This window comes from Gopherus flavomarginatus, chromosome 3 (assembly GCF_025201925.1).
Source record: "Gopherus flavomarginatus isolate rGopFla2 chromosome 3, rGopFla2.mat.asm, whole genome shotgun sequence".
Lineage (NCBI taxonomy): Eukaryota > Metazoa > Chordata > Testudines > Testudinidae > Gopherus > Gopherus flavomarginatus.
Window position 1 is genome coordinate 71,651,636 of NC_066619.1, and position 288,358 is coordinate 71,939,993.

Sequence of the window (288,358 nt, forward strand, 5' to 3'; positions counted from 1 at the left end):
TTAGGAGAGGACCCAGGATGCCCTGCGACACACTTGCCTTCCCACAAGTGTTAGTGGCAGAAGAGAAAGCAGTGCTCTGTGGGCTAGCTGCCCAGAATGCACGGCTCCAAATACTGTTGCAAGGGTGAATATTGTGCAGGCAGCTAACAGTGTGAACACAACAGCAGTTTCCCTTCAGCACTCTCTGAGCGGTGCTGTAACTCCCGGCGCTGTAACTCTTCCAGTGTAGACATGCCCTAAGGCAGCATTTTACTGTGGCTGCGTAATTGTGGCACCAACACTGGAAGAGAGCTCTCCCAGCGCTGTAAAAAACCCACCGCCACAAGGGGTGTAGGTAACTCCCAGTGCTGGGAGTGCACTGCCACTTTACAGCGCTGAAACTTGCAGCGCTCAGGGGGGTGTTTTTTTACACCCGAGGGAGAAAGTTGCAGTGCTGTAAAATGGCAGTGTAGACAAGGCCTAAGATTAACTCCTCTCAAGTTAGTCTAGCTTGAGTGGGAGGCCTCACGCTGCAAAACAACACCTGAGTTTCACAGTGTGATTGGTTTAATAGCACTGATTGAGCGTTTGTATTAGCACCACATTGGTCTATACCTAAAACGTAGGTCCCCCGAGCTACATTGCTCAGGCTGTGAAAAATGTCCTGCCTGTAAGACATCGGGTACGGCTACACTTGCAGCCGTACAGTGCTGCTATGGGAGCGCTCCCGCAGCAGTGCTTTGAAGTGGGAGTGTGGTCGCAGCGCCAGTGCCGCAGGTACTCCACCTCCCGGTGGGGATTAGCTTATAGCGCTGCGAGCTGCGCTCCCAGCACTGGGGCACTGTTTACACTGGCGCTTTGCAGAGCTGTAACTTGCTGTGCTCAGGGGGGTGTTTTTTCACACCCCTGAGTGAGAAAGTTGCAGGGCTGTAAAGTGCCGGTGTAGCCAAGGCCATAGTTTGGTTGCCCTAATACTCACTGCAGACCCAGCAGCGAGATCAAAGAAAAATGCTTCATTCGACCTCGCTCCTGCCCGGCCTCTCCATGGGGTGGAGAAATGGATTTACACCCCCCACCCTTCCCGGTGGAGTTGGTACACTCTCCTCCCCCTCCTTCCCTGTCTGCGTGAGGGCCCCCCTCCCCGGCGTTGGTACACGCCGCTCCTCCCTGCAGAGTGGTTTGTTCGGCTCGGGGCATGCTGGGAGCGGGGGTAGAGTCTCTCTCTCTCTCTCAGGCGGGATGGGCTCGGTTGTGCTGGGTTGTTGCTGCTCGGCCCCTGCGCCGGTTGGTTTGGGAGCAGCAGCGGCCTCGTGGTGAGGCGGCCCGGCCAGGGCCGCGGGGTTCTAGAGGACGGGCGGGGTAGCCGGCTCCGTAGTGGGGGGCGGGGCGAGGGGGTGGTTGTTTCTCCCGTGCCATGTGTTGCGGGTTGGGGGACGGCTGGACCTAGCGGCGCGTAGCTCCGTGCAGGAGCCTCCGCGCGCTGCGTCCAGCGCGCGCCCTCCAGCCGAGACGCCGCGTCCCGTGGCAGTGGCTGGCCTGGCGCGAGCCCCAGTGCGGCTCCCTCTGCCTCATGGGCCGACCCTGCCGGGCTCGCGCCTCTCGCAGCCCTGCCGCGCTGTGGCGGCTCGGCCCGTCAGGCGGCCGCCCCCTCCCCCGCAGGCCCTCGCGTGTTGGGGCCGAACCCCCCGGCTGGCTCCTGGGGGAGCCCTGTTGGGTCGCAGCGGCGTGACTGGCGGGCGCGGGCAGCCGCTGCCGTTCCTGTGACTCGGGCGCGGGTCCGCCTGGAGTTGGCTCGAGCGAGTGAGGATTTTGGTTCGTGCTGTGGACCCAACGGCTGCTCAGCTCCGCGTGCTTTCCCTGGCTTCAGAGTAGTGCACGTGCATGTTTGTAACTAACGCGGGCGGTGCTAACAGAGCCCCAAACCCTTCCTCGCCGCTTTAGCTGTGCGTGCTCGTGCTGCATGGGGAGCAGCGCCCAGTAGACTGATAAATCACACGTATTAGACCCAGGGTTTGGGTACTTCTTAAAAATGGGACTGACTGGCCATAGCATGGTGATCCTTGGAGCAATATTTCTCACACACCACACTTCTGTGAAAGTCCTGAAAGCTATGGGGCATGGTTTTTTGAGTGAGGGAACAGTGATACTGCTGCTCATCATCTATTCCTTGGTGTCCTGGGAGATCTATCAAATTTTGTAGAGGTGAAGTCTTCACCTGTTGGAAGATTGGGTTTTCTGCTTTCTGTTTTATACATGCATAACTCACATTCCCTAATATGCTTAGGTTTTGGACTGGTTTTTTTACTGCACAATGCACCCTTAAAATCAGCATGGCCCACCATGGGCAGATCACACAATTTGAAGGAGGGAAGAATCCTTCCATTTTGTAGAGCAGTCTCCTCCATAAGACTAGCATGAAATGTGGCTGGGTCTTCTACATGATCACTGGCTGCCAGAAGAGCCCTATGAGGCTAGTGGCATTGAGAACAAAATTTACTTGTATACAAGATTAGTTTGACTTTAAATTGATCTGTTTAGACATTTTATTATATTTTATCTCTTTTCCTCCTGTTTTTCAGATATAGGCAGACAATGCCCATTGATGAGCTTTGCCTAGTTGACAAATACCATGTTACAAGAAGTATGACAGTTCTTGAATGGTATGATTATTTTTAATGGAATGCCTGATATTTGTGTATAATTCAAAAATTTACTTATAGGTCTCTTTTGAAGGTGACCATTTGTTTATATGCTGTTAAGCTAGGTTTTGCACTGAGAAATGATCACTTAGAGATTTAAATATTTGCCTTTGTGTTACCCATTCACTATCTCCCACAGTGAACGTGGTGTCAAAAAAGGCATACAAAAACTCTTGCTGAAAAAGTTTTGGGAGATAGTTATGTACTTTTTCCCTCCACGATTCTGCAAGGACAGAATCTCTGTAGAAAAGTTGATGATTGAGTGGTAGGCATGAGTAGTCTTTAAGGTCAGAAGAGACGGTTATGATGACTTGGTAGTATGACCTCCTGCACATTGTAGGCCACACAACCTCACCCACTCCCACTATATCTTGCCTTCAGCATTGGTTTTTCTTGACCTTTATAATAGACATCAAATTAAATTCTGGCAAGCTCCAAGAGATTCGATATATTTTGGTAAAATTTAATTTAATTGCTACTTATTAATAACTTCAGGGGAGATTCCTTCATGTCCAAATATAATTATAGAGCCACAACATTGATTTTAATTGCTAGGCACTTGCTGGCTTCATTTGGTGCTGCACCTAGAAGTGTTTCAGCAGTGTCCAGGGTTGCTCTTAAGACAAAAAATTCTAAGAAAATGGTGATGGGTGGGGTTGGAGCAATGCATGTTCATTGTACTAACTTGTATTTGTTTCTGTTCAGTGGAGAAAATTAGTCTGAATGTATAGAAGACTACAGTTTCTGTACATATGGCCTTGTATACTATGGTAAGATAGAAATGTGTGTTTTTTCTTTTGAATTCAGTGCCTACATTGGTTAAAGTGAAAGGTTCCATTTGTATATGGACAGAACCTTTAGGTCTTATTCCTAAATGTTGATTATTTACTTGCAGTTTGTCATGTCTGTTTAACGTTTGGTGAGAGCTCTTACTCTACAAAACTCTAAATCTGTGATAGCAGCAAAGAGTTCTGTGGCACGTTATAGACCAACAGACATTTTGGAGCATGAGCTTTCCATCTGACGAAGTGGGTATTCACCCACAAAAGCTCATGCTCCAAAACGTCTGTTAGTCTATAAGGTGCCACAGGATTCTTTGCTGCTTTTACAGATCCAGACTAACACGGCTACCCCTCTGATACAAATCTGTGATATTTCTTTTGTAATGCTTAATTCGTTACCTTGCTTGTAAGGTCATGCAGAATGCTTCAGTGTCCAAGGTGGGCAAGGATGATCTAACAAATTTTTACTGATTAAATGTTCTTAAGTATTTTCCAAAACAAAAATTAGTTGCAGAATATTGGTGCAAAATGTCATAAGCTAATCAAACTTCAGGCAGTTGTCTTACCTGTTGCCCCCGAGCTAAAGGGCAGCAGTCAGAAGTGAATCATAATAGCTTTTTCTAGTTTCTACTGGAAGTGAAATTTTTAGTTCTTGTTCTTACTTAATGTTTACAAGCATGATAATCTTGCATTAAACCATTTAAATAACACTACAAATAACACACACTTTTTTAAAAAGTACTTTTCTTCCTATAACTTGTGGTATAACATTTTGATATTTCTTGGCTAAGATTGCAGTTTACTGGCAAACTTTACAACTAAGCATTTTTTTAACAATAGTAGCATTCTTGCCTTTGTGTTGCCCATTCATTTTTGTTGTTAATGTTTGTGGTGTCAAGAAAGGCTTAAAAAAAGTCCTTCCGCAGCATTATTTGATGTTGGGAATTAATAGCTCCCACGATTCTGCTGTATAAGGGACAGTTTTGTGACTCAGCTTCTATCGTAACTAAATTTAGAATAGTGCTCGTAGTTACAATAGGATCTGAAGTCTTGCTTAATGGAGCAGGGAACTTGGTTTAGGAATTAACCTTCAAAGATGTTCCTATACATGTAGATACTTTGAAAATGCCTTTGCAGAGACTTAACTGTTTCAAAGCTGAAACAAAACATGACTTTGGGAAGCTATTTTCTACCACCTTAGAGGATCTTGCAGATTGCTAAAGAATAATTCATAAACATATCTCATCTGATATTCAATTATTATTTTTTTCAGTAAAGATTTGTACAGAATTTCTACAGCTCAAGTTTGGCAGCTTTTCTTCCCCCAGAAGAATGTTCTGGAAGAAATATACAGGTAGATGAGTTGTTAAAAGATGGAATTTGGAAATCTGTAAATCATGGTAACACATTACTGGTATGTTCGCAAGAAGACTCAAATAGCTTTTAACTATATGTGGCAGTGGTGGGGGAATGGTCTTGGGTACTAAAAAATAGACTATATATTTATTTTTAATTGCTGCATTTGTTGAATTTTTCTAAGAACCACCTTCTCAGTTAACTAAAATAAGTTGTTATACTGTGGTAATAAAATATTGATCCTGATTTACCAGTACTTCTACCATGTATTTGTTTGGGTGAATATCAAGTTAGTACATTAATATTGAACCAGAATAACTGATAAATGATGATTGTTATTGCCAAGATTATATGAGAAACTTTTTAACACTTGAAGTACCTTGGTTTTGATAGCAAGGAAATATAAATTATTTGTTCAGCTGTTCCATTTGAAAATCTTCACTTTCCAAGTTGCATTGCCTATAAAGTGCACTTATACGCATTCAAGCTTTACCTCAATGTAAAGATCAGTTTGTCTTTCAGCATCAATCATAGGCTGTAAACTATACCTTCATCTATTAAAAAGTAGAATCAAATACACAAGGCAGAAGTTAGTGGTTGGAATTTCTACCTCTATTCAGGCTGAAAGACTTATGCTTTCATTTTACTACCAAGTTACTGTTAATTCCAATTTCTAAATACTATTAAATAAAAAATTCCATTCTTGATCAGGCAAATATGTAATGGTTAACTGTGCGTCTTATTTCCAGATTTGCCTCAAGGGAAGACTTAGACAAGTCTAACTTTTAGTGAAGCAATATGTAATTATTGGATGCAATGGAAAACTCCTGCTGCTTTGATTCTTCGAGCAAGACTATTGGAACTCCCCTAGCTCTTAAGGGTTGCTACCTCTGAGGGAAGCAACATTGGAACACAGTGCAGGCCCCCTACTGGCTGTCAGCAGGCCATCTACTGCTGAGTAGAAATGATACCCAAATATGTCATTTCCTTAACTTTGATCAGCAAGGGAACTCTGCACAGAGGCTTAGGCCTTGTCTGTGCTACAGTTTTGTCAACAGAACAGTGAAGGTGTACACACTGAAATGCTGCTCCTGCTGATATAACTCCCCTGCTATGCTGACATAATAAAACTACCTTGATGCGTATCATAGAGCTTTTTGCTCTATGATACGCATCAAGGTAGTTAGAACAACTCAGCCTCAGTGGAGATGCCCTAATTGGCCTCCAGGAGGTGTCCCACAATGCCCATGACCGCTGTGGTCAGCAGTTTGAACTCTGCAGTCCTGAAAGTACTCAGGTATGTACCCTCCCCAAACGCTCCCATTTGCATTCCTCATGTGTTCCTGGTCCCTCTCAGTACCCTATGAGCTCCACAGCTAGGGACTGGCTTCTCAACGAAAGCTGGAGTTATACCCATCTGTGAGAGCCCTAAGTGTGAGACTGACCAAAAGTTTGAGTTTTATCTGGTTATTAAACTCAAGTCTATTTGTGACATACATACATACAGCCTCAGTGCTAACATAGAAACACAGTAGCTATAGGTAGGATTATTTGCTTAATACAGTTAATGCTCAGGAAGCAAGCTCTACAGCCGTAATTCAAGCTGGCACATAAACAGTGCTTGGCTGACTGCATCATATAAAGACACATTAGTGGGACTCTGACAGAATGCTCCTTTAAAGCTTCCCTGACTCATGGACTGCCACTGTGCCCCTCTAATTGCCTTTCTATTGGGCTGCTCAAACTCAGCTGATCAGCCTCAGCGGTCCACCCCAGGGAAACATCTCCATATCCTGGGCCACAGACAGTTCCTGTGGTTTGTGGTGGGACAGGTTCACTATCAGTTCTCAGTATTACTTTTCGGCCTGTCAGCGGCCCCCTTGAGAAAACAAAGAATACTAGTGTATCCCTGCCTTGACAACTGGCTGGTCAGAGGCTGGTCCAGTGCTCAGGTGGCAGAGTAGATGCAATTAATACTGTCAACCTTCTTGATGCTAGGCCTGTTGAACACACACAAGTCGATCTTTGCCTCCATTCAAAGAATAGAGTTCACAGATGCAGTCCTCTACTCAGTCCAGGCCAATGCCTTCTTACCAGAAGCCAGATATTAGACACTCTGCTCAATCATAGCATCAGAAAACATCCCACCACTGTGAGGACCCACCTGAAGCTCCTGGGGCGTGAGGCTGGGACTCAGACCACTTCAGGTCTGGCTTGTGACAGTGTACCAACCAGGCTGGGACTGCTTGGACAGAGTGGTCACACTTCTCCCTTTGGTGATAGACTCTCTTATGGTGGTTGAACCCAGGGGTCGTAAGTGCGGGTGTTCCATTCAGGAGACCACAACCATCAATGTCTCTAGTTACTGATGCTTCCAAACTGGGATAGGGAGCTCACCTCAGGACTCAAGGCCCCTGGTCCCAGGAGGAACTCTTGCTACATATCACTGAGAGAGAACTCAGAGCGGTGTGCCTTGCTTGGCAAATGTTCCAGCCCCACCTCTAAGACAAGTGTGTGTCAGTGCTTACAGACAACCCGACTGATATTCAATACCAGTGGTTCTCAAAATGCGGGTCACACCCCATTTTAATGGGGTCACCAGGGCCAACGTTAGATTTGCTGGGACCCAGGCCTGAAGCTGAAGCCTGAGCTCCAACCCCACCTGAGGCAATAGAGCTCTGGCTGCCATCCTCCGTCCCTGCAGCTGGGGTGGCAGGGCTTGGCCTGCTGCCCCCTTACCCTTCACCCTGGGTATCTCCTGCCTCCCCTCCCCCCTGGGTCATGTAGTAACTTTGCCAGAAGAGGGGTCATGCTGTAATGAAGTTTGAGAACCTCTGTTCTATATCAAGAGACAGGGTGGAGCGTGCTCCTTTCACCTATGCCAGGAAGCCTGTGGGAGTTCTACATAACCTACTCAATCCACCTCAAGGCTTCCTACTTTCCAGGGGCCCAGAACAGGTTAGCACCTTATCTCAGCAGGTCCTTTGCCAAACATGAATGGTCCATTTACCCGGATGTTATGAAGGACATTTTGCAGAGGTGGGAAACTCCCCAGATAGACTTGCTTGCAACAAAACACAATAGGAAGTGTCTACAGTTCTGCTCCTTTCAGAATCTCAGTCTGGGCTTGCTTGCAGATGCATTCCTTTTGCCTTGGAAGAACCATCTTGTCTATGCATTCCCACCCATTCTGCTCATACACAAGGTCCTGCTGAAGGTCAAGGGGGGGGTAGGGAGTGAGCCTGATCCTGATAGCACCAGCCTGGCTGTACCAACATTGGGCCACCACCCTCCTGGAGCTCTCAGTTGGAAAATCAATCACCCTACCACTGGTTCCAGACTAGATCTCCCAGGAACACTCATGTCTCCTTCATCCGAACCTTGAGTCCCTCCATCTGATGCCCTAGAAGCTGCATGGCTGAACCCTTCGGAATTAGTGTGCTCAAGCCTGGTTCAGGAGGTTCCGTTCGGGAGCAGAAAGCCATCCACCAGAGTCACATACCTGGTAAAATGGAAAAGAGTAGGGTAGGACCCTTACTTCAGAATCACCATACACGTTGTCTTCAAGGACAAGGAGAAGCTGCGCCCCCATCCAGCTTTCCTCCCAAAGGTGGTGTCAGAGTTCCACAAATAACTATGATATTTTTCTTCCCGCCTTGTTCCCAAAGCTACATGCCAATAGCCAGGAGCAGAGGCTCCGCTCATTAGATGTCAGGCAGGCGCTGGCCTACATAGGTAGGACCCAGATCGTTCAGGAAGATTTCTCAGCTCTTCGTAGCAGTGGCAGACAGGATAAAGGGCCTCCCGACTTGGCCCAAAGAATTTCTTCATGGATTACTTCTTGTATTCACACATGCTATGACCTGGCAAAGGTCCCTGCTCTGGCACTGATGGCACATTCCATGAGGGCCTTCTGCAGCATTTGTGGCAGAGGTTTCCGTCAAGGATATCTCTAGAGCAGCAACATGGTCTTTAATCCACACCTTCATTCCTCACTACGCCATCACACAGCAGGCTAGAGATGATCCTGGTTTTGGCAGAGCAGTACTACACTCCACTTCTCATTGAACTCCAAACCCACCTCCTGCATCTACTTGAGTCTCACCTACACAAGAATGGAAATCAGCAAGCACTCGAAGAAAAAAAGGTTAGTAACCTTTCTGTAACTGTTGGACATGAGCAACATATCTCAAAGAACATTCCAAAACCTGCCTTCACCCCTCTGTCGGAGTTACCAGCAAGAAGGAACTGAGGGGGTGGTGGGTTGGCAGGCCTCTATATAAAGTGCTATGGAGGTGTGACGCCAGAGGGCGCCGGAGACAACCCAATGGATACCACTGACGGAAAAACCTGGCGACAGTGCACACGGCGCACATACACCTACCCAGGAATGGACATGAGCAACATATCTCGAAGAACAACAGTTACAGAAAGGTTAGTAACCATTTTTTCTGGTGTCCTTGCAATGCAGTGCTGACGTGAGCTCTGCACACAGTTCCAGGAAGGTGAATTTGCACATCCAAAAGTTCTGCAGCCACTGCTTGTGATCCTATACATGCGTCACAATGTGATCCCACCACTCAGTGCTTGTTTCCTGAGCCCAGGACCGATGGTCCATCATGGCTTTTGCGAACAAGGGCCGCTAACAGAGTTTTGAGCGGGAGTTCTCCAGGTGAAGGAGGAGCAAATACAGGATCCTTGGGGTAGTGGCTGTCTGTAGTGTGTGTTTGTGGTTGGGGGTTACTTGCTGTGTGCTGAGTTTGTTTGGAGGACCCTGTGCTGTGGCCACGAGTTGGATAGCTCAGTTGTTTGAGCATTGGCCTGCTAAACCCAGGGTTGTGAGTTCAATCCTTGAGGAGGGTCATTTGGGGAACTGGGGTAAAAATCTGGGGATTAGTCCTGCTTTCAGCAGGGGGTTGGACTACATGACCTCCTGAGGTCCCTTCCAACCCTAATTTAAAAAAAAAACCAAGATTTGAAATCGAGAAACCTCTGTTCGTTGGCTGAGCCTTAGTCAGGGGATGGGGCTATCAGGAAAGCCAGGGCTTTATAAAGCAGTGAGCAAGCAACCAGGGAGCTTTGCGGGAAGGGGGTGAGGTACAGTTGCCATTCTTTAAAACCTTTAAACTACACTATAATCAAAAACCTATCATTAACCTAGGTAGCTGTGGGAGAGAATGCAGGCAGAAGCCCAGCAGTAGAGTCGGGGCTATCCTGTTTACAGCGCTTAATGTAACATGTATGATTACCTGCCCTGTGGGTGGGTGGCATATGTGTGCATTCAGTGCAAGGAGTTCCTGGCCCTCAGAGACTGCATACAGGCTTTGGAGGCCAGGGTGGTAGAACTGGAGGAGCTAAGGGAGGCAGACAGGTATGTTGATGAGGCTTTCCGGGACACTAGATTTGTACCACCCCAGCGCTGTTAAGGAGGATGAAAGGCTTAGGGAAGGAGATCAGCCAACAGGAGCAGAGGGAAACTGTCCCATAGGTGGGATCTTCCTTCCAGATGATGTTGGGGTATCCTCTCTCACTGAGGTTACCTCTCTGGGGGAGGGAACTCCAGTCATTAGGAAAAGGCAGGCGTTAGTAATGGGAGTTCAGTCATTAGAAACATAGATAGCTGGGTTTGTGATGACCAGGAGAACCGTATGGTGACTTGCAACCTTCGCACCAGGCAGGCAGATCTCTCGAGGCATCTAGATAGACTTATGTGTAGTGCTGTGGAGGAGCCGGCGGTTATGGTACATGTAGGTACCAATGACATAGGGAAGGGTAGGAGAGGTACAGTGAAATCCCTGCAAGCTGCATGGACACTTTTCAAAGACACCATAATAGAGGCCCAACTTAAATGTATAACCCAAATTTAAAAACACAGTAAAAGAACGAAAGAAGAGCCACTGTGGCTTAACAACCATGTAAAAGAAGCAGTGAGAGATAAAAAGGCATCTTTTAAAAAGTTGAAGTCAAATCCTAGCGAGGTAAACAGAAAGCATAAACACTGCCAGATTAAGTGTAAAAATGTAATAAATTCAAAAAGGAATTTGAAGAACAGTTAGCCAAAAACTCAAACGGTAATAACAAAATGTTTTTGAAGTACATCAGAAGCAGGAAGCCTGCTAAACAACCAGTGGGGCCCCTGGACGATTGAGATATAAAAGGAACACTTAAAGACAATAAAGTCATTGTGGAGAAACGAAACGAATTCTTTGATTCAGTCTTCACTGCTGAGGATGTTAGGGAGATCCCCAAACCTGAGCTGTCCTTTGTAGGTGACAAATCTGAGGAATTGTCACAGACTGAAGTGTCACTAGAGGAGGTTTTGGAATTCATTGATAAAGTTAACAGTAACAAGTCACCGGGACCAGATAGCATTCACCCAAGAGTTCTGAAAAAAAATCAAATGTGAAATTGCAGAACTATTAACTATGGTTTGTAACCTGTCCTTTAAATCAGCTTCTGTATCCAATGACTAGAAGATAGCTAATATAACGCCAATATTTAAAAAGGGCTCTAGAGGTGATCCCAGCAATTACAGACAGGTAACTCTAACATTAGTATCGGGCAAATTAGTTGAAACAATAGTAAAGAATAAAATTGGCAGACACATAGAAGAACTAAATAGTTGGGCAAAAGTCAACATGGTTTCTGTAAAGGGAAATCATGTCTTACTAATCTATTAGAGGTCTTTGAAGGGGTCAATAAACATATTGGCATTGGTCACTGTCGGTAGATCGGATACTGGGTTGGATGCACCTTTGGTCTGACCCAGTATGGCCACTCTTATGGCAAACTATTCTCTGAATGCCAGCAGCAATCTTGAATAATTTCTTTCCATGGCAGACAGCAGGACAGGCATCACAGATTCACTCTTTGTTTCACAGCTCATGAAATACTGCAGGACCAGCTGTACTGTGTTCATAACGCCCATCACCAGATTAGTCAGTAGCTCAGGGTCCATGCTGTCAGGCAGAGAGGGCAGGCACACTGTTTACAAGGGCTGTTGAAAAACAGCTTGAAATGAAGTAGGTAGCTCATTGGAGCCGGGGGGGAGAGAATGGTGGGACGGAAAGAACTGCATCACAGGACAAGCACGTCTGCATGGTGCACTGTGATCTGTTCCCAGAGCTCCCAGTGGCAGAGGGCGATGAGGTGCACAGTGGGATAGCTGTCCACAATGCAACACTCTTTCTGTCGATGCAAGAGTAACAACTGTGGATGTGCTTAGCCAACACAAGGAGTGTGGGTGTGCTCTATTGATGGTATTAAAGCTACTTAAGATCATCGACATAACTTAAGTCAACTTAACTCTAATGTAGACATGGCCTTGGCTTCATTGGCTATTGATCCAGCTCTTCATTAGGTTCCAACAGTATTTTTTCAGGTGGCCTTTCATTAATATACCTTTTCTTTGTGGTAGTTACTCACATTAGTAAGGCCCCTACTTTTGTGCTGCTGTTTTGCAACCCTTACCTGGTTTCACGTGTAGGCACTTCTCTTAGTATATTAGCAATGTTCTCTGTGCCTTGATTCTCCCTTGCTGATATTCTGCTGCCAGCTTTATTCTCACTCCACCTAAGACATTCTCACAAGTAGTTTATAGATCAGAAACTATCCATTGGGGATATCAGAATGGATTTCTTCTCCATCCACCTGAATGAGAATTTACCATTCTGCTCATTCTCAGTGTTAGCAAGGAATGCCTTTTTTATCCACTGGAGGGAGAATTTATAACCACTCGCTCAGATTTCAACTTTTCCCATCAGTCTGAGAAGGTGCCTCGTATCATCCCCCACAAGCAGATCATGTTGTTTCATCAGATATGTCAATCAGCGCCTCTGTGGCAGGGTGCATTTGGGCCCAAATGAGTCCCTTTACTGCCCTCTGTAGATAGTTTGACCACATTCATCTTTCTTAGACTTGAAGAAGAGCTTTGTGTAAGCTTCTCTTTCATCAATAGAAGTTGGTCTAATAAAAGATAACCTCACCCACATTGACCCGTCAGTCTAAAAGAGACTGATTCTGTCAGGTAACTTGGTAAGTAGTTTGACCTATCAGAAACTAGTTGAAGTTAGACCAGTGTTTCTACAGCCTCTTGGCACTGGATTCTTACAAGGCTTAAAACTTCTGAAAACTCAGGGAAGGGGGAAAAGCCATTTTCTTGTTTGGGTTACTAATGTGTTTCTGGTTCAAAAGGAGCTATCAGCTTTGTTGATCTATTTTTGTGAGCTTAAGTATCTTTACATTTAAGGTAATTTTCCTGGTGACTTCAGCTCAGAATGAGCTTCAGGCCCCTACTGACTGACCACACCTTACAGTAGACTTAACTAGAAAAAAGTGATGCTGCAGATTCATTGGGAATGCCTCTCCCACATGATGTTGATACTCCCAACTTTAGGATTTTCTGAGCCTGCCAACATTCTTCTCATGTCCATACCTTATATCTGTCATCAAAAGGTACTTCTCTGTCAAGCAGACTGAAAGCCTTTAAAATGCTCACTCAATTTGGTATCTTTTCTACTAGCAAGCTTGACAATGCTATTACCAGAGAGCCTTGCCTAAATGCATGTTCAAGGATGACCTGCTCACAAGAAGTATGGTAAGAAAAAAGATATACGGAGTAGTTATTTACGTGGCCTTTTCTCTTCTTGATCTGGGAGCTATAAAACAAGACGGAAGTTCCCTTTTGCGGTAGTATGTACTGTTTCTTTCATCCATTGCTCACTCTAAGTACCAGTTCCCTCAAAGTCATTTTCACTTTTCAAGTCCTTACTTCTATGTCCCTGCAGGTTTTATCTTCACAGGATCTTTCAAGTAACATTTCTTACACTGGTACTGTCACACAATGCCTTTCTCTGGTGTTGCCTTTCCTCTCACTGAGGAAGCATGCTTTTGCAAACCATGCTAGGAGTGGGAGAAGGCTGGGACCCTATAAAATACAAACTCTTTCTACTCAGTAAGAGGAGAAGCAGCACCTGCAAGGTAAGTGCAACTAATAGGATACTAATAGCTAGGACTCGACTCTATCAAGGTACGTCTGCACTACAGGATTATTCCGATTTTACATAAACCGGTTTTGTAAAATAGATTGTATAAAGTCGAGTGCACGTGGCCACACAAAGCACAATAATTCAGCGGTGTGCATCCATGTACCGAGGCTAGCGTCGATTTCTGGAGCGTTGCACTGTGGGTAGCTATCCCATAGTTCCCGCAGTCTCCCCTGCCCATTGGAATTCTGGGTTGAGATCCCAATGCATGATGGTGCAAAAACAGTGTCGCGGGTGATTCTGGGTAAATGTCGTCACTCGTTCCTTCCTCCGTGAAAGCAACAGCAGACAATCATTTCGTGCCCTTTTTCTCTGGATTGCCCTGGCAGACACCATAGCATGGCAACCATGGAGCCCATTTTGCCTTTTGTCACTGTCACCGTATGTGTACTGAATGCTGCTGACAGAGGCGGCATTGCAGTGCTACACAGCAGCATTCATTTGCCTTCGCAAGGTAGCAGAGACGGTTACCATCCCTCCCACTGCTATGATAGTCCAGGCAGTACAGAATCTTTTCTTTAGACATGAAAAGGGGGGGGGGGCTGATGGAGCTCAGCCCCCAGTTGCTATGATGAAGACGGTTACCAGCCGTTCTGTACCATCTGCCAGGAATGACCAGGAGTCATTCCTATTTTTACCCAGGCGCCCCGGCCGACTTCACTGAGGCCAGCCAGGAGCACTGACAGGATGATGAGGACGGCTATCAGTCATTTTGTACTGTACCGTCTGCCACTGGGGAGGGGAAGGGAGAGGATGCTGCTGTTCAGTGCCGCAGCACCGCGTCTACCAGCAGCATGCAGTAGACATACGGTGACATTGAAAAAAGTCAAGAAACGATTTTTTACCCTTTTCTTTCACGGGGGGGGGAGGAGGGTGGGTAAATTGACAAGATATACCCTGAACCACCCCGGACAATGTGTTTGACTCTACAGGCATTGGGAGCTCAGCCAAGAATGCAAATGCTTTTCGGAAACTGCGGGGACTGTGAGATAGCTGGAGTCCTCAGTACCCCCTCCCTCCATGAGCGTCCATTTGATTCTTTGGCTTTCCGTTACGCTTGTCACGCAGCACTGTGTTGAGTCCCTGCTGTGGCCTCTGTCTATCATAGCCTGGAGATTTTTTCAAATGCTTTGTCATTTCGTTTTCTGTAACGGAGCTGTGATAGAACAGATTTGTCTCCCCATACAGTGATCAAATCCAGTATCTCCCGTACGGTCCATGCTGGAGCTCTTTTTGGATTTGGGCCTGCATCGCCATCCGCACTGATCAGAGCTCCACGCTGGGCAAACAGGAAATGAAATTCAAAAGTTCACGGGGCTTTTCCTGTCTACCTGGCCAGTGCATCCGAGTTCAGATCGCTTTCCAGAGCGGAGCCAATGGTGCACTGTGGGATACCGCCCAGAGGCCAATACCGTCAATTTGCGTCCACCAATTTGCGACTAACCCTAATCTGACATGGCAATACCGATTTCAGTGCTACTCCTCTTGTCGGGGAGGAGTACAGAAACCAGTTTAAAGAGCCCTTTATATCGATATAAAGGGCCTCGTGTGGACGGGTGCAGGGTTACATTGGGTTAACACTGCTAAATTTGGTTTAAACGCGTCGTGTAGACCAGACCTCAGTGAGTGAAACCAACTGGACTACCCCATAGGCCGAAGTAGTCAAACTTCCTAAAGCCTGCTCTCTGGTAAGCCTAGATTCTTAAAGGGCATGGGTTTTTCCTTCCACTTGCTCTGTCAGTTTACTCTTACAGGCTCACTAGGATCTGACATTAACTTTTAAAAACTTGGGCAGTGGAGGAGGAATGGTCTTTAGCAGCCATCTGAAAAATCCTGAGTGGACAAGAAAAACTACTGTTTTAATGTCTAGGGCAAGAATTATTAAGCTGGATGTTGCAGCCATGTGGCTGGAAGTCACAACTACCTTGCCCTTCCTCCCCTTGTTTGATGGAAGAGGGAGCCTGGTATAGAAAAGGCTGAGAACCACAGGAGGAAAGGGCTCAATAAAACAACACTGCTACACCACCTTTGTTCTAGTTCTCATTTGGATTCATAGTCTTAATACCAACAAACCACATACAATATTTTTTCAAGCCAGTATAATTTGATTGAGGATAGACTTAATAAATGAAAACAGTCAGTATAGATTAGTGGATGACATTTTCTTTCTTACAGCAAATTATTATTCTTTCTACTGTCCAGAGTCTCATGACCTACAGAGAACTTGTTCAGTGATCTTACCATGTATACCAGTATGTGTTGTGACAAGTATTTTCTCACTCAACTTATTCTGCTAATCAGCAAAATAAGAATAAATAAATTCTGATACCTGAAGACAGCTCACCATTCATTTGGGTGGTACCTTGCCAAAGCCAGTTACAAGGGAAATAAAAAAGTATTGAATTTAGCTCTACTTAAAATCATCATTCAGATTGTTACATTGTCAGGACTTAGGTATAAAACCCATTCAGCAAAGTCACTATTGCTTGTAATGGTGATAATTTCCCTAGTGCCTCTTCACTGTTCTTCAAATTGTGGAAAATCTCTTCTTTTCAATTCTCTAGGGGAAGGCAATTGCCTAATCTGTTCTAAGAGGGTACTTCTACATCCCTGCAATAGTGGGTAGGGATACTTGCGAGAAATAAGGGAGGAAAAAGGAGAACATGCCTGTTGTGTTCAATTACAGCTAGGCTTACGGGGCATCCATTTTTTGGTCTGCCTTATTGGGAGTTGTTTGTTTGAAAATTATTTTACACTGGTTTAATTTTCTGATCCTGCCCCATGGTGTCCTAAACTCTTGTTTGATTCTCTAGTGATGATTCGAGCGTCTCTGATAATCCTGAACGTTTAAATATAGAGGAGTATCAGCGGGGTAGGTGAACACCCACGAAAACTCATGCTTCAATACATCTGTTAGTCTATAAGGTGCCACAGGACTCTTTGCTGCTTTTAAGTATAGAGGGGAAAGCCTGTGTTTTTCATTAAGGTCAAGCACACAATGAACAGGCAAGTTATTTACATTGAGCAGAATATAGACTGAATTTCTGAAATAGCTTGACTACCAGTCCTGATGAGCCCAAGCATTCTTAGCATAGCTATTGAGTGGATTTTAGTATTGTTTGGCAAGTTATGTATATGTAGAGTTGAAAAGTGTCACTATTGTACATTAATCAGAGGAGAAGGATACCATACAGTAATCCAGGGGTCGGCAACCTTTCAGAAGTAGTATGCCGAGTCTTCATTTATTCACTCTAATTTAAGGTTTCACGTGCCAGTAATACACTTTAACCTTTTTATAAGGTCTCTTTCTATAAGTCTATAAGGTATAACTGAACTATTGTTGTATGTAAAGTAAATAAAGTTTTTAAAATGTTTAAGAAACTTCATTTAAAATTAAATTAAAATGCAGAGCCCCCTTGACAGTGGCCAGGACCCGGGCGGTGTGAGTGCCACTGAAAATCAGCTCGCATGCCGCCTTTGGCATATGTGCCATAGGTTGCCTACCCGTGCAGTAATCTATCAGATTGCATTATATTTCTTCAAATTCTCACAAGAACCGAAGCACATGGAAATGTTTATGTGGAAGGGAGGTGATTTCCTTTCACTGTATGAGCTATCCAGGAAACAGATGTAGGAAGAAATTAGGGGCCAGAGACTTAAGAAGATGTGTGTCCTTCATTTACAAAAGAAAGCCAGGCAGCTTGATTTATGAAAAATCACATATATTATATTTTAGACCATTCTTTTTGCATTGGGAAGATAGTTTGATGCTTGTCAATGTTTAAGCAATGGAAACTTCATTCTAAGAGTGTAAGAACACTTACTGGCACCTCTTTCAGCTACCATGGAATAAATTTTCTCTGGTGAAGTTATATCCCCAAATTGATTTTTAGTTGGCATTACACAGATGTTACCATCAAATTAGTCAGTGATTTTCTTCTCATGTGGTGCAAATGATATACTCAACATGCAAACACAAAATTTATGCTAAAATTTAAGTTTTACTTGATTTTAAATAACCTGGACATAAGTTTTGACACTGCCACCTATCAACTCAATTTAAAATAAAGCACACACTGTTTCATAGATAATTTTTTACTTTGTGTGCATACAGTACATACTTCACAGCCTGATGTGAGATCTTGTATGTATTTTAAAACAGCTATCTTTATAATTAGCTTTATAGTAAAAGTTATCCTGAAATCATGAGGGAGTTAAAATTCACTGAATCTTGATTTGCATCTGAGTTCAACTGTACAAAGATGGTTGGCTTGTTTGGATATTGAACAGAAAAAATGATAATGTTTTTGGGGCCAAGAGCCCAACAATACAAAGAGATTAGCCTAAATAACAGTTGCAGATTAAGAATCTGAATAAGAGCTACATGGATATACAGAGGGGCACACTAACAATAGTTCTCAGTGACAATACTAGCTACTGAGTTAGACCAACATAGGAAATGCAGCAGATGTCTCAGGGTGGAGAGCGCTATTTAGTGGTCAGAACATATGACTTGTCACATAACATACTCTGAAGAAGCAAGGTCAGTGTTAAAGTGATAGGAAAACATGAGTGATAGATGGTACAATACCTAGCCCTTATATAGTGCTTTTCATCTGTAGGTCTCAAAGCACTTTGCATGGGAGGAACATTATCCCCATCTTACAGATGGGGAAATTGAGGCACAGAGTTGAAGTGATTTGCCCAAGGTCACCCAGTAGGCCAGTGGCTGAGCTGGGACTAGAACCCAGGTCTTGAATCCCAGCCAAGTGCTCCATTAACTAGACCTACATATAGTATACATAGGCTTGGAAAGATTAGATTTTTATAGGGAAATGTCAGTAAATCTCAATTTCACTACACACACACACACAAACCGACAAAAAATATTTCCATCAATAATAATCAAAATGTACAGCTAGGCAAAGCAAGAAAAATGCTTCTGAAAACTTACTAGAGTTTGATTTTAGGGTATTTACTTTGTATATTTTGACATGTGAAACTGACAATTTGTTTTAATGGTTTATAAAATAACTAACTTTTTGAATCTCAATGTCTGCTGTCATTAAATATTCTCACCATCCCCATAATTTTCCATAACTCTGAAAATTTAAAATACGAATAGGGAAAATGCATAAAATAATATCTGTTAAAGTTATAAAAAAATAAAATCAAATTCTGCCAAGCTTAAATATACAGCTGCAATACAGTAAGTGGTTCTGGTGATTAGCACCTTTGAAAGGTCCTGTTTGTTAAAGGATGTTATATAACTAAATCAGCATTTTCTGCAAATGATCTGATGTAAAGCAACTTAAATCCAAGTGACTACAGTATGGAGAATTTTTACCTTGTGTTATATAATAAGAGGATACAGTGCTGCTACTATGGTCTCTGCTTGCTTCTGGCAGTCAGAACAAGTGTTTGATTTTTCAGTTTATATATCTGAATAAATGAATTATTTTCAGTGTAACCATCATTTGTATATAATTCTTATTTTTTCCCCAATATGTAGCCAAAATTGCACCGTGTCTAATCATGCTAACTCTAGGAAAAAGTAGTATTTGTCATTAAGAACTGAACCTTCTAATTGGAAATAAGATCAGCAGTTTAAATCCAGGACCTCTACCTTAGCTTTCTCTCTTATTCTATTAACTAAGCTGTTTCAATGTGGAATTAGTTTTTCAATGTGCGAATGAGAAAAGAGGTTTGAGAATAGGAGGTTAAGTATATTAGTCCTTGAGGAATGGATGGTTTCCTCTTTATCCAAAGGGGAAAAGACTGCCAGCACATAAAGTTAGCTAGGTTTTAAAGGATTATTTAAAATAAGCTATGACTAAGATGGCAGCTAATGAGAAGTAAACAAGGTACACAGTAAAACCTGCTAAGTACATTAGAAGTACAGTTGAAACAATTTTCAGTCATAGATGAGGTACATAATAATATGCACACCTTACAAATGTACCTACCAAGAAGCATAAATGAAAAAATGGTGAAGCCAGAAAGCCTAGCATTTCTGACACATCATGCAATAAATGAAATACCACGATTTCTTGCTGTGAGTGCTTAGAAACTACAAAACCCATAAACTACCCTAGACAGGAAAGAGAAATTAGGTCAAATGTGTAGGAATAGTTTGTACATACAGAATGCCGTAGACTGAAGAGTGCCAGGATGTGAAATCTGTGCAGATACAAAATTCAGATCATAAAAGTACAAGTACTGTATAGTAATGGGGATGTTTTACCAGATTATATCTCAGTAAAGAAGTCAGAATGTTGAGAAACATCAGGGAAGTAACAAAATACCAGTAATAATGGGCAATGAATAAACATCACTGCAAACACATCGTGGAGAATTGCTCCTCAGAACAGCTTATTCTAGAACAAACGAGGTGAGGTGTATCTTGATTTACAGTACATTCCTGAATCAATTCCGGTGTGTTACTTAGGATTAAGTATGGTTAGTCATAATTCTGATATCCTTGGGAGCATTCCAAAAAGTGGTACTATGACACAAAACTTCAGTAAGGGTTTTTTTTTTTTTTTCTGGTAATGTAGTTCTTTAGATTCATCAGAATAGTAGTATGCTGACAGTGGTATTGGGTCCTGTAGGCCATCAGAGTGTAAAAGAAAACAATGACTGTCTCTGTCTGTATTGCCAAAGAAGCAGATTGCAACAGTGAGAAATCTTATTAAACAGCCTTTAAAAACAGTTTGACCACGCACCGTAAACAAAACTGAGCCACGTTTAAAAATGTTTTAGCCCAATTCTGTGTGAGTGCCAGTCTAAATGAGGTTCAAAAAGCATAAAGAAACTGCAGGGAAACTAAATAGTGCTTTTATATTAGTCTTCACCACAAGGGAAGAGAGAATATCTAGAGCCCTGGGATGATATTATTTTTATAACTTTGCAGGGTTTGGGGGGAATTTCATTTTACTGTGGGAGGCCTGGAAACGAGGGGCAGGGATTGCAGAGTGAGCCTGCCCTGCATGCAGCTAGCGGCTCCTTTCCTGCTGGGGTGGGCCCAACTCTCTGCTCTGGGCATTGTGCCCTGGCACTTAGGGTCACATAACTGCTTAGATTTGGCCTGGCTGCCCCTCTGATGGTGCAGGGGAGAGGGCAGCCACTGAGCCAAATGGCAGTGAGTCAAACCGCAGGTCACAACGCCTGGCATGGGAGGGCTGGATTCAGTCTCACAGGACAGTTACCACTGCTGCAGGATTTTCCATTTTTATTTTACAGGCTGTTTTTGTTTGTTTTGTTTGTTTTGTTATTTCGCACTTGCAAAAAAATACTGGACACTGGTAATATTTATCCGAGGATTACTGTACACCAGTAGTGAAGGTGAAGCAATGTCAAAAATAGAAATACTGGGGAAAAAATTAATAGCAGATTTGACTGAAATTCTATGGAGGTAGGGATTGTGTGATAGTATAGTACCTACCACAGAGTGAGTCTGATCCTCATTAGGATTGACACAATACAAACAATACTGTACTGGATGGCATTCATCATTCTAAAGGAACTAAGAATGAAGAATCTACAAATATTAAAATCTGGTCAGAAAAGAGGATCTTTTCCTCCCTTCTCCCCTGGCCCCTGAAAGTTTCCACTTTTGGCCAAAATATTTTGCTGAAAGATAACATTTCTAATTCAAACTGATGCCACAATGCATTGCACCAGGAATTGTAGTTTAGGTGCCTTGTACTCCCATTGTCCTCTGGGGCAGGCTTTCTGGCTGGACTATAGTTCCCATGATGCACCACTCACTCTCAGTGAATAGAGAGGACATCCTATGGGAGTCTGTGTAGCTCGAAAGCTCGTCTCTTTCACCAACAGAAGTTAGTCCAGTAAAAGATATTACCTCATCGACCTTGTCTCTTGACAAATTAGTTAGTCTTTCCCAAGTCTTCTGATGAAGTCCCTCTCAAGAGGTGCTTGAGGAAACTTGGTAAGTGCAGGATAAGAGGTAAAGGCCTGTTAGAGATTAAAAACTGATTTAAACAATAGCATAGAAAAGTAAGGCTAAATAGCCACTTATCAGTATGGAAGAGTAGACTGAGCAAACAGTAGTAGAACAAGTAGTGTACAATGTGGTTAGTCAACCTCTGCCAGACGGTTAGTGGGCTAGAAAATATATACAAAATTACTTATAGGCCTGAGAAGGATTTTGCTTGGCTCCATAACAGCCTAGCTGACACAGGAAACTGGTTAGCACAATAGTAGATGAAATTCAGTGTTGACAAGTGCAAGGTAAAGCACATTCAAAGAAGCAATGATGGGTTCTAAATTAGACATAACCTCTCAGCAGAAGATCCAGGCATCAGTGTGAACAGCTCATTGAAGATAATATGCTTAACATGCAACAGCAGACAAAAAAGCAAGTAAGATGTTACAGTGTTTTACAAAGCGAATATAGAGTAAAAGATGCCACTAGATAATTCAGTGATATTGTCTTCACTTTGCATATTGCATTCAGTTTTGGTCATCTTATCTCAGAAATGAGTGAGCAGAAGAAACAGTCCAGAGAAGGGCACTAAAAATGATTAGAATTATTGGAGGATTTCATATGATAAGAGCTTAAAAAGACTAGCTCAATGAAGCCTGCACCAAAGAACCAACTGTTAGCCAACCCCATCTTACGTAGCCACTTTGAAGTGTTTCCAAGGTTTATAGTACAATTTTGTCCAGCCAGCATTTAGAGTCTGTGTGTAGTCGGCAGTCTTATTACGCAATTAAGAGATGTGGTAGGGGTGTGTAAAATAGTAGTACAGAGAAGGCTAATCAAGTATTGTCACAATACAATAAAAGGATATTTAAAATTAAAAGGAAATGCATTTAAAATTGGTGAAAGGAAATCCATTTTTACAGGACACTCAATGCCACAAGATACGATTGTGGCAATTATCTAAACATGGATTCAACATTTGTATGAACAAGAACAGTCTCTGCAGTTGCATTAGGCTAAAATAAACATAACAGCTATTATGCTTCAGAGTATAAGCTGATCGTCATATGGAGTCAGGAAGACATTTCCTCACTATTATATAGTATTGCACAATTGGCCAAGTGTATGATGAGGGTTTTACCACTTCCCCTGAAGCATCTGAATGAATTAGATCAAGGTCTGATCTGTCATGACAGTTCCTCTGTTCCTCTTTTGAAAATACAGTATCTGGCAATTGTTGAATTGTAGTAAGACTTTCCCTTCCAACTGTCTAACCAGTCAACTTCTTTGCAATCACGTAAGCAACGTTAACCAGTGATGAAAACAGTGATTACTCTTCAGAGCAAGCAGGTTGGAGTTTTAAATTTAAGGAAATTACCACCACTCCAGTTTACATTTTTCTTCTTTTCTTATGCCAAAGAAACATTTTCCAGCTAAAGAGTATCTGAACTGTTGTGTAATTCCCAATTTCAAAGGAACTCCATTATAGCAATCAAGTCTCTATTTTGAGGCGTGATGCATGTACAGTTTTTATTATCTTTGCACTGTTTTTTCCATCCAGGCTCGATATCTGAGATTTTTCTTCTGTCAGGCTATCTTTGGACCCATTTCGCCTCTGTTGAAAATATTGAAAATATAATGAAAAATTAAAATATTACTTCCTTCATCTCTTCCTTTGCTATAGGCTTAGCCTCAATCCTGCACTGGAATCTGCTACCCTAGAGCCCCTCAGAGTCCTGTTGGAGTCAGTGGAACTCCTTAAGAGCACAGGGACCAAGCGCTGGATCCTTATGCAGGACTGGGGCTTAAATATTAAAAATAGACCTTGTTGAATTATTTATAGTGTCCCTTTCAAAAATGCTATGATGTTTCTTTGTACAGTGACTCCAAAAAAACAGAGTGATCTGTTACAATAGTGGCAATAATCAGATATAAACGATCCATCACCATTTAGCAGAATGGGATGGGTATTTGCTTACTTTGCAGGTGAAATGTAGGCTAAGGATGTGACAACTCTGATTCACTTACCTATACCAGCATTGTGGGAGAATATTTGCATCTGATCATATACCAAAACTAATTTCCTTTTCTCTCCATTGGCCCAGGCCAGGGTACTTCTGCCACCCCTCCCTGTTGCAGACACCCATTACATGCTTATTCCTACTAGCCTGACCCCTTCCCTCGCCCCTATCTGTTGTTCCTTGCCATTGTTTGGATTCATATTCTATAGCCAACAAATACCAAGACTAAATTATTTGGTATTTGGCCAGTTATTAAAAACATGCATTCATTAGGCATTAATGACCTGACAGTGCTTGTTTAGCTGATGTGGGATACCCCAATGCTCCTAATGCCTTCCAGGACAACAGATTCAAACCAAACAGAAGGTAAACAAGACAACATACTGAATTCCTGAGTATGCAAAAAATAAATCAGTGAAATTCTCATTATTCCTTAAGGACTCAGTCATGCCAGGTTAATATTAACCCTGTGAAGAATTCATACTTATTGTTGAACTGTTCTTAATTCTTATTAAGAAAAAATCAATCTTTTAAATGTTGTTTAGCCAGACTGAGATGTCAAAAAACCCACAAACCCCACTGTGATGCTAGCAAACCAGGTGCCAGCTCATGCCAAGGTCCCCATGTCTCAACTGAACAGACACATAGCTGGAATCTGTTTGGCTTTGAGTGTTTGTATCTGTGAATGCTTGTAAACTGCTGCATGCATTAATCTCACTTGTAATATCTGTATTCCATACTATAATATTGGAGTGAATGTAGTGTGAGCCTCTGTGATCGTATGAATTGCCATACAGAAGAGAGACATTAATGAGTGTGAAGAGCTGCTCTTCTCATTTAGCATGACTCAGAATCCTGCGGGAAAGTCTGAGTATTGCATTTCAACGTGCTCTGCCTTAGCTTCCTAGTAATTTCATTTCCATAACTGACTCCATCCATTTGATGGTGAAGACAGACATTTTTAGCAAGAAAAATAAATTAAGTTCTAAAAAGTTAAAAGTAAATAACACTGTTACTGTTCACCGAACATGCTGGTCCAGAAACACCTTCTTCAGTTCTACCATCAGCAACAAAAGCACCATAAGACACACAGAACTGAAACAAAGTCCAGTAAGAAATGGTTTGCCAGGGAAGCAAAAGGCTTAGTAATCCACTAAATAATCAAGCCAACTACACCTGCATGAGTGCACCCCATTTTCCAATATATGCTATCAGAGTAGCAGAGCTCTCCTTTGATTCCTAGGAATCTTGTAGCATTGCTGAAAAAAACTCCCAACAAACTGACGTTGGTACAGACAGTGACTGTTAGTGGCAATCACAGAGGAAGTGGCTCCTACTTTTCTAAGGACCCAGATGTAGGTAGACACCCACCTGATATTTTTCCCTTGTCCACATTAATTAACGATGTACTTTGGTATTCCTTTAACATTAGATTTTCCTAAATAAAAATCTAGATGCTTTTTTGGACATCAGCTGCCACTCTGAAAGGAAACTGGATTAACATGACACATAAAGAACCTTCCACTTCTTCAGCAAGATCTCAGAATGCTTTACAAAAAAAAATCATGAAATAAACCTCAATACATCCAGTAAAGAAGGTAATTAGCCCCATTTTAGATGGGGAAACAGGCTAAAAGTTATGCTCCATGTCACATAACAAGTCTTTGGCAGAGAAAAGAAACCACAACTGGTTTTACTCTGGCATTTTAACCATTAGGCCACACTTCCTCTCATAGTGATCACACTGTTTAGAGAAATACTGATACAACCAACACCATCAAAGCAAACTGTACTTTGCAGCGAGACACTTAGTGAAATGACTTTTAGAAGTACCAGCGTTTTGAAATTGAAATCAAGAAGAAAAACAACACTGATCTGGTAGGACAGACTGTGCCTCAGTCTCCCCTGTTACCATATAAACTGTCATCTTTGGGGTCCTGAGGGTGCCGTCATCACCCAACTGGGTTGGGGCACATTGGCAGGGAAGCTTTAGTACTTTTGTGTGCAGCTTGGGAGAGGACAACAATCATCACTGCCCCAAGTCTGCCAATTAACTTTCACATGAGGGAAAACAGAAAGAAAGAAAACCTCACAAGTTCTTCCTGTGGTAAGAGTTTGTTCTGGACATTCAGGAAGTTAAAATAATTTTAACCTTTTAGAGTGTATTTAAGATGTTTACATCACAACGACCACATATAGACCTTCCTCTGAAAGCAACTACTGTCTCCATATAGAGGGTTGTGGCTCACAAGAAGAGCTGAGTGGCTAATAAAAGGTGCTGCAATTCTTCATTCTGGGAAGAGGGCAACTATTGAGGTGAGGATGTGCCACCTTCTCAGGTGTAATAGAGAGGGAAAACAATAGAACCTAAGAATACTTACTGGCTAGAAGGGAGAGTGGTGTAGCAGAGTCAAAATGGCCACTTAAGGACTGCACCTGTTAATCTCTGCCAGATTTAAAGGGCTAGCTATCAGAAGAGCATGCTGGGAAAGGTTCCTTTTGAGCTATGATGTCCATTTAAAATCCTAGTGGAGAGAAGGCACTGTAGTTTTTACCTCGCTGTAGCTTAGGTAATCAAAGTCAACTTCAGATGGGTGGAATATAAGGTTGATCTTGACTAGCTACAGAGAGGTAAAAACCACAGTGCCTTCTCTCCATGAGGATTTTACATTGAGTTACCTACCTCAATGTAAGAAACACATCTTTTTTGTAGCCTACAAAGGTGAACCCCCACTAGTGAGTTCAGTGGAAATCCCAGGGGAAGTAGTTCCAACTTTCAAAGGACTAGGAATCTAAGCAGAATCCTGCGTGATATTTTCCCCTGTGTGCATGAATTAAATATGACCTTTGGTTTTCTTTTAATATTATGTTTTTATAATAAAATTCTAGATTTTTTTGGGACATCACCTGCTTCTTGTGCTTAAAGTTTACTGCCACTATATCACAGCTGATATCTGTCCAGTCTCATTTTATGACAACCTGTCTTTATAACTACTACCACCTAGGTTTTTCCCTTCTGAGTCCACTAGACCTCTCAAATGCCTGTCAGCTGAAAGAGGATAGCTCTCTTCTCAGCAGTTAGAAAATAAGAGTTACAAACCTGGGACAGCAGCAAGGCACTGTGGAGTGGAGAGAAAATGTTAGTTCAAAAGTTGATTATCGCATTGGGTGCCTGGGCACATTTGCTTATTTATAGGAATTGCCCTAGTTGATCTACTTTGTATTGAGGGGGGAACAGGCTCCAAAAAGAGGAAATGTCTTCCAAATAACAGAAAGCAGGTAAATGCAGTATGGTAATTATGAAATTCAATGTATCTACATTATAAAAATGAAGTTTATCTTTAAGCAGTTACTTCTACATAATGTAAAGTTTCCTGCCAAGTCTGTTTGCTCTACTGCAAGTTGAAAGCAAAAGATCAAATGTTAGATGTATTCTCCACATTAAATATTACTCATAGATAATTCCACTGGGGAACACTCTAAGCTCATAGACTTTAAGGTCAGAAGAGACTGTCATGATCATCTAGTCTGACCTCCTGCACAATGCAGCCACAGAATCTTACCCACCCACTCCTGTAATAGACCAATAACCTCTGGCTGAGTTACTGAAGTCCTCAAATCATGGTTTAAAGACTTCAAGTTACAAAGAATTCACCATTTACACTAGTTTAAACCTGCAAGTGATCTATTCCCTGTGCTGCAGAGGAAGGCAAAAAACAAACAAACCCCAGGGTCTCTGCCAATCTGCCCTGGGGAAAAATTCCTTCCCAACCCCAAATATGGCAATCAGTTAGACCCTGAGCATGCAGCAAGACCCACCAGCCAGACATTTGGTAAAGAAGCTGCATAATTACCAACCTGTTGTGAAGCTGGAATGCTGGGACCCTGAGCATCTGAGGAACGAGTCACAGGCAATGGAGGCACAAGGTCTGTTTTTGCACTGGGGAAAAAATTGAGATTATACTAGTTTGATGACTATTGAGAACGAAAAAAGAATTCACTGAACAAGCTTGCAGTGTAACAACCCACTTGCATTTTCCCCCATAGGGTAATAACAAAGCTGGTCCTTAACACTTTCATTTTAAGACAAACAATTACGGATCAAAAGGAGAAAACGTTGCTTTTTCTCCTGTATTTTTTAAACATTAAGGGCAAATTCTGTGGTCGGCTAAAGGGCCATAGAAAGTCTCATCACCAGGGGAACTGGCATGGTGCTGCGCTACATGCAGGTCCTCACCAGAGAAAGGCCACACAAGCAGACTTCCTTTGCACGCTTCTGGGCTGTGCTCTGTAGTGGCTCTCTGCATTGACAGGGTGGTGTGGGGAGGTGTACAGCTAGTAGATCTGTGGCTATACAGATGTGCTTTCGGAGACCCCTGATGAAGTAGGAGCATTACTGAGGCCTTGCACAGGGGAACTCTTTTCTTCTCCCTCACGCATCTTCACAACTGCTGCTGAGGAGCTCGGTGTATTCATTTTGGTTTCTGCAGCAGATTGCCCTTCCTTCTGAACAAGTCACCATCAAGCAAAGCAAGCATCCAAGGTCCAGAGGCTATAAATGTTTTCTGCTTCACTGAACTCCTTAGCTCTTACAGGAATGCCTGAGCACTATGTCAACACAACAGTCACATATATGCTACTGCTAATTTATCTGTGAGCTCAGGGGAACATCTGCGTCATATTAAAACCATCACATTCCACATACTTCACTTCAGACAGAACAGATCTCTCGCCATCAGAACACTGGGACCGCCGGTACTGCCGGTAGCTTCGGGGGGAATGTGAATGTCTAATGCGGATTGGGTCACCTTGAGTCCTAAATGAGAAACAAAATTCATAGTAGCAAATTAACATCTGAGACTTTGCGCCGGAAAAGGAAATTTAATTTTGAATTGTAAAATCCTCCCTTTTCCTATTAAGAATAACATACGGTTTCCTGTGCTTACTGAATTCAAAGGACTGGCCCTTTCCGAGATCCCTGATGGAGCAGGAGCATTACTGAGGCCTTGCACAGGGGATAGGATTTGGCTCAGTGCTGTGTCTTTTTGGTGACAGCTACCCACATTAGTGCAGAATGTCACAGGAACACCAGATCTGCCAGCACCAAAAGGGTAAATATATTTTCTCATGATTTTTTCTGACCTCAGAAACTAACACAATTTCTCTGTGCAGGCCTGTTCATTCACTGTGACATAAAGATAGAAACAAAGTCCATTTAGGTGACCACAAAACTTCAGCCTGGGACTGGAGTGTGATGGAGCTCAGCTAATAAAGTCACTACTATAAAATAGGTAAGAATCTGTCTATTGGAGTAACACAAAGGAACAAGTATAACAAACCAAATTGTTGTTTGCCGTGTTCTTGATCCCTGGATAGGAGAGAGACCAGGTAGGTGAGGTAATATCTTTATTGGACCAATTCCTGCTGGTGGAAAAAACAAGCTTTTGAGCCACATAGAGCTGACCTGAAGAAGAGCTCTGTCTCTCAAAAGCTCGTCTCTTCCACCAACAGTTGGTCCAATAAAAGGTATTACTTCACCCAGCCTGTCTAACTAGATTGCATTCCCTTAAAATGCAATTGGGAAAATATTGCTTTTTAAGTCTCCAAGTCTATCTTGAAAATGTTTTGGGGAGATGGGGGGCCAGGAGAAGAAGAGGGAGGGAATTGCAGAACGGTCCTCTTACAGGCAGAATTGTTCCCAGCAGGTGTGGGTGCGAGTGATCAGGGAAGCTCTGCATCACTTCCTAGTATTGGCATGTGCCAACAAGGCACAATTGAGCTGCAAACTAGGAAACAGCCCTTAACACAGACCAGGTGGTCATCCTAAATTATTAACCTTTCTGCTCCAAGTGCTGAGGCATTTCTCCATGCCCACCCTCTCTTTTATTTAATTTCTAGGTGACATAAAACACAGTCTATTCTGGTAACCTAGCACTGAAGTATGATATAGGAGCCCTTTATAGGTCATGTTTACCAGTTTCAGACAATGCTATTTTATTTCCCTGAATCTTCCTGTTCTTGAGATCCTAGCCACAGCGTGAGGTGGCCCTCTGGACTGGCCCTTCCATTATGTGTTTGTACTTCAAACTTTACATTTAAAGTTGCACAGTTCATTCTAAATGATACTGTCATGTGTGTATGTTGGAGAATGACATTGTTGAATAAAAAAATGGAAACAAAAAAAAAATCCATTCTGTGGAATTTTACCATCACCGTGTTTTTTGCAGCAGAAGCACATTGTAAAGCAAACTGGGATTTCACTCCTGTCAGAAGCAGTTGCCCACACCACTACACAGCCTCCCAGATGGCCAGTTGTCAGAGTGAAATGGATGTCTGCTCTAAAGGGACCTGCTATGCATTGGCAGCTGCCCATGATAAGCAGGGGAAAAGGGGTCACATAGGTCAAGCAGTGACTTTAAAGAACCTGAATAGAAAGGTAAATTTAAAAAAAAAATGAAAAGTTTTGAAAATAAATTTTCCCAAGGTCTTTGTGAGTGTAATGTGAAGAACAAATGCTGACAGATGGTAGAGTAAGAGAGGATGTTGAATTTGTTAGCATTTAGGTAAAGAGAAAGTACCTGGTTTAAAAATTATTCAAGTGTCTCTACCTTCCCTATCTGACCTACTCCATTCTGGATCAACATTTTCTAAAGAGTTCAAAAGATCAGAGGTTATTGGGAGGCCATTCTAGTCTCAGAGAAGCTATTCCACAGTGACAGCCTTGGCTGAAAGGGATATTAGGCTATTAAGCACACATACAGAAAAAAATCCATATTTCATAATGAATAAACTCACTCTATTTTGGTGTATGGAATCTCTTTCAGCTGCTCCTCCGACAGCCCAGATGGATCCACAAGTTCCTTCCTGGAAAAGATTATACAAGGAAGATGAAATTCCAGAAGCTACCAAATCCATAACAATTTATTCCATCACAAAGATTTTCTGGAACCAGCTATGTTCAGCATTAAAGCTATCTAGATGTCAACATAGGAAGGCTATTTAGAAGTGTGCCTAAAATCTTGATCACTTCCCCTGTGTGTTGTACCCTATTTCCCCACCCTCTATCTGTTCTAGTCTTTTCAGATTCTATGATCTGTGGCACAGGCACCGTATCTTCATATATGCCCACAACGAGTAGAAGAGGGGCCCTGATCCTAACTGGTGCTGTACTGAAAAATAAATAGTAAAAATAAGAACTTTTTGGAGTCTAGATAGGAACACACCTTAAATGTACTAGACAATAGACAGACATCATAGATGGACAGAAAGAAAAAAATTAATATAAAGTTTTCTAAAAGGCAGTGGGCTTGATTCTTCTCTGCCCTGAGCAGAGTGGATATAGCCATTACCAAATCAGAATGGTAGTGTTTTACATCCACACTGCATGACATAACTGACTAAATAAGGTGCAGAGCAGTAGTGCATCTGGCCCAGTGGCTGTCCTTCCTAAATAGAGGCACCCTATACTGTACCTCCAAGTGTCACTAGTTCCAGCCATGTCCTGTCTTACTGTGTATTACATCCAAATGCTGAACATTCCTAAAGGCTAATTTCATTCTAGCAAAATATTTTACCCACACATTGGTTTTATAATTTATATAAAGGAACAAAACATTTCAAAGTAACAATACTTACTGAATATGTTTCCATAACTCTTCCTTTGCTTGTATATCTGGGCTTCTCCTATAAACACCAAAACACACACAAAAGAGAGTCAGATCTATGAAAATGTCATATTACCTGATATGTTGCAGCACAGTGATGACCTTTAATGGCACACATCAAGGACAGAAAGCATGCCAAGTGTAATCTGACACTGACTTGAATGTTAAAGTTTGTTATCTGCGGGAAAGAATTAAAATTCACTGAAACTGAAAAGTCATTTCTTGAATGAAAGACTCTGAGTTGAATCACAATTTCTTTTCCTCTTGCCTTCAGCAAAAGTATGTATAAACCGTTCCAAGCAAAAGAGTTCTTCATTACAAGCTGAAGCAAGCTAGAGCCACCTCTGCCTCACCCTATCCCACATGAACTTGGCACAGCTGAGGACTGAGGCCTCTCAGGGTGTCTACACTGCAACTGGGAACAAGCCTCCCAGTCTTAGTAGTCAGACGTGCAAGTAAGGCTCACACGAGTGCTCTACGCTGTAAAGGGCTGTCCATAAATTACACAACGCATTAGGTGGTGGGTGGGTTCTAAATTTTGCATGTTTGATTCCGTGTAACAGAGTATTACAAGGGAGTAGGTGGGTCTTGAAAATCAACAAATAATGCGTTACAGGACCGCCCATATGGATGTTGCGCCACCGTCAACAGCGACTCAGGCTAGCCACTTGAACTTGGACTGAAGGGGCAGGGCTGGGATGGAGCTTGAGTGGCTAGCCTGAGCCTACACCGGTGCCACAATGTCCACACAGTTATGGTTAGACAGTCAGCATGAGCCCCGTTAGCATGAGTCTGTCTACATGGGCTGGAAGATGCAGTGTAGACATATCTTATATTTTGGAGTTAAATTCACCCATTTGCAGAGGGTCTACACAAGCCCTCTTGCCACTTAAGGACAGTTTAGAGGCAGGAAGGAGAAGATAACATGATCATGCAGGGGGATATAACATATCCAGTCCTAGTAGTTTATGTGGATCCAACGATGAGACCCCTTGTGCAGTTTTGGTCACTATATCATCCTATAAACTGGAACAAACAGCCAGGGAGGAGATGCACTAGAGCCCCAGGCCCTCTCTGCAGTTTGGGAGCAGAATTACTACTGAGTTCACTGCACAAAGATTGTTTCCTCTGCTTTATGTGCTGCACGATGAATTTAACCCAGTGTGATTTTGTACATGATTAATCACTAATGTCACATACAATGAAAAGATTTTAGTCAGTGCACTGCTCATGGCAAAATATATAGCCAAAAGGTAGGAAAATGTCCTTTACTTTTCAACTGAAGTGAAGCACATAGTAAAGTACGTCTGACATCTTTCTGTCAATTACAGAAAACATTGCCTGGTTACTCTGTAGCCCTGGCACTACATTTTTCTAATTTTTTTCCCTTATAATGTCCACTAAGTTTGTATTTCATTCAAGGGATCAAGGGATAGTAGGGAAGCACTCTTACAGCTAATGTAACATTTGAAAATTCCCATTCATAGTCACCAAGGACTTTGCAGCCTAGTGGATAAAACATGCGCTTTACACAGCAGAGGGTGTGGATGAAGGTTGTAGTTTTAGTAACATTTCACATAACTCTTCATTGTGATTGTAGCTAACATTGGTAAAAATTAAAGCTTTAAAATCTATGCCTCTGAGTTCAGCCATAGAAAAATGGGATAATATAAATATAATATTGAAAAAGTCATATTGGCAAAGGCTCATCTATTTGAATGGTCAAGTTAAGTAAGAAGGACCTGGGATACAGAATAGCTCAAGAGACTTGGTAAATAAGCTACAAAGCATTTTTACTATGATGTCAGTTCAAATCCATTCAAAGGACCAAAGTGTGCTCAGCCCTGCAATGGAGAAGAGAGCCTGTCACAATTGTTGATTTTGCTCTCCCTGAGCACAAAGATTGCACAGTGCTAGTGTGCACAGTGGCACTAGCCTCTCCAAAGGGTAAGAGGCTATGACCTGGCCCCACTCTCCTGCACTGGCCAATCATATATTGCATCCTTAAAAGGTATTACAGTTCCTACACTCAGCACAGCTCTGGAAGGCACAATGCCTCTCGGAGCACCCTGTGGGGAGGTACTCCTACATGGGGCAGTGCCTTCAAGGTAGAAGCAACAAAGAGTCTTATGGCACCTTATAGACTAACAGATGTATTGGAGCATGAGCTTTTGTGGGTGAATACCCACTTCGTCAGATGTCAATCTTATGCTCCAATACATCTGTTAGTCTATAAGGTGCCACACGACTCTTTGTTGCTTTTTACAGATCCAGACTAACAAGGCTACCCCTCTGATACTTCAAGGTAGAAGTGAACAATTACCTTTGTTAAAATGAATTGGTAGTTTCAATCTAATAAGAGCGAACAATAAACCACCATCACAACTGGCACCCTTATAGGCAATCTCAGATCAATAGCTGACTTCAGTGGGAGCCGGAGCAGGTTCTAAGTGAGGAGCCTAGGACTGAATGGGCATGGAGAATGAACCACCATCTCACCTCTTGGGGTGTACCCTCTCCACATCAGGGACCAGGCATCCCGACAGGTTAGTGTACAGGAGCTTCCATTACTCCTCCTTGTGTTGTACCTGCTCTATAGACAGAGGACTTCATCTCTAGGGCTGACATTCTGGCACCATTCATTCTTTGTCAACCTCCTACTGGCACTGGCCAAAATGGCTATCCATCAGGCAAGGAGAAGGAAGCTGGACCAGGGGGTGACCAGCAACTGTGACGCCTACTTCCATTACCTAATTGTCTCACGTAGCTGGGCAGAGTTCTTGTGTGCAGCATCCACCAACTCCCTGGACTTCTTTGCGGAGTGGTGAGGACTGTCCGAGTGTGCTGTCTGCTCAGCATCCACCTCCGGTTCCTTTGTTTTAAACACCTGATCCTCACCCATGTTCCTGTTTTTTTCATTTTTTGTCCCATGCATTTACTTGGCTTCTGGGCTCTGTGGCCCTACCCTCATTTGAAGGCCAAGTCTTTCGTTCATACTGGACTTTGGTCCACCTCTTCTCGCAATTGAAATAGGTTGGCACCTTTCATAAACTTTAACCTCATTAGAGGAAAAAAGAACAATGAAGATGAAAGTGGACCCCACTTTTGGGTGGTGTTTTATCAGAAAGGAAGAGCCAGCATTAACACCAGTTGTACTTTGTTTATCTCGACCATTTAACTGGATATGTCTTTTCGAATGTGTATAATAGTAAATAAATAAGTAATAACTATTACTGTAGTTGAACCACAAGTTATAAACTGGATGCTGGAATTACTGAGTGAATTGATATGTCCTGTACTATGCAGGGGATCCCTTTTGGCCTTAAATCTCTCTGAATAATGGTAAGAATAATTAATTATGTTACATTTACATAGTGCTTTTCTTTCCCAAAGGTCCCATTTTTATACAACCTGTTTTCTCACATTTCTAGACATTAATGGTTCAATTTTTAAAAGCACTCAGCCCTGGCCTAACTCTGCTCTCTCAGAAATCATTGGGTTTCATTGACTTCAGTAGGAGCATAATTAGGTTTTTTTGAAACTCTCTCAATGTATACTAGCGGATGGCCAGAAATGTTTTGAAATGAAAGGATACAGAGATATGAAAGAAGAATGGGGAGAGGTGGATATGGCAGAGTTTTGCATTTTGTTAAATGTAAAGAAGCCTCTGCTGAATTGGTATTAGATGCCTTATTAGTGCCAAAGCCTAATCAAGATAGTTTAAAGCTCCCCTGCAGTGCAGATTGCCTTTTCTTTCATGGAAAAATTAAAGATGTTTTTGTTTCACCTTTCACATTTTTGAGTTATTTCTAGGTCTCAGCCTATGGGAATAACATTTAGTAACATTTGTTTTGACTTAATATTAAATGTTTTATAGATGATCTAGAGATAAGAACTGTTAACTTTTGAGATTTTACAGGTGTTGAAAGATACTATAGTGACTGGCACGACAAATACCAGAGAGATCAGAAAGGTGGAAATTACCCTTTGCATTTATGGTTTTCTAATGGCATTCAAAGTAAATCTTTTTACAATATTTTTAGGTTTTGTCAGGAAACCTGATGGTGGGTTTTTCTGTGTATGTCAATCTATTTCTTCTTCTTTCTATTTCACTTCTCCTCCTCTCTCTCATCTGCCCTCACCTCTTTTTCCTCCTCTTCTTCCTTTCATGCCATGGTGCTTTCACCTCCCTGAGGTAGCAGCTAGGTATAGGAGTGGGGATTTTAATGGCATATTTCACTCCTTAATTCTGAACTGATTTTCTCCTTTCATTCAATCCCAGACTCACAAAGCAGCAGCTGTGAACTCTGCACTCACCCTGGGGCCTTCTGAGTCTGAATAATCAGCCACTAGGGAATGTGAAAGCTCAAAGCAAGATGCACCCCAGCTCCTCAAGGGAGGCCAGTACATTGCTTTTATAATGCTCATAAATCCTAGCTAGCCTGAGGTAGGAGAACACCCACATCCCTCCTGAACCCAGTGCTCCCACCAGACAATGTATTGTGCAATCACCAAACCACTGAACTAGACCATATTTTTACTTTTTTATTCACTACTTGGCCCTGGATGTCCTACTATCACCTATCATTGCCAGCAACCTGATTTGCACTGGGAAATCCTGACTTCTGGTGTAAAGTCTTAAGACCAGGCAAGATAAGAAGCTACTTTGACTTCATCATTCTCCAAAAGCCACACATCCTGAACCTGTAAACAATCCCACTGCATAGTTCTGAGCTTTCATGCTTAATGCATATCATCATTCAACATCAAGGGACAACGGGCTTTCCCATTAAATCAAAGGCATCCTTGATCATTAATACCAAACAGCAGTCTCTCTCTCCCCCTACCCCACGCCCCTCATTTTATAATCCACAGTTCAGAGAACAGTTCAGCTACTGTGTTATGCTAATGTGTATTCAGACTGTCCTGTTATAAATCTGAACTGAGTTCTGAACAGATAGTACCTTCTGGACCATTCCTAAGATAATCAGATTCTCTAATGCTCAAGGAATCTAATGGGAATTTCCATTAAATATGTCTCCACTTTTTTTTTAAATTTTATTTAAATTTTATTTTTTGTTTTTTACAAGTTCAAACAGCCCTAGATGCTAATAAGGTCTACATTAATTTTATGCCCACATCTGTACTCTTATTAACAATTCATTTTGAATTCATGATTTGCAAATAGGCAGCATTTAGTGGATTTAAATAGCCAAGGAATTTAAATGGCCATTCTTCTCACTTAAAAAATTCCCTTTGGCTACACAGATGTTTTACTTGATCTCTTGAAAATAAGCCTGGCAGAACTAGAATTTGGAGCTTTTTACATCTGCTGTTGCCATAAAAAGAAACAAGGGTCAAATACTTGTCAAATATTTTTCCAAGAAAAAAAATGTAGCAAAAAACTAACACTGAATGTTATTGTTTATCAAAGAAATTAAGGGTGATGAGCCCAAGTTAAACCAGACACAATTAAAGCTGATTTGTCCCTCTACCTCAAGCTACTAAAGTGAACCCAATTTGCAGTTAAATTGAATGCAGCACAGATAGTAGTTAACACGAAGGCCATGTCTATACTATTAAAATGACAGAGTTCAAAGCATTGTTAAATGTGTGGAACTGTAATGAATCTGTTATGACTAGACTAAAACAAACAAACAAACAAACAACCTCATACCCTGCACTAGGGATCTGATTTTTCTCTGTTTTACATAGGTCACGCCATGTTATCACACAGCTGAGCCACAACCAAGTTTAATAAGTGCTGTAACACCCTACCGTACCTTGAGTCTATCTGTCTTGTTTAATTTTGTATGTAGCATAGATACACGTTCCAGGATAATAAAGAAACAAGGTGGGTGAGATTGGTAATATCTTTTACTGGACCAACTTCTGTTGGTGAGAAAGACAAGCTGTGTCTCTCACCAACAGAAGCTGGTCCAGTAAAAGGTATTATCTCAACTACCTTGTCTCAACTACCTTGTTTAATTTTGCCATTCAAATGGTTAAAAAGCTTTTATGTGATCATTTTTGTAAGAAACATCTTTAAAGAGCCAATGTTTTCTTTTTCAAGACTATTTTTGTCCATGTCAAATGTTTTTATTGTCAATTTGTTTTGTTCTGTTTTGCTTAGAAAGATAAACAGATGATGCAGATATATTCATCTCTATCACAATGAAGAGGAAAAAAAAACTCATAATACCCTAAGATTTGTCTCCTCACCATCTAGGATCTTGTCTTGTTCTGTAAAGCACTGTGTACATTTATATTGCTATATCAATAATATGTAATGAAAATATAACCTTTTTACACCACTGATCTAATTCAGTGTTTCATCATTGCATGAGTTAAACTAGCCACGAGAGGGAGCCTCTGGTGTCTCATTAATGTAATAGAAACTTATCTGGCAAAGAAAAAGTTAGTTACAAATTTTGTATAAGGGCTAGAAGTTTAGAGTGCACTTCCTGGTTTAAAACATGCTCTCTATATAGGAGGTAACAAAAAGTAATGCAAATCACATTTACTTTATGTTTCACAGCTTCAACACAAATGAGTTATTAGATTGACACTTTTTATCTATGTATTTTCCTATAATAAGTCTACTTATTAACATCTGATTTTTAAGTGATGGTGAAAGAAAACAGATCTGTACAAAGCCTGTAAAACTCTTAACATTTGGAATTTTAATGGCACTACGCATTTTTCATAAAGGAATCAAAACTGTGACATATGGCGTTAGAGATAAAAATGAGTTCTGATGATATCGGTAACCATGAGAACGGAACTCCGGTGGCTTGTAATATCAGAACTGTGAAATGTCAACACAGATATACAGCTTTATATCATAGTTTGGTTTTGTTCTTTATATTCAATAGATAACAGTAAAATAGTTGCACATTTGTATGTTGTATATATTCATCAAATTTCAATTTATTTCCTCTGCACCCCAATGAATAAATCCTTCCAGTCACAAGTTATTAAAGTAATTTTGCAGATTTAAAAAAAATTTTTTAAAGTGTGGTGCAACCCTCTTAAAGGAAAGTCTTTTTTCTCCATGGAGCTTCAATTTAAGGAGAAGCTCTCTAGAATTAGAACTGCAATCTACTCAAGGCAATGCATTGAAAGAATTCAGGACTTACCCTCAACTTACCTATATCTTTTCACTGGGGCGTAGGGTGACCAGATGTTCCGATTTTATAGGGACAGTCCTGATTTTTGGGTCTTTTTCTTACATAGGCTCTATTACCCCCCCGCCTCCATCCCAATTTTTCACACTTGCTGTCTGGTCGCCATAACGGGGTCAGGATCACAGCTCCTTACACAAAGCATGAGTAATGCTCTTTTTGTGGAGAGTTAAACAGAGACAAGAAGCAACTGTTCCATTCTGCAGGCAAAGTAGATGTTACTGTCCCCTTGCAGTCCATGCCCAGGGGTCTGGTACCACTGGATGTGGGTAAGTATTATTTCTTGGTCCTGCTGTACCAGCATATTTTAAACCAACCTAAAACCACACTGGTATACAAGAATGCAACCCCACTACCAGGCATAAGCATGCAAAGGATCCTCTACATCTGGATTTGTTGCACGCTATATGTGGGTTCAACTGTATTTATTCCCCCCACCAAGTTTTTAAAGTATTGGAGCTCTTGGTAGAAAAGTCTGACTCTGCCATTTTTATTAGTTTACATTTTGAAATCAATAGTTAATTTTGTGTTAACTCCTAGCCTCTTGCGTGCCAGAGCCTGGACTGCATCTACTGGTGACATGGAGGTGCAATATCCCAGCAAAGGGCTGGATCTGTACCCCAATTCTGTATTAGGAATTTTGTTATTTTTATGGCATACATCTATAAATTGTTATGAAGGGAAATAAATTCAGCAATTTGATGCTTCACACAGATCCAATAGTTCTGGCTTAATATGGAAGGTAACTAAGGCCATGTCTACATCTAAAATTTTGCAGCGCTGGTTGTTACAGCTGTATTAGTACAGCTGTATAGGGCCAGCGCTGCAGAGTGGCCACACTTACAGCAAAAAGCGCTGCAAGTGGTGTTAGATGTGGCCACACTGCAGCGCTGTTGGGCGGCTTCAAGGGAGGTTCGGGGAACGCGAGAGCAAACCGCGGCGAAGCTGGTCTCCTTTCCCGGTTTGCTCTCTCGTTCCCCGAACCCCCGAACAAGCAGGTCTCCTTCCCTGCGGTTTGCTGGGTGGTTCGGGGAACGCGAGAGCAAACCCGGGAAAGGAGACCAGCTTCGCCGCGGTTTGCTCTCGCGTTCCCCGAACAAGCAGGTCTCCTTCCCTGCGGTTTGCTGGGTGGTTCCGGGAAACGCGAGAGCAAACCGCGGCGAAGCTGGTCTCCTTTCCCGGGTTTGCTCTCGCGTTCCCGGAACCACCCAGCAAACCTCAGGGAAGGAGACCTGCTTGCTCGGGGTTCGGGGAACGCGAGAGCAAGCCGGGGAAGGAGACCAGCTTGATTACCAGAGGCTTCCTCAGGTATGCTGGGATACCTGCTTATTCCACGGAGGTCAAGAAAAGCGCTGGTAAGCGTCTATACTTGATTACCAGCGCTGGATCACCAGCGCTGGATCCTCTACACCCGAGACAAAACGGGAGTACGGCCAGCGCTGCAAACAGGGAGTTGCAGCGCTGGTGGTGCCCTGCAGATGTGTACACCTCCTAAGTTGCAGCGCTGTAACTCCCTCACCAGCGCTGCAACTTTCTGATGTAGACAAGCCCTAAAACTTGTATTATGAGACTGTAGCTGTGTAAGTGTTCGAGCGCATTACCTTGCTACCATATTAAGCCACATGCATCCTGGGATGGACAATTCATCCATTTTAGACAGGAACTAGCCTATGGTAGCAGTCAAGCTACTCTCTTGAGTACTATCCCGGGCCTCCCAGCTGGTCTCCTGGCACTCTTAAACATGCTTTCCAACACTTCTGCTCTGCCATGGATCCTTTGGCACTCTCCTTTAGATACCCGGGAGCCCCACCCTACTTTTGACTTTCTCTAGTCACAAGTTATGCTGGACATTAACACTACCAAGAATAATATGCTTGGAATCTCTCTAAACCCTGACTATCCACAGAGTAAAAAATAATCAATACAATGTTTTCATTAGTTCACAAGAAAATTAATTTTAGGAACTGGCAACTTCACTGTTCAGTGGATGGCTGAAGATATGCACGGCATTGCCTAGCAACACCACTCTATCACGGAAATCTTGACAGCAGGTTATAATAAATCTCTGACTGCTGCTTACAAATGGTAATTTGAAGTGAAGTTGTTAGTGACCGGTCTAATCTGGAACAGTATTTCATAGATTTTTTTTTGGCTAAATTAAATTGTGTGGAAATTTCACAAAGAGCAACCCTCACATACTATAGTAAAATAAAATGTCACTTGTAGATCTTCACTCACTGTACAAAGGTGGGGAACGTTATTATGCCCATTATAGAATTAGGGCCACATAAAGGTCTGGTGACTTGCTCAAGCTCACATATTGAGTCAGTGGCAGAGTTTCTACTAGAACTCACATCTTCTTACTTCCAGCCTCATGCTCAAACCACTGCACCACTGGAGGGGGATTACAAAGTGGAATATTCCTAGAAGTCATCTAATGTGAGATTAAACCAAGTAAACTTCAATAAAGTTGCCAGTCCTGAACAGCTTACAAAGTAGTAATAATAATTAGGTCAGAATTATTTGTCCTGGTGCAAAATACATTACAGTGGTCTTTGATTTCATGTCAAAGTGTGGAAATGCTCACGTACGATCGAGATCTGTGCCTGGATCGCCTGTAGTTGGGATCAGCCTGGTTTTTCTCTTTTTGTTGTCTCAGTACTGCTTCCCACTGAGGAGCTGAATCCACCATGTCATTTTCCTGCCGTAACCTGCATAAAAAACAACACATCTAGAGTAAAGATCTGGAGGATCAATGCTTTGGCATTGGTGTGGTTTGCAGTATTTTTTGAAGGAATCCTGGTGTTAGTCAAACTATTCTCTGGGCAGGGAAAGCCAGGACATGGATCACCCCAATAATCAGCAGGAGCACTGAACTCCTTTGGCCCTGGGGCTGTGGTGGGGAGAGTGAGGTTCTCTGGCCCCTGGGGCTGTGGGGGCACAAAACGTGCTCCTCCAAAAGTCGACAAATATTTATTCCTGCGCGCACCCCTGCTGCTACCTTAAAAAGAGCCGATCAGCAAGCTTGGTTATAACCACATTTACATAAGAGTTATAACTTTCCTTTTACTTTACCTATTTCCTAAAACCATTACAAAAACAAGAACTTGTATCAAAGAAAACAAAATTTATTTAGAAATTAAAAAAAAATCAGTTTGTACAAGAGGAAAATCAATTCAAACCAGTAAAACATGGCCTCCAACATGAATTAGACCATCTTCCTAACCTATGCCAAAAGCACTTCATAGGGCTGTATGCTGATTTTTTTTGCTTTTCAAATCCACAGACTTTTAGTATAAGTCTGGTATTGCAGTTCACGTTTTTGCAATTGTTTCTAAATTCTCTGGGCCAGCTTGCTCCCTTCTGTGGCAAAACCACTAACATGGGCTTAAGGAGCAGGAGGAGTCCACATGGATCTCCTTGCAGAGTACCTGCTGAAAAACAGTCCGCAGGATCAAACCATAAAGCCTGAAACTCCCTCAGGATCTGGGTATATTTCAGGGAAGAGGAGTCCAGGACTATTTTTACCAGCTGCATGAAGCTCATTACGCTATGGCTGCAGACCTGGCAGTATGGCTCTAATGAAACCAGATGACTAGGGCCTCCCTTGCCCACAGCTGTATTGAGACCTCTCCAACCCACCCACTTCACCCCAAACCTGCCAAGTCCCTGCTGCATCCCCCCTGCAAGGCACTTGGATTCACATGGGACACATTATATGGGATCCAGAAGTGTAAGGGACACTGCCATGGATGCTGCTGAGTCTCCCCTGCAGGCAGGAGGTAGATCTATGCACAGAGGGTTACCTACATGTAAGGATCCAGTAAATGTTCCCAGGGTTTCCCTAGAGAATGACACTGTGAAGTCAAGTGCCCGTTGTTTGTAAGAACAATGCTGAAGAGGTTCAGAGTGCCTAGTTACTACAGCAACTGATGCTTTAGAGATAGATGGGATGGATTGCTGTAAGGTCAAAAATAGTCCAGGCACGCAGAAGTATCCAATCTAGAACACGTTCTGAGAATAGATTCTATTTGGACATTTAAATATCTGTTGTTTAAAATGAACAGTAATAATTCTTTTCAATTGATTTCACTGATCTCTAATGTCTAACCCTTATTCTAATAATGCCCAAAACAGGTCAGTGTAAAATGAGGTATAATCTAATGTAATAAATGAGAAATGTACCAATGGGAATCTGCTTAAAGGCAGAAACTCATATACAGTGCACCAGCATAGCTAGTGTTTATCTTTTTGTAGGGTTTAAAAGCAAATCCCCTGTATCCTTCTATATCCCTAAAAATGTCCAAATTCTTTACAAAGAGGTTTCAGTGCAATTCAACCCACTTATTTTCAAATGCGATATGTTTTTTAAAAAAATAACGACAGATCCGTGAATCAGTCCATGATTCACAGCTAGTGCAGATTGGAACGAATGTCAGCAATGAATTACAAGCTCTGCAGCTCTAATAACAAACTGATCTTATTTCAGGGTGATGCCTCCAGCCAAGACAATCAACATGTTAAGGCAAGGTCATTCAGGCCTAGCCAAAAGTTAGCCAGTCTTGGAGGTGGATATGTTTATTGGGGGTGATCAGATGCAAAGATAGAACAGGCAAACAGGATATGAAACTGTTGAGCGACAGCACTGAATATAATCCTGCACGAATTAAGAGACAGACCACATGAAATACCATTCTGAGAGAGGAGGGTGTTTGATATGACAACAAACCAGGCATATTAAAGAAACCTGAAAATAGAATTGGGAAGGAAAATTCGAGAAAAAAGATGCCAGAAAGATATTTCTCTGACAGACTGGCTGATCAAGAGGGTCAGAAAGGAAATATCACTCCCTTGGAAATATAAGCTATTTTATTCTTATTGTTGCCAGTAACAAGCTTTATCTAGATGAATTTTTAATTATATCAGGTTAGCGATGTTATGCAAACTGTTTCTGTTTCTTTCATCTGATTTTCTCTATATATGTTTAATGACTCTTGGGCTGGATCCTCAGCTAGTGCAAATCAGCAAAGCTCTGTTGCATGGCACAATGCAGCCAGAACACACTGGCGCATCAAGTCTTCATCTCTAAACAAGTCACTTTAAACCTGTAATCGGTAGCAGCAAGAATTAACATAAATTTATATGTTAATATAGGATTATGTAATATAGGAACTCACATATCAACAGGTAATTCATTGTGAAAGGGCGGCCATCATCCATGGTGTAAATAGTGTCACATGTCTTGATATAGTACAGTTGTTTAAATCTGTGCAAAATGCTACTAAATCAGAATGGCAGTATTTGACACCAATTTTGCTCATTTGTGACTACACATGTGCCAGGCAATGGAGAAGGCCCAGTATCTATTAATAGATAGCATCCAGTCTGTTGAGGAGGCATGTGACCTCTGCTGGAGGTAGGATTTCATAAATATTTAGTTGTCTGGCATAAAAAATTAAAAATAAGCTGCAATACACTACAGATTACAGCAGAGCATGATGTATGCACCCACTGGCTATAATGTGAGTGAGACTGTACACCTTGTGATAGTGTTTGAAATTACACCCCTGCACTGACCATCCACTTTGTCAATAAGCTTCTGATTAATTATCTTTCATTTATAAAATAAACAAGTCCTTTCTTCTGCAGCCCACTCTACTACTGGAAATCCTTGGGGCTAATAGGGAATGAAATTACAACTACAGCAGGAAAGTGCTTTTCTACAGCTGAAAGTCTGACAGTGCTAAAGATAAAGAATGACAAAATAAAAAAGAGAAAAGAAGATCTTACAGACTGGGTATAGGTTGAAACCATCGTTGGTTTCTGAGCTAGCAAAGATTCAAACAACACAGTTCCATGTTATTTCAGACTAATACCTTTTGCTTAAACAAATACAATGTGATGAACAAGAATCGTTTTCAAAGCCGTTTTAGCACTAGTATGACGGTGTGATACAACCATTGTACTAAGTGTCCATGCTAGGATCAGAACTGTACAAGTAAACACGTCCATAGCTAGAATATTTCTGATTGTAGCATCCTGAAACAACTTCAGCAATTATGAAAGATTCCCAGGGAACCTTCATCCAGTGATTTCCAAGATTTAAATCCAGAATACATGTATAAAATTTGATCTCCTTTGGACCTTCCCTCCAGCTATGGAAGAAAGTACTTCTCCCCTTGCTCTCTCCCCAGCATGCACTGGTTTGACACTTTTAAATCTTCTTGATCTGAAAGTGGATGAGGTACTATAAAAAAGCGCCTCACAGTGCGGTGCTGCTCTTTGACTGAAATACAGAGGAGATAGTAATTCTTTTCCAAATTTGGGACCCCTGCTAAAATGAGATATTGCCTTGAAGCTTTTCCCCTTTTTGTCATATGGTAACATCTATCTTCCAAAGAGTTTTTGTGAGCTCTGTGTAAAAATTGGAAATTAAACCTGAGCCTGAGAATCCAGATATTTCACTTTCTACTCCTTGTAAAAAATCCCTGGAAACGCTTCAGATATTAGATATTAAAAGCATTATGACATAGATGTTAGATACAGGAAAGCAAAGACTTGGACTAGAATTTCTAACAACTTCCTGCTGCTGAAATCAAACGTGCAGTTTCCCATTTGGTTCTGTATTTGTCGGTCTTCAGATGCTCTAATTTTTTTATCACGTCTCCTCTCCCTGAAAATATACGTCTGTTTTGGGCATTGGTTTGAGAACACTGATGCAAAAAAATCATTTACTTTTTCAGCACCTCTCTATTTTTTTCAGCTTTCTCTGACCATAAATTACCCTTCCGAGCTCTTAGAGGTAGCATTGTCTCCAACAATGATTTCTTGCTTCACATGTACTTGAAAGATGTCTCATTACTCTTAACCTCTTCAGCAATTTCTTCTTTCTCCATCTTTGCTTTTTATAATTTTTACATGTTCTTGCCCTCAGTTGGCATTCTGCCAGCCATCCTCTACTCTGGAGGCTTTCTTCCTTCTATGCTTCTTTGTTAACCTTTAATATTTTTTGCATGTCCTAGTTAATATATATTGGCCTTCTAAAAATTCTAATATATGTATTTCTGGATGGTAAGAAAATCCTTGGGCATGCATTAATTCATCTCTGAATACTTTATATTTCTGCTGTCTCCTTTCCTACTATTGCTCTAACACAATTTCGCCCAACAATAACCGTCACGTTTACTTATCTGCTTAATTTGCAGCAAATATAGTATTGAAAAATCTCAATATATAAAGTACTAGAGCAGCTAACAAAACAAGCAATATCAGCAAACTAAAAACACTAGTGTTATATCTCTGCAGGATTCAGATTAGATGTGGTTATGAAGCTGTGACGACTTGGGGAATGTGTCTATGTAAAGTTTATGAATTTTGATTTCTGGTTGATACTAGGGACTCTCTGTATCTGTATCAGACTGTCAGCTCCATTTCGAATGTGGAGCTTGTTTGCCTTCCCCGCTGTCTTTTGCCTTGATATTGAGTTAAAACCCACAGGAGAAATTCTTCCACCTGGCACAGGGCTAGCAATGGTCATTAAACTGTAATGATCATTCATTCAAATGGAGCACTCTTGGACAAAGAGATAGCTACTGCCTAGGGTAAACCAGTTTTTCAAGTCTGAACTCCAGGGCAGAAATAACTAGGCAATGGATCACCTGGTGAGAAATCTCTGATGAGGCCAAACAGGGAGTTACCTGACAAAGGGCGTTGGAGGTTAGAAAAGAGAGATCTCTCATCGGCCATTTCAGATAAAGAGAATGGTGGGCACCGACTGCATGGGTCAGAGAGAGATAGACAGACAGACAGAATCCAGGACTAGGAAAGGAAGCAATGTGCAGGAAGGGGATCCCAGATACCTCAGAGGACTCTGACCAAGGCCCAAAGAATGCTCCAGAGTAGCGAGGAAACTGAAGCAGGGAAATGCATATAGGTATTTTTAATTTTTTGTCTAAATCTGTATATTTCTCATGCTAGCTAAAATAAAGAGTGACTGGTTTGGGGAAAACCTTACAATGTATGTGTACTTCACTATCACATGTACCTGATGAGAAGAACTCTAAACCCAGAGCACCCATGAGACTGGAGCTCCAAGATAAGATGTGCTCAAGCTATCGGGGGGGGTAAACACTGGTCCTGGGGACCTAAAGCAGCTGGGTCAGGTGGTCCCATTTCTGTGAAGCAGTAACAGAAAGTCTGTACCTAGGAAATGTGCCAGAGACACCAAGGAAAAAGCCAGTGCTGCAGCCTACCCACCTTAAGAATATGAAGGCTCATCTGACTGCTGAAGTTCCATTTCAAACATATTTGAGAATGTATCTGCTTAATACTTTTTGTGCTATTCTCTAGAGATGTGATCAAATTTCTATGATTACAACCAACTAGAAGGCAATGGTACTATACATAATACCTCATAACTTAAATAAATTTTCTTTTGATCACAGCATGAAAATACAGAGAATGCATCTTTTATTATTTAAATATATTCAGAACAGTTTTTGCTGTACTTTATTTACATAATTTTGCCTCAGAATAAAATATACACAGGTTGTATTGAAATCTAATGTGTTTATTAAGAATGCTTAAATATTTGTTGTTCTCTTAATCCTAACCTTCACCATTTTCACTGTTAATGCCTCACATTTACTCTTTTTTCTTTGCATACCAATGCTAGATTTGCTTTCACCTGATACTTGTGAATATTATCTCCATCTGTTCATTTGTCAAGACCAAAAAGAGTACAATTTAGTGCTCATTTCTGCAATGTGCCTGATCCACAGCACTGGAAAATGAACTCATATTTATCAACAAAACAGATACAGCCTGGGCAGTGGCAGCACATATTTCCCCATGTCATCCTGCTACTTTAACACTGATCTGGCTGGATTACCTCTGCTAGTAAGAAGATACAGTAAAAAATTCAGTGTTCATGTCCATTCCATAGTTCTGAATACCTGCTGAAACTGCTTACACAAAGGTGGCAATTGACTGAGGCCAGTGTTTTCCCTGTACCTGGCCATAGGGAACAAAACTAAGACCAACAACACATTTCATATATGTTACCAGGTAGATGTCAGATTGGTAATGACTTTTGATCTGGGCTGGAATTAAACTGGTGACCTAGAGGAAAAAGGCTCTATATCATTAACATTCCTATATGCCATCCAGTCCTGAAATCCTAAAATATTACAAAAATACATGTGAGCTATGAAATACTTAGCTCTTTAATCTGAACAGAAGAAGGGCTAGAAAGATGAAAGCAGATTCTTCTTATTCTTAAGAAAATGATAAACAATAAACAACATCCACACTTTCTTGCAGTTCATTCCTTATATTGCAAGAGTCTCTTATTAAGTGAACTCTAACTTTAAAGATGTTCTAAGAATTTCCCAACACAGACAAAAGCCACATCACTATAAGCTGAAGAGGTTTTACAACCCCCCTGCATACACATAAGCAGATGGTAAGTTTCATGGGCTGAAAATGCTGCCAAGACCATCCCACAAAGGTGTTGAGCCAATCAAAAGGTGACAGCAGCTATTTGGATGCAGTGAAGCCCCTCACCTTCTATGAGACTATGGAAAGAGAAGAGTATAAATCTGTCTGAACTTAGATATCAGCTCAGCACACTCATCCCTGCCTGGTCAGCCCCTCTGGTACAAACAAACAAACAGCTGCAAGATGACAAAGAACAAAGAAGCCACAACACAACATCCAAAAGAAGTAATCTTCCAGCCCAGCACTCTTTCTGCAAGACGATGACATCACCAAGACTTCAGCATCATTGGTGAGACAATCTTGGCAAAATCATTGCCAAGGCAAAGGGATCAGAGATAAACTGTTCTTGTAATAATAGTAATGGGATACTGAAATGCTATGGTAATTTAAGGCATTAACATCTTCTCCATTAAACACTGGATCATTCATACTGTGTACTCCTAGAGAGAAGACATAAGCAAACAAAAGAGAACCAGTGGGTTTTACTTTGAATTAAATGTTCTTAATATTCATGAATTTGCTTTTCAAGAACATTCCTGCAAATGAATCAGTGAGTTTATAAGAAATATAGTTATTTCAACTGAATAACTCTTGAATGACTTCTTAAGAATCTGAGTTAAATATTTTCTTCATTTTCATAGGTCTTAGTTAATAATACTAACAATCTAGCCCTTACATAGCACTTTTCAATAGTAGATCTCAAAACACTTTACAAAGCAGGTCTGTATCATTAGTCCTATTGTACAGATGAGGAAACTGAGGGGGACAAAGAGGGGAAGTGACTTGTCCAAGGTCACTGAGCAGGCTCTTGGTAGAGCTGGGAACGAAAACCAGGTCTCCTAAGTCTATAGCTAGTGCTCTATCCACTAGACTACACTTCCCCTAGTTAAGCTCACTTACCTCTGCCCATTTATACACTGTTTATGTTATCCATGATAAATCAAACCAGATTCACCAAGCCTTCAACAAAATTCCTTTGTTCATGTATAAACTGTTAGTTATCTGTGGTACGCTAAAACAGACTCACTACTGATTGGGGGAATAATATACCTTGGTCTTATCTTACCTAGAGAAGAGTGTCCCCTGCAGGGTGGACCCACTCTCCAATGTATAATATCTCTGTTAAGAGCTCTCCACAGAGCCATACAGAAGAGATTGTGTCTAAAGTAACCATTGCTTACTGCTTGTTTGTGTTCTGGTTTGTTGTTATTTTCTTTCTTTTCCTTTCTTTAATAATAAAATAGTCATAGTTAATAACTGATTATTCTGCTTGTCTTCAATCATGGTATCCCCTCAGGCGTGGCAAGCAACCCATGTAATTAAAATAGTGGCATTAAGAGAAGCGAGTATTAAAATTCAGCCTACCATTTCTTGTTTCTCTAGGCTGTACTTTAAAAAAAATAGATAAAAATATTTGACGCCCAACACCTTAAAACATCCCTTTCTACTCAGAAGGCACCAGCCACAACCAAGTAATCAGCATACAGTAAGTAAGGAATTTGATTTGACTGGAGCCAACAAATATTTGGGTTCAAGATAGCGATGGGAAAGTTGAACTAAGTTTTCTTTTAGAAGAGACTGCAGTAAGAAGAAATGGAAATGGGGTCATTCAGATCTAAGAACATGATTCCATTCCCTTCCACAGAGACATTGCTGACAATGTGCTGGAGTAATGACACCCTCCTGACACACACTTTTCTTTTACAAATAGACTTTGTACTTTGAATGGTAGAGTGGGTTGCTTCCCGTCAATTTCAGTCACATTTTGAGATGCTGACAATTCACAAGTATATGTGAATGTCATACACGGCACTATCAGAGATTACAGGCATTAATAGTCATTAAAACAGTTCATTTTTTCATCACGATACACTAAAAATGCAAATCTGTTGTAAACTTCTTCATGTAATTGATTGCATGCTGCATTAATAATGAATTCTTCCAAATGACCAGTATGGGGACTAGCATTGATTGAATACACATATGTATATGTGCTTCTCTAATTAAATTACTTATATGCAAATCTGAGCTTTAAGTTGCCACATTGTGTCTCAGTGAGATTGTATAAAACTAGAGCAAGTTAATATAGTCTATAGAAAGATCAGCAGAAAAACAGAACTGTTACAGAAATATTAACAATCTGTTTGTGTTTTGCACTTCAGTGCCTGCAGTAATTAAAGTTAACCTGTTTCTCTTCTTCCGATGCTCCCGGTTAGAATTTTCTGACTCACTACCACTGCTGGTATTACAACGAGATCGTGACCTGGGGAGTGGAACAGTAAGAACAAGAATTATCAATATGAACAAGTTCACTCTCAATATTAACTATGTAACATTTTGCAATTAATACTTTATAAATTAAAGAACTTGTGTTCATTTGTCTCCTATTATTAGAATGTCCATAATACTGTAAAGTTCTGTGCAAGTCTATGAACAATATCCAACAAGAAGGAAGTAGGAAATAGAAGAGATGCAGGGAGAACATAAAACTTTGTCTACACTTGAAAGTGATTTCAGAGTATGTTTTTGTGCGTTAATAATCAGAAACAACTGTTTTGAAATCAGATATCCACACTGCTGTGTTTTCTGGGCTTTAGCTAATTCCCTTTTGGACCACTGAGTCCACACAGTACTGCATTTCTTCAAAATAAGTGCACAGCCTTCAGGATGGGCATCCCATTGGTAGTCACAGAATCAAAGAAATATGGGCTGGAGGTGACCTCAACAGGTCATGTAGTCCAGCCTCCTGTGCTAAGGTACGACCAAGTAAACCTAGACCATCCCTGACAGGTCTTTGTCTAACCTGACAGGGATTCCGCAACCTCCCTTGGTAACCTATTCCAGCGCTTAATTACCTTTACAGTTAGAAGGATATCTATCCTACATTTCCCTTACTTCAGATTAAGCCTATTTATTTCTTGTCCTACCATCAGTGGACATGGAAAACTGAACACTGCACTCTTTATAGCAGCCCTTAACATATTTGAAGAGTGTTATCAGGTCCCACTCCCACCCCCCGTCTTCTTTTCTCAAGACTAAACATGCCCAGTTTTTTAAATCTTTCCTCATAGGTCAGGTTTTCTAAATCTTTTGTCATTTTTCTTGCTCTCCCATGGACTCTCTCCAATTTGTCCACATCTTTCCTAAAGTGCCCAGAACTGGATCCACTACTGTAGTCGAGGGCTCACCACTGATAAGTAGAGTGGAACAATTACCTCCCATATCTTACATACAACACTCCTTTTAATACATCACAGAATGATATTAGCCTTTTTTCACAACTGCATTACATTTTTGATTCATATTGAATTTATGATCTGCTATAACCCCTAGATCCTTTTCAGCAGCACTATCACTTAGCCAGTTATTCCCAATTTTGTAGCTGTGCATTGAATTTTTCTTCCCTATGACTCCCTACTTTGTACTAGTTTTTATTGAATTTCATATTGTTGATTTCAGACAAATTCTCTGATTTGTCAAGGTCCTTTTGAATTCTAATCCTGTCCTCCAAAGTACTTGGAACCCCTCCCAGTTTGGTGTCATTAGCAAATTTTATAAGCACATTCTCTACTCCATTATCCAAATCATTAATGAAACTATTGAATGTTCTCCTGCCAGGCTCTAGGCATTCTGAGCTTCTTTTCGCTGCACGTTGTGGGACACCTACCGGAACGCACTACAATTCTGGGACTTTGGGCCAAACCAAAGATTTTCGATGATTCCTCTCCTTTCATCCCTGGGTTTTTGAGAGTTGCACAATTTTCAAACTGTTATGAAGCAGCATGGAGGAAAGACTGCTGAGCACTGTGATTTTCACAGTCAGTATATGAACAGGCTGATCCACATGTATTGGCGGTTTGGCAGCAAGATGGTTTTGGTTGCCTTGAGACAGCTGTCACGATGATGCAGGCAATATGGGTACATGAGAAGGAAACTGAGTAGTCACTTTTGCATGAACTTTTCTTGGAGTGGCTTCACTTTGTGAGCCACTGCTTCTGGACTCTGCCAATTAGCACCTTCCTTGCTTATCAAGCCTTTCACAGGCCACTTGGATAGGAGAAAGGAGCTGTTTAACTATACCCTGAGCTTGCTGCATTTTGTACAACCTCTGAGACAGCAAGCAAGAGAGCCCTCACCAAAGGGTGGGAAGAAAAGGTGGAGAGATTTTCTGGCTGTTACGAGCAGCCAGAGAAATGAACTTTATTGAATGATGCAACTGGTCAAGGACACAGGGTCAATGATGTGTTGTGCTCCAATTTTGAGGCTAGGCTGTTATACCTTTGTGTAAGGATTTCATGCTGCTCTCTGCAAAAGATCTTTGAAAATTTTCAACCAATTTCATGACATTTTTAAGAATACAAGTATGGCCAGACTGGGTCAGACCAATGGTCCATCTAGCCCAGTATCCTGTCTTTCAACAGTGGCCAGTGCCAGATGCTTCAGAAGGAATGAACAGAATGGCAATTATTGAGTGATCCATTCCCTCTTATCTAGTCCCAGCTTCTGGCAGTCAGAAGTTTAGAGACACCCTGAGCATGGGGTTGCGTCCCTGATCATTTTGGCTAATAGCCATTGGTGTGTGAATTTACCATGAGCTGGATCGCACAGGGGTGCATCTGGCTCACACCAGCATTTAAACAGTGGCGTGACAGCCATTCTAGATGACCCCAGAACAGTAGAGGGTACACAGGTAAACAGGCTGACCCAGGTGTGCAGCAAAGTAAAGTGGGATTGCAGTGGGAGGTGAAACAGTTGAATTGAAATGGGGATGTGTTCACACCTAACTTCTTGTGAGAAAACTCATCCTGAATGTTGGTAAACTTGCTTCCAACATGAGTTAAATACAGTAGGTTGTGACACCAGATAATTCTAAACAAAAACGTGTGTGTGGAAGCAATGCATTTTATCGTGAAAACCTCAAGTTGATCCAAAATAACTTCCAAGTGTAGACAAGCCCTTAGTAAACTTTAACCAAGCAGCATAGTACAGTAGAGTAACTTCCAGCGAGTTTTGCCGTGGTGAGTCTACAAGCAGTAACTGAGGTCATATTATGAAGCTTTTCAGCAGACAAAGGATACTTCTACAATTTTACATGGGTGGGATTCAACACATTTTTAAATGATCCAGTGAAAAAAATTAATACAAAGCTCTAAATGTAGCAATTAGACAGATGGATAAGTAAAAAATAGACAATTTTGTGCTATTGTAGGTTATTAAAGTATTGTAATTAAAGAACACTGTGTATACTACCATTTTGTTGTTTGTGTTAGAATGTAAATCACCCCTACTGAGACATAAATACAAAAGTCTCCAATATTCTCTTTCCAACCTCTCCTTGTCAAATAATATTTACCTTCTCCTTTGCTTTAGATCTGAATCTTCACCACTGTTCTGGGCTTTCCTATGGCATAAAGATAATTAAGGAAGCTTTGATGAAACATCTATAGGCCACTTGAAGTCTGATATTAATAGGCACTCACCTTCCCTTCAGATAGAAAATAGTTGATGCTTGTAAAGTGCTTGAAGGATCAAAGTATTCTTATACCATTTTAAAAACTACCATATGCACACGGAACACTGAGTTATTTGTGAGATCTGAAATTCATTTTCTAAAGAGTACTGAAGGACTTTAAAAAACTTAGAATGAATTAAGTGGAGTTTTCCAATGAACAGAAGGAAAAAACAGTCTGATCAGGTTGCGATTCTACTGAGTTTAACAGTGTTCTTTAAAAGTGGCCCGAAAAAGATTTTTCATTGATATTGTGCCCACTTCTGCTTCTGTATGATGTATAAAGAAGGGATTAAGGGCTGATTTTTTTCTCTCTCTGTTTTTTTACATTAGAAATATGAAGAACGTCAAGTTTGGTTCTCCCTGGTTTATTTGGAGGACCTCCTAGGGGAACCAGGAATATATATTCTGATTTCTCGCACCTTAACTAATGAGGAGATATGGTGTTCAATCTTCAACAAGGAGGTTTCTTTTCCAAAAGTCACTGAAGTTAACCAGGACAATTGGGGCCAGATCCTCATGTGAATCAGCGAAGTTGATGGAGCTAAGCTGATCTACATCTCCTGAGGATCAAGTCTGAAGGTTATAAGCAACTGACAAAAGATCCTTTCCCCTCCCAATTATTGTGATGTCAGTTTTACTAGTTCTCCACTCTTCAGAGAACCTTTCAAAGCAGACAAGTCCTGAATTTTTAAGTCTTTAGAAAATAACAAAAACTTTTAGGTCTTCTTTACACATTAATATAAAGCAAAATATTGACACACTTTTTCTTTTTTCCCCCTTGAATTTTGCAGGTCATCTTTATCTATGCACAGATGGATTGCTACAGTTCCCTCTAAAGTCAATGACAAAGGTCTCGCATTGACTTCAGTGGGAGCAGGATAGAGCTCTGCAAGTTAGCCAATAGAGTTCATTCAGTGTAGTAAAGTCTGATTTTTTTCTAGTAAACAGCACACAAACACCACAATTATTCTGTTATAAGGCAGATGAAAAAACAAAGAGGACTAATGAAATTCAAGACTCAACAGGATATAATTGGGTTAGCACCTGTCAGTGTCCACAAGCTTATGTATGAGATAAGACTTTGAAAAACATTTCTATAATGCTGTGGCCCAAGAGAAAATGTGTTATTGGCATGACCACCTATCAGTATTGTAGATATTGCAGATGCTTAACCCAGGTAATACATACTACACATCTCAAAAAGATCTCTTATTCCATGGCACACAGGTGTTATACTTTTCATGACATATGGTGTTATACATTGCACATCTAAATTTCCTTTTTTTTTTAACTGACCCCAGTGACCACTCTGATGGCTAAAATTGAACTGAATCAGAATAATGGTCTCAGGAAAATAAAATACATTCCAAGTAAGACTTACAAGCACCAGATACCCAGCAGGTGGAAATCAACATAATCCAATTATTTCAATAGAGCTATGCTGGTTTATACCAGTTGACGATCTGGCCCACAGGCTCTAGTATGAGACTATCAGGCAGATTTAATGGGAGAGATCCTCACCACATCTCATCCATTCATACAGAATAAAAGGGCTGCAGCAGCATAAATGGCCCTAAAAACCCCATAATCCAGCTGGGAGAGAATTCCCTCACATGCAGAGCTGGTCTATGAGGACTCCTTTGCAAGCCCTGATGTCAGAGGCATGCTGAGGACAGTGCTCAGGGTATCTGGGGCAGGGCTGCAGCACACAGCACTCTGGAGATTCCAGGAAGTGCTATGGCTGACATAACTAAGATGACCCTGGAGACCTATTGAAAGTATGCCGGGGGTCTCCCCAGTATTCAACGCAGCCCAGGATTGCACCTGCAAAAGGGAGGTTGAATTACATTAGCCCCAGTTCTTCCTGGATTGCAAGATCGGGGCTTTGTCTGTAACTGGTGCAGCACAGAATCTCCCTCCATATTGTTTTATTGTATTTGTCTAAGCTACTCAAATGTCTGCATAATTAAAGGAACATACCAAATAGTTCACAGCTCTGTTTTTGCAGACATACTGTCCAGTGTTCTGAGAGCCACCAAAAGCCATATTGAAGAGCGTTTCCTTAATGGCTTCACCAGTTTAGTCTTTTTGTTGAAAACAATAGTGCAATACTGATATTCTTTATAAAATCACATCATCAAACAAGCGGTCTCCTCTCTCTGCTCCAGATAGAGCGCAGCAGCAACTGAGACGCGCACACACGGGCAGATCATTCAAATCCCCAAACCAGCTGGCACCAGGAACCACAGCAGGCAAAGTGGTTAACTCAAGGTCTTCCAGCCTCCCACCTCTCCCATTGGACTCAGAAGGATTTGCCTGGGTCACGGAGGCCACACTTCCCTCCTTACAGCTTCTAAGGAGCAGTAATTCTGGAATTTTTGTTCACTCATTGATTATTGGTGCAACATCTCTTCTCTAACACAACTCTGGATTAAGGAGCCTTTACTGAGCCCAAAGCAAGGAGAATAACAAAAGAAGACTTCTGTTGAAAGTGGAAGTTAATATAACTCTCCACATTCTTACCTTCTTCTAGCGTGTTGCCCAGATTCATTTTCACTGCCACCTGATGGGTTCCGTCGTCGAGAGTAAGGAAATTTTGGTGATTTATTGCGGTCATTGGGAGAATTATACAGTCCACTAGAATTAAACAGCAAGAGTAAACAATTGACCTCAAAAATATCAGAAGATTTAGATACCCCAGCCTCATTGTACAGAAATACTGCGCAGGCATATACTTCAATTTTTAAAAACAGCTGTAATGGCCATGTTAAGAAGTAGTACATATCTCTATACTGAATGGAGTGTAGATAAGATTTGGTCAAGCTGAGACTGAGGATGTTACTGTTTTTCAGACATAAATATATTACACTGAATCTTGAAAACAAGGGACAATTACACAGAACCCTTCAGAGAGTGATATTACAGAGCACTGCCACTAATTCAGTAGTTCTGAGCAGCCACAAAGAAGAACAGACCCATCCATTATTTCTGGCATAGGAAGATTTTTTTTAATAAAGCACTGTTGTAGCTGAGAGCTAAAAACTTTCAAATACACATTTTATTTATAATGCTAGTGAAAACAGGAGACTAATCCATACTATAATTTACATACGTAGGGACCTTAGCCCCCTCTCCCAATGTCCACATAACAAATTAACATAAAACATCCAATTAATGCAAATGGAAGTTACGAGCCCATAACACAGATGCTCTAAAGAATAGCCCTTGTTTTGAAACTAAAAAGGGTTCCAAAGACTTTGTGCACTGAAATAAAAATGTCAGCAATCACATCTATAAATATTAAAAACAAATATTCTATGGAACCAAACAACATGAACCTAACATATTTTCTTCATTTCAGTTAACCAAAGCTCTCACTCAGGTTTTAGCTCTCCACACTACCATCCACACAAAAAAAACTTTTATATGAGTCTAGAGATGCTTTGAATACAGCTTGTTTTGAACACAGAGGTATAGGTCAGAGCTCAGCTCTACTTTAACTTGGGCTGGAATATGCTCACTTTGCAGTGTGGCTGCAGACTGTACACAGGTTACAGAACTCAAGTGCTGAGAGTCCTCCAATGCCTTTCCACAATTCCTCCAGGGTTGTATTTTCCTGCCCTTCTACCTACTCCCTTACTCTACGCCTGCCAGAAGTCACCACACAGTTTATAGCCTAATTTTGGCAATTAATTTTGGCAATTGATCTTTGATTATCAGCAGGTAAGTATGCCCAGTGGTCTGTGATGGGATGGGATCTGAGTTACTGCAGAGAATTCTTTCCTGGGTGCTGGTAGGTGAGTCTTGCCCACATGCTCAGGGTTTAACTGATCACCATATTTGGGGTCGGGAAGGAATTTTCCTGCCCAGGGCAGGTTGCCAGAGGCCCTGGAGGTTTTTCGCCTTCCTCTGCAGTGTGGGGCATGGGTCACTTGCTGGAAGACTCTCTGCAGCTTGAGGTCTTCAAACCACAATTTGAAGACTTCAATAACTCAGACATAGGTTAGGGGGTTGTTACAGAAGTGGATGGGTAAGATTCTGTGGCCTGCATCGTGCATGAGGTCTGACTAGATGATCACAATGGTCCCTTCTGACCTTAGAGTCTATATACACCAGTCTGGCATTTATGCCTCACATTCCATGAGACCTGCTCCATTTCTGCATAGCACTCAGACAGCACTAGAACAGAGAGGCCATCCAGGAAATCCTCAACCCAGTGTGTTGCTGGCTGGTCAGAGGCTCACACTAAAGGTCTGTTGGACCTCTGGTGTGTGGTCAGTAAGGTCCACAGTTTGTTCCAAAATCAACATATCTGTGAGACCATCTCCAACAGACTGGCAGAGGTGAGGATTCATCAAATGGGAATACAATGCAGGAAAAGTATCAAAAACTTGAAGAGTGCACATTGCAAGGCAAGAGACTCCAACGGCAAGTCTGGCATCTCACCAACAACCCACCCCAACTACCAGGAATACCATCAACTTGCTCCTGGACTGACATGGCCTCTTCATCTGCATGTCCTGGCACTGAAGGGTCAGCACAAGCTCCTCACACAGCTCCACATAGACAGCCTTCCTCATATGTAGGGAAGACCCAATGCTGGTCATCCCAGGTCTGCATGATGATGTAGTCCCACCATTCAGTGCTTGTGGTCTTGCTCCAAAACCATCAGTCATGATAGGGGGATTCATAGCAACTAAATTCCGAATCAGCTGTGCCTACTGCATCAGACCTGAATTCAGCCTGCCTGATCTCAGCAAGACACATTGTTGCCTTCTCAAGGTGACAAGCCACTGCCAAAATGCTCTCTGCCACATTTCATGCCCTGCACTGGCCAGCTGTTCCCAAAATAAGAGTTTCATTAATGCCAACAGCTGGAACAGGTCATGGTCCTGAGCTGGACCCATGCCTTGCTACTTGTTGGAATGGAGGCCATGGACGGCAATGTGGAGCACACCAAACTGGAAGTGCTTCAGTTTACTGACTTGGTGGGCTAAGACTACTTTCGCAGAGGGGCCCAGGAGGGACAGACAAGTTCTCCCACAATATCCTGCAAAACAGTTCATACAGCTGCACAGCACTAAGAACCATGGAATATGCCCCCAGAAATCCTAGTGCCTAACCTGGGTCAGTGCAGCACCAATGTGGACACAGCTACATGGGTACAACTTGAGCGTGGCTTTGCAGCATGGATGCTCACACTTGGGCTTGGCTAACTCAGGTTCCCAGGCCAGGTAAACTGCTCTGAAGATGTATCCACAGAGACCACTTCCCCTGTCGCTGAAATGCAGCTATTTCTGGGATGAAGTACAATAATGTTTCAACTGTGCATAATAACTTTACACAACGTTTTAGTGCTGGAAGTAAAAAAGAATCCAATATCCAACTGATAATGCAGGGGAAACGTAGAATTAATTACCCATATTGGGAATTTGATCAGTGACAGTTAAAGTTCCCATGCTTGTGAAAAGTGCCAAGTGATATTTAATGAAAACATATGCTCAATTCTTCATCTTAACACCTAGGATGAACGGCTCCACCCCCAGCAGCCTAGTGCTCATAATCCTATGATGGCGCACACTGATTCAGTTCTAACGCAGGGGTGAACAACATCTGAACTGTTGAATTATCAAAACCACTTTGCAGGCCCCCTGAGTTTTCCTTGGAGGTCTCCCATCCAAGCAATGACCCAGTTTGATGCTCTGTCTGGATCACAACACAGGTTAATTAATTTACAATATGGTATTTCCCCACAAATACTCTTTGTATGAAAATATTTAAGCAAAAGGTCATGTACATGACAGCATATGTATACTCTGGCCAAAATGTCAGGTAGAAGGCAAAAGAAGTGCTTCCAAAACTCCAGTGAGTGTATATTTCATTATGACAGAGTGGTTTATTGCTCTTACAGTAAGTAGCTCCACAATCTTTTTGGATGAGATATGTTAAACTAAGGTCATAACTTGGTCCATTGAAGATCACCAGGTATTTTTCACAAGAAAAATGATGGTAATACCATGTATTCTGCCCAAAATCCAGTTTGGGTGTTACATTCTGCCTTCCTAAATGCCCTCTGGGGATTCAGTTATATTCTTCTTCTTCATTCCCTGCCATAAATGGTTGTTTTAGAGCATTACTCTGCTCAGTTAAAGAGCTATACTTCATCCCAGAGGTGACTGCATTTCAATGGTGGAAATTCTTTACTAAAGACCATGAAAAACGGCATATGAAGCCAAGTGCTTTGGGATGGAAAGAGCTACACAATTTCAAGATTATCATCATTTGGCTGCTAAAATATCAAACTTGCATCTTCCCAAAAGGATAGTTTTAACATGAAAGCAGCAACATTGCAGCTGGATAACATTTCCTCTCTCAAAGGTCACAAAATCATTTTCAATGTCAATTTACCATGAATACTAAATGTTTCAGTTGGATTAAGCATATGCTTATTTCTTCTGCAAAGTGTAATTTGCTACCAGGATATTACTTTTGTACTCTGATTTACATTACTGAAAAATAAATACATGCACTTTGCACTTCTAGCAACAGAATACTTATCAATTGTTTCATTCTTTCCCTGAAAGGGCACTGATCAGAACAAGCCATGATGGTATCCAGAATGTACTGAGGGACTTATGTAGAAATGCCAGGTAACATGCTACACGAACAGGTCTGGCTTCTGGAATGCATGATATATGTTCACTCTGACCTTGCTACTCATGAATGTATTACATCACCACTCTTGCACCATCAACCAAGCAAAATCTTTGCCATTGCATGATGTTTACCTTACCTCTGGGGGCCATTTTCCTCCCATGGTGCACTTATTTTACTTCTTTGGGTTTCTGGACTATTTTCACTTTTTGCCTTTTTAAAGCTAAGGAAAAATACATATAAATATAAAAACCATGACAATGATAATTTAAAAACACTTTTTTTTTGCCCATGACCTCATTAATGCTCATTCTAGGAACATGCAGGTCTGAGGGCTTGTCTACATTTACCAGGGGATCGATGCATGGTGATTGATGCATCGGCGGTCAAGTTAGCAGGTCTAGTGAAGACCCGCTAAATTGACCGCAGATCACTCTCCCGTCGACTCCTGTAGTCCACCTGAATGAGAAGCGCAAGGGGAGTCGACGGGAGAACGTTTCCCGTTGACATAGCATAGTGTGGACCCCACGGTAAGTAGATATAAAGTATGTTGACTTCAGCTACATTATTCACCTAACTGAAGTTGCGTAACTTAGATTGATCTCATCCCGTAGTGTAGACGAGACCTAAGAAAACCCACTTTTCAGGCATAAAGCTGTTGGCCCTCCATCCTGAAGAATTCTTCACAGAAACATCAGCTCTAGATGTTGGAAAGAGCACCAGCGAATTAGCTCTGCAATATAATTTCTGAGTAACTCCGGAAAAAAATGTTCAGAGGCAGTCAGCGATAGGACAGTGGACTCACAAGTAGTCAGCAGTGAGCATGTGACTGAACTTCTACACTACCTACGGAGGAGAAGCCATCAATATGTTCTAAAACAGCGGCTCTCAAACTTTCCAGACTACTGTACCCTTTTCAGGAGTCTAATTTGTCTTGCTTACCCCAAATATAAATGCTACAGACATTTCCAAAGTACAAACCACCACCAAAGGCTTCTAGAAAGGTTTAGAGAGACACAAGCCAGCATTTTTCACTGTAAGGGTAAAGTTAGTAACCTCCCTGACAGGGAGTTATTAAGAAAACTTGGATACTTAATTTGTTAATCTACTTTTAATCTCAGCCTTCTGTTACTCCAGGTTGTTGAGTTAATCATTTAATTCTCATATAGTATAAAAACTGCAGAGCTACCAACAAGGCAGCAGAAAAAGACAGAAATAAAATGGGGTCACTTCAGAAGGTGAATTATATTTTTCTTAATATTGCACCCATTTGGCTGTCAATTTAGATGTATGCAAAGAATCTATTCCCAACCCCAACTCACTTCAGTTGGTGCAAATGAACCTGATAAATAGGCCCTGTCCTGTATTGGGGGAACCACCACGTCCCTGCTCTTTTTTTTTTTTTTGTGCATAATATTACAATTACACAATGAGGTGATCATTAGAATGAAGACACAATTTTAAATGCATGTCCAACACAGCTTTAAAAAAAGAGAAAGAGGAATAATCCTGGGTGCTGAATTAACAGTATTAGAATTCTAAGCCATTTCTCATTCAGAGCAGACATACACTTTACAGCTAGAGTGCGAGATTACTGTTTTTTTCCTGGTTTATCTTGAATTTATACCATCTATGCATAGGTGAGCAGCTATCTATTTCAGCAGTGAATGAAATGCTAAGCTATGAAGACTCAGCTCAGAGGAGCTGATAAAAGATGCCTTGTAAGCATTCTTAGGGTGTATTACTAGAATGAAGTGGGATGGAGTACCAAACTGTAAATGCCTCACAGAGGAAGTATGCTGTCTGGTCCCCATGTTTAGTAGAGGTGGAAAATATTTTTCAAATGCTGATACAGATACAAAGAAAAATCAAGGAATTTTGTTATTTAACTGTCATGATAGAGAAACGTCTCTCTTAATATCTTCTCTAAAAAACAAGTCTAGAACAAGTCTCTAGATACTGACAAGTGCCTACAATACACAAGATATGCAGTCTGCAAGGAATAGCAGATATACTCTGAAGTTGTTTTAACCAGTTCTTTTAATTTAAAATGATTAACACTGTTTAAAAACATACATTAATGGGAATCTGCTGCAGAATATTTTAGACTTTCAATTTTGTCATGTTCAGGTTCAGGTTTTCTTTCCCTCTTAAGTATAACTGTTAATTGGAGAAGTATATTTCACTCTTGAAAAATGAAAGAAAATTGACCACTATATTCAATGGAGTGTTGCTGATTTACACCAGCTCATGATCTGGCCCAAAAGATTCTTAAACTTTGGTCAATATTATGCCTGGCCTTACCAGTGTCTGCAGCACAGCAGAATGGGTGGTGGCTGCAAGGACTGACAGCAGTGCCAGATTTCCCAAAGTGGGCAGTTTGAATGGGATAGGGCCATGCCCACCTTTTCTCCTGCCTCACACTGGAAAGAAGAACTGGCCCTGAACAAAGGTGGACAGTAGGAACACATGCTGCGCCCTTTCAGAGGACTTCTCAGACTCCATTCTTCCTCTGCATTCTTGGATGCATTGATCCTTCCTTCTGAAGCTCCCACTGGGGCTGTAGACCTTCACCCTAACCCCAACCCAGGAAGTGTCTTTCATGCCATAATCTGGTGGTATTTTATTTAAATCAAGACTGGATGTCATTCTAAACAATACACTCTAGTGCAGCCAGAAGATAAGGCATTGATACAAGAATTACTGGGTGAAATTCTATGGCATGTGTTGGGCAGAAGGTCCTTCCTGGTCTTAAAAATTTACTAATACTTAATATACTTCTTTTTCTATCCAACACTTTATGGGAGCTCTTCATTAGTAAGCCAAGATTAAACCTTTTTTGGTCTCACTACACTTACCTTTTTACTGGGGAAGGTACAATAATTTTAGTGGTTCCTTCTTTTTCCACATTTTCCATATTTGCGGTAACCTGATTTATGCTTTTGGATCCTGGGGGAAAAAACAAAACCCCAAACCAACTTTTAGTGGCTTTCCTACATGTTTTGGCTACTTTGCAGAACTTTACACAATCCTATTGAATGTACCATGGTATTGTGAAATACAATTGCTATCTTATTGGTTCCCAGACTGTGGTCCACGAAGCACGTGCCAGCAGTCCCGGGGTATAAACTGGTTAAAAGATACTAGCTCCTTAATCTCATTTCTAGCTGCACTGCATTAAAAGAAAGCTAAAAATATATTAAATACTTTCTTAATATTACCTTTCCACATAAGCAATTGCTGCAGTTCCCATAGGAATATTATGCAGCTACAAACAGGAGATGGTTTGCCCAACTATGAATAGCAGGGGAGGTGTCTGGGAGACTACATCTTTATTTACAAAAGAAATGGTAATCCATGATGTAATAACTGTGTGAAAAGAGGTCACTGAAATAATAATACAGCACAATGGATGGATCTTTTTAAAGGAAAATCTCTCAAATTGATAACTTAACATTGTTTGATCCTTGGATAATTTACCTGTATAACATTCATTATTACGACAGAATTTTGCTAATTTACACTTCTGACCGGAGAACACCTATAAATTAATGAACTTGTGAATTGACAAGTAAATGGACAAACATAATAAACAATCAAAATAATGCTCATGAAACTTTGTCTTTTGTTCATTTATTTTGTCAGTTGTAGTTTAGTTTTAGAGGAGTGTGGATTAGCTAGATTTTTACCATATTAGTTACTTATTGGTGCTGACAATTCACTCAACATAGAAACTGACACAATCCCCGCCCCCAGGAATTTAGGGCCCAATGTTGATCTGTGGGGGAGTAAGCCACTTAGGGGACTGGGCACTCTGAGTTGCACTCACAGAATTTGTTTGCTATTTTTCTGTTTGAGGAAGCACAGGCTGTTGGTCCCAAACCTCCCCACCAATCCTCCATACTTGTGGATCACAGGGGATCAGCCAGAGACATGGGGCACATGTATAGAGGAAACTTGGCAACAGTTTATTTCCAATAATCTGCCAGGTGCCCTCCCTATTTTGGTTCCATCCTCCCCAAATCTGTAGGCCTGAAATCTTCTGTGGAATCAATGTAGAGGCTTCCACAGAATGGGAGGAAAATGCAGCACTCCCTCCTTCCAAGCCCCCCGTTCCAGGATCCAAGGAAACAGGTTCATGCATTTATGCTTTGAGAAGCACAGAGACCTTAAACTCAGATTTATTCACACACAACACACTAGGCTAACACAGTTAAGCTCAAAGTAGTATAAAAATGTTACGCTGTATATTAATTTCCACATTTCAAAATCATTAAAGGGAAAACTATTTAACCTAGTACATCCTGCAGGTTTGTTACCACCATCAAGATTTGTTTTGTTTTGGTCACACTGCCTTTTTGGGTTCCACACGGTGCAATATATATTCACATTTCTGATGCCTTGTTTCTTCTGTGGAACTACCAAGGAAAACATTATTTTGAATATTGAGTAAATATCTAACAGAGTAAAGTATATGAGTGCTAGTAAAATTATTCCAAGACTTTAAAAAAATGGATAACATTTAGATATTGTAATATTACAATGCAAGATATTTGCAGCTAGTTAAGAAATTGCTGGACCTCTGGTATACCCTGTAGGATTCATCTTTTTTACCTGAGCCATGGTATTAGCATTGTACTAAATATAATCTGGGTGAGACTTCTGTCTCTGTCCTCTGTACACAGGCTTTATAAAATAACATTCCCTTCAACTCACTCTCTCTCTCTCCTCTCAATGACAATTTTAATCACCTCCTACAAAGCTTATCTTCAAAACTGTTCTGGACTCCTGAGACAGAGTACACAAACCACTTTGTAAATCAGTTCCGGATAGGGCTCTTGTATTGTACATCAAAGATAATGTAAGATTTCAATTTAAAATTCTTCACACTGCTATAGATTGATTGACATGTATGAAACTACAGGTCTGTCACATCTTACACGCATTTAACATGCGCGATTTCAGCTTTACGCAGTTGGCAAAAACAAAAAAAAAACAAAAAAGAGAAAAATAACAATTTTAATACTGTAACTGTAATGCGGCCGATTCCGCCCGCCATTCAACTCAATGTAATTTTGTTTATACGCGGTTTTCGCTTTAAGCGAATGGGGGAAGGGAATGGTAGAATAAAGGAGTTAGAAAAACCAAAGACTCTTCCTGACTGAGTCTGAGTACAAAAACCACAGGAAAAAAAACCCAATCTTATTAAAAGAATAAAGAATACTGCGAACATTCCCTCTTTGGAAGGTGCAGCAAGAGATCAAAATGTTTAAGGTCAAAATAAAAAAGATGACACATAGTAAGAATGGTGAAAGGCAATTTCCCCTCTTTTTGTCAGCATATGAGGAGGGAGCAGGTTGGGGCAGTAAGTTATAGGGAGTTGGCAGTGTTTGGCTTGATTAGTTTTGTGGGTAGATGTTATTAGCCTGCCCATGCCATTAAAAGTATGTGAGATAAAAAGGTCACCATTCAAAGCTAGCACCCTGTAGTTAATGCTTTTTCTGAGACCAGGGAAATAACTGCAGTAGCTCAGATACTACTGTGTGGTAAATGGAGATTATTTACCTGTAACTGGAAGTTCTTCAAGATATGTTGTCCCCATCAATATTCCACGTGTGGGCATGCACGTGTACCATGCACCTGAGACCAGAAAATCTTGCAAGTAGTGTCTGTGTTAGTCTAGGTCTCCACCCTGGATCTCCTTGTGCTCAGCATCTAGGGTGTAGGGGAGGTGAGGACCAACTACCTTTCCAATTCTTTTTCTACCACTAATCCAGTCATGACTTGAAGCACGGGGAAGGAGGAAGAGTAGCGGAAAACAGATAGGGACCATACATCTTGAAGAACTTCCAGTTACAGAAAAGTAACCTCCATTTCTTCTTTGAGTCCCGGTCCTTATGTGTATTTCACACCTGAGTGTCTGGCAAGCAGTACTCAAATAGGAGGCGGATGCGAGGATGCAGGTTGTATAGGTGTCTGTAAAACTGTAATTCCAAAGGCTGCATCAGTAGGAGGGGCTTGGACCAAAGAGTTATGCATCTTAAAAGTGTGCATGGAACTCCAGGTTGCTCCCTTACATATGTCCAACATAGGCACGTCTTGAAGAAATGCTACTCAGGTTGCCTGTGCTCTAGAGAAATGGGCCCTCATCCTGTCCAGGGGAGTGAAATGCATCAACTGATAGTAAAGGAGGCTACAGCCAGAAATCCATTTATAGTGTCTCTGAGCAGATATTGCTTGTCTCCGTGCTCACTCCACTATAGCAACAAATAGTCTACGTGATTTTGTAAATGGTTTCGTTCTTTGCAGGTAGAACACCAATGCTCATCTGACATTGGGAGAGTGAAGTCTCCTCTTCTCGCTGGAGGCATGAGGTTTTGGGAAGAGCACCATTAAGTGAATCAATTGGTTTATGTTGGAATTTGGAAATTACCTTTGGGATGAATTTCAGGTGGAGACAAAGGGATACGTTCTCTTTATGAAATGTAGCCAATATAGTTTAGCCATGAGGGCCTCCAGCTTGCCCACCCTCCTGACCAACCTAATGTCAACCAGGAAGGTGACCTTCATAGACAGGTGGGACATAAAGCACATGGCCAACTGTTCAAAAGGTGGCCCAGTAAGTGTTGAAAGTAGGAGATAGATGTCCCATTGTGGTGCTGGCTTCACTACTTCCTAGCAGACCCTTCAGAAATCTAGTTGTTACTGAGTGAGTAAAAATAAAATAGCCACCTACTGGAGGATGGAATGGACTGATTGCACTAGACGGACCCACAATAAGCTAATAGACAGACCCAATGTCTTAAGAGTGAAGAGAGAGTCTAAAACAGCAGGAATACCTGCAATCCCTGATGATAATTGCTTCTGGTGCACCCAAGTAGAGAAATGGCTCCACCTGGCTAGATAATATTTTCTGGTAGAATCTTTCCTGCTGTAATTAAAAAGAGATTGAACAGCCTCCAAACAGGAATGCTTTAGGTCTGATGCCCATCCAAAAACCAAACCATCAGGTGAAGAGTCTGGGCTGGGATGTTTAATCCTGCCATTCTCCTGAGTTAGCAGGTCCAGGAAGGACTGAATGCTGATGGGTTGACAGACTGACATTTGTAGGAGGTCTGCAAATTTGAACTGTCTGGGCCAATAGAGTGAGATGAGAATGACTTGTGCTTTGTTGTGAGAAATCTTCCATAGAACCTGGGGTATTAGTGGTCTGGAAGGGAAGGCATACCTGAAGTGGCCTGTCCAGGACAGTGGGAGGGCATTGCCCCTTGAGTCTTGACCTTGTGTTTCTCTGGAACAGTATGTTGAACTTCTTGTTCATAGAATCATAGAAAGGTACAGCCAGATAGGACCTCAAGAGGTCAGCTAATCCAGCCACCTGCACTGAGGCGGGACTAAGTACACCTGAGAACTGATTGTCTAACCAGTTCTTAAAAACCTCAAATGATGAGAATTCCACACTCTCCCTTGGTAACTGATTCCAGTGCTACTAAACTATCCTTATACTTAGAAAGTTTTTCCTAATATCTAACCTAAATTTCCCTTGCTGCACATTAAGCCCAGTATTACTTGTCCTACCTTCAGTGGATGTGGAGAACAATTGATCACCATACTCTTCATAACAGACCTTAGCATATTTGAAGACTGTTATCAGGTCACACCTCAGTCTTTTCTCAAGACTAAACATGCTCAGATTTTTTTAATCTTTCCTAATAGGTCAGGTTTTCCAAACCTTTTATCATTTTTGTTGCTCTCCTGTGGACTCTCCCCAGTTTATTCACATCTTTCCTGAAGTGTGGCACCCAGAATTAGACACAGTATTCCAGGTCACAAGAGGGCATTCCCCACTGCACGAAGATGTTTATCAGCCCTGAATTGTGTAACTCCCAGAGTCTACCAGAGTCCATGTTGGGGTTTCCCATGAGATGTCGGGGCCTCTGTGTTCGGCAGGGCCAGTCGTCTCCAAGGGTTCCTCCAGTTGCCAGGATAACGGCAGGCCATGAACGTCTTTGATTCCCAGTGCAGTCAGGGGCTGTGACTGGCCCTCCGCAGGAGTTTCCCAGGCAAGTCCTTCCCCTACAGCTTCCAGCCCAGAATGAGCTGGGCTCCCTGCCTTTATACTACTAGAGCACTCAGAGCATGCCCAGTCTTGCCAGGGAGGCGGGACTTCCGCTGTCAATAATATGGGCTTAACCCTGTTTGGGCTAGTGCGGGATAAGCAGACACCGTCACATCCCCATACCTGAAGCGAAAAGCTTGAAAATCTGACCTGAGTGTATCCTACAGGCTCAAAAATCAAAAGTCTAATATAAAAAACACAATACCTATTATCTATGTAAAAATTCCTTATTTTTAAGACAATGCCATGATTTGTTGGTGCCTGACTAATGATTTTGAATGTTTGGGGTTGACAATACTGCATACAAGAAATGAGATGTGCCCTGCAGTATCCCATGATAATACATAGTCTTCTCAGGTGAGGGACTGGGCCTGCATACGTGTTTGCACAGTGTCTAGTAGATCTAGGCCCTGATCCTGATAAGACAAGGTATGGTACAGCAACATAAATATTAATGGCTTAATCTTCCAGACTGCATCTAATCTAGGCTGCTTCTAAATCAGAACAGTAGTATTTTACACTCACTACTTTGCACAGGTGTAAACATCTGTGCAAGGCAATAATAATAATTTACTGTAAACTATGCATTTTAATTATTGAGTAAATCAGAATCTTTGGGTAGCAGTAGATGGGGTCATATAAACATTGTCGCAGGAAGAATCCCCATAAGGAACTCTTATAATGGAACACTTAACAAAAAGGATAAATAACCTTTTCATCAGATAAATGCACCTAATCTCCAGCATTTTGAAAGCTGCACAAAATGCCATTCTGATCACAATAGAATGCTACAGAACAATGAAGGATCCTGAACACTGCTCCACTGGTGGCATTTTTGATTTATAACCAGAGCAACATTTAACTGCAACCCTTTCCCAACTAAATCAAACCAGAAAGTGAATAAGAGCACAGCACAGTCATTCATACCACAGACTTGAGCCTATGAAAGAAGCTCTCCAAACCTAACACCAGATTGGAAAATCAACCTTGCCTGTTCGGTGCTAACAGCCTGGAGTGCCAATTAATTTTGTATGAGTGTTTAGCAAGGAGAAAACCAGATTTGCAGATTCTAAGGATAAAGAAAAAATGTGTTTTTTCGGTCTTTTTTAAATTAAAATACAGTGATTAATGTTTATGTTACACTCTTCCGACTTTTACTGCAGTGTTATGGCTCCAAATTCCAAAGTAGAAAAAAATCTAATAGTCAATCTATGTAGTAAATGAACAAACACTGGTTAGTGGTAAACATTAACTACTGTGGTCAAACATGGCCCATTTATTTCTCTAAAAAACCCATGACTTAAGTTTTATAGAAAAAAATATTATAAAGAAAATTAACACTAAAGCCTTGATTCTGACCTCATTTATCCTGGTGAAATCACAGTAACTCCAATGGAGACAATGAAGATACATTGGTTTCATCTCAGTGTAACAGAAGATCTAAATAAGGTTTTATATTTAGCTCATAGTTCATAGATTACAAGTATCGAGCATATGTTTAGAGCACCCAAATCTCCTAATGTGTCTTGGCTACTAGCTTTTTATTTGTTGCAGTAAAACAGATAATTAAAAAGCCTCCTGCCATTCACTTTAATGGAACAGATACACATCAAATACATAGAGATTAAAGCTTCCTTGTCTGATTTTTCTCTAATACCTGAATGGCTGACATATGTAACCTTTTAAATAAGGGATAATAAGAGGGATGTTTTTGTATAACTGTAATCTTGTTCCCGGAAAGATAATCTGCCAGGGCAAAACCAAACTGTCTATCCCATCAAGAGAACCAGATCATTTTTAATGAATATTTTTAGGAATAAACCTAAAGTTCCCCTCTCTTCACTATGTACACTCCCTCCCCCAGATCTCCATTTTAAGCCCAAAATATATTTAACAAGCACACATAAAAATTAAATGTTTTCATCGTTATCCTCTCAGCATCTGCTCCCACTCTTAATATGGGGGTTCAGTCACTGGCTGCCATGTTAATGAGTTTAGGCCCATGTGATAATGGGCCAGTGTAACAAGGAAGTACTGTAAGCCACTCAGCATTACACGGGCTAGCTAACCCTATCACTACAGTGGTGAGAACAACGGGAGATGGACAATATGTGATAAATTCAATGTTTTTATATAATCAGCCATGACAATCAGCACAGGGCCACTACAGGAACTGGGAGTGGCTGGTGGCAGAAAACATTATTTTTATGAGATAAGGGAGGGAGTGGGGATTTTAAGGGCTACATTGTGTGATTTACACACAGTCCCAAATTGGAGGGAATGTGGAGCAAACCCCTCCCAAGGGGAACTCCAGGATAGACTGTGGCTCAGAAAACACAGTACCATCCAGAACTCCCAGGTGTATGGGGAGTGTGCACAGCGCACCATCCCTAGCCCTGGCTCTCCATCCTCACTCCCCCTAATACTCCCCTACCACAGGAGCTCAGACTGTGCCGGGGGACACAAGCACTAGGCAAAAATCTAGCCCTAAATTGACCTAACTGAGCTGGCTGTAGAAAGGAAAGGGTTGTTTTTTTAAAATTAATTTAAATAGATTTTTGTAATGTTAAAAAGCAAGTGAACTACTGAGCCAGGAGGGAGAAAGAGGGAAATTACAGGTGGTATCTTTTTGTACTGAGTAAGAACTATGTGCAAGAAATGGAGATCTTTTTGGTAAATATCATTCTGTTTTCTTTTATTAAAAAAAAAAAAAGCAAAAGTTAAACCATCCCCAGCAGTGCTTGGCACAAAATAGTGCTTGGCACAAAACTCTTTAAAGAATTTTATCAATACATTAGAAGCAAGAGGAAGACCAAGGACAGGGTAGGCCCACTGCTCAGTGAGGAAGGGGAAACAGTAACGGGAGACTTGGAAATGGCAGAGATGCTTAATAACTTCTTTGTTTCGGTCTTCACTGAGAAGTCTGAAGGAATGTCTAACATAGTGAATGCTTACGGGAAGAGGGTAGGTTTAGAAGATAAAATAAAAAAAGAGCAAGTAAAAAATCACTTAGAAAAGTTAGATGCCTGCAAGTCACCAGGGCCTAATGAAATGCATCCTAGAATACTCAAGGAGTAATAGAGGAGGTATCTGAGCCTCTAGCTATTGTCTTTGGGAAATCATGGGAGATGGGGGAGATTCCAGAAGACTGGAAAAGGGCAAATATAGTGCCCATCTATAAAAAGGGAAATAAAAACAACCCAGGAAACTACAGACCACTTAATTTAACTTCTGTGCCAGGGAAGATAATGGAGCAAGTAATTAAAGAAATCATCTGCAAACACTTGGAAGGTGGTAAGGTGATAGGGAATAGCCAGCATGGATTTGTAAAGAACAAATCATGTCAAACTAATCTGATAGCATTCTTTGATAGGATAACGAGCCTTGTGGATAAGGGAGAAGCGGTGGATGTGATATACCTAGACTTTAGTAAGGCATTTGATACGGTCTCGCATGATATTCTTATAGATAAACTAGGAAAGTACAATTTAGATGGGGCTACTATAAGGTGGCTGCATAACTGGCTGGATAACCGTACTCAGAGAGTAGTTATTAATGGCTCCCAATCCTGCTGGAAAGGTATAACAAGTGGAGTTCCGCAGGGGTCTGTTTTGGGACCGGCTCTGTTCAATATCTTCATCAACAATTTAGATGTTGGCATAGAAAGTACGCTTATTAAGTTTGCGGACGATACCAAACTGGGAGGGATTGCAACTGCTTTGGAGGACAGGGTCAAAATTCAAAATGATCTGGACAAATTGGAGAAACGGTCTGAGGTAAACAGGATGAAGTTCAATAAAGATAAATGCAAAGTGCTCCACTTAGGAAGGAACAATCAGTTTCACACATACAGAATGGGAAGAGACTGTCTAGGAAGGAGTATGGCAGAAAGAGATCTAGGGGTCATAGTGGACCACAAGCTTAATATGAATCAACAGTGTGATACTGTTGCAAAAAAAAGCAAACATGATTCTGGCATGCATTAACAGGTGTGTTGTAAACAAGACATGAGAAGTCATTCTTCCACTTTACTCTGCGCTGGTTAGGCCTCAACTGGAGTATTGTGTCCAGTTCTGGGCACCGCATTTCAAGAAAGATGTGGAGAAATTGGAGAGGGTCCAGAGAAGAGCAATGAGAATGATTAAAGGTCTTGAGAACATGACCTATGAAGGAAGGCTGAAGGAATTGGGTTTGTTTAGTTTGGAAAAGAGAAGAGTGAGAGGGGACATGATAGCAGTTTTCAGGTATCTAAAAGGGTGTCATCAGGAGGAGGGAGAAAACTTGCTCACCTTAGCCTCCAATGATAGAACAAGAAGCAATGGGCTTAAACTGCAGCAAGGGAGATTTAGGTTGGACATTAGGAAAAAGTTCCTAATTGTCAGGGTAGTTAAACACTGGAACAGATTGCCTAGGGAAGTTGTGGAATCTCCATCTCTGGAGATATTTAAGAGTAGGTTAGATAAATGTCTATTAGGGATGGTCTAGACAGTATTTGGTCCTGCCATGAGGGCAGGGGATTGGACTCGATGACCTCTCGAGGTCCCTTCCAGTCCTAGAGTCTATGAGAGTCTATGAATGTATAATTCAGATGAGGAGACAGGCAAAATCAAGTCAAATAAATCAGTGTAAAATGCTGAGCAATGTATGTTTAATTGTATTACGCCACACCAGAAAATATAACACTATGAATGGTTAGTTATCATGACAACAACTGGTACAATTCTAACTATCCTAAAAAATAGTATTTATTTTACTAAACTATGTCGTATTACTCTCCCAGATACTTTAAGCATGGGAAGCTTTAAATAACTCATAACACTACTTCATCCTACCAAGCTCACCTCCTAAATCAGAATTATTCTGTAGGATTTAAGGTCTGCTATGAGCTTCTGTTTTTATCAAATGATGCATAATATGAATCAAGTGAGGCAGAATTGATTTACTGGGTTAATTGGACTCAACACGATTACATTCAAGAAAGAGTCTATGTGAAAAATGTAGGTTTTATACCAATGAGATGTAGCAGAGCCTGTCACATGAGGTATCCAATTATACTCCAGCATGAAGAGAGAAACATTAATCAGCCCTCAACCTCTGAAAATCTTTTTAAACATAGAAAGCGGGCTAACCTTGTTTATCAATGTACATGCCCATATGCAAAATAAAAAATGAGGTTTCAAACAGATGCTTATTTATATGCAAGGATGTTACAAGTGTCAGGACAGCCTGTCAGAGGAACATGCATGTCTTTCTTTTGTAATGCTTCTTGCTCTCCATGGAGAACATTCTGGCTCTCTCACCTTTCCCAAGAGGTTAAGTGACATATGCAACACTTATTTGTTTTTATGGACAATCATTTAGAAGTAAGGCACACCCATCAACAGAAAGTGGCTGCACTTCTGGGACTCATTTGGTGATAAATGGTTTACTGAGTACACAAGTTACATTAAAAATAAAATAATCTACACATCGATGAATGGGAAAGAGGCTATAGACATATGCATATATAAGTGGACATGGGGAAAAAGCTTTTTCTATTTAAATTTGTGAGCTACAAAATTTTGCAAGTCAACAAAACAACACAGATATGCACTTCTTGTGGAATTTTGCACATCACTAAAGGCAAACAAAAACATAGAATAGGTTTCAGTTTCCTCATAACCATAGAAAAATGACAGCAACTATCAATGAGTGCAGAACATTTGCCACTGAAACAATAAAGAGTAGTAAAGACTACAAGACACGCAAGTGCTCATATTGAACAGATACTGGAGATTTATGTTACAGCTGACAGGATCACTCACTGTAATCACTGAGTAGCCATGCACTTTTCTGCAAAATTAGAGGAGAGAGATGAGGCAGGAAATGAAATCCATTTCAGATTATCAACAGAAATACTGAATAGTGCAGCTGAATGGATGTCTATGCCAAATGTTATATGTAGTGTTATGTAGCCATGTTGGTCCCAGAATATGAGAGAGACAAGATGGGTGAGGTAATATATTTTACTGGACAAGGTGGATGAGGTAATATTTTGTATTGGTCCACCTTGTCTTTCAAAGTTCATGAGAGTCCTACTGCCGTTTTCAAAAAGCAAAAATCAGGCTATATCTATACCATGAGCTAGGAATGCGATTGTCCTGCTCATGTACACATACTCACGCTAGCTCTCATCAAGCTAGCATGAGTATAAATAGCCGTGTACCCATGGTAGCACTCATAGTGACAACAGAGACACGTCTGAGCCGTGCCAAGTACATAGCCACTGGTTTGTACTTGGCACATGCCTCTGTCGCCACAACCAGTGCTACCATGGCTACATTGCTACTTACAGTCATGCTAGCTCAATGAGAGCCAGTGTAAGTACGTGCGCGAGCTGAGGAGCCACACTCCTAGCTCGTAGTGTAGGCATTGCCTTAGTTTCAAGAGGAAGGTAGTCTCTTACATGTTTATGCACCTACACACCTCTGCAGCATAAAGCAGATCTGTGAAGTAGCCTGTAAGCAAAGGGAGTGCCTCTCTTCGTACGCATAGCTCAGACAATCACATATTGTGTACATTTTCTGAGAACGGTAAAGTAGTTCTACCCCTTCCTGAGGGCTGCAACTAACAGGCACAGAGGGGGAAGTACTAACTTTTGCTTAAACATCAGACAGGTGAGACCTGTAACCAGCACAGAACATTCCTGGATCCAGGTTAACTGCGTTTTGCATTCCATTCCAGGAGACTGTAAGCTCCTTCATTAGAAGGAAATGATATTGAGAAAAGCCTATGAAGAAAATCTTTCAGGGTTTCCAGTGCAGTTTTCCCCTCTAACTCTTGTTTAACACAAGAGGGGAACATCTGCCCCTTGATATGAATAGCTATATAAACAGATTAGGAAATAATTACATTACAGTAATGATTATCATTTACATGGCACTATATTGGTAGGATTTTTAAAAGCTCTCCGTGTTGGCCTGATTCAGCTCCCAAATCTACCACAGACATCAATGGAAGCAAAGTAAAACCAATGCTGAGTGCTTTTAAAAATCCCACTCTATATATTTTAAGCATTTAGACATTAACTAATTAATACTCACAACCCCCCATGTGAGGGAAGTACAGTAGTAACCATTACTATATCAATTCTGACAGTTGGGACACTTGAGGCAGAGCGATTGATTGATTGATTGATTTGCCCAAGATCACAGAGCCTGGTGGCAGAGCTAGGACTTGACCCCAGTTTCCTAGCTCCCAATCCATGCTCTAACCACTAGATAACTATTTAGGTAGCTAGTAAGATGGAATAGATGATAAAACAATATCCTCATAAAACATTACTGTTCTATAAATGCAAATGATGCAGGAATAAATTAAGATAATGACTCACTGGCATTTATTCCATGAACAAACTTGGATTTCAGGGTTGTTGGGATTCTAGTTGTTTGTTTGTTTTCGGGGTTTGGTTTTGTTTTTTGTTCTCTTTAATATTTTTTCTGAGAAAGTTTCTTATTTTAGTGTTTCCTATTTTTTCTATAAAAATCTTGTCAAATGTGAATGTACAAATATCAGAAAATGTAATGCAGAAAAGATGAAAATATTAAAGACAACATTAAGATTAAAAAGTAAAACATCGAAAATTTTACCACATTAGTATCAGTATAGGCTAGGTTTAAAAAACTGGGGCTCTTGAATGCCTCTAGTAATTCAATTACCTTGTGACAAGAGGACAATTTGGCTAATTTTTCAAGTATTATGGACTAAATCCTCAATCCTGCAAACACTTGTGCACATGTTTAATTTTATGCACACGGGTAATTCTATTTAAATCAATGGAACTACTCATGTATGGAAAGTTAAGTACATGCATAAGTACTCGTATGGATTGAAGCCTAAAATCTCAAAACCTATTGTTTCTATTACAAAAATTCAGGAACTATTTATTATGTTGGGGCCCATTCCTGCAGTCACCGCTTAGTCCTAAATGTCCCCACCTAGATGCCAGATCTTCCAGTTCCCCCCTGACATTCTGACAATGCAGTTATGAGTTTTCAATACACATATCTGAAGCACGCTAAAAATCCAAAGGAGAGTGGAAACTTAAATTCAATCTAACATCAAAATAAATGCCACAAGTTATGTTGGACTGGTTGGACTGTACTGGAGAGAAATAGTGAAGGGAAGAATCCTTGGGTGAAGCAGTGATGCATAATTCAGGGATCCCACAGGCATTACGTAGGTCTAATGTTCTACTTAAGACACAAGACCTTGTTCACAGAGTCTTTGGGCTTATCTACTTGGCTGCACATTTTGGACTACAGGGATATGAACTGCAGCGTACACTAGCATGCTGCACTGTAACTCCCCCATGTGGACACAACAAGCACGAACAAAAGTTTGGGCTAATAAAATCCTTATTAGCCCAACAGGACTTAAGTTAATGAGAACTAGGTACCTTTCTGTTTGCACCTGCAGCATCCACACAGGGGAGTTACAGTACAGCATGCTAGGGTGAGCTGTAATTCAGGCCCCCATAGTCTGAACTGCAGAGTGCTATAAACATCACAGGGTACGTCTACACTACAGGATTATTCCGATTTTACATAAACTGGTTTTATAAAACAGATTGTATATAGTCGAGTGCAGGCGGCCATACTAAGCACATTAATTCGGCGGTGTGCGTCCATGGTCCAAGGCTAGCGTTGATTTCCGGAGCGTTGCACTGTGGGTAGCTATTCTGAAGCTATCCCATAGTTCCCGCAGTCTCCCCCGCCCCTTAGAATTCTGGGTTGAGAATCCAGTGGCTGATGGGGCAAAAATCATTGTCGCGGGTGGTTCTGGGTAAATGTCGTCAGTCATTCCTTCCTCCGGGAAAGCAACGGCAGACAATCATTTCATGCCCTTTTTCCCTGGATTGCCCTGGCAGACGCCATAGCACAGCAACCATGGAGCCCGTTCAGCCTTTTTTTTTTTTTTTTTTTTTTTTTTACAGTCACCGTATGTGTACTGGATGCCGCGGACAGAGGTGATACTCCAGCGTTACACAGCAGCATTCATTTGCTTTTGCATGATAGCAGAGGCGGTTACCAGTCGTTCTGTACCGTCTGCTGCCGGTGTAAATTGGCAATGAGATGACGGGTATCTGTCCTTTTGTACTGTCTGCTGCTATCATGGGTGCCCCTGGCTGAGATCGGCCAGGGGCACAAAGGCAAAACTAGGAATGACTCCCCGAGTCAATCCCTCCTTTATGGTTTCTAAAAACAGAGTCAGTCCTGCCTAGAATATGGGGCAAGTGTACTAGAGAACCAGTGTATCAGAGAGCACAGCTGCTCTGTGTCAGATCCTGCAGAAATGATGAGCTACATGCTATTCACGGGGGGTGCCTCTGCAACAACCCCACCCGTTGCTTCCCTCCTCCCCCAACCTTCCTGGGCTACCGTGGCAGTGTCCCCACCATTTGTGCCATGAAGTTATAAAGAATGCAGGAATAAGAAACAATGACTTGTTAGTGAGATAAAATGAGGGGGAGGCAGCCTCCCAGTGCTATGACAGTCCAGGCAGGACATTAAGCGGTGCGGGGGAGAGGAGACCAGCATGCCGCTGCTATGATAGTCCAGGCAGTACAGAATCTTTTCTTTACACAGGGAAGGGAGGGGGCTGATGGAGCCCCAGTTGCTATGATGGGGACGGTTACCAGCCGTTCTGTACCATCTACTGGGAATGACCGAGAATTATTCCTATTTTCACCCAGGCGCCCCCGGCCAGCCTCACCTGAAGCCAGCCAGGAGCACTCACGGGTTGATAATAAGGACAGTTACCAGTCCTACTGCACCATCTGCCACCAGGCAGGGAGAGGAGTGGATACTGCTCTTCACTGCTGCAACATCGCGTCTACCAGCAGCATTCAGTAGACACAGGGTGACATTGAAAGAAGTCAAGAAACGATTTCTTTCCCTTTTCTTTCACGGGGGGGGGGGGAGAGTAAATTGACGAGCTATTCCCTGAACCATGCTGGACAATGTGTTTGAACCTACAGGCATTGGGACCTCAGCCAAGAATGCAAATACTTTTCAGAGACTGCTGGGGACTGTGGGATAGCTGGAGTCCTCAGTATCCCCTCCCTCCCTCCATGAGCGTCCATTTGAGTCTCTGGCTTCCCGTTACGCTTGTCACGCAGCACTGTGTAGCCTGTAGATTTTTTTTTCAAACGCTTTGGCATTTCGTCTTCTGTAACGGAGCTTTGATAGAACAGATTTGTTTCCCCATACAGCGATCAGATCCAGTATCTCCTGTACGGTCCATGCTGGAGCTCTTTTTGGATTTGGGACTGCATTGCCACCTGTGCTGATCAGAGCTCCACGCTGGGCAAACAGGAAATGAAAATTAAAATTTCAAGGGGGCTTTTCCTGTTTACCTGGCCACTGCATCCGAGTTCAGATTGCTGTCCAGAGCAGTCACAGCGGTGCACTGTGGGATACCGCCCGGAGGCCAATACCGTCGATTTGTGGCCACACTAACCCTAATCCTATATGGTAATACCGATTTTAGCGCTACTCCTCTTGTTGGGGAGGAGTACAGAAACCGATTTAAAGAGCCCTTTATATCGATATAAAGGGCCTCGTAGTGTGGATGGGTACGGTGTTAAATCGGTTTAACGCTGCTAAAATCGTTTTAAATGCGTAGTGTAGACCAAGCCACAAAGAAAATAAATGCCTTTTGATTACATGTTTTCAGGCTACTGTACTGTACTGTACATTTGAGTCTACAAAAATGTACTTTTATCACTAATCCACACTCCTTTATCACTTCTATTCATAAAGTTGGAATTCTTAGCTCCAGTTAACGTATGTTTATGTCAGTCTAAAACGAAAACAGAAAACACATTTTAAAGAGAAACTTCAGGATAATGCAGTAACTTCAGCTTGACTTCCTGAAAACAGAGTGACTCATCTTTGGCCAAAGAAAAGGCTTCTCCTTAGACAAAATAAACAGAAGTGTTCAAATAGAGCTTACCAGTCTGTTGCGTTTGTGCATTTCTTTTTGGATAAGTCTTACTACGACTTCTTTCAACATTTTGGTCAGGCCGAGGAAGCTGGACTGAAAGTTCTCTGCTCATCTGCAAAGCTGTTCTGCCACTTGAAAATGAAAGAAAATCAATATGATGGATAAACAGAAAACTGAGAAGTGAACCTTAAAGCAATTTAACATTTTTATTTAGAGAAATTATGCTGGATTGGGACAGCACAGTGAATTAGTTATCAACCCGTTACTCATAGAACCTTGATTCGGTTCTAATATTCCTGCTCACACAGCAGGCTGTGAGGTATTAACTACAATGTCATTCATTGTGATTTTGTTTCACATCAAATCTTGGCAGAACTGCCAACAAATCATGCCAATCTTTTCTGCATTTGGTATTTTTCAGCTGAGTTCCAGAAACAGTTCCAGAATCCACACAAAATGCTACTTTATTGAGAATTAAGACAGTAGCCAACACAGCTTGGCCTTTTTTGTAGCCTCACGATAACCTTTGAGCATGCAATTTTCTTAAGTAATTTGATTGCTCTAATTTTAATACCTGAATTAATTTTTACAGTCATTTGTCTTACTAAACTATCCCTTTAGCATTGCTCTGTTTGAGGTGACAAATGGCCGCCCTAATATTTCACATAATCAAAATAGGAATGATAAAGCAGCACCAAACTTGGTGCAGTGCCAGACTGCAACAAGCCATTAACACAAAAAAATGATAGGACCTGATTATATTTACGTTCATTTTAAAGCTCTGTCACCCATGACTACACAGTGTAAAGCTGCCCTAGTGTGAATGTGAATTAGGCACAGGTAGTGCATATGTGCCCTTGTTAAAGCATATTGTGTGGCGTACTCAGTGCAGCTCTCAAATTTTCTTTTAGACATTAGGAAAAAAACAAAAATAATTAATTAAAACCTAAGCATTCCTGAGTTTACAATAATTGGGAAAGATATTTAAACATTTTCAGATTTAAACTGACAAAAAAATTAAAATCTATAGTAGAGACAAGCTTCTTAACACACAATGAACAAATAAGGTAAATCTCTGTATCACAAAAAACTGTGGCTCCTATTTGGACCTATGTTACTGAACTGTTTTCAATAAAATTAAGTTACGCTTCCCCTTTCCCTGTAAAAAACAAAACAAAACAAAAGCAGACGATAAGACTAAAAATATATTCTATATCTGAATTTAACCTTAAAGTGATATTAACCATAAATGACAAAAGCAAGTTTAAACAAAACATCTGTGATAAGATATATTGTATATTATATTAAGATATATTAACCAGACAGCACTATGAATTTTATTTATTTTCTGCTGTCATACAATAAGATCAATTAAACACTAACATTATTTTACTACTAACACTAAAACTATCTAATGGTATTTCAGTTTCAACAAAAATAAAATGCAGAGACATTTAATTTTTTTTTATAGCTCTCTCTCACATTTATTTTAAATTAAGGTTTTTGGAAAGATCATTTCTAGCAGTAATTCCAAGTTGCCACATCTGCAGTGCAATGATTTAAAAACATTCAGGCGCATTTCTAATGAGTGAAGAGCAATTATACTGTGTGTTAAACATTGTAATTAGTATTTGAGTTATGTGAACATCCATTTGGATGAACACTTTTTTTTTTTAATTTCTTTAAACATCAGAAAATATATTTAAGGGGAAAAAAACATCAGAGTGGATCAAAATATTACTAGTTTTAAGTTTCAAATTATTTTATTCTGCAGGCTAGCCAGAAAACATTAACAAATGTTATAGCTCTGCAACCATGTTAACGTTTGTAACCCTCCAACAGCAGCCTTCATTAATCCCCTTTGGGCAGCACCTAATCTAAACAACTAATCTGATAATGAGGAGTTGCTTACAAACTATCAGAGTCCAAACAAACAAATACCCCAGAGGCTAACAAGCAAAGGTTATGACCCCCTCTCCTCAGGCATGGAATTATAGCTTCTGTCTTGAGCTTACATTATATATGCAGAAGTGGTTTTATTGTTGCCCCTCAATGATATAACCCACTCACCCCCAAAAAATCAAATAATAGAAAAGGTGGGGTAGCGGGAATCAGATCTACAGTGTAAGCAAACAGCTAATGCTTTAAGCACATGAAGATGCTGTTAATTACAGTTGCCAATATGCCTTTAATGAAGCAACAGTTACTGAATTTCAAATACCAACCAATTAAATAATATTCACTATCATACTGATAATCAATATGCTTCAAATGCGCAGTAGCTGAACTTTAATGGGATAGTCCCAATCTTTTTTAAAATTGCAAATTATTAAAACACTAACCCACATCTGGGGAAAACCCTTGTAGATCAACACAGCACAAGCAAGGATTCCTTCTTCCCTTCTGATGATAAGAGAAGACTTTATCTGGAATGTTTAAAAAACATTTTTGCAGTCGACAACGACTCATTCCAAGAGGTGAATTCATTATCATCACCAGGCACCTTGGTGCTGTATACAGACAGCCCATGACAAATGAAGGGGGAAGGTAGGAGATTAGAGCACCAGGGGCAGAAATATTTAAGTGTGGCCAACTGCAACAAAAAAATGTTAAATCTCATGCCATAGGTGTGTGAAGGCAAAGTTTCTTCTCCTACAACAAAGCATCTGCCACATCCCAATCAGCAGAACTGTTCCAGGCGGTGGACAGCCTGGGTCCTCTCTACTCTGGCACAGAATCAAGTATTTCTCATTGTGAGGCACTTTCACTCCAAATTCATACATAAGATCACTCCAATAAAGAGTAGATTGGAAGCCCCTGTGGAGCCAGATCCTTCTCTACTAAGATTTTGGCCCTCATTTGTTAACTGAGGTTCTGGAGGTGCTTAAGATGTTGAGGGTTATATGACTTATGATTTTAGGTTTATGTTCCTGGGAGACAGTGATAAGGAGGCTGTACCCCATACTGTGACATTCAAACTTGGCCAAGGTTTTCCATGAGTATGGTACAGTTGTCATAACATTTTTCCCAGATCTGGACCTTAGCGTCCAAAATATGGGTGTTAGCATGAAAACCTCCAAGCTTAGTTACCAGCTTGGACCTGGTAAAGCTGCCACCAGCCAGGAATCTATACAGTGCCTGCCGCACTGTGGTCTTACCAAAACCTTCCCTGGGGGACCCCCAGACTCAGATTCCTTGAGTCTCACAACAAAGGAGAATAAACCATTTCCCTTCCCCCCTCCAGGTGTTCCCTCCCTGGGTTCCTGGAGAGATATACAGAAGCAAGCTCCGTGAATCTAAACAGAGGGACTCCACCCTCCCTGTTTCCAGTCCTGGAAAACACAAGTACTTCCCCCCCCTCACCCAGAGGGTATGCAAAGTCAGGTTAGTAAATCTAACACAAAGAGATTTTCCCCCCTGACTTCTTCCTCCCACCAATTCCCTGGTGAGCTGCAGACTCAATTCCCTGAAGTCCCCACTAAAGAAAAAACTCCAACAAGTCTTAAAAAGAAGGCTTTATATAAAAAAGTAAGAAAAGGACATAAAAATGGTCTCTCTGTATTAAGGTGACAAATACAGGGTCAATTGCTTAAAAGAAAAATGAATAAACAGCCTTATCCAAAAAGAATACAATTTAACACATTCCAGCAACTACACACATGTAAATACAAAAGAAAACAATATAAACCTATGGTCTTCCTATCTTTGTACTTACAACTTGGAAACAGAAGATTAGAAAGCTGGAGATAGAAAAATCTCTCTCATAGCCGAGAGGGTCAGACACAAGACAAAGAACTCACACACAAACTTCCCTCCACCTATATTTGAAAAAGTCTTGTTTCCTGATTGGTCCTCTGGTCAGGTGTTTCAGGTTACTGGTGTTACCCCTTTACAGGTAAAAGAACATTAACCCTTAGCTATCTGTTTATGACAACAGAATAGTGCTTAAGACTTGTATTGCACTTTCTGTTCAAATATTTCTAAGCACCTTACAAAGATGAAAAAGTGTTTTTATCTCCTTTTGACAAATGGGGAAACTGACACTGAGGGTATGGCTACACTATAGGGACTATACTGGCATAGTTCCTTCGCCACAGCTATGCTGGCAAAACCCCACACAGCACAGGCATAATCTACATTGACAGAAGGGGCTTTTACGCCAGTGTAGGAACAATAGCTCCCCAAACAATGGTAGCTAGGCTGACAGAAGCATTCTTCCATTAACCGAGCTGCATCTACACTGGAGGTTTGGTCAGTGCTGTGGATTTTTCACACTCTTGACTGATGTCACCAGGCCTGAGAAAAGTAAGTGGCCTGATTTCCAGAGCTGGTGAATACCTGCAGCTCACACAGAAGTTAATTGGAGCTGCATGTGTTCAGCACTTCTGAAAATCACACCATAGCTGACTTACTGAAGGTCACACAGCATATATGTGGCAAAGCTGGGTCTAAAGCACAGGTCTGGCTCCAAATCTTGTGCCCCAACCATTACACAAGAAAACCTTAAATTCACCAGATGGGTTTGATCTATCCCTAGCTTAACCAAAAAGCACCAGATCCTTAGCCCCACTGTGGCTCATTTGTACTGCTCTGGCATCATTAGGGGCTGTAAAGCTAGTTTAACTGGCCTCCTGAGGGATGCCCATAGTTGGTGGATTTCCCTGTTGCTCTGTGCTATCCCTACTGCTAGATCTCTGCATAAGGATCGTGGCCAGGGTCCTTCTGTGCCCTGGTGGTCCACACTTGTTAAAACAGCCCCCTCAGGCCATGGGCTGGGAGTAATCTAGAACATTCTTGAGGCTCCTCTATGTTGTGCTATGGGCTGTACTGGCCCCCATCTAGCCCCAGGGATCAGGAAGCCACAAAGGCAACCTTGCCCGCTGCCTCATTGCCTCCTTCCCAGTTCCTGCTTTGAGCACAGCTAAATCAGACCAGAAAATCTGGCCCTGCATCTCACATTGTTTAATCTGTGAACTAGAATGTTATTGTTAACAGTTTTTCTGAGGGGAAATAATCTGAATGTAAAGATTTTAAGGTGAAACAGATTTACCTGTACCGATGTTTATAGCCTACGGATCCAAACTTGCTGAATTTTCTTGACAGAGAGTTTGACTCATTTTCCGGCATTCTACGTTATTTTAAAAATAAAGCGACAAAGTAAAATTACATACACTCAAATATATAGTAAATAAACTACCATAATTAATGTCCATGTAGAATGGTTTTAGGATGATGCAATGCTATTATAAAACAAAGTAATGTGTCCTCCACTTGTAACAGAAGTTGTGGGCACAAATTTGCAGATCCAAAAAGGGGAGCATGGCTCCTCTATAAGCTCCTCCTTATCCCCATGTCATGGCAGGCTCTCCATGCTGGCTCCATGGGGCTCAGAGTTCCATGAATCCATGCAGATGAGGTCAGATCTAGATGGACGGGTTCTTTCTCTGCCATCACCCTTACCCAAACCCCACAGAACATCCCTGTGTAAAGTCCTGGGAACCAACAGCTGAGCCAGGACTTGGGTCATTTAAATACCAAATAATTTCCCCCAGAGTGAACCTGATGGGGCCTAATTAATGGATTTGAACAGGTTAGGGGAGGACTAACAAGCAAATTGGTCCATTAACACAGAATGTATAAGGCAGCACAGGAAAGGGAGGTAGGCTAGCAGAGCCTGGAAAGGTCTCTGGGTAGCGAGATCTCTTCCCTCTCTTTGGCAAAGAACTGAGGAGAAACTGACACTATAAATAATTATTGTGTATGGATCAATAAGGTGGTGAGAAGAGCTGATGTAACTGAACTGCGCTTGGGTGTTTAACAACAGAAAGTCTCAGAGTTGGACAGACAGAACAGAAGACAGGAACAGGATGTTGCCCTGTCACAATCCCCATAAAAGTTAATGCTGACTGAGGGCATATCTACCCTACACCAATGGGGAGCACGGAGCCAAGAGCCCAGGGGGTGCAGCCGGGCTCCCAGCAGGGACATCTATGTCCAGAGTCCAGCTGGCTGCTGTGCTCCTGCTGGGGAACGGGGAGCCAAGCGCCTGGGAATGCGGGGGGAGCAGCTGGGCTCCTGACAGGGAGATCTGTGCACAGAGTCCAGTCGGCTGCCATGCTCCCGGCATGCTCCTGGGTGCCAGGAGAAGCCAGGCACCCAGCAAGGAGATCTGCACCCCACGTCCAGTCAACTGCCCTGTTCCCAGCGGGGAGCTGAGAAGCCGGTGTGGCTGCCCTGTTCCTGGCAGAGAGCCCAGGCAGCTGCCCAGATCGGAGCAGCAAGCTGGAAGCCTGGGCAGCAGCCTGGCTGGGAGCAGGGGGCTGGGACCTCAGGGGGCAGCAGGGCTCCCTGTGGGGAATGGGGAGCCCAGGTAGCAGCCTGAGAGGGAGCCTGGGTGGCAACCTGGCTTATAGCAGAGACCAGACAGCAGCCTGGCAGGGAAGCTGGCTTTCCTGGCAATTTCACGGCTCCAGCAAAGCCCCCTCAAACATTCCTCTGCACCCCACCTAGGGGTTGCACCCCCCAGTTTGGGGGAACACTGGTCTACAGACAGGAACACTGTGTCACCCTAGCTACACTGACATATGCCCTACGCCTCTTGTGGAGGTGAAGTTATTATGTCGGTGTAGGACGGCACTTATATTGGCAGGAGCAAGGCTGTAGGTATACATTGACATAGTTAGGTTTATGTGAGCTGCCTTAGGTCGACCTAATGCTGCAGTGTAAACCAGGCCTGAGTCGATGTTAACTTGTGCAAGTTCCTCCTTTGTAATGTGGATTACCCTTGAGTCATGCACTGGGATAAGCAGCTGATGGGGAAAGAGGGCCGGCAGCACAGCTCCCATATTAGCTGAGGAACAGGAGGCAGTGTAAAGCTACAGGGTCTTGAATGGCCCTTGCCTCCTGTTACTCCCCCAAGTGCCACAGTTTTGGAGGTCCAAAGACCTTGCCACTTCTTTAGTGGTAGGAAAGGTCTTTGGACTTCTATCCCATGAAAGAATGGTGAATAAATTCTGAGAGTGTAAAGTCATGGAGCTTCCTCATCTTTACATTGGGAGAACACGTCTAAGGGAGCATTGTGCCCACTGTTGAGGGCATGTCCCCATATCAGGGCAGGACTTTTACAGGGGTTTGTAACACAACTGAACTAATTTGCTTCCAACTGAAACTTGCTTTGCACAGGGACATGCCCATATAATTTGAAGATGCATACATACATCTCAGGATTTGCTATACGCTGTCATGCAGTACAACAGTCCAGCTTGTCCCTTTGAGGGCCTGGACACCTGGGGCCAACCTGCTCTGTTCAATTTATCAGACCTAGATGGAGAAGGGGCCAGAGAGCAGGGGTTCAGGTGTGCCTTATAGAGGGGCTGAGAGAGGTCAGTTGGGTGGGAACTACAGGAGGGAGGTGAGCTTCTGCAGTAGGCCCCAAAGCAGGGGGATTGAAAGGAAGGGTGTATCCAGGGCCGGCTCCAGCCTTTTTGCCGCTCCAAGCGGTGAAGAAAAAAAAACAATTGAGCTGCCGCCAAAGTGGAAGAGATGGAGTGAAGGACCTGTGCCGAATTGCTGCCAAAGACCCAGACGTGCTACCCCAATAATGGACGGAGTGCCGGCCCTTTCTATTGGCTAATCCAGGCACCTGCTTCCTTCGCTGGTACCTGGAGCCAGCCCTGGGTGGATCCCCTTTTCAGCACTGTGAGAGTCAAAGGGAAAAGCCTCTGGGAGCTACAGCCCAAGGTGAGCAGAGGAAATGCTTTTTGTGTTTGATGTTTTTGCCTACATTTTCTATAGTAGAAGAATAAAACTATGCCTGCAAAGAGACTTGGGCAGGGCCTGTCTCACAGAGGAGCCCAGAATCAGGAGGGCACAAGTGTGTCTTAAGGCCACCCTCACCCCCTTTGCTGTGAGTCTGTGCTATGCTTCTGAGAGGTGCAGCAAGAATCTCAGCCAGCACGTTTATCTTCTGTTGTCATAACATAGTAAAACCTTAATATCTTTACCTCCACTCACCTGAAGAACGTATGGTGCTCTACACAGCATTTCCAAAGATGTTTACATGTGGTTTTGTTACGTGCTTCAAAAAAGAAGGACGTTTCATTGCACTGAAATAAAAAGAGACAACATTACTATGAAAGATTCCTCCTATGGAGTGGATTTTCACTTGTTGAACTACACATGTGGGGCCTGATTCTCCTCTCCCTTGTGCCAGTGTAAATCAGGAGAAACTTCACTGAGGCCAACAATGACATACTGGTGTATGTAAGAGGAGAAGCAGGCCCTAGAAATATATAAAACTGTTTAATTTAAAATAGAATCATAGAAACTGAAAGAAGAAAAGACTGGTAGGTTCTTAAAATACTTTGTTTCTCACTTCTGGTTTTATGTATTATATTACTGACAAGTATTTTACTAGCAAAAACCTATATTTTTTCATATATTCTATTAGGGATGTTTTCTCAGACTACACTTTAGAAGGCCAATCAAAAGCACACATTTCCCCTCGAAATAATTTTTCATTTTATTACATTAAAATGTGTGTGAGATTACAACACTCAATTTATCTGAAACTTCAGATAGTACAAGTAAGTAACATTTATAACTTAATACTTATAAACAACCAAGTCCTGGGCAAATGACTTTGGTAAAACTATGTGCAAGTCAGTGACTAAGATCTTGTAAAGTCTTTATTTACTAATGCACAGAGGAAAGGACAACAGGGAGCAGAGAAAAAATATAAATGAAGGTAAGAATAAGGCAGGTGGGGTGGACTAAATCAAAGGAAAAGAACACACGAAGGGGGAAAAATTAAACCTGGAAATCAAGAAGACAATTGGAAGAAGTGACACAAAGAAAGAGAGAACAGGAAGAAAATTAACTAATAATGCAATGTTTTGAAACGTGGGAAAGGGAGCAGAAGACAGAAAATCTTGGAAGATAGCAACTGTTGGGAAGGCTTCTACAGACAGAAAAATGAATGCTCAAAACTTAAAAACTAACTAGAGACAGATGGAAATCAGTCAAATGGGAGATTGCTATCAGCTTCTACTATCACTGCCATACATGGTATAAAGAAGACATATGATGATGACAATGACGATGGAGGAGGAGGAGGAGGAGGAGAAGAGAAGTTTACAAATCATAAAATACCTCAAATGAAGTGGTGTCAACAGGTCTGTATTTTTTTATTTTCTTTGCTTACTGAAACATCATTCCTGGAATGTATGTTACAATAGGTGGAAGTGTGACCACGCATCTATTTTTTAATATTTTGTTTTGCAGGAAATCACAAATCTGTGTAGTCGGTGCAGACCCTGGCTTGTGTGTGTTACTGCTAATACCAACCTTCATTACGCATACACTGGGAACTCCATTGTCTAATAAAGTGATTCTAAACTGAGCTATAGATTTCCTTTCTGATAGATTGCATTCAAAACCCAACCTATGAAATAAATTGGTATGTACAGTAGTAAGTTCAGCAAATGAATCAACTGTGCATATCTGGCACAAAAGGAATTTCAACATTAAGTGGCTAGCTAGCTAGAAGATAGGATTTGGGAGGAAAGGATTCCCCCTTTTTGTAATGCTGTCTACCTAGGCCAAGATTTTCAAAATATGCACACTAAAGCCAAGATCCTAAGCAGTGCTATATTGTGCCAGGGCTTGCCAGGGCTGAGCCCTGACCACCACTAGGCTTGGCAGTTCAGCGCCCCGGAACCTCTGTGCTTGCTGCCTGAGTTATGCAAGTAAAAAAATTGCTTGATCCCCAGCACCTCTTTCATTACAAATTAAGCACTGATCCTAAGAACTAAATCCATATTTAGGCATCTTTGCAGATCAGGCCAAAGTGCCTAAACTCAATTGTTGTATGCAGTGTTGTTACAGTTGTGTTGGTCCCAGGATATCAGAGAGACAAGGCGGGTGATGTAATATCTTTTATTGGATCAAATTCTGTTGGTGAAACAAGTTTTCAAGCTTACACAGAGTTCTTCTTCAGGTCTTGAAGAAGATCCTTAAGAAGAGCTCTATGTAAGCTCAAAAGCTTGTCTCACCAACACACAAGCTGGTCCAATAAAAGATATTACCTCACCTGCCTTGTCTCTCTAAACTCAGAATTAGAAACCTACCTTTAGCACTCATGTTTGAAGATCTTGTCTATTGACATTAAAATAAGTCTTCCAGGATTATACTAATCTTTTTCAAAAAATTATAAAATTCAAGACTCAACATGAATAACCTTAAACTCTGTTATCCAGTTAACTTATTAAGGGCCTAGTTCTGTCACACGGAGTACATTGTACCATATTACCTGAGTAGTCCCACTGATTTCTAGGGGATTCATGTAGTAAGTTATCGCTCTGTATGAGTGACAGACTCAGGTCCTAAAAGAGTTTCCTCAATAATCTGATAACATATAACAAGTGTTTATAAATGGAATTTTACCTATTTTATTTTTAGCAGCTGGTTTTATAAAATGGATGCCTGCACATACAGCATGATGTGTGGGCGTGCATGAAGGTCCATTCAGGTTACTCACATTTTTCATTTAAACTGCAGCTATGATTTGCAAACAAACCTGCAAATCATGAATTAATCTAGTGCATTCCCCAGAATCCAAAATCTCACTCCTAACAAATAAATAGATTACATTCCTTATTAAAAGTTGTCAGGCAGTTCATGAAATTTACAAATTACTTGCTTGAAAGCCTCTCTTCAAACATGAAACCAGCAAGAAACAACAATAATAATAATGGGGTAGAGGAGTTGCACCGATGATTGGAATAATTAATTAATGTTTCATTCTCTGACAATGACAAAAACATTAGGGATATACCTGAGCCACTTCATTCTTTGAGAGATTTTATTTATATTTTTCCACTGCAAAAGATTACACTGATGGCTGGAATATTTAGGTGAAGTTACCAAGGACTGAATATGCCCCCAGATAAGCTGCAGCCTTCACCCAGAGGGACCTTTTTTCCTAAAGACGTTACAGCAAAAAGATGGGCCTGCAATAGGAATCATCACCACTGCAAGTACTGGAAACTGGGAGATGAAACTCTTTCATCTAAAGAGACTGATGTGCTGCAAAGTATAGATGATACTTATATTTGCTTTGCAACAATATATTCCTGCAATTAATAAAAAACATGATCTCAGATATTACTGGGGTCTGGGGGGGTATTGCATTCCAAATCTGCCATACTGGACATACAATAGGAGACTCATCCAACATGTGAATCTCTGGCAATCAGGAGCAAGATTCCATCTACTGCAAAATCCAATTCACTCTTACTGTGTGTGACAAATCCAGAGCTAGGATTTTTAATGAAGTGTCCAGTTCTTTTTTAAAAAGTGAAACAAGAGAAGCAGATTTTAGGATGTTATGACTGTGTCTACATTAAAATGTATATACCAGAGTCTCAACTGGTGTAAACTGACAGACTGATCAGACCCTATGGGACTGCGCCAGTCAACATAACATACAGTAACCCTTAGGCTACACTAATTTATGACAGGGACTATTTTGGCCCCCAGCCAGACCAAGTTCATAGAAGCAGAAAAGTGATTTACAGTAACTTCTCCTTCTCCCCACTCTTGTCAGATGAATCGAGTGTAAACCCAGTGCAGGTGAAGATCTGGCAGCATATACATTGCCACTCTGCTTCAGTAGGATGAACAATAGCAAAATATATATATTTGGAAACAGTTGCTGAGAGCGAAACATTATTCTTTGCCAAGTTAGACACATACCTGGAGATTATCATTTGTTTTCTCCAACAGAAAATGTTTTTAAGGGTTTGTTTTTTTTAATGCATTTACGTAATGCATACCACTCCTAGCTTATGCAATCAAGACTGTATTATGGGTTACACAAGGTCACCTCAACTCTACAGTCAAGAAGATAATTATCTTAAAGTATATCATACAACTCAAGTATCAAAATAATAATAAACCTGTGCTATTATTGCATAACCACTTCAAGATTTAAAGTACCTTAGGCTCATAAAGTAACCATACAAAAACTTTACTAAACAATAACTCACAAAAGGCTTAAAAAATAAAACCTGAAAATTAAGCCACCACTTCAGGTTTGCCAAGGAATTTCATTCCACCGCACTTTAAATAGAAGGCTGTTTAGTGGTGATTCACCTATTAACCACCACACAACTCTTACTGCTACAAGTAGCAGATGGTTGAGTGGGTAAGCGGGAAGAAAAAGACAAATACAAAACTCTCTCTCAGTTAGTGGATCAAATTCTCTGCACTTGCTTACACTCATACCACCCCATTGGTTTCAATTTGTGTAAACTGACCCACTGTTTGTAATTCTTAAGTAACATGAACAAATTGCTCTATTTTTCCAGATGGGATTTTAAGTTAAATTTGCAGCTAGCATGAGAGGGCCAGATCTTCTGCCCTGGTTCTGTCTCTTTTATGCCACAGATGAGGCAGAAAGGAGATGAAGAGCTGCACAAACAGCTCCATGGCTCTCCCTCATGCACCCCTCCCAACCCCAGCACACACAGTGTGGCAGGGCCGGAAGGGGTATGGCTGAACCAGCTGATTAATATATTGATTTAGATTTCTAACAGTGATGAAAAAGGACCCTATCCAGAGCTGTAGGCACTCCTGACAAAAGTCACACCAATAAAAATAAAACCTTGCACTCAGGACAACCTGGCCAAAGGAATGGCCCTTAGGGTGCCCTTAGAGCTGCTGTAGTTTGGAGTTGTTCTGATACTACTCTAACTTCCACAATTGACTAGTTTTGTCCGTGAAGTCCTTGGATTCAGTACTGAGCATAGCCTAGCTAGACTTGTGTATCAAGCCCAGAGAGACTTCTTGAAAGGCCCAGTCTGGCATGTGGGAGCCAATCACTAGTCAAAATAACTCATTCCTGAGTTTTTCACTGGTCACAACTTACTACAGGCATTTGAACTATGAGTTCTTCAAACACATCTGGCAAATCAGAGGTTAATCCCTCAAGCAAACAACCTTTAATTCAATTCAGCATCTACAGGAAGTTACTGCCAGGTACAGAAGGTATAGATTTCAAGAAAAGCTGGTCAGAAAACTTTGATAAGTCTATTTTCCTTTGGAAAATGCAACTCCATCAAAATCCCAGCACTTCACAAAATTATGCTGATTTTGCCAAAATTTCATACGGGAGAAAACTGAAAAAAATCTAGTTTCTGACAGTGTCAAAGCATCCTGTTTTGACATTGTTAATATGAAACATTTTGATTTTTCATTTTGAAATGACTTCGTTTTGTTTGTTTTAAATTTTGGGTTATATTATAATGCAACAAAAAATTAAAATCAAAACAAACGTTTCAATTTTCTCAAAACAAAACATTTTGATTGATCTGAAGCAATGTTTGTTTGTTTTTTCAGAATTTTCCTTTGTGGAGAATTTAGATATTTTCAGGTTTCATTCTGATTAAAAACTAATCAAAATTTAAAAATCTTTTGCAAAATGGAATTTCCATCCTCTGCACAGCTCTAGTTTCAAGAAGGAAAATAGTGAAAAGTATAGTAAGATATTCTGCATGTATAAATACTTTTCATGTGCATTATTCATAGAACCTGTCAAAGACCTGCTACAGACGAGATTTAAGGGTACCTTCTCCTGTAAGTAGGTTTAATTCACTCTCACATATACATGCCACTCCCATATACCATGCCCAAATAAAAGGGCTTGGAAGAGAGAACAATGCTGGTGTGTGTGGTACAGAATAAACATCCCAACCTGTGGCCAGAGCAGATACATACCCTCTTTGCAGTTGCTGTACCAGAGCCTGTGATTCCTGCACACTGGTCTAAAAACATTCCTTGCAATGCCCACTGAATATATGTAACCACAGTCTTTTTCCATTCCTTCAGCCCCTTTCTGTAGTGGCCTATGCATCGCTAGTGTGGAACCCAGTTCTGTCACATTCAGGAGGTGCAGTGTCCTTTGTGCACCCACTGAAGTGTTACCCATTCACATGTAGTGTAATCACAATGATTCTGCTGTATTGGGGGATTTTCACCTATGTTCCTGGGTGAGTTTCCACAAAAGTGTGCACAGCTGACTTTCACCCTAAGGAGGATTGCACACGGCAACAATCAGACTCGGTAGTTTTCCCAAGGGGAGCTCAATCAAAATATACTTGTTTATCATCAGAATTTGTCTTCACTTTATTTGTCTTACCAAGAGACTGTTCCTTTGCAATCTATAAATGGGAAATGCTTACTCCTTCATGCTGCTATTTAAAACTTTCATGGAATGCTTAACACATGCTCTTATTTCTGAATTCAGAGCACAGTTCAAGTTGAGGGACAATGTTATATTGATCCAGTGACTAACGTCAATTCAAGAAAATTTCTGCCAGTTGATCCAAGTAATTGATCTCTTATGCAATAGTAAGCCAGGGACAGCGAAATACTATTTTTGCCATTTTTTAAAAGCATGAGAAAAAATAATGTAGATAGTGTAATGGAGAAAAAAAATTAAACGATACAGGATATATATTAGGAGTACATTAAATCCAATTCCCTTATAGTAATATTAGTACACAACAGAATGGGTTTACAGAAATAGAATAAACAAGTCATAATTATACAAGTGGTTTTCAGGGAAGAGAACTGCTGAAGCACTACAGATCTCAGTACAAGAAACAGAGAAGGTGAAGCTCTTAATTTCATTATAAATGCAGCAACAGTAAATATTCTGTGCTTGTTGAATCACTGAGTTTATGAAAAGCCAAATGATGTAAACAACAGGCTCACTAGCATCAATGATAAATAATTTTCCCTGACACAAAAACGCCATATTGTAATCTTTAACCAGCCTGAGGACCGTGCTCTGTACATTTGGGCTGAAATGTGTAAATTCATCTACGGATTTGGATGTCCATTTCCATTACTTTTAATGGGAATTGGGCATCCAAATCCTTTAGACAGCTCTAAAAATCTCAACCTTAATGACACAATTATTTATTTCATCAACCAATCTCCTTTGAATCAAAAACAGGAAGGTGGATATGTTAGGACATTCCGGCATCTCCCTATACTGTCAGAATACAGAGTACTGCAATAGCACTTCAAAGACGCATTAGTTGCAGTGAAGATTTTAATGATCTTTCACACCCTTGTTCTTGCTGCTCTCAAACAGTTTTCTAAAAATACCTGTCAGGGCTTGAAACTGCCAAATGCCATCAGGGAGACGGCCTATTATGAGCACAATATAGAACTTTCAACAAGTTTATGAGTCAACCACACCGTAAACCTATGTCTCCTTTCTCAAGCTTCCAGATTCCTCATTCAGTTTGTTACACATCTGAAATAATTCCAGGCATTTCACACAAATACTTACTACATACATGTGCCATCAAATGGTAACTACAATATTACCTATACGTAATTTACTTTAAAGTAGAACTCAGACTTGTTTGTACATGAATAGACATTCTGCAATATTTTAAAACGCAGGCTTTACTGATGGCATAGAAGAACAAATCTTATATACTATAAAGTCCCATTCTGCTCTGCTTCAGTAGGGCTTTCCTGCCTTCCCTGCAAAGTGAAGAAGAGGCAGGGGGGAAAGGAAGAAAACTTAACCCTAACTACAAATACTGATCAAGAAAGATTACATTTGGAAATAAATTTAGATATAAGAAGAGTTTTTGTGGTGGTGATTAAAAGCAAAACTGGCAATACTAGTTTCATTTCACTGAACACACCAAACTGTTAACTTGATTAGTTTCACTGTTTCTTCTTTCAGACTTGAAATAAAAACTTACATCTTTTCCCAGCACTCTAAGTTCAAACTGCATTTCCTTGAAGTGAACCTTTGTAATTCTAGGCCTAAATGTTGAAAAAAAGATACAGAGATGTTATGGTATTTAAATCCAACACATCAGAAAGACACAAAGAAGAAACGAAAAAATTGAAAGGAGAGTTTCAGTAAAACATTCATATATGATCATTTTTGTCAGTGCTCCACATATATTACTCACAAGAAAAATAGTTTCAGAGCAGTAGCCGTGTTAGTCTATCAGCAAAAACAATGAGGAGTCCTTGAGGCACCTTAGAGACCACAAATTTACTTAAACACTTTAATGGAGCAGGGAAAGTTAAATCCATCTCTTGCAATATTAGAAACAGAACACAGACAATTTAATCTAGACAGAAAGATCAGTGATTCCAACAAGTACATCAGTTTAGTTCTTATAAAACTAACCAGTCATATCATATATATATTTAGTATTCAGTTTATTTTCCTTATAGCCACATTATTTTAATACAGTCTGCAATATTATGTTGTACATACCAGAAATACTTCCCTACTTGTTTTTTATTCTTGTAAACAACAACTCCTACAGGTGTTAATCCTAAAAAATATTCAGACTTGTTTTCACCCTGGAAAATAGAACATATGTCATTTTATTACTTACAACCACAATTTTATTTTTATAGATTTCATCTAAGAAGCAATGTGGCCTGGTGAATAGAGCACTGGCATGGGAATCAGGAGAAATGGGTTCTAATACTGGTTCTGCTCCTAGGTAACTTTGGGCAAGTCACTTTAACCTCTCTTTGCCTCAGTCTCCTCATCTGTAAAATGGGAATAATGATACTGACCTCCTTTGTAAAGCTCTTTGAAATCTGCTGATGAAAACCTCTGTATAAGTGGTTATTATGATCATCATCATCTTAGTAAGCTAGCCACCCAATCCTACAAAATTCTTCCTTCCTTGAGTAACTTAACTCATAGGAGTAATCCTACAACCTTCAGTGGGATTGCTCTGATAAGTAAGGATTACTTACATGAATCAGGTAAGAGTGAGAAACAATTCATCAACTAAATTGCCATATTTCTCTTCTTTAAAAATCTAAAGAAAGTAATTACAGTCAAAACTTCACACTGCATAAGATACAGTATTTACTCATAATATAAATATACTTCTGAATGCTAGAATAGATTCATTATACCATACCAACCAAGACACATGAACCATCAGTCTGCTCAACTAACTTCTGGTCCCTACAGAACTGAAAAATGTAATGATCATACTGGGAAATCATGGAGAGGTCAAAAACTGTAATCAAAAGGAGACGCAGAAAATGACACAACCAGTCATCTCCTTGATCTAACTAGCATCCATGTACCACATTAAATAACAGCCATTTTTAAATACTACTAGTTAATCCCACCACGTGTAAGGAGGCAGGATCTACCAATGTGGCAAGGCACAAAGAAGGGACTTCCAGCAGAAGAGAGGTCTCTTGAGACATTCTACAGGCTGTTCTTCTGAACCCTCACTTTCTTGGTACTTTCCTTCAGACAAATGCCCAACTAAATTTTGAACAGCCATCATGCCAACTTGCTCCCTAAAAATAATTTCCTACCTTAAAATTGTATTTCTGCAAGAGGTTCCACCAATCTGAAATTAATTTGCTGCTCCTTTGTCTCCCAAAGACTGATCTGCTGACTTAGATTTCTGCCACCTGGCCTACCCATGTGTGCAGCCCAGCCACAAAGGCCAACGTTTTTCACAAATGAACATGAACTTCCCACCATGTCATGGATAAATGAACATGTACTTTCAGGAAGATCTGGGCCACGAGGGTCTCCATTTTTCCATTGGAAAAGAAAGGATTTCATGAGGGCAGATGAGAGGCATAAAACCCAGAGAATAAATCCTTTATCAAGACATGACACTCAACAAATGCCGTAACTCTTGAATTAAGGTGTATAATGCTAGTTTGACCTGCTTCCCCGTAACATGATTGGAGACACCTTCTCCTTATTGACACACTGTTGCCCTCATGATGCTGGAGAGGGTTCCTAAACAAACCAACTGCAATGAGGGATTTAGAGCACTTTTCTCACAATGGATAACAAAGCCCATAATAAGGAGGGACCCAGTTCCTTCCCCATAAGAAATACTTCTTGAGTTGTTGGGGTCTATATAGCCAATCAACTTAGTACAGGATAATATGAAAATTCTGATGGCAAATTGCAGCTGCCTCGACAATTCATGGTAAATATTCAAAATCACACAGGATGAAATCCTGAAGGAAAGAGATGAGAACTGACAAAGAATAGCCTCTAAGCCAAGGTAAGGTGTTTGTGGTGAGACTCTGTGACTGGAATAAGGAGGAAAGCATCCTTTATTAACACTATATAGCCTCCTGGCTCTACCAGGGCTGTTACTTAGTATTTCACTTTCAAAGCATTTGTAGGCCACGAAGAAATTGAGTCTTTTGAGGTTTAAAACCCCCTGATATTTTGGGCAGGGCACGAAAGAGAAAGAAAACTCTCTGAAAACTTTGTAGGGTTTACATTGAGTCACTACTTAGAATGTCATAAACAATGAATTAGCATCACAATTTTCTTGGATCAATCAGTGTTGGGCAAGAGTTAAAATGACTGCTGGGAATGACTCAGTAAATGTCTATGTGGCATCCAGCTGCGATCATGGATAGAAGCCAGTTGTATGTTCTCTCAGTTTTCAACAACGTGCTAACCTGTGTTCCCTGCGAGTTACAGGGCTCACCTATGTTTCTAGCATCAGAAAGATTCTTTTGTTTCTTCAGGGAATTCCTTTATGTTGCGCTCCGCTTTCGGGAGCATTTGCTAAGGAAAACGTGGTGGAATTTTTACCTGAATCCTGCCTCAGTCTGGGAAAGCCCTGTTCCACTATCCAGGCACTTTTGCCCTAATGTTTTGTCTTTATAAATGGTCACTATTGTCTTGGTATATCCTACTATACTGAAGGTACTATAAAGAATGGATATTTTAGAGCATGAGGCTGCTCACGGGGACAGGCAATGAACCAAAAATCCAAGAGAGAAGATTAGTCTATTTACCTGTTTGGGAGAATATGGTGCAGTCCCATTGGTCCAGACCAGCAAAGCCTGGACCATACAGATGTCAGTGATGAGATCAAATGACTACAGAAAGTGCGTTTAAGTAAGTAAAAATTCTTAATTGAGAACATCCAAATGAATGACCTCTCTCAATTTCTGTACCTACGGTTAACATATGTGCCATTCTCAGTGCTCTTCAGTGAGTTGACTAACTTCCAGAACTATTCATAGAGAGCTTAGTTAGAGTGTAGGTGCCTTGGGGAGGGAACCATGTCACTGTACGGGTCTGAATAGTTCTTAGTAGAATGGAGTTTTGATCCTGAATGAGGGCTTTTGCACTACTGTAATATGAATGTTAAATAATAGTAATAATCAATGGCTAGATGAAGAAGGAGTAGTGAACAGATTGCAGAGATATATTACAATGCATTCTCCCGGCCCAGTTATGGATCTCTGTGTACAGCCCAAACAAGACTGGGCCAAAACAAACTTTCCAGTCTAGACAAATTTTATATGACTAACTTGGCAGTGGATAAATCCTGTTCCATGAAGTCTCTCAGCTTCCTATAAGCAGAAGGGGCACATGATACTGCATATGCATGAAGTCCAAAAATAGTAGCACAATCCATGATTTAGTAACAGAGAAATACTTCATCCAGTGGGCGATGCAATTTTCAGCAAATTACATAATTAATCTTTAGGGGCTTTCTTTGGTTTTTCTTTTAACAACTTTCAAAGTACTGAAATTTAAATTAGCTAAATTTAAATTAGCACAATGTTTCCATTAAAGCTCACAATTCAACTTATTTTGTAGTTTGAGATATTCTTTTGTTTAAAAAAATGCCATACGCACAATTATTGAAACAAAATAATTTTTAATTGCTAGGTTGACTGTGCCCTGTAGCCTTCAAGTGGAAGCTTGAATCCTGCCATATATATTGTTTTGTAATACAGATTGAGTCATCTTCAATATGAGGGCATAAAAAAATGTGAAATGCTGCATGATATTGCAGTGAGATTTTTTTAAACATGCCCTGACTCTTCAGTAACCTTCACAATGAATATTAAAACAAACCTCTGAAGTCTCATGTACTCTTGCCCCAAATCAGCTATTCGTTACCTATTATTTGCAATGACTTTGAAGCCTTTTCAGCACTCACTCGTTTATTGTATTATTTTCATATTTTCTGTTCTGAACATGGCAATTATAACCCTCTTTTACCGTGTTTTGACACTTTATTAAAGCTCTTACATTTGTTATCCATATTGCTTGTTCAGCACAGTTAATTGTCTTTCAGAGGGAAACAGAATCACATTCTTTCATCCAAAACCCACTAGGCTTTCTTAGATATAAACCGAATTGATGCATGTTCCTCAAAAGCACTTCTTCCTTTGGATTTCTTAAACTCAGTTTTTAAAAAAAGATACCACTTGGTTACCAAGTTTCATAATTACAGCTTTTCATTTAAGTGTAAAAGACTTTTTGTAATGCCATCAAATTAAAAATATTTAGCTTTAATTAAAACAGTACTTACATAGACAGGATGGAGATCTACTCCATACATTTCCAGTGATTTGGCCACTCCTAAGTAATTCAGCTCTGCCTCAGCAGGAACCTGACCCCTGTAAACAGTATAATGAATAAGAACGCTGCCTCTCAATTCAATGCTACAATAGTTGTTTCAAAAAAAAATCATATTAACAAAGCTTGTTGAATAGGAGTGCAATGGTTCCTTAGTATTTACTTAGACCTTCATTCGCTGCATGGCACTGTGCTCCTACTTGCTCCAGATAAAATGGGTTCCAGTGTTCACTGTGTCTGCTACATGCTGTTACCTTATATATTAAATATTAAATTGATATTAACTATAGTGGCAAAACCTTTCCTTGTCTACCTGCTGCTAACTCCTGAAAATACTCCTGCTGCTGTCCCAAAAATATTTCACAGCATTCATCTTCAGGCCTAAAAGGCAAAAAGGTCTTATTTTAAATAACTGCATCATTACTATAAATCAGCAAGAGAAAGACAGACCATTTATGGGATGATTTCCCTATAGCAATGCTAAACCCGGCAGATATCGTGAGGAAGGCATCAAGAATTTCATGAGTTCAGATAAGATATTCCCTTCTCAATAAATTTAGGGATCTGGGGCAAAAATCTGTCTGGGGATCGGTCCTGCTTTGAGCAGGGGGGTGGACTAGATGACCACAAGAATCATCCCACACTGATATTCTATTATAAAGACTTGTCTAAAGAAAGGCAAGCCCTCTGGAAATCTTAACCTTCTACTGCAAAATCTCAGTTTGGAGTCTGCTGCAGAATAGTATCACAAATCATCTGTAGGAAACCAATTCCTCTTCTCCATGCAAGTATCATTGCAGCAACCAGCAACTTTCACTAGTTATATACTGTAGAGAAACAATGGAGAAAAAGTATCAGAGGGGTAGCCGTGTTAGTCTGGATCTGTAAAAGCAGCCAAGAGTCCTGTGGCACATTATAGACTAAAACCTTTTGAAGGGATAATTAAGATGACCCATAGAAGGTGTTCATCTTAATTATCCCTTCAAAAGTTTTTCTTCTCCTGCTGATGATAGCTCATCTCAATTGATTAGACTCTTCCTGTTGGTATGCATACTTCCACCTTTTCATGTTCGCTGTATGTATAAATATCTCCTGTCTGTGTGTTCCATTCTGTGAATCCAAATAAGTGAGCTGTAGCTGACGAAAGCTCATGCTGAGATAAATTTGTTAGTCTCTAAGGTGCCACAAGTACTCCTGTTCTTTTTGCGGATACAGACTAACACGGCTGCTACTCTGAAACCTGAAGCTCAGCAGTTTCTCTTTGAAGTCTGGTCCTGAAGTTTTTTTTGCTGCAGGATGGCCACCTTAAGGTCTGCTATTGTGTGGCCTGGGAGGTTGAAGTGTTCTCCTACAGGTTTTTGTATATTGCCATTCCTAATATCTGATTTGTGTCCATTTATCCTTTTCCACAGAGACTGTCCAGTTTGGCCGATGTACATAGCAGAGGGGCATTGCTTGCAAATGATGGCGTATATTACATTGGTGGATGTGCAGGTGAATGAACTGGTGATGGTGTGGCTGATCTGGTTAGATCCTGTGATGGTGTCGCTGGTGTAGATATGTGGACAGAGTTGGCATCAAGGTTTGTTGCATGGATTGGTTCCTGAGTTAGAGTTACTATGGTGCGGTGTACAGTTACTGGTGAGAATATACTTCAGGTTGGCAGGTTGTCTGTGAGTGAGGACTGGCCTGCCACCCAAGGCCTGTGGAAGTGTGAGATCATTGTCCAGGATGGATTGTAGATCCCTGATGATGCGTTGGAGGAGTTTTAGCTGAGGACTGTATGTGATGGCCAGTGGAATCCTGTTGGTTTGTTTCTTGGGTTTGTCTTGCAGTAGGAGGCTTCTGGGTACACGTCTGGCTCTGTTAATCTGTTTCCTTATTTCCTCGTGCAAGTATTGTAGTTTTGAGAATGCTTGGTGGAGATTTTGTAGGTGCTGTTCTCTGTCTGAGGGGTTGGAGCAGATGCGGTTGTACCTCAGTGCTTGGCTATAGACAATGGATCGTGTGGTGTGCCCGGGATGGAAGCTGGAGGCGTGAAGGTAGGCATAGCGGTTGGTAGGTTTTCGGTATAAGGTGGTGTTAATCTGACCATCACTTATTTGCACCGTGGTGACTAGGAAGTGGACCTCCCGTGTAGATTGGTCCGGGCTGAGGTTGATGGTGGGGTGGAAGCTGTTGAAATCGTGGTGGAATTTTTCCAGAGTCTCCTTCCCATGGGTCCAGATGATGAAGATGTCATCAATGTAGCATAGGTAGAGAAGGGGCATGAGTGGACGAGAGCTGCGGAAGCGTTGTTCCAGGTCATCCATAAAAATATTGGCATATTGTGGGGCCATGACTGTGCCCATAGCGGTCCCACTGATCTGGAGATATATATTGTCATCAAATTTGAAATAGTTGTGTGTGAGGATAAAGGCACAGAGCTCAGCAACCAGTTGTGCTGTGGCATCATCAGGGATCCTGCTCCTGACAGCTTGTATTCCATCTGTGTGTAGGATGTTTGCGTAGAGAGCCTCTACGTCCATGGTGGCTAGGATGGTGTTTTCTGGAAGCACACCAATGCATTGTAGTTTTCCCAGGAAATCAGTGGTGTCATGGAGATAGCTGGGAGTGCTGGTGACATAGAGTCTGAGTAGAGAGTCCACATATCCAGACAGTCCTTCAGTGAGAGTGCCAATGCCTGAGATGACAAAGCGTCCAGGATTTCTGGGTTTGTGGATCTTGGGTAGTAGATAGAATAATCCTGGTCAGGGCTCTAAGGGTATGTTGTTTTGTTCCAGTGTTAGTGTAGGAAGTCCTGAGTAGATGGTGCAGTTTCTTAGTGTATTCCTCAGTGGGATCTGAGGGAAGTGGCCTGTAGAATTTGGTATTGGAGAGTTGTCTGGCAGCCTCCTTTTAGTAGTCAGACCTGTTCATGATGACAACAGCACCTCCTTTATCAGCCTCTTTGATTATAATGTCAGGGTTGTTTCTGAGGCTTCGGATGGCATTGCGTTCTGCACGACTTAGGTTAGGAGGCAAGCAATGTCATTTTTCCACAATTTCTGCCTGTGCACATTGGTGGAAGCATTCTATGTATAGGTCCAGATTGTCATTTCGACCCTCAGGAGGAGTCCATGTGGAGTTCTTCTTGTGCTGTTGGTGGGAGGGTAACTGTGTATCAGTGCGCTGTTCAGTATTATCCTGAAAGTATTCTTTGAGTCGGAGATGGTGAAAGTAGGCTTCCAGATCGCCGCAGAACTGTATCATGTTTGTGGGGGTGGCAGGGCAGAAAGAGAGTCCCTGAGATAGGACAGACTTTTCTGCTGGGCTGAGTGTGTGGCTGGATAGATTGACAATATTGCTGGGTGGGTTAGGGGTACTACGGTTGTGGCCCCATGTGGCAGGTAGGAGTTTAGACAGCTTACAGTCCTTCTTCCTTTGTAGAGAGGTGAAGTGAGTAATGTAGATCTCCTGTCTTATTTTAGTGAAGTCTGTTTGTATGGAAGTTTGGTTATTTATGTGAGTCTCCAGGTTGGAGAGCTCTTTTTTGATGTTCTTCTGTTTGTTGTATAGGATGCTGATCAGGTGGTTCCTCACTGTGGTCTGTGTAGTATGTAGATAGCAGTGGATTTTTTACCTTTAGTCCATTTGGTATGATGTCCATCCATTTGCATTTGGAAAGGAAGATGATATCTGTCTGCATTTGTGCAAGTTTCTTCATGAGGTTGATGGATTTCCAATCCATACGGCTAAATGCAGTGCCTTGCATGGTGTCAAGTATCAGAGGGGTAGCCGTGTTAGTCTGGATCTGGACAATGATCCCACACTTCCACAGGCCTTGGGTGGCAGGCCAGTCCTTGCCCACAGACAACCTGCCAACCTGAAGCATATTCTCACCAGTAACTGCACACCACACCACAGTAACTCTAACTCAGGAACCAATTCATGCAACAAACCTTGATGCCAACTCTGCCCACATATCTACACCAGCGACACCATCACAGGATCTAACCAGATCAGCCACACCATCACCAGTTCATTCACCTGCACGTCCACCAATGTAATATACACCATCATTTGCAAGCACACGTCAGCTGCTAGAAGAGGGCCTCATCCTCCCTGATTGAACTAACCTCGTTATCTCTAGCCTGCTTCTTGCTTGCATATATATACACCTGACCCTGGAAATTTTCACTACATGCATCCGACGAAATGAGTATTCACCCACGAAAGCTCATGCTCCAAAACTCCTGTTAGTCTATAAGGTGCCACAGGACTCAATGGAGAAAAACAGAATCTAAGGTATGTATTTGAGGAGGGATTTATTACTTTGCATAAAAATATGAGTAAATCCAAAGCCTTTGACAATGTACACACAATCTCAGTGTTTAATTTTACCCTTCCCTTAATAACTGCCATAGATGCAACATACTCAGTAAGGCTCTCCATTGTAAGGCTGAAATAATACTTCTGCAATCTCATTCCCAACTGGGATTTATCATACTTTTGTTAATTTCTCCGTAGCATTCATATAAATGTTATTGAGACTGTAACTTATGAATATATCAGCATCAGTTCAAAAGGATTCATCAATGTGTATTCCAAAGACACTTCACATCTTATGCTTTAGCCTGCAGATGTTGCCTTGGTGAAATGTTTCACTACTGTGTTTAATATCATCCATATCCAAGATGTGATATGGGGCCCAGGATCCTGTCATAAGATTTAAAAAATTCTGTAATACATGCCGTCTCTCTTTTTCTTATCTCCCCATTCCTTTCTCTCGGCTAAGAAGAGTGGAGTTCTAATCAGCTGGTGTCTTCCCTGGCTGGCACTCCCTGAGTTTGCTGTGTGTGTTACAGGGAAGAGATGCGTGCAGTGTAGAGGCAAAAATGGTAGTGAAATGCCAGCCTCCAGCATGAATACAGAAACCTCCTATGGATAGATAAAGACTCCATCTGTACTGTGGACAGAGGTTGTTCCTCTCTGTCGATGGAGCAGTAGACATGATGATTGCAGACTTCTACCTCCTTATCAAAACGTAGGAGTTGAAGCAAGCTGAAGCTGAGCTTACAGGGCTGGCTCCAGGTACCAGCGCAGCAAGCAGGTGCTTGGGGCGCCCAATGGAAAGGGGCAGCATGTCCAGGTCTTCGGCGGTGGGTCCCTCAGTCCCCCTCGGAGGGAAGGACCTGCCGCCAAATTGCCACCAATCGCGGCTTTTTTTTTTTTGCCGATTAGGGAGGCAAAAATGCTGGAGCTGGCCCTGTGAGCTTAGCCCCTATTTGCAAGAGTTCATGGGTAAGAAGAGGATCCAAAGCCCACTACAGAGAAACCTCGCAAGGTCAAGATTTCTTTCTTGGTGGATTTCTGGTTCACTTCTGTATTTACTAATACGCAGCAGGGTCATATGTATTTCCCAGTTCTGTGGAACCACCTCTTATACACCCTATACTGCAAAATTTTGCTCCAGAATTTGATTTTTCATTTAAAAAATTATGTTTCTAGCCCTCATAATTTTGAAACAAAATGTTCACTGAAACACTGTTTTCTTCAGAGTCTGCAGACAATTTGAAACAGTACTAAAAGCTGTGAATTGCGCCACTCATCTCAATGAGTTAACTCTCAAATCTATCAATGACAATTCAAATGTCAACACTGCTAACTACTACATTTCTGATTTTGTTTGCAGAAACATCATGCTAAATAATATTCTTCTACCACAATTCCAAACTGCTTGTCAACCTGCCAAATGTCCCAACTGTCCATTCAGTAACCATATATTTGGAAACATCTCTAAAGAGGAACAGCACTGCTCTGTGAAGATGTAAGCTGTGGCTAGTAATGAACATAAACAGAATCTTTCCCAGTATACTCTGAAGATCTAGGAAACAGGGTGAGGGGAGAGCTAGCTGTAGAAACTCTTCACTGAAAACATTTTCAAACAAATTTGACAGTGACTGGGACCTGGTGCCCCCTTCCAGTTTATGTATGCCACTGCAGTGGTATTGTCAGAGAGGAACTGAATGTGTTGGGCTTAGATGAGGGGCAGGAATGCACAGCAGGCTAAGCAGACCACTCGAAGCTCCAGAATGTTGATGCCCTGCATCCATGTCCTTTGCGCAGCATGTCCGTCGAGGTGGGCACTCCAAACAGCTAGAGAGGTGTCCATGGTGATGGTGGCTTTGGGGGCAGAAGTGGTGAAGGGGTGCCTAGCAACACCTTGGCAGGATTGGTCCACCACAGTAGGGAGGTCCAGACCAGATGTGGGACAATCAATATGACATTCAGGTGGGTCTGCAGACTTATAGGAGCCACAGTTGTAGACAGCGCATGTGTAGGCAGGCAGGGCCATCACATGGATACATGCCCCCATTTGACCAAGGAGGCAGAGACAGTAATGCACTATGGGGCAGGGATTGCAGCATAGGGCTACCACGGGGGTCATCAGGGTGGCAAAATGGCCCACCGGGAGGAAGATCCAAGCTGTCATGGAATCCAGGTGTATCCCAATTAAATGGATTGTCTGCACTGGAACAAGCACAGATTTGTCCTACTTGATACAGATGCCGAGAGTGGCATTGAGCGAGTGGAGAGCACAGATGGACAACGTCATTTTGGTGAGGGTTGGCACCACTAGTAGCCAGTTATCTAAGTAAGGGAACACAGAGTACTCCTGTGGTCACAGTTGGGTTGCAATGACCGCAAAGACGTTGGTATAAACCCTTGGGTTGAAATGACCGCACAGACCTTGGTATAAACCCATCAAGAAGCTAAAAGGAAGAACTCTGAAATGGTAGTGGTTGTCACCCACGCAGAAAGGAAGAAATTTGCAATGGGCCAGATGGATGTCAATGTGGAAGTATGCATCTTTCATGTCAAGGGGTGTGAACCGCACCCCCAGGGGAAGGAAAGGGATGGGAGGAAGGGGAAGGTACTGGAGTGCTACCTCGCCCATTCAGTTGCTGCATGTACCATCAGCAAAGCGGGGTGGGGAAAAAGAAAGTCATCCCCCCTTGGATAGGATAAAATAGCTGCATTCCACCCTGGGTGGGTAAGCTTAGGAGGTGGCATGATCGGCTCTGCACATGACTTCTTGTGCAACCCGGCACAGCTCGGGTAGGAAATGCTGTGCTTCACTGCAGTCCATGACAGAGACTTGCTATGAGGGCCATGCAAGCACTTATGACCCTCTCGCTTGGCAGTGTCCTGCACCAGTGGAACTGTTGGATCAGGGTGGGAGTGGTAGGTGCGGCACTCATCACTGGTGAAGGGCAAGGCAACATCAGTTCCTCCAGTCCCAGATTGGACTCCACATATGGCTGGAGAGCCTCCTGCCTAAGGAACTTCTGGAGTCGCAGGAGATGAGCCTCACAGGTCTGTGGACAGATTTCAAGCCCGCTACAAGATGCACCTTCCCAAGCAGTACATGTTGCTCACTGAGACTGAGTGAGGGCATGACACTCAGTCCTTGAACCCTGGGATGCAGGGCATAGTCGTCCGACAAGTGCTCTTGTAGGCGAACTACGAGTGTGTAGAGAGGATTCTGACCCTGACCAAGCGGCAGTAAGAGGAAACAGAAGGAGCGTCGCCCTGCATGACCTCTTATAACCTAGGCTGGACCATGAGGCAACATGTGACGCACATGCAGGTCACTGGATACTTGTACTGAAAATGCCTGGCTTCAGCGCATGGCATGCATGCGTACCGACGTTTGAAATACACATAGGGACCATCACTCAATGAAGAACATGTTTTTACTAAGCACTGTTCTCTCCATGATCACTTACATTCCCTCTCTGAACACCACCTTCTTGTCTTCAGCACTACCGGCCTCGTCCCCCTGCTTCTCAATCTTTCCATGATTTCCAATACATCTATAGCTATGACTTCTTTTCCACCCTTAAGCTCCCCTTTATCTCTCCTCCATTGATTCCTTCCATTCCAGTCTCTCCTCCATTCTTGACTCCTTAGTCCTTTTCTCCCAACACAATGTCTAACCTTTCCCACTCTTACCCCGGCTTACCTCCAACATCGGTTTCCTCTGCTCTTGTTCCTGTGCTGCTGAATGTCTTTAGTGGCAGTCCCACAGCAACCATATTGATTGTGTTAATTGCAAACTCATTCTTTTTCTTTTTTTCTACCACTTTCTTAACCAAAAAGCTCTATTTCTCCCTCACTGAATTCCACATCCACAAAAACAGCCAACATTTTGCTACCTTTGATTCCCTCCTTAGACCTGACCCTTCATCTCCACACAAAATCGTGTAATTTCTTTTTTAAAAAAATCTATATGATGGAGCATGATCTCTCCTCTAATCCACCTTCAGATCCTTCCTTTAGTCTCACTCTTTGCCTTGATGCTACAAACCCACGCAGGTTAATAATGGCTACGCAGGCGCAAGCTAATATTACAACTATGGATTGGTTTATTAAACCTCCACAGTGTGCAAAATCTACGTAAAAACATCCTTTTATTAACATAACTGTCCTCCATCACCACTCATTTACCCCCACTTGTTTCACACACACCTGTGTGTTTTGTCTTTAGGACTAAGTTATCTAAGGCAAGGGCTGTCTTTTACTTTGCACACAGCCTAGCACAATGGGTCTAGCACAATGACTGGGAATACTAGGCACTACTGCAATACAAACAGGGAGGAAATAATGTCCTCACTTAAGCACTGACCAGGGACTCAGGAGACTTGGAATCCATTTCTGGTTCCGACACAGATTTCCTGTGTGACACTGGGCAAGTCACTTTCTCTGTGCCTTGGTTTCCCATCTTTAAAATGGAAATAATGGTACTTCCCTGCTGCACTGAGAAGTTATAAAGAGACTATACTAGTGATATATTAGTGATTATGAGGCACTCAGACAATAAGGTGATGAGGGCTACATACATAGATAGAAATAAATAATAATAGATACCTTCCCCTAAAAGGGGAAGGTTCAAATCAAGGTGCTGACTGACGAGCACCCCAATGTCAAGGGATGAATGTTCAGGGAGGGGCATGCCTCTATATATTTGAGGGAAGTTAACATCTCCTTTCATTAAGCAAGACATTGAAAATACCAATCTGCAGAAACTACTAGCTGCAAGGCCCTACCTGGCATTTATCAAAATATGTATTTTTAATACAGCAAAAGCATCAGGACATCTACACCTACATAGAAGAATGTTAGTCTTTTCAGATAACCCTTTAATACCTCAAACAAAATTAAGAAGAAGGAGATATAGTGCAACAGTCATAAAAGCACCTTGCTGATCAGTTCTTACTGGGGAGATAAGCATTGTTTCATGTTCTGCGTATTAGGTAATAACATGAGAAGACAGCATGCTTATAAATATAAGAGAGAGCTCTTTATTAAGAGAACTACTTAGCATTCAACTCTTGTGTACACAGACTAAGTTCCTGTGCCTTCTCCAAACTCTTCCCTACTGCAACCTTCCTCCATGTTCCATGAAGATTGTTATATGCGAGGCTCCATTACAGCAGCTAACAATTTGGCAAGGAAAAGGGGGCCCATAGTATTAAGTGCTGTATGTACACATATTGAGAGACGATGGGGAAACTGAGGCACAGAGAGATTAAGTGACTAACCCAAAATTACACAAGAAGTCTATGGGAAAGCTGAGAACTAAATCCAAATTTCTTGGATCCCAGTTCAGTGCCTTAACCATAAGATACTATTTTCATTCCCCTCCACTGCAAAATTCAGATAATCTGGACATTTATATGTATTTTTAGAAATGTTTTAACTAAAGGTACCTAAAGTACCATATCTATTCTAGTTATATTTCTAATAAGTTCTTAATATAGCCACTCCCCCTGTATTATCTCTATTTTAGATTTCTGATGGACATAAAAGGATGTTTCATGTCACTGGCAGATTCTGCAGACCTTCATTCTGGCATGATAAAGATACGTGACAATATATCAGTTCCTTCTTCCCCTCTACTTAGCACCTGCAGCACATGATTTCCCAGGCATAGTAACAAAACTGAATTCTTACATCAGAGTTTTGTGTATCCGTTCTATTGCATCTTCCAGTTCTTCCTTCTGGTCTGGAACAAATCGGTATTCTGACACATAACCTGCAGTGTGCTTATATGGGTCATAGTCTCCCAGCTCAGCTATGGTGCACAAGAAAAAAAATTGTCACAAGTTTCAAACATTTTCCCATTACTCAAAAGATGTATTATCTAACCAATCTGCATGTGCCACTTCACCTTTTCCCAAGTAACTCTATGAGCTCATCACTCAGTAGGTACAATAAAACTGTTTTCTTATTGGAGAGGAAAAATGCATGGCAATGTTTTGCCTTTATATTAGTTTATTAACAAAGCAGTGTAGACCAATCTATGCAAGATTGGAGGAGCAATTTCATTAGTAACATGTTTTTTAGAGGAATGGAAGGTTCAAGGGCTAGGAAATACGGTATGCAGTTTGTCACCTCTGCAGAACTGGAGTTAATCTAGTTTAGGTCAGAAATAATTGCTACAATATGCTACTTTGTGGTGCATGTGAAATGAACTGATGTTCTGAGTCCAGTTCTTAGAAGATTTGTGCCCATATAATAAAAACAAACATTCATATGGGCATCCTGGTTGGGAGTCCTAGAGAAGTCAAGGACTGAATTAGAATGGAGATATAACTATCTTGTCAAGCTTAGAGGTAGTCCTTTGAGAAGAAAGCTGAAGTACCTATAGGTAAACAAAAGACTTCAGTCTCCAGTTAATTTCAGTACATTTCTTGAACACTAAATTCACTTTAAAAATCAAAATAATGTATTTAAAAGAAATATGGAGACTTTGTTTTAAAATTTAATCAATTATTATGCATTTTAAAACAATTGTTTTTGCACTGCCCTGGAATTTGCATATAAAGGCAAAAGTGACAAACTATTTGTCTGATGAGCCACAATCATATTTTATATCCTTGCAAACAGCTGTATATTAAATGTATATCTTAATCAGGGCTCAATTCTACAATTCTAATTTACATTGGATAACATTTATATGAGTAACCCCAGTGAAGTTAATAGGATAATTTGAGTAAGTGCTACTTAACATGAGTAAAGGCAGTACCATTGGGTCCTCAAGGAGGCAAGGGCTCCTCAGAAGCCCAGCCTTATTGGAGGTTCCCATCCAAATCCCACTGAAGCCATGGACATTGCTATGCCTCTTCACACACCCTGAGGTCAGTGCCATAAATCATAATGAAAAAAATCCCATAAAATATCAGCTTGTTTTCGTTATGGGTCGTTTTTTTGTTTTTCTTGCCTCCAAAACAAGAGACTGATCTGATCAGCAAAGATACAGGAATTCCCCTCCCCACCGCTCCAACCCCAACCCCACCCCCCAAAAAACCCAACAATAAAACAGTGGCCCTCATGCTTGAAACAGAATCAACAGCAGGAATAATGACTTTGGGCTTCATTGTGCACTTTAATATTGCACAACAGAGTAGGTGTATCTCTGTGTGCTGTAAGGCTTGCCGAATGTAGAATGCATACTGCACTCTATGCTGTTGCCAAGCCTATGGATGGGATTCCTGTGCAGGTGCTTCTGTCTTTTAAATTCAATGTTTCACACAAACATATGGATTATATGACGGTCTCTATTTGCATATTTGTTGTCAAATTCAGCCCTGATGTAAGAAGGCATAACTTCTTATGAAGTCAACGGAAGATAAGCCTGTTTCTGCCAGGGCTGAATTTAGCCCTTTTTAACTATTGTGTACCTGTTCTAGCTCTCTTATCCAAAATGAACTTTTCTAGCTGTTTCCTTGTGGCATTTAAAAGAAAGAAATATTGGTCACTGAGATTAGTATCCTATAAACAATCCTTGACTAGAGCTGCAGATTCCCACAGTTTAGCCACTATGCCTATGACCGGGAAATAGAGTATATACTTGTCCCTATTTCTCTTAATCTGTTTGAAGCCGATGCAGTCGCTGCAAAACAATATACTGACCAATATATATTGCAATATTTCACAGTCAAGGCACAACTGTCATTGAAGTGAATGGTCTATCACAAACAGCCTTCTGGGTTGGGTCATATCACCTTCCATAGTTGGGGAAATGTCAGTGAAAAAACCCCCTCAGAATGTGACATGCTTTAACTTTCCTGAGAGACATGTCATATGCCATGAAGTCTCTAATCTCCTTTTACATTCAATAAGTTACTTCTCTGTTGTGATCTCTCAAACATGTTGTTCCAAAACAAATTAAAGGAAGAATATTTTCAGCTTGTGTTAGGTAGCTGCTACTGAATCATACTTGGATTAATGATAATCTTCACTTACTACCTGCCACAGATGAAAACTGTAAATTATGAGTTTTCCATGCATAGTTCCCAAGAAAAATTCATAAATCCACATGATATCCCTGACTGCCAGATTTTGCATTTGGATATCTGATTTTAGCCCAAAGATGAGCAAAATTTTGCTTCTTACTAACTTTCCATTAATGTGAAGTAGTTCATGTTTGCTCTATTAAATCCATGGAATATACTAGCACTCATGAAATCTGCTTCTCAAGTGCATGCCAATAAGTGAACTGTAGAATTAAAACTTCATGCTTCAAGTCAAAACACATCCCTCCCCTTCATTATCTTCAGGTATTAGTATTGACATAATGAGGTTTTTACAGGACTACATCATTTTAGATGATCAACAGATTTGGCTGGAGGCTGCTGCCGGCCCTTCAGATCTACACATTGTTTGATAAAATAGAAAATATGATATAAATAATATTGGGCTGTAGACATACCCTGACTTGTAATGTTATCAAGCACTGATAAAAAGTTCTCTCTGTGGACAGTCTCAGTAACTCAACCATCAATAACGGTCAGATATTTCAGAACAGAGCCCATAGTATCTTCATTTAAAATTTATGTAACTGGTTCTATAGAAACTGTACTGGTGTCCCCTATTTATAATTCTCCTATTAGTCTCTGTAATTTAATTTTTTTTTAAACTAACATACAAAGATTTAGATTAAAGTCTCCATTTGGTGGCAATACTTGTAATAAATCATAACATTAACAAACAAAAAAGTTATCAGTTGGTCAGAAGAACTCACACTGAATTGCATATGCTCCCAGCTGAGCTGCAATGTTGATGGGACAGGGCATGCGACCTTGCAAAACATCTTGCTTCACCTGCAAAAAAAATTGATACCTAAAACAGAGAGAGAAAATGAAGTGGTTAGTTCAATATTAAGGATTCTGGTGTATTCAGTAACATTTTACTGCCTTCAGGTTTATTTGAATGGGGGGTGGGGAAGGTCTGTAGCTCATCTTAAAGTGACATGATCAACTCAAAAATCACGTTTGAATCTTCTCCAACATTTGTTTTACTATTAATGTTCAAGTAACATCACGATTATCATCACTGAAAGACTGGAGGAGGAAAAAATCCTCTAGTTTTCCAATTTGTTTCCTTTGTGCATTTGACAGCACAAATTGTGATAGTCCATTTCCCTAGAAAGAGATGGTTCCCCAGTTTGTGTGGGATTTTCAGATAGCAGCAGGAAAAGAGAAAACGTTTTTTAAAAATCAAACAGGAAAATATGATTTGAACCCACACAAGGGACAAATTTTGACCTGGTTAGTGGAGCAGAGCAAGAGAGACAAGACATAAGGCACTAGCTTACTCACTTGTGTGGGCTTGTAACAGGGTCTCCAAACCCCATACTGAACACAGACAGAGAGAGGAGGAAAGTCTCTCCCATTTACAAGCAAGCAGCTTGATCATAACCCCAGGAATTCGCCAGTCATGGGGGCAGGCATCCACAGCTGCAACCAATAAAGGAAACAGAGCCTGCTGTAAAGGGAGGAGTGTAGAGAAGGAAAGGGAGGCACTAAGGCCTTGGATAGCAAGGTGGTGACAGCTTTGCACTAGGCTGCCTCCAGGAAACAAGCCAGGAGACTGAAAGAGACAGCAAGCCCAAAAAGTGAAGGTCTGGCAGGCTTAACTGAAGGTCAGAATCCAAGAACTTACCTGACTGAGAGCAAATAAAGGAGGGTCAGTCAGGAGAAGCTCAGGCCCCTCAAGAGACCACCCCAAAAGGCATTGACAGGGCTATACGTACCACCGCCAGCAAGTGTGGGAGGAAAAATAGACACCATCAGGCCATTATATTTCATTCCTCCACTTGCAAGTGGGCAGGAAGAGGTGGGGCCCTGGCTCTGCCTCCCAGTGCACCAGCCAGTTGGGCTATGTAACTTTGTAAGTGCAGAGTACTTCCCCCTCAGAGCTGCAGGAAACCAGGAGAGTAGTTTGTGACTCTCAATCTGCTTCCAAATCTGCCCCGGGGCAGCACAATGCACTTCCCCTTACCCAGGGCTCATGATAAAGCCACAGCTGACGCCAAACTTAGCAAGAGGAGTCAGGGGCAGGGGTAGTAACTGTAGTGACTTTTAAAAATATTTTTTAACTAACAACGTTTTAAGCTGTGTCCCTTTAAGCTCTGATATTGCCCCATATTCACAAAATGTATTGCATTCAACTTCCTTAATCACAACTACACACGTCAAAAACATGTATGGTAAACTGCTCACACAGGCTGGTATAAATTAAATGAGTGTATTTGATACCCCCTCTTTAGCACATGAACACTGAATTCCTGATGAAACAATATGAACAAAAGAGAAGATCAGCGCAATAGTAGGTAAGAAAACAAGTTATCTAGTTCAGTTTTTCAGATACTCTAGTACATTTAAAAGAAAAATTTTTAAATGCTGTTTATACCAAATGGATATACATCAGATGTATCACATCATACTGAAAGAATACCAGTGATTTCTTACAACAACAGTTTTTAAAAGACCTTTTTGTGATACGGGCACAAATTGGTCATACTTACATACTGAACTTCCCTTACTCAGGAACTCATTTATTTTACAGAGCGAAATAACTGCATTATATATTATTATTATTAAGTTTATTTTGTATTTATTATTGCATTATCATCATTACTCTTGTAAATACTTGGTACTTTCTATGTGTTCATAGTAAATTATTGAAATATTTTTGTTTTTGGGCAATCCAGACTGCAGATTATGTGGCAAATAATCTCTGCATTACTTTGTTCAGATCAAATAAAAATTGTCAGTGTTCAAGGACCTTTCAGTGCTATTTAATCTGGGATACTTCCAGCCCAAATAAGCTTCTTTTGCTAATGGTCCCCACAGACACCATGGGCATTCCAGGATATACAATTGTGCCATCTGCACCCTATTTCTTATTGGAGAGGAAAAATGCACAGTTATCTATGCCCCTCTTCTTCCCAGGACCAAATGCCTTATGTAGCGAGAAGGCACACTACAATGGTATCAGGAAACACAGTGTGCACGCTCGTTATTACTCCTTAAAATTCTAACTAGCAGGCAGACTCTTCTTTGAATGAATTATGATGACAGAGAAGAAATTTAAGGGTGTTGTGGAACTCACAACATCTCTCTTGGCTGACAGATTAGAAATGAAGTTCACTTCAGCATTTCCAGCAGTTGTACAAGACTGAGTATGGCCTTACTATGTGTAGCCTGCTGCACAGCCATTGTCTACAGCTTGCCTGGATATGGATATTTTCCACCAGTTCTTTGGTATTTCCCTAGTAATTACAGAAGTGCAGGGATTCAGGATTTCCGCTGAGTTCTGAAAAGTGTCATTTTAACCACCTCACATTTTCTTCATATATATCTATCCTCACAGTTTGCATAATCTAAAGTAAGACAAAAACATCTTAACCTGCTATTAAAAAAATTCTAATTACCCCCCATTTTTAGGTACATGTTGGCTCCATTGATTTGCCTTCATCTGTCACTTTAAAATGTTAACTACTTGGCTCTATATACAGTACAAAATACATACAATTTAACACTGCATGTTATTGCCAGAAGCATATGATACCATTTAATGCAGGGACAGTATGCGCAAAGGTGATAGACTGTGGGAATAGATCTGACAATATATGGGACAAATTATCAGAGAAAAGTTATTTAAAACTAGAAATCAAATTCTACATGAAAGGGAACTTAGAACTAAATACTCTAAAGTAGGTGGGAAATAAATACCAATTCTTTTGCTAAGATGTAAAGTTAATGTGGATGGGAAAATAATACATTTGGAATAATTATTTAGATAATAAATTAATACAAAATGGGCATAAACATTCAAATCAAAAGCTGTCAAATCAGTATATATACATCTAAACCACCATTTCAGGCACAAAAATGCTGATTTGAGCACAAAATGCAAAACTGGGGGCCTTACTTAACTGTCCTTATGTGTGTATTTTCACTGTGGATTTGAGGAAGAAATAGCTTTTAAAAAAAACAAAATAAAACCAAAACTCCACATTTTGCAGTCAGAAGCATCAGTTCTGCCTCCTGTGAGGTGATGATGCTTCTAACTCCTATTGAAGTCAGTGAATGATGGCGATACTTAGCTCCTTTTAGGATCAGGCCTCTAGTCCAAACTTGTACCTCGAGTGCTTGCCATACACTCTGCCAAATTGCATCGATAATGGTGTCTAAACATTGCTTGAGCAAACACACCCAGGAGATATTGATAACCAGTCAGCATTTATTTTTGTCTACAGAATACATCAATTTCTGGTGTAAAGAGATTATAAATTTGATACATTTTTACTATTCAAAAATAGAAATTATATAATGTGACAGAAGTATTAACATCAAATAACAGTAGGCTCCATATAACTTTACATAAAAAAAGAAAAGTCAGTGACCTATACTCCACAAATAAATACAGATAACCGTGGCAAAACATTGGAATCACATACCTAAAATTATCACAAAAATAAAAGAAAACTGCTTTAATCCATTCTATGTAGAAGGCAGTGATTCTAGCATAAGTATTCTTTCTGAAAATGTGTCTATTTCCTACCGGGTTTATGGTAAGAGCCCAAAGAGATAAAGGCTTAAATAGTTTGATGGCATTTGATCATGCAGATTCTTAGATATGTTTTATTGAAGACTGCAATTATAAGCTTAGTATTTTCCTATGCCCCCTCCCCATCTAGTTTTAAAAAGCCCAAGTTTTGTGTGAGCAAATATATTGCACACACACACACAGAGACTCACTAAAAATGCACTGTGTTTGCCAAAATGCTTTTGGCATAGATTTATGCACCTAATAAGCAGTGCAAATCATTAACTGATCTTGTTATAAGCAAAATTAATGCATTTTTTTTTAAATTTAGCTCTTAACTGTCATTTCACAGATATGAATCCAACCTGCCTCCAGAGTAGTAATCACAGCAGGTTCTGTTGTCGGAGTTCTCTTCCCAGGGCCATCTTTTTTCCCCTGTGAGCAGGGTTGAAAGTGGTTCTGGAAAAGTACAGGAAAACTATATCAAACTTTCGGGGCAGATGGGGCATTACACTAAGACTAATGCGTGCTTTTTCACTGTACAGAGTTATAGTAGTATTCGGAGCATGAGCTTTTGTGGGTGAATACCCACTTCGTCAGATGCATCTGACAAAGTGGGTATTCACCCACGAAAGCTTATGCTCCAAAATGTCTGTTAGTCTATAAGGTGCCACAGGATTCTTTGCTGCTTTTACAGATCCAGACTAACACGGCTATCCCTCTGATACATAGTAGTATTCGTTTTTCCTAGTTCAATATAAATCTTGTCAAACTGGGAGGTTTTGTCACTATGAGGAAAAACTAATGCCAATATGGTAAAAAAAATTCTTATCATAGTAGTACAGGAAAAATATTTTTGCTTATTTTATCACCATTAAACCACCTTGGGTTAGGAAATGAAAATTTACGTGTCTATGGTAATAAAGTTTGGCATGTCATGTTTCACTTGAGCATAAATGTGGACAGCAAGAGAGGAACATTTCCACATATTTATTACTGCCAGTCAGCAGTAATAATGCTACATCTGCCTAAATATGTCACCTGAATATCTAATTTCTTTGTGAATCTGAAATGAACTGCCAGAGATCTTTTATACATAAAACACAATAGATATGCTTGTGTGTGTGTGTGCGCGCGCGCGTGCACGTGCGCTTATGCAAGTGTACTTCTATATTGTTGGGGGCGAACTATTATTTAAACGAATCATAAACATTATTTTGCTTTTCCACATCTTTTGCATATTTTTCAAGAGACCGGGAGAAACACTTATTTAAAAATAGTTCTGGAATGTAAACCATGGCCAATTAAAAGGAAAGCAGGTATTCCCCACAGTCGTATTTGGATACACAAACTGAGGAGAGGTAATCTAAAACCTCTCTCTAGAAGCATATCCATCACAGGACATGTATAAATCCAAATGTGACAATACATGCTTAAAAAAGAAAAATTCCCAACAATCCATACGAAACCCTGACACCTGCCCATGTATCATATAGCACAGGTTCAATCTGATCTTCCAAACAGGTTTTTACTGAACAATGCAAACTTTGTCTTAGTTTTCTTACAGACACAGGCATGTTGGCAAAAACAAACAAAACAGAGCAGCTGTGTGCACCTGCATATATGTGATTACAATCTTAATTTTATTAATTATGATTTCAGATCAGCACATCATATGCATATCACCAATATTTAAACTATATGCAGTACTATACCTGGTTATTTCTTCCTTAAGTTTGCATGGATCTTCTGCATAGAATTTAACACCAAAATATAGAGTATATGGTGGCCCAGCTAAGGGAAAGAGAGAACAATTAACTTTTGTAGTCCAGATTTATAAAATAAAATCTTTCATAATAGATGAGCTACTAAGCTGCCTATTTATCCAAGGGGCTTACACAGCCCACTGCCACTCACTCCCCATATCACCATCACTTCATATCAGAGAGAAGTTCCTAATGGACTCTTTTCCCTTTACAGAGTAGAAAAGCTTTATTGGAACAGGATGTTTTTGGTTTTTTTGGTTATTGTTTCTTATATTTGTTTGTGAGTACAACACCGTGTCCAATGTGAACATTCCCCATAATAATTAACAACTGAAAGTATAATTATGCCTTATATACCTAGTAAATGTTTTGGAATTTTGTAATTTTTTTAAAAGTTTTAGCTCTCCAATAAAATCCAGTAACTCAATCCTACAATTCCTGTTATGATCATATTTATTCCCATGCACACACTTCCACCAACTTCAGCCAATCTCCCATTGATCCAAGTGACTTCAGTAGAACTATGTGTGATATTAAAGATACACATGGTAGTAACAACCTGCAGAGTCGTGCTCAATACAGCAAATACCTGCCACCAGTAATCGAGTTTACTACCATGTATAGTCCTACTGACCTCACAGGGCCCATGAAATACAAGTGTATTTCATTTTTGTACAAAACAAATTGAAAAGCAGCTTCTTCTGCCAAGCCCAGAGTTCAGATATCTGTATTTTCCCTAGAGCAGCTATAAGACTTTCCTGTCTCGCAGATGACAATTTAAAACTCTGCAGGGAATTCTGTGCTAGGTAGTTATGATGATATTATCTGTTGCAAGCAAATCCTGAATGCAGACCGTGGTCGATACACAAAATTGTTGCTCGTCAAATATTTTGTTTTAAAATACGAATATCATTGTAATCTGAAATCCTGCACATAAAATGCCAGATTTCCAAAAGTAGCTAGCATCCATAAGTCACTGGGAGATGCTTTTAAAAAACTGGCTGTATTATTTGGGATTTTACTATATTCATTATTAATATTTTTACAAAATGTTTCCAATTTTCTATTAAAGTAATATTATTAAGCTTATTAAGTAATATTTTAAAGTATGAGATATTTGTCTTTGATATCTAAAGCATGACACCAATATATAATTCATAAAAAAAACTAGGCAAATTTTTGAATATGGACCTAAGAGGCAATATTTTTTCCACTTGTAGAAGGAAAATATCATTCATGTCACTTAGCAAGACAGAGAAATCAAAGCCAGTACAATTCTAAATTATACAAATAAGAACTATACCATATACCAGTGCTTCTTTTATTCTAAGCAAAGATTAATCACAGAAACATCCTTAAGAGAAAGAAATTACATTTAATCAATGTATGTAATTTTGACATGGCTATTAACTGTAATACTTATTATAGCTCAGGAAACTATGAATCTGTCATGCCTCAGAAATCAAGACCCACTACTCTGCACGTATGGTGTCCTCTGTCTCTTCATTTTCAAGTAACTGTTTATGAGGTTCAAGTGAAATACATACTGTTTATCAATTCCTTATGTTCTGCAAGGGTCTTTGCAGGATCCAGCCAGTACTGTGAGAATAGATATGGAAATTAGTCATTTACCATGGCAAGCTATTAATGGTTAACTTCAATTTATACATTTATATATTACTGTTTTTCCCCAAATTCAGTATGTGTGAATTACAAACAATTATGTTAACTATTGGGCACAATGAATTTAGGGCCCAATCCAAAGGAAATTGACTTTTTCTTCTATATTGGTAAAACACAGAAGCCTGAGTAATTATACGGCGGTGGTTATACGTATTACTATAAAAATCTGAAGTATTGCAGTCTGCAATCTGCAAATGAAAAACTATAACCCAGAGTAGAGAAAAATATTGTCTTGACAAGTGTGTTCCTACACATCTTCTCCGAGGAAGGTGTCATAGTAGAGGAATGACACGGTCACTTTCACATTCAGCAGTAGCTGTTGAATACTGCCTTACACTCAGATTTACAACAGCCACTACATCCATTCAATCAGCTGTACTTTATTACAGATGCTAACTAGGAATCTCAGCTAAAGCTGGCAGTCCTGAGCTTGACTCCTATTGCTCACAGGGCTTGTCCCACCTGGTGCTTTAGTCCACACCAGCTGGGATGGAAACTCTAATAAACACCAGCGTGTTGCACTTAGTGGCCCACGTGCATGTTCATGTAGTACTGTTTGAAATAGGATTACAGTAACAAACACTAGGGAACTTTTAGTGCACGCCTGCAACGTCCACATAGGCCAGTTATTGCACAAAACACTGGTGTGCATTCAAATTTACACCCCAACTGGTGCAGATTACAGAACTATGTAAACAAGCTCATATCAACCCTATTCAGTTAAAACTGATAGCTTCAGGAGAATACGGATAACACATCTGACACTATGATAAAACTTGTTAAACAAAATAAATCTTGCAGTGGCTATACCTCAGTAACCCTCCAAAAATAGAAACCTTTTTAAGTTTACAGTGAGAGGGAAGAAAAACAAACAAATCACTTGATAAATTTGTTCAAACATCCTATTGGAGCTCCTAGATGGTGTGGCATTGTTTTTTGTTTGTTTTATTTTTAAGGAAAAGGGTATAAATAAATTTGGTTACATTTGGTATAACAGCTCCCTTGCTATGGGCCAACAACAGGAACCTTCACCATTGCAGAATAGATTGCTATCACTTGTGCTATAAAACCATGTTCATTAGTAGCATGCAAAGGCTGTTATCCTCGAGGGCGTGATGGGCTGCTGAGTCCTTGTGATGAGTCAAGAGAGGCACAAGAGACTTGCCCAGGCCTGGCTCATTTGTTCTATTCTCCCACCCCAAGAGTTGGAGGAGTTCCTGCGCCAGGTAGTGATCCCAGAGGGGAATAAGTCACTGGCAGTGCTGGAATTACAAGGATGCATCGGGGGATGTGACCCCTTAATACTTTATGGCTACCTCACCTCTACCTTATTCAAAGGCACTGAATGGAGAAACATGTTTTGGCCCTTTACTTCTCACTAACAATTTCTATAAACCGCATACACATGCGGCCTTGCAGCAATCTTCCATATATTGTGCATATCACCAGCAGTGCCAGTCACAACTTCTTCTACCTCTGGGGCAGGTGCTGTGATGGCCGTACTGGAGATTCGGGCTCTGCAGCTTCTGGGGGTAGAGGTGAGAGCAGGATCTGGAGAGGCTGGAACAGCCACCGTGGCACCTGAGATCAGGCTGGGAGCAGATAGGAAGCAGCATGATCAAGTCAGAGCCAGGAGCAGCTACCCCTGGCGAGTGAGACACAAACTGCTCGGACCTCCCTTCCCAGCCTGGAGCCAACTGCCCCTCCCCCAGTAGCTCCCCTCGCTCCCCATGCAGAGCACCCACCCTGACTCCCTTTCCTATTCCTGATACCCTGACCTCACCCCGTTGCCCCTGACTCACCCTGCTTCCCAGGCAGAGAATCCACCACCACTTCCCCCCTCTGCCCTGCTCCCCAGGCAGAGCACCCACCCCGACACCCCCTTCCCATCCCAGACATCCCAACTTCACATCTCTACTCCACTGTCCCTGACTCTTCCTTGGGTGCGGGTTCAGCACCAGCAGCATAGTGGCTGTGTCACACAGTGGCTCCCTGTGGTGGAAGAGCTTGGCCCCCTAAGATGGGCCCTATTTTCCTGTGGTAGCCGCACCCCTGTCTGGGCCCTCCCTCTTTCTGGAATTGGCCAGGACAGGCTCCATCTGGTCTGTTGGGAGCAGGGCAGCCAGTGACCCAAACCCAGTGACCCCCTCAGTCTCCCTCTCACACACATCCACAACAACTATACATCCTGCAAGATGTTTTGCTTTCATGGAGTTAGAGCATCAATGTAAGGATCTGAGAATAGGGTCAGAGTTAAATAAGAGGCACAGAGAGGGCCTGATCGTGACCTAAGTACGGTTACTCATCCAAGTCTCCTCACTAACACCAGTGGTAATACTATGATGAGTAAGAATTTTCAGGATTGGACTCAGGAACAGTAAAATTAAAAAACAAAAATGCGGGGGTCACTTGGGTGTAAATGATGGAGGAATTTGCACCACAATGCGCCAGATTTTCAAAAAAGATAAAGCAACTAAATAAAATGGACAGACTCCCACTGAATGCTGCTGGGTATTGGGTACAGAGATAATTAGCATAAAATTTAAATTCTGATCTGGGCTTTCAATTATGAACAGCCATAACGTCTGGGTGTATTCAGATCCAGATTTCATCTGAATCCATATGTAGTTATAAACAATATGTCAAATTGTCAAATCATTTAGGCTTCAGTCACCAAACACCAAAACCCATTCATAGCTGGTTACAAAGGTCCTACTGGCCATCAAGTCTAAGGTCATTCTACACAACAGGAACTATATTGGCATAGCTCCTGTGCTGTAGCTATGCTGGCAAAGACCTGTGGAAACATCACCTCAGGTAGGTTGACGGAAGCATTCCTCCTTTGACATAGCTGCGTCACTCAAGGGTGTGGATTTTTCATGCCCCAGGCCCACATAGCTATGTCAACCTAACTTTTAAGTGCAGATCAAGCCTAAATACAGGACTGCTAATATTCTCAGCTTCAAAAAAACAAACCCCGATACCTTCTTCTGAACCACTGAAGGGTTGAAGCATATGCTACTGATTCTTAACTTGGATTTTAAAATGTGGCTCCATTATGTATATTTAAGCTATTCCAGGTTAAACACATGCAAAGTTTAATGCCAGGTTTCTGTGTAGGGTCAAATCTTGGTCAAACGTTCAGAACCTGTTTCAAACAAAACATTAACTAGGTTGAAATTTTTTCATTTGTTGTGGTGTCAATCAATGAAGTGACTGGAATCGGTAGACTTGTCCCCTGCCAGTCCACAAGGCATCTGGTGCTCTAGTCATGCAGCTCAGATTACTATGAAATTGTAATCTTTGTCTCACATGGGGTCACTGCAATGCTATAGCACATAAATTTTTGTTCTAATTCAGAGATTCAGAGCTTTTAAAGCCAGAAGGGACCACTGCAATCATCTCGTCTAACTTGCTGCATAACACAAGCCTCAGGCTTTCCTGAATAAATCCTGCTTCATGTCCCATAACTGTGATTGAACCAGAGCATATCTTTTAGAAACATAATCCAATCTTATTTTAAAATGTCCAGTGATGGAGACTCCAGCAGAATCCTTTATAAATTGTTCCAATGGTTAATTACACTCATTGATAAAAACTGCACTTAGTTCTAGTCTAAATTTGTCTAGCTTCAACTTTCAGCAATTGGCTCAAGTTATACCTTAGTTTGCTGAATTGAAGAGCCCTTTATTACTGAATTTCTGTTCTCCATGTAGTTATTTATAGACTGTGATCAAATCATTTTTTAACTTTCTCTTTAATAAACTACATAGATTGAGCTCTTGGAGTTTCACATTTGAAGTGCGGACACCAGAACTCGCTACAGCATTCCAGGAGCAGTGGCACCAGTGCCAAATACAGAGGTAGTAAAACCTCCCTTCTCCGACTCAATATTCCCCAATATAAACATCCAAGGATTGCATTAGCCCTTCTGGTCACCGTATGACTCCAGGAGCTCATATTCATCAGATAATCCACCATGATATGCCCCTCAAAAATACTTTTCAGAGTCACTGCTTCCCAGGATAAGAGTTCCCCATCCAGTAAATATGGCCTACATTCTTTGTTCCTAAATGTATGACTTTATATTTGGCTGTATGCAATTCACATTATTAGCTTGCACCCAGTTTATCAAGCATTTCAGACCATTCTAATGAAGAGAACACTTCTCTAACACATTTTACCATTCTCCTAATTTTTGTGTCATCTGCAAATTTTATCAGTAATGATTTTATATCATCTTCCAGGTCCTTGATAAAAATATTAAATGGCATAGGCCCAAGAGCCAATTCCTGCAGGGCGACACTAGAAACACATCTGCTTGCTGAGGATTCTCCATTTACAAATACATTTTGAGACCTATCAGTTAGCTAATTTTTAAGCCATTTAATGTGTGCCCTTCTAATCGTGTATCATTTTAGTTTCTTAATCAAAATGTCATGTGGTACCATGTTATATGTCTTACAGAAATCTATTAGACACTATTACTTCTATCAATCCAACAGGATATTAAGTAGTTTGACAAGATCTATTATCCATAAACCAGTGCTGATTGGCACTAATTATATTATTCTCCTTTAATATTTTTATTAATCAAGACCCATATCAGCCTTACTTTGCTCATGTCAGGCTAACAGGTCTACTATTACCTGGATCATCCACTTTACCCTTATTATGTATTAGCAAATATTAGCAACTTCCAGCCCTCTGGAACTTCTAGGGTTGCCAAATTTGGCTGGACGTATTCCTGGAGGTTTCATCACATGACATATCTTTAATTAAAGATTAATGTTTAATTCTTGGAAACTCCTGGATAATTGACAATCCTAGTAACTTCCCCAGTGTTACAAGACTTATTAAACATTAACATTAAAGGTCCAGAAAGATCCTTGCTCTTTTAAAGCTCTTGAATGCAAGTTATCTGGACCTGCTGATTTTAAAAATGTCTAACTTAAACAGCTACTGTTTAACATCTTCCTTAGTTATTGTTGCAATGAAGAGCATTTCATCATCAACATATGCTATAAATAAGACATCTGCCTTTTTCCCCAAGTACAAAACAGCAATATTTACTGATCAATTCTGCCTTTTCTGCATTATTATTGATGCTTCTACCATTTTCATTTGGCAGTGGACCAATACCACTGACAGTGTGCCTTTTGTTCCTGGTAGATATAAAAATACATATTATTTGTAACTCTTCTGGATATAGAGTTCACCTAGTGTCCTTTTGCTTCCCTTGTCAATTTTCTACCATTCCTAGCTTCTATTTTATATTCATTTCTATCAACTTCCCATTTCTCCATTTGTGTCATATTGAGTTGTTGTTTTTTAAAGCTGCTTTCACCTTCTTCTAAGACAAGCTAGTTCTTTAACCAGCATAGCCTTCTTTTTCAAGCCTGGTCTACACTATTGCTTAAGTTGATATAACTTATGTCACTCAGCAGTGTGAAAAATACATCCCCCAGAGTATTGCAAGTTACCTCAATTTAAGCACTGTCCACACCGGTGCTACGTTGGTGGGAGACGCTCTGTTGCCAACATAGTTTCCGCCTCTCATGGAGGTGGAGTAATTATGCTGACAGAAGAGTGCTCTCCCTTCAGCATAGCGCGTCTTCACCAGACGTAGTGCAGCTGTGCCGATGTAGCACTGTAGTGTAGACTTGCCCTCAGTTGTGGTTAATTCAGTGTACCATGACTCATCGGGTTTGAGCTGCTAGCCCCTAAAGCTTCTAAAACCTGGTGGTTCCCCATAAATGCTCCAAGAATGGCTTTCATCATCATGCTGCTCCAGTGGTCCCCTCCTGATGACTTATGATCCTTCATTGCTGGAAAGAATCAAGCATTTGAAATTTAGGGAATGCCAGATTTACAGTTGTCTGCGCATCCTTAGTTCAGCTCTCTTGTGTGTTTGCATTATGATACAGTCTTCAATTACATGACAGCATGCTACTTTTTCCACTGGATGTCTGTCTTACTCAGTTCATAGGATGGATACACAAGGTGGCAGTTTAAAGGCTGCATGGGTAACCATAATGGTGGCATTTCCTAATTTTCAAGTGCTTGACTTTGCAAATTAAATAATATTATTTTAACAGAGTTGGTGGGGGGCGGTGTTTTTGTTTGTTTGTTTATTTTTATATATGTAAAAATAAAAAATAATGGGAGGAAATCGTTAAACATACCTTTTCAAACCTCAGTAAAAAGATATGTTTCAAGTTTTAAGAAAAAGTGATTTTGTTGCATGTTTTAAAGTGTGTGTGTGTGTGTGTGTGTGTGTGTGTGTGTGTGTGATCTTATTTCATCTGAACTATTTTGCTCATTAAACTGTTAATTAAAGAATACTCTAAAACCCCATCAGAATATTCCTTTCTATAGTAATGTGTTAACAAGAGGCACACATTTTTCTATCAGATATTTATTTTGAAGTGTTTCCCATTAAGTAGAGTTTTCAAATAAATTAGCAAATAGATCCATTTGACATCTGGGGCTCTAAAAATGAGACACTAGAAGACTCAAATGTAGGTCTCTTGCATGGCAGTGCAGAACTAATCACCCCCAACACTCCCATGCCTGTCCCTAGTGTTATACCTTTAACAGGTCAGTGAAAAATTAGAATTTTTTCATTTACTGTTTTATGCAAGGTCTCATTTACTTCATGGAGTTTTTCCTTTATATTGGCCATTCACTGAACAGCATTTCACTATGAATCACAAACTGGCAAAAACCACCTACACAGGTTTTATACAGGTGTAACCGTAATGAGCTCACTGGAGTTCCTCCTCATTTACACTAGTGTGAGAGAGAAAAATCTGCCCTGATTGTTTTGAGGAGGGCTGATGGGGTTCTGCAATTATTCATTTAACAGAGATTTCCCCTGTCCCTGAAACAGCTGAGGTTACCTGCATTTTTAAAATTCTAAATTAACTAGCTAGTCATTAACTAGAGAGAAAGGCTGGTCTTCTTATTAAGGTGCTCAGCTAGGACTCATGACACTTGGGTTCAACTCCTGGCCCTGTTACAGACTCTGTCACTTAGGACAAGCAGCTTATGCCTCGTCTATACTAGAATAACTCCCTTCTACCAGCAATGCCGCTCATACTGGCAAAAAGTTACTGTTGTTGGTATAATTTATACCAGTTCCCCGAATGAAATAAGCTATACTGTCAAAATTACTTTTTTTTTTGCCAGTATAACTGCATCTACACCAGGGCTTTGGCTGGCATGACTATGTCATTTAGGGGTATGATTTTTTCACACTCCTCATCAATGCAGTTATTCTGGCAAAACTTTTAAATGTAGGCCAGGCCTTAATCTCTTTGTAAAATGAAGATAATGCAAAGGCTTTCTCTTGACTGATCTATTCAGATTGTAAGCTCTTTGGGGGAAGGGCTGTCTCTACTCTGTGTATGTAGAACACTTATCAAAAAGATCACCCCCATCCACCTCAAAAAAGAGTCAGTTCATGTGGAGTCCAGAGGTCATTATCATACACCCTTCTTCTCAGGGTATAAGCAGCTACAATTCAATATATCCTGGCAGCCAAAAGCCTCCTCCAAATAAGTAACATCACTCTAAAACAGTGATCCTGGAAGTGGCCCTGAATTAAACAACTTGTGCCATGCCTGCAAACACTGCTACTATTGTCCCCACCCCACAACGTTCCCCCCAACTCTAGCCAATCCAGGAATTAGTCACAACAGGTTCTCTTCCAAACAAAATTCCGATTCAGGGAAATATCATGGGCTAAGCACTTGTTTGTTTAGTTTAACAGGAAGAATTCAAATAGTACTTTTTATATACAGCATTTTATTACTGATCATTTGCAACACCTTTTTTAATCTTATTTTCTGTTGTCACATTTCTGTTCCCATTTAAGTCAACAGCTAAAATTCCGCTAACTTCAGTGAGAACAGAAAAAGGCCCTTTCTACAGAACACAAAAATAGGTCCTCTCAACAGGCAAATTAAAGAAACTGCTACTGGAAATCTTATTCTTTCATGAGATATTGAAGGTATGACAGCCAAGCGCACCATTGAGAAAAGTCACCAACAAGGTAAAATTTACAACTGGGAAATCCAATCTGCTGTGTCTTTTACTCACCGTCTGATGACTTCTGTCACAGTAACGCAGTCCAAAGTAATCTATCTCCACGAGGTTTAAGTGACGGAATACGTAGCCCAGGACAACCGACCCTTTCGTTGACTTCTGTGGGAAAGAATTTACAGAGTTCTTTTCACAAAAGTGTTCTGTCTTTGTCAGCTATGCACAGTGGTACTCATGCATTCAGTTAGCCTCATCTAAAAGAGGTGGCTGTTTTATTGATTAGAAACAATTCAAGCTGCCTTCAACCAAAGCCTCAGCTACAACTAGAAAAAATTTCAATTACTTCTTACATACATTTAATCAATTATTTTGTAGACAATATTGAACATTTGGTAATTGTTATAATCATGCTTCCTAAACTATGTTTATGTATGTTAATAAACCTATGAGTTTTCTTAGACATCTGTATTCATGGAAGAAATCTGTTCTCTGATCCACATGACAGATTTCAGTTCTAAGATCTTGTGCTCCCTTCAAGCGTGGATCTCTCAGTCAAGCTCTGCCACTGCATATCTAAAGAAAATGTTGCCCTTAATGTGAAAATTATGAACCATAAGGTGCTCTATTATTCTGTGTGAAGAAGGCTTCTTTTTATTCCATTTATTTAAAAATATTTTTAAAAGTAGAGATAGGCCCGATCCAACGTTCTGAATCCAAATAACCCCATTGTGTTCTGGTGTGTTGTTGCATCATTTAAGGTGTACACTAATATTTAAACACAATATTAGGATGTGGCTCAAATTGCTGCTTCATTGTTGTGGTGTTGGCGTGGTAGATGCTCATTGATATTTAAAGGCCTTTTATTTACCCGCTGTCTCATACTTAGTGCGGAAGATCTCGAATTACTGATTGGTCAGATGTGCAACATCAGCAGCAATCTGTCCAGAAAGGCTAGCTAAATGAGATTCTCTCTCTTTTGAAATATGGTGGGGTTTGGTTTTGAATTAGGAAATTTGGATCTGGGAGACAGGAGGGGACATTTCTAGGATAAGATGAGACAATGCTAAAACTATTAAAAGAACTGACTGTATATATTTGTTATTTCTACATTACCAGGTTTAATAAAATGAGGGCTGTCAATCGATTTAAAAAATTAATCGTGATTAATCGAATTGTTAAACAATAATTTAATACCATTTATTTAAATATTTGTGGATGTTTTCTACATTTTCAAATATATTGATTTCAATTACAACACAGAATACAAAGTGTACAGTGTTCACTTTATATTTATTTTTATTACAAATATTTCTGCTGTAAAAAACAAAAGATATAGTATTTTTCAATTCACTTCATACAAGTACTGTAATGAAATCTCTTCATCATGAAAGTTGACCTTACAAATGTAGAATTATGTACAAAAAAAACCCCCTACATTCAAAAATAAAACCATGTCAAATTTTAGAGCCTACAAGTCCACTCAGTCCTACTTCTTGGTCAGCCAGGCACTCAGACAAACAAGTTTGTTTACAATTGCAGGAGATAATGCTGTCTGCTTCTTGTTTACAGGGTCACCTAAAAGTGAGAACAGGTGTTTGTATGGCACTGTTGTAGCCAGCGTTGTAAGATAATTACATGCCAGATGTGCTAAAGATTCATATGTCCCTTCATCTTCAACCACCGTTCCAGAGGGCATGCGTCCATGCTGTTGACGGGTTCTGCTCAATAACGATCCAAAGCAGTGCAGACCGACGCATGTTCACTTTCATCACCTGAGTCTGATGCCACCAGCAGAAGGTTGATTTTCTTTTTTGGTGGCTTGGGTTCTGTAGTTTCCACAACAGAGTGTTGCTCTTTTAAAACTTCTGAAAGCATGCTCCACACCTCATCCCTCTCAGATTTTGGAAGGCATTTAGATTCTTAAACCTTGGGATGAGTGTGGTAGCTATCTTTAGAAATCTTACATTGCTACCTTCTTTGCGTTTTGTCAAATCTGTGTGAAAGAGTTCTTAAAACGAACATGTGCTGGGTCATCATCTGAGATTGCTGTAACACGAAATATATGGCAGAATGTGAGTAAAACAGAGTAGGAGACATACAATTCTCTCCCAAGGAGTTCACTCAAAATGTAATTAACGCATTTTTTTTTAACAAGTGTCATCAGCATGGAAGCATGTCCTCTGGAACGATGGCTGAAGCATGAAGGGGAATATGAATGTTTAGTATATCTGGCACATAAATACCTTGCAATACCGGCTACAAAAGTGCCATGCAAATACCTGTTCTCACTTTCAGGTGACATTGTAAATAAGAAGTGGACAGCATTATCTCTTCTAAATGTAAACAAACTTGTTTGTCTTAGTGATTGGCTGAATAAGAAGTAGGATTGAGTGGACTTGTAGGCTCTAAAGTTTTACATTGTTTTGTTTTTGAGTGCAGCTATGTAAAAAAAATCTACATTTGTAAATTGCACTTTCACGATAAAGAGATTGCATTACAGTACTTGTATGAGGTGAATACTATTCCTTTCGTTTATCATTTTTACAGTGCAAATATTTGTAATATAAACAATAATATAAAGTGAGCACTGGACACTTTGTATTCTATGTTGTAATTTAAATCAGTATATTTGAAAATGTAGAAAAACTTCCAAAAATATTTAATACATTTCAATAGGTATTCTATTATTTAACAGTGCAATCAAAACTGCAATTAATCACAATTAATTTTTGTAATCTTGATTACTTTTTTTTTTTGAGTTAATTGCGTGAGTTAACTGCGATTAATTGACAGCCCCAATAAAATACATCCAGGAAAATATGACAAATTAGTGAAAACGGGGTTTTAGTCACCTGTTCTACCTAAACATTTTCCCTAAATGATACTGATCCATGGCAAGTACACCATTCTTCTCCTACTTGTGCACAAAAAACAGTTCCTTGCAGAACTATTTAAAATGCAAACACTAAACAACACACACAATCAAGCCTTCAGGTCTGAAATCTTTGAAGCCAATGACCAAATTATAACTGGACCTCAGGAACTGGCCCTTTCTGCTTTCATTCCAAATATTTCTTTATAATGAAAAGTCTGAGAGACATAAAGGAACTACTAAAAACAAAATCAGTTTAAAAAAAAAATACTCAATCTCATCCTTACTTGAAATTGCAGATTAATTTGATAATAGCCTGCCTTTCATCAGCTTTGCTTCTGAGTACAGCTGGTAGAATATTGAAGAAACAGTGTTCATAAACATACATTCATTCATTTTCAAGATGGCTTTTCAGTTTGACCATGTTTTGTTCAGTATTCCTATACATTTAGTCATCCAATCAGGGACTAGGGACAATACCGTGTGACTTCGGTGACTAAGCACATGCTAGAACTAAAGAATACCAATTAGTAAAAGCAAACATTTCACTAATGACTCATACGCTTGATTTTTTCCAGACTATTTAGCAAATACAAATATAAATAAACTGATTTTGATTTATGATAGATAGATAGATAGATAGATAGATAGATAGATAGATAGATAGATAGATAGATAGATAGATTTTCATAAAGATCAGTTCTGAAAAATGCACAGTAGGAAAAAGGCAAAATTTTTTGGATAATACCTTCGCAAGGAATAATTATAACCACTCAATTAACTGTAGCTGTGTCAGTGCCAGGATATCAGAGAGGCAAGGTGGGTGTGGTAATATCTTTGATTGGAGGAACTTCTGTTGGTGAAAGGGACTGTCAAGGTTCCTTCCCCACTCTGAACTTTAGGGTACAGATGTGGGGACCTGCATGGACACTTCTAAGCTTAATTATTAGCTTAGATCTGGTACACTGCCACCATCCAGAATTCCAGTGTCTGGAGCACTCTCTGTCCCCTCAAAACTTTCCCCTCCCTGGGTTGCCTTGAGGGATTTCACCAATTCCCTGGTGAACACAGATCCAAACCTCTTGGATCTTAAAACAAGGAGAAATAAACCATCGCGCCTCCTTTCCCCCCACCAATCCCTGGTGAGTCCAGATCCAATCCCTTTGGATCTTAAAACAAGGAAAAACCAATCAGGTTCTTAAAAAGAAAGCTTTTAATTAAAGAAAGAAAAATAAAAAATTCATCTCTGTAAAATCAGGATGGAAAATACTTTACAGGGTAATCAGATTCATATAGCCCAGAGGAACCCCCTCTAGCCTTAGGTTCAAAGTTACAGCAAACAGAGGTAAAATCCTCTCAGCAAAAAAGGGACATTTACAAGTTGAGAAAACAAAAATAAAACTAATCCGCCTTGCCTGGCTGTTACTTACAATTTTGAAACATGAGAGCCTGGATTGACGTCTGGTCCTTCTTAGTCCCAAGAGCGAACAACCCCCAAAACAAAGAACACAAACAAAGGCTTCCCTCCACCAAGATTTGAAAGTATCTTGTCCCCCTATTGGTCCTTTGGTCAGGTGTCAGCCAGGTTTACTGAGTTTCTTAACCCTTTACAGGTAAAAGAGACATTAACCCTTAACTATCTATTTATGACAGGGACAAACTCAAGCTCTGTGTAAGCTTGAAACTTTGTGTCTCACACCAACAGAAGTTGACCAACCAAAGATATTACCTTATCCGCCTTATCTATCAACTTACTAGAGACAAGTAAGTAGAATCATATTCTCTCTCAGGATGTACAGTAAAATTCAGTGACTAGCCATTCTGGACAGCTTATTAAAAACTGGCCTATCAATATAACAATGTGTACAGAAAATCATGAAGTATAAAGAATGTTTAAAGGACAAATTATTGAATTAAATTGAAATACATTAAATCCTATTGCCTTTGTCTTGGATAAAGTGCATAAATATAGTTATCCAGATGTCACATTCAGCAGTGTAAAATAGGAGTAACTCCACTATGTAAGTGGAGGGGTTGACAGCTGTAGAACTGATGTGAATTAAGAATCAGGCTCTGTGGCTATAATCCTATTGAAATACGGAATGAAGTTCAAGAAGGATTGCAGACAGAAAAACGTAAAAATTAGATTAAATTGCAGGCAGCGAGGAAACAAATTGAAGAAGCAATTATTCTACCTTCTTTTCTTTCTGATATTGTCAGTTCTTATTCAAAGTAGTGGTATAGATGTCAACTAGAAGAGGTAGATGCTATCTCATTATCTGTCTTTCATACCAGACAAAATTATCTTGATAGTTTAAAGTTTGACGACGATGATGACAATTTATTTATACTGTGCTACTGCTTAGGGACCCCAGCAGTAGACCAGAACCCAATTGTGCTAGGCACTGTACAAACATAACAAAAAGACAGACCCTGTTCTGATGATCTTATAAATGATTCAATTTGGAACTGAACCACTGCAAAGGTTCAAATTCAGTACTGAAGTTATAAAAGGTACAGAGCTGCTGTACAGCAGGCAGGGCCAGTGCTACCATTAAGGCAAACTAGGCGGTTGCCTAGGGTGCCAAGATTTGGGGGCACCAAAAAGCAGTTCCCCCCATTTTTTTTTACGGTGGTTCCTCCCCGAACGCACGGTTGCTGCTCCACTTCTCCCGCCTCCCAGGCTTGCAGCGCCAATCAGCTGTTTGGCGCCACAAGCCTGGGAGGAGAATTAGAGTGGGGGCGGCGTGCTTGGGGAGGACGCGGAGCAGAGGTGAGCTGGGGTGGGGAGGTACCGCACGGCTCCCTAGGGGAGGGAGCTGCCACGGGGGGGGTAGGGGGAGAGGGGGCAGGGAGCTGCCACAGGGCTGGGGGTGGAGGGCACAAGGTGGAAGTTTCGCCTAGGCTGTGGAACTTCCTTGCACCGGCCCTGACAGCAGGAAATCCATACAGGCACAGTTTGTTGAGCTTGTAAATCAGCTTTTGACTAAAACAGCCTCTTCAACAAGCATGTAGAGAATAGTTCCTTCGTGGACTGTTGGGAAAAACTGGGGGTCCTTGAAAGATGAGCCTAGAGGTTGTCACAATGCATCTGGTTCTTTTGAGCCTTATAGATTTATTTCAGTGTTTGTAGGATTTTGACAACTGTTTTGTTTGGCCTGTAATTTGACACTACAGCAAGTGGTATGAATGACGCCAAAACAGTAAGCCATTGGCAAAGATACAGTCGTCATTTTAGATTCATAACATCGCCTGAAAAAAAGATATGGTTAATCTATGGAGCCTGTTCCACACTGGAAGACATTAGTGATTCTGGACCAACTGAGATATGAGTCTACATAGGTCTTGAGAGAGTCTAATGTGGTGTAACTTAGGGTATGTCTACACTACACTAACGGTTTGTAAAACAGATTGTATAAAGTCGAGTGCACGCGGCCACACTAAACACATTGATTCGGCGGTGTGCGTCCATGTACCGAGGCTAGTGTCGATTTCCGGAGCGTTGCACTGTGGGTAGCTATTCCGTAGCTATCCCATAGTTCCTGCAGTCTCCCCCGCCCCTTGGAATTCTGGGTTGAGATCCCAGTGCCTGATGGGGCAAAAAACATTGTCGCGGGTGGTTCTGGGTACAGCCTCACCTCTCCCTCTGTGAAAGCAGCAGACAACCGTTTCGCGCCTTTTTTCCTGGCTGAACTGTGCAAACGCCATAGCACAGCAAGCATGGACCCTGCTCAGATCAGGACCACGACTGTGGACGTTGTGAACACCTCGTGCATTCTCGTGCAGTCTGTGCTAAACCAGGACCTACAAAGCCAGGCGAGGAGGCGGCAGCTACGGTAGTGCGGCGACGAGAGTGATGAGGACATGGACACAGAATTATCTCAAACCATGGGCCTCTGCACTTTGGAGATCCTGCTGGTAATGGGGCAGGTCCTAGCCACTGAACTCCGATTTTGGGCCCGGGAAACAAGCACAGACTGGTGGGACCGCATAGTTTTGCAGGTTTGGGACGATTCGCAATGGCTGCGAAACTTTTGCATGTGTAAGGGCACTTTCATGGAACTTTGTGACTTGCTTTCCCCTGCCCTGAAACGCCAGAATACCAAGATGAGAGCAGCCCTCACAGTGGAGAAGCGAGTGGCAATAGCCCTCTGGAAGCTTGCAACGCCAGACAGCTACCAGTCAGTCGGGAATCAATTTGGAGTGGGAAAATCTACTGTGGGGGCTGCTGTGATGCAAGTAGCCAAAGCAATCATTAAGCTGCTGCTACGAGAGGTTGTGACTCTGGGAAACGTGCAGGTCAGAGTGGATGGCTTTGCTGCAATGGGATTCCCTAACTGTAGGGGAGGTGATAGATGGAACCCATATCCCTATCTTGGCACCAGAGCACCAGGGCATCCAGTACATAAACGCAAGGGGTACTTATCAATGGTGCTGCAAGCACTGGTGGATCACAAGGGACGTTTCACCAACACTCACGTGGGATGGCCAGGAAGGATTCATGACGCTCGCGTCTTCAGGAACACTACTCTGTTTAAATGGCTGCAGCAAGGGAATTACTTCCCAGACCAGAAAATAACAGTTGGGGATGTTGAAATGCCTGTAGTTATCCTGGGGGACCCAGCCTATCCCTTGATGCCATGGCTCATGAAGCCATACACAGGCAGCCTGGACAGTAGTCAGGAGCTGTTCAACTACAGGCTGAGCAAGTGCAGAAAGGTGGTAAAATGTGCATTTGGCTGTTTAAAGGCGTGCTGGCATACATTACTGACTCGGTCAGACCTCAGCCAAACCAATGTCCCCATTGTTACTGCTGCTTGCTGTGTGCTCCACAATCTCTGTGAGAGTAAGGAGAAGACCTTTATGGCGGGGTGGGAGGCTGAGGCAAATCACCTGGCCGCTGATTACACGCAGCCAGACACCAGGGCGATTAGAAGAGCACACCAGGAAGCGGTGCGCATCAGAGAAGCTTTGAAAACGAGTTTCATCACGGGCCAGGGTACGGTGTGACTGCTGTGTTTGTTTCCCCTTGATGAACCCCCCCCCCCTTGATGGACTCATTCCCTGTAAGCAATCCACCCTCCCCCTTCGATTACAGCTTGCTTAAGGAAATAAAGTCACTATCGTTTAAAAATCATGTATTCTTTATTAAGTCATTATAAAAAGAGGGAGAGAACTGACAAGGTAGCCCTGGTGTGGTTTGGGAGGAGGATAGGAGGGAAGGAAAAGGCCACTAAAAAAATTTCAAAGTAATGACAGCCTTTTGGTTGGGCTGTACATGGGGGTGGAGTGGGCGGGTGCACGAAGCCTTTCCCCACGCGTTCTTACACGTCTGAGTGAGGAAGATATGGAAGATGGTGAAGGGTGAGGGTGGTTACATAGGGGCTGCAGCGGCACTCTGTGACCCTGCTGCTGTTCTTGAAGCTCCACCAGACGTTGGAGGATGTCAGTTTGATCACACAGCAGCCTCAGCATTGCATCCCGCCACCGCTGATCTTCCTGCCTACACCTCTGATCTTCCTGCTGCCACCTCTCATCTCGAGCGTCTCTCCTCTCCTCACGTTTGTCCCTCCTATCCTCACGTTCACTCGCATCTTTCCTGTAATTTGATACCACGTCCTTCCACTCATTCAGATGAGCTCTTTCATTGCGGGTCACTTCCTTGATTTCCGAGAACATTTCGTCTCACGTCTTTTTTTTCCTCTGCCTTATCTGAGATAGCCTTCGGGATGGAGTAGGGAGGCTTGAAAAATTTGCAGCTGCATGAGGGACGGAAAAAAGGGAGAGAAGTATTTTAAAAGATACATTTTACAGAACAATGGTTATACTCTTTCACAGTGAACAACACTATTCACCTTACATAGCACATGTGATTTCACTACAAGGTCGCATTTTGCATCTTAATATTGAGTGCCTGCGGCTCTGGTGTTAGAGATCTCACAGACGCAGGTCCGGGCAGCAGAATTCAGCTTGCATGCGTCCATGGTAAGCCATTGTCTTTCGGCTTCTGCAGCCTTCATATACACAGTGCCCTCCTTTCCCAAATACCAAGCAAATCCCGTTTAGTGCTGCTTCTTTCCTGTTAACATGCAGCAGCAGAAACCAACTCCCCCATCCAATTCTCTGGGATGATCGCTTTACCCCTCCCCCCACTGCGTGGCTGGTATCATGGAAGATCACTGCTAGCCAAACACGAAAAAGCTCAGCGCCATTACCCCTCCCTCCCCTCCCCCTGCTGGGCTACCTGCAAGGAAGAATTTCTTTTAAGCAACAGGCAAACAGCCCAGTAGGAATGGCCATCTCTGTCCCCTTAATTAAATTCCTGAATTTCAGCCAGGCTACCATGAATGATATCACTCTCCTGAGGATAACACAGCAAGATAAAGAACAAATGTTGCTTGAATGCCAGCAATCACCGGGACCATATGCAGCTAGGCCTTGTCATGTAATGATACCAGATTACTTGCTACATGCATGGCGTGGTCAAGTGTCCTACTATGGTGGACGGAATAAGGCTGCCTTGCCCAGAAACCTTCTGCAAAGGCTTTTGGAGTACCTTCAGGAGAGCTTCATGGAGATGTCCCTGGAGGATTTCCGCTCCACCCTAGACATGTTAACAGACCTTTCCAATCACTGCACTGGCCACAAATGCATCCCAAGTTCTCAGGGCAAATTAATCATTAAAAAACGCTTACTTTTAAACCACGTTTTATATTTACAAAGGTACACTCACCAGAGGTCGCTTCCATGGCTTCATTGTCTGGGCTACCGGCTTGGGAGGACTGGGAGGGTAATTCCATCTGGGTGAGAAAAAGCTCCTGGCTGTTAGGGAGAACGGAGTGCTGTGTGCTCTCTGCAAGCTCGTCCTCCTCTTCCTCCTCCTCATCTTCCCCGTCCGCAGAATCCCCAGGCATGGCTGAGATTACCAACCCCACCTCGGAATCCACAGACAGGGGTGGGGTAGTGGTGGCGGACCCCCCTAGAATTGCATGCAGTTCAGCGTAGAAGCGGCATGTTTTCGGCCCTGACCCGGACCTTCCGTTTGCTTCTTTGGTTTTCTCGTAGGCTTGTCTGAGCTCCTTAACTTTCACACGGCACTGCACTGAGTCCCTGGTGTGGCCTTTCTCCATCATGGCCTTGAAAATTTTTTCACATGTTTTTTCATTTCCTCTTTTGGAACGGAGTTCTGTTAGCACAGAATCCTCTCTCCATATAGCGATCAGATCCAGTACCTCCCATGCTGGAGCTCTTTTTCGATTCTCAGGAGACTGCATTGTTACCTGTGCTGATGAGCTCTGCGTGATCACCTGTGCTGGTGAGCTCTCCACGCTGGCCAAACAGGAAATGAAATTCAAAAGTTCGCGGGGCTTTTCCTGTCTACCTGGCCAGTGCATCAAAGTTCAGATTGCTTTCCAGAGCGGTCACAGTGGTGCACTGTGGGATACCGCCCGGAGGCCAATACCGTCGATTTGCGGCCACACTAACCCTAATCCGACATGGCAATACCGATTTCAGCGCTACTCCTCTCGTCGGGGAGGAGTACAGAAACCGGTTTAAAGAGCCCTTTATATCGATATAAAGGGCCTCGTTGTGTGGACGGGTGCAGGGTTAAATCGGTTTAACGCTGCTAAATTCGGTTTAAACGCGTAGTGTAGACCAGGCCTTATACCTTCTCCTGCACTCTTACACCAGTTTGGAGTTCCTGGCTATGATCTCTATTGGAGCAGAGCTGAGTTCAGTGCAGGAATGGGGACAGGCGCAGCCAAAGGCAGCCTTACACTACCTTTCAAGTCCTAGATTCAAGGGCCAATGCAGTTCCAGGGTTATGTTTAAATGTTCGACACCTGACTTGGCTGAAATGGCAGGCTCCAATCCTTTCCATTTTACAGATGAACAGTAATGATATGTAATAATCTATCCTCTATATCTAAGTTGTAATGCTAAGCTGAGGGAGGACATAAATAGCCACTAATTTATACAATCATTACATGGTTCAGTTAACATTCCTCCCCATCGCAGTATTTGTGTTGACAGGTGGCATGTCATGACATAACACTGCATAAAGCTGCCCTAGCTGCACTGATTGAGAGTTCTCCTCCCCTATCCACTAGGTGGAGATGGGGAATCATTCCCCAGGATCTGCAGGACAGGGTCTGCATGAAGGATGCTCAGGGTACACATTTCCTTCTTCCAAGATGAGGTGGGGCAGACCCCTTAGTAGCACTGTCCTGCTGCACCACTTTGGATCTTGCAGCAAACTCTTTGCATTTTCAAAGATGAGCATATAGGGAATAGTCAGCAGGGGGACTGGGGCCGAACCAGGGAATGTACAGCAACTCATTATCCTGTGCTTAGAGCATCAAACTAGGTTTTCTCAGTCCCACACAGCCTCAAAAGTAATAAAGGTTCTGCAGGCCAAATCAGACCTTCAGTGGTACCTGCACAACACCATTTTCTATAAACTATGCCCTCAGTGTACCCTGTTTTCAGTGAGTTGCACAAATGTAAGTGACTGGCTCTGTAGTTGGAATTTAGCAAAGCAATTCTCCTGCTGATGCACTAGGATGAAGAGAGACCAGCTAGAGTGATCTCTCAGCTGTGCCAGCACTGCAGAGCTAACAAATGTGAAAAGCAGCATAAACACATTTTTGTCATTAGTCGGCAGCTATGGCCCACAATACAGCCAGTACCAGCTCTGTCGTCAAAGAAGATGCCACTTTTACATAAACACTTTTCAGAACAAAACCATATTTTAAGTGCACTCTCTTAATTTCAACAAAAATTCAGACTGAATGAGCTTTTCAAATCTTTGTCTGTCAATCCTCAAAAAGAACAGCACTGAAGACATCTTAGTGAAATCACGGAGACAAAGTCAAGAAAGCATATGTTGATTTGTGAATCAGGAGTTGCGTATGAATTGTATTACTAGTAGTTAGCATTACCCACTCTTGTTATTTTATCATGAGTCTCACAATACATTGTTTTTCTTAAAACGCCAATTCCTAGTATCAAGTGATTATGTGAGAATCTCAGCTTTCATTCAAATAAAGTAAGTTTCTAGCCCCCAGGGTTTAAGAAGAAATCTTAAAAATATGAAGTGCTAAGTCTTAGCAACCAGAAGATAATAAAAAGAATCTAAAATTTTTTTTTCAATTGCATGATATTTTAAGTCAATCTCATGATATTTTGAGGCCAGACCTGTGATTTTTTAATGCCTGAGGTTGGCAATATACAGAGCAGCTGAGAGAGGTACATGGCCTTGTGATCTAAACCAAGCAGCCTCAGTAGCATTATAGCACCTCATGCTAAACTTAGTTTGTAGGGAATGCTACCATGCAGCCCACTTTACAAAATGTGAAGCAATAGCTCTTGCTGATAAAATTGTCAGTGCAACAGTTCTGGAGCACAAAACTCTATCAGGGAGTGCCAGCAGGATTACACCCATGGTGTACGAAACTGCAAAAATTATACAATCTACTTTCCATTACGATCACATTTGCAAGAGGCCTGCATCCTTAGAGGGAAACTCACAGTAGCACACGTTTATTTGAAAATACCATCAGTAATGCTTTCAAGACAAAACAAAGAACTGTTCAAATGAGTCATAACACCTTGCTTTATATTTTAGCAAAATGACTTTATAACCCAGAAAGGCAGGTTTCTACTGGCTAAACAAAATGAAAAGTGGAACATTCAGAAAAGACCTGATTTTATTTTTTAAGAAAAGGAAATTGCTCCTTTAAAAATACAATAAAATATTCTATTTTAATATGTTCACATTCCTGCACTTTTGGGAATTCACTACATTTTCACGTCGGACATCGTTTATTGGCTCTAGAGAAGCTGTTGTTGCTGGGGTTTTTGTTTTGTTTTTATTTACTCAGTGGTACTAGCAAAGTCAGACCAAGCATCCAAATCAGCAAAACAAGGGATTATACTGTGTTTGCCTGTGCAGTGGACTAGATATCTCTGGGGATGGAGCAGGGAAGAGCAGGGAACAGAAAAGAATCTTCTCTCTCAGGCCAAGCAATAACTACAGAGTCTCTCTCCAGAAGCTACTTCAGCCCAGTGCCCACCCCTCTCACTCCATACACAGTATAACTAACCCCAAGCACTCAAAAATAACGTCAGACTCCAAAAGCTCATAATGCAGTTTTAAGAATTATGAGAGTTAAAATAAATTTTAAAACTTCAATCACTTCTTTTTTTGAACAGCCCTCTGGTTTTTTCATTGTTGAGCCTGTCAGAAATTCACACCTTTTATTTAGTTAACCCTCTCATAGAACTCTGTTCATACGCTGCTGCACAACAGTAGGAATACAGTCACTTTTTTTCTGACATTGAACAAGGAACTTTATTACAATAACAAAAACAGTTTCTCAAAAGCTCTCCCTCTCTGTTCCCCTCCCCCCATGCACTGTGGAGCTTCTGCCTAGAATCTCTCTCTCTTCCCAATCTTAGAAACAACACGCATATCATAACATGAACTCCCTCTACCTGTGCAAAAGTGAGCTAAAGTAGCATAGAATCAAGGTCCTTGATGGTCTTTACCTGTATAGGTAGCGCCACCTTCCTGAGAGGCTGATAATCAGCCAAGTCTCAATTTGCACAGTGCATGTTCAAGCAGAGATCTTTAAATTAACACTGTTTAATATTTACAAATATTCACCTAAACAAATAAGTAGGCCTTAATTTGCAGGGTACATGTTCAAAGAGAGAAGCTCTTTAATAATGTTTAATATTTACAGACATTCCCCAAGCCAGTCACATAGCACAAATAAATACTTATAGAAACTGTGACAGATTTTTGTTACCAATTTGCCTGAGGCATCAGGTGATCAGGCTGAGGCCACAGGATTGTTGGGGAGGAGATGATGAAACACATCAAGAGTCTAAGTTTTAAAGCTTTATTAATAAAATAATAAAATAACAGCTGTGAGCATTGGGACTGCTCCCACGTCACTCAAAGGAAGCAAGAAAGCATTAGTACCCCAGCCCTAATCCACTTTCATACTCACACATGCTTTGCCCAAGGCTGGCTAAGCCTGGGTGTAACATAAGAGCAGGAAGGGTGGATGGGAGTTATGTCCTAGGGCCAGGTTGTCCGAAGTCCGCTGCTGATCTCCGAATTGCTCCAGCTTTTAGGAGGGCTTTTAAGTCCAGGGTTTCTTCAGGGGTGTTTTGTTCTGCGACCGTTGTTCCTGGTGCTCTTTGTACCAGTCCAGACCGGCTTTCTGTGGTCTCAACTTTTTCAAAACACACCGGCCCCAAACACACTGGCAAAACTTTGTTTTCCCCCATGTTGGCCTTCACTGTCTTGTTTATTTTAAGCTGCCTCCATTCAGCTAAATCCTTCTTTTTTACAACCACCTAGTTCGCCTTAATGGTAGCACTGGCCCTGCCTGCTGTACAGCAGCTCTGTACCTTTTATAACTTCAGTACCGAGTTTGAACTTTTGCAATGGTTCAGTTCCAAATTGAATCTTTTTTACAACTAATCACACAAAAAAAAAATCTAAGCCCCTCTCTTAACAAACAACCAAAAATTAAATATATGCTATGGCCTTAAGCTGGCTAAAGTTAGCATCTTATTATTAAACTAAGCTAGCTAGCTACAATATTAAATTAACCTGTTCTCTGTTCTCTTCCTTCTTCTCCCTCTTGGCCTCTCACAACCTGCAAAAAAACTTCCATTCCACACTCATTCACACCTTTAACCCTTCCCAAAATGCCCTACAATGCTTGCAACAATATTAACAATATACAATGCTAATCTGCCTTCCCCCCAAAAAACCTTTAAAAAAAGAGCCATTAAGGTGCAACAAAACTAGAGAGTTTAACGTAAGTGAACATAGCATTAGAATCTCCCAAATCCATTCCTCTTTCACTCTTAGTTCCCTGACAACCAACATGCCTACCTGCTTTCAATTTCTCTGCAACTGAGAACTCTTCAGGAAGAAGTGATAGGGTGCATACACCTCTCTATTTCAAACATTTTTTTTCCAAGGGAGAACTTCATGCTCACATAGCTCTTGCCTTATCCACTGGATTTTTATCCAGGTTCAGGCACTGATTTTAAAAATAAATTTGTAATGGTTTCTGCAAGTGCAGGTTAAACACTTTCTGCCGGGTCATGGTGGATTAGGCAAAATGATTTTTAAAAAGTGTTGGAAAATGTTACTAAACTGAACTATTTTTGAATAGTTTTGACTGTTTCCCATTTATCTGTATTAGCAAAAAAATTTAAAAAGCCATTTTAAAAGCAATTTCTTAATATAAAACAAAACTCTAATAGCCTCTGTGATGTTAGAAGCTGTTCATTAGCCACTTCCTTTCACACCTATTGTCTAGAGATGCTCTTTGAAGCTTGCTCACAAGTAGATGTGAACTGATCTCGCTCTGCTCTGAGCATCTCTTGTGACAAGATAAATATTTGACTCTCGCTAACTGGAAACTGCTTTCACGACGCAATGGGTGTCTTTCCTGGACAGTGTGAGCTTGCTGCAGATAAAAATACTCATAATGTGCATACTCCCTTTAGTATTTTCACATGTGAACTATAAAATCTGCCTCTGATCTGAATGTTCAGAAATCCTATGATTCTGAGTCATCTTATTTTGAATAGTCTTGCACAAGCTTTATAAAGCATAAAGCTAAATAGTTACAGAAGCCAACAGTTTCCTACCTGCATATCTCCCCAGTATTTTTCCCAAATTTGTGACCCATATGTTTCACCAACTCCTTTTTAGACTTAATAGTTACAATAATCTGGTTCAAATCATTCTTCAGAACAGTGTTCCTTTCGTAATTCAGGTTACTAACATGAGATACGTAAACTGAACAAAACACCATTGAACCAGAGTCTCCTGTAAGTATGTGCAACTAATGATGTGTGTTTCTTTAGTAAATCAGGAGGTTAACACACTTGCATGCATACACACTTGTGTGAGACACCACCACCACCCCAAAAAGAGTTGAAAGGCCAATGATGAGAAAACATCCAAATTATATTGTGTGTAAATAACTAAATTAATGGAGTGGAGAAACAACTGGGCTTCAGAAATGTAATTTTTTTTAAACTGCTTTGAAATTGATCTCTAAAAGAGAAACAAACAACATTTTGTAAATTAGATAATATAGTAGAAATTAAGTTTATGGACAGGATTTCACATAATCTGAATTTAATTCAAGAATTTTTTTTACTGGGATATTAACTAATACTAACATTATGCAGCTTGTGAGCTTCAGAGTCAACCAAGGTTACATCTGTGTGTATGACAGACCAATTAAATGGTCTTATAATGCTATTTGCCTTGATACAAATAACAGCTGCTGTGTATAGTGGGAAGTGTATATCAATTATAGGGGCATTTGCTACATATTTTGGAGGTTATTTTACTGCATGCTGAAATATATTACAGAAAGTTACAGAGGTACAGGATAGAATATGACAGCCTCCAGCCTGAGAGATAACAGTGGTGTCCATTATTAACTATTCTATTCCTGATAAAGTACCAGCTTAAAAAAAATAAGCAAAAAATTATGTTACCATGTACAGCGAAGAGTTTGGGCTTTAGAATTTTTTTTGGTGAGAGTTTTAAAAGAAAACTCTGTAGGCTAAGTAATGTTGTCTGTACTAAGGCAGAAATGAAGATATTGGCACATTTTACTTTGACAGCAGAATTGTCTGTATTTATTATATTAAGTATCAACATATTAGAGATAAATAAGAAGCTTTCTCAAAAGACAAGCAGTGCTCGAGTTTGAAGGAGTTTGACATTTGCTGATTTTCCACAGAGGTGTTGGAAACGATTCCACACACTTTTAGTAAAACTATAAAAACTGGATATTCTACGGCAGCAAGAGGCAAAGAGCAGCACTACAGTACACAACAGGGTACAGTAACTCCTTGCTTAACGTTGTAGTTATGTTCCTGAAAAATGCGACTTTAAGTGAAATGATGTTAAGCGAATCCAATTTCTCCATAAGAATTAATGTAAATAGGGGGAGTTAGGTTCCAGGGAAATTTTATATATTATAAACTAGACTGCTAGACAGACAGACAGATAAATACAGTATAAGTTTTAAAGAAACAATTTAATACTGTACACAGTGATGATGATTGTGAAGCTTGGTTGAGGTGGTGAAGTCAGAGGGTGGACGAGGGAATGCCTTACTGTTAAATGATGGACTAGCACTCGGCTGAGCCCTCAGCCTCTCCATCTCCCGCTGTCCCGCCCACCCTGTGAGGCTTGGGGTGGGGCATGAACAACCAGGCCCCACCGCCACCTCTCTGACTCTTCAACACCCTCTGTCCCCAGCTCACCAGGTATGGATAAGCGCTGCCCGCGTACCCTCCGAACCACTTTGTCCTGGGGCCAGCCTCAGCCTGTGCCCCCAACACCAGACCAGCCCCTGGTCAGGCCTACTGAGCAACGCAGACTCCCTCCCTGCTCCCAGCATGACCCCTCCCCTTTCTCTCCACTGGCCCCAGGGAGTTGCCCTGTTCCCTCTCCTGACAGGGCTGGAGGAGTAGCCCCACCTTCCTGAGTGAGTCTGGGGAGGAAACTTGACCCCAGTGGATTAGGCAGCCTGGGAGGGCTCAGAGTTAATCAATCGTATATCTATGCAGAAGTCCCAATTATCCCTTCTCCTACCCATTACCACCACTAAGACAGAAGACTTGGGGAGGTGGGAATGGCTATTGAAAGAGAATTGATTATTGCCTTGTTGTGGGTCCCACCATGCCAGAACTAGTCACTGGAGGAAACTTTAGGAAGGGTCATGTGAGGGGAGGGATTTCTGTGGTTTGAGTACTGGCCTGCTAAACCCAGGGTTGTGAGTTCAACCTTTGAGGGGGGTATTTAGGGATCTGGAGCAAAAATCTGTCTGGGGATTGGCCCTGCTTTGAACAGAGGGCTGACTAGATGACCTCCTGAGGTCCCTTCCAATCCTGATATTCTATTAACTTAATTTACTCAAAATGAATATGAAAAACAGATCCCTTACCATCCTGACAATACTAAATACAGACTCTTACTCTCACAGAATTTTAGAAATTTTAAATACTGTTTGCATTCAGGATTTTTAGGGGTGCTCTGTACAGTCATGTACAGAAAACAGAGTTAATTCCCCAACCCTGGTTTCTTCATAGTTCACGAGAGCCATCACACTTAGCCTGCCTCTGCAAACTTTCCTCCCTCTTCCCCAATCTAGACTCTCCATTAAGTTACCACTCTGGCCCAAGACTCAGACCAGGCAAGATTCAGTCCAACTCCAGCAATAGAGATTCTATACCTAAAATGCTATACATTTGAAGTTTGTAATGTCAGAAACAGGAGCTATAGACTATTGGGAAGAGGAGATTTCCAGATGGCCAGAAAAATGACATTTTGATGAAAAACAGAAACATTTTCAATTTCATTCTTCATTGATATAATGGCTCTCATGAAGGAACCAAGCTAATAGCTTCAGAAAACTGAATTAGTTGAAAGATCTGAGCAGTTTTGTTGAATAATAATGGTGAAACTCAGTGAAGTAATGATAAATAAACAGAACTCTTGTGTCTTAATTTAAAAGTTCAAAAGTAGGCTAAGACCAAAACATTATGACAATGTGCGGCAGAAATCTGGAGTTTATAGAGACTGTTATTCTCTAGGTAGCGCAACCCATAGAAATATGAGGAAAATAGAGCTTCATTTTAAAAAGGGAGCATTACAGTATATTTAGTCTGCAAAGGTTAGTACATATTTTTCTACAACATTATGTGGAAAATTCATTTGTCTTCCAAAAAATTATTGTGCCAAATTTGGAGAATAAATTAAATCATTAAACTTTGAAGCAGAGGGATTTTAGACCTGCCACAAGTGCAAAACAGTGCAGCCTTAACAACAGAGTTGCTACCAACACGATTCAAATCTATATCTACTAAAGCACAGTTCAAGTCAACCCCAAATCCCCTGGTTTCATTTCTTTCAAAGTATCTGCAGAGTCTATGCCTCTAAAAGGATACATTTTACATTATTACAGTACAGAACTTGTAGTTCTATGAGATACAGAAGAGCTTCAGGATGTTTGTGGTTTGAAAGGCTTATTTCACTGATAGAATTCCCTTTTTCTTGCCTGCATCACCAGTTGCACAGAAAGAAAATGGACCCTGTTTCTCAGACAAAATGAACTCTATCTTTGTCATAATCACCTACTCCACAGGAAGGGTTCCACTGTACCGCTGTTCTTCTGATTACTTTTCCTTAAGGAATTCCTGGAACATCTCTTGATGTTTAAGGGAATCTGGAATCGTCTTTTAATATCCTTCTCAAACAAATTTGTGATTGACTTTACTGAAGATCCCAGATTCTTTCTTGTGTGAGAGGACTCCCCAGAAGTCTTGTACTTTTCTCTTATATTTGCACAGATCTGGTTTTGAAGCTTTTCAATTTGCTATTCTAACATCATCTTTTTTTTTTCCCCCGACTGTGGTCCCAAAACCAAGTTGCTATTACGCCAGTATAAATCCAAAGCAACTCGACTGATGTCAACAAAATTACTCCAGATTTATTGTCTCTTTATATAATTTAATAGTTATTTTGTAACAATTTATCCTTTCCTGCAGTTTCTCAAGTTGAGCGAAGTCTAAACTTTTAGATTTGTTCACTTGGGCTATGTTCCTAATTTTGTCTTTATCAAAGTATGTGTGGGTTACACACCCTCATATTGACCTCATAACTTGTCCATTAAACTTTTGTTTCTATTCCTGGTTTCCTATGTGGAAAATGCACAAGGTATATGCACAAGGGAGCTGAACTAGGGATGCACAGGCAACCTTAATTCTGGCATTTCCTAACTTTCATATGCTTGATTTGTCAGCCTGAACATTCTTTTAACATAACTTTCAGGATGTAATTTAAAGAGCACTCTAAGTGTACTGCACATTGTGAACTTAAAACACATGTTAAAGACAAGATCCCTGCCTTCAGGAGCTTGCAATCTAAACATATCATACTTTGGCTAACTAATTTTAAATGCCAGGCTGTGCAAGCAGAATGTCAGTAAGGAGATCAACACTGGAAGGCTTTGAGAAAGAAAAGAGTCCTCAGGAAAAAATTGAAAACGGCGAGAGAAGAAATTGCACTTTGATGAACAAGAAGTGGAAGACTTTCCACACATAAGGGTACCTGATGAAAGAATAACAGTGCAGTTCCAAGCATGAAAGAAGGCATGAAGCCATGAATGAACGAAGGTGACAAAGGGAGCAATTAGGAGAGAGGATGGATGGGGTAAGCATGGGAGGAAGTTCAAGTAGCAATATAAGCAGGAAAAGAGTTGTGTAATCTTGAAGGTAAAATGTGGAGCTTGAATTGGGCAGGAAGACAGCATGAAATCAAGGAGTGGTGTGATGCATTTGGAACAGTGACAGAGTAGGATGACTTCATTCATCATCAGTGTTTTGGAAATACTCGGGACATGGAGAAGAGGTGAAATATGGGGAAGACTACAGAGGAGTAGAAGTGTAGGATTACCAAGGTATGGATAAGGATTTAGCAGAAAGGATTGATTTAAGCAATGGAAAAAGAAGTAATAAAGCTTAGAGCCTGAACATGAGGATGGGAGAGGGGAGAAAAAGAGCAAGAAGTTGACAATGACATCCAGGTTGAGAGGTTAGGTGACGAAGAGAGCAAAATGAAACTGAAAACAGGACCAGGGAGAGCGAGAAGGTTTGTATTTTGTTCTTGGAGTCTTACTCTTCCATGCAAGCAAGTTTCTGCTTGTATCTTCAGCTGAGACATTACAGCCAATCATCTTAGTATAGAACTAGGAAAATGGAGGGTTAGCAAGGTCCAAACAGAGCTAATGCTAATTTACTGCTCCCCTTTTCTTCTCCCCTCACACCCCACCCAAACAACCACTCTTTTCCAATCAATAATTGTAGCCAACTTTTGCCCATCTAGAACAGGAAGACATTAAAATTGTTGATACTACACTAGGGAGATGAGGTATTACTAAAACACCAACCTACACTGATAAAAAGAGTCAACCCACTACCACTTTATATGCTTACACACACACAAATTACATTAAAAGAACATTATTAAGGTTCAGCGTCAAGCACTCAAGAAATGCCCAAATTCAGGTTGCTTGTGCAACTCTAATTCAGCTCCCTTGTGCATGTGTGATCATGTAATTGAACAGTTTTTTCTACAAGATCCCTGTCATATTCAGAGCACGGAATGGATGAACAGTGTTCACTTAATGAGCAGCTATGCAATATTTTGTTTTCTTCTTGTTGTTCAATATGTGGCCTCATGCCACATTAAGTGTACACCTTCCAATTTCTGCACAAAATAAAAGAGGGGACCTAAACTACACAACCCCAATTCTTCTAGGGTTGCCAGGCATCCAGTTTTTGACCGGAAAGCCTGGTCAAAAAGGGACCCTGGCAACTCCAGTCAGCACCACTAACTGGGCCGCTAAATGTCCGATGGGCGGCACAGCAGGGCTAAGGCAGGCTCCCTGCCTGCTCTGGCTCCACACGGCTCCCAGAAGCGGCCACCATGTCTGGCTCCTAGGTGCAGGGGCAGCCAAGGAGGCTCCATGCACTGCCCCTGCCCCAAGTGCCAGCTCTGCAGCTCCCATTAGCCGGAAACCGTGACCAAAGAGAGCTGCGAGGGCAGCACTTGCAGGCGCGGGCAGTGTGCAGAGTCCCCTGGGCCCTCCACCTAAGAGCCAAACACGCCAGCCACTTCTGGAATCCACCTCAGGTAAGCGTTGCCTGGCTGGAGCCTGCACCCCACACCTCTCCCACACCCCAACCCCCTGCCCCATCCCTGAGCCCCATCCTTCACCCAAAACCCCTCATCCCTGCGCCCATCCCCAGTGAGAGCCCACACCCTCACCCCCTGCTCCAGCTCTGAGCCCCCTCCTGCACTCAAACCCCTCATCCCTGCCCCATCCCCAGTGAGAGCCCACACCCTCACCCCCTGCTCCAGCTCTGAGCCCCCTCCTGCACTCAAATCCCTCATCCCTGCCCCCATTCCAGAGCCCTCACTCCATCCCACACCCCAAACCCCTGCCCAATGAAAGTGGGTGGGAGAGAGTGAGCGATGGGGGGGTCAGAGGGAGAGGGGGTGGGGCCTCCAAGAAGGAGCAGGGCAGGAGTGGGGTCTCGTGGAAGGGATGGGGTGGGGTAAGAGAGTTCAGTTTTGTGCGATTAGAAAGTTGCCAAACCCTAAATTCTTCCCCAGAGCAGTTTCATGGTGTGCACTGAATGAGGCAGGGGTTCTGTGGAATTTAAGACTTTCACAATATATACATACAGACAAGAGAGACAAATTAGTGTTGCACAGGCAACCTTCAATCTGGCATTTCCTAACTTTTGACTGGTAAACTTCGCAATCTTAATTTTTTTAATGTAATTTTTGTGTATGTGATTTTCTAGTTTTTTAAAAAGCAAACTGAGAAAAATTCTGTCATGTTGCATCATGGTGACACCATCAGCAGGGTCAGAACCTTTAGATCCATCACATATAGCTCTGCCACTTGAGCTAATGGAGTCATTGATAGCAGTGGTAGGTTGTCATCTTCTATGTTGACCCAGGGGATAGCGACACTGCCAGTGAATTTCACAGATATTTGTTTATAGAAGAACAATGGAGAAACTCAGGCATCTTGAATTCCATTCCAGACTCTGAAGGATACTGTGCTCTATTGGGCACAGACTCTTCTGCCCATTCCCCCCAAGTTCGACCTCTTCTGCCCTGTCCATTTCAACTTCTTTCTGTCATGTCTCTTCCTTATCCCTCCCTCCCTCCTCATTCTGTCCCATGCTTCTCGCCTATCCAGTCCCAGTCCCCACTCCATAGACTTCACATCTCAGTCCCCATTTCCTTGCCCAGCAAGTCCTACTCTCATTCCTCTGAATTCATAGTCCCAGTCTCCCCTCCCCAGTCCCATTCTCCTTGCCCAGCCAGTCCCAGTTCCCTGATCCTTATCCTGTCTCCCCCCTATGCACCTAGGTTCCAGTTCCCCTCTTTCCTATCAAAGTTTCCCACTGGTTCCCAATCCCAGTCTCCCTCTCCAGACTCCTTGTCCTATCTCAGTGTCCACTCTGACCCCTAGTTTCTTGTCCCAGTCCCTTTGCTCATCTCTCTCCCAACCCTGGCCCAGCTTGAAGCAGTGAAGAACTGCAGTTGTAGAGAAAGTCCTGCTCAACCCCTAGCTAGAGCTAGTCCCGTGCAGGCAGAATCTTCAGGGAATTAGCTACCAAACTCCAGCAAGTCTCCACTATGCATGTGAGCACGGTAAGAATGAAAGCTCATAATTAGGGCTACAATTATGTTCCTGAGGTTGTGGAGGCCGCCAGCAGCTCTTAGCCCCTGGGCAGCAGGGGAACCCTGGAAACCCCGGGGGGTCCCCCAGAGCTCTCACTCGCCATGGGGGGCAGGAGCCCCTCTTCGCCCCACAGCTGCCCAGCCACAGTGGGCGGCAGGGGGAGGGCAGAGGGACCCTGCAGCAGTCCAGCCATGGTGGGTGGTGGCCCTCCTCCCATTTTGTCAGAGATATTTTTAGTAAAAATCAGGGACAGGTCACAAGCTTCTGTGAATTTTTGTTTATTGCCTGGGACCTGTCCATGATCTTTACTAAAAATATCCATGACAAAATCACCCTTACTCATAATGTTGCCAAATCTGGGCAGATTTTCATGGGGATGACAAAAGGCACATCCCTGACATAAAAACTATCCTCCTGATAAATTTCAGGTCCCTGATCCAAAGCATGAGGGTGTTTGAGGTTCTCAAAGAAAGGACACCAGAATTTTTTTTAAATAGCAAAATAATGTATTTTTTCCTATCCTCACTCTCAAATAACTAAATCATTTTGGCTGAAACTTTCCAAAAATATCAGCCTGTGGTAGACACCCAGCATGGAAAATTTCAGCCTAAACACTTAATGTGTGGCAAAGTTATAAACAATGAAAACCAGGTTTTATAATGGGAAATGTCAGGCAACCTTAATAATAGGCAGTTCTACCAGTGAGAGCAATGGTCACAGTGGTGGGATTGTAGTTTGAGGTTTCTGAGATCAATATTTTATGTCGAAGAAGTGTAGCTATTTTTTTTAACATTGCAGTTTGATCTCAGCTGAAAACAGTTTGACCAAAAAAGAAAGAAAAGTCATATCAACCCTCCAGAGCTTTTTGTTTCTTCGCAGAGGGCAAAATTCTGACTCAACTGAAGTCAATGGCGAAAATCCCACTGACTTTAATGGGTCCAGGATTTTATCCTGAGTAGTTGTCAGAAAATGCTTCATTCGTTCATTGAAAAAAAATGAGCTAATATGAATCCAGACCCACTTGATAGTGTCTACTCCAAATTGTACCAAAGGATGTAATTCTGGTCCCAGTGAAGCCAATGGGAATTTGTCATTGGTTTCAAGAGTATCAGGACTTCACCCATAGATTTTTAAAGTCATGATTATGTAGCTTGAACTCCTGTGAATTTCACTCAGTAATCCCTGTACTGCAAGGAGTTACTGTTCTCTGATGAAGTCTCATGTTGACGTTGACCTATGAGGATCCAGCAAATGCTACAGGCGACCATATAGATGCAAGGTCAGACCAATGAGAAAACTGCAAACACAGTTACATGTGGGACAGACAAGACTGTCCATGACCATTGCACGCTGTTGAAGCCTAGTTTTGCACCATTCACGTTTTTCACATAAGATGTTAATGCACTTGGCTTCAAAGTGGTTAACAGTGACATGACAAATCTGCCGCCACTTTGCACTGTCCACAAGTTGTTGCGTCACAGTTGCTGGGATCAACTTGACGTTCTTTCAAGTTTGACTTCAGTGTGTCTTTACATCATTTATACTGGCCAACATGAGAACGGGAGCCTTGCTTTAACCGACCATAAAATATTGTCTTGGGTAGTCTCGAGTCAGCCATATGAATGAGATGCTTACACCAATGCAGCTGAGCTTTTATGATCATTCTTTGAATGCCAGACATCCAACAATGATTAAGGATTTAAACGCTGTGAATCTTGTGACATCATTTTACCATGCAAACACACTGAAGATAGTGCATATGGACCTCATCAGGTTTCCTACCATGGCAGTGAAATCTTATCCATGTCTCAGAACCCTATAGAAGCACTGTAAGCACAATGGCCCAATAAATGGGCAGATTCAGCTCAGTGCTTATTCTGATGCCCCTATTGTTCCATGGGTAGTGTGACAGCCTTCTAAATGCAGAGCTGTCTTGGCTGTGGGATGGGTAATATCAATTGTGGCACTCTGTGACAATATACTCCCTAGGTAGCAAAATTTCTCCATAGACTGGAGAAGAGTGTTGTTGATCTTGATAATCTGGCAGACGCGCAACCCCTTGCACAGGTGGGTTTAGCACTTCTATTTTCTCTAGGCTGATTGCGAAACCAAAATTATTGACTACATGAGAGAAGGGATCAGTTATAAACTGAATGTCATCAATGGAGTGAGCAACCAGTGCACAGTCCTCAGCAAATAAAAGTTCCTTAATGAGTAAATCTGCAGTAATCCCTGTCCTGCAGGAAATTATTGTTCCCCCATGCACAAGTGGAAACTATTGAACCTACAACTTGTGGTGGAGGGGATTGTTTAGAAAGACATCCAATCTCAATTTAAAGGCCTCAAGTGATGATGAGTTTACCACAACGCTACGTAAATGTTGGTGCCTATGTTAGTGCTGCAGCCCTAAGCAGTTCTGCCCTGGCCTCCATGTTCAGGAAACGAGCATGCACGTACTCTCAAGCGAGAAGCATTTCCTGAAAGTAACCATTGGGGCTAGGCAAATTTTGTGGTCAGCCATTTCCAGGAAACCCCCCCGCCCCCGAGGGTGGTAACGAGGCACCTGTAAATCTCCTAATTAGGAGAAACCTGGCCAAAAAACTGAACACGTCATTACCCTTATAAATTGCCCACCGTGCAAGGGCGGGCAGGGAGAAACGCAGAAAGCTGTACCCGTAACCGAGCCTGATCAACTCGAAGTCTCCCTCGGCTCCGTGTTCTCAGAAGCCTACCCGTCTGCCGGTGGTAATGAAACGTTTGTGGTTTGTGTGTGTAAGTATGCCTAGCTGCTAATTCTGCTAACTAACTGAGCCTGTAATCGTGTTGTAAGCCGGAGACGAAAGCCGATCCCAGCCGCCCCAAGGCTCCTGCTAGGGGAAACCCGTTAACCAGGAAACCTTGAACGCAAGGGGGATTGACCGGAGTCTCACGGCAATCTTTAACTGTCTTATTGCATTTTTTTTACTTAGACGAGTAATTGCATTTATGCTTAATAATAGCAGCAATAGCACCCTTAGTAACCCTTGGAAGGACCTGAATAACTACTGGGACCTAGAGCGGTACCAAGGTCAGCTTCTGTTTGTAACTGCAGTATTTTTATTATTTGTTCTGGTATTATATTGTAAGCCCAAGTTGTAACTAGTATTAAGTTGTTCCTCATCCTCACTTGTGACCCATTCAATAAACCCTCAATTTTAACCCCACGACTCATTGTTTGCGTTATCCCCATTGCTACCTTCAGGGCTCTTGTCACCCCTCCCGAGGACATCCAGTGATCGAGCCTCCGCCCTATCCCAACGCTCATTACCCGGTAGATAACGGGCACCTTGTGACCATATCGGTGGAGCAAGGGGCGAGAGTAATCAGTGATCAACATGGCGTCACAAACAGGATGCCTTCGGGAGGGCCAGTGCCCGTGGCGTAGTGGGGACCGTGAACAGTCTGAGCTCGAGCAATTTCAACACCTACAATTTCACCAAGTGGCCAGCAGACAATCTGAGAGGCCCACCCTAGATTGGGTTTGCGTTATAGAGTCAGGGTCAGGGTCAAAAAGCTATACGACCTCGTTAACCCTGACCGCCATAGGGTGTCTCCTCCATTGCCATCCCACGTTTAAATGTCAGCTGGCCGATGGTTCCCTGCAACCCCAGTGCACGGGGGTTGCGGATACTAGTCGGACTGAGACACCGTCCGGCATTTGGAAGGAGTGTAGCCGTATCGTTAAAAAATCCGGGGCCACCGTTTCTAAACTCATACCCCCGCCCCGGGTACAGCCGGGTGACCCAGCCCACGGGTTGCTAACCCAATTAATGGAGGAATTAGAACAGACCAAGCGGTCAAAGAAACTTAGACTGGACGAGTATAAGTCGGAAGACGTGTCCACGGTCTTGTTCAGCGCACTAAACAAAGCGCTGGACCTCTGTGCGGTCCTTCATGGAAGCACTATGTTTGCCGCTAAACAGGCCGCCGTGAATGGCACCGATAGCGCAGAAAGTGAGATGAGTGACAAGGAGGAGGAGGACGGGAGTCAGGCTGGCGGAAACCCACTCCCCTATGAAGTCCCCCCTCCCCCTTCGATCTATCCTGCTCTCCCCTCAGCCCCACCTGCGCCTGAGAAGGAGATGCGGATGGAGGCAATGCCTGTCGCTATTACAAAAAGCAAGGTGGACTGTAATACAGGCCAAATTACTACTACCACTGAATATCGTACCCGCACTAAGGCAGAATTGAAGGAGTTTATGGTAGACACTAGGCGTGCGGAGAGCGAGCCCGCCTTCGTTTGGCTGGGCCGTCTGGCCCTGAATCACGGGGCAGAGATAGTGAACAGGGAGGAGGCTAGTCTCTTGGCCAAAACGTCCACGTGGTCGGGAGGATTTTCAGGCCATAACCTCTTAAGAAACGGGATCTGGCCACTTACTACACCAGCCGCAGCCTCTTTAGCCATGAAGGGTAGTTTTAAGGGCATATATATACCTCCCGGCAGCATAAATACACCCCGTGAAATCATATGGGCTATTGCCGGGGCATCCATCGTAATGTGGGACCCACAGACGGTGCCCTTGAACTTGAATCCGCAGCAAGCCCAATCCAACACGCCGCTCATTTATGTCGGGGACCCCACTCAGATCCCGGTCAACAGGGATGCAGTGGACTTAGCCATAGATGGCGCCCCACCGATTGACACAGGGGGAACCCTTTTGCTGCACAGTTGGGTTGGGCAACCTCTTATTACTTTATATGAGGCTATGTCCCGTCTTCGGATGCCACAAGCCCCCAAGAGCCCCATCTCAGCCCTTCCAGCTGAGAACCCTGTTAATAAGGGTCAACCTAAGCACCCTGAACGTACCAAGGCCGAAAGGGCGCTTTTTGGGTTCCTGTTACATAAGGGGGTGCCCAAGGAAGCACTGCGGAAGATGTCTAACTCTCAACAACAAGACCTGGGGAAACAGTTAGGATGGAAGGACTGGGACGATTATTTAAGAACAAAAAACGAGTAGAGGCCGGGTGCGCCCCGGCCTCCACGGAGACATGGGATGAGCGACCATATTACACCCTATTGGTAGCCGGTCCCAAACCCCTTCACACCCCTGTATCTTTCCTGTTGGACACCGGAGCTCAAATCTCCGTTATTAAACCCGATGTACCACATGTACCCACAAGTTCTACTGTGTTTATTCAGGGTCTTAACAGCATTGAAGAAAAACCCGTAGTCCGCTTTACTCTGATTCACAAAGGGTATAAGCGGAAAGTTAAGGCTTTGTTGGGAGGAACAAATTTGCTGGGGGTTGGGGATATAAAACGACTACGATTACAAAAACAGGTCTGTCAGACCCTGCCTGTCATCCTGTCGCCCGATGCCCCCCACCCCCTTATAGCCCCGAGCTGGTTAATAACAGCTCATGGAAATTTTCCCCTATTCCCACGAAGCCTGAAGGCATCCCCCTCATTAAGCAACTGCTCAACCAATTATTAAAGGAGGGACGGATAGCGCAGACAACCGCATCAAACTATCTATCGCCCGGCTGGGGTATCCCCAAGCCCGGCAACCCCTCTGAATTTCGATTGGTCATCGACTATAGACAAGCAAACAGCCGAGTCCGACACCTTCCATTTGCGGGCCCGGCCACCATTCCAGAAATACGGCAACAGCTAAGCGATGCCAGTGGGAGGTGGGCCTGCACCCTGGACTTAAAAGATATGTTCTATCAAATCCCGTTAGAGGACAAACCCCAAATCCTAAACTTTGCATTCCAGGGTGCACAGTACCAGTGGAAGGTGTGCCCTCAAGGGTTCTGTAATTCCCCCGCCTTGGCCACGTCCACTCTTGCAAAAACCTTAAAAGGGGTAGAAGCCACTGGGGGTACCACCATTTTAGCCTATGTGGACGACATAATCATAATTGGGCCCAACGAACACATAGTCCAACACGTAACTAACACCATGGTAGCCGAGCTAAAGGCCAATGGGTGGCGAATTAATGAGACAAAAAGCCACCTCGTGCCCTCTCAAAGCTTTTCCTTCTTAGGCCAACATTATGACCCCTACAACTGTGGCCAACCCACCTCGGGAATTCTAGACCCTTGGGTAAAAGACCCGCCCGAGAATAAAAAGCAACTACAGAGACTTTTAGGCCTAATTAATTATCACCGACACTTCATCCCGGATAAACACCTCGTAGACCTTGAAACAATCCAGGAACCCCTCTCGTCCAAACGGAAACGGGAAATATGGAGTCCTGAGGCCCAAAAAAGCCTGGAACGAATAGCCGCCTGGTTTGCCTCTAACCCACGGCTGGCGTGATATAAAAGGGACTCACCTTTTACCATTACCCTTTTCTTTACACAACATCACTATGGGTACTCAGTATCACAAGACGGGCAACCGGTCTATAACTGGGCCCGACGGCTCAAGGGCCCTCAGTATCGATATGGACCCATAGGACTTATGCTGCTAGCGTCGGCGAGGCGCGCATTTGGGCTCCGCTATCTAGTAAAGGAACCCTGATCGGCCCAGAGGTACACCTCATTCCTTGGCTCACGCGGCTGCCCTCCACCCAGTTTTCACGGGACCAGCCTAACTTGGCAGCAGCTGTGTTATTTGGGGGAAATCACGTGGCGGGAATGGATGCTTAAATCGCTGCCAAACGATGTCTGATTCCCAGCAGCCTCGGAGCCCTTGTGTATAGAAACAAAATATGACCCCTGGATTGTGTCCGACGGGGGCACTTCCCCGACCCCCCAGGCAGGAGTCCTCTGTGCTAAATGCGACCACTTCCAGGTTGATCTCCTCCCGCCGGGTTCATCGGCCCAGCATAGCAAAGTCCATGGGGTCCTCCTCGCTGCCCAGCACGTTACCCAGGCCCATTCCGTTTCTATTCAAGTCATGTTGGGCATAGACTCACAGTTTTGTCTCAGCATTCTCACGGGAGAGGCTACCCCCACAGCATTTACGCCCCTGTGGGACGCTATTTTCAGCCTTGTACGTAAGTTCTCCCGGCCCTGGTTTATAACCCATTGTCCGTCGCATCGTCCTAATTCTAACCCCCTCCACTCCAAATTGGACCAAAAAATGAGGGAAATTCAAGCGCCCCAAGTGTGTCTGGGGCAACAGCTCCAGCTCAAAACCGATCCATTCCTCCGATGGCTTCATGAGGATTGGGGGCATTTGCCTAGCGGCCGCTTATACAGTCAGTTAGCCCTAGGTGCTCAGGGAAAACCCGAGGTACGGCGGCAGGACTGCGAAAGGATAGTACAGTCCTGCCTTAAGTGTGCACAAATCAAGTCCCAAAACCGCTCGCGTTACAAGCAGTGGGCGTACGCGGCAGAGTACTTTCCTCCCGGTGCGGTGTGGCAAATAGATTTAATGGGACCCCTACCCGGAGCCCGTCGCCACCCAAAGGCTCTTGTCATGGTGGATTTGGGCTCCCGTCAAACTCACTGCATCCCCCTGAATACCACCACGGCTGCGGCCATGCCTGGGGCGCTGCAACAGGTGGCCGCGGCATGGGGTGTGCCCTCTGAAGTTCAAGCAGATGGGGGACCCCCTTTTACCAGCAAGCGTTTCGAAGCATTGGTGTTGGGATGGGGGGCCTCCCTCCATATTCACTTAAAATATCACCCCGAAAGTAATGGCGTTGTAGAGCGGAAAATCGGGGTTCTGAAAACCATGATACGTTCAGTTAATCCCAACGTTGACTATAAGGGTTGGAGTGCGCTATTACCACAGGTTCTTATCTCCCTCAATGCAAACTATTCTCGTTGGCCTGAAATCAGCCCCAGGCCTAGAGGCCCCTGGACTCCCATATATCACCCTGACCAACTTGTCTGGGTGGCTGAGCCACAGGCCTCAGGTCACCGGGAACCCTATGCTGCACAAATTGTAACTGCGGGCAAATATCCCAATACCTATACGGTTGTAGATGTCCAGGGCAATCACACCTTGGTCCACCATAACTGGATAAGCAAACGTTCTGAATCAGAAGCGAACTAACGGGGGCCAATAAGGCCGCCTTCTGCTTTGTCTTGCAGCTCGCCATAGCGGCGGGAAGCCGGGACGACAACCAGAAGGGCCCAGATCTGCTGAACCTGAGACATCCGTATCCCGTGGGCGAAAATACCCATCAGCTTATGTTCGCAGCCTATTGGATCCAGGAAGTCCTGGGAGGAAACATCGACTTATCCTCACTGACCCCTGATAACTGCCTTGCATGTTCCAACAGGCTGTCTGTAAATAGGCCTTTGTTTGATTTATTGCCTTTAGTGTTTAATTTTAGTAGCATTAATGGTCCCCTTAATTGCTCTTCTCCCTTTGCTCAGTGGCTCCCCACCGTACAATGGATAGGTTGCACAAACGATCTTTTCGACCCCATTTCCTCTCTTGTTTTTTCTATTTTTAATGAAACTAGGGTACGTCATATGGGCCCACTCCCCTTGTCACCTGGAGAAAGGCCCATGGCATCCCACTGTTGGGCCTTTTTGGGAAATAATCAAACAGAAACCATTTGGGTTGGGGCCTACCCCAGTTGTTCCCAGTGGCAGCTTGTAGACGGAAATGAGACGGCCAGCAGCCCTATTTTCAATTGTACGTCCCCACCCCCCGTTTTATGCGGTAGCCGCGGCCGGAAAATTGGGTCCGGCGGCATCACTTATAGCGGCAAAAAATTCTACCAGCCCCTCAAACACACATATCTATCCCACAGCCACACTAAGAAGTTAGTTTTTAAGGGAGGCTCGGCATGCCAGGACTCTACCTTTTCCCCTTGGTCCCCCAGACCCGGTCACTTTTGGCTGTGTGGCGAGGCAGCCTCTACGGCGCCCCCCCCCCCAACCCTAGAGGTATATGTACCATTGGCTCTATCCTGATAAAAGGGGGTGGTATTTATGTTAAGACCTGGCATCCCAACTCAGCCGGACGGGTTCGACGTTCCTGGGGTTGGTGGGAGAAGGCAAAGGGTGCGCTGTCCTCTGTAGTGTCTTCAGTGGTCTCGTTTAACCCCGTTGGATATATGTTATTACGTGAGCAAGTATTATTCCAATCACTGGCTATTGAAACGCTGGCAAATACCACCGCAAAAGGTTTTAATTTAGTTAATCAGCAGCTAACGGAATTATCAGATTATTCTTTTCAGAACCGATTAATGATACAATTTCTGCTGCAATCACGGGATTTTTGTGAGACCCTCATATCCATGTACCCACAGTTTAAGGATAAGTGTTGTGTCTCTGTTTCTTCTGTATCTGGAAATTTAACGGAAGTAATTAATAACCTCAGGGCTTTAGGAACCGCCATGCGTGAGTCCAGGGAGACCTTTCCGATTTTGGTCCTGGCTCGATTGGTTGGGTCTCGGAGCCTACAAGGCTTATTTCCAATCTCTCCTTATCTCCCTCCTGGTCGGGTGTATCCTGCTCTGCCTTGGCTGTGCCTGCTTAAAAGGCTGCGTCCATCGTGTTATCGGGTCGGCCTTCATTGCCTCTTCCCCCGACACACGCCCTCTTGTAGAAGGGGGTGGCGAGTCGGACGATGAATCTGAGGTATAGGCATAACGTTCACATGGAGCCCAGGGCACCGGGGCATGTTAGTGCCTATGTTAGTGCTGCAGCCCTAAGCAGTTCTGCCCTGGCCTCCATGTTCAGGAAACGAGCATGCACGTACTCTCAAGCGAGAAGCATTTCCTGAAAGTAACCATTGGGGCTAGGCAAATTTTGTGGTCAGCCATTTCCAGGAAACCCCCCCGCCCCCGAGGGTGGTAACGAGGCACCTGTAAATCTCCTAAATAGGAGAAACCTGGCCAAAAAACTGAACACGTCATTACCCTTATAAATTGCCCACCGTGCAAGGGCGGGCAGGGAGAAACGCAGAAAACTGTACCCGTAACCGAGCCTGATCAACTCGAAGTCTCCCTCGGCTCCGTGTTCTCAGAAGCCTACCCGTCTGCCGGTGGTAATGAAACGTTTGTGGTTTGTGTGTGTAAGTATGCCTAGCTGCTAATTCTGCTAACTAACTGAGCCTGTAATCATGTTGTAAGCCGGAGACGAAAGCCGATCCCAGCCGCCCCAAGGCTCCTGCTAGGGGAAACCCGTTAACCAGGAAACCTTGAACGCAAGAGGGATTGACCGGAGTCTCACGGCAATCTTTAACTGTCTTATTGCATTTTTTTTTACTTAGACGAGTAATTGCATTTATGCTTAATAATAGCAGCAATAGCACCCTTACTAACCCTTGGAAGGACCTGAATAACTACTGGGACCTAGAGCGGTACCAGGGTCAGCTTCTGTTTGTAACTGCAGTATTTTTATTATTTGTTCTGGTATTATATATTGTAAGCCCAAGTTGTAACTAGTATTAAGTTGTTCCTCATCCTCACTTGTGACCCATTCAATAAACCCTCAATTTTAACCCCACGACTCATTGTTTGCGTTAGCCCCATTGCTACCTTCAGGGCACTTGTCACCCCTCCCGAGGACATCCAGTGATCGAGCCTCCGCCCTATCCCAACGCTCATTACCCGGTAGATAACGGGCACCTTGTGACCATATCGGTGGAGCAAGGGGCGAGAGTAATCAGTGATCAACAGTAAACTGCTCCAAAGGTTAATTGTCCACATTGTTAAAAAGTCGTGTCTTATTTCCAGTGAGAATTTTTCTAATTTATGACGAAGTATCTTGTAAAGAACAGCTATTATTCATACAAATAAATTTATTAAATTTATTTAGGAATCAAAAATTATATATGCAATGCCACATGGGACACAACTACTTGTCCTAAAGATTCTGTGACACAGCCTCACTTTGACAGTAATCTTTCATCATTTTTCTTATCAAATCTAATCCGAATCTAAAAAAAATTCCAATTCTCTTTAAAAATTTTCATAAGACTTGTCTAGCAGTTTGTTTAAAATGAAAAACAAATAATACCAAGAGATTTTTTTTTCATTTACAATGACCTATTCTTATAGGAGTGCTACAAGGATATGAAAAGTGTACAATGTTGGGACTATTTTTTTCGAAAATAAAATTTGTTGGTACACTCACATCTGTTCAAGTCACACATATTACACATAAAGAAACTATATTAAAAGAGATTGCAAAGTGAAGGAAGTTAGGAAATATCAGAATCAGTTGGCAAGAGCAAACTGGACAAATGCACAGTTTTGCCAAAAAAAGTGAGGTGCAACCGCTAGCAGAGGAAAGTTCAGGGGGATAGGGAAGGGTGAGTGGCAACACCAGCCCTGCCTGGGAGGGCTCAAGAGAGTGGCTGAGTGAAGGTGGAATCTTCAAAGATTTTATCTGTGAAACTCTAAGAAGAAAGACTCTACTGACCATGCATGAACTGAGCTTTTTCAAAGGCTTATAACTTGGCCAAATTTGGGCAGATTTTCAATAGAGTGGCAAAAGGTACATCTCTGATGCAAAGACCATCCCTGTCCAAATCTCAAATCCCTAATTCAAAGCACTACACCTTCTCAAAGGAAAGGTCATCAGAATTCTTTTAAATGGCAAAATAATGTATTTTTCTCTAGCCTTTTCCCTGAAACAGCTGAACCAATTTGGCTACAGCATTCCAAAAAATATTCAGCCTGAAGCAGAACAACCAGCACAAAAAATTTCAGCCCACAGAGTCAGTGTTTGGCAAAGCTATAAGCAACTGTAAACAGGAACTTATAAAGGAAATAGCGAGCAACCTTAACAAGCAGTTCTGCCAGCCATGCTTATAATACCTTTCACATTCAGAGAATCCCCAAAGTGCTTCGCAAACAGAATTTACAGCTGTGAATTCAGATTTTATAAAATAAGGGGTTAGATTGAATTAGTACTCGGGCGGGAACCTCCAATGATGACTTCAGCTTTCACAGAAAATGGTGTTGGCGATTCAATAGGTACCACCCTTCTCTCTGAATCAGTATGGAGCTAAATACCCTTCCTGGTATTAAGGAATACTGTGGTGTATTTCAACAAATACTTAAAACCAAGGTCTTGTCCACTTCCAGTAATTAAATCTCCTGAGGCACTCTGGGTAACTTGATGTTAACCCCAGTGTCCTGGATTAACACAAATTTGGTTGAATAAATTACATTCTCTCTACTTAAAATTCACCCTCTATTTTCAAATGATAGTCTTCATTTCCTGTCCAAAGTTATTGTTGTAGCCTGATTTAGGGTGTACTGATAATATTAATTTGGATAATATGGGAATTTATTGATTTTTAATTAAATTTAATATTAATAAATCATTAATATTAATTGGCATGGGTTTTAGGCTCACTAATCTGTTTAATCAGAAGATAAAAGTTCTTGCCCTGAATCAGGCTCCACAGAATTCATGAAGGACCCTTGGGGGTATGACAGGAAGCTCACACAGAGATATAGCCTTAAAGACCTTTTATTAAAATCAGTAAGTAAATGGTAAAATAATCAGAGTTGCAAAGTTACAATTGCATTACTGCTATTCAAAAAATATATGGTAATCTAGTATTATAGGCTACAAAGCTTTGGTTAATATACTCTCACTCTTCCTTGATAACCAGGTGGTAAGTGACACAGGAACACCCTTGTGGTTCAGGTTTCTCAATTCTTGAATGAGGGATGCAGTGCTTTGAAGAAACTAATGCTATGAGCTATTAAAGCGAACTCAGGGGTTACTTGACTAACAAACTTAAAATCAAAACCTAATAAACAAAGAATAAAACTTAGGGAAACCAAGCTTAGCCTAGTTCCTTTGAAACTTAAAGTTTAAGAACAACAAATATAGCCTACTAATAGTAGCAGTCATCGTAGACAGAGTGAGTGGAGGGAATAAGTGAGAATAAGTGAGAATGGAGTAAAGTGAGAAATGGAGAGCGCTCTATTGAGGAGGGTCACCTCTTTTATAGGGCAAATGCTGAAAATTCTTCCTCTTGTGCCCAAATTTCATTCCTCAACCACAGAAATGTTAGGGTACACTTACCCCGTAGGCTAATATGGATGTGCATATTGATGACAAGTATGTACACACATCAGTCTCCTGTGGTGTACTTGTTAAGTCTGTGGGTACAGCATTGAAAAACCTCTATGCCAATCTTCATTGTCTATTGGTCTAGGTAAAGGTTTTAGACCTACATGTAGGCACTTTATTTGGGTATAGGAAAAACAAGGTCAATGTTGCTTTTCTGGGTAAAAGGGCACAGGATATAGATACACTAACTTTGCTTTACCTTAACATACAGGATATGGCCTGCAGGTCTCGCATTACAGCCAAACTTACTTTAATACAAATCTAAAAACCTATTACAATAAACCAAATACTTAAACTATAAGAAAAGATATATGTATGTAAGCAAGCAGGTTAGTCCTATAGCTACATTGTATAGTTTTTCTACATGCTGTTAAAAAGATATTATGCTTCACTTTACAACTGCAGCCACACACTTTAATAGTAGGTACAGCAATTTCTCTATATATTCCAAAATGCTTTGAAAGTCTTCTGCTATACAAATGTAAGATAACTTTGATAGTTCTATATAGAGAGAATTTTAGGTTGTTTCTTAACTCCCTGGTCAATGTTCAGTAGCAATCTGACCACTGTGCATTACTAAAAAGAAATATGAAAACTTATACTAGATAAGTGTATTATAGGTTGTCTTCTGAAAATCCTGATATTGAATTAAATAAGTCTCAGATAAGCAAATAATTTTAACTGGCAAAGTGGAGAGAGATGTGTATAAATATCTTACAAAATGCATATCTTATAATATCTTCTATAATGATTACTCTGGGATTTTAGGTGTCATCTTTTATAAATTAATGGCAAACAACCACCCTGGCAAAGGTAATAAAACTGTCAATGATCTTTTCTTTAAGTTAGATCTTGATATATTAGGTATAGTTTTTGATACATTTTTCTAAGTAATTCTACATCTTATTCTGAAATCTTCTTCTAAAAACTCTTACCTTTTTGGGCTCAAACCTACAAGGTGCTGAGCATCTCATCCTTCACTGGCTTCAATGGGAGATGTAGGTGCTCAGTACATCGTAGGCTAGAGCCCTTCTTTTTAAAACTGCAGAATTAAGTCTATTCCTCAGTAAGGGTCTCTGTTCACACAGGCTGTTGAATGGTTAACTCTTCCATGCCCACAATCTATCTTTTTTGATTCCCAGTGCTAATGAAAAATGCATTATCCCCCAGCATCCTGAGCACCAGACCCAAGGGATTAATTAATAAAATGCTCCAGGCACGCTACCCTTTGTAAAAGCAGCTCAGTGTGTGTTTTATTACATAAATCTGTTTATTATATTACATTACATTTCCCATCCAACAGCTTTAGTGGAAAAACAGTTTTAAGAAATTTTTTTTAAAAATGAATACTCAAATCGTAAGATTTTGCATTAGAAATAAAAGCTAATTAATACCAAAGGGCAAAAACATCTGTTTATATAATTAGAAAAAAACTGAGATCCATACAAATAACTTTTTCACACAAAGAGATTTTAATAGAATGAACTGAACAAATATTTCCAGTAAATTCTGTCTCATTTTAGACACTTTCAAGGGAAATCTTGACTCCATTAAAGGCAATCGGAGCTTTACCATCGACTTCAATAGGACCAGGATTTCACTCAAACTGGAAATTTAAGATTTCTATATTTCAATGTTATTTTTTTTAAAGTAATTAGTTTCTTGTAATTGCAATCTCCATCGTGAGCAGGACCGGCGCTAGGGTTTTGAGCGCCCTAGGCGGACGGTAATTTCGACGCCCCGCACGCTGGTCCCGCAGCTCCGGTGGAGCTGCCACAGTGGTGTCTGCAGGAGGTCCACCGGAGCCGCGCGAGCAGCCGACCATCCGCAGGCACGACTGCGGCAGCTCCACGGGAGCTGCCTGCCGCCCCCTCCCGACACCCTGGACTGCCGGCTGCCACAGCGGTGCCCTGACCCAGAGTCAGTGCGCCTCCGCAGCAGCCAGCAGCCCGGGGTTTCCCTGGGCCAGGGGATCCCCCTGGACTGCCGGCTGCCACGGAGGCGCCCTGACCCAGGGGACACCTTGGGCTGCCAGCTGCCACGGAGGCGCCCTGACCCAGGGGACACCCTGGACTGCGGGCTTCCGTGGTGGCGCCCTGACCCAGGGGACACCCTGGACTGCGGGCTGCCGCAGAGGCGCCCTGACCCAGAGGACACCCTGGACTGCGGGCTGCCGCGGAGGCGCCCTGACCCAGAGGACACCCTGGACTGCCGGCTGCCGCGGAGGCGCCCTGACCCAGGGGACACCCTGGACTGCCGGCTACCGCCGGCAGCTCAGACTCCCTCTCTGTCCCAGCAGCAGTGGCTGCTCAACCATTTAAAAAAAATTGGGGGGCGCTTTTTGGCGCCCTCAAATCTCCGCGCCCTAGGCAACCGCCTAGTCCACCTAAATGGTTGCATCGGCCCTGATCGTGAGGTATATTGGCCTTGATATAGTTATGAGCCCAAAGTCTTTTGCTTGAGACAGAACTCTAACTCACAACTTCCTTCATGCACAAAGCCTACCATTTTACAATAATTTCATATATAGTAATAGAAATAGCACTGCTGAAAACAGGGAGGTTATAGTGCAAAAAAAACAAATTATAAACCCAATACATAATACAAACTTGTTCATCACATTCACATTTTCATTTTTTGAGGCTTCTATCTCAAGCTATTACACTATTGATATAAAGAATATCATAGAATCATATGGCTTTTGTTCCCAACAAACAGTCTGCAACAAAGTACTAGAAAAGACTCCATTAAATGTGCTTGAAAGTGAGTCATTATCAACTAACTGGCAGTGCCCAATACAAATATGTTACGCTAGGTAAATCACAATAGGTATTGTTAACAATAAATAGGAATTTCAAATAGGAAAATCACAGGTTTTTTTTTTTAATTCCACTTGAATCATATTTGGCTGTAATACAGCTAAATATGGTATTGGCGGTACTATCTTTATTTACATTAAATACAGCATAGTGTGCAATTAGGGCTTGATCCTGTTCACACTGAAGTCAATAACAAAACTCCCTAAGGCTTAAACAGTGAAAGATCAAATCCTTAGACTTTAATCAGATTGGCTGATAATAAAATACATGTAGTCTACTAGAGTTTGTAGGGACTGGATAAAGTGGCAGCCCTAATCTGTTTTCCCCTGTATTTTAATTAATAAATAGCACTATTGTGAGCCTGAAAATATCAGTTCTATTTTATTCTATATGGGTTTTTATACCACGCTCATCACTGTACCATCTGAATGCCTTCCAGTAGTGCATTAAGCAATGTGACTATACATCTGTCACGTGTTTGATCTCTCCTCCTCTCCATGGTGGGAGAAGCACATGAACCAGACAGGGCCGGCTCCAGGCACCAGCTCAGCAAGCAAGTGCTTGGGACGGCCAAGGGGAAGGGGCGCCGGATTGGGCTCTTTGGTGCTTTTTTTCCCTCTCCAACGGTTGGGGCAGCAAAAACCCTGGAGCTGGTCCTGGCACCAGAGTGTTTTGTTTTGGTAGTGTGTGTCTTACTTATTTATATTATACACACACAGAGACTCACCTATTGCCATCTGTTTATGTTAAAGAAGGCAACGTCAAAGAAATGTACCTTGCACTTGGAAGTGGAAAGTGGCGAGGTTTGTGATGGATCTTAGCTACTGGGGGAGTTCATTCCACAATTTCCGACCCCCTCAAAAAAGTTTGTCTCCCACACAGATGAGGTTACCCTTATTGTTGAAAGACTCATTGCGCCAGAGGAGCATAGCTGTCATCATTCCAAAGCTTTAGATAGTCTTTTAGATACTCTGGGCCTACCTCTGAAGATAAGGACAAAGATCTTGCACTAAATTTCATGGGGGTGACGAGCATTTCTCAAATTGTGGGTCCTGACCCAAAAGGGAGTTGCAGGGGGGTCACAAGGTTATTTTAAGGGGTTGTGGTATTGCCACTCTTACTTCTGCGCTGCCTTCAGAGCTGGGCAGCTGCAGAGAGGCAGCTGTTGGCTTGGCATCCAGCTCTGAAGGCAGCGCCCTGCCAGCAGCAGCACAGAAGTAAGCATGGCAATACCATACCAGGCCATCCTTACTTCTGCACTGCTGCTGGCGGCGGCTTTGCTTTCTGAGCTGGGCTCCCGGCCTGCAGCCACTGCTTTCCAGCTGCCCAGCTCTGAAGGCAGCGCCACCACCACCAGCAGCAGCACAGACGTAAGGGTAGCAGTACTGCAACACTCCCTACAATAACCTTGTGAACTCCCCCCAACTCCTTTTTAGGTCAGCACCCCTACAATTACACCATGAAATTTCAGATTTAAATATCTGAAGTAATGAAATTTACAATTTTTAAAATCCTATGACTGTGAAATTGACCAAAATGGACCATGAATTTGGTAGGGCCCAAAGCATGAACAACTGAGGTCAGGTCATCCTCTGTCAGAACGGGACAGAGTTTCCTAGCCAACCGGAGACAGTAGAAAACATTACTCATGGATGCTGCTATGTTGAGAGCTCATCATAAGCAAGAAATCCAATACTCCTCCTACAATACAGACAGAATTGACCAATTATGGGAGGTGTGTATCTTCAACCAGCGGAGACTGCACGTGGTTGTAAATTCTTCCAAGTACTTTCCTCTGCCCACCAGCATCACCTCTGTTTTGCGCAGGTTCAGCTTCAACCAGCTGCTCTTCGTCCAAGCACTGCACCACCTTGGTAGTAACGGTATGGTCATGTGCGCTAAAGGATAGGTAGAGGTGTTTGTTGTCTGCATATGGCTGGCACTTGAGTCCATGTTGTCTGACCAGTTCACCTAAGTTGCATGTAGATATTCAAAAAGACCAGAAAGAGAAATGATCCTTGTGAAACTTCACAAGCAGGGGCTCAAGAGGTGGAAGTGCAGTTTCCCATCAACACTCATTAGGTGCATCCTTCCATGAAGGACTCAAACCATTTTAGCACGTTACCCTGGAGCTCTGCTACCTCTCTCAGCTGAGACAACAGACTCTCATGATCAGCTGTGTCACATACAGTTCTTGTTGACATGCCCTATATTTCTAGAACAAAACCTTATAGACACCATTTCTATAAAGGGATGCCTCCACACAGTCTCTTATGTCTGAATGAATTGCCTGGAAGTTTTATTACTACAAAGTTCATGGCACTCCACACAAGTGCAAGGATGGAGCCTGCTGAAGGATTAGAGCCTTTATTTGTAAAAGAGCCAGTCTTAATGTAAAATGTTTACATCATATTGGATCTAATGCTGCAAACCCTTATTCATGAAACTTCCCATTGACATTACCTGCGTATGGACCATCACAGGAGAGTATCAGGCCTTTCAACATATTTTAACAGTTCCCTTAAAATGCTAACTATAACTTCCATCTCTAATATTTAAAAGAAGCTCTAAAAATATCTGAGCATTCCAGCAGATTTCAAGCATGGCTTAGAGAGCAGAAACATATTCTGTTTTAGCTGCTGTAATTTAAGATAACCAGCATTATTTATATATATTAAAATAGAGTTTTGTTTAAATCAAAATTTTCTGAGGCAAGAGAGATTTCAGTTTCCATTTGGGAAAATTAAAGCCAAATATCTTGTTTAAGACCAGGTCAGCATTAAACTGTGCCCAACCAATTCACAATGGTGTCTCGTGAGATATGTAGTTCCAGGTTCCTCACTCCTCTTCTATTTCCTATAGGCCCTGCTTTCTGGCTATACTACATCTCTTATGAGGCAACCTGGAGTTTAGCCACAGGAAGGGATTGCAGTCCCTAATGGGAGATGTAGTCCAGGCAGGAGCAGAGCCTATATGATGGGAGAATGAAGGCAAGAGGGACCCAGAACTCCAATTCCCACGAAGAAGAATAGTGGCTCAGATGGACAAAAATATTTCAGGTTGACAAAGCAAAACAAAATGTTTTGCTTCAGGATCATCTGAACACTTAATTTTTCTCAAAAATATGGAAACAAAACATTCTGAATTTTATGGAACTTTACATTCCATGAAAAGTTTTGATATTTTCACTTTCTGTCCTGGTTCAGTATGAAAAATAGGACAGAAATTCCTTTTTTCAATCAGCTCTCTGTAGATACAACGTTCAAGTGACTAAAATGTCTTATTGTTCACAGTTTGACATCAGGAATGATTACTTTGATCTACGCCACCAAATGTGCATATATAATTTGCACACAAGAATGATAGGAGTTTTATATAAAATGTGTACAATTTGCCTATTAATACATAATTTTATTCATGCAAATCTGTGGCTTTCCCTTTGACAAACTCATCTTCTGTAAACAATAATTTATAGGTTCAGTCAGTAGGCATCTCTACCTGTAAACACAAATTCAAAGGCAGTTTTCCCTCAAACTAACCATTGTGATAGATCTAACTACTATCACTATAGAAGCCTCAATAAATAGACTGAGCAGAACAGCAGTGATGGTGAAATTCAGGACTACCTTTAGTAGATTTAGTGCCCTTCAAGTCAAACACTGTGAAACTCACATTAGAGCTGAAGGCCTACAGAACCAGGCTGAAGTGCCATTACTCCACCAAAAGTATCTCTTAAATAACAACTATGAAGAAATGAGAACTGAAGATGTAGTATAAGGCTAATATCAAAAAACTTGAGCTAAGAATCCCAAGGTCAGAGGATTCTACCGCTAAATAACTAAGACTTACTCCCTTACGGAGGCCATTTATGAGAAGCTAGAGGACATCTCTGTCAGATATTTGAAGCAACTTTAAGCAGAGCTCTGTGCACCAGAGGTATGATCCAATGCTCAGTGAAGTCAAGGGGAGCATTTTCAATCTTTGCAATGGCCACTGGTCAAGGCCCAGGTGAACAAGTTCCCCAAATCATATTTATTATTTGTATTACAGTAGTGTCTAGGGAGACTAATCCTGGATCAGGGACCCACCATAAAACATATAACAAAACAGATGGATCCTGACCCAAAGAACCCAAACAGATGGATCCTGACCCTGTTGCTCTAGTTATGGGAGGTTTCTAAGATTTCAACAGAAAGTTAACAAACTCCCGGGGAATAATTATGTTATTAAAGGCTCGTGCTCTCAGATCCTACACTGTAAAACTTAAATCTGTGAAAATCAGGGTGATTGAGGAGGTCCTGGTAAAACAGACTGTTGAAAAACTGTGTGCTGTCTATACGAGATCAGGGAACAATGGTCTGTGAGGGCAACATGATGTGGTCAAGATTACAGGTGCTCTATCTGGCCTTACTTCCCAAACCATTTTGATAACTAGAGAAAATTGCAGAAAGCTGTACATGAGTTTATCTGTTCAAAGGAAAGAGGTACTGTATATCTTCCATGCCCAAAAATGTCATTATCGAGAACAAAATGCTGATAACTTCTTGAATGTTAAACTGGAAATAAATTGAGTTGAGTGAGAAAAACACTTGATGGAGGGATGATCAAAGATTGTCAAGGCTGATTCCCACTCTAGCACTTCAAGTATAGGAAGTGGGAGCCCGTAAGGATTCTAAAAATTAATACTGGCCACTCCAGGCTTGTATTAACCTCCCAAGGTTACAGCTTTTCTCTGACCTTGGATGGGTAGATGCTGCCACCACCCAAGTGCAAAAAAACCCTTTTGGAACTCAGGAAGGCACACTTGGGAATTCCTTCCTGTACAGTACCGTCAAGCCCTTTCATCCCCTCTCCCCTCCCCCTTTGTGGAAGAGCTGAGAAAGAAAACAGGAAATCAGCTGTTGCCACCAGCTGCTTAAACAACATATGCTCAAACCTCTTAAAAACACAAAAATCCAATCCTGTTCTTAAAGAAAAAAAAAAGATAAATCGTATTAAAAACAAAAAAGAAAAAAATACACCTGGAACTTAAGCTTTTTGCTAGGTTTTAAACAAAACAATCACAAGGATTACAAGGCTCAAGATAGCTTCTTGAGGTCGAGCTTAAAGGTTACAAGCAAAATAAAAACACCTGGGGTTAACACAGAGGAATCCACAAGCCATGAAGAAATACGAGAGATAAACCTAATCGTGTCTTCCTAGACATTTCCTGATCTACTTACATATCTAGGGTTTCAAATGAGTAGTTTCTAGCTATGACCTGATGATTTTCATACCTGTCCCAAGCATTTACAGCATAGCTCCAGCCCTGTCTCTACTCTGTCCCCTCTCTCCGGAGAACAGAAAGACAAACAAAAGGAAAGTTTTTTCCCAATTTTAGAAAGTTCAAGCCTTCCCATTGGCTCTTCTGGTGAGGTGCCCACTCCCTTCCCTTTATCTATGGACTTTTTAACCTTTTACAGGTAAAGCAAGCAGAGAACAGCTACCAACAGGGATTTTATAGCTAGCTGGCTGGCTGGCTTTAGCCACCCTCCCCCCCTTTCATTTATTACAGATGTCCTAGTTCAGCTCCCACTTGTCTGTTCCCAGGTTGTGACAAAGGAAAAAGTCAAATTTGAAGTTTGCCTTGCCCTAGGCATATGTTCCTCTGATAAAATAGCCCTGCTTCTCGCAGAATAAAAAGATTCTGGTGGTCTCATGGTTCAGAGTTGTGCACTGTCTTCTTCACTGGCAGTTTTTATATTCTAGCATTTCCCAGCTGTCACTCTCAACATGGAAAGCAAACATTCTCCTGGGAATTTTCTGAAAAAGGCTTCAAAGGCATTGATAACTGCTTTGGAGACACTATCAACACCAAAAATAAGTTTAGTGCCATTTGTTCAGGAAAAAGAATTGAAGAATTTAGCGGTGTCACACCTGCCACTGGGTTTGTACATACACAAAACCAACGTATGAAGCGCCAATGCTGGGAGACCAAAGAGTAAGGGGGAAATACTACCTCTACCCTGCCCATTTTAGATTACTGTGAATCCCCAGGAGAATAGGGATGGCACAATCCCTACATTTCAGAGCACAAATGGGCTGCAATTCTCCTGGGCTCTTATGTGGGCTGTGCATGCATAAAGTGGATGTTCTTATGTCCCTACTCCACTGCACGCCCAAGTAAGGGCTAAGAAGAATATGGCCCACACTAAGCAGCCCCATCAGAAGTTAGCCCATAGTAGGGAGCAAAAAGTGAGCACGGCCACCAGTGTGTGGGTTAAGGGCAAAGAAAAGGTTTTAATTCTGAAACAGTGCCAGAGGACCCTTTGGAATCTTCCTGAGAACAAGTGGTCCCAACAACCTAAGGTTACACAGCACTGAAGTGTAAAGAACTATCTGCAAGGCTGCACCAATCACTAGCCATCAGGTTCAATGATCCAGAGCATTTTAATCAATAATAAAGAAGTGCTTTGTTTTGTTTTTTTAATGATCAGTTCAGCCTCACTGGTTTGCTTACTCCTGCTCCTTGTTGCAAGCGCAATGTAACACCCCTACATTACTGTTCTGCTGCACTGAATGAAATTAATTGTTCTATTGTTTTCTTCAGTGTGGAATTAAATCAAAGCAGTAGTGGCATTTTCAACGTATGCAGAGGCAATCATCTCTCAGGGGCAAACATTTTCAATCAAGACAATTTTGTGGGTGAAAAGGGGGGAATTTCTCATTTTAAATGAATATCTCCTCTAATATAAGCCCTTATATATAGCCTCGTGGTTGAGGTTTCCATTATTACTTTAAAACCTACATTAGGAAAATGGCTACTGCTTTAGCTGGAGAGTTTAGCGTTTTACAATAAAATATCTATGAAGCATAAAAATTCCCACATGGTTCCTACAGCAGTCTATTGTGCACCTAACCGCACAAGTGAGAAGCAAGTAGTATGCTAATATTCAAAGAGATCTGAGCTGCCTCTGCACTTATACTTCTTTCATTTTGATCTTGTGCAGCTTTAGCAAAAAAAGTAGTAGTAGTCACTATATTCTTCATTTTCTGACAAAAAAGCCTTATCTGGATTTTGCCCCTTGATACTTCAACAAAAACCAAAGGTTTTCCATTCTTCATATAAGGATTTACAAGCAAGATCACTAGTCTTCAGTCTAGTGAGAACATGCAACAATCAATACAGCAAAACACTATACACAAAATGTTTATTAGCTAAAATTATAATGCCAGCGAATATGCTACAGTGGCTGGGCTAAATTATTTTTTGATGTAACTCCAGTAAAGTCAATAAAATTACGCCAGGGGAGAATTTGGCCTATTGTTCCTAAACAGAATTTCACCTCCATGAGAGGCACAGAGTCAAGGTTAACACAATTCAGTGAAGACACTGAGTTGCTTACATCAACTGTTACTGGCTTTCAGAAGCCATCCCACAATGCCCCACACTGACAGTACAATCAATACAAGCGCTCCTGGTGAGGATGCACACTGCCAACACAAGGAGCAAAGCGTAGACATACATACTGTGGTGGCTGTATGGCAACATAAGTTAAGTTGACTTAATTTTGTAGTATAGATATGCCCTTAGATTGGAAAGTCTATGATTTCTGTTTCAGGCTAGTAGGAAAAGGCAGCTTTGCTCCCCAACTCCAAAAGCCACTCAATTTTGAAAAGGCTCTATCAGGAAAGTAGTGAGTAAGATAAATTTCCATCTACAAGTACTTGGAGGGAAAGTTCTTTTCTTCCTGCCTAAGCACCACTCCATAAACACATGCTCTGAAACTATTCGATGGAAATGCAGAAAATTATCATTTTGAGTCCTGGTGGGTTTCCGGTTTTCTATAAAATGGGGTTATTGCCTATCTTACAGGGGTAATATAAGGCTTAATTTGGTGCGTAAATCCCAGGTCTAGGTGCTACCATGATCCACAAAATACTTGTTCTGTAGGTGCCTAAACTCATAGGGTGCCTAAATTTCCACTGTAAAAAGTTCCCTAGAAGCCTATTTCATGCTTAAGTCCCAGTGCAATACTCAAACTGGACAGAGAGAGGCATTTCCCATCTACCTTGTCTGCGGCACCCAATCCAGTAGGCATGCTCAAAGCCCACCTAACTCCACACAAAACAGCCAGGGGGAGGAGGTGGTGGCAGCCTCCCTTATAACATTTAACCAATGGTTAGGGTAATCATCTGAGATAGGGGAGACCCCAGTTCAATTCCTCCCTGTGCCTAGGGAAAAGGGATTTGAACAGGTGTCTCCCATCTCTCAGGTGACTGACCTAACCACTGAACTCTGGAATATTCTCATCTGGGTCTGTCTCTCGTTGAAGCCATTCTACTTTGTGTTGGTAAGTCCACTGTTGATGATGAAGATGATATTGTTGCACTTCTCATGAATGGTTATGCATATGACTCTGAAGTCCGAACCCTGATGCACAGAGTTAGCCGTACAAAGGGCATGGGAAGTCTGTATTTCTGATGTTTGAAGATGCAGCTCTGTCGAGCCTTTCACATGCAGCCTGGAGATGTATTGTTGATCCTGCTCAAACCTGTTATATGTTGATCTTGTTAGAGACCAACAGCGAGTCCTGTTCTGAGTCATTTGCTCAAGTTCTTTGGGACTGATGCCAGCCCACTGGAGACTGCTCTTCAGATTATCTTTGAAGTGCTTATATCGACGATCCTTCTTTCTTTTGCCCTGACTCAGCTCCCCATACAAGATCTGTTGTGGGAGACAGTGATCTTCCATTCTGATGACATGTGCAGTCCACTTAAATTGTGCTCTCAGTAACATTTCCTCAATACCAGTTGTGTTTGCTCTTCGAAGGACCTTAATATTGATCACTCTGTCCTGCCGAAGAATGCTCATTATTGAGCGGAGGGAGCGCATGTGAAATTGCTCAAGACATCTATAAAGAGTCCACATCTCAGATCCATACAACATCCGGAGAGATGTTAAAACCGCTGTACTATAGCTCTTTAATTTGGTGGAGAGATGAATCTTGTGTAGGTTAAGGACTTTTGTTCGGAGTCGCCCAAGGCCCTGGCTGGCTTTACTAACTGAGGAGGAAATTTCCTTATCACTTGAGATTCTGCTGCCCAAATACTTGAACTGATCCACATTTTTCAACTGTGTGCCTTGGATGAAGAGGGCTGGCACTGGGGCATTGGAATGAGGTGCTGGTTGGAACAAGACCTCTGTCTTCCCAAGACTGATGGTGAGGCCAAAGAGTTGGAATGCTTCCGAAAAAAATATGCCAATGATGACCTGAAGGTTGTCATGTCTATGGTCATCAAGGCACAGTCATCTGCAAACAGTGCCTTGATGAGAGGCCTCTCTAGCATCTTGGTCTGAGCATTGAATCTTCTAAGATCAAAGAGAGAGATCGAGTCAGTAGCGGATGTATATTCCCTGATCCAAATCCCTTGTGGCATGACTGAGGACACAGACAAAGAACAAGTTGAACAGCCCTGGAGCAAGTACACAGCTTGGCTTCACTCCATTCGAGATTTTGAATGCGTCAGAAAAGCACATGGTGAGCACCTGCACTATCATATAGTCATGGAACAGAAGGATGATTTGTATGAACCTTCTTGGGCAGCCCCATTTATGCAGAATAGACCATCAACCCTCTCTATTGACCGTATCAAAAGTCAAATCAATGAAAACTGCATACAGGTCCATGTTCTGCTCTAAACATTTTTCCTGGATCTGACTTACAACAAAGATTATGTCCATCATACTATGACCCGGTCTGAAACCACACTGTGCTTCTGGCAGATTCTCCTCAGATACAGTTGTGATGAGTCTGTTCAATAGAATGCGATCTAGTATTTTCCCTGCTGTACAGAAGAGACCAATGCCTCTGTAGTTTCCGCAGTCAGCTTTGCTGCCTTTGTTTTTAAACAGTGATACAATAATAGCATCTTCGAAGTCTTGTGGCATTTCTTTTTCCTCCCAAATGCTACGCAAGAGGTCATGAAACACCTCAATGGCCTTGGTTACTTTATACAATTCTACTGGAATACCATCCTTTCCAGAGGCTTTGCCAGAGTTAAGTTTTTGATGGCTTTCATAACTTCTTCAACTGATGAAGGGAGGTCGAGATCCTCTTTGATGGGTTTCTTGGGTTGATGATCAAGGACACACTGATCAACATGGGGGTGTATTGAGTAGACTATTTAAGTGTTCAGCCCAACTCTATATAATTCCATTGTCTTTGATGACGGTTGTGCCATCTGCTGACTTCAAGGGGGCTGTGCCAGATTTAGATGATCTGTATACTGCTTTGAGAAAATCAGAGAACATCTTTGCATTGTTTGTATCTGCATAATTCTGAAGTTCTGCAGCTTTCTTCTCCCACCACTGATCCTGCATTCTCCGTAGTTCAGATTGAGCCTTGCTCTGTATGTACTTAAACCTGTCTTTCTTTGAGATGCAAGTGAGTTCATTCTATCATTCAACAAATGCTTTCTGCTGGTCACTTAGGAGTTTGGAAATGTCCTCATTGTTCTCATCAAACCAAACCTGGTACCCTTTTCTTTGGCCCCATCACTGATTTAACTGTGTCAATAATCACAAGTTTGAACTGTTTTCTGTTGGGTTGCCAGTGATTGGGGAGCATGAAAAAAAGCTTGTCATTAAGTAACTGCTGAAACTTTACTTGATAGTTGATGTGCTTGAGCTTTCAACTATTGAAGGCTGTTCTATTATGTTTGGGGCACTTGCACTGTGAAGGGACTGTATGCAGGTTAAGCACTGCTCTCACCAATCTGTGGTCTGTCCAGCATTCTGCACCACGCATCCTTCTGGTAATTCTGACATCATGGATGTCTTGTTGGAGGACGGCAACAGATGATCAGGTGCCATTGTTTGGACTGTGGGTGCATACATGTCATTTTATATTTATCATTTTGCCTAAAGATGGAGTTAGTAATGTGTTCTGTACATTTACTCAAGAGGAAGAGTCCGTTGCTGTTCATCTTTTCCACTCCATGTCATCCTATCATACCTCTCCAGTCACTGCTGTCTCTACCAACTCTAGCATTAAATTCTTCCAGCAGGATGAGCTTGTCATACGCAGGGGTTGATCTGATGATGGAGTCCAGGTCAGAGCAGAACTGCTCCTTGCTTTCCTCAGTGCTGGTCAGTGTAGGTGCATAGGCACTGATGATAGTGACATGCCCTAAAGAATTCAGGGGAAATCGAAGTTTCATGAGCCAATAGGGAGGTCAGGGAGTTGTTTCAGGAGAGGCATTCTTATTGCAAATCCAGCTCCATGGATCTTGTCTTCATCCTCTGCTTTTCCTTTCCAAAAGAGTGTAATCACCTCCTAGCTCACTGATGGAACCATCTCTGGCCACTCTAATCTCATTCAGTGCTGCAATATGAATATTGTAGCAAGCAAGTTCTCTGGAAACAAGAGCTGTTTTTCTCACAGGCCTTTGGTACATCACTTCCATCCATAAGGGTGCAGACATTCCATACTCATAGAATGAGTCTTTTCTTATTGTTTTTTTGACCGCTGCAGGATGATCTGCCATCCACAGTAGTCTGTCCAGATGTTATGGGACAAGCAATATACGGGGCACCTTTTCTAGCCCCTTCCTTTAAAGGGGGTGAGCAGTGCTATCCTAAAAAGGGCTCCTCAATCACCTATGATGCTGCCAAATTTCTCTGCTGCCAGGGGGTTGGAGCAGAACAGCCACTAGTCCCAGGCCGCCTAAATGCAGGATTGTGGCTACGACTGTCACTGGTCATCTCCAGTTGTCATTTCGCCAGGCCCCCATAGCCGCAGGACTTGGATTAACGATATAACGTTAATGATTATGAGATTTAAGAAAATGATGTTAATGGGATGAGAATTATGAAAAAACCTATGCAGGAAATTTTTAAGTGAGAAAGCCATTGCACAGGGACAGTCCCACTCCCTCAGCAGCAGAAGCCAGATACCAGTGGCATGAAGAATAGTTACAACTGGGGACTTCCTTACCTGCAGTGGGTGACCAAGCCATCTTCAGTGCCTTGTCATGCTCTCCGCAACCCACCACACGCTGTTGAATCACAAATTGATTTCCTCTGCCCAGTCCACCAGAACAATCTTTGCAGGCTAGAGAAAGGCAGTTTCCCTATCTCTCCGAGAGTAAAAGACCCACTGGCTACCTCCACTTTGAATTAAATAATTAAATATTAATTTGGTCCGAGAAAGCGTGAGAAGACTCTATAGTCCAGTGAGTAGAGCACCCATCTGAGAGATGGAAGATTGTATAGGGAGCCAAGGTGCCTAACTCAGACTTTATGGATTTCAATAATTTTCAAGGCACCTAATAATTAGATGTTGTGACACTAAGCTACTCAATGCTTAAGTCTCTTTATGGATCCAAGCCTAATATATCTGTAATAATCAGAGATTATAAGATCTGGAACATCATACTTATGAGTGTTATGATGTAAACTATATAATCATAGGGTAAAATTTTCAGAAGCACTGAAATGATTAAGGCAACAAAGCGACTTAGGTACTGTTACAAATAATGTGAAATGTATACTTACAGTGTAAGTCACACTTACAAACAATCTATCTCCTGAAACAACATGGGATCCAGTGGCACCTTAAAGACTAACAGATTTATTTGGGCATACGCTTACGTGGGTAAATAACCCACTTCTTCAGATGCATGGAGTGAAAATTACAGATGCAGGCATAAATATACTGACACATGTAGAGAAGGGAGTTTCCTTACAAGTGGACAACCAGTGTTGACAGGGCCAATTCAGTCAGTGTGGATGCAGTCCACTCCCAATAATTGATGAGGAGGTGTCAATACCAAGAGAGGAAAAATTGCTTTTGTAGCAAGCTAGCCACTCCCAGTCCCTATTCAAGCCCAAATTAATGGTGTTAAATTTGCAAATGAATTGTAGCTCTGCAGTTTGTCTTTGAAGTCTGTAAAAGCAGCAAAGAATCCTGTGGCACCTTATAGACTAACAGACGTTTTGGAGCATGAGCTTTCGTGGGTGAATACCCACTTCCTCAGATGCATCTATTCACCCACGAAAGCTCATGCTCCAAAACGTCTGTTAGTCTATAAGGTGCCACAGGATTCTTTGCTGCTTTTACAGATCCAGACTAACATGGCTACCCCTCTGATTTTTGAAGTCTGTTTTTGAAGTTTTTTTTGTTGAAGTATAACTTCTTTTAAATCTCTTATAGAATGTCCTGGGAGATTGAAGTGTTCTCCTACTAGCTTTTGTAAGTTACCATTCCTGATGTCTGATTTGTGCCATTTATTCTTTTACATAGAGACTGTCCGATCTGGCCAATGTACGTGGCAAAGAGGCATTGCTGGCACTTGATGGTATATATCACATTAGTAGGTGTGCTGGTGAATGAGCTCCTGATGATGTGGTTCGTGTGGTTGGGTTCTTTGATGGTGTCACTAGAGTAAATATGGGGATGGAGTAGGCAATGGGGTTTATTACAGGGATTGGTTCCTGGGTTAGTGTTTCTGTGGTGTGGTGTGTAGTTGCTGGTGAGTATTTGCTTCAGGTTGGGGGGCTGTCTGTAAGGGAGGCAATTGGCCTGCCTCCCAAGGTCTGTGAGAGAGAGGTATCGTTTTCCAGGATAGATTGTAGATCATTGATGATGTGTTGGAGAGGTTTTAGCTGGGGGGCTGTACGTGATAGTCAGTGGTGTTCTGTTACTTTCCTTGTTGGGCTTGTCCTGTAGTAGGTGACTTCTCAATACCCTTCTCGCTCTGTCAGTCTGTTTCCTCACTCCCCCCAAGTTGGCACTATCTACTGAAAAAGTTACATTTTGAGAGAATACATAATCAGGAAAAAAGTGTGAATAGGATAAATTTATAGTGCACATTACTGAAAATACTATGCTAAAAATACACTACCAAAGCATGAGTCCAGAAAATTATTTGAAGCTTTTCAATCAATCAATAATACTTAACCATAGTGAGATATTCTAGTATTAACCAGCAAGCCTGTTTAACCTTACAAAGCAAATACACAATGTTAGATAGTGTTTAAAGTCAATCATAGGTAGCACTGACTTCTGTTTACCTTTAACAAGGTTTCCACAAATGTTAACATCAAGGATTTTTTTTTAAAAGGAACATTTAGAAAGGTATAGGCCAACAACACTCATCTAAAATTCCTTTCACTAATTATTAACAGAAGTGTCTCAACTCAAACTCCCTACCATTCAATAAATTACTCAGCTGTTAACAACTCCATTTTGAAACAATAATGCAGACAGTGCACTGATTCATACATCAAAGCCATTCTTTTAAAAAGCAATGTGATCTGATACCTTGGCATTATGTACAATACATACGATTGATTTTGCAATGCTTACATTTATTTTTGTATTTCATGTTTTTCACTTTAATAATTTATCTGTAGGTGCGACTATGGATTATTATTGTTAAGAAGAGAACTGAACAGACTAAGTTGCTCTGGCTAGAGACACCTCTTTGTATCATAGTGATACTGCAGATTTTCTGTCAAAAACAAGCCAAAAATTAACTTGTTTACACTTACTGTATGTGTCTGAAGATTGAAACGCAGTCCAACAGAAACTGCATTCAGTCTCTCATTTTTCAGTAAGCATTAATCATAAAACTTGCAAAGACAGATAAAAGGGTTGTTCTATTAAAGTTCTTAGCATAAACACGGCACCAAGGCTAGAGTTCAGCACCAACCGCCAATGTGCTACAAACGAAGGCTATAGCCATGTTTTTACCAAACAGTGTATTGTGCAATGAAAAAACAATTTATTAAATGCATTACTTCTGTTTACAAGTAAAAATAGATTTCACATATAGATTCTGTGGCTTGAATGTATTATTGCCAAATGTTCCAACAGGTCAGTATCCTGCCTCATTCATCATTCACATATGGCAATGAAATTTACAGTATCTCAAAAGAGCATAGGCAGAAGGACTGGAAATGTCCGTCCACAAACTCAGGTAGACATTATTGTATCAGATTATATCACTTCACATTTTGAATGCTGTCTGCAGAACCAGAAGGACTAGTCACAAAGTTGCTTTTTTAAAATCTTTTAAATTTTCAAGGCCTGGCTAGGTGAATTATGTACTATACAGATTCCCCACTTTATGTATATAGCTTAATAAATGAAAAGAAGATTTCTTTTGCCCCAGTTTTTGACCTTAGAACATTACACACACATCTATTGCAGGAAATGTTGGTAAAAATTTTTATCATCTGTTTTATATAGACAAAAATGACAAACTATTTTGTTTCAGGAGTTTATAACAATGAAGTCTTCCTGTTTTATAGTTCATCCAGTAATTAAGGAAACAGCCCTGCCTATGAACAATCAAAGCCTACATTAGATTTTTATATGTTTAATCATCATGTTCCTTCCCTAGCTGGCCAAAAGAAACACTTACTTATCATTTCCAGCTAGAGAAAGAAGTTACTAGATAGCACAGAATGGAAGACCAAAAAAAACAAGTTAGAAAAGTAAAACATGGTTTTATGGAAATCTCAATTTCACATACAACAAACTGAATTTTGCATTAAAGATCAAGTTATAAACAAACTTTCAATATTTATATTTGTTGATATTTTCCTTTTCAAAATGGTGCTTTAAAATGTGAAATGTGATATAATGTAAATTCAAATGTATAAAAACTGTGGTTCTACTCTGAAAAGTGAATCTGTACAAAGGGTCTCATAGGATTGCTTCCATGGTTATGATGTCTGAATAATTTCCATAACAAAATGAGTCAATTTTTTCTTTACTGCCAGCCCCGCAAATTCAAACTGACCTCTGAGGATATGTCTGCACTGCAGTTTGACACCTGGGGCTGACCCATACCAGCTCACTGAGGCTCGTGGGGCTCAAGCTAAGCGCGTGTTTAGTTGCAATGTAGACTTCTGGGTTTGTGCTGGAGCTCAAGGACCCTGTGAGGTGGGAGAGTCCCAGAGTTTGGGCTGCAGCCTGAGCCTGCAAGTGTACACTGCAGTGAAACAGCCCCACAGCTCAAACCGCAGGAATGATCCCGAAGTAGCTGGCACCAACCAGCCACAGGATTTTATCCGCAGTAAAGCTGGGTTCTTTCCATAACTCTTCATCACCAGTAGTAGAGACTTTGTAGGCCAAATGGTGTCTTGTTACACCTGGGCAGTCCCACTGTAGTCACTGGTTTACACAGGTGTAATTGGAATTTAGGAAACATATCTGGTGATGATGCACAAGAAGGAATTGAGTCCAGCTTCCTCATGTCTCCAAGACCAGTAAAAAGAAAAAGTAAAGTCAACATTTTAGGCCTTGATCCTGCAACAGGATGCACTAGCACAGATCCCTGCACCCCTACAAAGTACCACAGATTTAACTGGAAACCATGTGAGCGGATCTTAATGTAAAATCATGTAATGGGGTTGATGCAGCTGCCATTAAAAACAATGGAAGTTGGCACATTTAACTGAGAGTTTACACAAGGAACAGATCTGTTGGATAACATCATTCCAAGTTTACATAGACATTTTTCACACTGGAAACAATTTAAACACAAGCACAAAGTTTTAAATATTTTAATGACCAAATTAAAAATGCAAAAACAGGAGTAGCCTGGATTATCAGCATAACTGCACCACTTATTTGTATGCTATTACACTTGCAATTATTCTACTGCTAAGCCAGTTTTCAGTAAAGTTGGAAATTAGAATCTGAGCCAGATCTTCAACTAGTGTAAATGAGCTGTTAAGAATCTGTCTTCCGGTACAGTATTTAGAATTTCATGGTTTTTAAACTTTAGAAACTGATTCGAACTCTGATGATTGTGTAACATTTAGTGTTCTTTAATCATTACACTATTATTTTTACAGAAACAGGATCTTATTTTTAGATTGTATTTGCCATTTTCTATTAGCTCCTGTTGCGGTGCAGGACTCACCTCTGTGGTGCCTCCTGCTGGTCATCTCAGGGAATTAGCGTTTCCAGCCTCCGGAGAACCCTCTGAAGGCCAGCGTCCTACTGCCACTGGCACCTGCGACCCTCCAAGGACCCAGTTCCCCTTGTCTTTGGGGTGCTGCCCCCTGGCAATACCCCTGCACTCTCAGGGTCTCCCCACCCAGGGGAACCCCCTACCCTCTATCCCCACCTTGCCTCAGTCATGGGCTACTGCCAGTCACCATCTAGCCCCTACTCACTGGGGCAGACTGCAGTGTACAAGCCACTCATCCTAGGCAAAGGGGGTTTGAACCTGCTGCCTTTGCCTACCTGTGGGCTGCCCCCTGCAACTCCAGTACCTAATTAGCCTTCCACTAGGCCACAGGCTCGGGGATTTCCAGGCCAGAGCTCCCCAGCTCCCTTGGCCTTCCCCCAGCCCTGCTCCAATTCCAGGTACCTTCTCTCAGCTCCCTGCAGGCAGGTCCCTCCCTCTCAAAGCTAGAGAGAGTGTCTCTGGCTTCTGGCCCCAGCCCTCTTATAAGGGCCAGCTGGGCCCTCATTAAGCCAGTCTCTGCCTGATTGGGGCATGGCCCTCAGCTGAGGCTGCTTTCCCCCAATCAGACCCACTTTTCCTTCCCTGCCACAGCCCTCTCCTCAGGCTGTTCCAAGCCCTTCAAGGCAGAATCAGAGGACAACCCCACTACAGCGCCCAAAAGCCACAAACAGGATCAGGCTCCCATTCTACTAGATACTGTACAAGCACATAACCTAATCCCTGGTCTGAAAAGTTTACATTATCATTTCAGACAAGATTCCCTTTTAAAAGAAAATTGTATGAACCACAGAAGGAAGAAAGGTTAAAGAGGAAGGGTGAAATAAGAGAATCCTGAGTGACTCACAATAGATACTTTGGTGTTTTACTGGACTGAAACTTGGAAGGCTGGATTCTGTTCCTGGCTGTACTACAGAATTCCTGTGTGAACTTGAGCAAGTCTATAATGCCTGCTATTCTCCATCTGTAAAATGAGGATATAATCAATGTTCAAGGTTGAATTCCAACAGCCTGAATCTCACTTAAACTAGGGCACCCTGACACTGCTTTGGGAGTGTAAAGGAACCTTGACATGGGCAAAAATTACAGTCACACTCATTTTAAGGTCCCTTTTACATTATAGCCTTCCGGCAATGTAATGAGAATCAGGCCCCTAACTTTCATAACTCCGCTAACTCTGGCCTTCCCCCAAAATCACTTAAGAAATGTAATAAAAACATGTTCTGATTTTTATTTTATTCATCATTATTTTACATTATTAGGAGCCAAGGCTGTCAGTTGCTCAGTGATACCTGCAAGGTACTGAGCATTTTCAACTTCAAAACATGCATCATCTCACCACATCCATCTCTTCACTGCCGCAAGACATTTCACATTATTATCATATTTCAAAATCAATCAAATAATTTATTGACATAAGTTAACAATTGTCTTAATAGACTTCTCACACTTGTAAAGTAAGTCACATATTCAGTTCCAAAATGCACTGGCTATGAAATAGCAATAAGAAACAATTACAGAAATCAAATAAGCACACCTGCTCTTGTTTCCACTTCTCTGTAATTTTGTAAAATGCGTGTTAAATCAGGAATTATATTCAATCATCTGTACAGACATAGGACATAACAGATTTTACCCCAAATCTGTAATGAATATAAAGAATTCGCATGGCCAGAAAATGTCTCAGATCTTTAACTTTGACCCTGTATAAAAAATGGGATTTTCATTAGAAACTGTATTGAAACCAACATACAAAAGAGAGAAACAGAAGAAAAAGTGGCAAATGACTGAAATACTCACTTTCAGCAGCTTTTATAGTTACCTAGTTTGTATTTAAAAGATGTTCAAAATATTTTAAAAACTACATATAATGAAAGTATAAAACAAACACTTGTTGTGACTTCTCTATGGTACCGTGATAACTGTATGTGCCAGCACGATTTTTGTAATGCATTTCTTGAGTTTTTAAAAAATATTTTAATTTGATTTTTAATCACATACTCACTGTTACACTTCTAAATCTGAAAGGAACTGTACAACTGAATGACATTTTTATTCAAGACAATAAAATACATCTAACATTTTTTTCCTCAAAAGTAATTATGTAAGTACATAATGGAATCCTGTACGTTGAACTAAGTATTTTTTTTTTTTTAATAATGGAGTGAGTTGGTGGGAAGGGCTTGGAGGGGTGCTTCATTACGATTCAGCCCAATGCACCAGACATTTATCTCTCTCCATCTCTGATTTATCAGAGGTGGTAGGTATCAATAACTTGCCTTCCCCAGGCTAAAGGATATCCTGAGAGGGTCTCTAATTCCTTCCTTGCTTCCCCAAATCGGGAATCTGATTCAATGGAAATGCAGTACAATTGAGAGTTCTTGCCACTCTCTAGAGGCTGCTCTAGTCAAGATTAAAAATTAGCACTATACAAAATCAATGTAGCCCATATTAAATGGACTAAAAATTGGTTAACTGATAGATCACAAAAATTAATAAAAATAAGTGGGGAATTGTCATCTAAAGGGGGTATTTATAGAGGGGTACTGCAGGAATCTGTTCTTGGCCTGATGTTATTCAGTATCTTGAGCAACAATCTGGAAAAAGATATAAAACCACTGCTGGAAAAATTTGCAGATGACACAAAAATTGGTGGAGTGGTTAATAATGATGGGCACAGGTCAATTATACAGTTTGGCAAGGTGGGCTCATTTGAACAATGTATATGTTAACCCTGGCCAAATGCAAGGTCATACAACTAGGAACAAAGAATGCAGATTATACTTATAAGATGGGGGCTTGAAAAGGGCTTAGAGGTCCTGGTAGATACCATTGAATATGAGCTCCCAGCATGATACTGTAACTAAGAGAGTGAACATAATGGAGATACAAGCAGGAGACTATCTAGCAGAAGAAGGGATATGTATACGACATCAGTTAGCCCACTGCTGAAATAATGTGTCCAGTTCTAGTGTCCATACTTCAAAAAGATGTTGAAAACTTGGAAAAAGTTCAGAAGAGGGCTACAAGAACGATTAGGAGTTTGGAAAACATGCCTTATAGGGAGAGAATAAAGAAGCTTAATCTATTTAGTTTATCAAAGAAATGGTTACGAGGTGACTTGATCACAGTTTACAAGTACCTACATGGAGAATAGATTTCTGACAGTAGACAGCTCCTTAATCCATCTTAAAAAAAAGCATATCAGTGGAAGATGAAGCAAGACAAATTCAGACTAGAAATAAAAGCATGCATTTTTAATAGCGAGGGTAACTAATCATTGGAACAATTTACCAACAGATGTGATAGATTCTCCATCACTTGCAATCTTAAAATCAAGACATGGTATGTTTCTGTTTATATATTCACACATCCCAGGCAGCTTCCCTCCTTGATTCTGGAGGAAGACAGCAGCCAAGGCCACCAGCTCTGCCTTCCTTCAGGCTCTCAGCTTCCCCCCTTCCAGGCCTTCCTTCCTCTCCCCGTTTATCTGCTCTCAACTGCTGAGTTTGCTTCCCCCCTCTCATTAGTCCTTCAGCTGTAGCTCCACTTGTTAATTGATCCTCTAATTAGGTCCCAACTAACCTATATTGGTAGGGATTTGAGTGACAGGGTACTGAGTCAGCTCATTTCCTGAAGCAAAATATTTAGTTCACTTACAGTTAAATGCCAGTCCCTTCAACATTATCTGTAAAAATCTAGGAAATCACCAGTTATGTTTCTCCTCCTCACCAGGTACAATAATGATAATAAATGTCAGCTCTGCTTGTTCTATTCACTGACATCATCTATACTTAGCTGCAAAGGTTTTTAGTTTGGGGAAAATTTATTAGAGTATTCTTTAAGTAGTACATAATCAAAGTTGACAGTTATTGAAATGGATGGCTTTCAATATTATGTATTGCCCTCTCGCTCTGAGTTCTGACTGCCCCCATCCCCACACACAGAGTCCCACTCCCTCAGTGACTTTCACATACCTGCACTCCTCCTCACCACCACATTCCCACTCTTGCTCCAGAACCCCACCAATTTGGCCCCCAATGCATGGCCTAGATTGACCCCATGTTCCTAAGCCTCCCACCTTGCATGGTGGTGCTCCACACCATGCCCATAACTCACCTACCACATTCAGCTTTCAAATGCTAACATGTGCCACGACTTATTTACAATCTGGGGAAGGGATGAGGAAAAACATGTGGTGGGGCAGAAGTGTGGAGGAGGGTATGGAGAGCGAGTGAGGTGGTGTGGGTGATAGGATGTGGGAAAAACAGAATTGAATTGGTAGTGGTCTGGGGAGCAAGGGAAAGAAAAAGATGGAGAGTCGCTGTGTCCTGACAATCAGTAGATGGCTTGCCAGAGTAGACCTTCCTGTGCTGCAGCCTGGGAATCACTCCCAGTTCAAGACCAACTTCTTCCATATATTCCCCTCCCATAACTATGCATGTTCACTCCCAATGTCCCCGCTCCATGGGGGCTCCTCTTCACCCTCAGCTCCCCATAGTTCCATTGCATGGTGTGCCAGGGAAGCCCATGTGGTGTCACTGCAGAAATAAGTGGGAAAAGAAGGAAGAAAGTTGTGTGCAAAGGGATGAGACTCTAGAGTTTGGGACACTGGCAGTGACTGGGGGAGGGAGGGAGACCCCAGTGCCTCTGCACCAAGGCATCAGCTTGAAGGGATGCCTCAATACTACTGATTCAATTCCCTCCAAACACCAGGCAGCAGCACCAAATGAAGCTTTTGTGCGTCTTTTCCTGAAAAATGCATGCTTAATTTTATTTGAAAATATACTAGGCTTGAAAATAATGTAAGATCTTAAATACTTAGTTCATAGGGGTTTATAACATGGCCATGTTACATAATTTAGTGCAGTAAATACATTTGATTACTAAATAAGTAGAGCAAGTCATATCTGTTTTTCCTTAGAAATGCAAAGTGAGGTATATAACGTAATACAGTAGTTCTCACCCTGTAACCTGCAGACCCTTATGGGTCCACCAGTATAATCAGAGGGGCCAGCAAATGTGTCAGCAACTAAATAATAATAACGATATGCCATGTCTGATACTTTCAGTTCACACATTCCAAATCAATAGTGATTTGGCACTGTCCATATATCACCTAGCAACACTGTAATTTATCACTTAAAACACCTTCAATTTTTGAAAATAATTTTTGTTTGAGAATGATGCACAGGAATACAAGTTTGATGTGTTTAACTTACTGAAGTAAAAGCTGAGGTTCCACTTTTTTTTATTTATCATGTACCAATCACCCTTTATGCCAGTTGTGTTATATGCGTCGATTCAACATGGACCTTGTAATTTAGTGTGGGAAGAAAAACACTAGTGATCATTTCAGCTGCTATTGTGAAATAACTATTTCATTTAATTTCTACAGTGGATAAGTTTGTTATTCGTAAAATGACTCAGTCTACTTCAGCAGTTCATGAAGCAGAAAACCTCTCAAGACAGACAGAAGAGAAAGAAAGTAGCAAAACTGAACCCCCTTCAAAACAACTGAGGAAATATGATGACAACTACATTAGACTTAGTTTTATGTGTGTATGTGTCAGTGGAGAATCAAGACCCCAGTGTGTAATTTGTGGAGAAGTACTTTCTAATGAAGCACTTAAGTGGGCAAAACTTACAAGACATCTGAGGTCTTTGCATGCAGAAAGCATTGACAAGACAGTGGAGTATTTTGAAAGGAAGCAGAATCACTTACTAAAACAAAAAAAAAAAGACTATACAAGCTGTGTCAACTGTACAAGAGAAGGCTCTCAAAGCATCCTACAAAGGTTGCAATTAGAATCAATAAAAACAGAAAGCCAGATACAATTGCTGAAACTTTACTGATGCCAGCTGCAATTCGTATGCTGTGAAATGTTAGGGGGCAAAGCTGCTAATAAATTGAAGAATGTGTCAGTATCAAACAACACCATTAAAAGGTGAATTACAGATGTCGCAACTGATGTGAAAGAACAGTTGTTACGCAGGATTCAAGCCAGTGGGAAACACAGTTAACAACTGGATGAATCTTTGGATGTGTCAGGTGAGGTTCAATTGTTGGTTTATGTGCAATACGTCTGTGATGGGGAAAACAGAAATACAATTTTGCAGATCACTACCGACAAAAACAACCAGTGATGAGATTTTTAAGTGTCTGGATAATGTCATGACAAGCAACAACTTAGACTGTGGGCAGTGTTACGGTGCGTTCACAGACAGTGCTGCTTTAATGACAAGGAGGCATGATGGAGTTGCAAAAAAAATTACAGATGTTGCACCATTCACAAAAGTAACGCACTGTGTGCTTCACAGAGAGACTCTAGTCATGAGAAAGATTCCAGATGACCTGAAAGATATACTTGACAGGATAATAAAACTTGTTAACGTTATCAAAGCACAATCATTGCATGCACATATTTTTCAGCAATGTGTGCAGAAATGGGTGGACTGCATCACAATCTTCTGCAAACTGAGGTCAGATGGCTTTCCAGGGGAAAGGTTTTCAATAACATTTTTGAGTTTGAGTCTCTGAAGATATTTTTGGAAGAGAAAATGCATGAATGAGCAGGTAGATTCTCAGAGGGGCACTGGCTTGCTTATCTCGCTGATATGTTTGATCACTTGAATCAACTTAATATTAGCATATCAGGGCACCACTCAACTCTTGTCACGCTGTCAAACAAAATGACTGCGTTTGTTGAGAAACTGGATCTATGGCAGAAACGAGTGCACAAAGGGAACGTGAGCATGTTTCCGCTCCATTAGGAATTTTTGAATTTTGATGAAGTCTAGGTGGACTGCCTGACTTTATGTGCTATTATGATAGGACACCTGGATTCCCTTCTTTACAAGTTCGGAACGTACTTCAGCGACATGGTAAACAATATTGAAATGATGTGGATCACAAATCCCTTTTTATCTACTGATGTGGAATTGCTTGAGATGATTCCTAAAGAGCAGGATGAGTGTATTGTGCTGAGAAACAACACTGATATGAAGTGTGCCCATGAAACCATGCCTGTTGCTGAATTCTGGTTGCATGTATCCTGGTAAATTTCCCAAAATGGCTAACTGCGCTCTGCAAGTCCTCCTTCCATTTGCTACCACTTACCTTTGTGAAAATGGATTCTCAGCCTCACCAGCATTAAAAACAAACAGCTTTCAAGAATATTGAAGACGACCTTTGCACTTGCCTAACTGAAATTACTTCTCAACTGGACAAGCTGTGTGCAGTCAAACGAGCACAAGGATCACATTAGTTTCAGGTAAGCTGTCAATATTTTAATTTGCTGTGTTTTTTGTTGATCTGTTCAAATAATAATTTCTCTACAGTAACAGTCATGATGAAGTAACATGAAAGGAACAACATAATGAGCGAAGACTTGGGGGTCCACAAGTCTATTTAAGTTTAGGAGTTCCTGGTTAAAAAAGGATTGAGTCCCACTGATAATGTATCTCATTCCACAGTTATTTATAAAAAACAGCTCTGTTTGTAGCAAGAAAGCAGTGCTGCATTCAAATGGTGATAGATAAGCTTTCCCTGCTTCCTAATGAGCAAGAAAAAACTTTACGGGACTGGGGAAGTGACTTTTATATTCAGTTGCAACTGTGATGCTAGTAGATATCTGGAGGCCCTTGGCTTCATTATATGAAAAAGAAATAAAGAAAGATAAAATAACCAAACCAATGTGACAGCAGCAGCAGAAAACAGTAATTTCATTTCAGGTATAAAAGAGTATTCTAATGTAGTTCCCTCTGCAAGTGGATGACTGACAGTTCTTAAGTACTTAGCTTCCCAAAGGTCCTTTTAATAGGCAAGCTGTTCTGTCAAATCTCACTCTCTAGGTTTATATAAATGGAATAAGCTAGCAAAAGTAAGCCAGGAGTTGGGCAGATTTATATAATGTAAACAGTAGCAGTGACTCCAGCTGGCAGTTTAAGGTTGTGTTGAAATTAGCACTCAAAGCAGGAGTAAAACCCTTCACACTTCATGGGACAATTTAATTTTCCTTTCCCCTCCCCCAGAAAAATACTTACTTTTGCAGATGAAAAATGGTCCCATTTTGAAATTTTATCCTCTTTGACTCACGTTTCTTTGGATACATCTAGCTGAAGAACCACCGACCTCCCAAATTACACATACACAAACTACACACAGACACTCTCGTACCAGGTCAGACGTGGAGTACTTCTGAACTTTTAAAACAGAGTATGAAGAGTTATTCTTGTTTTTTGTCATAAATGATTTGATCTATACCAAAAGTAGATGATGGATGCTGCAAGTCAATCTGTCGCTTCACCAGCTTCCCTCTTCACAGAAACAAGAGCGATCCAGGCTGAGCAGCAAGGAATATGAAGGGTAAGAATTGGGGGGAAAACTGAGTTTTGGTAAATCTTGGGTTACTAAGGAACTGGGAGTGACACAGAGAGGTAGAGGGGCTGAAGAGTGCTTTGGAGAACATGAGGGGTTGAGTGCAGAGGTGCAACGGGAACTTAGAGCAAAAGAAGTGTGTTAGGATTCCTACATGAGGGGAGTGGAGTTGAGCTGGGATCCTGGAGTAGTGGGGAGCCTAGTGTCTTTGTTCTGAGGCACTGTATCTTGAAGGGATCTCTTGGTGCTACTGCCACAGCTCCCACATGTGCCAGTGGTGTGAGCTGCACTGCAAGGACCAGAGTATCTCTGTGCTGAGCATCAATTCATCAAGAGTTTATTTACATTTTTTTAAAAATGTAAATATGACAAATATCTTTAAGATGAGTGTGATGGGGTGTACAAACTGCACACTGGGCCTGAAGAGGTTAATGGACAATACTGGGCCCAGTAGCTAGCTGCTGCAGGAAGGGCAAAAGCTTCATCCCCATTTCACTCTCCCTCTGGTAAGAACAGGGCAAGGACATTGGAAACCTGAGGTGAAGCTAAGCAAAAAAAACAAAACACAGGTGAAAGGCCTTACCATTGGAAGGTGAGGCTGGAATCTGGGTGCACTACCCACTAGACAACCTGGCCCTCCAAGGACTCTATCGCAGTGAGTTGTTTATATATTATATATATACACACACACACACACACACACATATACACACACACATTAGAGAGAGAGAGAGAGAGAGAGAGAGAGAGAGAGAGAGAGAGAGAGAGAGAGAGAGATTTTACAGTTGCACAACTCCAAATGGATTTATAAAACGTTTTTAGAAGAAAGTTTGCATCAGTTCTGAATTACTTTCAAACAATTCCAATTCCTAATACAGTAAACTGCTTTGCTGCTTTTACAGTACACTAAATCACCTCTTTTTTTACACAGCAAAAATAGATGCAGAGGGTGAGAAGCAGCAGTTCAGACACACACTCATTTGTTAGTTCTGCCACAGCTGAACACTGTGGGGTGCAAGACTGGGATGCAAAACATTTTTCCTGTTTTCAGCCAATTATTTTATAACAATAATTCTTGTTCTGAATAAATTGGTATTGAGAGCGTTGTGAATAACCTAAAATTCAGATTGTCGATAGTGTGCACACAAGAAGCCAAGTCCCCACCTCTACCAGTACTGGTGCTAGGACTTATTTCTGCAATGCCAGCTGCTAAAAGGGGAGGGGAAAATAGGCTACAAATGCCTCTTGTCTAGTCCTCCTGTCAGACAGTGAAGACCAAGACATTCCAAAGCATCAATTCCCTGGTCTGCACAAGGCCCCAAGCAATTGCTTGAACTTATAGCCAGCCCTCCAGTGGCTCTCAGTAGCTAATAAATTACATAATAAACACATAGTAACTGCTTATTTACAAAGTTACTGAACCAGACAGAAAGGGATTTCAACTGTGCAGTTGAGTTTTTTTAAGGCAACTCTTATTTATTGCTGCCTCAGACCAGAATGGAATAACACAGAGCTTCAAAACTTGAGGGATGAATCTTCCTGAAGGAGCACAAGCTAGGCCAGGTAGGGAGAATAGCAGAGGAGAGGAACAGCAGAGGTGGAGAAAACAGTAGGATATTGCATTCACTCTGATTCCCCACAGCAAGTAGTGTGAGCAGCTTCTTGGAACCGATTGTCTCTTACTACAGTACCTAACAGAGCTGGATATAGGGGAAGCTCCTAGGCTGACCAGATAGCAAGTACGAAAAATCAGGACAGGCACTGGGGGGTAATAGGAGCCTATAGATGAAAAAGCCCCAAATCGGAACTGTCCCTATAAAATCAGGACATCTGGTCACCCTAGCTCATGAATACAGAATCAGGAAGCAGGTCACCAGCCCAACCTTTGTGTCTGCCCTTACAGCATTAATTTCAGCTGTGAAATCAGAGATCTCCATCCCTACAGAACCACAAATGGATGACTCTGACCTTGAGCAACGTGTACTCTTCCGGCGAGTGAGGTTACGGAGAGAGAGCTGTGACGGGTTTGGTCACAGAGACCCCCTTAGGATTGTCACCTGATGTGCTGAGATTACCTACCTCTGAGCCCGTTTTCTCTGCCAGTTTGGGCCTTCAGAACCCTGCCTTGTTGAGCTAGATATGCTAATCTGCTGCAACACAGACCCAGGGTCTGACCCATGCCCCTAAACCTATAGACTTAACTGAAAACGGCTTAGCAAGTGCTCCTATCTCTAGCACCCTGGCTCCCAGTTCCCAATGGGATCCAAACCCCACATGAATCCATTTTACTCTGTATAAAGCTTATACAGGGTAAACTCATAAATTGTCCGCCCTCTATAACCCTGATAGAGAGATATGCACTGCTGTTTGCTCCCCCAGGTATTACTTACTTACTCTGGGTTAATTAATAAGCAAAACGTGATTTTATTAAGTATAAAAAGCAGGATTCAAGTGATTCCAAGTAATAACAGACAGAACAAAGTAAGTTACCAAGCAAAATAAAACAAAACACGCAAGACTAAGCCTAATACATTAAGAAACTGATTACAGATGAAATCTCACCCCCAGAGATGTTCCAATAAGCTTCTTTCACAGACTAGACTCCTTCCTAGTCTGGGTCCAGCAATCACTCACACCCCCATAGTTACTGTCCTTTGTTCCAGTTTCTTTCAGGCATCTCTTTGGGGTGGAGAGGCCATCTCTTGAACCAGCTGAGGACAAAATGGAGAGGCTTCAAGGGCCTTTTTTATTCTCTCTCGTGGACAGAAACCCCTTCTGTTCTTCTGTTGTCACAACAACAAGATGGAGTTTGTAGCCACCTGGCCAAGTCTCATGTCCATGAATGATTCAGCTTTTTGCAGGCCAACGCCACTGTTTACAAGTTAGTTTGAACGTTCGCAGGAAAGCTCACATGTGGACTGGTGTCTCTCAAAGTCCATTATCAGTTAAGTGTTTCTTGACTGGGCAGTTATGAGACTAGTCCTTTCTCGAGAAGCTGACCAAATGCTTCACTTAGAATCAAACACATTGACATACAAGTACATAGCCAATATTCAGAACTTCAAATACAAAAATAATATACACATACAGACAGCATAATCATAACCAGCAAACTACACCTTTTCCATAGACACCGCACTTGACCTCTTCTGTACAAGATCTGGTGCAACTATAGGACCCTGGTTGCAACAATGATCTATACAGTCATAGGTCATGTCAATAACATCACAAGAGCAACCAGGGGAGGGGGGGCAAAAATCACACGAAAAAAATTAATAAAAGCAGAGAAAAAAGACAAGACAAGACGGGAAGTGGGGGGAGGGAAAGAATGAGACGAGGTGGGGGAGAACTAGGCAACTGTACCAGGGAATGACACTAGTAGAAATAGGGAAGAATTTACCCAGGCACCAATTTATAACACAGGGAACTCCAACAACAAAAGGTTAACAAGCACTCGACTAATGGCTTAAACATTGTGGATATATTTTCCTCTCGGTACGCACCTAACTCTGATTAAGAGTTATTAAATTAATATTAAATCCAAGTAATGCATGCTGGCTTGGCTTTATATCCCCATCATATTCACTCAAATTTCCTGAACCAGGCAACATTCCCCTCAAAACCCATCTTCCTACAAACAAGTAGCAAATAGGGAAATGGGAGGATGAACTGGATTGGGATTTTACATTCAGAGGATGGGGCAAAGCAATTTGTAAGAACTGATCTAGGAATGAAGACTTCTTGGCAGTTCATGTTGCCAAATAAGGGGAGGAAGAAAGAATTTAAACTATTTTACTAGAGTTACTGGCATGTCAATAACTGGAAGCACAGCCTACAGAAACAAGGAACACTTTGAAACTGAGCTCTAGATGTGCTGTTGAGTTTTACTTAAAAATTAGTTTTTGCACTGTGGTTTTTTTCACTTTTAAAACTGACAAAACACTTTATTCGTTTGTGGTTTCACCAGCAAACTACCTAATTCTACTGAGCCAAGACCAGGAACCCTGCAGTCATGTCAAGACAGATTATTTCCATGATGTGCTCAACCAAATCTGTCAAGAAGTAGAGGCTATAGTAGATTTCATTTTGCTACTTTCTTCACACACCCTTATTATTCTCATAAAACCTGAATATCAGATCTAACACCTGCCGCCATCCCCAAGTCCCCTAAACTTTTGGAAAGTTCAGATCTGTATCCAAACTTTGCAGCTTAGGATCTTTCTAGTCAAAATATGTGTGCGTGTATGAATGAACACAATGAAACACAACCTGGTTCCCCTATTTCCTCATGCCATGATTAGGTGGAAACTCTGATCATGAAACCAATGGGAGCAGAATAGGCTCTCTGTGAGGAGTTTCCAGCCCCCACTCCAGGTCCTGTGTGTAAGTTTATCTGTAGCAGGAAGCAAATCTGGTCCAGTGACTGAACTGCCAGAACTCCCGCCTTAGGCCCAGATTTTTAAAGGTATTTAGGCACTGTGGCGCTCAGTTTTGTAATGCCTTATTTAGTTAGCTGTTACAATGCTAAGCACCACAACACTTCCATATCTTTAAAAATCTGGGCTTTATTCCTTTTCACAAAAAGTGGGAATATATGGAATACATGTTAGTTACTAATACACATCTAGGATAATCAGTTCTGTCCCTATGGAATGTCCAGTATAAAACAAAGACATAAAATGCCATTTTTATACCAAAAATCACTAAACAGGAAAATGAAATGTTTGACAAAGACGAAGTATTACTAACGAAAAGAAATTTATAAAGCAAACCTTATGAAGACTACTAATTCTTGGCCACTTAACATCTCCATGGTTTAAGTTACAAGTTTTGGTACAAAAACAGAAAATATGCCATTACAAAAACAGAAGATACACTGCCAGGAAAACCTTTATTTATGTTGTCTGATAAAGATGCTAAAATATGTATTTTTTCTTCTCTCTTAAAACCCTAATTCTATTTTTTAGGATTTAAACAGCTAACAATGGAACTTTTCTTGACTTAAATACATTCTGAAGTATAATAACCTAACATAGTATACATTTTGCTTTTTCCTATGAAATGCAATCAATTATATCTTAATTAGCCTTTTGTCCACAATGATTAACACACAGAACAATTCTGGTTTTAGTATATAATCTCCTTTTAATGCACATGCATTATTCCCAATAAAATTAAAGGGATGCTGACAATTTGAAAATTTGGAAACTGACTTATTTTTTTTAAGTTCCAATTTCTAGTAGAGCAACTTTTACACCGTACAACCTGAGATTTTTAAATTTCTTTTAAGAATTTGCAACAAAAGGTTTTTCTCCTCTCTTGTTGGTGCTTTTAAGCATGTTTTGAAAAGGAAGTAATTGACACTGGGCCTGATCGAAAACCTACAGAAGTCAAGGGAAAGATTTCCATTGACTTTGATAGGTTTTAGATTGGGCCCTACCTGATTTGTATATAGGAAAAACAGTAAAGCTGGCTCTACATAAAAATGCTGTCATGCACAAAGTAAAGAAACAGATAAAAAACTAATTTTTTTTGCTAACTCTTTCAGTTATTACAATCTTAGATGCTATACGTAACTATAGCAGTCATACATTTTCAGACCGAAATGCAATTTTTCCAACTTGAACTTCATTTACAGGCACAGGGTCTCATGTTAATCTAGATGCAAAAATAACCCTTTACAGGTACAAAAGATAAAACATGCATTTAACTGTTATCCAGTCTCCAGCTAATGTATATTAAAATATAAGGTGCATCAAGTTTGTTTACTTTAATTTAAATATCCTTTTCAAACTATTCACTCAAGCATATAAGAAACAGCATTGGTCCAGTAGCTTTTCTTCAAACTGCATTCCTTTGAATCACTATTCTATTGGAAGAAAGTTCAGACCCTCTAATTACCCACAAAAATTAAATAGTGATCCATTTGTCTGTCTGTTAGGAGCTGCTGTTTCTAAGATGTCTGATTTGTAGCAGTCTTATTAATGACAAGTGTCTGTCTCTCAAGCATTGATAATTCCTTAGAATATAAAATGAAAAATAGATAAATCCATTAAATTTAAGATTAATCACAGATTGCCAAAATACAATTAGTTAGTGTAACTCCACTGTATATTGCAAGACAAACAATTTTTCAGCTGCCTGTCACTGAACTTGTCAGATCAGAGGAACAACATTAAAGTAAGAGACACACAATTCATGCATGACTGTAAAATGCTCATGCCTGTTTTGTATGAGCTGAATCCTTGTTTAAATTGAGAAAATGTATACTCTAGATATAATTCCAAGAACACAACAGAATCAAGTACACAGTTTCAAATTAAACACAAAAATGATTTGTACTTTTACTTTACCAAAAACACATCAGTATAATTACTCCATTTTTACTTTATACTATTTACCCACAGTAAAATTACTCAGCAAAAAAAAGTGATTTTTACTGTGCATGTTTATAATTAACAGATTTATGAATTGTTTCCACATTTTCAATGCATCGCCCATCACAGGGAAGAGAGGGAAAGGTTATGAAAGGTATAATTACAGTAGGTTATTTCTGTTCAGTTTCAGGGCAGTGTTTCCAATGAGTAGTCAGTAATGACAAACCAATTACAAACCTGTGCAGGTAAGTTGCAAAGAATATATTATATGCTCAAAAATTCAGAAAATTCATTCTGATAGGCTATGTTTAAACAGAGTTCTACATCTGCAATTATATTGTTTAAAACACCAAAGCTCCTAAAATTGGTTGGGAGATTATATAGGTGGTGCCAGTACAATTTTAAACCAGCTCAATTTCTGGCAAAACCTTTTGAGAACCATTTGGATGAAGACCTACATAATCCACAAATTAACTAATACAATTAACTGGATTATAAAATATCTTCTTGCTGACAACACACTTCTCTTGTATGAGGCAAGATGAAAAGGACAGATTCAGAGGAGGAAAGACTGGGAACCATACTTTCTTCTGTGTGCGAATTTAACCTAAGGCAATATGAAATTACCCAATATGTTCAAGGGGAAATCTTCTAGCATGAAGAACAAACTGAGAAGGCAGAGAGAAAGCTTTTCTTACTGCATACAAACCAACTATTTTAGACCTAAGACAATGGTGCAAACTCCCTCTGAAATTCCATGCAACAATCTGTATCAGAAACTATTAAACTGCTGCATTCATGTTAGGACGATACTTTGTTTCCATTGACCTCTGCAGCAATACCATCATAGCACCGTAAGGCTGTGTCTACTCTAGGATTTTTCAGAACATAATTCCCAAAGGGTGCAGCTCCACCAGTGGTATCACTGGTAGAGTCCGAAGTACATACAGGGCTCAGGCATTTTATCAACAGGATTAGAGGACAGGGTGCTAAAAACACCTGAGACTGCCTGAGCCTTGTCTACAATACAGCTTCCAGAGGTGCTACCACCAATTGAGCTACATGTGTTAGGAATTACTGCTCTGGAAAAGTATAGACCAGGCTTCAGTTCCTAAACCTTCCACACAAGTATTTGATCTAAGCCTCCAAAATCAGTAGGTCTGGGTGGACACTTTATGTAATTTCATGGAAGCTATTTTGAGAAGAATGAAGGAATGAAATAATCAGCTCTATTAGTAGACAACAAGCTTCATTGTGACCTGCTCTAACAAAAATAAAGGAAGAATTTAGAATACAAAGCACAAAGTTATATGAACTTAAATCTACTGCCAATATTGGTCCAGTTAAAAGAAAACTAGTTCAATAGAAAAGTTGCCTTAATCACTACATCTTATTAAAGAAAAGTAAATCACATAAAAATAGTTTTTAAAAATACAAGATAGAACAAAGAGCTGCCATCCTGGCAATTTGATGACAAAGTACCAAAACACTAAAATAATCCACTTTCCCACTAGACAGAATTGGAATACTGCTACCGTTGTTGTCCGCTATGCCCTGCATTTGATTCTCTGCTATTTAGAGCAGAGATCAGCGAGTTTAAAGCAATAGTATATCTCTTATTCATGAAACAAGGCACTCTCAGATTTATCCCTGGTGTAACTCTGTTGAGTTAGTGGAGTTACACACTAGAAATGAATCTGTCCTTTTCAGTGTGGGCACTATAGTAGTGCATTCATGATTAGTGCATAAAAGAAAATGGAGGTTGGATAGTCTTCAACAGTGGTGTCCATGCTGAAAAGGTTGAGAACTTAACATATTATTTCAAGAAGATCAAGGGGCTACAATCAATATTTTGGGAACAAATGCCCTTTCCTGTTCTGCTCCCTTTGCACTGCTCAAACTGTGTAAAGAGAGTGGAAACCATCCACAAGTCCCCTGCTGGGGATTCCCCCGGCCCAGAGAAAACCCCTGTAGGCAGAGCCAGCATAGCTCGCTCCCATGCTTCTCTCCTCTCAGGGGTTTTCTAGGGGTGGGGAAAGAGAGTGGCAGGAATGCTGAGTTCTGGCTACAGCCACATGGCATAATGGTTCCTTGGGGATCATAGCAACTAAAGCAAATTAGAGCAGCCTGCTGGCTGCTCTAACCTAGGCTGGGGCTAAATGAGGAGCAAAGCCATAACAAGTTATTGTTTCTCAGCTCCTTTTTTCCTCCTCCGAGCTGCCCTAGATAGCTGTGTAGGGGAACAGAGCCAACAATTGCTGGCACTCCCCTAGGCTCAGGCAGAGCCAGACAAGCTACTATTCTGCTCCCTCTGGGAATCCCACCACCTGGCAAGGAAGCAGGCACTGGGACAGCCATAGCTACTCTCCTCCCTCACTTGCAATGAAGTACACAGCCATCAAAGGGGCTGCTGAGCAGCTGTATTAGGGGAAAGAACAGCAACTTCCTGTGTTGCCAACCCACGATTGTATTGTGAGTCTCACAATATTTGGGGGGGGGGGGTTAAAAGCTTGTGAAGTCATATGATTATGTAAGACTCTCAGTTTTCAGTTAAATTAATAAAAAAAAAAAGTTTCCAGGACTCTTATTTGCAGATGAAAGCTTGAAACATGAACACTGAAATGTTCAAAAACCAGAAGACAAATTTAAAAGAAAAAACATCCCTATTTTTTTTTAATCTAATGAATTCTTGGTGCCTGACTCATTTTATTTTTATAATTCTTGGGAATGGCTATATTGAGCTTTGCAAGACCACTCTGAGGCTGTCTCTGCATGGAAGCAACTGGGGAGACAGTGACCTTTGTCTCCTTCCAACAGTGAGGGTCTGATTCAAACACTTCAGTTTCAAATCCTAGGATGCAGCTCAGGGAACACATTTTCTATTCTTAATCAAACATCAATTTCCTTCTTAATGCAGTTGCCACTGAAGGGCAATATATAGAACTCTGCGATATCTTCCTCTGAAACATCTAGTGCAGGCCACTGTCAGACAGGATCCTGGACCAGATGGACCCTGGTCTGTTCCAGTCTGGAATTCCTATGACATTATAAACTTGTCCACAGTATAAAAATTATCTATTGCTTACAAACAGGACATATGTTCTCCTAATCCCAGCGAGTGGGGGATGGGAGCCTGCACATCTTTCAGGATTAGATGCAGAGGGTGAGACTGGAAGGCCGCTGCTTACCACTTGCACTCTCAGCTTTTCCTGGTGCGGACTTCTTTCGAAACGTAACCTCAAGATCCTGGGGATTTCCACTGTCCTCCTGGGAAGCTCTTCCCAGCTGCTGCTGCTGTTCCCAATGCAGGGGAAGGAAGGGAAGCCACTGGGCCCAGTGCCCAAAGCAGTTCCTTCTGGAGGAGGGGTTAGAGAATAACCTGACTTGCCCCATCACCTTCGGCTGTAACTGGTGTTCACTGCTTTCGGGATTTAATTTAAAAATTATTATTAATAAATAACAATATTTCCAAAAGAGAATAAAGCCCAAAAAGTTCAGAAGGTTCCATATTTTGCCTGTTTCGAAGTGGTGTCAAATTTGAGACATTATCTATTCCTTCTTTCACTCCAAAGGTCCAGCAGCAGACTGAAAGTTGCAAAATATGTAAATTTTCTTTTCATGTAAAACCTTTTGCTTGGCTGAATACAGAACACTTGCTTCAATTTTCTTTTCAACAAAAGCCTTCTTCATAAGGAGCACAGCATGTCTTTTCATCTGTGTCTGAAGGCACAGGTTTGGAAACAAAAGCAGTCAGCCTTTCTTAAAGTTATCACCCTTATTCTGGATCACGGAGTCCTCTTTCCTCCTCTTACATAAAAGACCTCACAGACTATAGTGTTTTTAACTTCATCTTTATTGACTGGCTTCAAACAGCAGAGCCCATAAGATCTCTCAAATGGAGAGGAGAATGTGATATATTATGATACTGTTAAGAAAATATTAACCTGCTCTTTGTCCTGTCTGTTCCCTTCAGATGTTAGTCTCTCACAAACTTGTAATCTGAGCTTCAACTCTCCTTGCCATCAGCTGAAAAGGGAACAAGGGTTCAAGAATTCACTCTCCTTTCATTTAGGGCAGGGAGACCTTTTCTGTAGTAATTACCTGACAGGATAAAGAAGATTCCAGACTCCAGCATGAAGGACAGCGTGCAAACTATCCCAAAACAATCTTTAATCGTTTCTCTTTTTAATAGAGATGGTTGGAAAATGATAAGTAATTTTTTTCTTTTTTTCTTTTTTTTTGGCAGAAATGCAGATTTGTTTGGTTTTTTAGACAATGTTCACAGACATTTTCTGAGTCTTCGATGAAAGAACAAATGTTTTTTCAACAGAAAAATGAAAAATTTCAACATAAACATTTTTCACAAACATGGGCATTTTTCACCAAAAAAAATTTCCACCAGCTCTATATTTTAACCTAGTATACAAAGGGTCCTGGAACACACAGAAGTCATGCATGGAGGCAAAGGATGATTTGGCTCTCTTCCCCCTCCTCCCTCCCACCTTCTCCTCCCCTCCCCTTGTCAAGAGAAAGGTTGATTTAGGGATTTAAACAAGACAACTTGTTTACTGAAGGTAAACCAGACAATAGTGTGCTTTTCATTATAGATGAGTTCAACACAGATTAGACTGTCATAGGCTGAGCCTATGGCATTTTGTATTCCCCTTTCATTTTTTCAGTTTGTGGATGGTATCTAGGTCAGAGTTGAAGCACACTGATAGGGCAGAATAAGGCATCTCCTTTGCAGTATAAGGAATCTCCTTTGCTGCTGCCCCTTATGTAGCTGTAGTGTGGACAAAGAGGCTTCACATTTAGAGGCTCTCAATCTGGGAACTTTCATAAGCAATAATGGTATTTTAATAAATTACAAAATTAAATAAATATATTTAAACATTATTGTGTTTTATTTACATCCTATACTATGCATTCTTTCACTAACATTCCAAAACAGCCAAGTTAAAACTTTACTGCACAGGTGTATGAAGAAGCTGTGAAAGCATTCAAAAGGATGCCATTCTTCCACTCTCTCATTATCTCCAGAGTCTGTCATAAGTATTCCCCCTTCAATCCCTCTCAATACCCAAATTAGAGTAATTATATATTTTCGATCTAATTCACCACTGAAGTAAGTGGATTTAAATCCAATATTTTAGTCGAATTGCTCTTGCTTATGCCAATAGTGGATTTGCCCCTTGACTTGGTATGTATTTCTTCCTGCACAACTTTCAGTATATAGAACAGAGTAGACTCAGTATTGTTACCAATAAAAAGAAAAACATCTAACAGACTGCAGTCTATTATTCAATTTCTCAAGCTTGTGCTTATTCATAACCCCTTTCTCGCTCACAGGAGGAATGTAGGATAAGCAAATCCAGTCAAATGGTAGCAAAGTGATGTAACTGAATTTGCTTGGGTACTGTGTGTACAGAAGATTAAGCAAAAATGTACCGGACCAGTAAAATAACAGGAGCCAGCAAAGTGTCTCTAAACAGCAGGTATATAATATGAAGTTCAACATGCACCCAAACACAGTCTGGAGTCAGCTTAGATCATTATGAACGGTTACCAGAAATAGGAAACCTGATCTGTCTGACAGGCTTTTTGTGTTCAGAATAGGCTGGCAAAGGATTCATAATACAGGGAAAATGTATTCTCCTCAACTTTTCTGTCCAACTCTCAGATAGCCACTTGCTGTTGTGATTTTCTTTAATGTGTAAACAAAGGAAGTCTTGTATTCTACCTGTCATGAGCACTAAAGCCATATTTATCAGCAAGAGGGTTCTGAACAGTCATTAAACAATACCTTTGATTTCACAGGTTTGTACTCCCTCAACCACAATAAGGCATTTGGATTATTTTAAAAATACACAGCAGTTTCCTCCTATACAAAATGAAACAGTAGAGCAAATATTTTCATACAAATCCAGAACATACATTACATTTCTTAAATTTTTGTTTCTATTGTGCTAGTGCCTAAGAATACAAATCAGGAATTAGGGCATTGTACAAATATAGATATTTGTACAAAGATAGACTCTGCCCAAGAGAATTCAAAAACTAGGATGTACACAGTACAAAAGTGAATAAACCGACAAACAAGGGAGGGGAGATGAAAGAAAGAAAGAAAGAAAGGAAGGAATAATAGCGGATTATGTCCATTATTTTGATCACATATACAAAATTTATGCAATAGACTTCTTTCTTATAAATGATTAGCAATAGAGAATATATTTTCCTATAAGAATATACAAAAAGGCACCTAAGTCCTGACCTACATGCAGATTTTGTACTAGTATAACTATTTTGGTTAGAGGTGTGACATTTTTTTTTTAACCAAAATAGTTATTCTGGTACAACCCCTAGTGTGCACACCTTTGTAACAGTATAAAAGGGCTTAAATCATCTGGTTCACAATGATATAACAGGAAAAGTAAACTTGAAAACAAAAAAAAATGAAAAGGGAAGGATGCAAAGGACCTAATTCTCTTCCTGCCTCAAAAACACCTAAGTAACTAAACTAAAAATCCAGCACAGGGGCATGAATTCGCAGTTACAAAGTGAATGGACAAATATAATTTACACCCAATTTAAGGCCCATTTACAGAGCCAGAACATGGCTTTAATGCAGTGGTCCCCAAACTGGAGGGTGCGGAGGAACATTCAGTTGGGAAAGCAGCCCCCACAGGGAGTGGGGAAGGAGTACCACCTGTCCCTACTCTGCCCCTAGCTCCACCCACAGCTCCGGCCCCCAACTCTGCCCCTGGCTCCAATCCCAGCCACAGCTCCGGCCTCAGCCCCTGGCTCCAACCATGGCTCCTAGCTCCAACCACAGCCCCGCTCCCAGCTTTGGCCCCCGGCCCCAACCACAGCCCCATTCCCAGACTTGGCCCCCAGATCCCAGTCCCAACCATAGCACCACTCCCGGCCTGACCCACAGCCCCGCTCCCAGCCCCACCCATGGCCCCGCTCCTGGCCTCAGCCCTCAGGGGAGCCCAGACAGATTCCATTACTGATAAGGAGGTGACAAACAGTTTCGGGACCACTGCTTTAATCTAAATGAGAATCAGGCCCATAAAGTAATAGCATGAAGCAACTAGGCATTGTTTTTTTATCCTACAACAGAAACAGAAGATCAAGGATTAGATATTGAATAGTGTCTGTGAATCAAAAAAAGAGAAATCAAATCAAATAACTAATGTAAGTGAAAGTGAATTAAAGTTTTAAGGAACAGCTGCTCTTGCTGATAAAAAGTAATGTCTGACTCTAAGCTACACTACAATACTTTACATAGGAACTAATTAAAATATATTTTCACAAGGAGGATTTGACAATCACAAAGCCATTTGTTGCATTTATGAACTGCTACAGAGTTTATAATTGTCACAGCATTGTAACACTTGTGAACTGTGGGTTACAGACTCAGATACCATGAAGGGGAAGCAGAAAGACTCAGGATCATTAAAATATAGGTGGAAATATATGTTTTTAAATTTTAGGTGTCATAGGAAATGAAATCATATAGGTTATAAAGATTCACATACAACAGACAGACACACAACAAAACAAAACAGAACAAGCCTTTGTCCAGACTAAACAAAATCTTTTCAGTTATAGCTCTTTTTCTAAAACCTACCTTCTCTTAGGGAACTAAATCATCCTGGGCTACAGAAATTCTCTGAGTAGGTTAAACTTCCAGATTTGACTAAGTCTCTCATAACTAGAGCAAACCTCTACCCAAAGCTCTTGTCCTACCTATAACAAGAATTCCCAATCGCGGTGTTGTCAGTTCTCACAATTTTAATACAAGTGTCATGATTTTGGTGTTTCACAAAGTTATAACCAACTAAAAATGGTGTCCTATAATGGGAAACACCAGGCAATCTTAACTATAGGTGGTGCTACCACTTCCAAAGCAAATCAGCAGGTTACTAGCTTGAAATGCTGATAACATAGAGGGTTATCTTTTTCTTCTTCCTTGCCCGTCAGCTCTCCATTCTCTTTTTTCAGTCTGTACATCTACACATAATTCTATTATTCATCATTGTATGTTCTAAATACAGCATACAACGTGGCAAAGCTCAGACTTGGTAGCCTTAAAATATTGCAGAGTGATCTCAAGAACCACCAAGATGCAGTACTTTCAGCTCCAAGTAGTCAAAAATCATGAGACAGGCTCCCAAATCACAACATTTTTTTAAAAATAATAAATGTATTAGTCTTGTAGTGTTTGAGTCTTTGGGATTCACATTTACAAGCTTTTCTCCACTACCCTAAGGGCTACAAGTTTCATTTTTAAAAAAGCAAAGCTAAAGTTATCACATAATCACATGATTCCTGCAGCTGAGGCTTTAAAAAAAAAAACACCAAAAATTTTGTGACTCACAATAAAAAAATCGCACAAGCGAGCCAGACTGAGATGTTGTCTTCTATGCTTTTAGGAGAGGAAGCTCTAAAAGGAGGCCAGTGAGTAGACTGGCTACCAGTTAAGCTAGTAGAAGGGTAAGAGCCAGCTTGAAATTGATTGTATACAAGCTATGGTTACTGTAGCCTTCAAGTCAGAGAACAAAATTTAAAGAAGGGAATTTGTGATCTTTTGCATCTGATATCTCAGCAGAATTCAGCAGGAAGTAAAAATATCTTGGAGAAAAGCTGAGGACTGAGTAAGTCCTGGAAAGTTCACATTTTCAAAGGCATATGCATCTACATGTAAGTAATGGATTCTGGAAAAGACAGCTCTGTCATGTGTAATTATTTAGCACTACAGTAAAGTTTGCATATTTGGCTTATTTGATTAATTTTGGTATTTCCTATACATATATTGCCTGTTCCTTTGTTATGCTTTTTTGGTTGTTTACTCAGAGTGCTGTTTGTGAAATAAAGAGGATAAATAGCTTATTCAGATGTTCCCTCAAGACATGCTACATTGGAAAGACAAGTACAGAAGAGTAATCAAGGAACTGCACTCTCTTCGGAAAGATTACCACAGAACGGTGGTTGTGCATATAAAGAAATCCTCCAAAACCTATTGGTTGCAACAAAAATTAAATTTCCCAAAGACATCAGTGAAATAGATAAGAATTACTTCACCCAGCCTCTGGGTGGAACATGGCAGTTATTAAACAGTACACAATACCAGGTAACAGTGCAGAACAAAAATAAAGATTATAGGTGACTGAAACTGTAGATAGATTTCTACCCTGTAATTACTTTCTGTCTAACTAGGACACTGGGGTTAAAGTTCTTGCTCTTATGAAAGTACCATGAACCTTTAATAACTGCAACTGGTTGGATGCTCAGTTTTACATTACATCCAATGTCCCTACCAACATTCTGGAACTGTGATTTAGTACTGACCTAAAGGGAAGAAAATGCCAGCTACTGAACTGCCAGCACCATACCTGGCAGCCCCTAGATTTTCCCTTCATGCTCTTCCATGCAAGCACTGGCCAGTGTCTATCCTGCATTATGTGCTTATGAGACCCACGAGAATTCAACCCAACAAGACCTTTCCTTTCCAGCACATCTCTCTACTGTACTTCCTCTTTCATGTTACCATAGAGACAAGGAGTGCTGAAGAGAAATGCTCTTAGTACAGGGTCAACAACAGAAAATGGATCAGGCAAAGGCCTGTGGAGAGCATGCATCAATACAGACTGAGCACACCCCTTTCCAAACAGGATAGGATGAAAGGAGAGATGAGAGGAGAGACCAAAGAAGCAAGAGGAGACTTAGGGTATGGCTACACTTGAAATTTCGGAGCGCTGCCGCAGCGGCGCTTTGAAGTGTGAGTGTGGTCGGAGCGCCAGCGCTGGGAGAGAGGTCTCCCAGTGCTGCACGTAAACCACATCCCTTACGGGTGTAGCTTGCAGCGCTGGGAGCCGCACTCCCAGCGCTGCGGCACTGATTACACTGAGGCTTTACAGCGCTGTATCTTGCAGCGCTCAGGGGGGTGTTTTTTCACACCCCTCAGCGCGAAAGTTGCAGCCCTGTAAAGTGCCAGTGTAGCCAAAGCCTTCAACAACTTTTTTTACCTGCTGACTCAGTCTGTTGAGGAAGATGAATTAAAATACTACCCAAAGGTGAATGAGTTCTGATTCACAAAATACTTGTATCTGGGGACATATGATAAAATGATGGTTTAACCTCCAGTGGATTGGAGATATCGTTGGATATATAGTCAAAAGGTCAGAGGGTTATCTGAAACTTTTTGAGCCTCCTACCATGCATGCGCGCGCGCACACACACACACACACACACACTCTCTCTCTCTCTCTCTCTAACCCTGTGACACTCCAACAGGCCTTGGCTTCCTCCCTTTCGACCCACATCACCCACTCTCGATTCCTATCATTAGGCTCAGCCCCTGAAATTACCTATGCCTGGGGCCATTCTCTTCAGCATTACATATTCCAGAACATATCTGAGTTCAGCAAGGCTGGGGCCCTGCAGAATGTCAGGAAATGTATAGGAGGGGATTTTCAGAAGTGGGTGGAGGGGCTGAAAGACAGTAAGAATGGTCTTCTGATTAAGATATTGGAATAGCACTCAGAAAATCTGGGTCCAATTCCTGGCTCTGACACTCACTTCCTGTGTGACCTTTGGCAAGTCATTTAACCTCATTGTCCCTCAGTTCCTGATCTGCAAAATGACAATTATATTTCCTGTTTCTTAAACTACATCTTGTTTATTTAGAGTATAGATTATAAAAGGTATGGACTGACTTCTACTGTGTTGGTACAGGCTCTAACATAATGGGCCATGATCTCTGTTAGAACTTCTAATTCTACTGTAAATATAAATCATAATAATACGGGAGGAAAAAATGTATGAGGGAGTATGTCATGTAAGGGGAAAACAATGACTGCTGTCTAAAATCATTCAGAATTACAAAACTACTTTATAATAAATCTCTCTCCTCAAACACGAAATTTCTTAGAAGCCGCAAGAGATGGATGAGAGGTGGAGACTTTCAAAATTGTAAATGTGTTCAAACAGAACTCAGGGATTTTGTTTAACCCCAAAGTACATATGAGCCCGTTTGACTTTAAAACAGGAATAAGCAGATTTGTTACTCACTGGGATTGATCTTCAAGCCTGTTGTGGGCCTGATTTCACATATTTGCTCTTTGATCAAGTTTCCCCCATGTGTCAATATCTCTGTTGCCATGACACTGTCACATCCAACCGCTTTTTCCACATTTCACAGTGCAAAAGGCTCCATCCATTTCTTCAAAGGTAATCTCACCGCATGTTCTTCAACAGTTTGCTGAACAGAGATTTTAGATAAAGGGATACTTATATTTTCAGAAACTCCCCAGTTAAGTCTGTTCAACTATAACACATTCAAATCTACTTATAAAACAGACTTTCATTTTGAGGCACTTTAGTGTATTGAGTCGTCTTATTAGGCAGTTCACACTTACTACATTAGAAAAGTTCTCCAACAGCTCTCCCGCTATCTTGTTCTTGCTTGACCATTACTCGCTGGGCAAAATCTTAACACAGTAATATAAACCAGTAGCTAAGGGACTACACTCTGAGTGCCTCTGCACTCTTCTTTTTAGATGGGAAGAGGGAAATGTCTCTTTCTTGAATAAACTCAAGGGATAGGGTGTTCCATGCCTGGGAACACCTGCATAAGAACATAGCTAACCGTGCCTCTGCATTGGGTCTTGTTAGGGTTATCATATCTCAGGTTCCCAAAAAGTGGACACTGCTGAGAGGGCTAATTGTGGGGGAGGAGAGCTTGAGGGGGGTACAATTGGGGGTGCGGGCAGGGGTATCTGCAGTGGGGGTACTCACTGGAGGTGGGGGGCAGTGTCACAACCTGTCACAGTGGCAGGGCACAGCAACAGCCCCTGCAGGAACCTTCCTGCAGGACCCTCTCCCCCAGAGCTGAGTGTCAGGGCCTGGGTGGGAGGGATCCAGAAGTTGCAGCTGCAGGGGAATAGGCTAATCAGCTGTGGGTGCAGGGGAGGGACCAATCGGGAAACAGACCAATCAGGCCTCTTTTTGAGCTACAGCATCTGCTCTACACAAATCCAGGACATTGCCTGTTATTTGAAAAATCTGCCAGGAGAGGGGCCAAAGGCTCAAGAAAAGAGGTAATGTCCTGGAAAACCAGGACATATGGTAACCTGAATCCCCATGCCCAGTCCCTTTTGGCTTTTTGCCAACTGCTGCCCCAAGACCCACACCACAGAAGAAGAAGTGGTTGTTTTATGCTGACCTTTTTAGCATTACACCACCCCAAAGTCCTCTTGGGATGAGGAGAAGGGACATTATTGGAGAGAACTCATGTACTCCAACTCATTGATTCTGGTCTGCCCTTTCTTCCATAGGAGTCCAAACTCCCCCAACCCCTGTGGAGGGGCTTCGGTGGGTGGGACAATGGTGTTAGAAATGATATGATGGATGCAGCATACCCCTCCTTCCATGCCTCTTCCTGCATAGATTTACTGATATTTTAATCCCTTCAGTTGCAGAAATGGAAGGGACACTAGCACCCACCATGCCATGTTTGAGCATGACCACCATTCCAGAGCTTAATTATTATTATTAATCATTATTATTACTATTATTATTAGAGTAGCATCCAAAACATGCTAGATGTTGTACAAATAGATAAGTATACTGAAGAGCTTACAAACTAAGCAACCTATACCTGTTCTAAGATCTATCTTATGAATAAGATTTTCAAAAATGGATGCCTAATGTGAGGCTCTTAAATCCACATTTAAGGTCCAACATAAGTGACCCAATTTTCAAAAGTGCTGAGCATCTTGCATCACCTATTGATGCCAGTTAGCCTATGTCAAACTGATGCAAACCACAATACTGCGATTCATTACGACAAACCAAAATGTTGAAGTTAAGGTTAACCCAACCCAAAACAAAATATTTGGTTTCAATTTTCTCGATGGAAATAAATAAAGTCAGTAAATTTTATTTTGTAGAAATTGTATTTTCTGTGAAAAAAAAATAGGAAATACAAAGTTCATTAAAAACAACTTCTGTTGAAATGCTTCACACTGTAGCACTGAGACTGTGAATTAAACTGACTAACCCAATATGAAACTGATAATTTTCCTTGTCTAAAATGAGAGTGATACAAAAAGTAAACAGCATCAATAGCAAAAAGTAAATGAGATCTTTAATATTCTTTCAGTTCTAATAGTTTGTAACAAGGTGATATTAGCACAGACAGGGAAATGATTTTGTTTACAATATATTTACCTGATTCTGATCTCATTGGGTATATCTAACTGCATTGTAAACCTGGTCTCAGTCCCAGGTTTGAGCCCACATCCCCTACCCTCCACACAAAAATCTGTCTGACTTGGGTCCTGAGTGCTTCCTGACCCAAGTCCTAGGACCCATCTGAGGGGGTGGGTCTGAGACCAAGTCCCAGTGAGACTTGAGTACAAGCCCTGTCATTTTGCAATGTGGATGCAGCTCAAACTGCAGACCCAAGTCCCAAGACCTGCGTAGTGCAGTAGGGACACATTACCATAGTTGAAACACCTAGGTCCAGCAATTGTAAACCCAGGTTTAACATGCTATGTGGATGTTCAAGAAAGACCTCAAGCATGGGTCCCACAGACCCTAGGTTTACAATGCAGAGTACACATACATATTTAGACCAATATAAATGAGCAGTAACTGCACTGAAATCAACAGTTGCAGTAACGTAAATTGGCATAAGCGAGATCAGAACCTAGCTCAATGGATTTTTAACTTGACAGATTCCCTTTTCGCTTAATCCTGCCAGATGCTAAGCATGCTGGCCCCAATCCAGTGAAGCACATAAGACATGTTTAAGCACATTAGTAGTCTCACTAAAGTTTATTACAAGTTACTCACAGATGCTACAGATTTCTGACCTCCAAACGCCTGTATTGCATGCAAAGATATAAGACCTTCCTTTGCCACTGCTAAGAGATTAATGTAGCAAAAGAATTCCTCCTTGAGATCTTTTAGTTCTTATTTTCCACTGAGGATAGTAAAGTACCGGGGCATTCATTATCAAACAGTACAACCCAGTCACAAGCCTCCTGCCGATTTTACCCACCCATCTGAAACTTCATAAACAGGAAGACAGATTACTTTCTTGTTTCTGGCTTATAAACAAAGAGTCATTCATCACCATCAGCCAAAAAAAACCTCTTCCTGCCTTTTCTCTGTATTACACTAAAAACAACATCAGACTCAACATGTTATGATCCTGGAATATTATTTAGCTAAACAAATGTTTTAAAATTTCTCTCAGTATGGATGGCCCTGTTATTACACATATATATTCATTATTGACATCTCATAGGATGGATTACTTGTCATATGTGCCCGCACACACATACACATTCTTCAGTACACAGTAAGAGATAAAGACTACGATTTCACAAGGATCAGAAGAAGGAAGGAAATGATAATACGAGTCATCATTCCAAACAATCCAAGTTTTAAAAAGTAAACCATAGAATTTTTTTTTTAAATCTGGGAGCATTTGTTAATGATGCAGTTAACCCAAGATTTCACTGAACAACATTTCACTTGGTTGCATTATAATGCTAATCTTTACTAAGGGATGACTCCTTAGTTATGCATTAAACATAAACAGACTTCTCTTAAAAAAAAACAGACAGGCATGTCAAATTTTGTCACTTATTTTCCATGACAATATGTATTCCTAATTTTAAAAAAACAGCTTTCATTGAGATTTTAGTTGCCATTCCTAAAAAGAGAACTATTGATGTTCACATTTAACAAGAAGAATTTTCTATTCTGCCCTGTCACCATAGCCTCATCTTTTCCTTTCTATTCTGTCTTCTGTATTCAGCTCCTTTTGCCCTCACACCTCCACTTCTACCATTTCTCTTTTCCTTTTCTCCTTTTTGATTACTGATTTTAAATCCACTTGCTATTGTGACCACTACTACCATTGGTCTCTGTCCATGCCAAGCTGTGCTGTGCTGGCCCTTCCTGTCATATGAACTTATGAACTTTGGAGGTATTCTGCCTCCAAAAGTGCCATTTGAGCACAGTAAACTTAAGTCTAGCTGGAGCAGAAGTTAAAAAAATGCCTGGTTTACAGTCAACAGAATTTTTTTTTTTTTAAAGATGAGTGACCAAGTTTTATCCAACATATCCAAAAATCAAAATTTGTTTTGAAAAGTGAAGTCATATCACCCTCCCGACCAGATACAGGAGTATGTTCCACACTTCAGAAAATGATGTAGACTCTCCTTCAATAAAAACCAATAGCATTTAGGGTATATCCAGACTACTGGCCGTATCAGCAGGTAGCAATCGATTTATCAGGGATCGATATATCACGTCTCGCCTAGACACGATATATCTATCCCCGAATGCGCTCCCCGTCGACTCCAGAACTCCACCAGAGCAAGCAGCGGTAGCGGAGTCAACAGGGGAGCCACAGCTGTCGATCCCATGCTGTGAGGACAGGAGGTAAGTCGGAATAAGATACATCAACTTCAGCTACAGTATTCCCATAGCTGAAGTCGCGTATCTTACATCGACACTCCCACACACACACAGTGTAGACCAGGCCTTAGTAACCTTCTGAATTATTAGCTCTGTCTTTTGGTTACTACTATGGGTTATCCACTTCTATGCAACAGTGTGGAATGATCTAGAGCAGTGTTTCTCAACGACCGGTCTATGGACAGGTGCCAGTCCCTGCAATCAAAAAGGTTGAGAAACACAGGTCTAAAGTGTGCCTTTTGGACCCCAATGCCCAGTGGATTCAGCAGCACCAACAAGAGATGAAGGCAGCAGCAGAAACATAAGTACAAGCAGACTACATTTAGGCTGCCGCCTTGCCTTAAACTATTAAGTGAATTGTATACTGGATGAAGTACAAAATATGCCATCGCTATTAAGCTTTTGTATCTGGTCCAAAAAGGGAAATCATTTGCAAATATTTGAAACATGCACTGATAAACATAGTCTGCCAAACCCTGCCCAGATGTTGGTGCATAATTGCTCACTTTGGAAAATATTGTTATTGAATGTAGCTAATACATATGCCTTACCATTAAAAAAAAAGGGGTGGGGAGAGAGGGAGAGAATGAAGAAAACACCCTTAAGGGGAAAAATGGATTCAAATAAAATACACCTCTACCCCCAATTAACGCTGTCCTCAGGAGCCAAAAAATCTTACCGTGTTATAGGTGAAACCGCGTTATATTGAACTTGCTTTGATCCACTGAAGTATGCAGCTCTTCCCTCATCCCCCAGAGCACTGCTTTACTGCGTTATATCCAAATTCGTGTTATATCGGGTCACATTATATCGGGGTAGAGATGTATTTGAGAATGGGACCAGGAAGGTGAAATTATTGGTAGCTTCTCATCTTTCTAGCAGCTATTAGTGATTACTGCCCAGTTTTTATTTCTGACACAAGTATAATATTTTCCTGACAACACAAATTTCACAAAGTGATGTCAGTTGTAGTTTTCATCATTTTCATTAAATTCTCTCTCTCAGGTATTTCCTGATATGATCCCTTTAAGAGATGAAGATTTTTCTCTAACTTCATGTGACTGCATTTCATAATTTCTGTTAATTCACCAGTTAGTAGTTTTATTAGAGTTAGCAATTTTTAATAGGCTAAATGAAATGAGTTTTATGATTAGATGTCACATCTTGATATTTTAAATGTATTTACATTTTGTTTTTACTCAGTCAAATATATGTGACTTTTTAAATCTCAAAACTATAGAAATCCAAAAGACAAAGACTTAATAAAAATACTACCTCTGTTTATATTTTTCCTGACTGTATTAGGAAATCACTGCTCATTAAAACCACCAAGCATCTAACAATGTTGTTATTCAAACCTCAGGTTGATTAAGAGGTAATCATTTAAAAGTTAATGGGTTCTTGTCTTGCTGTCAGACTGGTTTCATTAATTTAGTTAAGTGCACCTAGGGAAAAAGAAAGTGTCTCAGCATTCATTCATTACATGGTTATTCCTTGGAGGACTCAAAATTGCTGGTCTCATCTGTAAAGACATTGAAGAAATTAGTAATCTATTTCAAATATGTGACAGTAATTTTGAAGAGTGGTTAATTTACGGTTTGTGAAGTCCTTTGTTCCTTTTACTCCTTCCTAACTGGATGTCAAAAATGTGGAAAGGGCTGATTACATATCCAACTACTTGTATTCTATGAATTCTGATTTCTCAGTATTATTTTAAATCAATGTTCCCAATGAAATAGAAATTTTTCTTACCATGTTGTATTAAAATAGATCAATTTAGACTTCTGCCTTTAAATGTTTTCTCTACTGTTGTTCTAAATAACCCTTAGAAGTACGATTTAAGTAAGATTAAAGAAAAATATCTATTTTTCCAATTTATTTACATTGCATATTTGACAATATTTTGTGTACGGTCATTTTCCCCTGTTGCAATAGGCAACTGATACTTTGTATTTGTTTCTTGTTTTGGGATGGGAGGAAGGGAAGTAAAAGCACAAAGTTTCCAAGAACAACTTAAAAACAGGTACAGTACTTTTAAGCTAGGTTTTGTTGTTGTTGTTGTTGTTAACTAGATCAAAAATAAATTTCAAGTTGAGGTCCCTTTAACTTGGGTTTACTTTTTTGTTAATCATTCTTTACAAACTAATATTATTCTGAATTTCCAAAGGATTTCTCTATCCAGAACAGGCCTTTTAATACTACACTAGATAGGGTAAGGGAAACAAAAAACAGACTAATTTCCATGTTGAGCACTGACAATAAACTACAATTCTGTAGCTCAGAGACAGAAATTACACTTTCCAGAATTATCACAGGTGGAAAATCTTTGCAGTTTAGTGTTAACAGAATTTGCAGGACTTTTAAAAAGCATACATCCATAACTAAGTGAATTTCTTATCACAAAAATAATACTTTGGATTTTTTAGAGTTGAGAAATATACCATATAGCAAAAATCAGTATAGTATATAGTGTTAGCGTGGTCTATGGAAATGGAAAGCGGGGAAGTAATGATTCCGTTGTTGATACTGATTTTTGCTATATGGTATATTTAGTATAGTATATTATACTAACAAACACAATATACTAACGCTCATTTGAGTTTTTAACCCAAGTTTCTTTATCAGGCTTATTACAACAAATGACAGCTTTGTACGCAGTTTTATACCCAACTTCCATACACATCCATTATGTATTTGCCTCAAGGAAAATAGGCCTTTTGTAAACAGTCCAGTGAAGTCAATGGAGCTATGCTAATTTATGCCAACAAAAAACTTAACCAACAAGTTTCAGTATTCTGTAGTATTTTGAAAGTGTCAAATCTGTGATATTTGAATTGCCTAAAATTCAAGTTTAGTTAGAAAAATAATGTTAATCTCTACAAATTGACTGAAAACAACCCCAGAAATAATTAAGAGTTGGTGTCACAGCTAACGGACGATTGGTGGATATTAATTTAAATCATATAGCCAAAACTTTCCAAAGTGTCATTGCTTTCAGTAAATTCATAATTTTTTGGAGACCTGGGAAATATCTTCATTAAAATCTTTGAATTTGGTTGGCTAAAGTTAAGCATCTAAATAAGTGGTCTGATTTTTAAAGAGTCCGAGAACAATCAAAAAATTTGGAACTTATTTTATTTGCTTCTCAGGGGCCGATTATTATGGTACAGGAAAATATGCAACTGATTTGCTCATGTTTTAATTTACAAAATAGCCGAGTGCCTTGTGTGTAAATTAAACAGGATTTGGCCAATAATGTAATTTGTAAACATAGGGTGAAATTCACTCTTGTATAGAGGACTACACAAGGTCCAGGCACCACAAGTCCTAAATAAGGTTTCAGTGGTACACAGACCAGAATATCAGTGGTTTGATGGTTATATCTGATCACAGAGCTGTTGTCTAATATGCGCATACTCAGGATATACAACTGTCAAGAAAGAATTAGAATAACTGTCCTGTACACAACTTTCATAACTGCAGCAGGCTGGGGGTGGCATCCAATGTGAAAGGTGCCTACTGGTGGAATCTCTCAGGCAGAAGGTGGGAGAGCTACAGGAGGAGGTGGCTAGGCTGAGGAACATCCATATCCATGAACAATTCCTGGACAGTATCCATGTGGAGACAGCTGATGGTGCTGTCCCAGTTGACAGGACTACCGACACTCCAGTGGAGGAGGAGATGCCTCAGGGTGTATCTGACACACCAGTGGAGGAAGAGGCTCAGGGTGGACACAGCCAGCTGGTTACTTCTAGCAGCAGGCAGTGCTCCACTGCTGCTGCGAACCCTCCTGCTGTGGTAAAAGATAACCATTATGCTCTTCTTGATACAGGAGAGAAGAAATCACCCCCAACAGTTAAGGGGGTGAAGCCTCGTACCCCTAAGGCTGGGAGGTCTGCTGCCACCACTGATAAGAGACGTAGGGGTAGTGGTGGTTGGAGACTCTCTGCTGAGGGGGACGGAGACACCCATCTGTCGCCCTGACCGTTCATCTCGGGAGGTATGCTGCCTGCCAGGGGCCCGTATCCGAGATGTTACAGAGGCATTGTTGAGGATTATCCGGCCTTCTGACTACTACCCTATGCTACTCATCCATGTGGGCACAAATGATACTGCGAGATGTGACACTGAGCAGATCAAGAGTGACTACAGGGCTCTGGGAGTACGGGTTAAGGAGTTTGGAGCGCAGGTGGTATTCTCTTCGATTCTTCCTGTTGAAGGTAGGGGTCCGGGCAGAGACAGATGCATCGTGGAGGTGAATGCCTGGCTGCGAAGATGGTGTCGCCAGGAGGGCTTTGGCTTCCTCGACCACGGGATGCTATTTGAGGAAGGACTGCTAGGAACAGATGGCGTTCACCTTTCGAAGAGGGGAAAGGCCTTGTTTGCGCACAGACTGGCTAACCTAGTAAGGAGGGCTTTAAACTAGGTTCGACGGGGACAGGTGAGCAAAGCCCACAGGTAAGTGGGGAACAAGACCTGGGAGATGGGTTGGAAACAGGAGGGAGCACGGTCTATAATGGCAGAGAGGAAGGAGGGTCAGGGCAAAGCTGGGAGGCAAGATCAAACCAGTATCTTAGATGCCTTTATACAAATGCAAGAAGTATGGGTAATAAGCAGGAAGAACTGGAAGAGCTAATAAATAAATACAACTATGACATTATTGGCATTACTGAAACTTGGTGGGATAATACACACGACTGGAATGTTGGTGTGGATGGGTATAGTTTGCTAAGGAAGGATAGACAGGGGAAAAAGGGAGGAGGTGTTGCCTTATATATTAAAAATGTACACACTTGGACTGAGGTGGAGATGGACATAGGAGACGGAAGGGTGGAGAGTCTCTGGGTTAGGCTAAAAGGGGTAAAAAACACAGGTGATGTCGTGCTGGGAGTCTACTACAGGCCACCTAATCAGGTGGAAGAGGTGGATGAGGCTTTTTTCAAACAACTAACAAAATCATCCAAAGCCCAAGATTTTGTGGTGATGGGGGACTTCAACTATCCGGATATATGTTGGGAAAATAACACCGCGGGGCACAGACTATCCAATAAGTCCCTGGACTGCATTGCAGACAACTTTTTATTTCAGAAAGTTGAAAAGCTACTAGGGGGGAAGCTTTTCTAGACTTGATTTTAACAAATAGGGAGGAACTTGTTGAGAATTTGAAAGTAGAAGGAAGCTTGGGTGAAAGTGATCATGAAATCATAGAATTTGCAATTCTAAGGAAGGGTAGAAGGGAGTACAGCAGAATAGAGACAATGGATTTCAGGAAGGTGGATTTTGGTAAGCTCAGAGAGCTGATAGGCAAGGTCCCATGGGAATTAAGACTGAGGGGAAAAACAACTGAGGAAAGTTGGCAGTTTTTCAAAGGGACGCTATTAAGGGCCCAAAAGCAAGTTATTCCGATGGTTAGGAAAGATAGAAAATGTGGCAAAAGACCACCTTGGCTTACCCTTGAGATCTTGCGTGACCTAGAAAATAAAAAGGCGTCATATAAAAAATGGAAACTAGGTCAGATCACGAAGGATGAATATAGGCGAATAACACAGGAATGCAGAGGCAAGATTAGAAAAGCAAAGGCACAAAATGAACTCAAGCTAGCTATGGGAATAAAGGGAAACAAGAAGACTTTTTATCAATACATTAGAAGCAAGAGGAAGACTAAGGACAAGGTAGGCCCACTGCTCAATGAGGAGGGGGAAACAGTAACGGGAGACTTGGAAATGGCAGAGATGCTTAATGACTTCTTTGTTTCGGTCTTCACTGAGAAGTCTGAAGGAATGTCTAGTATAGTGAATGCTTACGGGAAGAGGGTAGGTTTAGAAGAGAAAATAAGGAAAGAGCAAGTAAAAAATCACTTAGAAAAGTTAGATGCCTGCAAGTCACCAGGGCCTGATGAAATGCATCCTAGAATACTCAAGGAGTTAATAGAAGAGGTATCTGAGCCTCTAGCTATTATCTTTGGGAAATCATGGGAGACGGGGGAGATTCCAGAAGACTGGAAGGGGGCAAATATAGTGCCCATCTATAAAAAGGGAAATAAAAACAACCCAGGAAACTACAGACCAGTTAGTTTAACTTCTGTGCCAGGGAAGATAATGGAGCAGGTAATCAAAGAAATCATCTGCAAACACTTGGAAGGTGGTAAGGTGACAGGGAATAGCCAGCATGGATTTGTAAAGAACAAATCGTGTCAAACTAATCTGATAGCGTTCTTTGATAGGATAACGAGCCTTGTGGATAAGGGAGAAGCGGTGGATGTGATATACCTAGACTTTAAATAAGGCATTTGATACAGTCTCGCATGATATTCTTATAGATAAACTAGGAAAGTACAATTTAGATGGGGATACTATAAGGTGGGTGCGTAACTGGCTGGATAACCATACTCAGAGAGTAGTTGTTAATGGCTCCCAATCCTGCTGGAAAGGTATAACAAGTGGGGTTCCACAGGGGTCTGTTTTGGGACCGGTTCTGTTCAATATTTTCATCAACGATTTAGACGTTGGCATAGAAAGTACGCTTATTAAGTTTGCGGACGATACCAAACTGAGAGGGATTGCAACTGCTTTGGAGGACAGGGTCAAAATTCAAAATGATCTGGACAAATTGGAGAAATGGTCTGAGGTAAACAGGATGAAGTTCAATAAAGATAAATGCAAAGTGCTCCACTTAGGAAGGAACAATCAGTTTCACACATACAGAATGGGAAGAGACTGTCTAGGAAGGAGTATGGCAGAAAGAGATCTAGGGGTCATAGTGGACCACAAGCTAAATATGAGTCAACAGTGTGATACTGTTGCAAAAAAAGCAAACATGATTCTGGGATGCATTAACAGGTGTGTTGTAAACAAGACACGAGTCATTCTTCCACTTTACTCTGCGCTGGTTAGGCCTCAACTGGAGTATTGTGTCCAGTTCTGGGCACCGCATTTCAAGAAAGATGTGGAGAAATTGGAGAGGGTCCAGAGAAGAGCAACAAGAATGATTAAAGGTCTTGAGAACATGACCTATGAAGGAAGGCTGAAGGAATTGGGTTTGTTTAGTTTGGAAAAGAGAAGACTGAGAGGGGACATGATAGCAGTTTTCAGGTATCTAAAAGGGTGTCATCAGGAGGAGGGAGAAAACTTGTTCACCTTAGCCTCCAATGATAGAACAAGAAGCAATGGGCTTAAACTGCAGCAAGGGAGATTTAGATTGGACATTAGGAAAAAGTTCCTAACTGTCAGGGTAGTTAAACACTGGAATAGATTGCCTAGGGAAGTTGTGGAATCTCCATCTCTGGAGATATTTAAGAGTAGGTTAGATAAATGTCTATTAGGGATGGTCTAGACAGTGTTTGGTCCTGCCGTGAGGGCAGGGGTCTGGACTCGATGACCTCTTGAGGTCCCTTCCAGTCCTAGAGTCTATGAGTCTATGAGCTCTGGTGTAGACCTTTTATCCTGTGAACATTAATTAAATAGGGCAGAGGTTCTCAAACTTCATTGGACCGCAACCCCCTTCTGACAACAAAAATTATACACGACCCTGGAAAGGGAAACCAAAATCTGAGCCCGGTCGCCCTGAGAGGGGGCCAAAGCCAAAACCCAAGCCCCGCCCTCTGGGCGGGGTGGGGTGGTGGGAGGGAAGAGAGACAAAAGGCTTCAGCCCCTTGCAGGTAGCCTCAAACCTGAGGCCTGCCACTCAGAGCTGAAGCCCTCAGGCTTCAGCTCTGGCTCCGAGTGGCAGGGCTCAGACTTCAGCTTTGGTCCTGGGCTTTAGCAAGTTGTACACCAGCCCTGGCGACCCCATTAAAAAGGACTTGCCACCCACTTTGGGGTCCCGACCCACAGTTTGAGAACCGCTGAAATAGGGCTTAAGTGGAACACTGGTCTTGGGCTGGCCTAGTACATAGGGATGAATTTCACACACAGTGAATATTTTAAAAGTGTATTTCTTGTTAGCCTGAGACTTAAACCTGTTATTTAACGTAACACTGAGATTCCTGTGCTTTAGAGAAGTAGCTAATGTTCTCCTGAGATAGTAATCCTTATTACAAAGAAGACAGAAATACAAAACTGGACAGGGCTGTTTCAGAATAGTTTGATATTATTCTGAACAAATAAACCTGTTTTCTCCTGCAGAACTTCCATTCCATTTCCAAGGAAAATAAATACAGAAGAATTTCTGAGATTCTCGATATCTTTTATTACAAGATACCAGTTCTTTCTGAAATCTAATGATTGATCTGTACCACCAAGTACATTCTAAATCAGCATTTTATAATGAGTTACATAACCATAGCTTCTGATTCCTAAACCAGCAATAACAACTAAATCTACTACGGCAAAACCCGATCTGCAATAAGTAAAGCTGTGCACAGGGAAAATGACTAATTCTTAACAGAAGAATCATATACTAATATGTAATGTTTGGCAACATCTCCATAAATGATCAAAACATTGATGACATGTTTTGTGACACTAACAAATGGGCTAAACCTGTTTGAAATAAACTATTTCTAAATTACCGTTTACAAGTGTGGAAACTAGTCAAAATAACGGTATTGGGAAACCGGTTATTTCCTTTCATTAAACAACCAATTTCTAACTAATTTATAGTACAAGACTTTCAACCACCCATTTCTCAATTCATCTGTTTAATTCTAAGAAGGAAGAATGAGTTCTTTTACATGACTGTAAAGAGCCTAACTCTATCTTAGCACTATATACATAGATAATATGTGCCACGTTCACAAAGCTTGCCCTTTAAATAACTTGTATTAGATTAAGAATACATTGCTTTATGATCTCACTATATTTCTTCTCTGAACTGCATCTCTAGGCACAACGTATGACAACAAAATCAAAATGTGAATAACATGTATAAGGCTGGTTCCATTCCATGCCTTCTCCTGGTTATTTTGCCTGTTTGTACATGAAATAGCGGTCCTTAAAGCTAGACAGCCAAGCTTTTCATTTTCACATGACTGAACTCTTTTTTTAAAAATGAAGATGCAAGAGAAGAATGATGAGCTATCAGAAACAAAATAAGTTTTGGTGACTACAAGAAATATAACATTACAATGCTTCCAAATTGAGTGTGGTCCACTGTAAGGGGCATGGGAGTAGAAGTTGGAGAGTCTGGGTGCTGTTCCGGACTCTGCCATTAACTTGCTGTGTGATCTTGGCCAAGCCACTTCACCTTTCTGTGACTCAGTTTCTCCACCTGTAAAAGGGGGATAATGGTACTTTCCTTTCTTTGTTAAACACTTTGAGGTCTAAAGGTGGAAAGCGCTAATTATTATTACGTTGGGATTCAGAGCTGTAATCTTGCGAACCTCTGCTCATTTTGTTAGTCTGTAGTACAATCGCAAATCCATTCCTACAGTGAAATAACATTTATTAATACACTCCTCAGTTGTCATCATCATTATTCTGTATTCCTGACAGTCCTTGTCATTTACAGTAAACCTGCAGCCTTTACAGAAATAATGGTATTGCTTGAAGCAATAGGTAAGAACATAAGAATGACCGTACTTGGTCAGATCAATTGTCCATCTGGCTCAGTATCCTGGCCTTCAACAGTGGCCAGTGCCAGATGCTTCAGAGGGAAGGAACAAAACAGGGCCATTATCAAGTGAGGGTTAGCTCAGTGGTTTGAGCATTGGCCTGCTAAACTGAGGGTTGTCAGTTCAATCCTTGAAGGGGCCATTTAGGGATCTGGGGCAAAAATCTATCTGGTGATTGGTCCTACTTTGAGCAATGGGTTGGACTAGATGACTTCCTGAGTTCCCTTCCAACCCTGATATTCTGCAATCCATTCCCCTGTTGTCCAGTCCTAGCTTCTGGTAGTCAAAGGTTCAGGGACATCCAGAGCATGAGGATGTGTCTCTAACCATCTTGGCTAAGAGCTGTTGATTGAGCTAGCTTTCATGAACTTATCTAAGTAATTCCTTTTTGAACACAGTTATACTTTTGGCCTTCACAACATCCCCTGGTAACAAGTTCCAAACATTGGCTCCGCTTTGTGTGAAGAAGAACTTCCTAATGTTTGTTTTAAACCTGCTGCCTATTAATTTCATTGGGTGACCTCTAGTTCTTGTGTTATGTAAAGGAGTAAATAACACTTCCTTATTCACTTCTTCACACCGCTCATGATTTTACATATCTCTATCATAGACTCCTTAGTCCTCTTTTTTTTTCCTAAAATGAACAATCCCAATCTCTAATCTGTCCTCACATGGAATTTGTTCCATGCCCTTACGCATTTTTTTTTACACTTTTCTATACCTTTTCCAATTCTAATATATCTTTTTTGAGATGGGGTGAACAGAACTGCATGCACTATTCAAGGTATGGGCACATCATGGATAGATATAATGGCATTATGATATTTTCTGTCTTATCTATCCCTTTCCTTGTGGTTCCTAACATTGTTAGCTTTTTTGACAGCTACTGCACACTGAGTTTTCAGAGAACTGTCCACAATGACTCCAAGATCTCTTTCTTGACTGGTAATAGCTAATTTAGACCCCATCATCTTGTACATATAGTTGGACCTTTCCTTTTATACCATGACTGATTACTCTGCATAAGCCTTCTCAAAGGCTTTCTGAAAGTCCAAGTACACTACATCAGCAGGATCATCCTTGTCCACATGCTTGTTGACACCTGCAAAGAATTCTAATAGATCCGTGAGGCATCACTTCCCTTTACTATAGTTTCTATCAGATATATAAAGAACAGAATTATCAATTTGTCTAGTACTGAAGTTAGGCTTATTGGTCTGTAAATGCCAAGATTGTTTCTGGAGTCTTTTTTAAAAATTGGCGTTACATTAGCTATCTTCCAGTCATCTGATACAGAGGCTAACTTAAGCTGTGGGTTACATACCACAGTTAGTAATTCTCCAATTGCATATTTGACCTCTATTCATACTTCAATCTGGGACAGTTCCTTAGATGTGGAAATGTCTTGAAAAGCTGACATTTATCCTTTGAGGTATTTTCAAAAATATACATAAATACTAAATCAATGTAAATAAATATACATAAATACTAAATCAAATACACAGTTCAGATTCATTGGAAACACCACCAAATTGTCTAGGATTAACTATTATTTATAAAAAATAACTATTTTTATCAACACTTAAGAGTTTTCCCTTCTTCTTGGGCAGTTCTAGGTTTGTTAAACAGTATTTGAGACATTTCCCCCCCACGCCCACACATCATTAGACCTAATTAAAAGAATGAGTGCAGAGGAGAGGGTAGACCCAGATGGGAAGCTCAAGCGGAAGCTTTGATACAGAGCAAAAAGATAAATAGAAAGGCTTACAACCTGCATCTTATGCCAAAACAGGAATATTATCATAAAACAAAGTAAACCAAACTAATCCCTGGATCTCTAAATGTATACATACAAATAAAGTCGCTATCATGAGAAATACTTTAAATGATATAGAAGTTAAGTTAATGAGTCAGTTCAAACTTTCATCTGGTAAAACAATATTAGTAAACCTGCGTATTTCAAGGTTAAAATGTCAAATAAAAATGTATTATCAACAAAGACCTGTATTACAGATAAATAATTATTGTAAATGGAAATTCCTAGTTAGAATAAGTTAAAACAGATCATTCCTTTCATTGAACTCCATATGGCTCCAACCCTGAAAAAGATTTGCATGTGGGCCCTTATTTTCATGTGGAGCACTGATTTTAACAGGAACTATGTAGGGATAAGGACCCACACATACTAGTGCCCTTTCAGGATTGGGAGGGTCTATGAAATTACTCATAGGAAGTGAGGGAAGTTATTCGCAGAGTTCCTCTAGGCTCAGATTGGGGACCAAGATTTAATATTTGCACTAATAACCACGAAACAAAAAGCAGGAGTATGCTAACTGCTGAAACAGAAACTGGCTGAGGACAGACTATCTTATGAGAGGAGACTAAAAAGCTTGGCTTGTTTGGCACAGCAAAATGAAGGCTGAGGGGAGATACGATTGCTCTCTAAAAATACCTTGATAGAAGGGAGGGTATAAAATACCAGGAAGGGAAAAATGCTACTTAAACTAAAGGACAATGTTGGCAAAAGAATAAACCAGTGTCAGCTGGTCATGAATAAATTTAGACTGGAAATTAGAAGGACTCTGCATCAGAGGAGTCAGGAATTAGCAGGAGTGTTCTAAGCAAGATCCCAGAAGTAATTCTTCCACTTTACTCAGCACTGGTAAGGCCTCAGCTGGAATACAGTGTCAAGTTCTGGGCACCACACTTAGGAAAGATGTGGACAAACTGGAGAAAGTCCAGAGGAGAGCAACAAAAATGATTAATGGGCTAGAAAATACACGGAAAGGTTTAAAAATTGGGTTTGTTTAGTCTGGAGAAAAGAAGACGGGGGGGGGGGGCTGATAACAGTCTTCAAGTACATAAAAGGTTGTGATAAAGAAGAGGGTGATAAATTGTTCTCCTTAACCACTGAGAACAGGACAAGAAGTAATGGGCTTAAATTGCAGCAAGAGAGGTTTTGTTTAGACATTAGGAAAAACTTCCTACCTATAAGGATAGTTAAGAACTGGCACGAATTACCTAGGGAGGTTATGAAATCTCTGTCACTGAAAATTTTTAAGAAAAGATTAGACAAACCACTGTCAGCAATGGTCTAGATCAGTGGTTTTCAACCGGGGGTCCACAGACTCTGTCTAGGATTTCCAAAAGAGTTCATACCTTAAAATTTTTTAGGCATCCACAAATGAAAAAAGGTTGAAAACCACTGGTCTAGATCAGGGGTTCTCAAACTTCATTGCACCACAACCCCTTCTGACAACAGACATTACTTCATGACCCCAGGAGTGGGGACCAAAGCCTGAGCCCATCCAAGCCCCACTGCTCCTGGTACAAGGTCCAAAACCCAAGCCCCACAGCTCTGGGCAGGGGGACCAAAGCTGAAGCTCAAGAGCTTCAGTCCCAGACAGGTGGCCTGCAACCTGAGCCCTGCCACAAAGGGCTGAAGCCATTCAGCGAACCCATTCAAAAGTGGCTGCGAACCACTTTGGGGTCCTAACCCACAGTTTGAGAATTGCTGGTTTAGATAATACTTAGTTCCACCCACTGCAGGGGACTGGACTAGATGACCTGTCGAGGTCCCTTCCAGTCCTACATTTCTATGATTCTGGAACAGCATTCTGATAGGAATAATGGGGGGGAAACAACCTAATTAGTTTTAGGATGGATCTTGATAATTCTATGAACGGGATTATATAATGGGGTTGCCTGTGATAGCAGGGGACTGGACTTGATGACCCAACAGGTCCCTTCCAGTCCTGTGTTCTATGCCCTCTCTCTGTAGGATACTCCTTTTATATCTCCGAGTCCCTCTGTTCACGAGCAACCATATATGTAATTTAATATATATTATAATAAACTATATCAAAATTTTCAAAACTGCATGCCTAAATTTAGATTTCTAAATCCATATTTGAACACTGAAGTCAAATGGCACTGGAAGTTGCTTGGTATTCAACTAAATATGGATTTATTAGCCTAATTTCAGGCACCCAGTTTTGAAAATCTTGGTAACACATCTCTGTGTAATTATAGGTGGAGCTGGTAGTGCTGCCTTTGCTTAAGGTTGCCAAATACACTTCCTTCCCCTTGTGTCCCAAAGTAGTGGGACCTGCTGCCACCTGAGAAGAGCAACAAACCCCACTGAGCCAGACTGTACTCCATTCTGACTGTACTGTACTTCATTCCACACACTCCATTCTGATCTCCACGGATACCAGTTGGTGGCTCACCAATGAAGCCGTGAGCACGAGCATATACCTGGTGCAGTTCACAAACTCCCCTGAGACCTGTCCTTTCTGGGGTGAGAGGGAGACCCTGCTGTACATCTATAAAGAGTGCATCAGCCTTCTTCTGGTCCCTCCAGAACTTCTCACTGAGGTTCTAGCGGCACTTTTCCCTGCACCTCCTCATTTACACACATCCCATCAGATGCCCCACAAAGTCACAGGACCTCCTCGTCAACCTCCTTCTGGCACTGTCCTACACAGCCATCCATCACTCCAGGAGGGTGAAGCTGCAACAGGGGCTAGGGGGTGCTCTGAGACTGTGGAGCCCATTTCCATTCCCTTGTTAAGTCATGCCTCCAAGTAAAGTTGCTCTGGGTGGTGTCCATTGACTCCTTAGTCAGGTTTAGAGGAGTCATGAGCTCTGTCAGGGGTTCTCTGCCTGATATCCCTTTCCAGTTCTCTGATTTTTAACTTCTTACCTCCATCTCATCCTTGATTTTTTCATTTCTTGTCCCTAGAATTTGCTTGTGGCCTGGGTTTAATGGCTAGATAGGGCCTTTTGCTTTGGGAGGGTTTAGGTTTACCATCTCCCAGCAATCACTACAGGCACACACTTTTCAACTCCCACTCTGAATTCCCAATTTTTAACTTTTAACCTTCACTCCCATGTCTGTTTTTTCATGTATTGTCCCCAGTACTCACTTGGCAGCCTGAGTCCAAGGGCTCCTCCTGTTTGGTGGAGGGGATAGGCATCTGCCCTAGTGCCCAAAAATAGCATACACCTTTCAGCTTCTGCAGCAACTGAGGCAGGGATCTTACAGACTACAGACTTATTCACCACACAACCCTCATTAATTCTCAGACCACCAACTATTCTGTACATTGAATAAGGCACTGTGGAAAAAATAGTATATGATCATAGTTAAACATTATATCATAGGGCACATGTACAAGAGGACAAATTAAAGTTGCAAAGGCAGCCTTAATTCTAGTATTTCCTAACTCTTGAGCAATGGACTTTGAGCTCTTGGTTTTTTTACATAATAAATATCTAATACACAATGTCATGAGTCCTTCAGAACAGCTGGAATCTGTTCAAATAAGTGTATGCCATAAAATAATCCACTTAGCCTTAAAAAATTAACTCTAGCAAATCTTTTAGTAGGACCCACAATGTTAACACATGTTTTTGTGTTGAATTTCTATCACTGGAGTAACTGAGAATTAAAGTTATGGAATGATTTTCACCTTTGGGGGCTTTTTAAAAAGTATTCACTATTCAAACTTCTTTTCAGTTAACCGAGTGTTAATTAAACTACATAACCCCTTCATTTCACAGTAATTAGCAGTGAGCATTGATAACCACTCTCGAACAGCAAGTTTCCAAGCAGGATTTACTCCCCTATCGCTGAGCTTTAGACAAAGCATTTCAAACATTATTGACAAGTGCCTGTGTAACCCTAATGAAAACAATACAGCCTGTGCTTACCTTTATCCCCTGCTGTTGGGTGGTCAGGGTCAACTTGGATTCATCCAGAAGCAAAACCTCACAATAAAATTCCTCCGGGACAGCACAGAAACAACCCATTACTGCTTTGATGTCTGGGGAAATGGAAACGAGAGATAAAGGCGACCCCAAGCTCCAGAAGAGGGAGAAGCAGCACGTTTAATTAACGCTGCCGCTAATGAACAAGAAATGTATTCAGCTCAGCAGTCCCAATGCAATAGAACGATCCCAGGAGATGCAGACGTGCGGGTACTTCTTGGATGTTGGAAAGCTGAGTATCCAGTTGCTGCAAAGATGGTGAGCTAAACACCAAGGAACAACTCCCTGGACATTCTGCAAAAGTCTTCAGCAAGGCCGGGGGTGTTAGAAGCTCCTTCCGCTGCCCTGTGGGAAAGAAAAATCACATTGCAATGGGCCAGGAGCGCGCAGTCCCGGGCCAGGTCCCACCTGCCAAGGTACAGCAGGGTGTCAGTCTCCTCTCTGTTCTTTAAACCCTGTATCAGCACCCACTGTTCTCCGTACCTGTTCTCACCGTGTCTCCGGGTTAATCATTTGCCACATTCCCACTCCCACCCCATTTCTGAGGCTGCTCTTTTGTGCAGAACGAGAGCACAGCAAGGCAGGGGAGAGCCACAGACTCCCCCCTTATCCCCTCCCCTGCTTTACGGGGGTGGGGGGAGCGAAAGGGGGGCGAGTTACCTAGGCGAAAAGGAGAACCGCTGGCGGGCAGCTCATGTCGTGGGGCCATGTGCAGAAGTACCCCGCTTCGCTTCTCCGCCCGGCCCAGCCGGCTCTCGCCTTCCGGCCCCTCCTCCTAGTGAGCAGAGCGGAGAGCGGCCCAGCGCCGCCACCCTACTGCTGCTGTTCCCCTGCGTCCTGTGCGCCGCACGTGCGAGCTGCCGCTGAGACTTCGGGGCGCCCTTCGCGCAGCAGCTCTGTCCTTAGGGCTCCCTTAGCGCCCCCAGGGCCAGAGAGCGCCTCACACACTGGGCGGGCGCGGCTCCACCTGCCCCGGCAGCCGCCCGCACTCGGATTCTGCAAAGCCCAAGTGGCAAGGGGGCGCCGCGGCCGCCTCTCCCCCGCGCCTGCCGCAGCGACTTGCCCTGCTCTCCTCGGCTCGCGTCCCAGCAGCAGCATATCCCGGGGGCTGGAGGAGCAGCCTCCCCAGGAGCGCGTCCCTGCCGGCCGGCCCGGGACTGGAGCAGCCGCCGCCGCGTCAGCCCTCCAGCAGCATCGCGGTGCCCGCTGGGGCTGGGGGCTGCCGCCGGGGAGCAGCGAGCGCCCCTCCACGTTGTGGCCAGATCCGCCGGCAGCCGCCGCTCTCTGCCCCTTTCCAGTGCCGGCTGCTGGCCGTGGTTCAGCTGTGTCCGTCTCCAGGGGCGATGGTGCCGGCTGGTGCCGGGAGGGAGGGGCAGTAGGGCGGCTGCTCTAGCCCCTGAGTTACGGGCGCAGCCTCTCCTCCCTTCGGTCGCCCGGCCCGGCCCTAGCAGTGCCGGGCGCTGAGGCAGCAGTGACACCTGCTGGGCCAGCGTTTCACGCGCCTCTCTCCCCGGGCTGCAGCCGCGGCCCGCGTGCAGGTGCAACGGAGCTAGCTCGGCCCCTGCCTGCAGGCAGCGCGCACCGGCACTGGACTCGGGTAGCGATTGCACAGCTGGTCCGCGGCAGGGCCGCCCGGGCAGGGGCTGCTCAAGCGCCGCAGGCAGGTTGCCTTCGGCGGCTTGCCTGCCTGAGGTCCCCAGTCCCGCGGATTCGGCGGCACGCCTGCGGGAGGTCCGCCAAAGCCACGGAACCAGCGGATCCCCCGCGGGCAAGCCGCGGAAGGCAACCTACCTGCCGCCCTCCCGGCGACAGGCAGAGCACCCCCCCTCCGGTGTGCCGCCTCAAGCACGCGCTGGCGTGCTGGTGCCTGGAGCCGCCCCTGCGCGGGGGGAGGGGGCAAGTGGGGCAATTTGCCCCGGGCGCAGCAGAGACCCCCACAAGAGTTTTTCGGAGCCCCTGGAGCAGGATCCTTCACTTGCTCTGGGGACCCTGGAAAACTCTCGCGGGGCCGGGCCGGGACCCCAGAGCTTCTTCCGCTCTGGGACCCGCCACCGAAGTGCCCCAAAGACCCATGGGGGGGGGTCCTTCCGCCCTGGGACCCACCGCCGAAGACCGCAGGCCCCCTGAATCCTCTGGAGGGCCCTGGTCCACAGCGGCTTTGGAAAACCAGCCTGAGGGATGGTCCTTGGGGGGCGTGAGGGGGGGATCCTAGATTGCCTCCATCCTGCGGAAATGGGTAGTGGGTGGAGCAGGGTGGGTTTTTTAACCTCACAAAACTTCCATGAGGTTCAGATCCCACCCAGTGCTGGTGCAGTTGGAGGGGGGTGAATAAAAGCTACCTGTTTGAGCCCATCTTGCCTGGGGATATCATGGAGCTCCGGGGTTTCTACTGATTGATGAATATGAAATGCAAGATAAAAAATAAAGGTCCTGCCCTATGGCACTGGCTGAAGAAGTTTTTTCCGGTTTAAAAGTAGTTTTGTCAGGTGGAAGTGATCTGGTATGTACTGCCTTTAGTTCAAAAGCTTTTCATACTGAAGAAGCATGAGCTGATAGAAATTAGGAATTGTATTGCAATATTTATTTAGTAGCCAAAATTGAGAGGAAAGTCTAGTGTCTTAATTATCACACATTTATATTCACTTGTCCCCTCTGTTCTTTTGTACTCAAGCAGGTGACTATGGCCCTGAGTCTGCAAACAGCTGTGCATGCGCTTACCTTTGCACACCTATGTAGGTCAATTGACGTGAAAGGGACTACTGAGTGGGTAAAAGGTCAGTTGTCAAACGATACTGGTTAAGATCCATACCATGCACAGAGAGTGACGGTCCATTAGTAAGGATGCTAGCCTGGGTTTGGGAGAACTAGGTGCCATTCCCTGCTTTGCCACAGATTTCCTGTGTGACCGTGGGCAGAGCCCTTAGGCAACTGCCTAGGGCAGCAAATTTTGGAACTTTTCCCATCTCTTTCCATGGTCAGCGGTGGTGCTGGAGGATGAGGCTGACAAGGCTGCCCGTGTGAGAGGTTTCCTGACAGCTGGGGCTCTTGAGGAGCAGGAAGCAGCCCTCTGCCAGGCTGCTGGGGAGGCACCCTGCCTCCAACATGGGTAAGATCACAGCCATAACTCAGGCACTGAGCAGTTCAGGGCTCCTCCTGGTGGCATGAGTACTGCCAGGGCTTTGGCCACAAGCAGAGCTACCCACCCGGCTTCATCTCCACACTCAGCCTGTACCTGCTACTATGTGCCCAGCACCCAGGGACCCTGCTGCTGCCCCAGTCACTTGCCACCACTCTAGATTCACACTGTGACTGCTCCATGCTATGTTCACAACTGCAGGATCATCCATAAGAAAGGGGGGGTATGTGGTTGCAGGAGTTGCTGGGACCAGGCAGGGGGTGCAGACCATGTGGGGGCTGGGCTGAGGCTGTAGAGGACAAGGGGCCAGGCAGAAGGAATGGGATGAGGGTGTGGAGTTCCAGGGGATGCCCATGTCTGGTTTTGGTTGAGCTGAGCAGCTGGTTCTAGTGGTGGAGTAGGCTAGGGGAGGTTTTCAGGTCTCTGCCCTGAATTTCTAAGGAGATGGGGTGGGGATAGGGGCAACACACTGAAGTTGTGCCTAGGGCGGCACAGATTGTCTTGAGCAGCCTCTTCTCTGCTTGGCCAAGTCAAAGAGTATCAGTTCCCCACCTGTAAGAAGAATAGTACTTCACAGGAGTGTTGTGAGGATAAAAATTGTGAGAGATCCAGATACTATATGGTACCACAGGCCATATAAGCTAGACAGAGTGCTACATATCCTCATTAACTCAGTGTATTATTTTCAGTTACCAGAAACTTTTTGACTAGGTTACAAACACTGAAGACATGAAAAAGCTGAAACAAACTGAGAACATTCCCAAACTTTGCTGTCCCTGGACTAGACATTCCAAAACATGTAACCTGGATGAGTTATTTTCTTACATTGGTGGGCAGCAGCAATTTCTTTCAGGTCCATATAAATCACACAGTACACACCAGGTGCAGTTCTTGGTATATTCCGGTAATGGACAGTTTTCCAGGACAGGAATATCTGGTTCCTGTCTATTCTGCTCAGTCTGTCTATCTCTAGGTATTTACATCAGGCTCATCTCCCTGGTATCTGATCACCTAAGGGCTAGTTTTAATTACTATATATGTATTTATTCCCATATCAGCTATCAATGATTGATGAGCAAGCAGGTTGGTTCAGTGAACTAAGTATTAGGTTTGAAACCCTTGAAGGGTAATTCTGATGACTCATTTCCAGGTCACAACCCACCCACTGAGAAGTCCTAAACTCACTAATAACAGGTTCTGCATTGGCTGATATTTTAAAAAGAACCTTAAGTTATTCATCTTCACATTTTCAATATCACTAGAAAACTGAGCTTTTTATTCCACAAGAAAAAAATGGTATAAATTCAGTATTACTACATCACGTGTATTTTTTACTTTTGGTTGCCTTTGGAAGGCTATTAGCATTTCTTTTGCTGTGGATGGTGCAAAGAGAAGAGAGGAAAAATTTAATATGTTTTTGTTTCATACCCATCTTCCCAGCTACCAGACTGGGATTTTCCTGGAATTTAAATCTCTCATGAAAGGTTAGAGATGAAATCTAAATTCAAATTTTTTTTTGAGAAGGTTAGCTGAAAAAATACCATCAAAGAAAAGAAAGAAAACCCAACCCTTAGAGCCTATTCCAAAAAACACAGGCTCCTACCACCTCACGTAAGAAGCATCTCCATTACCTTCCTTAGTTTTATGGGTTACATCCTTGGTAGGTCAGCAGCCAGAGAGTGACTGCCTTGTCTGTGACCAGACAATTACCTGCCAGCTGAGTGTGTTGGAGATCTAATTATAATGATTGATCCAGCCACAGGGGATCAGAGAGAACTTATTCAGAGCTGTGAGTACAGCCTAGAAGAACAGGAGTACTTGGGGCACCTTAGAGACTAATAAATTGATTTGAGCATGAACTTTCGTGGGCTACAGCCCACTTCATTGGATGCATGTAGTGGAAAATACAGTAGGAAGATAGATAGATATACACACAGAGAACATGAAACAATGGGTGTTACCATACACACTCTGACAGAGAGTGATCTGTTAAGGTGAGCTATTACCAGCAGGAGAGAAAAAAAAATGTGTAGTGGTAATCAAAATGGTCCATTTGCAGCTGTTGACAAGAAGTTGAGGGCAGGGGTATAAACATGGGGAAATAGTTTTACTTTGTGTAATGATCCATCCACTCCCAGTCTTTATTCAAGCCTAATTTAATGGTGTCCATTTTGAAAATTAATTCCAATTCAGCAGTCTCTTTTTGGAGTCTGTTTCTGAAGTTTTTTGTTGTAATATTGTAACTTTTAGGTCTGTAAGTGAGTGACCAGAGAGGTTGAAGTGTTCTCCAACTGGTTTTTGAATGTTACCATTCCTGACATCTGATTTGTATCCATTTGTTCTTTTACGTAGAGACTGTCCAGTTTGGCCAATGTACAGAGGTCAAGATTTATAACATTCAAAAACCAGTCGGGAGAGGACTTCAGTGTAGCCCAAGAGAGGTGGAAGAATTATTAGTTTGGCTATTTCTTTAGACTTACATTTGGATGTTTGTTAGTCTGGAAGAGGATTGAATTTGTAAGTGACCTGGCTGGAGGGCCAGGCTACCGAAGACACAGTTAGGGACAGGCCATAATGAGTACCAAGGAAGGGCTCAGCAGGGAGCACAAGATGTAAAGCCCCTTGCAATGCCACAACTTGCTGCCAGGGAGTGTTTATGGGAGGGAGAAACTGCTTACAGTAACATAATCAACTACTTAAGTACATCTAATATTCCATCCAGGAGAAGAAAGTATTACACACATACACTATACACTTTCCTCATTCGGGCAAAGCTCTTTCCTCAAACAGCTGGGTTTTACAGGAATTCATGTGTAACATTTGATCACCAGTTATAATTTAATGATTGCACAGATTTGACACTTACACTATCAGGTGTTCTGCACTAACCACTGGACCAAACTACTAAAGGAAGTAGTGGATTCTCCATCTCTTGGAGTCTTCAAGTCAAGTCTGGTTGCCTTTCTGGAAGATGTGCTTTAATCAAACAAGTAATTGGGCTCAATCCTGGAGTAAGTGGATTAAAAATAATAGCTTGTGATATTCAGGAGGTTGGATTAGATGATTAATTGGTCCTTTCTGGCCTTCAAATCTATGAATCTATGCACACCATATAAACTTCATAGCTGTCAGAAGACAGAATTTCTTTTGCACAGACACAGGTCCTAACATTTAAGCTAATCAAGAACCTCCATTACCTGTAGCAGTATTAGGATTTATAGCCTCTTTATGGGTGCACTAGAGGTGAGGTAATCTCTAGAATTTAAGCAGGAATCCAGGACTGACATTCTCATCAATATAGGGAAATGCAATACGCAATGCATTGCAATATCAACATCCTATTATTATTATTATTCAATTCTACCTTTCACAATACTTTCTACTAATCAGCACTTTAAGTACATATCGTAAATTTTACTTTTAAGTATTAAGAAACATGTATCTGTAGGAAATTAGGCCTGGTATTTTGTCCCTTTAACCAGTACAATTGCATGTTGTTAGAAATGTTTTGAAAAAAGAAAACTAGCAATAGTAAAAAATTTACCATAACAGAGTTTCAATTACTTGTGATCTGAAAGTATTATAATTATAAATAAAAGGTGCTCCAGTCTAAAAACCCACTAGAAAATCATCAAACTAAAAATTTCAGAATTACAGCTCAGAATAGGAGCCAAAGGGAAGACTGAAATAGGAATGACAATAAAACATTCTGCAACATTTTACACTATTACAGAAAGTCTTTGGAAAGTTATCTTCTGTTACTGCACCAATCCTATGACTGAAAGGACCACTTTGTGCCTCCATAATAATTTTTATATTGTTGTGGTCAAATTAAATGAATAGTCCATTGTGAATATAGTTCCCCAGTCCAAATATGGTATGTTAGTAGAAATACTTCCTCCAGACTAGGGGTCCAAGTTTCACAGGTTTGAAGGTTGCTTACCCTATGTTGCCTCAGTGAAGGATATCTAAAATGTCTTTTTGTTCCCCTTGTATTACACAAAGTCCATTGTCTCTGTGTCAAGAGCCAGGATCAGGTTGCCAACGTTCTAAACACACAAAACTGAACACCCTAGCCCTGCCACTTTATGAGGCCACACCCCCTGCTCTCTACATTCCCCCTCCCTCAGTGGCTCGCTTTCCCCCATCCTCACTCACTTTCACTGGGGGGTTGGGCTGTGGGAGTGAATGAGAGCTCTGGCGGGGAATGTGGGCTCTGGGATGGCGCTGGGGATGAGGGGTTTGAGGCTCCAGGCTGGGGCCAAGGGATTCCGAGTGCAGGACGGGGCTGTGGGTTGAGGCAGGGTGCAGGAGATGGTACGGACTCTGGGATGAGGGTGTGGACTCTGTGGTGGGGCTGCGGATGAGGAGTTTGGGGTGCAAGAAAGGGCTTAGGGTCAGAGCACGGGCTTACCTTGGGTGGCTCCCAATCAGCTGGGCTAAGGCAGGCTCCCTGCCTGTCCTGGCTCCGCACTGCACCCCGGAAGCAGCCAGCAGGTCCAGCTCCTAGGCAGGGGGACCAATAGGCTCTGTGCCCTGCTCTCGCCTGCAAGCACCACCACCCCAACTCCTATTGGCCATGGTTCCCAACCAATGGGAGTGTGGAGCCGGTGCTCAGGGCAAGGGCAGCATGTGGAGCCCCGTGGCCTCCCTGCCTAGAAGCTAGACCTACTGGCCGCATCCAGGATGCAGCATGGTTCCAGGACAGGTAGGGAGCCTGCATTAGCCCTGCAGCTCTGCCGACCAGACTTTTAATGGCCCCGTCAGCGGTGCTGACCAGAGCCACCACAGTCCCTTTTGGACCGCTCATTCTGGTCAAAAACCGGACATCTGGCAGCCCTAAGCCAGGAAAACTTCCTGGGAGTGCAGACTCTGTCCCCCAGTGTGCTCAAACTGCCACTTGTTAGCTTGATTGTTCCGTTTACCTTGTATGTAAACGTACTTTCATTGTTCTCTGTCTTACAAAGCTTGACGCAGACAGGTAAATCCACATTCCTGTGTCCAAGGCAGGCTGGTTTATCAATTCTCTCCACAACATGTTTTAGGAACATATTTCCAGCACACATACATAACTCTTTATACACCACCCATACATGCATCACACAGTGATATTCATGACCAGCGTGTGACAAGCTTTCATAGAAACCTTACTCAATGCACTTTTCTAGTACAATAATATTGTATAAAATCAGTTGATTCAATTGCTTATTCTTTGGGGTTCAGACCCCTTTTTGTCCCTAGGGTGTCTATACTTTGTCATACACACAGAAGACAAAAATTATAGCAATTGGAAGACAAGAGGAAGCAGTAAAGATCAAACTCAGACAAAAGAACTAGAACAAGTATAAAAATGTGTGCATCTTGGAGGACTAATATCGGAGAATGGGAATTGTGAGGATGACATAGAATTGGACTTGTTGCTACTGCATTTGGAAAACTCTGCAAGATTTGGAAGGCTAAGAACATTTTGATAATTGTGAAAATCAGCATATATGAGACAGCTATCATGCCAATTCTGCTGTAAGGGTAGGAATGCTGGAGTATGAGGAAAGCCAATTAACAAAAGATTTTGACTGCAGAAATGAACTGACTGAAGGGAACACCAAGTTTCAAGATTGCAGAAACAATGCAATTGCAGAAAATTTAAGTAAGACGATTACAATGGTTTGGATATGTGTCAAGAACGAACCCCGAAAGAATGCCATACATAGCGATCTTGCACTCTAGTATGGAAACTAGAAACAAAGGAAGACTGAGGATGCATTGGATAGACACCGTGAAGAATGAGATAGAACAAAAAGTTTTAAAGATGAATGAAGCCATGAAGCTGCTTCAAGATAGAAAATGGTAGAAAGAGATCTTTCAGCCCCCTTGTCACTCTTGAGTTGACAGATGGGAATCAAAGAAGTCTATCCTATTAATTGTGGTCCATACCAATAGAAGATAAGCCATTGTCTCTGAAGTAAATTTATCAGGCAGTTACCTCTAAATTGTTCCATTAGGATTGTCAGGCAGCAAGTTTGAACCTATAAATAATTAGCTATACTTAGAGCAGCAGGAAGATCCAAGCTATCATAAGGCTTTCTGTTGCTTCCTGGATAGTATGGATTCCACAACAGCTTTGCTTCCATGTGGTTACCACTTCTGATTGAATGTGTGGAGGGGAATTCTGTGTGAGATACTGTTAATGGGGTTCCTTGGGCATCTTCTCCCAATCAGCAGAGGCCCAACTCTCTGGTGCACCTGCAGAGGGGCTGCTATGGAATTAATGGAAGGGTCAGAACATGCTATGGAACTACCACTTCACCATCCTCCACATGTGGAGTTCGAGCTCTATTTGATTTGGGTCCCCATTTATACAAGTAGCAGAGGGCTCTATATTTAGAAACTGTACAGCAAACGCTGTCAAGCACACAATCTGGAGTACTTTGCATCTTCCACCAAAAGACTTCCAAGAGCCCTACTCATCAGTTACAGCCCATTAGAGGTTTGGCCTTCACAAGGGAAATGAAGTAAGTTTGTTTCTTCAGAATTATGCTGCTCTGCTTCAGCATGCCCCTACCTGCCCATATTCCACTGCTGCATGTATCTGCCCTCAGACATTTACAGTCTTTGAAGAGAGAAACTCCAGATGACATTTAATAAGCCATTGAGAGGTACACTTATTGTTACCCAACCCATCCCCAAAGAGAACTGAAATGGGCAAGAGAACAAGAATTGCTTCATCACACTGATTTTCGTGTGCAGAGACTGAGGGTAAATATGTGAGAGGTATGCAAGTACTTGTTCTTCTGTTTTTATTGGCAATTATTCCTACTTGAAAACACAATCCACATTCAGTTCATTACATCTCTGGATGAAACCTGCAACTGTTTAAAATGTGGACAAGATAAAGATTGCATCTTAGAATGTTTTGGACCATACATTCTGCTACTGTGTAAGAAATGTGTATGCACAAGTTGGATATCTTACAGTATTTCATGTGCCTGTGAAATGGCATGCCATGGTATTTTTTATTACACTTATGAAATGGCCTTTTACTGTATATGTACTTTATAAGAAACTGATCAAAACATTTCACATATATGAAAAAAACTTAGGCAAAGAACAGTTCAGCCACATGAAGCCACGATCATTAGAACAACTGTTAAAGTTTAGAAAAGTCCAAGTTAATCATTTAAATGATCAATGGGGATAACTTGGCACCCCTTTGTGGTTTTAAAAAACACCTATAGGAGCTCTGAATTGAATTGGGATCAAGTTAGTTAATTTTCTTTCTGGTTTACATAACCATTTGAGGTCCTGAAAACACACACACACACATCTAAATGGCTAATGCTTTTTAAAGTCTCTCTCTTTTGCTATATCACACCTCTTGTGACAGCTCTTAAACAGTTCTTTAAAAAGTAGGCGTGTGAAAATTTTGAGAAAATAGCAGAAAACACACTACCAAAAACCCCCTTAAAACACCCCACTAATTGAAAACTATAAGGTTTAAAAATCAGCCCCCGCAGCATCCATTTACTTTTGCATTTAACAACTAATCTTTATATTTACAACAACAACTTTGAGAGTTCACTCAAGCTGTTCTCATACATGTGAAGTGGTTTTACAGTGCCTCTGGTAAATGATTCTGGACATAGTCCAGCATTTCTCAAATGCAGTTACTGTTGCTGCATGTGGCCACCAGTGGCTTTTCTTGTGGCCACAGCCTCCTGGGCAGTGATTTGGGGGGATAGCAGCAAAGCCACAAACGCCAGAGGAGCAGGCAGCCAGTGGGAGTTCCCCACCTTCCTAGGGGTGGTGGGGTTCAGGCTTCCAGCTTCAGCTCTGGAGTGATGGGCTCTGTCCTCTGGCCACACAGCAGCGGGCTCCATCCTACAGCTGTGGGGCTTTGGGTTCTGGCACCAGCCCCGGGCTCTTGACAACATCGCCCTTAGACCCTGCTGCCTTCCCTGGCCCTCCACTGTCTCCCTTCCCACCTCCCCATCCAGAGCTTAATTTGTCTTCCGGTTTACTAGAGCTGAGTAAGTCTTGTGAAAAGTGGTATTTTTATGTTTGTTAATATCTCTTTTCACTGACTTCTAGCTATCAAGTCTGCTGCTGTGAAAAGTGATATTAACAAACATACAAATATCACTTTTCACAGAAGCAGACTTACTAGCTAGCAAGTCACAAAAAAGCACCCAACAAAAAAATAAGACAAGAACATGCAAAACACCTTATTTGTGTTTCTATTCTGTTTAGATCCACTAAAGAATACAGACAAGCATCATTTTTATTAGGACTGCAAAACCCCCTATATAAATTACCTATTTACCTACCTGATTTGGACCTACATATGTGCGTATTTATTTATTTTCCTATGGTTAATTAAGAATTTTAGGAAAAATTGTCAGAGTGGCCATCAGCAAGAGGTTTTTTTTGTGTGAGAACCTGACATAGACCATCCCTTATGAAAAAAATTGTGAAGAACCAGATGATCTTGATGTTCAGCTTCTCCTGCAAAGAGTGTACATATTTTTGGATAGTGACGATAATTAAATGTTGAAATATAGTGAGCCACCTGACACCAAGACAAAAAGACAGATGCAGATTTTTATTGAAATTACAACTTCTGTGGGATTTGAATTCATTGTTTTTGAACTATAAGACAAATATCCTCTCCACTGAAATAAACAGACTTTGCATAATATCCATGAAAATTTAGAAGTAACACTTTTGCCTTCAGAGGAAGCCCATTTTTTTCCATGAACGCTAAATAAAGGAGCAGATTGTCCCATTTCTGAGAGTGGAAGGGAGATGGATTGGGTGGATCCAGGCTAGAAGTCCAGAAAGGCATGAAGGAGTACCAATTCCACAGTATCATCCCACTTTCCCTTGTTTAGGAACAGTGTTGCCCTGAAACTTTCAAGATCTTGAAGACCTGCTACTATACCCACTGCTTAATTTATAATGAAAGAAGTGCCAGGGCTCAAGCAATTTTTTTTTACACTCATAACTGATATAGCAAGCCCAGAGGTGCCATGGATATGAACTGCTAAGCTAGACATGCTGGGGCTCGGCCCTGGCAAGTCCTAGTACAAATTAAGCACTGGTTATATTATCCCAAGAGACTAGACAATCCATGATAGGAAAAGAACGTCTTGCAATCAGGTGGGTGGTAGTTGCTCGTGGGTGTTACTTGCCTAGGATCCCTTTCATTCTGGTGATAGTCCATGCCCTCTTGAGCTGGCTATGAACCATGAACAACTGCAATCATTGACATGGTAGTATTTTGCATTGTATCCTTTCACTATTCAAGTGTAACACTACTCACAAATAGTATCTGAACGTGGACTTCCTCCCAAGAAGATGAAGGTATTGCTATCAAGAGAGATAGACCTAGGCCCTGCTTCTTAGAGGGATGTATGAGTTTGAGCATGGGCGGCTGGTGAACCGGCCACTGGGGGACATTAGCCCTCCCTCTCCCCTTCTGCCCCTCCTCCCCTGCAGGAGCCCAAAGCACCCTCACTGTGGCCATCAGCACCCCCCTCCCCAGTCCCAGGCCATCTGAGCACCCAGAGCACCAGGTACCCGCAGTGCCCCCAGCCCTGGAGCACTGGGTGAGTGATGTGCTTGCAGCACCCCCAAGCCCCAGAGTGCTGGGTGGGCAGAGTGGTCCCAGCACTCTGAGTGCTAGGCAGCACAGTGCAGACCCAGCTGCAACCACCCGGGATCCTGGGGATAGCCCCAGACCCAGTCAGCCTGGACCACGGAAGAACAGGAACTGCAGGAGGGAGCCTGGGTAGAGCCATGCCAGGCTGTTTGGGGAAGCTCAGCCTTCCCCCGGTACCTATGATACTCGCTGCCCATGTGTGTGGGTATACTGGTCTTTCAGTGAGCCTGAAAAAAGAACCTGTAGCCCAGACACACTACAGCTCAATGAATAATCTGGGAGGAGACCTTGACAAGCCAGATATGGCCTGCGAGAATTTTGGGTTAATTCCCAGCAAGAATTCAGTCAGCTCAGGGAAGCACTCATCTGGAAGTTAATTAAATGCAGCTGCGCACATTAAAGAGGAGTGGCTTGCACCTGGAAGAGAGGAAAACTGCGTGTGTGCAGATAGGGCAGGAAGCTCTGTGGCAACAGAATTATTCTGTTTGCATATTTGTTTTAGAGTTTATTAACTCCGTATTTCCAACCCCAACCATTCAAAAAATCATGAGTCTGGATTCCCAAAATCATAATATTTACTTAAAAATCATGAGATTTAAAGAGAAATTATAAATTTGGGGAGAAGGTTTGCCTTCTGTTTCTTGAACATGTAAATCACGTTTTCAATATTTCCTCTGCAATCACAAAGGCTAGAAACATTTTTTTTTAATGAAAGTGAGATTCTTATGTAATTACTTGATTCCAAGAGCTGGGACATTAAGAAAAACATTACTGTGAGATTCATGATTAAATTATCACAGCTGACAACAATAACTGTTCAGATGTATACTAAAGTATGTAATCTACAACTATCTTTAGAAGTAATGCAGTCAGTGACTTTTGTCAAGTTTGTTATCTTGGTTAGCCAGAATTCCTGAAATCACCGACTGAGAATTTTTGCATTTAAAACTGTCTCCTGTGAACTGTCTCACGCTAGCTATGTCTTAGCCCTACCACAGGTGGACAGAAAATGGAAAGTAATGACAAGCAGAGATCTGGGGAATGTCACTAAACAAAGGCCACCATAACGGTATCCATAGAAAAACAGAGGAAGAACGATTTGTGCCCAGTGACCCCACATGTATCTGGAGATATTAGGAGAAAGCCAGTGTTTTGTCCTGGGATTTGTAGCTGCCTGTAGACCCTGACCACCAGAGGGAGTTGCCATTTAGCATGTAAGACAATGAAATTGATAACAGGCCGGCTGAACACACATGCACCTCAGGGACCTTCTCCAACAAAGCCCATCACATGCTGATGTGCTACCCTCCCTACCATGAGAGCTCTCCATGAGTTTGCCCTTCTGCATGATTCCCTGGCCAGCCCTCTCCCCTGTACATTCAGAGTCAGATCTGACTCAGGGCAGTGCTGCAAGCTGATGGCTGTGGATCTCCTTCTGCCTCTTGTAGTGGAGGTAAACACCACATTGTGTTTGGTAGGGATGAGAAAAGACACTGGATTGACACTGTATGATGGTGGAGAGAGGCTGAGGGAGTTGGATGGACAGGGAGAAAGAGAAGGAAACTGTGGAGGAAAAAGTGATGAAAAGGATGACTTATATAATATATAGAGGACAAGAGTATAGTGACAAAAGGGAAGCGCAAGAAATAAGATAGGAGTTGAGCAGGAGAGAAGTTTTATCTTTTCTAAAGGAGCTGGGCCTTCCACATTGGGTAGAAAATACAACACTGGGACTGGGACATAGACACAAAAACAAAGTGCTGTTAGGGGACCAGAGAGCAAATACTGTTTTCTCTCACCTTGCTCTTGAATAAGCAGAGAGTGGTGCAGCATTATGGTGAAGGAGGACTGAGTACTCTCTTCTCTCCATTGCCTGCTGCCAAAAGTCCTCCCATGCACACCTCCCTGATTCCACCAAAATCATCCTCAGCTTCTCTCTTCTCCCACCACAAGCATCCAAGCTTTTTACTTTGAAAATCTGGTTTCTCCCACTCAGCCCAATGTGTGTGGTGCTCGTGGGCAGTGCAAATGATGCTTGTGTGGATAGTGCAAACTGCTTCATTCTCACGTCAACTGCTAGTCATTTTTAATTAAAAATTGTTGGTGTGGCAAATGCCATGTCATATTATCTCTCTCTTGAAACCCCATACAAATGTTTATTCTAAAAACTATACAAAATGAAATAACTGAACAGCAAAACAAAGAAGATATGAAGAATGAAAAAATATTGAATCAACATATTACACCGCATTCTCAGCCTTGGTCCTGCCAAGCTTCCTGCACCAGGTCCAGAATTCCAGAGGACCATCTTCCATACAAAACTCAAAATGAGAGAACCTCATGGAAGACTAAGGCACCTCCTTGATGGCAAACAGATATGGCAGCATTTTGTGCCAGTTGCAGTATTCAGCTGTGACAAACTTAACCAGACTAAAGGAAAAGCTGTGCAAAATACTCCACTAACCCCTCCATTCGGGATTGGTAGACTGAGGTTCTTATGGACTCTATGTCAAGCAAAGAGCAAATTTCTTGTAGTAACGTTGATATGAAGGTTGTGCCCTGATCAATCAAGCATCACCCTAGGGCGGGGATCGGCAACGTTTGGCACATGGCCCACCAGGGTAAGCCACCTGACCGGCTGGGCTGGTTTGTTTACTTGCCTCGTCCACAGGTTCAGCCGATCGCAGCTCCCACTGGCCACGGTTCACTGCTCCAGGCCAATGCAGGCTGCAGGAAGTGGCACAGGTGAGGGATGTGCTGGTCGTGGCTTCCCCCAGCAGCCTACAACAGCGAACCCCGGCCAGTGGGAGCCACAATCGGCCAAACCTGCAGATGCGGCAGGTAAACAAACTAGCCCAGCCAGCCAGGTGGCTTACCTTGGCGGGCCGGATGCCAAATGTTGCTGATCCCTGCCGTAGGGACTACCTACCTGAGAGAACACTAATCATTCATCAGCAACTGCCTGGGTCAACACTGACCACAGGGAGAATAGCTTGAGAGTACCAGGTGTTGTAATCCACTATGACTACAATGCAGCAGCACCCACTGACAGTTAGTTTAAGAGGTCCAACTAAATCTATCCCAGTGCATTCAAATAGGTGTCCTTGTCCTCTTGGTATACATCTGGCCAGAAGAAATGAGCCAAAATCATTTCCTAAGTTTTTTCCACCTCTAAGAGGCCAGACCATGGTACTTCATGAGCGAGACTGAAGACTTTGTGCCTAAAAGACCTGAGAACCAGTAGGTATGACAATCCTATATCTATTTGGGGCTCTTTGACCACCCAAACCGGTATTTCTCCCTCCAGTTCAAAGTGAGGGTTTTGCATGCACCTCGTTCTGTTCATGCCGGCCAGCTGTCTGTACAAGAAGCTAAACACCCCATTGTTTTGCAGCTCTTACAAAGAGTCACTGGAGCTAGTGAGAGACTAATCGTCCATCCCTGGTGTGTTCCTGTCAGGGGTGTCCAAGCAGCACTGGGTGTCAGTGCCCTTCCATGCTCATTTCATCAGTTCTGGTCCAAGGTTTGTAGGGCACCTGAGTGTCCACAGACTGTGGTGTCTGGAAGTCTGACCTCTATGGCATTACCTGTGTGGGGTCCAAGCCACAGTCGGTATCAGTGATTTATGGGCCTTACATGTCAGCAGAGCTTGTTTCCAGGGAAGGCAATGCTCCTTATGTGTTGCCCAGGTAGTAAGGCCAAAGAGCTCAGGATCAGTAAAGGGAAAGATCTTTTCAAGCAATCCCCTTTTACAGAACCTCTTGAGGTCTAGGATCCAGACATGAAAGATTTGTCTCTTGTAGCAGGCTAGCTACTAGGCTCCAGTACAGACCCCAGCACCACTCGGTATGACAATTCTTTTGCCACAGCCACCAACTCCTCCACAGCCCTCCCATTTACACTCTGCTTAATCCTGGTAGTGGGTAGGGTCAGAAATCTCCATGGATACATCCTATAAGTAACATTCCCCCAGTCCTTGAGAAATTGGGGCCCAGTAGCTGCTCATGTATGAAGGTCTGGCCACAGCTGGAGTCCTCTACCCCACTGACTATGATGGGGACAACTAGAGCATGGGGCTTCCTGAGGAATGCTGAGACCTTGTTGGAGCAGACTACAGCATAGTCACATTCCAAACTGGGAGAGGAGTGGTAGCTATGGCCATCCTGCCCACAGGTGAAGCAGATCTGGCCCCTCTCTGCACCAATCTGGTCACTACTGGTTTTCAGCAAGGGAGCAATTTCTCCACATCCTGTTTGTCACTCTTCTCTTATGGGCCTCTTCAATTCCCACCCAATGTCACCCTTTGAGGACTGTTATCGCAGTAGGGGTGTGGTCTCAGGTGGGGGTAGATTTTTTTGTCTTGGTAGTGTCCCTTTAACTGGCAGGGCAGTTCCTTTTGACAATGAACTCTGCCAAGACAGATCATTGTGACTTCATCCTGATATTTGACCGGAATGATCAGTTTTAATCAACATGGAGACTGTAAAGGAAAATAGAGGGACAAGGCCAGAGCTTTGAAAGACACTGATTAAGAGGAGGAAGATGTAAAACACCTGGAGTTACTATTGAAGGAGTGCTCAAAGATATCAGAAGAGAACTAAGATAACATTACCTTGGAAGCTCAAGGCAGAAAGATATTGGCATACAAAAGGCCAGATATAAGTCCAGGGGAATGAGGACACAATATGCCATTACATCACCCAAAATGTCCTAACTTTGGTTAGAGCAGTGTTGGTGGAGCAAAGAGGGTGAAACCTAGATTGCAGGAGAGGTGAAGAGAAATTAAGGAATGGAAATGGAGAGTGTAGGAACCGATCACCCCCAGAGGAGTTTGTAGGCAAACAGTGAGACCAGCATTACACTAGTTGGCTATTTTAAGGGCTTAGAGGTTTTTTTTGCTGTACTGAGGACTTCTGGAGTAGTGGGCAATTGAGAGCGCTTCTTCTGGTGCAAAATTAAAATGATAGTGAGTTTTCCATGACACTTTTACAAGTCAAACTCTACTCCGCCTCATAGGACATGGAAACTTCTTCCATGGAAGTGTGTGTTTATAATTTATATTCCCTGATCTAGTAAACTATTGGTAGTTAATGGACTGCTTGTTACATTACTACCAACCCACATAATTTGTACTGATATTTCATATCCACCTACTTAGCTAAGGAAGATATTCCAAGATAATTTAGAATATTCATAATTTTATACATGCCAGAGGCATATTCTTGCTATGTACTTTTCTCTTTGTCTATGCTTGATTCCTCTTCATTATGGAGAGCTTTCAGTATGCTAGAGTGCTCCCTTTAACATACCATTTATGCAACCTTTAGTAATTAGTTGTTGACAGCAATACATTGTTTACATTTCAATGCAGCAGTTAGCTTTTAACTCTGATTATGTTCTTTAGACAAAGGCAGTTATTTGTGGTTTATTAATGGTGAATCACAATTAGAAATTGTATAGCAAATGATAGTGATAATAAAGGTAAAGCCATTTAGGTATTTTAGAAAGAACACCATGAAACAAATAGGAACTCAATCCTATTTTTCCTGCAGATTTAAATGAAAAATGTAAGTGGTCTCCAGATAGATAGATTTCAGGTAAAGGAATATATTGGCTATTGTGAATGTCTGCTTACAGTATTTTCACTGATTCACATAGTAAATTAGAGGCTGAAAACTATACTAAAAACCTGCTGGGATTTTTTCTATACACTCTTGGATCAATCCATAAAGGCACTGCATGGCTGAGGGACCAGTAATAGCTTTCAAATCTGCTATTTCACCAGGATTTGCTTCTAGCCCTTTCACGTGGCACAATATTGTATCTTAAAACCACATTGACCTGACTACTAAGTTGCTTTATTTCCCTCCCCCCACCATACTTTCATTCATACATTTTAGCAGCTCCAAGCTTGAGAATCCATGGAGCCAATTTTGCAGATCACAGTGCTGTTCCCTGTGATTTTCTAAGCACCTGTAAGTTAAGCACTGTGATACTGATGGTCACAACCCCAAAGTCTCTGTGGATCTAAGCCTCAGCAACTGAGACACCTGAAATTAGAGGCCACTTTAGAAAATGTAGCTGCATCTACTCACTTTAGAAGACACAGCCCAAGAAATGTGAGAAGGGCCCACTCTAGGTCACTGTCTGCTAGAGACAGTGGTTGCAGAGGTGTCAATATTCAAGCTGTACAAAAAGAAGCACAGTAGTCCCTTCTGACCTAAATCTGAGTGAATTATTCATAAACCAATAAGGGGAATATTCAACATGTGTATTAACATGGTTATTTAGTTATGCATAATTAAGTTTGTTCTTTCTTTGTCAAGAATGGATGATCCAATCCCACCACCTTTCCTTTCAGTGACTGCCATGTGGGTGATCATGCCTAGTAGTTAGAACAGAAGTCAGCAGCCAGAAATTGGAGCCCTGAGTCACAGCTGGATGCCAGAGCCAAGGGTCAGAGCTGAAGTCAGATATCAAAGCTGAGAGTCAGAGCCAAGTTTACCTGGAACAAGGTAATGCTGGAGCAAAGGCAGAAGTCAGACTAGACCAACACAGGCACTATCACAGCTGTGAGTAAATACTTTGAACAGCTACTGAACTGCTCCTGCTACTAGGCTTAAGAGCTGGTCTCCTGACCTTTCCAACCAATCAGGTGGTGAACCAATCAGGCAGCCTACTACAGGCCAGCTCTGCTCATTAGGTTCCTCAAAAACCAGCTCTGCTGCAAGCCCTGATTCGTTACACTTCCCTCAATTCCATCTCCTCCCCCTGCAGCCTTGTTGTTTCCCTTGGTCTCTCCATCATTCTCCCTGCTCCTCATCCACTCCCTCTCCTGGAGCACTGTGCTTTTCACATTCACACACACCCTGGCTTTTCCAGAACAAGGCTCTCTGTTAAGGAGTCCAGTGAGCCTGGCTGCATGGGTCCCATGGTTAAAACCATGTAGGGAGACTACAGGAGCAACACCTGTAACTACAACCCATGGGCTTCAGTAGCAATTGCAGACCAGCTGCATTGGTATGCTATAGTTTGAGAGGAGTATTTTCTTTTCTTCAACCTCACTAGCAATCCCCTCCACAAGCAAGCCCCTTTTCTCAATTTTTTTTACATATGACTTTGTAATTAACAAAAGTGTGAGGAGAGGAAAGAAATTATATCTGAAATATTGTAGGTCTCTAGCATTAAAGATTATCTGAGAGGATGATCTTGAGGAGATATTCCGAATCCATGCAAACCTTTTAGAGGATATGCATTCTCAGGCATGAAGAATATTACAGTAGCTATATTTATATTCTGGTCATATTTATGGGTAGCTAAAATATTGTGTGTATAGTATTTATAACATACTGTCTTTGAGACCATCAAAGAGAGAGAAGTGGAAGAAGTGCAAGAGATCTGATGTCCAAACACCAGATGTCACTCTTGACTCATCTGTGCTTGATTCAAGATTGCTGCAGAGCAAGAAATTTGTCCTTTTTTAAAAAAAAATTTTAACTGAAGATTCAATTTAAGTCTATATTATAAGAAATGATACCTGTGCTGCAAGAAAATAAAACATATATACTAAGTCATTATTACAGTAATACCCACCCAAATTCCAAGCTATAACCTTATATCTATATCCCACATCACTGACAAGGTGTGGTTCATACATACAGATCATATGACAATAACTTTTCTGGAGATCCCAATGAATAAGCATCAGTGTACAACACACACACACGCAAACCCAAATAACGTGGATAATAAAGATAAAATAAGAAGTAGAAAAATAATCAAGATCCCAGAGACCCAAACCCAACATCATGTAACCCGGATATCTAACTGTGGCAGTCTGTACTCTATGTTCACCTCTTTTACAAGACTATGATAAATTTTGTACAAAGTATGCCTTGCAAGTAGGGCTGTCAATTAATTGCATTTAATTTGTTTTGAGTTAATCACTTGAGTTAACTCGATTAAAAATTAATCACAATTAATCAGTTTTAATTGCACTGTTAAACAATAGTAGAATATCAATTTAAATTTATTATGAATATTTGTGGATTTTTTCTACACTTTCAAATATATTGATTTCAGTTACAACACAGAATACAAAGTGTACAATGCTCACTTTGTAATATTTTTATTACAAATATTTGCACTGTAATAAAGATAAACAAAAGAAATAGTATTTTTCAATTCACCTCATACAAGTACTGTAGTGAAATCTCTTTATCATGAACATGCAATTTACAAATGTAGATTTGTTTTTATTACATAACTCCATTCAAAAATAAGGCAATGTAAAACTTTAGAGCCTACAAATCCACTGAATCCTAATTCTTATTCAGCCAATTGTGAAGACAAACAAGTTTGTTTACATTTACAGGCACCTACCTGTAATCCCTCGCCCTGCACTTTCACGATAAAGAGATTGCATACAGTACTTATATAAGGTGAATTGAAAAATACTATTTTTGATCTTTATTACAGTGCACTTATTTGTAATAAAAATAATATTATAAAGTGAGCATTGTACACTTTGTATTCCGTGTTGTAATTGAAAGCAATATATTTGAAAATGTAGAAAACATCCAAAAATATTTAAATAAATGGTATTCTATTCTTGTTTAACAGTGTGATTAAAACTGTGATTAATCACATTTTTTTAATCTCGCAATTAATTTTTTTAATCATTTGATAGCCCTGATTCAAAGACCTTAGTGGTCTGGAAAGGAACTACTCATCCGACATGCATCCGACGAACTGGGTATTCACCCACGAAAGCTCATGCTCCAATAAGTCTGTTAGTCTATAAGGTGCCACAGGATTCTTTGCTGCTTTTACGGATCCAGACTAACACGGCTACCCCTCTGATACGTGTCATCTAAGAGACCAGCTCTTACCCACTCATGGTGATTGAGATCAGCAGAGATGCTTGTACTGTCATTTCCTAGGTCTGAACTCTCAAGAGCTGGTTGCAAGTCATTCTCAGTTGAGGACCTTCAATTTTGTAATCTCTTCCCGGTGGGCATACCAGAGCTCGAGACTGGCAGCTCCTAGGCAAAATGTAAGACTTTATTTTATCAGCTGGTTAATTGTTTATGGCTGTTTTATATTTCATCTAACAAATGGTCTAGCTAAGCTTAAGAGAGATCATTTTGGCAGTGGTACTTTTAGTTATGTCACAGTTGCCATGCACTATGGTGGTAATAGCTGTGTTTTTACATTTTGTAATTAAAGCACCCAACTCCTGTGACAATAGATCCTACAGAAATGAATCAGATAAATACTGAAAGATACATCTCTTTCAGAACAATTTTGTGTCACTTAGGTTAATCATCTGAAAAAAATTTTCAAACTCTTTAATTAAGAATGAGATAAAATGCAAATCCATTTTTTTTCTTTTCCCTCCAAATAACAGTCCTAAATCTTAGCAAAGGTTGCAGTATTACTGGATAATATCAGATGGATACAAAGCCATACAGTAGGGATATGTCTGTCATTTATTTTGAAATGTTTCCTATTTTTAGCATCTTAAAATTTGAAATCAAACAGATTGCATAATACAAAGCAGCAGTCCTCGTCCCTTAATGTTAAACAGTTCTAAAACACTCTTGTCAGGGACTCTAACCCAGACGGCAAAGTTCGTTGTCTGACCGCGAGAGAGACAGGCAACACCAGCAAGGTCCGATCGAAAGCTCTTTATTGACAAGTGCACGCATCAATAGAGAGCAGCTCGTCTCCAGAGAGAACCAGCCTGCTCTTTACATCTTAGTATAAGCCTATATAGACAGTTCCGTTGCGTCATAAATTATTCACTGGAGCAACCCACCCCCTTCTTCTAACAACTAGAAACTAGACACCTTTAGTATACATGCATGCCTAAAGTTAGAAATGTAGGGGAGTTCAAAACAAACAAAGAACAAAACCAGGGAGCGAAAACAAGGAGGCTGGGAAACTAGGACTCTTATCAGTTCTTCGAAGGAGCTGCCCGAACACAGCACATCTGGTACTATGCCAGGAATGCAGCTTCTCTCTTATCTCACTTTTTCCCAGCGCTTGTGAGACATGCTGCTGCTTCTCAGTGTTTTCCACTCAGGGATTACCCACAAACCTCTGTTAGCCTGACTTTGGTCAGGTTGGCATACCTGCTTTTGTCTGCTATATCTTTATTCAGGCCTAACACTCTCAAATACCCATTCTGAAAGTAAGGTAAGATATACAAGCTATGGTCTCAAACCTGCAAACACTTATGCATGTACTTAATTTTAAGCAAGTAAGAAAGCTCACTGAGCTCAATGGAACTACTCAGGGCATTAGGGTCTAATCTTGTGAGGTGCTCAGCATCCTTAATTCCTATGCAATTTGAAGGCCCTCAGCCTCTGGCAGGATCTGGTCATTAGCGCTGTCAAAACGAGCAACCCAATTTGTTTTAAAACAGCCTTACTCTTCTGTCCCCTACATCTTTGCCTAGACTACTGAGTTCAATATGGTTTACTTGGAACATAAAAAGTGAGTGAATCCCCTTAACACTAATTACAAAATGAGGACTAAAGGTGAAATGCAGGGCTACTCTCTATGGCTGATGACCCTAAGGGGAGAAGACAGCTAAATAAGTCCAATTATATCTGCTATTGTTCAGCAGCATTCCATGTTCAGTGTTTTCTAGACAGCATAAAAAACAACAGCTTTATCTATAGGGAACAAACATTTTTTCTAAAACATTGTTAACATATGCTAGTTACCATGGCAACACAGAATTGTTAGGTGAAAGAAAATATTACCGAAAGATCCCCAGCTCAAAAGGCTTCACTAGCATGGGACATTAATTTTCATTCTAAATATCTGAAGTGACAACACTTCATGAAACAAAGAGATGTAAAGGGATATTACTGAATAGATTGACTTGGGTGGGTCTCTATCTTACAGCCAAATGACATTTAATCTCTGTGTTCAATTCAGTGTAAGTAAGTACTTTCCTAATGAAGGTTATTCATTTCATTTGGCAGAATGAACCAGAATATTAAAGTTAGGGCTCCTGTCCAGATTATTAAACATGGAGCAAAGATACCATTTAATTTTCTGACATTCCTAACAGGCAGTATCACAAATCATACTGCAGAGAGAAGCAATCCCGAATTTAAGAGAAAAATGAGGCTTCAAGAAAAAATCTTAAATAGAGTGGGTAAAATTTTCAGAAGCACCTAAGTAACTTATTGTCCTAACTCCCATTTTCAAAAGTGATTTAGACACTGAGGAACCTAAGTTTTGAGTTTTAAACTCCAAAGTCACTTTTGAAAATGGCTCTTAAGTCATTTAGGTACTTTTGAACATTTTACCCAGTGTGACTCAGAGGGAGATAGTCTAGATAAGGCAGTAGACTTGAGAGAACAACTCCTCAACATTGGAGTATTGGGAGAGAAGGCCATAATTCAATCTGTCTACACTACATTTGTCGCTTGTGTCTGGTGTTTCCATGACTCACTGTGGCATTGGGTACACTTGGATAATGTAAAAGAAACACAATGATTTGAATTTGACAATAGGTGTCAAAAAGGCTTCTTGCCACCAGGGCCGGCTCCAGGCCCCAGCATACCAAGCACGTCCTTCGGGCGGCATGCTGCGGGGAGCGCTCTGCCGGTCGCTGGGAGGGCGGCAGGCAGGGCTCCGGTGGATCTCCCGCAGGAGTGCCTGCGGAGGGTCCACCGGAGCCGCAGGACCTGTGACCAGCAGAGTGCCCCCCACAGCATGCCGCCATGCTTGGGGCGGCGAAATGTCTAGAGCCATCCCTGCTTGCCACTGGAGTTGAACATGGCTGTTCCTCTGGTGTAAACAGTCAACTGAGTTCAACATCTGTTATAACAAAGAGTGACTGACTTCATCTAAAGGACTGGCAACACTTTGTTAAGGAAGTGTTAAATTCTATTGATCCTGTCCACAGCAACAGACCAACTGACCTCAATATCTTTTGAGGAAACGCTGTGTTTGGCTATCTGTTGTCAAACACAGCTGAAGAGTCTTGTGCAGAGACAGTGGTTGAGTGAGGTTGTTGCACTGATTGGACAGAAAAGGGTAATGAGGCAAAGGGCACCTTTAAGTCCCCATTGACTTCAGGGGGAGCCACAGTGTTCAGCATATTTTAGCATCAGGCCCCTCCTATTCAAGCCTTTCCAGCTGACTTTTAGCAATCTAGGTCTTATGAAACCCAGAAGAACAGTTTCACAACAGAGGTAGCATTATACATAAACCAGGTCAAGTTTCCAATGTACAAGAAAAAGTAATTTGCATTGTCTCTGCTGATAGTATTACCTACCACAGGGGAAGGTCCCAGAGCCCAGGCTCCAGCCTAAGCCCAAATATCTACCCAGCAATTTTTAGCCCCGGAAGCCCAATCCCCACAAGCCCAAGTCAGCTGACCTTGGCCAGCCACAACCATGACACAGGTCTTTTATTCCAGTGTAGACATGAGCAAAGAGACTTAGAGCCAGATTCTTTACTACTCCCAGTTTGTCCCCAATGGAGATGCAGAAGAGTCACTCATGGCTGACTGATTCTGTGTCAGTGCTGACTCTATTCTCAGCATACTTCAAATCATTCTCAGGTCTGATTTACACTAGAAAATTAAGTTGATTAACTACATGGGATGGGGATGTAAAAAAATCATGCCCCTGAGCAGTGTGGTTAAACTGACCTAAATCCCCAGCTCCAGGTTGACAGAAGAATTCTTCTGTCAACCTAGCTACCACCTCTAGGGGCGGTGGATTGCCAATGGGAGAATTCCTCCTGTTGGTGTAGGTAGTGTCTACTTTGTGCTACACCAGCAAACGTGTTGCTGCTGCATTTTAAGTGTAGACAAGCCCTTGGGGTGTAATGACTACACAAGATGAAGCTCAACAGAGAATCAGGCCCATTGAATAGAACTGCTCCTGCCTGTGCCACACCCTTTTTGTAGATAAAAAGGGAATTTGGGTCTCTACAACTGTCAGCCTAGCACTTTATTAAAAGTACAAAATTCACGTATGCAATGACAAACTGCACTGAAGACTTTCTTTACACTCATTACCCAAAATAAAAACATTCAAGAAATACAAATATATGTCTTTAATGGCAACCCACTACTGTAACAGCAGAATTCAAACAGCATTGTAACCATCCTCCTTACATTGCTTAACTGTGATGAGGAACAATCACTTTATTAAAGGAAAAGCATCCGCCAGTTCTCTGTCTTTCAATCTATGGCCCACCCTGCAGTACCAAGCCAGCCAGAGCAGTAACAGACAGACATAACTGGGAGGAAAAGAACTTGTCCAATTGGGTTTTCTTCCAGGTGCTGCACAGACATGGTTTATTGCAGGTGTAGGCAACCTATGGCATGGGTGCTGAAGGCGGCACACAAGCTGATTTTCAGTGGCACTCATGCTGCCCGGGTCCTGGCCACTGGTCCGGGGGGCTCTGCATTTTAATTTAATTTTAAATGAAGCTTCTTAAACATTTTAAAAACCTTATTTACTTTACATACAACAATAGTTTAGTTATATATTATAGACTTTGAGAAAGAGACCTTCTAAAAATGTTAAAATGTATTACTGGCATGCGAAACTTTAAATTAGAGTGAATAAATGAAGACTCGGCACACCACTTCTGAAAGGTTGCCAACCCCTGGTTTATTGATAAACAGGAACCCAAAAGGATAAAGTAGAGCTGGTTGACAAATTTCTAATGGAATATTTTTCTGACAGAAAATGTCACTTTCTCTAAATTGAAACTTTCCATGGGAATGTATTGATTTTGACAACATTTTGTTTCAACAGAAAATTGAAAGAATATTTTGATAAGATGAAAATATTACTTGTTGACCTTATCAGAATGAAAAATGAAAATTTCCATTTAAAAATATTTTAAAATTTATTGTATATTTTATTAGAAAACAGAATAGAAAAAGTCATAATCAGAACAAATGTTTTGATTTTATTGAAATGGAACATTTTTAATGACCCAAAGACAATTTTTTAAATTTTATTTTGTGGGCAATTTCCAATTTTGGAGGGTTGTTCTAATTTGAAACATAAATAAATTTCAAAATGTTGGCATTTCCTATATAATGGAAATTCCATGTTTCCACAAGCTCACAAATAAATGTTTCCTGCAGCCAAAATCCCAAAGTAAAAGGCTTGTGACAGCCTTGACATCTAAACATAAAGGAATAATGTTACCTTAAACTCAAACTTCCAAGTTAGTCCCATTTTCTACCTTTGCTGAATAGAAATGTTTATAAATGAATGCCTCAGCCTGCTCCTTCACAACAAAACCCCAACAATGCACCGCAGGATAATCATATTTCAGATTATTCAGTTATTGAATCTCTTATCTACAACACAATCTGATTTGCAACTCCCACCCAAATGAATATCACCTTGGATTCATCTTGTAATTGAATCCTAAATGCATGTAAATAGAAACACAACCAAAGAGGCACTATATCCTACACTTGATAGAGGTAACCTTTTACAAGCAAAGAGAACCACGAGAGGACAGGAAACCCAGAACTGTTTCTGGAAAAGCTGTATTTACAGTAGCATGGTGACCTATTATGCCATAAATAGCGTCTTGGTGTATTAAAACATTTTTTGTGGTTGTTGTTCTAGTAGATAGCAGCTCCCTTTTACAGAATGGAGTCCATGGATTTACATGGAAGAGATTCTATCTATACGTAAGACAGGCAATAATTCACACATGAGCTAAAGTGACAGTTTTTCCTGAGAGGAATTGGCTTGCTTTAATAATACATAAAACATTCAGGAAACTGCTCAAAGTTGACATGATGTGAAACTGTTTTTAATATTTAACATAAGTTCAAATTCAATTTTTGTGGAGCATTTATCCAATATTACAGTAGATATTCACTAATTTTCACATTGTTGCAGGAAACCTCATGCTTGCAGCAGGGCTGCATTTAATAGAGCAATAGGTGACTTCACTCCTTTAAGGGTTATGTCTATACTTCAATAAAAGACCTGTGGGCATGGATGTGGCTGTCCTGAGTCAGCTGACTCACACTTGAGGGGTTCAGATTGCAGGACTATAAAATGACAGAGTAGATGTTCAGGCTCAGTCTGGAGCCCAAGCTCTGAGACTCCATGAAATGAGAGGGTCTCAGAATCTGGACTGCAGCCCAAGTCCAAACCTCTACACAGCTATTTTTAGCCCCTCAGCTTGAGCCTCAGTCAGCTGACCTGAGCTCTGGGACTCAGTGCCTTGCGGTTTATTTATCAAAATATGGATGTAACCCTTAAGAGGTGAAAGTTTATGATTGCATTGAAAAAATGGACATTATTTCTGTCTACTCAAATACTGACCAATAATGGGCCTTGCCAAATTAGAGAATATCAGAGAGCATTGTAAATGTGGTTGAAGAGGAATATTGCAACTTCCCAGTGGTTCATAAATGCAAATACAGAATCAATATATCCTGATCAGCTATCATGCCTTGTGCAAATTTTCGTCTGCTGCTTTTACAGGTTCTTCTATTGTGGATTTAATTTCTCCACCTCTGATCCTTCAAGGAGCACCTGCACAGAGGCCCATTGCCTGTAATGGGTGTTGTGTTAATTTCAATGGAATAAATGGCCTCAGAAAGGCAAAGGTGTTAATGTGCCCCTGATGCCGTACAGTACTAAACAGCTGAACAAGGTTGGTGGGGTTGGAATACAGAGACCCTGGCCTGTGTAGTCTCATGGCAAACACACCATTAAAATATTTTAACCTTTTATTAAACATACAGAGAAAGAAGAAGAAACAATTGGAGCATTTGAAATATAAAGTATTACATAAGGCTTTAATTTTAACAATATCTCCTATGCCCTTTCTCTTTAACTGTAGAGAGTTTTTATAAGGAAATCTCCCTGCTAGACAATCTTTTAGATGGTATTAAAGATAGTAATAACATCTTTTCATGGAAAAGAGAAGACATTAGGTGAGATGGGTTGGAGGTATGGTTGCTACTGTTGTGCATACAGTCAGATCTACTTCCTTGAAGACAAAGGCAAGACAAGCACACACAAAAGGGGGGAAAAAAGAACAGCAGAAATAGAAAATGCAGCTTCTGTCTCTGGTGCTGACTCTTACTAGCAACCTCACTGCTGGAGAAACACAGGCGTGGCTCACAATCTTATTTGACACGCTGAAACTTGGCAAACTTGGACCAGCATCAGGCAGTTTAAGCTATTACTTTTAGCTTTTTCTCTGGTCATAGGCTCACAACAATGTTGTGAAAGAGACAGTCTTGGCTGCCCAAGCCAGACTCTTATTAGACAGAAGGCAAAAGGAGAGAGATAGGAAAAAGAATAAATAAGGTGGGGAAAGAAACTGACACACAAGGGAGAGGGTGAGAACAGGAACCCAAGATTCACATTTCAGTGGTGCTCAGAATTTAGCCAAAGCTGCTGGAGGCAGTGATGTCATCAGCTCCCGCTCTGGCCCAGCCTGATCAGGACTTCTCTCAAAATCAGGAAAACCAAGTCTCAGTAGTGTCACAGTGGTACCGGGATCCCAAGAAATGGTGGGAGTGGCAGCCATGCTGGTGAAGCTTGCTCCTTTCAATCCACTCATCATTCAGCCATTTGGATTCTCCACTGAAGTCTCTTTATTAAGGATCCCAGAAGGGAGTAATGGTTGGAATAACCCATACCCTCACTTCATCCCCCAATTAGACCTAATTTCTGATTTGGTCCATAAATTTCTGATTCCATTCTCTTTTTGTTTATGAGTCATGATCTCAACACAGTCCTCCAGTGGTATCAGCAGACTTGGATTGTCACAGGTACACTTGAGCACCTCCCTCTTGGCCACTCATTGGACTACTCTGAGGGGATCCAGCCACTGGATCCTGTGTGTTTTAAGACTCCAGAATCTGAACAGAGGCCAGGCATTGTCCTAGTCTTGGGTTCCCTAGGAACATTCTTGAGGTGCAGATCCTCTGTCTAGTAAACCTTCCTGAGAATTGCAACCATGTAGTCCAACCGCCCAGCCCCTGGGAACCAGAGCTGACCCCTCTGACTTTCCCATAGGTTAAAAACACACCCTTTCCCACAACTCCACCTGAAGGTGTGACCCTTCTGGTTTAGCTCTTCAAAGGCCACATAATACGGTGTAGCACATAACACAGATACTTTGCACTGGGTTATAAAATGCTATTGTTCTTTTTTTATTAGCACGAGAAATAGACAGGTCATATAGAAAACACCAATCACTCTGAACATACTGCCACTCACTCTAGTTCACCCTTCCCTTGGGAGTCCTTAGGGGACAATCTTTGTTCAGGTCAGCAGGGTTACTCCTGCCTCATCAGGTTCCTGAAACAGTTTCCCTCATCTTGCGATGGTGAAAAAGGCTTACAACTCCAAATAGATCTGCCCTTGGCTTTATAATTCCTCTGTTAGGCGACCTCTTGATCAGCCTCGACAGCTGATCACTGATCCCTGCCAAGTGACTCTGTGGCCAGGCAACTTTGGGGTGCGGGGGATGACACACCAGTTCTTCTGGGTGGGAGCCCACCTACTGTGTAGGATGTTTGTATTTGAATAGAGGATCATCCCGATTTAATGACCCTCTGTGGTCAGCCCTCTACCCTACAACTTGGAATCTGAGTCTAATGTAGAGGCAAAGACAAAGAGACCACAGAGAAGGAAACTAGTCCTCACATTTAAAAATGGAGTTTGCAGCTTAATAAAGATACATCCAGAGAGTTCACAATCTCACACAGAATCATAAATTGCACAGACAGACTCCCAAATCATCTCAAGAACTAATTCAGTCTTTCTACCTTTAACTTTTGCTGACTGTTATAAGGATGCTATGTAACAGGATGAGTTGTATTTTACCTTGGACAATTGAGAGTACAGCCTCTGCACAACATGGGGATTCACCCACACAGAACTTCTTGAAAGACAGAGACCTTAATATGAAACCTAACGGCCTATGTTACTGGGAAATATTTACTACAACAATGTTACATACTACAAAGGGATTAAAATCTCTGGGTTATAGTTGTGTCTTCTCCCATTGCCGATCCCTCTTCTTTCCTTGCCCTTTATACCTTCCATCTCCTTCATATCTTTCTTTCTACTGCCTACAAAATATAATGGAAAAATACATTAATATAATATTACATTGAGATTTTACTGCATAATAATACCTAGCTTATATATATAAACAGTGTTAATCAGTAGCTCTCAAAGCACTTTACAAAGGAGGTCAGTATCAATATTCCCGTTTTGCAGATGGGGAAACTGAAAGGTAAAATGACTTGCCCTATGTCACCCAACAGCCCAGTGGTAGAGCTGGAAATGGAACCCAAGGTCTCCCGAGTCCTAATCCAGTGCTTTGTCCACCTACCACATTGATAGAAGTCAAGAAATTCAAGGCTGTGAGTCTCACAACAATTATAATTAAAGACTGCATGCGTATATTTTAAAGGATTCAAGTTACCCTGTACTAGTAATGCAAAATGTTACACGTGCACAGGAGCTGAGGTACAACTGGCTTCATTAAGACAATAAATTCAACTCAGCAAACTGAACCAAGTCAACTAATTCTGTTTTTGCTGGATTTCACAGAAAGTCCACCCCACCCAGACTTCCACAGCAAAATATCAAGTTACAAGCATATTATCAAAACAAACTCATTGGGTTATCGCAGATTGAAATAAGAAGACTGTTACCTAACAACTAGTAAGAGCTGTGGCTTTTAAAAATTAACCCATTAATGGGTACCACATGCAGAATAGCTTTGACGGATTTGCAGTTACTTGCATGCTTAAACAGATATGTTTCTGGCTGCACTGGAAGAAGAGGAGATGATTTTTTTCACAGTTTAAATTAGAGATGGTCCACAACCGTAAGAAATACAAAATAAGTTGTATCTGTCCTGTTACACACTGTGTCATGTTCTAAAGATCCTTAGTATTGAACAGATCTGTACATGATGGAGGTTTGTGCATTGCACAGGTACACTTACTATTACATTTTCTTATGTCTTTTACATTTTTAGGCAGTAATCAGTCAAACATCAAAATGGCTTTGGTGTAAAAAGAACATAGCCACAGAGCACCTTTGAAAATGCTTTTTATACTATGTGAGACAAGGTAGATGAGATAATAACTTTTACTGGACCAATTTCTCTTGGCAGTAGAGACAAACTTTTGAGCTTCACAGAGATCTTCTTCAGGTGTAGAAAAAGTAACCAGACACAGGCCTTGGCTACACCGGCGCTTTACAGAGCTGCAACTTTCTCGCTCAGGGGTGTGAAAAAACACCCCCCTGAGCGCAGCAAGTTACAGCGCTGTAAAGCGCCAGTGTAAACAGTGCCCCAGCGCTGGGAGCCCGGCTCCCAGTGCTGTAAGCTAATCCCCTTGGGAGGGTGGAGTACCTGCAGCGCTGGGAGAGCTCTCACCCAGCGCTGGTGCCGCAACCACATTCGCACTTCAAAGCGCTGCTGCGGGAGCACTCCTGCGGCAGCACTTTGGAGTTTCAAGTGTAGCCAAGCCCACACAGCTAAATACAAAATAGGACAGATTATCAAACATAAGAGCTTAACACTTATTGCATGAGACCACTTAAAATGAAGTGGGCAATTAACGCCTCTGCAGTCATAGGGGAAAGGAGAGTTAGGCCTGGTCTACACTAGAAGATTAGGCTGACATAACTACATCACTCACAGGTCTGAAAAATCCACACCCCTGAGCAAGGAAGGTAAGCTACATCCCCTTGTAGACAGTGCTAGGTCAACAGAAGAATTCGTCCATTGATCTAGTTACCCCTTCTAGGGGAGGTGAATTACCTTACACTGATGGCAGTATCCCTTCCGCTGGCGTAGGTTGTGTCTGTGCTGAAGCACTACAGCACTCAGCACATTGTGCATACTCATCGCTCGCTCGTAACTCGCTCATCGCTCGTCAGCCACTGGCTCGTCACTTTTCCAGTGTAGGTTACAAATTGTTGTAATGAGCCATTTTAACCCAGTGTCTCTGAGTCCATAATTTTTAGTGTCCACCAAACAAACAGACCAACTGACAACTCTCCGATGCCATGTACTAAGAAGAACTCAAAGAAGACCCCAAACAATTCACCCAGGAATTTAAGGATATCATCAGATCCTTCTCCAAACATCTCCAAGAGAAACTCTATAAACTCATCTCACACAAATCCACCCCAGGGACCTTCTATATATTTTCCAAGATACACAAACAAGGTAACCCAGACAGACGCATCATATGTGGCTATGGTACTCTTCCTGAAGGAATATTAGGACTCATAGAAACCATCTTAAAACCACTGCCACACAAACGGCCATTTTCCTCCAGGATACAACTAACTTCCTCCAGAAACTCCATAATATTAACAACCACCTTCAGAACACCAGCCTAGCCAACATGGATGTTACTTCCCTACACACCAACATCCCTACCATGATGGTATTGCTGCAGACCTTGTATATCTACAAGACAGACATTGGACAACACTCAGCTATCCATCCCGAACATATCACTGAACTCATCCATTTCATCCTCACCCACAACAACTTGGCATTCAACAGCAAACACTTTGTCCAAATCTTGGGAACAACCATGGGTACTAGGATGGCTCTCTGTCACAGGGTTCACTCTGCTCACTGCTAGAGCATCTCCTAGTAGCTCATCTGGGGATTAGCTCACCACTGGTTTGATACCTCCTCTTGTGGTTTTTCAGTCTCTTGTGCTTATAGCTAACTCCGTGGCCTCTCTCATGCCCCATGAGCTGCAATCATTCCTCTTTGTGGCTTGCCCTTCCTGCCAGGTCACCCTAGTTTCCCCGCTTTTGAGATATCAAAGTCTCTCTAAAAAAAAACGCGTCAGGCAGTCTTCAAAGTCCACTGCCTCTCCCTGCCACCCCCCCACTGGCTGGTAGAGGAACCCAGGTCACCCTCTTCACTGGGTTTCCAGCATAGTGACCCCACAATCAGCTGCTAAGGTCCACACGGTCTCACCCTTGCTACTGTTTTCTGTAGGCTTCTTCCTGCTCCTTTTTCTCAACCTTGAAAGTGACTGCTGATTCTCTCTCCCTGCAGTCTCCTTGCTGGTCTCCTCTCCCTGGCTTTATACAAGCCGCTCCTCTTCCTGCCCAGCTGGGCTTCAGGTTGAATTAGGGCGGTATATCCAGCCTACATCTCACTCATGTGCAGCCCATCCTGTGAAGTAGCTCCTTCTGAGCCATTTTAACCTCTTAGGGGTGGTGTAAGGTGAACACCCTCATCACACGCCTCAATATGCCAGCTTCTTCATGGGACAACTTGAGGAAGAATTTCTAGAAAAATGTACCATGTGCAGTGATATACTTGAGATATATTGATGATAGTTTCATCCTCTGGATGGACAACTTAAACTCCCTCATAGATTTCCATCATGGCTTCAACAACCACTATCCATCCATCAAACGCTTTCAGAACACTTCCACACCAGCATCAACTGTCTGGATACCATGATCAGCTTCAACAATGGAACCCTACCAACAAGTCTATATAAGAAACCTACAGGTCATCACACTTACCTCCACAGATCCATTAACCAGATCAGCCACATGAAGAAATCTGTTATCTACAGCCAAGCACTCAAATACCATAGAATATGCTCTGAGGAGAAAGATACCTTAACATACTTAAAACACCCTTCAGCAAATAAGGGCACTTCACCAGAGAAGTAGATTGCATCATGCAGCAGGCCATCCTGAGAGAACCTGCTTCCATACAGAAAAAAACAAAACAAAACTGACTACACACCTCTACTTGTCACCTGCCACACCACACTGGAACCCATACAGAGCATCATCAAATAATTACAATCTGTACTCAATGGGGACAACATCCTGAAAGAAATCATTCCCCATGCCCTCTTTTGGCATTCAAACAACCTCCCAGTTTCTCCAAATTCATCGTCAAAAGCAAGCTCCCCACAGACCAGGATACAGCAACTCAAAGCAGCACCAAACCCTGCCAGAACAACAATGCAAAACCTGCAGACTTATCTCCACTGCTATGATGATCAACACATGCCAAAACAGACCACATGCCCGATAACAACTATGTGGGTGGAAAAAAGATGATCATTATGCTCTTGAATGAATTTGCACAGAAAAGTGATAAAAATCAAAAATATCATATCACTTGTTGGTGAACACTTTTCACAAAAGAAACCTGCACAACCCCTTCAAAAGATGAGCACAGGAATTTAAATCCTTAACTTGGCTAGACACTAAAAATCATGGACTCAACAGAGACACTGTTTTTATGGCTCATTACAACCAAAGGGCTTGGCTACATTTGCAAGTTAGAGCACATTAAATCAGCCCCAGGCACCCTAACTCCTGAGGTGTCCACATTGGCAAGGCACTTTGAGCTCCTGGACTCTGCAGCTGGAGTGCTCCTGGTAATCCACCTCCACGAGAATCAGAAAGCTTGCTGCGCCCTGGCTGAAATGCCCGGGTGTCAGTGAGGATGACGTGTTGCATTACTGCGCTGTGATTGTCCTCCAGAAACGTCCCATAATCCCTTGAAGTCAAATGGCCACTCTGGTCATTGTTTTGAGCTCGGCTGCAGGCATGCGAATATCCCCTTTCAAAGCTCCCTTTCTCAAAGCCAGCATGCTTATCTGCTCGGGGACAAAGCAAACCATTACTGTGGAATGCAGGCTTTTGTGCCTCTGTGTGTGTGTGTGTATGGGGGTGGTCTGCTGCTGTCTGAACTTATAAGACAGCATGCTGACACACTCTCTGCTCCCCATAACACACTGTCTCTCCCCCCACAAACACACAACACACTCCCAGTCACACTCCATCCCCACCCCACCCCATTTGAAAAGCATGCTGCAGTCACTTGCACACCAGGATAGCTACCACAATGCACTGCTCTCTGTGGCATTGCAAGAGCTGCTAATGTGGCCACGCCACTGCGCTTGCAGCTGACAGTGTAAACACACAGCAGTGTTTTCCCTGCTGTGGTGTCCGAAGGCTGGTTTAACTCCCAGTGCTCTTCATCTGCAAGTGTAGCCATGCCCTTTGTAACCTACTAATCCTCCTTTGTCCTTTGACTGTGGAGGTGTTAATCGTCCACTTCATTTTAAGTGGTCTCATGTGACCTGTTAAGCCCTTATGCATAACAATCTGTCCCACCTTATATTTAGCTGTGGCAATCTGGTTACCTTTTCCAGAACTGCAGACGAGCGCTGCGAAGTTCGAAAGCTTGTTTCTTCCAATAACAGAAGTTGGTCCTATAAAAGATATTACCTCACACACCCCCTTATCTGTCTCATATCCTGGGACAAACATGGCTACAATGACATTGTGTACTGTGTGTCTTTGGAGTTTTACTATCACATAAAAGTTTGTGTAGTTTGAAGTTGTTGTTTGGCAGTTATCAATTTGGATAAAAATATAAATTTCTGAGCACAAAACAAATACTATCTTACAAATATTTGAGCATTCTGTATGTACAATCAGACAGGAACACTTACTTTACCATTAGGAATTGAAGGATATTTTATACACTTTGTCATTCAAAAGATAATTTATTCCCTATGTTTGCAGTAAGCTCTCAGTTTAATCTGTGAGCTCAGTGTCAGGAGGTATTAATGATCACCACACTGTAATCTATAGGCAAACATGATTTTTAAATATATTTCTTAGAATTGTATTTAAAATGTGTGGAAAAGCCAGGATCAGTCCTGCTGACAGACATAAAAACCAATTCTCTTCTCATGTCAACGTAAATCTGGACTAACTCCACTGAAGTCAATGGAATTGTACCGATATAAACATGGTGTGAGTCAAATCAGAATAAGACCCATAGGTCACAAGGCATTTGGGAAAGGGTAGAAAATCTTACCGTTCCCAATAACTGTGTGTATGTCAAAATAAAGGGATCACTCAGAGTCCAACAGTCTTATATTAACTCATGCTGCCCAACCCTCTGAAACATGAGCACCTCCAACAAGTTGCTGCAAATATTCCACTCTTGTTGGGCTCAACGGCAAAACTTTCACGGAAATCAAGAAGAACAGAATCAGACCCGTTAATTCCAATGGGAGTACAGGATGCCCAGCAATTCATAGGACCAGACCCATAGCGAGCGAATATAAGAAAATCTGACTTCTCAGATATGTAAAGATATGCAGGTGTACAAGTGTTTGCAACACCTCCATATTAAAATATTTGTAACACATAACCAAATTTCAAGGACAGAACTTTCCAAGGGAAAACAGAGGGCAGGCTGGTTGTAGACTATAAACTGTAAGAAATATCTGTATGTCTATATCTCAGACAGAAATCTTGCCCTCCAAACTAAACTTCAAATATTTAACATCATTGTAAAGTCAGTCTTACTATACGGTGCTGAGACTTGGAAACTCATTAGGACCTTCCTATCTAACTCCAAGTTTTCATAAACAGCTGACTTAGACAAATCCTCAATATTAAATGGTCAGAAAATATCACAAATGAATAACTTTGTAGGAGGACAATACGAAAACTGGTAGGACAGAAAATTACAGAACAAAAAATGGAGCTGGCTAGGACATACTTGGACCTGAATAACACAACAAGACAGGTGTTAGACTTGGAATACCCAAGGCAGAAGGCGATGAGGTAGACAACGGATAACAGAGGAGCACACAATAGTAGCAAAATTTAAAGCTATTACAATGACATAAGAAGAAGCTAAGATTGCAGCAGGAGACCAACAAAGATGGAAGGCAGTGGTGGAGGCCACGTGTTCCACATGGAATAGAGAGGCATATGAGAGAGACACATCTCTTCTTATACACACATATTGTATACTCCAGAAGTCTCTTACGGTTTTATCAACTCTGCTTATATTATCACAGTCCTGATGTATTGTGGTGTTAGTAATAATACTCCTGAGGCCATTCTGCACCAAAAAATTAAGAAATCTGTACAGAGGCTCCAGCATGGCAGTGGGGAGCACAGGCCTCTGGCTGCACGAAGGTGGGAGATCACCCTGCAACCTCCTCATCCCAACCCCAGGGACACAGACTCAGTGGTGAGGCTGCACCCAGTCCTGACACAGCACAAGGCCTGGGCCTGCCCCATAAACACCCTGGGGCCCTGTCCCTCTACACCAGGCTCACCAGGTAGAGAGCAGGCAGGCTCAACCAGGCAGAATCCACATGTAGAAGGGCTCAGTGTGGGGGGATCCAGGTGTGGGGTGAGAGGATTCTATGTGGGACAATCTGGGTGCAAGCATCTCAGTAGGGTGTCTAGGTGTGGGGGGATCTGGATGCACAGAGGATCATTGGGAGGTTCCTGTTGCAGGGGCAATGGGACTCTGCAGGGGTTTCCAGGTGAAAGTGGTTGGGACTCAGTGGAGGAGTCTGAGTATGCGGGTCTCAGCAGGGGAGTCTGGGTGCTGGGGGAGTGGGACTTGGTGTAGTGGGGGTCTGGGTGCAGCTAATTGAGGTCAGTGGCATGGGGGTCTGGATGTGTGGGCTCAGGCTAGCGCAGGAGGCTGAGGCTCATCAGGGTGGGGGGTTGAGTGCAGGGAGCTCAGTGGGGCACGGTCTGGGTGAAGGAGTGGGAATCCAGAGGCAGGGGGTCTGGGTGAAGGGGGCTCCAGGTGCAGGAGTTGAGGTTCAATGGGGTGTGGTTCACATATGGAGGGCTAGAGGGTTCTGGGTATATGGGGGGAGGCTTGGCGAGGGTGCCTGGATATGGAAGGTCCACATGCATGGAGGTTGGGTGGATGGGGAGCAGCTCCCCGTACAGTAACACAGCCCCACACACCCCACAGCTGATTAGCGATGGGGGCAGGAAGCAGGGGAGGATGCTGAGTTTCCTGCAGCTGGAGGAGGTTTCTGGGGGTGGGTCTGATGCAGCTCCAGCCACTCCTTGCAGGGGAAGAGACAGTCCCATCCTCTCCTGCCTCCAGCCCAGCTGGACTAGCAGCTGATCCTGGCTCAGGGTAGGAGCCACTGGCAGGGGTGTCCCCAGCCCTGCAGTGATTTACCTCTCCACTGGCTGCTCCGGACGCCTGGAACGATGTACCTGCGCAGCTAGGGAGTGATGTGTGACTGCTCTTGCATCTTCCCTTTGCTTCCCTGTCAGAAAGTCATTTTTCTGCTGGGAAGCAAAGAAATCTATGGGGGATATAAATTCTGCGCATGTGCAGTGGCACAGAATTCCCCCAGGAATAAAACATACAAGGAAGGTACAGAACTTTAAGGCCTAACTCTGGCCATTAGGAAGGACAATTTGCTAATTGTTTTTTGGCCACACAAGTCCTAAAACCAAGCAGCTCTGTCTTGGCAACATCAATATCTGGCTTATCAATAAGAGAAAAAAGAAATGTTATTAGTGAGAGGACCTGTCCAGGGAGAAAAATGAATGTATGCTGGAAGAGAAAAACTATAAAGAAAAAATAAATTGAGATTAAATTAAAATGAAATCTGGAATAGGATTGGGGCATTAGAGAAATGAAATAAACCAAATAAATCAGTTGAAAGAAACCTTAATGACTATAATTGCAGGATTTGTTTTTCTTCTGTGAACAAAATCTTGACTTGCTTGGTGAAGGACAAAAGATGAAGGTCACAGACGTTATGATTGTGTGAAGTGAAATGGAAAACATTTAGTCTAGAAACAATCACATCTCTCTTAAATGCACTTTAGTATGTCTTATCCTATATCTATTCTTACCTACTCATTTCTGTTACAATGTCTCTCCCAGCCAATAATTGGCTCTTTGTTCTAAACTCTTTCCCAGATCGCTTACATTTTGTCACTTCTTTGTTCCAGGGCTTGACTTTTAATGGTGTCTTTTCTAACCCTATTTTGGCATTCCATGTGTGTAGTTTATTAACCGTATTTTGATTTGCAGCAAATATACTGAAAGGACACCAATTTAATATATGGAGATATACCTATCTCATAGAACTGGAAGGGACCCTAAAAGGTCATTGAGTCCAGCCTCCTGCTTTCACTAGCAAGACCAAGTATTAATTTTGCCCCAGATCCCTCAAGGATTGAGCTCACAACGCTGGGATTAGCAGGCCAAAGTTTTAAGCAGGACTGTATTTTAGAGTCCTCTTAATGTCATGAAGAAAATCTAATTTCCCTGACCTTGCAGACTGGGTACTTAAAATCAGGATAAAGCTGCGAACTGTGAGGTGCACACATTCCTGAAGACAGCATTCTAGCAAGATGTGAGAAGTAATTAAGTGTCATGAATTATATGTCTGCTGCTTCGAGATCATACTTGCTTCAAAAGTGCTAATGTTTGATTGATGTGCTCTTCATTTTGACATCTCAGGTGAAAATACTAAGTCCTGAATTAGCACATGGTGCACTAAATTGAATGATAAGAGGAAGAGAGTTAAAGTTCTTTGAACAAGAAAAAAGACGGGCACAAAATGAAAGCTGTGCGTTTTTATCCCTTAAAGGGGAAATCTTATTCTAGCTGTCAGAGGACCCCACCTTGATTATTCCACTTCTGTAATTGCAGTTGTCTGTGCATGGTGACAGACCCAGACCAGTTGGGTGCAGGAGTCTGGTCCTGTTGGTATCCAGGAAATGGGCGGGCAAAGCCTGCCCATTGCTAAAGGACTTCTCCCCAGCTTAAGGGGAGGATCCACAGCTCTGTGATACCAAATAATTACGTGGGACAACCAATGAAAAAAGCAGGATCGGGGATGAGGTCATAGGGCTACACAAAGGGAACCTCAGGGGGATACCGAGCAGAGAATCCCGGACAGCGCCCACTGTTCCTCGAAGGTGTCAAGGGAGCCAGCAGACGCTGCCCAGAGAAACTCTGCCCGGATGCGTGAACGGACAGAGGAGATGAAATAGGCCCCACAGTCGCAGGAAATTCTGTCGGCCAACTCCTCTCCCTGGTTTTGTAGATGGCTAGTTTAGCCAGGGCCAAGAGGAGGTTGATAAGGAGATCCCGCAAGTTTGTGGGGCCATGGATGGGGAGTCCATAGATAAACAGGTGAAGGGAAAAGTGCAACCAAAAACGCAATAAGAGATCCAAGAGGAGCCGGAATAGGGGCTGCAACCTGGCGCACTCTAAATAAATGTGCGCCAGGGTTTCCTTCATGACGCAAAAGGGGCAGTTGTTGGGGACAGGGGTAAATTGCACCAAGTACAAGCCCGTGCTCGTGGCCCCGTGAAGGAGCCGCCAACTGATATCCCCGGCAGGCCTTGGGACCAGGGCAGAGTATAATCTGGCCCACCGGGTTGCAGGAGTCTGGTAGAAGGCAAATATAAAGGCCACTGGATGGATAGTTTTCTGTTCGTTGAGTGACCAGAGCAGGGCTTGTCCTAGAGCAATCAGGAACCTGCTTGAATCAGTTATGGCAGGCAAACTAATCAGGACACCTGGTTTAAAAAGGACCTCCCATCAGTTAGTGGGGGGCATGCAAGGAGTAGGGAGTGAGAAGGCAAGCTGCTGGAGGACTGAGGAGTACAAGCATTATCAGACTTCAGGAGGAAGGTCCTGCAGTGAAGATAAAGAAGGTGCTGGGGGAGGCTATGGGGAAGTATCTCAGGGAGCAGTATCTCTCACGCAGCTGATACAGGAGATGTTGTAGATATAGCTGCTGACTCTGTGGATGCTCCAGGGCTGACGCACCCATGGGGAAAAATTAGTGGGTGCTCTGCACCCACTGGAAGCCAAGCTCCCCTCCCCCCTGCCCCACCTCCTCCTCTGAGCGCACCACATCCCCGCTCCTCCACCTACCTCCCAGCGCTTCCCCTGGCCACCGCCAAACAGCTGTTTGGCCAGTCCAGGAGGGAGGGGGAGAAGCAGGAACATGGCGCACTCAGGGGAGAAGGAGGGGTTGGGGTGGGGATTTGGGGAAGGAGTTGGAATAGGGGCAGGGAGGCGAAGGAGACTTTGGAGAAGGGGTTGGAATAGGGGTGGGGCAGGGGAGGAGCAGGACCTCATGGAAGGGGTGGAAGCGGGGGCAGAGGAGGGTCGAGCACCCACCGGCAGGACCAGAAGTTGGCACCTATGGTTGTAGACAGCTGCTATCCACAGAGCCTGGGCTGGAACCCAGTATAGAGGGTGGACCCAGGTTCCTCCCATCCCCCTAACTCCCTGTCTGACAGAGGAGAAGTTGGCCTAGTCTGTGAGAAACACCAGAGGGGAAGGTCTAATTTGGAAAGGGATCTGGCCTGTCCCCGACCCACTAGGTGGGACACAGAGACTGCAGGGGTTGTTCTCCATTTCCCCCATGCTGGCCAGTGATGAGATTAGCTGAGTGAATGGCAGGTTTGAGCCACTAGCAAAAGCAGCCAAACTGAGGGCTGCCGTGAACCTCTGAGGCGAGCAAATCTGACAGAAAGTGCAGGACCCACCAAGGCAGAAGAGGAACTTTGTCACAGCATCTAGTTTTTAATATGACTGGAAGTAAGTGGTGTTGTAGCTGTGTTGGTTAGAGAGATACAGTGGGGGAGGTAATATCTTTCTTTTGGACCAACTTCTATTGGTGAGAGAGACCAGCTTTCAAACTTATACAGAGCTCTTCTTCAGCTCTGGAACAGACTGTTAAGCATAAATAGTTAACAGGTATTTCAAGGGATCATTCAAGGTGAAGTGGACTGTTAAGACCTCTCCAGTCATAAAGTGTTATTGAATCCTGATGACTTAGGTCATCTCATAGAGATTGATGTTCATATTAGTGTGGAAAGGAGGGAGCGCCTCCTTTGTAGCACCATCTCTCCCATCCTGGCCATTTAGATGCTCTTCCACAGGTGCTCTGGCAGAAGTGCCTTTGTGGATTGCCAGAAGAGGAGCAAGAGAGGGTCCATTCTCCGTAGCACCTTTCTCTGCTCTATTCCTGGAATTCCATGTGGAAATATTACCTCTCTCTCAGTACTTAGCAGTGCTGGGAGCCCCAGCCAGTGATAGCAAAACTGCTTCTGGACTTACGCTACCAGAAGGAGAGAGGTCAGCAGAAGAGCAGATGTACCTGCAGGTAGCTTCTCATTCAGTATGGAAGGGAAAGACATTTCCCTAGGCACCTCCAAGATCCATGTGGTTTGGAGGTGGCATGACCTCCTAAATCTGCAGACTCACAATCCGTCCCACCAGATGAGACACTATCAGGAAGAGAGGGCCACCTCATGGAGTATTTTTTTTCCCTTTCCAGAGGTTTTCTAAGTTTTGTCTTTTTTACTTAGGCCTTGTCTACACAACCAAGTTTTGTAAACAAAAACTTCCTTTTGTTGACCAAACAGTGAATGTATACACACTGCAATGTGACTTTTGTCAGGAAAAATGCCCATTTTTGGCAACAAAATACAACCACCCCAATGAGAGACATCTTTTTCCTTTATATTTTTCTGGACAAAGTGCCAGTGTAGACACCATCTTGATTTCATCGTTTTAATTGGCCTCCAGGAGGTGTCCCCCAGTGCCCATCATGAGCGCTCTGGTCAGCAGTCTGAACTCCCTTGCCCTGCAGCCAGGTAAATGCCATTTCCCCCCCACCCTTTGGGAGCCCCAGGAATTTTTTAAATTCCATTTCCTGCTGGTTCGGCATGGAGAGGTCTCATTGCGTAGAGAGGTCTCATTGCATCTTCCCAAGTGACCGTGGTGGGTTATCACACCAAATACTCCCGCTTGGACCACCGCGGAGCTGTTGGATCTGATCAGTATATGGGCAGAGGAGGCTGTGCAGTCACAGCTGTGCTTGAACCACAGGAATTGGGATACTTACGGGCACATTTCTCAAGGCTTGTTCTAAAATGGCTAAGATCAGGGCATGCTGCAGTGCAGAGCGAAGATAAAGGAGCTGAGGCAGGCGTACCATAAGCTAAGGGAGGCAAAGCATCATTCTGATGCTTCACCTAAGACCTACTGGTTCTATAAGGAACTGGACGCTATCCTTGTCCAAGAGCCCCGTGAATACTTCAGCAGGCCTGGAGGTGTCAGAAAGAGGACCTAATCCAGGGGTTGAAGTTATTGATGAATAGCTGGAGTTAGATGAGGATGTGCAGCTCCCAGAGGGGTCGCCTGGTGGGGCAGGCGGTCACGAACTGTTCTGTATCCAGAGGGATCTAGCCAGTCTCAGCAGTTGCTCTCTGGCAAGCTAGACGCAGGAGAGGAGATGCCTGGTAAGTGGCTGTGATTTGCGTAGTGTGGAGGTGGGTTTAGGGTTGTGATCTGCTCTGCCTTCCCACAACACCTAGCAACAGAAGGTGTCGAGCTGGACTGTGGGATAGGTACCACAGTACATTGCTCACACTGTCAGTGATAGTGCCACCACTGTGGATGTGCTCTGCCGACAGAACGAGCGAGCGTGAATATGAGATGCTGATTTTTATTATGTCGACTATTGGGTGTCAACATCACTTTTGTCTACAAAACTTGGTAGTTTATACATGGCCTTAGTTGCTAAGTTCAAAATAAATTTAACAGGAGTCTCAAGGTTTATATCTCTATTTTATACGATTATATGTCTCACATACAGCATGCTGTATATTCTACTGATGCATCAATAAATCCAGCAGCAGACGTTTTTCTTGTTTCATATCTTCAATCTTGGTCTGATTATGTCTTCTTGTGAGGACATTTTGGCATGTGGCATTTTCTGTTGCAAGTCTACTTGAAGAGGTTGTGTTGCTGTTTCCTTTTTGCTGTTTAATCTTAATCTTTTTTTCCTCCTACTTAAAATAAAACCTTTGAGGGGTCAGTTTACTAGTTTCGCCCACATACAGTAAGAGAACAGATGTGCAGAGTGTTTTTTAATTCCTCTGTGTATCTTTCTGGGGTAGCCTCCTGAGATTAAAGAAAACTATAAGTATATACAGACATGCTTCTTTTGGCTTATGCACATGATTTCTGAAAATGGACTTCTCCAGGATGAAGCATATGCAAATGTATTTTACAACAAAAAAACAAAAATCCACTAATAGTACTAGTGGGCAATTTTGTAAACAATTATATAGAAATCTGTTAGATTCCAGAGGTTGGTCTGAAAAATAACAATTGCTTTAGTATCAGATTTAATTCATCTACCCAAACAAATGGTAAAGAGATATCCTGGTTTATTTCTAATCTCCACCCACACAATGCTCCCAGGAAGATATTGTGCTATTATCTTATTATTATCAATATAGTATCTTCAATATACATATAACAACACAAATAAGGACTATGGGACAGATGCTCAGCTCGTGTAAAGTGGCATAGTTTCACTAAAGTCAATGGAGCCATGCCAATGCCCCAAGTTCTTGTCCCAAAGAACATAAATTTTATGGGCCCCAAACACTCCTTTAAATCCTTAATAAGTAGTCCTTATGAGGACTACTCAAGTGAATAAGGTTCCTATCTTTGCATGGAAGGACAGTTAGTGCATGTGTCTTGAGGGTTACAAGGTTTTAAAATATGTATACCAGTCTAGTCTGAGTTTGCTCGAAGAATGAGTTTTGAGGAGAGACTGAGGGTATGTCTAGACAGCAAAGAAAAACTTGTGGTTGACCTATGTCAGCTGACTTGAGCTTGCAGGGCTCAGGCTATGGGGGCTGTTTTGTTACAGTGTAGACTTCTGGACTCGGGCTGGAGCCCAGGGTCTAGGATCCTGTGAGGATGCCAGAGCTTCAGCTTCAGCCCAAGCTGTCTACACAGCAATAACATAGCCTTGTAGAGTACAGCTTGAATCCTATGAGCCTGAGTTGACTGGCATCGGCCAGCCATGTGTTTTTCTTTGTTGTGTAGACATATCCTTAAAGAGCAAGAGGGAGGAATCAGGGTGGATAGAATAAAGAAGAGGATTCTAGGCAGACAAGCCCACTTCACAAAAGGCACAGGGGGAAAGGACAAAAAGGGAAAAGTCAAACAAGAGGTTTTGACTGACTGAAAACACCATCCTCAACAAATGAAAAACCAAACCAAAGCATGCCATCATCAAAACAGCTTTCATTGGCTGAACATAGTTTGGAAGGATGACTGTTACATAGAGCCCTCATAAACGTATTTAACCCTTTCATGAGGGAAACATACATCATCATACTTGACACCTCATAGAAGTGCTTTTGCAGACTTCTAGGACTGGAGTATTTATTCCGGAAATGTTCCTAACAAGACTACATAGCGAGAGGAAGGATGGTCTTGTGGTTCAGGCACTGAACTCGAACTCATGAGTGCCGAGTTCTTTTCCTAGCTCTACAACAGGTTCATATGTGATCTTGGGTAAGTCACTTAGGCCCAGATCCTCAAAAGTATTTGATTTCAATTGGAATTAGGCACCTCAGTACCTTTGCAGATCTGGGCCTTATTAGGTATGTCTCAGAGAGCAGGTTAATTAGCTTAGGCTGTGGGGCTAAAAATAGCAGCATAGATATTCCTGCTCTGGCTTGGGCCCAGGCTCCAAGATCTTCCCACACACACACAGGATTTCAGAGCCTAGCCTCCAGCCAGTAGAGTTGCTGAGGAACCTGAAAAGCAGGCCCTTTAATATTTAGGGGGGAAATAAGTTTGATAAATATGTGTACTATTTAAAAATCTAGTCTTTTTTAAAGCATATACTTTTATCATTGCTGCTTCAAAAGAGCTAAAGGAATAGCAAAAGTCCATTGTACCCATTGTGATGGAAACAATGAAAACGCATTGACAATGGAGGCCTGTTCCGATTTGTACACTACAAAGAATGGAGACTGAATTTACATAAAAGGTACTGTTATAGACTCAGGCCAGTTGGGAACAGCAGAGTAGTCGAAGGGAGATATACTGGCCACTGGATAAGCAGTTTTCTGTTCCCTGAGTGACCAGAGCAGGGGCTGCTCCAGGCTAATGAGAAAACCACCTGACTCCAACTAACCTGCTAAGAGTCAGGTGAGGCTCTTAAGCACCTGACTCTAATTAAGGCCCCTCTGATGCTACAAAAGGGCTCACTCCAGTCAGGCCAAAGGGAGCCAGAGGAGAGGAAGTGCGTGCGAGGAATTGGGAGCAAGAGGCGTGCAAGAAGCTGAGCGTGAGTAGGCACACTGCTGGAGGACTGAGAAGTACAAGCATTATCGGACATTAGGAGGAAGGTCTAGTGGTGAGGACAAAGAAGGTGTTGGGAGGAGGCCATGGGGAAGTAGCCCAGGGAGTTGTAGCTGTTGTACGACTGTACCAGGAGGCACTCTAGACAGCTGCAGTCCACAGGGCCCTTGGCTGTAACCTGGAGTAGAGGGTGGGCCCAGGTTCCCCCCAAACCTCCCAACTCCTGATCAAACACAGGAGGAACTGACCTGGACTGTGGCTTCTACCAGAGGGGAAGGTCTCTGGGCTGTTTCCTGACTCACAGGGTAAATCTGTGAGGCAAGCAAATCCGCCAATAAGTGCAGGACCCACCAAGGCAGAGAAGGAACTTTGTCACAGTATGTAAAAACACGTGTGTATTGGAAGTGTGTGAAGTTTGTGTGTGCTCTCAAATTCAGATGGATGCTGGGGACTGAAAATCAGGCCATTGATTCCTAAACATATATGTGAGTTTTAGATTCAAATCAAAGTACTTTTCAAATGTACAGGGTCAAAGAAGATGGCTGATTTTCTAATACAGGAAGGAAAAAGATATGGAGGTAAACAGGAGAGCAAAAAAGGGAAATCTCTCAAATATTTCCCATTGTTAGCACTAGAACAGTTCCACCAGTGTTAGCAACAATGAGAGCCCCAGTATAGACAGCCCACTGGCTGCTACTTCGGGAGTGGGGCCTCGGGCCGCAGTGTAGGTGGGGCCACTGCCAGAGCCCCCTTTCAGCGGTGGCTCGCTCCAAAGGCAGTGGGCCAGCTGTTTGGGAAGGCTTAACCTCCCCTTGCCTCTTATACCCGCCACCCATGTGCTACCCCTATTTTAAGTACCTTGCCAAAAAGACCTGCTTGGAGTAAATTTAGATGACATAGCATTTAAAACAGTGTGGCAACTCGCAGCCTACATCATCTAAACGAACACCCTCTCTAGCCTGGGAGAAAAGGTGTTCATTATGAAATCAAATTAGCCTACCATAAGCTCTTCAAGGCAGGCACCATCCCTTTGTTTTGTTTATACACCACCTAGGTAGCATGAGTTCCTGGTCCATGCCTAGGGCTCTTTGGCACTATGGTAACACAAATAAATCAAAAATAATTTGAAACACCACTTAAGACCCAGCGTAGGCACAGTTTAACACCCTGAAAATCATGTTGTAACCTATGCACATCCAAAGGATCGACTCCTATCAACTTACCTGGGTTTAAAGGTGTCAACTGTGTCTATGATGGGTTCTAAGTGGTGTTTCAAATCATGGTAGCATGCATGAATCTTTTTTAAAATAACCTTTCTTCCTAATTTAGACAGGTCCTTAACTGAGATTTGCCAAAACATTTCCCCACCATTAAACTGGACGCAATTAGAATCTAGGAAACAGGAAAACAGATGAATTTGTTATTTTACAATTTTAAAAGTTATTTATAATTAAACTTTAGAAACAGAGTATTTAAAAAAATAATCAGTGCTATTTTATAATCTTCTCTTTAAATATTTTGTGAAGTGGTGTAGTGATCTCTTTGATGAAGAGACTGTATAATCCTGAGACTTGTGCATTCACAGAGAGATGGTTGAATGAGTTAAGAACCTTCTTTAAACACAAAGATCATAGCTTTCATCCAAGCCATTTTATAACATTAGTTAATCAGTTAATGAGTCAACCTTTCTTCTGAAAAACAGCTAGAAGAAAAAAGCTCCATTTGCAAAAGTAAAGTAACCATCCTGTTACAATCTGTAGTGCAATACCTAATGTCACTTTGCAAAGGGGACAATAGTGAACTCCTATACTATAAATACCAGTTACTGATAGTAAGATTATATTCTGTACCATGTTTTCTTTTGTCATAGGATATTTTTCAATGAGTTAACATAAATCAATACTTGTATTCTGCAGCCAAATGAATAAATCCCAAACAGATATTATCTAGGGATTTCCATTTCTTTCTCTTTAATTGGTGAAGCTCTCTGTGTCTTTCTAAAAAAGACTTAACAGTGTAGTGGTTTCATTAGCTGAGGAATGCACACTAATCTGTGTAGTTACAATGTAATGTTTACATCTATGTTTAGGAAACATTGGGCTGATTTTCATTCCCCAGTATGAGTGTACACATACACTTCACATAATTTGTGTACATACGTACATTTCTATATACCTACAGTACTTGCAATCTTCTTTCTTTGTGGTATAGAAATCAGTGTGGAGCATATGGAAAATGTGTGGGTTAGGTGGCAACAGAAGTTACTCTTCTTAGGGAGGATATGACTGGAATCTAAATTAAACTAAGAGCTGATAATTGCACTTTTATTTTAGATCTGCTGTATCAAAGCCTGATCCAAGTCTCCAAGACTCAAAGTCAGTAGATAGGCAGTAGACTGGCTTTAACAGGAGTTGGCTCAGCCATTAAAAATATATATTGAGTGCAGACTCGCTCTTGTTTTGCTGACCAGTGCTGTCATGTCTCATGTGTGAATTGTATTGGGAATCGTTAACTGCCTGAAATAAATTATGCTGATTTTTTTTTTAAACTGTTGTAAAAAAACCTGTTTGCTTACTGTGTAGCCAATGCATCTCATGAAACCACTGAGCTAACAAATAGTGCACAGTCCCTCAAATGACATGGCACTGTATGTGACCTTTGGACATCATGTTCTGTTATTGTTTCTTCCAGAACACTGGAAATAATAGGGCCATGCTACATTAGATAGGCACATTTCTTATTTGTTGAGTGCCTGGTAGTGTGCTTGGCCTGCATAAAACAAAGAGGAGACACAGGCCTTTTCTCCAAGGATTTTATAATCTAAACCCCCAATCCTGTAAATGAAACTGTCTGGGATTAGGGGTTCACAGCCATGGATTCCTGGGCAAAACCAGTGCTTAAGTAATTCTCCGTTCTTTGTATTTGCACAAACTGGTTGATCTGATATGGAAGTAGAGATTGACGATGAACATGGAACTCATGGATCCATTTTTAGAGTGTGTTTTTGGAAACAGAACTGTACTTTACACTGCAGTAGCTATATTAGGGATGGGAGCCAATCACATAATGAGCTGTCTGACAGGAATATTCTTTTCAGTTTACACTGCAGAGAGTAACACAGGCAAGAGAATATACTGACCATTTAAGCTTGATCCTCTCTCCAGTGCCGTCAGTGGGATTCACCTATAGGCAGGATCAAGGCCATTAACGGGGGAGAGGAAGAAATGCAAGAAGAGATTGAAAGCTCCGAAGTTTAATATTAAAATACATGTGTTTGGGCTGCACCGTCAGCTGATCCTCAATGTGTCATCAAAGGGTTTTGGGAGGTTGGGTTTTTTGTTTTATCCTTCTTGTTGTGGTGTTTTGCTGCCTCTCTTATTGCCCGTGCTTCTAAAATAAATTGTGCTCTCTTCAGCTCTCAAAATGCTGCAATCTTTCCTTCCTGGCTGGCTGAATCTCCCTGCCACTCCTTCACACCAGGTCTTGAAAGATAACAGAGTTGTGATAACAACAGGGAGTCCTTGTGGCACCTTAGAGGCAGGGCCGGCGCTTCCATTGAGGCAAACTAGGCAATCGCCTAGGGTGCCAGGATTTTCGGGGGGGGGGGCAGCATTTTGCCAGGGAGGGCGGCAGGCGGCTCCGGTGGACCTCCCGTAGGCATGGCTGCGGCAGCTCCACCAGAGCCGCGGACCAACGGACCCTCCGCAGAAATGGCTGCAGCAGCTCCACCAGAGCAGCACACGGGGCGGCGAAATGGCCATGCACCTAGGATGCGAAAATCTCTAGCGCCAGTCCTGCTTAGAGACTAACACATTTATTTGGGTATTTATTTGTTAGTCTCCAAGGTGCCACAAAGACTGTATCAGCAAAAACAAGGAGGAGTCCAACACAGCTACCACTCTGAGAGTTGTGATAGATTACCAAGGACACAGGAGGGAGGTTTATAGCAATTCAGCTGACAGCCGTGCAGCTTTTCATTTTACTTTTGTCAATATCTTCTAAAACAGAAGCACTAATAAAATGAAATATCCAAACAATTGAACCTCTGCTGTATTTTTCAGGGAACACTCTGTTGTGAATCTGTTTTTCACCTTTAATCTGATGTATTTGGTTAAATTATTCCATTCCAAAGTCACTGTGATTTTTCTGCTGAAAACACAAAATCCAAATGCAAAATGCTCAAGTATTTGTGAAGATAGAAGATGTGACTGTTCCAAAATTTGATCAAGTTAAAATGTTTCCTAATAAAATGCTTCCTGTGCATATCATGGTTTTACAATTAAACTGAAAGAAAACATTCATTGCACTATTTGGACTATTTCCATTATCTACTTGCTTAATTGGTCTATCATTGCATTACCTAATTAGGAAAGAGGAAATGAAATAAAATCCAAGTCTCCTTTCAGATCTTTCTGTCTGGGTGATCAATTAGAACCTCCCAACTCCCCTCCCCACTTCAGTATTAAGATAAAAATGAAATTATGTGGACTAATTCCTGCTTCTCATCTGTGAAATTGGACAGTCTCCTTGCAACAATATATTGAGATAAAATGTAACATTTAAATTAGAGAAAAATCCATATCATTGTAATGACTATCTAGCTTAATCTGTGAATTTCAAGGAAAATATCTAAGAGCTTATTTAAATATTTTGAGTTGGTAATCACAGAGCAGCAAGAAGTTAGAAACAGTGCACAGTAGAATCTCAGATATAAGGTTAATCTCTTCATCTACTACCTAGTCATTCAGCAGAATGGTTGCCCCTTGATATAAAGTGTATTTAATTTGTTGCATTTTAAACCCATGTTCTATCAACATTAATGATAGCATTAACTTGAATTAACTGATCAACTAAAATTCAGCAAATCCTTGTGTTGTGCATAGACTTTAGGTATGTCTACACTGCAATTAGACACATGTGGCTGGCCCATGTCATCCGACTTAAGCTCACGGGACTGTGTAATTGTAGTGTAGACTTCTGGGCTTGGGCTGCAGCCCAGGTTCTAGGACCCTGCGAGGTGGGAGGTCCCGGAGCTCAGGCTGCAGCCCAAGCCCAGATATCTATGATTTAAAGACTTCAGGTCACAGAAAATCCACCATTCATTCTGGTTCATACCAGCAAGTGACCCATGCTGAAGAGGAAAGTGGGGAAAAAAAACCAGGATCTCTGTCAATCTGAGCTGGGGGGGAAATTCCTTCCCAAGCCTACATATGGCAATTAGTTAGACCCTGAGCATGTGAGCAAGACCCATTAGCCAGACACCTGGGAAAAATTCACTATAATAACTCAGATCCCTCCCCAGGTAGTGTCCCATCTCCGGCCATTGGGGATATTTGCAACTAGTAGACACCAGTGATGTAGCTGATCTGCTCATTGAAGCACATGTAATAATCAGTTACATTTTTTAATTGCACTGACTTCTCATCTTCCTCTGGGAGAAATTTAAGAAGTAGGCTTTAATATATAAAGCCTAATTAACCACTCAAGACCCTGCCTCTTTCTGTGGGCACCATGACAATGACAGAGATAAGCTGAGACTTTCCTCTTGGAAAAGTCCTTAGATTTGAACACTTGATCAGGAGACAAGGCATTCTCACTGGAGAATCACCACTGTGCAGCTTGCTTCCTTTGGAAGTATACCACAGCCTGAGATTGTTGGTGGCAGAGCGTGATGGAAGACTCACATTTTTAGGCAAGCATATACCTGAAGTTGGCTGGTACTCTGGAGGTTTGTTCCATCTGGTGAGTTGTGTTATTTCTCTTTAGTGTGGGAACACTGGTTGATAACTTGTGTTTAATATATGAAATCCTCCCAGAAGCCACAGCAATGGACTCATCCAGGGCTGGCTTTAGGCCTATCCCACCAATTCCCCCGAACTGGGCCCAGCGCCTAAGAGGGCCCCGCGTCCAGTGAGAATCTTTTCCCTGGCTAGAGGCTCCTTTTTAATTTTTACTCACCTGGATTCCAGTAGCACTTCGGCAGCGGGTCCTTCGCTCACTCCAGGTCTTCGGCACTTCGGTGGCGGGTCCTTCAGTGCCGCCAAAGACTAGGAGCATTGCCCGGTGAGTACAAGCCCCATGTTTTTTTTACATGTGGGTTTTTTTTGTTTAGTCATCCCTGCCAGGGCCCATCGAAATTGTTTGAATTGGGCACCGCACTTCCTAAAGCCGACCCTGGACTCATCACACATGCTTGAAGAAAAAAAATAAAGAAATAAACAGCAGGGCACTGGCAGGGTGAAAAACTTCTGTTTTTGTTATACTTGAAATTGAAATTCCACAACACCCTGCCTAAGGAATTTGGAGAGATCTGTTGAGTTCACAAGAGAAGAGTACCCTCATTAGACACATGTGGCTGGCCCATGTCATCTGACTTAAGCTTACGGGGCTGTGTAATTGTAGTGTAGACTTCTGGGCTTGAGCTGCAGAAGTCTACACAGATCCAGGCAGACAGCAGCCTTCTAGAAAGATCTACTGAATGTGGAACACTAGAATACAACAGAAACTTTCTCCACCCTGGCAGCAGGAAATTGACTGCTATGACTTGGTTTTGGCCCCCATCTTACCCATGGACCTTTGCCAGAAGTTGAACAGTGGTCCTCCCATGTGACCCTCCACAAGGTTGTTAAAATGTATAAAGTTCTGCTTCCACAGAGCGCAGTCTCTAGGAAGCTGAAGGGGAATGACTCTTGCAGTCAGAGGAGCAGCAGATGACTCAGACCAGCCCCAAATGCCCTTTTTTGAGATTTCTTTGAGATTCTGAAAGTGAACCACGATTCATCATATTTAATTAGTGAAAGGGTAGTAGAATAATTCTGTCTTTTCTTTTCTTTCTGGCATATAGATTGTAATGTGGCATTTCCTTACTTTAAAAAATAATGAAAATAGAAGAAAAATCCCACTAAGTTCTAGAAAATCAAATGCCCCAACAAAACATAAACAAAATGTGTGATTTAAAGCATGCTAATATTGTACAGTATACCACCCACAAGGAGGGAGGGAAAGAACAGAGAATTAGACATCAAGAAGAAAGTTTCATTTTCAGATTATCTATGACATGACAATAAATTGTGCTCCTTTAAAAGAACAAAAGCAGCTTCAAAACATTTGTGCATGAGAAACTATAAAGATTTTTTTCTGAGAGGCAATTCTCCCTTTGTAGAATACCTTAGATATTTTAGCAGTTGTGTATCAAAACATTAAGCTTCTGATTCGGCTGTTTTTAATGTCACATTTTGACTGCTGTAACTTTCTTCTTGCTGTGCTGCTACATATTTTTCTCTATTCCCTTCAACTAGAAACAAAATATACCTGCTTGTCTCTTAGGTAGTTTAAGAAACTAATTCTCCCTCTTCCCCACCCCACAGATTCCTGTGAACTTCACTGGCTCAATAGATACATCTTATAACCTATTGATTTTAAAATTGTACTGTTTACCTCTGGATTTTTGGCTGAAGCCATCCTACAGCCCCTGATAAATCTAATTTCTTATTTATGGATTGTTTTTTTTAAGCAAATTTAGTGTGCATGAAAAATGTTGAGCGGGCAAGCTTGGCCAGAAGTCCTATTTGTCCTTTGTGTTTCAAGGATTTGTCCTGTTTCTCTTTGTGTTTGGTTTCATAGGCTCTTTGGTATCTCAGAGAGCCAATTATGGGATTGAAATACTGCAAGGTATGATCTCATGAAATGTCCATTCCCAGATGGCTGAAGTATCATGAGAAGACTAGATTTAGCTTTATTTTTGCCAAATAAATAGTTTTCTGAGGAAAAAGAAACTAAAAAGGCCAGTGAAAAACACGCAGACAAACAATGAGATACTTGGGTTCTTGTGGAAGCAGAATGCACAACTCTAGCAGAGACCACATCCTCTATAACTGCATCTAAATTTGACTTTTTTCTTAAAATTCCTACTGTGATTACCCTCTTGAATCTCCACTGATGGTAGCAACAGTAGATACCAGGGGCTTGCAACTACCAATTTTTTAGCACTGCATCATCAGTGCTTGAAATCTGAAACGTTTTGGGCCACATACTGGTTAGAAAACAACACCAAGTCTACACTAGCACTCTCACCATTACTAACCCTGGTGAAGCTATATTACTGGTAGCAATGCTAGGAAATTCTAAAAGAAAAGAACTAATATAGACACAGCCCATAGATGAGAAGGTAATTCAGCTTCTGTACTTATAAAATAAATGTACTCCTGTCATTAGCATTAATCTTGTTAGTGTGTTTACCCTACGCCCTTCTGAACAACTCCCTTGCTGCTGGCAAGAGAGACTTCTTTTATGTTTTGTCTTGTCAGCCTTATGTTTGAACTCAAATGAGCCTTATCTACACACACAAGTTGCCCCATGTTCACTATACCAGCATAATTAAATTAGTACAAACCTCCAAGTGGTTTTGACTAATTGACATTTTTCAGCAAAAAGTATTTGATCAGTAAATTCCCAACCACCTCTAGTGTATACTGGTATAAATTATTCCTGTATTTGGGGAGGCGGGAGGGAGGAGAGTAAGCTTTATGGATATAAGCATATCTATACTGGTATAACTGCCTCCATACTAGGTGTTATACCAGTATAACTCTTTTCGGCAAGGAATTACACCCTTAACTGACATAGTTGTAGACCAGATCTAAGAATTCTAGTAACAAAGGTTGCCCTCCTAGATTACCTTAAAAGAAGCACAAAGCACTGTAATGTCTGTTCAACCTTCTTCCTCTCTGCTAAGACTGCCACAGGCCTGGTCTTCATTAAGGAAAAAAGGGAGTATTTTTAACATGTTACAATACTAATTAGAGGATTCTAATTGGTTCCACTTACAGTAATTTTTGTAATGAGGAAACCTGCCCATAAGAAGCAGGATTGACACACCAATCCATTTTGTATATTCCATTGAGCAGCCAGATCTTATACTAATAGTGAGGATTCTCAATCTGTACTGACTTAGCTTGATTTAAATGGAGGACCTAGACAGGAAAGATTCTAGGGCCATCACTAGTCTCCTGAACCATTCAGACTCTCAGATCCTAGGCTGCCTATTTAATTAGATATAAACAGGTTTCCAGAACCTACTGACTTTTCTCTAAACTAACCTTCCTGATGATAAAAAGTGTAATCAAAGCCATCATATGAAGTAATAACAACTACATGTTGCATTTACAGATCAACTTTCATCCATGGATCTCAAAGCACTTCATAAATATTCATTAACTGAGAGGCTCTTGAAAAACCTCTGTTCAGAAGATTATTGTCTATTTATTATTTATATTATTTGTTTTTAAGAGCCAACATTGTGCTCAAAGGTGTGCAGTACACACACATAAAAAAAAAAGGCCATGTCCTCAGCCAGGTCTTACAATCAAGACAAAGCAAGATTATCCAAATTCATTTACCTCAAATTCTTTATCCAAAAGTAAGATGTTTCCCACAAGGTTTGACTGAGTATCCTGTCACACAGGCATTCTAAGTTCTAGAGAACCAGAGAACTCCAGCTCTGCAAAACTTAGGAATGGCAGCAGCACTAAAGCTGCATGAGAGTCCAGCTGAGCAACTAAATGCTGCAGAAAGAGTGCTTGAAACTCTACAGGACTAAAGCTCTAGTGCAGCTCTGCATATTTCCTAAACTCTGTAGGAGATAAGCAGCGAGCCAGCAGGCTTTGATGAAGCTAGTCAACTTCCTATAACTGAGAGAGCCCAGCAGTCTTTGAAATCTTTATAACAGATATGACTCAGACGTCATACTGGAAGAAGAAAGGGGTGTTTTTTTTTTAAACACTAACTTTTCTGATCATAAGAGCTCAAAACTTTTTAAAGAGATGCCATGTTTTCATATACTTTAAACTGTTCTCTTTCAATTCTGACTTCTTTTACATGTGAAATATATTTGCATTAGGTAGATTTTGCAAAAGTGTTAAGAATTCATTTATAATTGCATTGAAGAAAAATTACAAGGTTAATAAAAATGCAACTTCCTTTGCAGGGAGCTTTGGAGCTCTGAGAAGCATATTTCTGAGAAGCTCAGAGATTATTTGGAGAAAAAAATCTCTTGCTTTTGTCTGTTAGTAAAATCAATGTGGTCTAAGGTAAAAAATATTATCATATCCTCTATAGACAAGAGTAACACACTGTTAATGGCTGAGTGACAAAGGTTTAGGAGTCTACTACTGCTCCCTGGTAGATGGCTTAATCCTTTGGCTTAAGGTCCCAGGTTCCAACCTCACTCTCAGCCCAAGGGGAGTCAACACCAAAAAAGGGTCTCCCATTCAGCCACATAGTAAACCAATTTGCCCAAGGCCAACAGTCAGCCTTATGTAATCAGTGAATTACCAGGGGTTTGGATCAGCGCTGAATTTCGAAATCCCAGAGAGTTGCTATCATATTCACCCCTATATGTTGTGGATAAATTGTTTTTGGGAAGAGGAGTCATAGAAGTTACATGTTTGCCTCAATCAAGACTGGGTGCTCTTGGTACCTGGGGGTGGATGAGTTTAAAATGTTTAAATATCTATTTTGCTCTTCCTTAACATCTTCAGCCCTTTCAGAGCTGAACATGTCCTACTGAAATTTCACAGTTGCTTTGGAAATTGAAGACAAATTATAGGGTTACAAGAAGACCAAGAAAACAGTTCATCTTCTTAAGAATATTAATGCATGGAGTTACATCAAAAAGCAAGTACTCTTAAGTCTAGGTGTTCTATAGCACCATGCAGTGAATTAACTACTGCACTTCCATTCAGCCCAAAAGACCTTTATTAGTTTAAATTATAGATATGATACTTTTACCCCATTTGGAGCAATCACAGGCCTTTCACCTACAAAAGTATTTGTCATGCAGGCACATAAGAGATCAGAGTATGATATGGATCCATAGGACTCTTTGTGGGTGTAGGGGTCTGCGGTGGCAGATTCCTTTGCAAAATTGTGGCCAGATTTGTTTTTATTCCCAGCTATTTATAGATTTCAAATGTATTGCTAGGACACTCATCTTGCATAATTACTGCTTTATCCCTATATTGGTTATACATTTAATTGATATCAGTACTTTTATGATACTGGTACCCTGTGGCTCTATCTTATATTAATATTGATTCAGTTGCTATTTCCAAGCCATCATGACAAATTCAGTCCACCAATATTTTCTCCTAGATGGACTGTTATTAAAAGGGTAAAAAGAAATTCAGTTAGCTAATTAGTTCACGATTGGATGCATTATTTTATTTTTATTTTAGTCTCAAAAATTCCTCTGTTGAGACAGTACAAAGTCAAATAAAATTCTACAATTCATTTGCTACTAAAAAAGAAAGAGAACAAGTACCTCTTACTCACAAATGCTTTACTCGCTTGGTAAAGAACAAAGCAATAAGGCCTAGATGCTCAAAGGTATTTAGGCTCCTAACTTCCACTGAAATCAATGGAGGGCTGTATACTACTTGAAAATTCAGCAGTTTAGTGATTTTAAAAAGTAGTATGTGATCATTTTACTAACTGTGAAAGTCTGTGGCAAAAACCGTATTGTACCTTAAAGAACAGTCTCATGTTTCCAGCAACTTCCCTAATGTAATAGTAAAGCGTTGTCTTTTGGCCTAGATCTACATAGGTATTTAAGTGCCTAAACCCCAGATTTCAGCACCTGTATCTCGAGTTTAGGCACCTATGTCCCACTTTTGGCTCCATTGTGATCCACAAAACTCCCAGTGAACCCTGTAGGTGCCTAAACTC

The 288,358-nt window shown here is 41.8% G+C and overlaps 1 protein-coding gene, 1 long non-coding RNA gene and 2 other non-coding genes across 8 annotated transcripts; 3 read left to right on the forward strand and 1 right to left on the reverse strand.

The window, feature by feature from the left end:
• Positions 1-1,180: 1,180 nt before the first annotated feature.
• Positions 1,181-5,062, forward strand: LOC127047610 (uncharacterized). The gene is made up of 4 exons (XR_007773403.1): positions 1,181-1,292; positions 2,559-2,639; positions 3,384-3,448; positions 4,734-5,062. It is a non-coding gene; the product is annotated as an uncharacterized LOC127047610 (long non-coding RNA).
• LOC127048570 (small nucleolar RNA SNORA13) lies at positions 2,784-2,915 on the forward strand. The gene has a single exon (XR_007773744.1). It is a non-coding gene; the product is annotated as a small nucleolar RNA SNORA13 (small nucleolar RNA).
• On the forward strand, positions 4,310-4,443 carry LOC127048571 (small nucleolar RNA SNORA13). The gene has a single exon (XR_007773745.1). It is a non-coding gene; the product is annotated as a small nucleolar RNA SNORA13 (small nucleolar RNA).
• A 17,906-nt stretch (positions 5,063-22,968) lies between the features above and the next one.
• EPB41L4A (erythrocyte membrane protein band 4.1 like 4A) lies at positions 22,969-230,664 on the reverse strand. 5 transcript variants are annotated; one of them, XM_050945781.1, is made up of 24 exons: positions 230,484-230,664; positions 229,767-230,168; positions 128,326-128,430; positions 120,087-120,138; positions 118,489-118,567; positions 112,962-113,059; positions 109,889-110,009; positions 99,843-99,930; positions 95,765-95,853; positions 95,235-95,298; positions 87,460-87,551; positions 84,497-84,574; positions 79,456-79,577; positions 63,200-63,290; positions 60,481-60,564; positions 56,211-56,324; positions 53,529-53,576; positions 50,361-50,438; positions 41,269-41,388; positions 31,465-31,512; positions 30,625-30,693; positions 28,535-28,645; positions 27,688-27,769; positions 22,969-23,423 (listed from the first exon to the last, which is right to left on the reverse strand). In XM_050945781.1, the coding sequence occupies exons 2-24, from the start codon at positions 229,863-229,865 to the stop codon at positions 23,301-23,303; spliced, it is 2,055 nt and encodes a 684-aa protein (XP_050801738.1). In that variant the 5' UTR covers positions 229,866-230,168; positions 230,484-230,664; the 3' UTR covers positions 22,969-23,300. The 5 variants fall into 5 exon arrangements, with proteins under 5 accessions (XP_050801738.1, XP_050801739.1, XP_050801740.1 ...); XM_050945782.1 differs by lacking the exon at positions 230,484-230,664 and adding an exon at positions 230,307-230,350; XM_050945783.1 differs by lacking the exon at positions 53,529-53,576.
• Positions 230,665-288,358: the final 57,694 nt, after the last annotated feature.

Bases quoted from the DNA above. Each gene is read 5' to 3' on its own strand.
- EPB41L4A (XM_050945781.1), bottom strand. From the start codon at position 229,865: ATGGGTTGTTTCTGTGCTGTCCCGGAGGAATTTTATTGTGAGGTTTTG. The intron at 50,439-53,528 runs GTAAATATTATT...TCCACTCCCCAG, and splicing joins GATCTAAAGCAAAGGAGAAG to GTCACGATCTCGTTGTAATA. The intron at 30,694-31,464 runs GTAAGTATTGTT...AATCTTTTCCAG, and splicing joins GAGTTATGGAAACATATTCA to GAAGGAACTTGTGGATCCAT.